Source organism: Electrophorus electricus, chromosome 2, assembly GCF_041902795.1.
Source record: "Electrophorus electricus isolate QZ-2024a chromosome 2, ASM4190279v1, whole genome shotgun sequence".
NCBI lineage: Eukaryota > Metazoa > Chordata > Actinopteri > Gymnotiformes > Gymnotidae > Electrophorus > Electrophorus electricus.
This window is the reverse complement of record NC_137498.1, coordinates 25,707,413-25,979,234: the sequence shown is the minus strand read 5'-3', so window position 1 is coordinate 25,979,234 and position 271,822 is coordinate 25,707,413. Positions and strand designations below refer to the sequence as shown.

At 39.2% G+C, this 271,822-nt stretch overlaps 9 protein-coding genes and 1 long non-coding RNA gene across 22 annotated transcripts in view; 4 read left to right on the top strand and 6 right to left on the bottom strand.

Annotated features, from left to right (window-relative positions):
* Positions 1-2,427, bottom strand: part of pou2f2a (POU class 2 homeobox 2a) — a 39,850-nt gene extending 37,423 nt beyond the window's left edge. Inside the window, exon 1 of the mRNA XM_081706100.1 lies at positions 1,148-2,427. Coding sequence (XP_081562226.1) covers positions 1,148-1,247 — 100 coding nt within the window. The 5' untranslated portion in view covers positions 1,248-2,427. The remainder of the gene's footprint in view (positions 1-1,147) is intronic.
* A 16,062-nt stretch (positions 2,428-18,489) lies between these two features.
* atp1a3a (ATPase Na+/K+ transporting subunit alpha 3a) lies at positions 18,490-41,865 on the bottom strand. 3 transcript variants are annotated; one of them, XM_027016254.3, is made up of 22 exons: positions 41,767-41,865; positions 41,425-41,562; positions 37,531-37,644; positions 36,076-36,135; positions 32,953-33,156; positions 32,342-32,455; positions 31,998-32,132; positions 31,595-31,712; positions 29,816-30,084; positions 28,507-28,705; positions 27,461-27,705; positions 26,961-27,153; positions 25,918-26,230; positions 25,517-25,667; positions 24,899-25,067; positions 23,507-23,661; positions 23,125-23,248; positions 22,259-22,404; positions 20,965-21,095; positions 20,365-20,466; positions 20,010-20,101; positions 18,490-19,749 (listed from the first exon to the last, which is right to left on the bottom strand). In XM_027016254.3, exons 2-22 carry the CDS (start codon positions 41,428-41,430, stop codon positions 19,721-19,723), a joined length of 3,069 nt encoding a protein of 1,022 aa, XP_026872055.1. In that variant the 5' UTR covers positions 41,431-41,562; positions 41,767-41,865; the 3' UTR covers positions 18,490-19,720. The 3 variants fall into 3 exon arrangements, with proteins under 3 accessions (XP_026872055.1, XP_026872057.1, XP_081552941.1); XM_027016256.3 differs by lacking the exons at positions 41,425-41,562; positions 41,767-41,865 and adding an exon at positions 40,010-40,090; XM_081696815.1 differs by lacking the exons at positions 27,461-27,705; positions 29,816-30,084; positions 31,595-31,712; ... (5 more) ...; positions 41,425-41,562; positions 41,767-41,865 and having other exon boundaries at positions 28,507-28,675.
* A 35,658-nt stretch (positions 41,866-77,523) lies between these two features.
* Positions 77,524-165,139, bottom strand: pvrl2l (PVR cell adhesion molecule related 2 like). 2 transcript variants are annotated; one of them, XM_027016272.3, is made up of 10 exons: positions 164,715-165,134; positions 130,854-130,963; positions 130,051-130,294; positions 125,163-125,456; positions 124,437-124,554; positions 123,396-123,544; positions 83,078-83,213; positions 82,792-82,849; positions 81,575-81,676; positions 77,524-78,847 (listed from the first exon to the last, which is right to left on the bottom strand). In XM_027016272.3, exons 1-10 carry the CDS (start codon positions 164,758-164,760, stop codon positions 78,632-78,634), a joined length of 1,473 nt encoding a protein of 490 aa, XP_026872073.2. In that variant the 5' UTR covers positions 164,761-165,134; the 3' UTR covers positions 77,524-78,631. The 2 variants fall into 2 exon arrangements, with proteins under 2 accessions (XP_026872073.2, XP_026872071.2); XM_027016270.3 differs by lacking the exons at positions 77,524-78,847; positions 81,575-81,676; positions 82,792-82,849; positions 83,078-83,213 and adding an exon at positions 102,341-114,102 and having other exon boundaries at positions 164,715-165,139.
* A 26,237-nt stretch (positions 165,140-191,376) lies between these two features.
* On the bottom strand, positions 191,377-196,583 carry tcf19l (transcription factor 19 (SC1), like). Of its 2 annotated transcripts, none has more exons than XM_027016284.3 (4): positions 196,513-196,583; positions 195,180-195,807; positions 194,071-195,052; positions 191,377-193,454 (listed from the first exon to the last, which is right to left on the bottom strand). In XM_027016284.3, exons 2-4 carry the CDS (start codon positions 195,463-195,465, stop codon positions 193,133-193,135), a joined length of 1,590 nt encoding a protein of 529 aa, XP_026872085.3. In that variant the 5' UTR covers positions 195,466-195,807; positions 196,513-196,583; the 3' UTR covers positions 191,377-193,132. The 2 variants fall into 2 exon arrangements, with proteins under 2 accessions (XP_026872085.3, XP_081552920.1); XM_081696794.1 differs by having other exon boundaries at positions 194,363-195,052.
* On the top strand, positions 195,390-197,034 carry LOC113581266 (uncharacterized). The gene is made up of 3 exons (XR_004776420.2): positions 195,390-195,499; positions 196,598-196,715; positions 196,955-197,034. It is a non-coding gene; the product is annotated as an uncharacterized LOC113581266 (long non-coding RNA).
* Positions 197,035-197,137: 103 nt separating this feature from the next.
* Positions 197,138-209,441, bottom strand: LOC113581267 (uncharacterized). 4 transcript variants are annotated; one of them, XM_027016285.3, is made up of 10 exons: positions 209,296-209,441; positions 206,904-206,962; positions 206,484-206,504; positions 205,911-206,186; positions 205,400-205,699; positions 204,954-205,241; positions 204,580-204,758; positions 203,805-203,829; positions 202,069-202,157; positions 197,138-201,887 (listed from the first exon to the last, which is right to left on the bottom strand). In XM_027016285.3, the coding sequence occupies exons 1-10, from the start codon at positions 209,313-209,315 to the stop codon at positions 201,444-201,446; spliced, it is 1,701 nt and encodes a 566-aa protein (XP_026872086.2). In that variant the 5' UTR covers positions 209,316-209,441; the 3' UTR covers positions 197,138-201,443. The 4 variants fall into 4 exon arrangements, with proteins under 4 accessions (XP_026872086.2, XP_026872089.2, XP_026872088.2 ...); XM_027016288.3 differs by lacking the exon at positions 209,296-209,441 and adding an exon at positions 209,112-209,285; XM_027016287.3 differs by lacking the exon at positions 209,296-209,441 and adding an exon at positions 209,005-209,102.
* A 3,782-nt stretch (positions 209,442-213,223) lies between these two features.
* Positions 213,224-222,404, top strand: flot1a (flotillin 1a). Its single transcript, XM_027016264.3, has 13 exons — positions 213,224-213,244; positions 214,089-214,138; positions 214,249-214,324; positions 214,410-214,500; positions 214,625-214,768; positions 214,924-215,043; positions 215,126-215,221; positions 215,808-215,960; positions 216,905-217,086; positions 217,514-217,559; positions 218,007-218,144; positions 219,061-219,225; positions 220,101-222,404. Exons 2-13 carry the CDS (start codon positions 214,096-214,098, stop codon positions 220,116-220,118), a joined length of 1,272 nt encoding a protein of 423 aa, XP_026872065.2. The 5' UTR covers positions 213,224-213,244; positions 214,089-214,095; the 3' UTR covers positions 220,119-222,404.
* Positions 222,405-222,668: 264 nt separating this feature from the next.
* On the bottom strand, positions 222,669-241,013 carry znf384a (zinc finger protein 384 a). Of its 2 annotated transcripts, XM_027016262.3 has the most exons (12): positions 240,672-241,010; positions 239,182-239,249; positions 238,535-238,853; positions 236,728-236,850; positions 236,281-236,319; positions 232,793-232,959; positions 232,291-232,370; positions 230,849-231,073; positions 227,216-227,383; positions 226,893-226,971; positions 225,926-226,084; positions 222,669-225,338 (listed from the first exon to the last, which is right to left on the bottom strand). In XM_027016262.3, exons 2-12 carry the CDS (start codon positions 239,242-239,244, stop codon positions 224,955-224,957), a joined length of 1,806 nt encoding a protein of 601 aa, XP_026872063.2. In that variant the 5' UTR covers positions 239,245-239,249; positions 240,672-241,010; the 3' UTR covers positions 222,669-224,954. The 2 variants fall into 2 exon arrangements, with proteins under 2 accessions (XP_026872063.2, XP_026872064.2); XM_027016263.3 differs by lacking the exon at positions 227,216-227,383 and having other exon boundaries at positions 240,672-241,013.
* Positions 241,014-241,673: 660 nt separating this feature from the next.
* kifc1 (kinesin family member C1) lies at positions 241,674-251,502 on the top strand. 2 transcript variants are annotated; one of them, XM_035529296.2, is made up of 16 exons: positions 241,674-241,780; positions 242,927-243,004; positions 243,114-243,207; positions 243,461-243,511; positions 243,686-243,727; positions 244,718-244,901; positions 244,990-245,149; positions 246,330-246,497; positions 246,819-246,938; positions 247,132-247,413; positions 247,566-247,730; positions 249,435-249,573; positions 250,352-250,491; positions 250,580-250,653; positions 250,925-251,000; positions 251,084-251,502. In XM_035529296.2, exons 2-16 carry the CDS (start codon positions 242,933-242,935, stop codon positions 251,126-251,128), a joined length of 1,812 nt encoding a protein of 603 aa, XP_035385189.2. In that variant the 5' UTR covers positions 241,674-241,780; positions 242,927-242,932; the 3' UTR covers positions 251,129-251,502. The 2 variants fall into 2 exon arrangements, with proteins under 2 accessions (XP_035385189.2, XP_035385188.2); XM_035529295.2 differs by having other exon boundaries at positions 243,111-243,207.
* A 1,781-nt stretch (positions 251,503-253,283) lies between these two features.
* zbtb22b (zinc finger and BTB domain containing 22b) lies at positions 253,284-260,577 on the top strand. 4 transcript variants are annotated; one of them, XM_035529412.2, is made up of 5 exons: positions 253,295-253,476; positions 254,956-255,182; positions 255,450-256,334; positions 256,411-257,066; positions 258,951-260,577. In XM_035529412.2, the coding sequence occupies exons 2-5, from the start codon at positions 254,958-254,960 to the stop codon at positions 258,970-258,972; spliced, it is 1,788 nt and encodes a 595-aa protein (XP_035385305.2). In that variant the 5' UTR covers positions 253,295-253,476; positions 254,956-254,957; the 3' UTR covers positions 258,973-260,577. The 4 variants fall into 4 exon arrangements, 3 of the variants coding, with proteins under 3 accessions (XP_026872081.2, XP_035385305.2, XP_026872080.2); XR_004776413.2 differs by having other exon boundaries at positions 253,297-253,476; positions 256,411-257,994; XM_027016280.3 differs by having other exon boundaries at positions 253,284-253,424; positions 256,411-260,577.
* The last annotated feature ends 11,245 nt before the right edge of the window (positions 260,578-271,822 follow it).

The following is a 271,822-nucleotide window of genomic DNA, read 5'->3' as shown; positions in this document are numbered from 1 at the left end:
ACTGGCCCCTTTTAAACTCTGGGCCAATCCAATTTTAACACAACCTACTCATGAAGAAAAGACCTCAGCATGTGGCCCACTCTGGGTTGTTTTTGAAGACACCTTAGCATCTGGGCCCAAACCGATTTAGACTTAAAATTAATTAAAAGTTTGGGTCTCGTGACTTATGGTACGATACTAATGTTTACTTGCCCTTGTCTCACTCTAACCGAGAGATGTGGATGGACGGAACGACATGCGTTTCTCAGCGCACCTAATTTCAATGGATATACAATGGAGATACATACGACACCAGATACATACAACAACGTATACGTTTCTTCCATCTGTCCGTCGAAAATTTCCACTTCGTTGGAGACCAGACGAGACGCGCGCCGCATGGCCTTCCAGCCATTTCGAGACCAACACAAGCCCCCAAAACTAATAATATCACAATGTACCATTACTTTATGTCAGTCAAGCCCCGTAACTAACCCATGTGGCCTATGTAGGTTAACAGTAAAGCGAACAAAGATTTGAAACAAAGCAAGCATGCTTGGGCAACTTAACTGTGCAAAGCACTGAGAAATTGATAAAAGGAAAAAGAGACGTGTTATTCTCTCCCATCACTCTCAGACCCGTCGCTAAATTCTCACCCTCAATCACTCCTTTCTTCCCGCGGTCCCTGTATCGATCCCAGGATCGATAAATTACCATGAATATTCCCTGAACTGGCCGAGAGCCGGGAGCGGGGGAGCCGGGTGCAGAGACAGAGTCAGACGGTGCGGAGAGGAGAGGGCAGATGGAGGAGCAGATACGAGGAATAAAGAATGATGAACAAAAAGAGGCCGAGAACAATTCAAATAAGGGCAATTAAGTCGGACGTTATTTCGCAACATGCAATGCTTCTTAGCACTCACCAAAAAGGTGCATTTTAATCTTAATAACAAGAAAAATATTAATAAGGGGCATAGAAACTGAACCAAGAACGGATTTGGGCCATATTTAAAAATCCCTGTGAATTTCTTTTTTTTTTGTGGATTTAACGGGAAACTTGTCTGAGCAGGTGCTTCAACTCTAACCTATCTTTTTTTTTTTTTTTTTTTTTTTTTTTTACCGGCGAGAAAGTCCTTACCGAAATGAACTGGGAGAAGCAAAAGGGTCTTACCAGAGCTGGAGCGCAAAGCCAGCGGAGACTTGAGACGCCAGGCGCTGAAGTCAGGAGCAGTTCTCTGAAAGACTAACGGCACTGGCAAGGGAACAAACATGATCCGCTGTCGTCGGTTTTTGTTTTTATAGTTTCTTGTCTTCGGGTCTTCTTGTCTTCCTTTCTTTTTAAGTTAGACTGAACTGTTATTATTGTTGTTACACTGACTATTTGATGAAGTTCGTGTGGATGTACGTTGTGTATATATAATCTATAGTCTATGCTATCTTTATATTTGTGGTATTGTGCCTTTTTGTCATTATTCTCGGTGCGTTCACACTGGTGCTTCGGTTTGGAGAGATCTGAATTTCGGACTAACACACAGACGGATAGTCAGGAAGCAGCTCTTTTATTTAACATCGAGTTTACCATGAACAGCTCTGAAACATTAGTTATTTAAACTGCTTCACTTTATCATTGCTTTTTACCCAAGTAAAACTTGAAAAATGTTTTTTTTCAGTAACATGCGTAACCGGCTATTGCCGCGAATTTACATTTGCTGAGAAACTGGCTGGCGGCAGGCTAAATCACAGGGCTGACATTATCTTTTGTTGAATCTCCAACTCTTTTGACTTTGTCTTTTTGTCCGCCTGTTACTCCGCTCCAGACAGGTGTGTGGAGGTAAACCGTCTCAGTGGCCTTGGATTATATGCCTCGATCACTTTCGCTTTGGTTTTGCTTGTATAGAAATCTTATCAACATCAACGTCTCTTAATTAACCTACAAAACTATTTGGCTTGTTGCTATCAAGTGGCAATTGCTGGCTGAGTTGGCTATAAAATATGTGTTCATAAATGTTTAACATGAATATTTGGTTTATCTATTTGGTTTTCAGCTGTTCCGTGTATCACCTTTAACACGCATGCACATCAAGCAGCATTCTTAGATAAAATATATAATTTAATAACTGATATATTTAAATAATTGTACAAGTAAGGCTACGCAAGGACCGGCTACGCAAGGACTGTACGCTCCTCCCACCTCACTCCCAGACACAGGCCAGTAATTAAAACGCAACCAATCGACAAATAAATAAACCGGACCACTGTATTCTCTTTTTCAAACCAGCATGTAATACTAAACGAAAAGAAGGAACACGGTACCCGTTACGCGGAATTCGTTCTTTGGCTCTGTCCCGCCATCCGTCTGTGTGTACGTCTCGATGGTCCCGTTATTTGGGAACCCCGGTAGCTCACGCTGTCCGCTTCCCACCAGTATGAAAGCGCTCTGGCAACGCTGCCTTCAACACTGAAACGAGAGGACCAGCCGCTGTTCTCCCCCACCCCCTCTCTCCCCCTTTCTCTCGCTCTATACCTTCCCCTCGTCTCTCCTCCCTCCCTCCCTCCTCCTTTTTTTTTATTTTTTTTTTTACTAATCCTATATAAGGCTAGCTATCCTCTGTATTGATCTCTTGATTACTCTTCATTATGATGACTCTGATGATTGCGGTGATCCGCTAATCGATTGTCTTACACAATAGGAACACATTCGCCAAGTAGCTTACATCAGGTGATTATGCGCACCTTTTCATGCATGCACATATATGTGCGCAGCGGTGCAGGCACTGTAACCAGCACCAGCCAGCTTAGACATGACATTTAAAGCCATCACTGTGTTACATTACAAATGGGCGACTTGGCCATCGTGGTGAGACGTGGGCGACTGAACGGTTTTGTTATGTGCCAAATGGTTCCTCGTTTGTTTCACAAAGTTTCGTTCGGTCCATCAACGGGATGCGAGCGCATATGACGCAGAGTAGAGTGGATGCCGTCCCCGCATCTCGCTTCTCATCGCCTCGCTTCCTCTTCCTCTCCCTCCTCCGATACGTTGCATGCTGTCAGTTATAAAGTTACAATCTGTGCCGCGCACTTACACTCAAGATTATTGCCGACATAGATTTTTAAAATAGAAAAATCTATACGCTAAACATCGCAGTCAATACTGGAAAATCGAAAGCGCAGAGCTAGATTCCCCCCCCCCCCCCCACCCGCTCCAATCTCTCTCTCTCTCTCTCTCTCTCTCTCTCTCTCTCTCTCTCTCTCTCTCTCTCTCTCTCTCTCTCTCTCCCGATCCTACAGCCGCGAGTGCTTTTAATGAGATATCGATCAATTATGGACCCACATATCATAAAAAGGAAGCATTATTTAATGACAAGATATGAAAGATTTATTCATAACTAGTAATGTCAGTGTTGTTAAAATATTATAACCGATGGTACACACACGCGTTCATTTTTTTGTAATAAAAATCGTTTCGCCTCATTTTTTGTCCAGCCTAGCAAAGACACAATGATTCTGCGAGCCTTATTGTCCAAGAGTCCCACACCCCCTCCGCCTCCTCGCGCTCCTCTCCATTTGACAGATGACATCCGCGTGTCCAACGAGCAAGAGAGAAAAGAGCAGGAAAGAGAACCGACTAGTTGTCCTTCACAAACCCCCCTTGCCAGAGAGGGCACGCGCTGCGAACACCCCCTTCCAAACTCCTTCCAGACAAAAGCAATTATTTCTTGTAGAATATAGTGTGTTTTGCGCGTCTATCGCACAGAAAGGGAAGGAAGGTGGATTGAAGATGGTGTTGAGCCCAATACCCCCCTTTTCAACACACACACGTGCGCGTGCACACACACACACACACACACACACGCACGCACACACACAAACAGACACATACACACATACACACACGCGCGCGCACACACACACACACACCACTTCTGATATTCGGTAGCGTGCGAGGCCCAGTTTTCAACCCATTGCTTACCACTGCTCTGACCACAATAATGTCTTTAAGAATAATTCTCAGAATAATTTTTATCTTAAAATTCTACATAAATGACTACATAAATGATTTAAAAAGCCAAAATGTCTTCCTGTGTATGAGTTTATGTAAGGAAGAGAGACAGAAAGAGTTCATTGTTAAACGGCAACGTCATGTTGACAAACGAGTTGGTTGAATTAGATTCTCTCATCAATAACAAGTGCCCCCAATCAATACAGCCTTACAATTATATCAGCACCCAAGCTTGCTGTAACAAGCAGCTAATAGTATGGACTAGACTCACTTTTGATAATTCTCTCTCACACACACACACACACACACACACACACACACACACACACACACACACACACACACACACACACACACACACATTATACTCACAGCTTTGACTACAGTTGCCAAATGCAAGTAAGCAAACACATACATCCACACTCTTTATCTTTTCCCTTGTCACCTGTCTGTCAATGTCTTGTCTGTGTGAGAGACGGTGGAAAAGAAAGTGAGAAAAGATTCAAACAGAGGCACTCCTACCCCTATTCCAGCATACACACACATACAGATACACACTGAATCTTGAATCACACACAAGCACGTACAAGCTGTCTCTCTCTGCGAGGTAAGGCTAATGATCAGTGCTGACATATTGTCAATGCCCAACTCAACCCCCTGCCAATACCTCTAATACATATCCATTATCTAGAGTGGGCTTGACACCAGTGCCCAGATGTTTTGGGGCAGATGCTGTAATTATTGCCCATTACTGGTCTTAACACATCAACTCTTAGTATATTGACTAATATCCCAGTAAACTTTGCAAAGGAATGATAGAATCTGTATCTCCCAAAAAGGAGTGTATGTGATATGATCATAGTCCATATCATATTATTAGAAATGAATAATATTAATTCAGTTTAGTACTGAATAAAAATAATTCAGTGCAGGAAATACTCGCCTTGCCCCTGCAGTGGCTGATAAACCTACCAGGCAAATCCCCAAAACCATACCACTACTATGACAGTGTTAAGTGTGGATTACATTTACATTTACATTTACAAAACTTAGTAGGTGCTCTTGTCCAGAACAACATACAATTGTGTTCTGGACAAGAGCACCTGCTAAATTTTAAGACATGTCTGCCTTATAAAGAAGTCAATCAAGCTAGATATAGGTAGATACAAGAGAAGTACACAATACCCGATTGGATAACTATCATGCTATTCTCTAAATGCACCCAAATAAAATATGAAAATTGGCAAAAAGTGATTCAGTTTTTATTTCTAGTGTTCATAATGAGTACATGAACATTAAAGGTTTTACACAGGAGTGGAGTAAGCTGTTTGCTTATTTGTAGTAAAGTACCCATGACAGCATTCAGAATCAATTTAATATAACACTCTTTAGGCACTTTCAAGCTTAACGTGAAATATTCTTACACTACTTCAATTTCACACAATCACATATGGCAGAAAACTTTAACCACATTCCTCCATTTTACTGATACTCTAATAACAAATGTACCATGTTTATCATATGTCCTAACAGCAGACACTTTTCTGAACCCTGCTGGTTCAGGAGACCATCAGCTCATTGTGCGTCAGTTGTAACACGATCAAAGGCTGGTCAGAAAGCGATCGAATCTAGAGAGGCGGGTGAACAGGCAGTTGGCCTTGGCACAAGACAGAGACCTCAGCCCCCAGTACTCTGCTGAAACGCGCGTCCACTGTGACATGCTGGCTCTGATGCACCCCACAGCTACCTAATGCTATGACATGGAAGGAGCTATCAGCCACATGCAGGCAGACCTGCAAGGGGGGATGCTGCTATGGGCCATCAGGGGCCCGCTGAAAACGTGATCCTCCGTTACAGAGGAACAGGATAAAGCCCCAGCGCTGGGCTTGTGATCTTTATGAGCTGCTGCTCGTCCCTGTGCGAAAGTGTGCAGAGCCGCAGAGAAAAAAAAGCTCGGGTGTACGTGTGTTTTTCATATGTCGTTGTGTGTGTGTCTGTGTATCTGTGTGTGTGTGTGTGTGCGTGTGTGTGTGTGTGTGTGTGTGAGAGAGAGAGAGAGAGATGAAGCAAATGCAGGATGGATTTGCTCATACATGTGTCCATGTTCATGTGTATTGAGTGTGTGGTGTGTGAAAGGGCAGTATTTCTCTTTTGAGGTTGTATGGGTGGGAGGGTTTCTTGCATGCAGTGCAAAACAAAACAAAACAAACAAAAATCTCAATTATACATCACACTTATATGTGATTTCATTTGTATGTATATGAGCATGATTTGTAGAGGACAGCATTAAAATGTATGACTGTGTAAACTAGAATGTGATCCATCTGAGAAGCTGTTGTATACCAAGGATAATCACCACCTTTTTCAGATATAAATACATCTTTTGCATTCTGTTTTCTAATGTCGATTGACTCCAAACAGGTTTAATCTAATGCCCTTAGCAGATTCCTTCCTTCCTTCTCTCTCTCATTCTCTCTCGCTTTCTCTCTCTCTCTTTCTCTCTTTTTCTCTCTTTCTCTCTGTCCCCCTGTGCACTGAGACCATGTGTGGGTAGATTTAGAACCCGGATCAATAAGAAATGTAGAAATCAATGCACTTAGCACCAGAAAATCAATGGACTCTAATCGGGATGCCAATGGCACAAGTCAAAACAATTAAGAGAGAAGAAAAATGTTTAACAACCTCCTCTCTCTTGCTTACACAGCGAGGAAGAGAGGGAGTGCGAGCGAGGCAGTGTACAAGAGAGGGAGCGCGCGAGAGAAAGAGCGAGGCAGAGACGGCACATTGCAGAGAAGACGAGATTACAGTGGGGAATCGGGGAGCAGGAGAATGAAAGGAGGAGGAGAGGAGGAAAGCTGACAAACTGAATAGAGAAAGAATTTTAGAGAAAGGAAGATGGGAGAGACAGCAAACAGGGAGCTGATAGAGGTGAAGAGAGGATGACATGGAGGGAGGACAAAGATGTATAATGAGAGGGGAAAAATGATCAGAGAACGAGCACGAGAAATATTGTTGAACTGAGGGGTTGGTCTGACATGAGCAATACACGACTTCTGGCAGAAGTGTCATTATGGGCAAGGGCCAACAAATGAGTCTATCATTAGTTTCGCCTTGGTGACTAAACAAATTTGGATGTCGAAGGTTAGCCTGTGATTGTGTGTGTGTGTGTGTGTGTGTGTGTGTGTGTAGCAGTCTGCTCAAGGGGTTAAACACAGGGACATTCCTCCTTGGGGAAACATGTGAATATTCCTCTTAATAAAAGCATGCCAAATTATCGATACACATTATGGGATTACCTCCAACCAATCAGGCAAGGAACATCTAACCAATCAGAAGTGCAGAATAAATTCTGTTTCATTCAGCTCAGAAAGCATGGGAAAACGGAAACAGGTCAGGTCAGAGTCGGGGCTGTGGGGTTGAACTTGGGTCGATCAATACCTGAACCCCGGTCCCGGCCGAGCCCTACCTCATTCCCCAAGGCTAGTGGAGAAAATCAATGGCAAAGAGTCTATAACTCCTGACTAGTGTGTGGATTAGTGAAGTGCCAACTAATCAGCGACTTACTGAATGTGACACCATGGCCATTAACCTATCGATATGACACTGGGCACCCCTGCTCTATACAGCCTGGCCTGCATACTCTTACAAACATTCAGTACTGAATGCAAACACTGGTTGAGAGAAACAGTACAGACATGAACACAACACACACAAATAATGCCAACAATTACAGAGTAAATGCGGTTCAGACTCCCCTAAACTCCGCAACTTCATTTTGCAACATTTAGGACACTAGAATATTTTAGCCACTGAAACATAGACAGGCTGATGATGTCAAATGAAATGAGCATCTGTGTTAGAAAGCCAACATGTCTTCTTTCCAAACTTCCTTTTGACCATGTCTGCTCAAATGTAACTGCTCCTCCAGAATTTGTGGTGAGTAATGTGATTCTAAATTCCAGCAATACAGTTACTGCAGTTTTAAGCAATATTTGGCCGACAGCAATGTGAAAATGATTTCAATTAATAAAACCTCTGTAAATTACAACTACATCCAATGATATTTGGGGTGAGGGGAACAGTAGAAAATGATTTTAGAATAAGATAACAGAAAGAGAGTCAGATGGAAAGACCTGGAGGAGAACTGGGGAAGGAGGACAAGAGGTGAGAGTAGAATCCGAGTGGCTTGAGAGGACAAGCACAGAGAGTGTGAGAGAGTGATAAGAGAAAGATAGAGAGAAAGAGAGAGAGAGAGAGAGAGAGAGAGAGAGAGAGAGAGAAACGAGGGATATTGAGGATACAGCATTACAACAACAAAGGCAACAGGGAGTGGGGGGTCTCAGATATGTGGGATTAAGAAACGTGGTAGAGTGGGGAGGGATTACGTTGGGGAAAGGAGGAGGAAGGAGAGGAGAAGAAAAAGAGAGGGATGTTTGGGGGAGGAGAAGGGACAGCGCACAATAGAATTCATGGCACTTAGGCTGGAAAAAGCCCACGTCCATCACTATTTTTCCCACTCCCCTCTTGGACTGTTTGTTAATTTCTCTGGTTCGCATTCATCATTTATTGGGAGGTAACAGTAAACCGAGTCAGCGCACACATACTCACAATTGCCATCCGTAGATTGTGGTCAGTCATTACACAACCAATGTCTAAAAAGTAATCACAGCATTTTTCTAGGTCCACCTATGAAGCAGCTTGAGCACACTGGAGCAATGTGGAATTAATGCAGACATGTGTATGTGTTTTTTTTTTGACATGTACATATTTTTGTCCCCCAGGAAGTGCTTCATACACAGATCTCTGTTTGTGTTTCTAGCATTTTAGTTCAGGATAACAGCCTGCTGGAATTTTAAAGCAATACAAAATCACTGCAATGGACAGGACATTTTGAGAGGACTGCAACACTGAGGGCCTTTGCACAGTAATAATGCCATAATGCTGCATTCGGTGAAATCTGGCACTACATGTTGTGCTCTTCTAATAAACTCGGCTTATCACAGGTTAGCCGTGGAGCTGACTATTGCAGTTAGTTCTTAGTTCATTATTTGTTCATTAGTTCTAAATTAGTTGATTAGTTGTTATCTCCTGCAGTCTGCCTGTATACTCAGGGCATGATGTGTTATTGCTGCATTTGGAAATATACCATTTGTACCTAATGTAATTCTTTAGAATGCAGAAAAAAATGTAGATATTATTTTGAAGTATGTTTTCTCCCTACACACCTATGATGTACTTATGAGGCCAAATTATCAGACTACAGTTGAAGTAACAGAGGTAAAAAATATATCATTTTTGTACTGTAAATGAAATCAGACTATTAATGGTACTAATTTGATCAGTTGTTCTTATATACAGTAGGCAGCAATACAGTGGGATAGTTAGTGCAAAGGTTCTGTGAATCACAGGATCCATGTATTCAGTTTTCAGCTGGCACCAATGACCTGTCTCTCTCTCTCTCTCTCTCTCTCTCTCTCTCTCTCTCTCTCTCTCTCTCTCACACACACACACACACACACACACACACACACACACACACACACACACACACAGTCTCAGGGCAATGAGAGTGCAGTGAATGAATGAGTATTGCAGTGCAACTAAGAGCAAGAGCCTGGACTCCTGTCTCCTGGCAATGTGTGTGTGTGTACAGCTTGGAACCTAAAAGAGAAAAAGAAGGGGGAGACGAAATGGCCATCAAATGCTTGTTTCATCACACTAGAGACATCCAATATGTGCTGGATCTTCACTGCTATGATCATCATTTTGTCAAATGCATGGCAGTGTTTAGTTAATCTTACCTGCCACTATATTTTATGATTTTCTTTGGGGCAGTCCGTCTTCAACTGGACATATGAATGCTTCTTTTATGTATGTGATCATGCATGAGTGTGTGTGTGTGTGTGTGTGTGTGTGTGTGTGTGTGTGTGTGTGTGTGTGTGTGTGTGTGTGTGTGTGTGTGTGTGTGTGTGTGTGGATTTAAGGCAGGGATTTAAGGGCTCCAGGGGGTTAGGGTCATTGCATGGGGAGGGTCATCAGTCAAGGTCACATATTAATTCATGAGCAAAAGACAAGAGAGGAAATAGTAATAGAAGTTGTAGAATTAGAGAGAGTAAAAACACTGCGAGAATGTAAGATTGACACCAGCAAAGAAACAGTCCATTGGGACAGCAGAATGACCAGCCATAGCATCTCTCTCTCTCTCTCTCTCACTCTCTGTCCTCCCCCTACTACTGTGGTCATAAGGGTCAGCGACCAGTGAATGAGGTCATTCGTCTGGGATAGAATTGACCTCTGAACTTATGGGCTTGGTCGCTGGCTTGCATTCAAAGCACCTGGTTGGCCAAGCAGCCTAGACAATGTTTGTTCTACATTGTGCTTGTATGTGCATGCAACTAACCATTTCAAAACTATATTAAACTGATCCGCCTTCATGATTAGAAATGGCTGTGTAGGGATTACCATAGTGGATATCAACTATATCACTTCATCTCAGCATAAATGAATTATTTATTTAGGGAATATCAGACATTTTTTAAGGCTAGGGGTCATGTTTAACGACTCTTCAGCATCCTCTGGCAGGCACAAACACACACATACACACACACACACACACACACACACACACACACACACACACACACACACACACACACACACACACACGCACACACACACACTTGTATGTGTCTCCCTCTCACACACATGCACACACTCAGTCAGAACTATACCTATGTACTGATTCAAATAACCAAAGCAAAAAATCAATATCTAAGATCAATGTCATACTCTTCTTGTGATCACATTTTGATGATTGTGATCAGAAAATCAAAGTCACTGATTACACAAATGCCACAAATGATAGAATTGTAGAATGGAAATTGCTATTAATAGCTTAATATTATACAGCAATATGTGGGGAAATTAAACAGGAGGTTATTACACCAGTGTGATTAATTATTACAGTGTTTCCATATTGACAGTTTCCTGAATTTTTGTTATTTATCAGCAAATAAAAACAAGTGTGCAACTATTTCATGTAATGTCCAAATGTTCTTTTTGAAATTTGAATTTCAATCATTTACATATGATGAAACAGTTCTACACTTATTAAATCAGTTTTGCATATAGAAATATATGACCAATAATGTTCATTTACCTTTACTATGAATAAAGACCTTTTCGGGAAGGTGTGACTACTAAAATATAGAGCAGCAGCACGGGATGTGTTCCTGACCAGTCCTCCACGGGACTGACCACCTGTCATTTGATTCAAGGGTCGCGTGCTAATGGTTTTGTCTCTACACATTTTGCAGACAATGGGCGAATTTCATTTACAAAAGTGAAATGCTATTTATTAATATTGACGTTGAAACACCAATGACAGCTTGTGGCACTAATTAAAATATAAAACCAAGGAATACGATCGTGGAACTGTATATTAGTAGCTGTCTAAATATTAACGATGGTCACGACACAATTCTCATGGCGCAAAATAATCAGAAATGGGATAAATTGTGTTGCCTTTTAAAAGAGCACGTCATTATATCAGCTATTAGGTGCATTTTAACGCATTTTAACGAGTATTTAAAGCATTAAGCAGTTGGTTATATTATTATTATTATTATTATTATTATTATTATTATTATTATTATTTGTTGTTGTTGTTGTTGTTGTTGTTTAAAACCTACAGAAAATTAGATACCTATTTTGCAGTAAATGTGAAACAACCAAGTTTGTTAAAACTAAACTCCTGACTAATGAACCCTTCGGTTGTTGCGCCGGGCTCAAATATTATTTAAAAATTATGTGTATTGTTGTAATTAGTTTCATCATTTCCCTTTTATTTTTAAATATGACACATAAAACAAACTGTAGATAACAAAACACCTGTTCAGGTGAGCGGTTGAGTGCAATATTTGTGCTAAATCACGATTCATTTATTTACATAATTTGCATATATGTTTGCAAAAATCTTTAGATCGACATTTGAGCGTTTGTCCTGTCTACATGTAACAACTAACATGGAAAAAAGTTTCAAATTAAATTTCGTTTTTATTTAAACTACCACGTGAATCAGTTAATATTCTTGCTTACCAAGTGAAAGTTTAAGTTCATGAATTAGGCTACAAATCTTCACATTAGAATGTAAATATCAAAACAGCGGGTTTGCATAGGTTATATGTGTATATGTGTAACTATCGCGGTTGCAAAGCTCACTTCGAGAAATGTCGCGCGACTTTTTAAAAAGCCAGTTTTATCATTTGTCATGGTTGTAATATACAACTGTAATACTTTTTTTTTTTTTTTTTAGCAATTTATACAAACTGTCTTGCACACAAAGCTTTTATAAATTAATGGTTACAAATATCGAAGGAATATCTATAAATAGTTTGCGGACGACATATTTTATTTATTCTTATTTTTATGATGACGAGCTTATAGGTTTAAATCATGTTCCTTATAATATGTCATTGTTATTTTTTAGACACACTTCACATTTAGCCAACCTCTGGACTTAAATTGTTGTTTGTCACTGAATGAAGAAAAAAAAATTTTTTAACTCCGTGTAAAGGCCGCATTGACGCTTTCGGCTTTTGACACCTTTTCTTTCAGTCTTAAATGAAGGCTCGCAAAAATCATTTGCAAATGTCAAAAACGTCTTAATGAGAACACGAGATTCATGTCTGCCACAAACGCTGCTTATATAAGACAGGACAATACACTATTCGTAATCAAAGGACTTGAACATGTGTCCGTTTTGGACGAACGTTCAGGCTTACTTGACATTGATGTTTGACATTGCCTTACAAGGGTATTCTATTTGAAGGACTGATCAACTTAATATTCTTCCTGTTCTAATCAATTAGGTACTGAAATTATTGTGAGGTATTGTGAAATATTGTTAAATATTAAGTTGTTAAGCAACTGAAATAGCTTGAAATATAACCAGCAAGCTGTGAATTATTAAGGACCCTGATTACGTTCTAAACTTAGATTGCACAATAAAGTATTCAGCGCTATCATACTGAGGTTTATTAATCGTTCCTAATATCTGTTTCGCATTACTGAATTGATAATTACATAGTAGATTAAAATTCAAAATCAACAAGGAGAAATGTTTGTAATGCAGAAAAGAAAGCCCCAATGAACTGTCTTTGTCGAAATGGCAGCCGTACCTACACGAATATCATTCTTCGTCTTGATGAGGAGATGTCAGCCGCGAGCTTGAGGGAACGAGAGACGCTTACTAAGAGAGTTACGTGCTCGGGGCCGGTCTGGTCCTCACCCCCTTCCCTCGTCGATATACTGATGGGATTCGCGCTTTTAAAGTCACAATTTCTTCCTCTTAATTGATTTCTCATAATTAACTCAGTGTGTTCATCGATTTCCCCTCGACGGCGCATCGGCAATGATATCCTCTAACACAGCGGCCGCTCGTGTGGGGCCTTATTATTTTTGAGTTAACGAAAGCCAGCCTAGTCGCTGCCAAATAAATATTGACCACATTCAATAACAATTAAGCCCCAGGAACACTAAATAATCCTATTTTCTCTACCACGGAAGAAGGGGATTCTCCACTGGGGCAGTCACTGTAATAGGAGGAATTAGTCTACAGCTATATACAGTGTTACTTTATTAACATTTATGGTGTATATAATAGCATACGTTAAGCAATCTGTATGTGGCGCTCTAATTCTCCTACTCACATTGTTTTATTTTCAGAAGCCTAGACAAAGCCATTTTTGCATTTTACCTGTATAAGGCAAAATACACACATGCCTAATATATTGGTCTACGTCTTTAACAAGACATGTATTATTTTTAGGGAAGGAGATATACGAAAATAAAGAGAGATTCATCACAAGAAAAATGGGAAAAACATACGTAACCACACAGGATGCGTCCTATAAAAGATGGATACACTAAGCTTATTTGCAAATACACCTTCACTCACATATTTAAAAATGGAGTTTCACTGGACAATAATTTAATAGTGTTTACATTTGTGAATATGTAATGTTCAAGTTCCAGTGGAAAATTATAAATGAGAATTTAAATGGTTAAAGTAAGAAAAACTGAAAAAAAATTAACTACTGAGGGATGGCAACTATAAATGAGGAGAGCATGTGAGGAACATAAAATGAGGGAGGTGAACACAAAGTGAGAATAAAGGAGAGAGAGAGAAAGAGAGAGAGAGAGAGAGAGAGAGAGAGAGAGAGAGAGAGCGCGAGAGAGAGAGAATAGTGAATGTCGAGGCCTCTTTGCTATAGAATCAAGCCTCTCATGAATTAAACGCTTTAAGGCTTTCAATAGAAGCCACGTGCAGGAGGGCCTCTGAGAATAAAACAGCTCACCCCCATCTGGCCCTTTCAGGGGGAGAGGGAGAGAGAGAGAGAGAGAGAGAGAGAGAGAGAGAGAGAGAGAGAGAGAGAGAGAGAGAGAGAGAGAGAGAAAAGAAAGACAGGGAAAGAGAAGGAGAGAGAGGGGAGAGTAATAAAGTTGACGATGTAATGGTCTGAGCAAGAAGGAAGACAGAAAACTGTATTACTGAAAGTTAAATTGTTGGTACAAAATATACCAGATGACACAGATTCTAATCCATTTCCTAAAGAGGAGCTCAGGAACCCAAAGTAGACACACACATGATCCAAACCACCCACCTTTAATCCATGAGTGACCTTCAGACACTTTTTTCTATTCCTCTGGCTCACCATCTCTCTCCCTCCTTGTGCTCAGCATCTTGGCTGTTTCCATGACGACTGGGTAGCTGCTGAAGAGGAAGAGGGGCGGGGGGGGGGGGGGGGTGTTGAAGAGTTGTTGGAAAGGAGACTATAGGTGATTGCTGCTGATACATGAGAAATGCTCTAATATAATATAAACACTAAAAAGAGAGATTACAATCTTAAAGTGTTTCCGACAGTCTGCAACATAAATTACTCCCAATATTATTTGGCTTGTTTGAAACAAATGTTCAGTTTTAAGCTATTACAAGGAAATATTATTTTTCTTTGGACATAGCTGCTAAACTAGATTTAAAAAACACAATCCCACCCAAGAATACAAATATCATTGAAATGTACAGGTCAGTATACAGGTTGAGATTGCAGAAAGTATCAAGGTGCCAGAAATACTCATTTATTTTTTGTGCCAATCAATTTCTGACTTTGCAAATGAATCTTTGGACTAAATGTTATTGTAAAGAAAAGCAAGAAGTCAAATGAGAAAGTATAACTCTAATACATTGTCACTGTGAACACTATACAGCACTACATTCTTAGCCTTAATTTTATCTTTATCAATGTTTAAATAATTTCATTGACTGTCTCATTTAGTTGCCAATCAATGAGGTAGCTCTAACGACACAATCTTTATTCAGTTTTTCCCACAGTTACATTTGAACGCTTTGTAACTATGGAGCCATTACCATCTCAAGAAAAGGTGTTTTCTGGAATTTTCTGGAACTTAATTAAATAATGCACTGACGGGCTCCCGATAGTTGATTCACCTAACTATATCCTTTAACATGTTCTAAAGACTTCTTATATAGGGGCATAATTTAAAGCTCAGAGAACATTTCATTTTCATGCCTACATATGCAAAATCAACAGAATTAGTTTCTTGACATTTTCTTTTCATTTTTTGTTTGTTTATTTATTGTAAATAAATACTACAAATGTTTTATCCTATGATGGTTTTTTTGCGTTAGACCTGAACGTATATGTATATATGAATTTTTGTGATAATGTAACCTAACTATGAATCAAACCAGGAGATTGTTTTATTTAATACCATTATAAATTTACAATAAATCTTTATTATCTTGTAATATAACTTGAATCGGTATACAAATAGGGAATTCCCCACTAGAGGAGTTTTGACGCCATCTACTGAAGATAGAGGTAACCACCTAATATGAAAGTCTCATATTTGCTTTCTTACTCAACTAATATATTAATAAATTCTTTTGTAGGCGTAATGTATGTTCTATTTTTTATATTTTATAACAGGAAATATAACTCTAGTCCATTATTACATTCAGTTATACATTCTTGATCCTTGTTTCAAAATTGTTTCTTCATTCTCCATATTTTTTATTACACTTCTATCTGGCAGAATTTAATTGCATTTTAAATAATAACCTTTACTGTGGACCCCAAACCCCCGAAAGTAAACATGATTATAAATAATTTTGTTTTGTTTGAAATAATATAGCCATATAAATAATTAAACTTCATTTGGCAGAATGAGAAATTATTTTATTATGAAGAAGTCGTGAAATAGTCATGAATAGGCTAGATTGTTTAGCCAATAAACTGTTCACTAAGCAATGACGATTAAAACAGTGTTATTTATTAATTTATTACATTAATCTTATTTCAAATCGTCATAGCGTTTTGCACGCGTTAAAAGCTCAAATCAGTCGTTGGATTTATTTCCTGCCGCTCAGATGTACGGCGCTATGATTGGTTGCTGACTTCTGACTGCAGTCTAGAAAGGCTACCAGAGAGGTTACCATAGGAACCTCAGAGTTGCGATTTAGGTCCAAAACTACATGATGCTGCTAGGAACTGTATATTAAATAGAGCACGTCATAATAAAGTAGCTCCATAATCTCCCCATATTCTATTTCTTAACTATCGAGGTATTTTAAAATAATATTTCTGAATGGGCAAATCCACAATTAAAATAGTATAGATGTTGAAATGCAGGCTTTAAAACCATTCCATACCTGGTTTAGGAGCTGTAATAGAAATTATATCTTTTTTTCTTTAAAAAAGAATTGTAATAAAGCATTATCAAACTACGGAAGTGTAAAGACAAAAACAGTTTTGGTTTTAGGGATGCATTTAGGAATGTCTAAAATAATCTTTTAGCACCAGCATTTTTTAGTAGGCATTTTTCATATCTAAATTACAGTTGCATCATTTATGTAATGTAAAAATGCAGGCTACATGCTTTATCATTAGACCAAAACCATTTTAAATGTCATGCTGAGAATCAGATTTTAAAAAACAAAACAGAAGAGCACAAGATTGCATTTGGTGGACCACAAGATTACTTCCAATTCCTTTAACACCCCCCCTCCAACTACCACTCACCACACATCCACTCCGACCCCACATCCACAATAACACATCACCCAAACATTACTGGCAAGCCAGATGACCCTGCTCCTGTCATGTGACCTTAGTGACCTAGGCACCATGGCAACCCTCTGACCCATCCAGTGGTTGCCAGGGAGACGACCTTGGAGCCTGTCTGACCATTGCCCCCCCTTTCCCCCCTTTGCTGAGAGAAGGCATGCGATCGATATTCTATCACACAGAACAGTGGAGCGAGAGAGAGAGAGAGAGATAGAGAGAGAGAGAGAGAGAGAGAGAGAGAGAGAGAGAGAGAGAGAGAGAGAGAGAGAGAGAGAGAGAAAGAAATGGGGGTGCAGAGAGATTACAGGAGGGGGAGGACAGCTGACAAAGAGAATGGTATGTGTGTGTGTGTGTGTGTGTGTGTGTGTGTGTGTGTGTGTGTGTGTGTGTGTGTATACACCATAATGAGGGGACATATTCTGGTGTTATGGAGAAGTGGCTTCAAGGCATGTTGGTAATTTTGTTTAGTAGGTATGTTTGTGAGTGTGTGTGTTTGTGTGTGTGTGTGTGTGTGTGTGTCTACATGTGTGAAACTCATTGCTGCTCTGTTCATCATCAAAATGAAACGCTGGCTCTGTATAACTAGGGAATTAATCAAAGCGTTCACAGCACTAGCTGTTTCTTCCTTCCTTCCTTCCTTCTAGTAGTCTCTTTAAAACTCACATCTAATAGGCTATTACTGTATTTGTAAACCCCTTCAAACCCAAAATAGAAATCTTAGGTTTCTTTTAATTCTCAGCTAATTAAAAAAATAAATAATTCGGTCATGAGTTGATGCTGTTTTTAATGTATCTGGTTGTTGCTTGTTTTGACTTTGACTGAATGTAAATATTTTTTATAGATGCCATCTGGATGAGGTCATAGGTGTTTTCCACAAATATACGAAATGTAGGGATTTTAAATGTTTTTATGAAGCATTGACAAGCTGACACACACACACACACACACACACACACAGTTCCTATATATGATGACATGAAGAATGTGATACAAACTCAGCATTTCCAAAACATTTTGTGCATCAGTATGGATTGTGTATTAGTAGGGATATTTCAGAATATCATTTATTTTTAGCAAATATATTTTCAAATTTATGTGTCATACTACTTAGTGAACAGTATTAGAAGTCCTCTTCCCCAGTAAATATTCATTTTATTTATTTAGTGAAAGACCTCTATCCAAAACATCCCTTTTCTGAAAAACATTGGTAAGATGTTGGTCTTCTTTGGTCATATAGTACATATAAACCACATTACCTGATGAATGGGCTAGAACAGTTACAAACTTCACAGGATGACAGGTGTACACCTCCATAATTCATTACTTCATATAAACACCACACACAAAAACAAAACGACACCAAACTGAAAAAAGAGAGATCCTTCTTTTTATTTCATTTTTGTGCTGCTGTTTTGCATGTAAGATACATCACCTTAATTTGCCTTTTTTTCCTATTTTCTTCACTTATTTAAATAATGAAATCTGAGAGAAATCTCTTTTTCCTAAGACACAGAAGGACTGTATTTTCTTCTTTTTTCCCAACAGGTGAGAGGAGCGGGTTCAAGGAGGAAGGATCATTCACAGCAGTCACAGACAGACGGACAAACGGACGGACGGACAGGGAGAGAGGTGGGGAGAGGGGGTTGAGGAGGGATGTGCAGGCGAAACAGGAGGGAAAAAGAGGAGTAAGAGAGAGACAGAGACAGAGAAAGAGCAAGAGAGTGGCAGTGTGCTTTCTCATGTTTGAATACAAGGAAAACAAAAATAAGCAGCTCTCAAACCCACTCCAAACATAAAAAAGACCAAAAAATAGTAAGTTATATAAACAACTGTATATGTATAAAAACCAAGACATGAGAGAGAGAGACAGAAAGAGAAAGAGTGAGAGAGAAAGAGAAATACAAGGTAATTGAGAAGAGTAATGGTCTGGGAGTGGGGGCATGCCATTCATTTTTCCCCCCACAGAGCGCGATAGTGAGAGTTTCAACTGTTATATGGTGGCAGCTGTTATATTACTCTTATGCACTGGGAGAGGAGCATGAGACCAGTGTGCTTAGACAGAGGGAGAAGTGAGGATAACAAAAAAAAAAGGTTGAAGGAAGGTGAACGAAGTCCGGAGGGTGATGAGGCTGTCAGAGTGCGGGGGGCTTGGGCCCGTAAGCCCTTAGGTCCTAGTTAGTCACCAATGATTTTACGGCTAGCTAGCAGTTACAAGAGGCAAGAGTGACACCAGTGCTCATTTCAGTTGTGGCAGTGTAGCGAACAGTATCATATCAGCAGTGTAATCAGCAAAGATAAGAGAGACTGGCTGAGGAGGATGTGGTCTGTGAGTCGGAAAAGGAAGGGGGTGGGATAAAAAACACTGGCATACGATGAAGGAGGGTGGCTGTCTTCCCCAAACGCTGTTGGTCTCATCATCTTCTTAGCAAAAGTCAGTGGGGGTCACTATGATCTCTTGTAGAATGTAATGGGAAGGAATAAGGAAGGGAAGGAGAGACAGACAGAGAGAGAGACAGAAAGACAGAGAGACAGGGAGAGAGAGGGAGGGCTAGTGCAGGAGACGGAGAGAACGAAGAGTAAAGAATGATTTGATAATTTAATAGTAGGTCTCCTTTTCAACCCAACCTGGAGATGCAGAGGCAGGCAGAGAGAAAGAAAAGATTTGGTTACTTAGTATATATCATATAAAATATATCATTGTGCGTGAGTGTGTGTGTGTGTGTGTGTGTGTGTGTATACATGTGGTGTACGTGTGTGTGTGGCGTGTGTGTGTGTGCGTGTCTGTCTGTCTGTCAGCTTGTGAATGCTTCATGAAAACACTTAAAAGCCCTACATTTTGTATATTTGTGGAAAACAAAAAACAGAGATGCGTGTCCATCTCTTACCTCCTGGGTTTCGGCGTAGGATGAGTTTCCGGATCTCATCATAAACAAAGATTAGGAAACTGTATGGGAATGCGCAGAACCACCAGCTGGGCCTGAGGACAGAACACAAGTGTAGGATCAGAGATCTGCATGGACAAATTTAGCCTCTTCAAACCTATCAAACTGATCAACCTTCACAACACTGACTGACTTTTGCTATATCCCTGTTTACCACAAGGGGGCAATAGGGTGGAAGTTTCCAGAAATTATCAAGGGCAACCTTGTAAATAGATCTGAGAGAGAGAGAGAGAGAGAGAGAGAGAGAGAGAGAGAGAGAGAGAGAGAGAGAGAGAGAGAGAGAGAGAGAGAGACTCACTTGAGTGGGTACATCCTGAGAGCCACGTCCATTCCTGGGCAGTAAGACAGGAAGGCAGCCAGAGCTGTCTCCTCAAACAGACCAAATATCAGGATCTTGTTCCTGATGAGCAGAGACCAAATACACATTCACCAACTCAACCTGAAATCATGCTGGTGCCCACTAGTGTACATTCCTTGTTAGCTATAATGACTCTTTGTTACTTTGAATACAATTTGATTTTGCTTTTCTAAATGGCTTTTAGATACAAACATAAGTGAGAGAGGAAAAGGAAATTAAAGCTCCACAGGTGCTAATCATAACTGAGGAAACACTAATCTAGTTTGCATATGTCATGTGCTCTTTTCCTTAACAGGCCTTAAAAATTAAGTATTGATCTGTCTGATATATTGTCTGATCTTATATTAATCAGCACTCTAAACCAGAGACATCAGATACACATGACCTTGGACATGACAATGAACAATGGACCTTTAGGAGAAAGGGACAAGGACAAAAATAGCATGAGGGTACAAGAAGATGAAGAGGGAGGGAAAAAGGTAGAAGAAGGGAGAAGAGAGGAAGGGAGTAGGGAGGAGAGGAAGTGAAGTGGGCACTGACTTCATGCCTTGCTGGAACACAGAGTTGCGGCGGGTCTTGCAGATGATGACATCGGCCCACTGCACCACCACAATGCTGACGAAGAAAGCTGTGTGACAGGTGAACTCCACAATCTTCCTCTGCTCATAGGTCTGAGAGAGGGAGAGAGGGGGAGATAAAGAAAAGAGGAAGGCATACAGGAGAGAGAGAGAAAAAGAAAGAGAGAGGGAAGGAAATGGTGGAGAGAAGGGAGAAAAGCAGTAAATGGCAGTATAAAAAAGCTTGTATAAAGTGAATGAATTTCATTGTCCTCATGTGTGTCTTCAACCGTTACAGTCTCACATAGAGGACAACTGGTCTATATGGAGCTGATATAGCTAAGGATAACTGTGAAAGAATACCAGAACGTGAGATAATACAGACAGCTTTTACACCAACAGCTTTTAATTGTTAAACCACAGATCAATTAACCTCAAATCAGACTTCTAGTTGGTTAGGTAAATTGTCAGAATGTGAACATCTGTTAGAATGACTGCTTATGAATGTTTATCAGTGTGATGCTTATTAAAGTAGCAGATCCTGTGTTTTTTTCCAGCAAATAATTCAAGGGAGAAAAAACAAAAACAAATTTTGGCCATTTGTTTAAGGGTTGGCGCCAGGCCGAGGTCCCTTCCGGCCACCAGAGGGAGGCCTCGAGTCAGGCACGCCACTAATCAGGCTTAACACCCAATAGCTGGGCTAGACCTTATATAAGCCCAGTGACCCATGCTGGGTCTTTGCCAAAGTTCTGAGCCAAGCTCCTAGCTGGTAACTTAAGGTACTGTGGTCTGTGAGCTCTTGTGCTACACCTTACTTCTGTGCTGCGAGGGTGTCCGTGTTTTTACACATCCCCTCCTCTCTCCAGTTTTCCCTCTCGAGTCTGTCTCTCTCTGGAGGCTTCCCTTAGCCATTCAAGTTCCTCCCTGTTTTCTGGTTTTGTTTGGGAAGTTTTAGTTTGAGTTTTCCCCAGTGTTTAGGAGTTGCCATTTCTTCCTGTGGTGTCCTTTTGTTCTCCCTTTTTTCCACGCTTGGAGTGGTGTTTAGTTTTCCCTTTTGTTTTACCTGACCCAAGCTCTAACTGTTCGGCACACGGACCCACCATTGTTAGAGTGTGGTTGCTTACCCAGTAGGCTGTTTGTATCATCACCCAGCTGACCTGGGTTTGAGACCACCTTACAATTTGGCTGAATGTAGAAAAAATGAAATCATGACACAGAGGGTGAGGGTGGCTCTAATTCCCACAGTCTGGGGCAGGGGGAGAGAATATGCTACCTACCCATTGCTGGCCATAGCTGTCCTCCAGATCGTTGTTGGAGCGGTCATCCCAGTTCAAACGGATGCCCACAAGTAGAGAGGGCAGGAAGCCATTTTCAGCCATGATAACAAAATAGGCAAAGAAGCCACCAAGTGCCTGAATCATACCTACAGAGACAAACCAACAGACAGAGAGGGAGAGAAAGGGCTCACAAATTAAAATTCAGGTGATCGCTTGCAATACCTACTAGTTATCCTTTAAACATTTTAAAAGTGGAGGGATGAATTGCTCCAACTGAAGAATGAAAAACCAAGTAAACGTGAAGCTACTTCATATACAGTAACAAAATATGATGGCAATGGAATGAATAAAAACTGGTACATATTTGAAAGCACTGCACACAGAAATTGGCACAGGCATATTTTACAGACAATTTGATTTGCGATCGGAGATATTTGTTTCAGCAATAAGATATGAAAACAACACACTTCATCACTTTCCTTAGAGTGTGATCCTCCCCATGGACCAAGGGGCACACTTAGAAAATGCTAAGCATGCCAGGATGTGCACAAATATGATTGTATTACAGAACAGGAGACTCTCTTTCACCACCCACTGTGTGGCCAAGTGAGCCATGAGTGCTAACGCACTTTACTACTGTGACAACAGCACTTCAAACGGACAAGCCACACAACCATTCTACTGAGATTTACTGGTGAGTTGGAATCACTCATCATTTTAGAAAAACACAGGGATGATATAGCTAACGGGCATGAGAGATTCATCCATTGTTCAGCATTTCATGAGGGAGCATACTAGGTGAATGTAATGTCTTGCATGTCACCTGGCCCAGTGTGTGTAAGGGTGTAGTGCGGCCATGTGCTAACCGATCTGGCCATATGCGATGCTGATGAGACGCTCGTTGACCAGCTTGTCCCTCAGGGGGTTACGGGGCTGACGCTTCATGATATCACTCTCTGCTGCTTCATAGGCCAAAGATATGGCAGGCACCTATACACAGAAGCCAGACTGGTAAGGGTGTGAGTAGTGGTGTTCATGTGTATGTAACTGAGATGGAGTTGGGTGTGTTTGAATGTACTTACAGTGAGGTGAATCTGGTTAGGTGTGTCTTTAGAGCATATTGTATGGATAGACAGGTTTCTTGCATAAGATGTTTGTGTTCTGTGTGACTGGGTTTGAGTGCATGAGTGTTTGCTCAGATGCTACTGTGTGTACAGTTTTCAGCATTTGCATTTCTGTGTGTCTCACCATGTCAGTGCCTAGGTCAATGCAGAGAATCGTGATGGTGCCCAGAGGAAGAGGAATGTTAACCAAGATGAAAAACAGAAAGGGTGTGATCTCAGGGATGTTACTGGTCAGGGTGTAGGCAATAGATTTCTTCAGGTTATCAAAGATTAGACGTCCTGTACATATGACACACACACACACACACACACACACACACACACACACACACACACACAAATACCACAATAATTTTAAACATTCATTTGTGAGTGCAGACTAGATCTCCTGTTATTCAGCTACACAGTAAATGCCAAACTGTGGAAGGCTGAGAACTTGCTGGTAGCATATTGTGCATGGTGACAACAAATTACACAGATGCTAGTTCTCAGATGGAAGGCTTCCAAAGGATGCATCAGTATCTAATTTCATGTTGAAAGAAGTGAGCAAAGAAGAGATTTCACTAAGGTGGGACATAAGCATCACAGGGCCATTGATGTCGCAGAGAACCATGACCAATGTGAATATATTAGCAAGCAAGGAGAAGTTTCAAACTTTACCATGAAGTACCATTTCTTTATTTCACCCATTTATCAACTTTTGAACTCCATTTTGTCTTACTTCTCATGAACCCATCTTGCCATATTTTCATTCTCTCTCACTCTCTTTTTTTCTTCTCAGTCTCTCAGTTTAATTCACTCATTTGGCAAAGCGCAATAAAATATCAAACTGAACATTCTCAGTGGGACTAACAATAAAAAAATAGCATAAGAGCATGTAAATAAATATAAAATAAACAATAAAATTCTTGTACTAAGCAGACAAACATTGCGTTAGGGTTCAGTGAGATCCTCATGGTTCCTCAGGCTGTGACATATAGTTTTGCTGTGATAGATGCTCCTTGATTTGACAAGCACATTTTTTATTTTTTAGATTCTTCCAAAATGCAGAAATTTTGGGATGATGCTTTTCAGTTTTTTGATAAAACTTTCTCATTCTTGTGTCATGCTTAGTCTTTTCTGTCCAATATTTTTTTTGTCTGCTTGCTTATGGCTGCTTGCTTATATTCTGTGGTCACTTAGCTTGTACTTGGATCTCTGATGGTGTAGAGATATACTGCTAGTTCACATTTTCTGTTTACAACACAGTTCTGGTTGTGTTGGACTATCGTCTCAATGCTCCAGATAGTAAGTCAGTTAAGTCTGACTGGACTTTGGTCAGCAATGCTGATCTGAGGCTGTTGTAGGTCAGTGATCAGTAGTTTAGTGACCAGTTAACAAGAGAACTGGGATTACAGTTGAGCTCTTGGGATGTTGGGATTTTAAGTGCTTCATTTTGTAGTGTATTTTGTTTGCTGGATTTTAGATGTAGCCAACATGAGAGCTCTTTTGTCCCCTCTTTCTGTTTCTTGCTCACCCTCTTCCACACCAGTGACGATGGAAGCAAAGTTGTCATCCAACAGGATCATGTCAGCAGCCTGTTTGGACACGTCAGAGCCAGAGATTCCCATGGCCACCCCGATGTCAGCCTTCTTCAGAGCCGGTGAGTCATTCACGCCGTCCCCAGTCACAGCAACGATGGCACCCTGATGAATACAATGGCATTTTAAAGCAGACTGAGCTAAAACGGGGCTAACAGGAGGAATATTTTATGCCACTGAACATTTATTTCTCTTGGAACCAATATTTAATATAATGTTAAAATATTTTTTCCTAGACATGGCTAATGATGAGTGAACGCAATTAGCAACATTATCATTTAAACTATTCCTTTAAACCCAGAATAAAGGTTAGGATGAAAAATAAATTATGGTCATGGCCAAGAATTTAAATCACACAAATCACCCTACATTAGAATTTGTTAATGCATATGTTTGTGTACATGTAAACATGTTAAGAGTGAGTGTGTGTGTGTGTGTGTGTGTGTGTGTGTGTGTGTGTGTGTTTGGGTGAGTGTAAGGGTGTGTGTATTGGGGTGTGGGTGGATAGACAGCTGTGGGAGTGGATGTGTGTGTGGCTGTTTGTTGGTGTGTACCTGTCTCTGGCAGCCCTCTACAATGATGAGCTTTTGCTGTGGCGAGGTCCTGGCAAAGACAATCTCGGTGTGATTCTTCAGCACTTCGTCCATCTGCTCCTGAGTCAGATCCTTCAGGTCCGAGCCATGGATCACACATGCTTTGGCATCCCTTACAGCACAAAGCACAAACCCAAACTCTGTGCTACTAGCATCAGCATTACACACCTCTATAACACACACTCTCTTATAGCCTTGTTAATGGCGATCTACCCTAAAACACTTGCAGTGTTTAAATGAATTGCATTGTGCAGTCTGCATATTCAAATAGCTTAGGATGGCTATATATCTGTTGTCACTGTCTGTGCTGATCCTTGTGTGTGTTGATTTACACTGTACACACCATGTGACTGATACAGTACCTGGGATTGACCTGGCTAACAGGGATATTAAGACGGGCAGCAATATCTTCCACCGTCTCGTTGCCTTCTGAGATGATGCCCACCCCTTTAGCAATGGCCTTGGCTGTGATTGGGTGGTCCCCTGTCACCATGATGACCTTGATGCCGGCCGAGCGGCACTTGCCCACTGCATCGGGCACAGCAGCGCGGGGCGGGTCGATCATGGACATCAGGCCCACAAAGCACAGGTTGTCTGTCTGGAAGTTGACATCATCGGTATCGAAGGCAAAGCCTTTGGGGTACTTGTCTTCAGGCAAAAACAAATGGCAGAAACCTGCACAGACAAAAGAAGAGAAAGAGAGAGAGAGACCTCTATACCCATATTCTAAGTGTAGCATCAGTGGGTTGATCAAAGTCTTTGGACATTGTTACATTTTCTTTCTCAGATTGATGTGCAACTATATGCACTTTTGTAGATATGGTCAGCAATTGAACTTTCCAATAGCTCATCAGAAAAAGTTGACCATGCCAGCAAACACACAGCACAGAGAAAATGGCTCTCATGGAATAATTGATGGAATAATTGCTAGACTAAAACAAAGTGGAACCTTTGGAGACATGTTTTTTTTGTTTTTGTTTTTTTTTAAAGCTGGTCATTAAAATGAATTAATGAATTGCAATAGTGAAATATGATTTGCAATAGTGAAATAGCAGCCCCCTAAAATCAAAGTGATTAGAGGCAGGGAGAAAGCAGAATCCAAGGAATTGTGGTCTTGATGTTGTAGGAAGGTCAGGGAACAAGCTGTGTCTCTGCTTGGCCTGAAGGCCTCTACCCAACCAGAACAGGAAACAATGAGTTGAGGAATGCGGCCTTACATTTTGGTTTATTGACACATAGCTGGTAGCAGCAGTTCTGGTACATAAGCAGAATCTATAGGCCTCTCCAGAAAACTTTTCACAGTGGAAGAGAACTAACTCAACTGTCTCAAGTGGCCATCACATATCACATATACTTTTCATCATAATTTTCAGTGGCTAGACTAAGCTCCCTCTCTTTCTCTCACCCAGCACTCGCTCTCCCAGTCCTCCCAGCTCCAGGTAGGCATTCTGGAAGGCCTCCTTCATCTCCTCATCCATGGGCTGCTCCTTGCCCTGCAGCATGATGGTGGAGCAGCGATCCAGGATGCGCTCTGGCGCCCCCTTCATCACCAGCAGGTAGGGGGTGTTTTTGGAGTCTTCTGTCTCATGCACTGAAAGCTGGGGATTTGATTGATTATGGAAGATTACACATTTTCCAAATACTGTTCTACCTCATGATAACAAATTAGAAAAAAAAAATCTATCTTCCACTCTTTAGCTCTTAATGCCAATGGGCATTGATTATTTTAGCATAGTTCTAACCCCTTCATAGTTCGACCTTTCAATCAGTGTTTGGGAAAACCCAGTTTACTGGTACTTTATTGTAAATCCTCAGATTGTATCTTTAAGAAGCTTCTTTGTACTTGTATAGACTTTCCAGTAGTAGTTTTTTTTTTTACCCTAAACCTGAACTGTTACTACAAACCTGGTACTTGTTGGTGGAGTTGAAGGGAATCTCAGCCACCTTTTTGTTCTTGTCCCTCATAGCTTTTACTGAGCCACAGGAGAGCTCAATACATTTCAGCAGGGCTGACTCTGAGGCGTCACCAGCCACGTCCCTCTTCAGGATTGGGAGAGACTCCTGCCCTGCCTTAAACACTGCCCTATTGCACAGAGCTGCCACACGGGCAAGTGACACCCATGTGACTGAGGTCTTATCGAAGGATGTCCCTAAAATGAAAAACCAACCATTGTTACTTAACGTTCTCAAGGATGCAATACATACTTTTTTTCTTTGCTTTTTAGTGGGTATTGGCTGGTCACATGACTTAAAGCCATTTCAGAAACGGAAGTAATCCTATATTACTTTTAACACTACACCTCCTTCTTGAAAATAGTATTTTTGTCTGTGTAGTCAGTGTAACATTTCACACTTGTTCCTTTTTGACATTTCAGAGATGTATTTGTTTTAATAATAGGAATTTTATAAAATGCTGACTTTTAAGACAGGAATACTTAAAATGGCTTTTTCTATATCTTTTTAAAGATATATTTTTCACAATGCCTGAAAAGCCTTCAGTAAAATATTAAATCAATAACTGTACTGTAGACCAAGCTAGAGTGATAGAGTGATATTTTTTTACAGAAAAATAAATATGAAAATTTGTTACTGAAATATTATACTCAAAGCAAACATTTTCACTGCAAGGTTTTTCATAAACTTCACAACTATCAAATTCTCAGATTAAGAGTGCTTCTCTAGAGTCTTCATCTTTTCTATGTAATCACATTTTCTCAACTATGGAAATTCAAATTACATTAGCTGTCCCCCATGGAAACATTTAACTTGTGGGACCCCTGACCATGAAAACCATTGTCAAAAGACTATGTGTTATGGTGGTCAGTCAGATCTTCTGGGAATTCCCCAAACACTAAGGTTGCTGGTGAGTGTAAGGTGGAACTACTTGGTGGTAGCAGTAATTCATCTCAAGCAAGGTTTACAGTCCTAGGAAATGCAGCTTGGCCTCCCACCTGACTGATCCTCAGTGGTGTCGGCCTCATGGATTTGGTTGTCAAACCACATGTGGGCCACGGTCATGCGGTTCTGCGTCAGGGTGCCCGTCTTGTCCGAGCAGATGGTGGAGGTGGAACCCAGTGTCTCAACAGCTTCCAGGTTCTTCACCAGGCAGTTCTTACGAGCCATACGCTTAGCTGTAAGGGTCAGACAAACCTGGGAGAGAGCAAGAGGGAGAGAGAGAAAAAACAGAGAAAGAGGACAAAGGAACAAGAGAGAGATGAAAGGAAAGAGGACAAGTGGATAGTTTAGCATTAGGAAAGAATAAGTAAAGAAGAAAGAGGAAGTGTGAGAGTGAGAACATGGGAGATAGAGAGACAGCCATAATTGGAGGGATATTGAAGACAGTGGAGAGGCAAGAAGGAGAGTGTAGAAAAATGTGACGAAAGAGCAGGGAGAGAAAAGAGAAAAAAGCCAGTATTAGTGAAATCCTTACAATAATTTATTGACATGGTGCAGTGCCGTGCAGCATTGCACTTGCAGAACATTCTAGAAGGAGGGTCCCTGAAAAGCACAGCAGTGCAGCTAGCTAAAGCACATTCTAGCTTTTTAGCGCAGTCCGTGGGCACAGGCTAGCCCAGCACAGCCAAGCACAGTAACAAGCAAACAACTGCAAAAGGGTTGAATCACTTCTAAACGACAGCCATCTACCAGTGCCAGCAAACCAGAGAACCAACAGAGTAATACTTTATCAGCTTTTCACACTGGCCTAGGCCCTCAACAATAAGAGTCTGAAAAAGAGGACCAGAGAGAGAGAGAGAGAAAAGAGATACAGAAAGAGACAGAGAGAGGAACAGACACAGAGATGGCGAGAGAATCACAATCACAAATAGTCACAAGAGTAGAGGGTCAGAAAGAAGTTAAAGGAAATAAAAATACATCATAGACACAAGCGGTAACAGATACACATGACAGTAACACACACATTCACCAACATAGAGGAGTCACAGATAGTATCACTGACACTACAAAAGGAGTTTAAAAAGACACATAAATGGGAAGATTCAGAAATAAATTGAGTGCGATAGACCCACAACCTACACAGCTGTGTGTTAATGCACTGGATAGAATTGAGGTCATATATACAACTATACACCCATACACTCACATACGCACTTAGGAGAACTTGGATTTAGCTGCCTTAGATACACACACAGGCAGAGTTACACACCCACACCCATACAAAAACAGAATAATGACTAAGTGAAGGAGTCAAAGAACAGAGAAGAAGGGGCGGGGGGCTGGGTAAAGGAGAGCAGTTCTTACAGTGACGGTGGCCAGGAGCCCCTCGGGTACATTGGCCACAATGATGCCGATGAGGAAGATGACGGCCTCCAGCCAGCTGTAGCCAAGAATGATTGACAGGATGAAGAAGGTGACGCCCAAGAAGACGGCCACGCCTGTGATGATGTGGATAAAGTGCTCGATCTCCTTGGCAATGGGTGTCTTGCCCGTCTCCAGGCCCGAGGTGAGAGTGGCGATACGGCCCATGACGGTGCGGTCTCCAGTGCACACCACGATACCACGGGCTGTCCCTGAGTGAAAGCGACATTGAACTGGCTTTAAGTGGCATATGCCACCTTACCATAATAGACAGTTCAGCAGTTCTACCGCCAGAGATGACTAAAAACTTAGCAGTAATGGTGTCATACACATTAACCTTTAGAATAGAGCATCACTCTATAATTACCATATATTAGTGCCCTTACTTACTGTTTAATAATGAAAAATTGACTGTTATTCATCTTGAATAAGATGCTTTAGACTTTCTAATTCACCAGCAATGAGGCATCATATCTTATTTAATACAAGTTGCCAGTAAATATTCTAATTTGAGGTATATGCAAAATCAAACATTCCATTTCAAACTCAGACTGGGTGGACTGGAAGTGTATGAACAAAAGCAATGAAAAACCTAGAGACAGAGACCAGAAGTTTGGTAAATGTCTATTACACTGAAATTGGTTTTAATAACTGCAGCATTGATCATCTGTATATGCCTTTCTGTCCATTTTCTTTCTAGTTGAACTGATGGGTAATACAATGACAGGGCTGCTGTTTCAACCAATCCTACTTGTGAATGTGCTTAAACATAAACATACACATAATTACCATTTGTATGCTTCTGTACATTTGGAAATCCAACTGAAGAAATCTTTTTGTTGTTTTTGTAATAACTATACCTGTCAGCAGGTGGCAGTAGTTTTATTATGGAATAACTCCAAACTAGTGTGGGACATCAGAGTGGCAGCACCCTGCCGACAGGGAGAAGAAACACAGCCAGCAGCTCACTAAACCGCACCATTAATCTGCTGACCCCTTATGGACCAGGTGCTTCAGTGGAAGACCTGCTGACAGCAGCTGAAAGGCCCTAGCTGTGGCTCGCACCCAGATCAATGCATGGCCACCCCAGGAACCCTCATTAGAGTGAGAAGGTAACATGGACTCCTGGCTTACAGAAGGCAACAGAAGAGCCACTTCACTACTGCTTACTAGGGAGCAGTGTGTGAGCAATCTAAACTATGAAAATGAAAGCCAGGAAAGGTCTGAAGTGTAGCAGGCTTCTGTTGGATTGTTGGGTTTGCTTGGACAAACATAGTGTATAATTTCCCTGTTGTTGCAGTAACGTCATTTTTAATGCATGGAAACAGATAATCAGCTGATATAACAGGACCCCATAAATACAGAAATAGCTCTAATCAGATTGCTTTTCTAGTGATGGGTAACTGCTCCTTAAAAACCTATATATTCTTATTCTATATTTAGAGTCATAGCAAGAGAGAAAGCGAAAAAGAGAAAATAAGAGAAAGTGAAAAGAAAGCTTGTGTGAGCGACTGATAAGCGACAAGATGGGGTGACAAGATGGCACAGAGAAGTTGTTGTCATGGCAACACTTTCATCTCATCCAGCTCCCAGCAAAAGGAGGCCATATTAAAAGTAAAATTCTGGCAGAAGCAGAGGCGCCAAGCGGGAGGAAGGAGAGGAGCGCATGCTGCCTGGGGCCGGGGGCCGGGGGCCAAGCGGGGGGAGGGGCCCGAACCACACCTTCCACGCAGTTGGTGGAGAAAAAGGCGATGTTGCGGGTTTCCAGGGGGTTGTCATGGGTACAGTCAGGTGACCTCGTCTGAGGCTCTGACTCGCCGGTCAGAGAGGAGTTGTCAACCTAAATGATGCATAAAACAAATCACATTTGCAACACTGGGCACACCAGATGATGACCAGATTATCCAGAGCTACATACACATGCATTGATATGGCAGTGCGTATGCTCTTTGGGAACCAAACCTACAACGTTTGTGTTGCTAGCACCTAGCTCCACCTACTGTATAATGGTAACTACTAGAACAAAACCAAAATTTAGTGTTAACATACCATGCACAAATGTAAGTTGTTCAGCAACAATAGTATTTTGTGTTTGTGTGTGTGTGTGAGTATGAATGTGATATACCTTGCAACCATGAGCAGAGATAATTCGAAGGTCAGCAGGGATCCTGTCTCCTCCTTTCACCTCCACCAGATCTCCCGCCACCACCTCCTCAGCATTGATCTGCAACTTTTCACCCTCACGGATCACTAATGCTTGCTATGTCACACACACAAATACACACACACACTTTTATTATTATATAATAAATCCTCATTATTAGGATTTATTAATCACCAAGTATGATATATTTTAGAACAAGGTGAAAATTAGACTGGGGTTTTCAGTTTGAGACAGAATGTTTTAGGACATTTAGATTTTGGTAAAACAAAATAGAGAAATTTTAATTTCTTGGCTAAGCAGAGTACCTGGGGCACCATGTTCTTGAAAGACTCCATAATCTTTGAGCTCTTTGCCTCCTGGAAGTAGGAGAAGCAGCCGGTAATGATGACCACTGCAGACAGCACTATACCCAGGTACAGCTGAGGAACAAGTGAGAGATTATGGGTTAGGATGTTCCTAATCTCGTAATTATGATCTTTTGATTTCTTTTAATGGATTACTTGTCTTTTATTTTCACCACTTTTCATCAATTTTCTGGTTTATAAGAAAGGATTTGAATCAATGTATTTAAAAAACTGCTTGATTGTATGCTTAGATTACTTTTCAATATGCCCCTTGAACACAGGAAATATACAACCTATAGAGGTATGCTCCTTCAGAGCCTAGTTTCAGACGTCCCCTAACATACCTTTCCTGAGAATCTACACAGATCGGTCAGTGTTAGATGAGTGCTGGTACTAAACTCTAAATGGCTTGATCTCCAGCAGAAAATGGGACCTCAGCTCTGTGCAAGCATTGTATTTGTCCCTCTGTATAGACAGTACTACATCCCTTTGGTCTTCTCAATGATGTCCATCTGCCCCCACTGGCTAATCTGTGCCTGTGAGTGTGTGTATGTGTGTGTATGTGTCCTCACATTGTCTCCAGCTGGCTCATCTTCAGTGACTGCCTGGATGGCATAGGCCAAGAAGCAGAGGATAGCTCCGATCCACAGCAGGATGGAGAAGCCCCCAAAGAGCTGGCGGCAGAACTTGACCCACTCCGGGGTGGTGGGGGGAGGGGTGAGTGCATTGGGACCATCCCGAGCCAGGTACTCTGCTGCCCTGGCATTAGTCAGACCCTAGCCACAGACAGACAGCATTAAATAAGTATTATCAAGAACACTCATTATGATTACAATGATGATGTATCCAAGTAATTCTGTGTGAAAGCTTTTATCCAAAATATTTCAGAACAGTTTACAAAGCAGCATTAAGAATCTGGACACAGAGCAGGATTTGTTTAATCAGTTTTTTAAATTTTCCAATAATGAAAGAAAATGATGAAAAAGACATAAACAACAGACACATATATCCTACTTCTCTTTCCTCAAAGCTAACAAGCCCTTTCAATTTGGTATTCAAAGGAAATTAATCAGTTGGCAGTTATGTGGTTCTATTTAGGATACAAATTCTCTGAAGGAAGAATTAATCTCTTGATGTGTTTAATCCTAAATCCTATCCTTTTGTTGTCTGTTTTAATTTTTTTCTTTTGGTCTGTGGTAGTGTGTGTTCAGGGTGGCACTGCTGTGTATTAGGAGTTCGGGCTTCTCGGATGCATGGTTGGTTGCTCCAGACAGCATTGGCTATAAACACGTTCTTTCACCAGTTGATGGCAAGCGGCTTCTTTATTTGGTTTAGCACTGCACACCGCTCCATTGACTGCCCACCAGTCAACAGACCAAACTTTTTGATTATTGGATTTGTTACTTGTGTCACAAGTGTTACTTGTGTTACAATCTCTTTTCCTCTTTACTGTGTCTCAACCCTAGAAGACATAATACTATAAGGACAATCATTAATTAAGCATTCCATCTATCAGGTATTCATGGCAGAGTTGACTGGTGGAAGCCATTCCTTCCAAAAATGCTGGATGGAGGTAACTTGGAGTTTCTCAAAAGGTAACTGAACAACTTTCAGACCATGAGAAGCAAGAATGTCTGGTCTGAAAGTTTTTAAGTTACCTGATGAAACACTGATCTATTTGACCACAATTCCCATTGACTTGTATGGAGAAAATTAATACCACATATATAACAAATAACGTCTTAGACCTCTGCCACAATGTTCTCGAAACATCAGAGGTCAGTAGTTTGGAACATATATACTCCAGTGATGAACTTACACATTTACTCTCATCCATGGTTATCCCCATTAAAAAACCCAAATTCTTTGACCTTGATCTTGCAGAAAACTGCATGAGTTTTTTTTTTTCACCTGTTCTCTTTATTCATTCAACTTATGTGTTAGCCTAATTTTACTGTACTTAAGTTGAACTTGTCATTGAAAATGAGTTATATAAAACTGTCTAAGTACATTGACATGGACATGAAACTTATGGCAACTTTAGTTAAAAGTACTCATTAACTAACTTTGCCAACTCATACTATACCGTCTGATGTTGTACAGTAAAAACCCCATCTGCCCCCATTTGCACCACGCTGCCTATGGAGGTCCCTCAGAGAACAGCTGAGCCTCCAAAGTTGATCATTCCCTTGGCATGCCTCAGAACGCAGGTCAGCCAGCCAACTATGAAGGGGTTTGGCACGAGTCCACCTTTGTGGTACAGGGCAATTGTGGGTTGTTCAGGGTTCAAACTAAGTTTACAGACAAAAAAAGAAACCTTCTAAATTAATCAACTCCTGTTACCATCCCTACATTCAACAATGGTTGTGAAAGCAATTTGCTGAGGGTATGTTTTACTTTGCATTGTTTTTCTTTGACTATGGACTAGCAGACTGGTCAAGATGGAGGGAAAGATGGATGCAGAAATAAACAGAGCAATCATTGGTGAAAACCTGTGCACAGTACCCAACACCTCAGCCTGGGGCGAAGGTTTACATTTCAATAGCCCAAAGCATACCACCAGTGGCTTTGCAAAAAAATTGTAAAGTCCCGCAGTGGCCTACCTAAAGTCCATACCTGAACTCAACAGAGTTCAAAAGGGCTGTGTAAACTGGCTTAGCTTAAAACAATTCTGTATTGAAGAATGGGAGAAACTCCAATGGAGAGGTGTGCCAAGCTTGAAGGAATATTTCCAAGAAGTCCTGAGCCAGCCAAAGGTGCTCTCACTACATACAAAATTAAATTTTAATATTTTTATAAATAGAATTTCAGGGGGTTTTTTTGTTTTTTTGTTTTTTTTTTATAAAACATTCCAAAAACTTGCTTTTGCTTTGTCATTGTGAAGTATTATGTATAGACTGGTAAGAAAAAATTAGTTGAATCCATTTTAACATGAGTCTGAAACATACCAAAATGTGACATTTCTTAAAGGTTCTGAAAACTTTCTGTATTCATTATGTCACCAAGGGGGCAAAACCTTTTGAGACTCGAAGGTTTGTAGAACTGAGGTCTTTTCTGTGCTCCAATGACATATCCAAATGTCCTTTCAAGTTTCATTAAAGGCTAAGTAACAGATTTCAACCCATTTTTAACAACCACTAGTAAAAGAGTTCTGGAAATATACTGATGTGAAACATGACAAAAGTGCAAAAGCTAAAGTTGGAGCAATAAATATAACAAATATTTGAATTGTGTAGAAATACTTAAGAAATGAATTAAACTTCATTGCTGAGGATCCTTTTGGCCTTTTAAAATTACTAAGAAAAAAAGCTGTATTACTGTAACTCCTGTTGAGATGCCAACTCAAGGCACCAAACCACATGTGCTGTTAAAATATATTGACATATGTGCAATGCCATCAAATTTATTTAGTGACATCTTCTCAAACCATTAACACCCACTGACAGTAAAAAGGAACTCTATAGCTGTCCACCATCTAGAGCATCAACATGACAAATTCCAATGTCCTATGTCCTGCTTGTTGATAGCTTTGTGATAGCTTCATAAGCTGTTTAAGGATGCATCTTTCATAACAAAAATATGTTATGAAATATGTTAGTGTGTTGTGTACACATTTTGTCTAGCCTTTTGTGAAAAGGGTGGCCAGGATCCTCAGTGGTACATGAAACATGTAAAAGAAGCATTCACAAACTCACCTGCACAATGTCAGTGTTGTACTTTCGGCACACTTCCTCAACAGACATCTTATGTTCTGTCTAAAAGACAGAGACAGCAGCACAGAGAGATTGACAGATTTATATATATATATATATATATATATATATATATATATAAAATTTACAATCAAAAATTGACTAAATATTATAGATGTTATAGGTATAGATAAATGCCTTATATATATAATGTTTAGTCAATTTTTGATTTTAAATTTGTGATTTTACTGCCCTGATGCTTATTTGTTTAAAAACATTCACATTAAAGCATTTTTAATATTTGTTATCTATAAGTAATGGCCTCAGATGAAATAAAAAGTGTAAATCAGAGCTAATTAAAGAGTGTCTGTAATGACTGTGAGGAAACATAATGGGTATGCAGGAATAACTCTTCACCTGAAATTAGATTTATATGAATGTGTGACTGTGTGTGTGTGCATGCGTGCGTGTGTGCATGTGTGTGTGTGCATGCAGATATTCATTAAAATGTGATAGTGAGGAAGCTTTTTTGGTCTGCATTATAAAAAAGACTACACAATTCATTTTTTCTCACAAATGTCAGCAGAACTATATTGAGTCTCTTGGAAATCTTCCAAGGAAGCACAGAATTCAAGTGATTTTCTAACCTCTAAGAATGTCTAAAGCCTGCTATCTTGCAAGCTGACAGCAAAAAGGGTCAATATTAGTCTACACTTTTCAACTATTGTAGTGACAGCTAACGATAAGTTGTGAACTTAAAGTTCATTACACCTCTTGTTTATAAGAATTTGAGCAATGGGGAATTAGTATCTCATTTAAAAGGACAATTGTATTACCTTAAATGTTCTTTTTATGTTTTTTCTTCAGTGAACCACTTAGCTGCAATGCCCCAATAATCACTAACATCATGCTAAAATGTGAATGATCTTTCATGTTACATCTAAAAAAATGCATATCGACTTGCTGATTGCAGCAGATTTTCACAATGGACAAAGCAGAACACACTATTAGCTACATTACTAATAACAAAATTCATTCTTATCAACATCAACATTGTCATGAACATTCCATGTTACAAACCAACAACCTATAGTGTTAACCAACAGTTGGTGAGATACAGCTGTATAGGCCAACTACTTATCTTATTACATTAATTAATGGGAGAATAATTCTCCTTCTTCATAGGCAACCAGGTCTTTACTGCTAACTACTTTGAATTTATCGATTACTTAAGATATCTAGCTAGCTACTGTATGGATCTTCCAAGACTGCTGTTTTTATGCCTATAGTAAAGGGAATCAGTTGGAGGGAGGGAGAATGCCTTCTAGTGTATCCTGCTAAGCTGCCAGGCACAATGAAAGATCCTAAGGATTTAAATTTGGGCACTGGTTCAGGTTTAGGCCCAATTATATTTACCTACAGTAATGCCTGTGAAATTTTTGTGTGTTTGCGACTTACCAGCGGTACTTCTCTCTTGAGGTCATCCAGATCTTTCCCTCCCTTCTTCTTGGGAGAGTCCTTTTCATCATTGTCCGTCGTGGTTGCCACACGGTAGCTGTCCGACCGTCCATACTGCAGAGAGAGAGAGGGGGAGAGAGAGAGGGAGAAAGCAAGACAGAGAGAGAATGCAAGTGATTTCTTGTAACAACAGCTGGTAACCACTAGAAGAAGATGGAGGGACTGATCCAATTAATGATCCACAAACCAATAAATGAAAGAAAGAGAGAGAGAGTGAGTGTACAGATCATTCAGCAAAACAACATCTAGAATGCAGCCTGGGACAAGACTTCAATCCTAGTAAAAGATTACTCTCATATCTGCCAATATGAAGGCTGAGCGTCACAGAAAAATTGTTTGCCATTTTTAGAGACAGCTCACTTGTCTCTATTATGTGAGTGCTGTCACTAAATGATTAGGGCAAGCAGTAATCATATTTTTGGACTAGAGAGCTGTTAGGTATGGCATCCTGCCTCCCTTCCTGCTCCCAGTCATACTTGTACAGAGAAAAAAATCCTGCCCATGCCTTAAGGGCCCTAAGGACTTTAAATGGTGACACCAGTGAAAATTAGTTTAGTCTAAGACTGGGCTTAAACTGTGTCTAGTATACCAGTGCTAGGTGTACAGGCATTGTCACATTACAGTGCCCAACTTGGTTGTGTGCTTCAGAAAGCTGATGAGCCATGTTTAACTGTCAGAGTACTATGACAAATGGTACCTGTTTGGTACAGAGTACACTTCATACTGAGGATCCTCTTGGCTCCCTGTACTCAGGCTGTAGCGCCCAAGAAGAGCGCACTGGGCATTACAAGAACTGATGTTCTCGTGACTCAGATACTGCTGCAAACCCACCCACCCACCCACATGACTGGACATGCTCAGATCATCTGCAATCCCCCGTGGTAGTGAAGGAGTCTGTCTGTGTCTGTCTGTGTATGTGTGTGTGTGTGTGTGTGTGTAGTGAAGGTTGGTGTAGTGTGGTTAATCCACTCTAGGTCAGTCTACTGACATGGCATCTCTTCATATGCTGTGTCTATAACATGTATTTGGAGCTGCTAACCAGCCCTCGATGCATTGTGGCCACATCTATAATACTAACACACACTTATTTATGTTCCACCAAATTACAAATTCACACTAAACTCACTACATAAATGCACCAAAACAGATAAAAGCATATTAAATCTCCCTAAGATGAGATGCAGTATTTGTATTTCTGATAAACTTTAGTGTGGTCGGGTTGGCCATGTGTCAAGAGCTGAACAAGCGCTTGTTCTGTGTCTTAATAACCCCACTAAACAATCTCTCCCTCACCTTCTGTATGTCAATTTCTTCTGCTCTCCAACATTCTACCTCCAGTAGTACTTATCTACATTTTTTCAATTTCTCTTAATCCTTCAATATTTTGTTTTAAGTAGGACAGGTCATTATTTCTTTCACTCACTCCATTACCGACCCTCCTGCTTGAACGTATGGACGGATTTGCATAAGAATCCCATAAAGATTGTGTCTCTTTATCTTCATTCAGAAAGTGTATTCCATTTGACATTTCCCATTCCCTTTAATTCTCTTGGTTACTAGTCAAGCTGCACCCTCACGTATGCACACAACTTTATTGCTTTTTACAAGATGGTATATCCAGACAAATAATACGTTTGTTGATGTGATCTGCTAAATTAACTGGAAATTTACCTTGAAACAGAGGAAATGGATTCAAATATTATTGACATTTCAGAGGACTGACTAATCCAAAAGGCTATGACATCATGAGGATAACCAGGGGATCAGCACGACTGCCTGCACGTATTGACTGGATGACAGTGGGCTGTGCCATAAAACCCAGTATGGATGGCATAAGGAAATATAGATAAACACAAACGCAGAAGACGATTCCAATCGATGACAATTAGATGAACAGAGATTAACACTCATTTACATTATATTTAGGCCGTGGCTTTTGGCAGACGCTCGTATCCACAGCGACTTACATATTTAATAGTAATCTATTTCTGTCGCCTTGTTTGCCTCTCACACATAAAATTACAGAAGCCAATATATCAAATGCAGCGAATCAAACTGGACGCTACAATAACAACAACAACAAAAAAAAAGCTAAAGAAAATTGAGCAAGTGCCTTTCCTCAAATTTTTTAACTAAGACGAGCTAATAAAACTCGTCGGTCACCCACTAGCACACAGCAAGAATCACCTTCTGCAAATCGATCTCCATGCAAAAATACCCCCATCAACTCTTTATCACCTCTGAACATGACACCACAAGTTGAAACTGCCTCAAGGTCACACCATTTTTACCGTTTTTTTCCCAATCGCCTCAAGAAATCGCTTGACGACACACCACCGACAGGTTTACCTACGCGCACCTTCTGCAATCAACTTTTTTATTTGAATGGCCTCGTTGGTGTGTCTTAATAAGCCCCTACCATTCAACATTTTAAATCCCATCGAATGACGACATCCGTACGGGAATATCTGCTCTCGCTGACCAGTTTCCTTTCTGACGCAGTCAGTGACCGTAGAACAGTCCTCCTTCCGTTTGCCCGACCGAAATGACCGTCTTGTAACGTGCTGTAGAACATAGTGCCGGAATAAAAGAGCAATAGTCGAAGCATATTTGCGTCAAAGCTTCTCGACAAGTATTTTTCTGGCGTTTCTATTACGTTCCATTGTGAACAACCCACTCAATTCTAAATATGGAACTTTGAGTCCATTAATGTTTTAATATAGACTACATAATATAATAGACATGAATGTAAAAATATACCTAGGCCACGTTTGCCTTGCTCTATGTTGCAAACACCCCATCTGAATTGAAAAGCGAATCAATGTTGAAATAGGGGTAATCGGCATTAATCTTCCTACACTTGTCTGCGCCCTGCTCTGTCGTCAGTCGTCTGCTCTTTTCATCGACTATTTTGACACGTTGGATGTTACGAATCCAGTACATGACATGTCTGTTTGCCTAAGAAAGGTATCAAAGGGGGTAGTGTGTTTGCACTCAACCACCCCGTCTCCACCCTTTACTTTTCTAGTTAACTGCAATGTTACATTGCCGATCTTTTCAGGACTATGGTAAAAACCGTACTTGGAGAGTCTATGGAATGGGGCATTAAAATTTGGTTGCCCTTATGTGCAATTTAACGCGTCGACAGATCTCTCAAACTACCTTGGACAAATATGAACCACCATAGAAATGAGTCAAGTATCAATAATAATGCTAATATAATAATGAATACAATGGTAATATAATACAATTTAAGACCGTTTAGCGGTGCATATTTGCCTGTTTATGCGATGAGATGTAATAAATGGTGTCCATATTTTGCACATCAGTCTTTACTCCCCGTAGGCTACATATTTTAGATAACCCATAGACCTGGAATTCGACGATGGGTTTCCCCTTTTCTTCTAACCGCATTATGACGCACCGCGCGAGTGCTAGACTGAGTACCATCATGTATTGACAAACCTGGCGCAACCAGTAAAGCGGTGTAGGAAGCATCCTGAAAATGGTACCATTGTTTTACAATGTCGGTGATGTTGGACCACCCTCTGCTAAGCATAACTCTGAGGTGCAAGAATTGATAACTGTAGGACGAAAATGAACGAATATTAATGGAAGGGTATTAGCATTTACTCACGCTATGAAAACGCACAAATCTGGGATGATTTGATAGGTTACACCAAACTGCACATTTCTATGTCTTTCCATAATAGCACAAGTTTTAAAACATGTCGTGGAATTATTAGAAAACAGACAGCAAAATATAATAATATACACATCATCCAAAAATTATAGTTAAATAAACCATGAACTGTGTATTTAAACAGTTCTTACCCCCATTTCGGCGTAGTCAGTCGGTGTCTGTAGTTCTTCAATCTGCGCTTGGTTTGTCACCCAGAAGTGAAGAGATGGAGGTGTGCGGTGGTGAACGACGATGTCGCGTCCAAAAGGAGAGCGTGAAAAAGACCCCTTCTAATTGAAGCAGCAGATTAATAACAGAAAATAATGAATATATATTTTTATTCTATTGTATCATATACAATAACAAACACAATAGGGACCTCATGAAGAAAATTTCTTTAACACATTTCGCATCGGGGCACTTTCATCGAGGTGAGAAAACAGTGGACAACGATTATGAGGGCGTCTCAGGCGGTAAGCTGAATCAGACGCAACTGATGCCGGTGAATTGAAGAAGCGAAGCACTTTGCTGTATGTGACGTCTCCTTCCGCTGCTAGCGCCAGCTGCCGTGGTACACCGCACACTCCGCGCCTGAAATAAGACCCCGGTGAGTGCGTGAGGTGAACCGCCTAGGCTATGAAAGGCCAAGCTTGGGAGGTTGCTTCTATTATAGTCAACGTTACTATTACCTGACAGAATTCTGCACCAATGGTTTCTCTTTAAAATGTCTGAAAACGAAACTGGTCAATTATTTGCAAAATACTGAACTCAGTTAACTGAATTTATTTATTACTGCTGAAATATTGGAATGAATATGGTGGCTTAAAAACATGACCATTACATTTCTGTAGTTTTAAATTAACCAGTCATGGCACTATGCAACATAATATTGCTAAGATACATAACTGTAATCTTCCAATCCTTAAACCTCCTTCTCTGATATCTTATTTTGCACTGTATTTTTGAAATGCGTTTTGTATTTTTGAAACAAATGCAATTAAACAAATCAATAATCAACATATTTTAAAACAAATTCATAAATTTACACTCTGAGGCCATTTTATTATACTTTATTTATATAACAGCCTGCCTCTTTTAAAAGCAAAACATTTTAGCTGCAACTCAATAATAAAGCATAAATAATAAAGCAGGCAGACATGGTTAAGAAGTTCAGACAATGAGGATACAGCAGGCATTCATAATAATCTCCAAACTGAAAGATTGTGTGGCTGGGAAGACATTAGCCTGTTTGATGAACTGGGGAACATTAACCCATCTGATGAACTTTTAGTTATCCTGCAACATGCAAGTATTCAACTCAGCCAACTCATGTTTAAAGTAGTAGATGTGTTAATTTAATTGGATAATTTTAGATCTAAAGCTAATGTAACCAAATGTAAGAAGCATACATGAATGTGTTCCTCAAGCATCAATTCCTACTTCAAATGAAACCACAAGGGCAAAGCCATGTGTTAGAATGCACGAGAAGGTCCAAGAAACACTAGTGGTGAGAAGAAAATAATGTGCAATTTCTTTACCTATATTAATGTTAATACTGATAACAAACAACAAATGTTCAAAGTCTTTCAACAGAATATATTTTTCAGCTAGTATTTTATAGTAGGTATTAATTAGTCTGGATGTAAGGATGGCAAAGCCACATTTCCATGTCTGAATCTAGGCACAAGTGCCAGTTAAAGGTGAGTGATGTACAAGCAAGACACACTTAAGTTTGGAAAATGGCAACACAGTATTTTCCTCCTCATTATCTCTCCAATAATGATCTCCCAGCCAGCAGGGGACGAGGAAGGTGCTAGATCTAAGCAGAATTCCACAGGGCTTCAATCAGTCTGCTGCAGTTTTTAAATGTATTTTTACATCAAAATAACTACCAATTTTCTTATTATTTTGGCTGTCATTTGTCATAAAACCAATCAACACTGGTAGAGTTACTGGTAGAGTGTCACTCTAAGTAGTAACTGGGCATAGGACCAAGCTAATACTTTAAAAAGTGAAAATAAAAAAGTCTGGAGCCAAAACAGCTAGGTGAGCTGGAGGAAACTTGCACGTGTCTTCGGACTTGGGTTATCATAGCTGACACCATTAAATTAATGGAGAATTAATTTTCTACCTATTTCTATTGCTTCATTGATTGTTAAGGACAATAACTTTTCCTTCTCTAAAGCTTAATGCTAGCTCAATAAAATTTGTAGACAGCTATATATCCCTGATAAGTGATTTTCTCTATGTAAAAAAATTAAAGTTTTTTCATCTTTATTTTGAAATTGCAACATATAAAAATCAAGTGAAAAACAATGAAATATGTTTAAGGGAAAAAAGAAGAAAAAAACTCCCCAGCTTGCATAGGTGTTCAATTTAAAAGGTGCACACACCTTTTAATAAAAGAGAATGTGGTAGTGTTCAGAATCAACCAATCACATTCAAACTGATGTTAAATACTAATATGTCTATCATCAATGACATCAGTGACTAACACCATGTAAAGGTCAGCTGTTCTAGAATTTTAGTGATATCTTCTTTGTAACATCCAAATGGAAAACCAATGGGCTGCTTACAGAACAGGTATGGGACCTCATTGTTGAAAAATATCAAGAGGGTTACAAAAAAATTCCAAAGCATAAGAAATACCACAGCACACACCAAATACAATAATTAACAAGTGGAAAAAATATGGCACAACAGTGATATTACTAAGAACAGGATATCCAGGATGACAATGGGCCTACTTCAGCATTAAAAGAACTGAAGCAATTTCTCTCCAGTCCTTAATATGTCTGGGCTACGATGTTGGAAGTTGGAAGTCTTTTTAAACAACAACAACAGCAACAAGAAAAAAAACACATCCAAGCTAAAGTTGGCAAAAAATGCATCCAATCTCCCAAAACCATGTAGAATATGGTCAATGTTGTGGTCAGATGAGACTATAAAGTTGTCATAATGACAAAAGATATTTAGTAGAAGATAATTGGGAAAGAAGACGTGAAAAAACACAGAACACCATCCTTGTGGTGGAGCACAGAGGTGAAAATTGAGCACTAGAATGAAACACAGGAAATGTAATGGAGTACTACAATGGAGGACAAGTTAACTAAGCTATGGCAGGAGCACATGTGCCTGTACAATGTCTGTACAGACCATGTTGACTCCATCTTCCCACCCATAACCAGCGTTTTTCATTTATTTCATTTTAGGTCAGCACAAATGGTGGCACAATTTGTTGTACTTCCATGTTTAATCTGAGTCTCCTAGGTAATGCGAGACAGGCGTGTTCTGGGGCGTGTTTGGTTAAGCAACAGGTTGAAGTCATGTAGTGTATGATCCCTAGTTGCTTGTTGTGCCACGGACATTTTCATTTATTATAAAAATCAGCAAAAATCCACTGGGAAGTGTGAGATACCCAGTCTTTTTATAATGTGCTACATCATGTAGTGTACCCAAGACTTATCAAAGCATTTAAGACAATGGCAACGAGATGTTTTTGGGACAATGAAGCATGTAAATCGATTCTAGTAGATAGACCCCAAAAATAAAATTATAAACACTGAAACTGAGCATAATAGATGAAGATGAAAGATGAAAAAAAGATGAAAAAGAATTTCACCTCTCATGACAATGAACTGAAGCACACCACCAAATGAACACCTCCAAGGAATGGCTTCACCAAAACAACGATCAAACAAACAAAGTTTTGTAATGGCCCAGCTACAGGCTAGATCTAAATCCAATCGAAAATCTGTGGGGTTACCTGAAGAGATCTGTAACCCAGAGATGCCCATTCAATCTGACAGTTAGATATCAAAATGTGCCAAACTGAATGACTCTTAGCTAAAAAAACAAACAAACCTGAATGTACTGATAAAATCTAAAGGTGCTTAACACTTTTAAAGTGTGGTTGAACGACATTTACATTAATGACGTTGCAATGATTTGTATAAACTAGGTTAGCTAACGTTAGTCAACTAGCTATATCTGTTTTTGAATGAGTCAGTTCCACAAATACTTTTATGCCGTTAACTGAAAATTTAAATTTCTCTTCATGCCACTTTGTAATGTCTACTTTGTATGCACTATGCCAAAACAACTAATCTCTTCCCGCCCCCCAAAACAACAACAAAAACAAAACAATTGCAAATGAAGCAAACACAACGCTATGTCCGTTTGCCATTTAGCTGTGCCTGCATACTAACCAAAGCTAACTGGCTAGTAACTAACTTAACTTAACCATCTTAGCTAGCTAGGTTAGCTAACTTGGGTTTTCGTGTGTCCTAAAATCTGTTCAGTTTTCTTTTTCTTTAATATGAAGAGGACTTAATTATCGCATATATTACTAATGAAGAAACACCTATTTACTTAACATGCTATCTGTTAAGTAATAAATCAGATTAATAGAAAAGATAGATAACTACCCGTTCCAGTGAAAATGGGGTCTAATTTTTTATTCACACCAGCATCCTTATATCTTCGCGAACACGTGTAGGCAGAAATCCGTGTGTACTCCAGATTTATTTAAACCGTTTTGGAAAAGGAAACCTATCTACAGTGGAATAACGTGCTATGTCTCAAAGTGTGGATCATCTCTAGTTGATTTCATAAGCCGTACCTTGAGATTATAGCAATGTTCTGTGCTGAATCCAGGAATTTCACATTGCTATCAAGTTATCATGGACCAGAATCCCTAAGGACTGTTAAATGCATTAATGAATAATTCAGTCACATTAAAAGGGCCCCCTCCATATACAAGATAAGTGTTAGCTATCTAATAAGCCAAATGAGTGTACATCGACAGTGGGCTTAAAGAGAAAAGAACATTTATACAGAGTTGTAAGGAGTACTTATTGCTTGATCAACTAGTTGTCTTTCTGTTGTTGTCCCCCAACTGCCCCAACACACACAATTTCCACTTTCGTCTTTTGTGTTTCATCTTGATACTATAAATAAAGTTTCTTCAGATAATAAAATGTCTGACAACAGCCAAGGTTCAATATAGTTCTATAAACTTTGTTTTTTTTTTTTTTCCTTTCAACCTCCCTCCCTACATCTCTCTCTCTCTCTCTCTCTCTCTCTCTCTCTCTCTCTCTCTCTCTCTCTCTCTCTCTCTCTCTCTCTCTCTCTCTCTCTCTCTCTCTCTCTCTCTCTCTCTTTTTCTGGTCCCCCATGGTAACAGCAACTAAATAATAATAACCTTGCTCTTTAATCATGCTTCAGTAAGGTATTGAGAATATGAGAGAGCTGGATGAAGGGCAAATCAAATAGGCAAATCAAACAAAGGGAATGCTGGGCCATTAGCCAGTAAGGCTCAAATGTCCCAACACACACAGTTTCTATAAAAACATAGCACTTGCTACTGAAGATATAATTTTACTACTATAAAACGCATGTTAGGAATTTTAACTAGTCAGAAAACCAAGGTTTATTAGAATGCAGAGAAAAGAATAACCACATGCAGCACAATCTTTAAGGCTGTGACACTGAAGTAGCATTTGGCTATATAACGGGCAAAGCAACAGTGCTAACTTAATAGTGCTACATCTGTACGCTGTTCTGCATCGCATATGATATTTGTCTACATCTTAGTTCTTTTACACCTGTAGACCTCAGGCACCAGTATCTAGCCTGCTCCTCCAGGCTTTAGAATCAGCTGCCTTCATCATTTTGTCTTTTAGATATGTAAGCTGCTGGAAAACATAGGAGAAGATTGGCTGTTCACTGAAGTAGGAGAGAAGCTGAATGTCAGTTCAGGTCAGAGCAGATCAGATAACTGCTTAAATATGTATGTCACATTTCTGACTTTTTGCTTGAGTCCTGAACTGTCTCTCCTGTCCGTTGGGATACCTTGAGATTTTCTGGCCACATGCATAGGAACACACACACACTCACACACACACACACACACACACACACACACACACACACACACACATGCATGTGCATGCACTCACACACGCACATTGACACACAATGTTGTATAACTCCAGTGTGCTTTTAAATGGTGTGTGTCATCATGATATACTCTAGCTTTGAGTGGCTAGTAAGAGCATGGGAGTGGGGGAGTAAGAGCTTATCCCTTCTTGTCTCCGGGATGAATCTGTTACCCCTCTTCTGCCCTGTGTGGTTCCACCCAGACCTCCAGGCCAAAGTTTACCTGTACTCTCTTCCATACACAAGCATTTCCATTCCATTACTGCTGAAAGCATTGTCTGCACTCAGAAATACAGGGTTTTGGTTCATATAATTGAGTGCAGTGTTAATGATTATGAAAAGAGGAAGCAAGGAAGAGATTCACCCATTAAAGTATTAAAACAATGTAGATGTCATCAAAATAATACTATTTATTTGATTTGAATCCAGTGCAGACTTTATTATTTAAAGGAGGTTTAGAAAGATAATGAAGGTTCAAAGTTCAAGTTCAAAGAGGTTTTATTGTCATTTCAGCTATATACAAGTACGCAACAAAAACGAGACAATGTTCCTCCAGGACCATGGTGCAACACAAAACAACAGTGCAACAGACAACATGCTACACAAGTGCAAACAGTCCAATATAGTGTAAAAATTACATTAAATAAACATTAAATAAACAATAATAAATACAGGACAGGACAAATACAAAATGAGTAGACAGTGCAATTATTTAGTCCAGTACACAGTACTGGGCATATGTAAAGCGAGTTGTGCATAGCAATCAGTGATATGCTACCCTGAACATAGCAGTCACCAGTACCAGCCAGAACAGTTCAGAGTGCAGTGCTGGTTTAGTACAGTACTCTAGCAGCAAGTAGGATAATGTGCAAGACTGCAACAGGAGTGCATAGTTTACTTGTGTGAGGTTTGACTTCAGCACTAGTCCGATGCAAAACAATGTGTGAGTGTGTGTATAGATATGTATGTATGTATGTGTGTGTGTGTGTGGCTAATGGCTAATTAGTTGGTATAACACACATATTCACACACCACTGTTACTCATACAGTGTTATAATTGTATTGTATTTTTCTTTTTGATAATAAACACAGTGTGTTTGTGTTTTATTGTTAATAGTAATTATCACTGTTTCTTTCTATAATGTTTTAAAAAATAATTGTTTGATGCTTAAAATCTTTTCCTCCTCTTCACTGTCCCCCTTTCCTCTCCCCTTCCCTTTCTTTTCCAGTAGCTGTCCATTCCGTACCAGACTACTGCCTCTTCACTAAACAGGGAAAGGAGGAGAGAGGAAGGTACTGCATACATTCTGAATACAGGAAGAAATACTGTGAAAACATAAGGACAGTTATTTCATAGGGAATATCTAAGGGTGAGTTTTCAAGACATACTAAACTTATTGTTGTTTGTGCATTGTCAATAATGGCTCATTACTGAATCACTGAAAAACAAACAAAAAATGGGTAGTATAGGACTGATGTCAACTATGTGTAAACTAGGTGGGATGTAACTTAAAATCTTAACAAGTGGTGCAAAGATCAGACTGTAGTAGCAGAGACTATAAAAACATGTCATTTAAAGCCCTTTTTCACACATTCACATATACACACAAATATAAACTTTACATTGCTTATACAGTTCAGAATACCTTAAAAGGGGAGTTCGCATTCTTAAATAATTCAGTATGACGTTTTAGTGGGGGCTGGTGTGTGTGCGCATGTGTGTGTGTGTGTGTGAGAGAGAGAATCACATAATAATGGCCAGATAGATTGTCTCTTCAGTCTTCCCCTGTGTTTCCCCCATCTGTAGCTATTCAGTGAAACCCAGACACCTTACAACACTAGAAGCCATTGATTTTGCATTGATTTAGTCTGAGCTTGGTGCTTTCCTCAGATCAGATGCTCATCGTTTACACCAATGGCTTCTGCTTAGCTGTGTTCTTATCTTTATATTTCTGTATATTTCTCTCATGTTCTTTTTTGGTTCTGTTTCTGTTTGTCCTCCTTCTCTCTCTCTCTCTTTCCCAAACATAGCTTTAGGTGTCTTCACTGAGAGACTCCGGTCACAGAGACAGACACCAGGTCACAGATGCTTGTAGCACAGATTCCACAGTTATCAATACAGCAGAATACTGTCCAGATAACCTTGTCTTGTTCTGCTACTCTGATTCAGACAATGTGCTCCTAGGGATTTGGCTTGTGGTGAATAAAATTCCACATACCATGAACTGAGACAGTTGTGGTATTATATTGCTGTAACATTTTGTTTTGTTTTATGTGTAATCTCTTCAGACAGAGCAATCTTATGCAAGGCTAAAGGAATTCAAGATGGCATGCATTTTGTAAACATGTTACTGTCTCTTTAAGCCTTAGCCAACTGTGGCAGCCAATCATGGGAGATGCTGTGATAATGTCCTTGCCAACAACCTTGCTGGAAAGGAAAATGGGAGGATGTGCATGAACGAGGACAGAAGGCAGTAATAAAGGGTCTGAGAGAGAGATAGAAGAATGTCTGGGATTCTGCTAACACGTGAATTCCACACACTGGATTACTGCTGTTAGGCTTTCCTCATCCTTCATTTTTGATCTCTCCACTATCTCTCTACCTCCCTCCCTCTCCATCCCCAACTACCTCTCTTGCTGTCTGCATGCAAGCTGTGCATAATATCCATGCTTATAGTAGAAAGGAGGTTGAGACACAAAAAGAGAAAAGACACAGTTATGGAAGTGCTCCCTCTTCTATCCCCCCCCCCCCCCCACACACACACACACACACACACACACAACATTCATTCATCCATGGACGTTTTTGACAGATTTTCTTTATGAGTCATTACAAAGCACACACACACATTACAAAGCACACACACATACTTGATTATGGAAATCATGAGTATCCTTAAAATGCATCTTAACTCGTTCAGAGAAAACAGAAACAGCATCTTTTACACTTTGAACTATTTATGAGAAAGATACAAGCATGAGCAAGAAAGAATCATTTGATTTATAACACTTTTTAAAAGTCTATTACACAGTTAACATAAAATCTAATCCATATTACGAATCATTTAGTAAGACACTATACATAATTAGTATTTTCTCTCTGTTCCATGTTAATTTCATACAGTTGTGATAATCATCTCCCCCTCTGCTAGAGTGCAAAAATATCTTTAAAGCACCACTGTAACAAGAAAGAGAGATAGTGTGGGGAAGAGGGCATCTTAGAGTAACAGTCACTATTACATCCAGATTACTATATTGCAACAAAACAGGAATGACAAGAGAGGAGTGTTTCGTCACTGAAAGAGGTCAGTCAATAATCCACCATTGTCCCAATGTACCAATCAACCTTGATGTTATAATTCCATCTACAGTCCACCAATCAACAACAACCATTTTAAAGCCCACAGCTCAGAGAAACCAATCAACATATTCAATATTTGCACTTCCAACACCCGAGTTGCAAACAATAACCAAACAATTTTACATCAGTATCTCCTCACGCACCACATGAAAAACTTGTAAATCTTGTTAATCTTAACCAAAATACACATACTTTTTCTCATTAACCATGCCATGAATGAAACTTCCAAAGGGAATGTGTGGTTTTCAGTGTGTGCCTGTATACATATGTTGTTTAATTTTAGAAAACATATAACTTAGCCCCACTGTGCCAAGCATATCTGAAAATAACTACATGGTGAAGGTTTACTCTGACACACCCACACACACTCAGCAGAGCAGAAGACCAGGAGATCAATGGATGAGGGAAAAATAGAGGGGGACAGGAGGAGGGGGAAGAGGGGTAGTTGCTAGGAGATGAGATCCTGAAGGGCTGGTCATGTGACTGGAGATGACTGTTGGTTGCAAAAATTACAGTCTTAGTCATGACAAGAAGCTGTCATGACACACACATACACAGAAAGCAGAGAGATAGAGAGAGAGAGAGAGAGAGAGAGAGAGAGAGATACACTGTTCATCCATAACATTAAAATCACTGACAAGTGAAGTGAATAACATGCATCATTATCTCAGTACAAAATCACCTGTCAAGAGGTGGAATACATTAGGCAGCAAGTGAACAAGTCTTGAAGTTGAGCATTTCCAAAATGGCAGGTCTTGTGGAGTATTTCTGGTATGCAGTAGTTAGCACCTATCAAAAGTGGTTCAAAGAAGGACATCTGGTGAACTAGCAACAAAGTCATGGGTGCTCAAAGTGTGTGGTGATGCATATGGACAGCAAAGATAGAATGGTAGATAAGATAGAATAATGTCAGTACAGTCATCACAGCTTGCTGCATTTGAGGCTGTATAGCCACAGACTGGTCAGAGTGCCCATGCTGACCACTATCCACTGCCAAAAATGCCTACAATGGACAGATGAACATCAGAATTTTCTGCTGGGCAATGGCCTCTTTCAGCAGGTTAATGTATGCTGCCACACTGCAAAATTGTTCAGGAATGGATTGAGGAACATGACAGAGTTCAAGGTGTTGAATCCTAATGCTACACTTCTGAAACATGAGAGCACAAATAAAGAGTGTCAGCTCAGACTTTGGTACATGGAACATGGTACAGGTACATATCAACTGTTGAGGAACCAGGACATATTTATGGTAAGTGTATGGTGAGTGGTAAGGACGTGGACACGTGCAGAGAAGAATGAGATTTATTAGGGGCAAATCCAGAGTTGTAGTCTTTATAGCAGTCCATGGTCATAGTGCCAACACAGAGAGTACGGGGGTACATGACAAACAAACAAAAACACATAAAGGCAAACAGGGGAAGCAGGCTATAACAGAGGCTAGGAAACATGAAGGCTAGGATAACAAAACAGGCTAACAAACGAAGACTTTGAAACACAGACGGGTTTTCAGACTTCCCCCAAACACATAAACGCAAGCATTCAAATAAACAATGAACAGCCAAGAGCAAGGGCACAAGGCAGGGTTTAAATACATGAACTACAGGTGTGGAAAATCAAACAAGGGGCGGAGAAAACAAAACTATGGCATGGAACTAAAATACACAAGACAGGCAAAACACGGAAGCTGGGAGGGACTAATAGTGACAGTAAGTGCATGAGGTTGAACAACATGGATCTAATGGAATGCCAGCAAGTCCAATGAAATTGACTATAGGAAGTGAGGGAACTATGACTGAGGAAAAAATGTGTTGGTCTCCTAGTCGATTCAAATTTAGGTTGGCACAAAATAGCTTTACAAAAGAATGGGTCCAGTTCCCCAATAACAGTGTCCAAAGTGGCAAGGAAAAACTTCCTGGGCAGAATTAAGGAAGAAACCTTGGGAGGACCAAAACGGAGCAGCTGGATGGATATGGCATCTGGCTGGTGGCACCTAAACATTTTCTAATGTCACCTTAGATGCTTCATCACTAATAACAAGATCTAGTCCATCATCTCTGTAGTAACATGCAAATAAAATAGAAAGATGCAGTTAGATCTGCAATAAAGATGAACAATACATGAACAGCCCAGATTGTGTCGGCCTTGTGCAAAAAGCACAAACATCTCTCTACACAGACAAACATTTATTTACACAAAACATGAATGGTAAACGATATGGAACTCACATATAACAAGAAGTGCAGTGTGAATACGATGAACGAGAAACAAGGAGTTTATATAGTTGGTTGTTGGTTATTGTATGTAAGTATACATATATGATGTGAACAAGATTCAGGTGTAAGATTGGGGGCGTGGTCACAGATAACGAGGCAGTCACAGTCAACAATTATGAGTCCCAGGCCATTTGCAAGACATGACAGGCCATACCATGTGATGTGTGGGATAGGGGAGTGTACCGTTACACATATACAGTAGACATGCCAGTGATCAGCATGCAGTTCCTACAGGTTTGTTTTTAGTTAACACTCATGAAACCAGATAGCAAATATAACTACACCTTGCAAGAAACTCAATGAGAAAAGTTTGGGCCATTTGCAAATTAGGCACATAATCTCTACATTTGATGATCCAATTAGATTAATCATCTTCCACACATCTAGAGCAAAACATCAGCTTTTATATTGTGCTCTGATGTTAGAAACCTCACCATCTGTACTACATTTTTTGTGCTGTCCTACAGAATTGGCAAAAATGCGATTGTTTACTTACTTGTTTCTTACATTGACAGAGATAGAAATTTTCAGTGGAATAAAATTATTAAAAATAGACATTTTATCTTAAAAATTCGTATGACCACAAACCAGTTGACATGTTCCCAATTATGTTACCCTTCATAAGCATTGCTGAGTCAATGTAATGTTCCCAGTGCAGCAGGGCACAAAGCAGAACACACAGACTCCCCTGACAGTGACAGACGTTTATTAACAGACGCATACAACATTGGCACTCACATACAACATAAACGATGAACACAGACACTGACACTGACAATGTGAAAACTGACACGAACAATGGCAATGACCGACAGTGACGCACACCCCAACAGGTTTAAATACATAAATACAGAACAACACTAACTAGGTGCAGGTGCGTGCAGACATGTAGGTGTGCTTACAATCAAGATGAACAAGAAACTCCCACTGCACGCGGCAAGTCGTATCACGTGATCAGTGAGAGGGGAGCGTTCCATGAAATTCAATTACATTTTTTGTGTGTAATGTTGCTTACATTCCAGAAACCCATTTGAGTAGAATGTTCATGGTTTTAAAATCAGTGTTTTGATTTGCTTATATAAGGATTTGCAAAATGTGTGTAAGGTTTTAGTAAATTCATTTTGAATATTCTCCTCAAAATGAAATATTCACACTAAAATTCCAAACACTTAGAAAACAGCAGTTATTAATTTTCTGTCTTGAAAAAGACACACAAATAGTGTGATGGAAATTGTGTTCAGATATTGTATGAAGAGTTGTTCAAAAACTGTCTTAGGAGTTGAGTGCCATGTATATTAAGTCTATTAAAATGTGTTTAGAGATTTACAGTCTTAACACAAGCAAAATAAATCTGTGAGTCAGTGTCTGAGAATCATGTACCAGTGTTTAATAATGATGTTTTAGCAATCGAGGGAAAAAAACTAAGACATCCAGGACTTCCTGTTCCACTGAGATTATATGAGGTGACATGTTCTTAGTCATCCATTATACTCCCCCCTTCCTCCCACTGGATACACACATTTATCAGAACATTCCAGACATTTCCCAAAACATCAAACATCATGCTCATCACCATGTCACAACCATTACACCAGAGAACATCCTCAATTTTCACTGTAAACTACAGACACATCAAAAATAAATAATCTAGTCAGAATCACACAGCAGATGTGCACATGCAGACTAACAGGTTACTCACTGTTACAAAGCACAAACCACTCCATCAAAATACAAACACAACAGCAAGCAGCCAGTGTATTAACAAATTATTTACATTTTCACTGTTCACATAAATCTGGTAACCTAAAAAATGAGCCACAAAAACACCTCAAAAGCTGCTTACAGGACAAGGGAGTTGTGATATGTTAGCAAGGTATTGTATTTTCCCCCAAACTTGGAGTCCAATGGGGAGTCCAACCTTGGAGTCCAAACTTGTAGGCCACACGGGTTAGGCGGGCTCACCTCCCACTTTCAAGTGCTGGGGGTGTACTGGCAGGCTGGTCCTTGGGGTCCAAGGGACCTGCAACAACAGGTGCAGCAAAACATGATGTGGTCTATGAGCCAACATACCTAGAGTCAAGTTTGCATGATGGTCCTTAGTAGCAAACCATAGCTGGAAGGCAAGCAGTAAACCTGATATCGATCAGTGTTTCTTTTCAAGGTGGCCATAGTGATCTATAGTGATGGAACCTCACTTCACAAACCATTTTTGAACCATGGGAAGACCTGAGATGGGTGTGTCCCAAGGGTGCAGTGGTGGATGGTAGCCTAATGCACAGTAGAAGTGGGATGCAGAGAGTTCTGGGTGTATTTCACCCAAGCAAGGAAGCGCCATGTATCAGTATGCATCTGAAAGAAAAGCCACAGGAATTTTCCCACTTTTCGGTTCAGTGATTTATCTTTTATTAGATTGAATATTAGATTGTGAGTGGTATCCCAACGACATGCTCCATCATGATGTTCATTTTTCCCAAGAACTCCTTTCATAAAATGTGATGTGAACTGTACCCCTTAGATGTGCAGAAATAACAGGTCTGCTTTCTCCAGTGCCGATGAAATGGCAGGGAGTGGGATGAAGTGAACTATTTTAGAGAAAGTGTGAAAAATATAAAGACCTAGCTTATTGGGAATTGAGCCATTTCACATTCTGTAAATTCTGATGATTTTTGTGGTCATCAAAATGCAATGACCGATCTGACCAGGTAATCTCACCGGACATTGTTAATGAATGCCTGAAACATGGAGGGAGTGGTTGCTAGAACATATGGAATAATTAGGTTCTCGTAGGCTACATTTACACAGCACTAAACCCAATGTTTTACACCATATGTGACAGAGATTTGTTATTTTTATCACTGTTGACTAGAAGCAAGTCACCTAATTGTAACTATAGGAATGACAAATTTGTGGCATTTCATATTCCTAGTAATGTAAATTGTGGGTGTAAAGAGAGTTTTTCATTTCTTGTTGTTTTTATTTGTGAGATATATCATTTGTTTCTGAATTTGCAGCTGGCCTCCACTGCACATAGATTTTTAGCATTTTCTTTACGCAAATGGCTGTTACTGTTGACTTCATTTTGATTGTTTACCTTTGGATGAGTGTGCCAGGTGAAGCGTTGGTCTTTTGCAAATGTGGGTCAGTTTAGGAGTGTGATCTATTTGGGCTAATGCTGAATATAGGTCACATTAAAACCTATGAATTGTGAACAACCTAAAAGTCAAATTTGGTCTGAACATTGGACTGGAGCTACTTGCTATGTGAGCATAGCCATAGTGTCCTGAAGCTGTACTGAAGGCATTCTTCCATCCATCACCTACCCTGATTTGAATGAGGTTATAGGCAGTGCATAGATTCAGATTCTGCATGAAATATCTGATGCCCTATAACTGTTCTAGGTCCACAGTTACTAAGGGTAATGGGTAGGGATATTTCATGAGGAGAGGTGGAGGGTCAGATGTAGCCTGGTGCTTAAGCCTTGGCTTAAGCTTATTGTCCTCAGATGACAATAGGTAAACCTGACAACAAGGGGGCAGGTGTTGTCCAGAAGTGTTATGGAGCAATCGGTTTTCCAATGTATCAGCTATGTACCCCAGGCTTTGGCACTCCTAGTATGGCGACTGAGAAAAAAGAACTTAGCTTGGTCAGGCATTGTCGACTGGTACCCTGCAGCATGAATCCCTCACCTGTACATGACATCTGCTGAACAAGTGCAGGTGAGGCAAACAACAACTTTCTGCAGCAATACAGAGGCAGGGAGGTCCCATGGCAGGAATCAGACAAGACGAATCCCTAAGATAAAGATTTTTATCCTTATTTTTTATCCAAACAATCAAATCCCATAAAAAAGGGCACACATGCCTTATCCACAAAATTCCCCGGTGTTCTAGTACTATGTAAGCCAGGCCAGCATGTACTTTGTCTTACCTAAGATGGAAGCAAAATATTCTTACAGCGAATAGTATGAGTTCATGTAGTGACAGTATTCAAGTAACTCAAATACTTCACAGCTATAATCAAAAGACTAACCCAAGACTAAGGTAAATAGCCAAACTGGAAGGCTGGTTTGATTCAGGTATGAGCTTAGATGCTGAGGTACAGCAATTTCTAAGATCTTGGAAATAAATGGATGGTTTGATATCGGAATGTAGTTTGACAGCTGATAGGGGTCAAGGTTAGGTTTTTTGATAAGTGGTCTGATTACTGCTAATTTGTTTATTACATTTAGTAAAGGTTAAATTACTTCATGTAGGATTTCCTTAAGAAAGTGAATCTAGTAAATCTAGTAGTGAATCTAGTAAGCAAGTGGAGGATTTTGAGCACAAGATACAATAGGTGTAAAGGATTCTAGAGTCTTTTTTGGTTTTGTTGTTCTGATCTCTAAGTAGCTGCCCGATGTCTCATTAATACTCTGAATGTTATCTCTAATGTGCTTAATTATCTCTTTGAAGAAATTAATGAAGTCATTAATACTATGTGATGTTGTAATCTGAACATTGGTGTTGGTTTTATTCCCAGTTAGAAGTGCAATTGTACTAAATAGAAATCTAGGATTATTTTTTAAATTTATTATTAGGGTCAAGAGATCAGTTGTTTGAGCAGTAATAAATGCCTTTCTATACTCGCGAAGGTTCTCCATCCATGCAAGCTGGAAGACTACAAGTTTAGTGTGGCACCATTTATGTTCTATTTTTTTGAGTATTTTGTTTTAAATTGTAAATGTGATCATTATACCAAGGTACCAATTTTTTGTTCCTAATTTTTTTATTCTTAAGTGTAGCAACATCATAGAGTATGCAGTGGAATATTGATTCTAAGCATTCAGTCATTTGATCAAATTCCGTGGGGTTTTAGAGAGATTTGGAATAAACCTTGATGCAGAGGCTGACGTGATTGTGTGTCTGGTGTGGTAGTGAGGCGAGGTTACTATATTGTGGCTCATATGTAGTTCAAATGAAATGAGGAAATGGTCTGAGATGGCATCATGCTGGGGTAAAATGACTATGTTCTTTATGTCCACACTGTATGTCAGTACTAAGTCAAGCGTATGTCCACCAGAGTGTGTAGGTTATCTTATACATTGGGTGAAACCAACTGATTCTAATATAGAACTAAAGGCCAATATCAGAGGGTCTTGGGCACTATCAAAGAGAATATTGAAATCATCAACAATAATGGCTCTTTCTACTATAGTGACTAGATTAGAAAGAAAATCTGCAAACTCATTAATAAATTCTAAATATTGTCCTTGTGGCCTGTAAATGCCAAATAAGTGGAAGAGGTTGGGTGGGCTTCTAATCGCTGGCTACATCATTTATGCTAATAAAAATAATTAAAAGGACACAAAATCATAACCAGCTTTCTGGTTTATACCTAAAGTGTCAGTATATATAACTGCAATGCCACCTCCATGGTCAGTTAGACAAGGGCAGAGTACATAGCTGTAGCCAGAAGGACACATTTTGTTTAAAGCTATGTACTCATTTGGCTTGATCCAGGTTTCTGTTAGACAAAATACATTAAACCTTTGATCCATTAGGATTTCATTTATCATGAGTGCTTTGGATGCTAGGGATCTGACATTTAGTAAACCCATCTTTAGATGAAAGGTGCAGACAGTGTTGTGTGAATCAGTTACTTTAATTTTAATTATGTTATTAAGGCATGTTTTTCTTTGGTTTCTGTATTTCTGCTTAACTCAGGGAACAGTACCTTGGGTGATATCAGAAAGCGACCAGCAGATGGTTGGTTTAGCCTCTTTGTCTGCTGCCTGGCTTCCGTTCTGGATTGTCATAGATTAACTAGGTCTGTCATAAGACTATGTCATAAGGGGATGGTACCAGAGCACACTACAGCAACGGACATTGCCTTTGCTAATTGACACACCTCTGCAATATTATTTTTAGTAATCTCTGACTGGCAAAGATGTATATCAGTTAACTCCTATGTGAATGATTATCTTAGAGAACCTATATCTGGCACCCTAGCCCCCAGTATACAGCTAACTACTGCTGCTAGTGTCCCTAAAGGCCTAGATAATTTCACTTGTCGCAAAATAGAATCCCTTATAACCAGAGCTCTTTCAACAGGCTTCTCAGAGGATATCTGGGGCACACCTGTTGGATTTGCAAATTGAAGAGATGTGTTGCACCCTTGGGCAAGCCAAAGCTTGGCTATTTTGCCATAATGTTTCAAGTTTCAAGTTTCAAGTTTGGTTTATTTGTCACATACATAGTCATACACAGTATAACTCGCAGTGAAATGGTTCAGAGTGCTCTGTCCAAACTGCGGAAAAGAAAACAGGGGTGCATAGAGAAATATAGATATTCTATATATGTGAAATATATATATGCAAAGAGAAATATATATATTCTATGTATGTACAAAAATATTAACAATGTATGTACAATATATGTATATTATGATTATATACACAATGTACAATGTGTATATAATATAATATGGTTGTGTATATATGTACACAATGTACAGAATGTACAGATCCATTTTGTAAAATGACATATTTACAGTTTTTATGTTACATGGTGATAATTGAATATATATATATATATATATATATATATACACAGTTTTGTTACATGGTGGTGGTGGTCCCCACAGTTTATCAGTTTCCCTGATTCAGGGCCCGAATGGCCTGTGGGAAGAAGCTCCTCTTCAGTCTCTCTGTCTTGGTCTTTAGGGAGCAAAAGCGCCTCCCTGACCTCAACAGAGAGAAGAGCCTATTGTTGGGATGGGTGGGGTCCTTCACAATCCTCCTGGCCTTGGTCTGGCACCACTTGTAGTAGATGGTCTGCAGGTCAGGAAGCTCCATGTGAGTGATGCGCTCTGTTGAACGCACTACCCTTTGGAGTGCTTGTCTGTCCTGCTTGGTGCTATTCCCAAACCAGACTGTGATCAGGCACAAACCAGGCACAGTTGCCCACCCGTATTGATTGTGGTCTCTCTGTTAGGAAGTTGGAGATCCAGTCACACAGGGATGTATGCAGTCCTAGATCCTCCAACTTAGTAGTGAGTAGGGAGGGGATGATAGTGTTAAATGCTGAACTGTAGTCGACAAACAGCATTTTAACATAATTTCCCCCCCCTTCGTCCAGGCGGGTCAGTGTGGTGTGGAGCAGATGTGCAATTGCGTCATCAGTGGAGTGGTTGTGGCGGTATGCAAACTGCAGTGGGTCCATGGAGGCTGGCAGTGAACATGTGATGAAGTCTCTGACTAGCTTTTCAAAGCACTTCATCACAACCGATGTGAGGGCAACAGGGCAGTAGTCATTGAGGTCGGAGGGTTGAGGTTTCTTCAGGACGGGGACGATGGTGGATCGCTTGAAGCTGGATGGGACGATACCGAGCGTCAGGGAGAGATTGAAGATGTCGGTGAATACTGAGGCTAGCTGATCTGCGCAGGCTTTGAGGACCTTCCTGCAGATACCGTCTGGTCCCACCGTCTTCCTGGTATTCACCCTTTTAAACACTCTCCTCACGTCACTCTCCATGATGATGAGAGGGTGCTGTTCTATGGTTCTAATGTCACCCATTTACCCTGCTATCGATGGATGAAAAATAGCTAAACATATTGCACTCTGCACACTGAAGAAGAACAGAAGCGGCCATGATAGAAAAAGAAAAATGTTACTATTACTTTCATTTTAGGTAGTTCTTTGGATGCCATTTTTGATGATAAAGTAGTCTAGTGGAAGTTGCCAGTTTCCAGGTACAATGTAGTTAAGTTCAAGGAAACTGCCTCCCATTCCTGCCTATTGAAACTCTATTTCCTAGTATGCTCAAGTAGACAGGTGGAAGGCCTTCTCCCTAGTTCCACCTATCCAGTGACTCATTTGTGATCCACCCTTTTAGTTCCACCTATTCCCTGTCCTTTTCTTTTCTGTTTTGTGAGGTATTGCCATTACCAACTAAGAGAAATACTAAGTGGTTTCTCTGTTCTCTTTGCTCTCTGAATTTGATCCTATTTGTTTTTCTGGATTATGTCTTGTTGGATTATTCCTGGTGTTAGTCTACTACCTGCTCAGTACGGAACTTTCCCTGCTTCTGTTTATAATCTGGAAATCCCCTTTTGCCCTAATTTGCTCTGTTCTTTTTTGCTCTGGTTCTTTCTGTTTAGTGTTCTGTTCTGGTTCTGCCTGTTTTCTGTTTATTCTTCTGGATTTACCCAAAGCGAGAGCATCTGCATATTTGTCTCATCACATTTTTCATATGTTTCAGAGTAAGATCATGCTAATGAACAGACACTGAAGGCATTTTTAAAACCTTTTTTGCTCATTTTGTCAATAATTTTTTGCTCAGGTTGTCAATAATTGTGGAGGGATTTCTACAGTCAATTGGGAGGGCATTCAACACAGTCAAATTGGAGAGCAGTCATATTTGCCAGCAGTGGTGAATATGGTAATTGGCAATCATAAGCGTTTTTTTTTAGGCCTAAGCTATCGGTTGTCTCTCCGTCATGGCAACATTGATCATATATTCACTGGCAGCTAATCAATGAGCCTGTAGTCACTGGATACTACTACTGCAACATAAAGAATAGCTCTAAGGTTTTCTACCATATCAAAATATGTATCACATCATCAGTTCTGTTCTGTCATACACTGCTATGTCCTACAAAATACTTTATTAGTCTGTAAATATGATTTGTAAACATTCCAGTATGTTTGACTTTCATGTTTTATCTCGGTGTCTTGTAATTAAAGCAATCCTGAATGAATCGCTGTCATATTTAGAAACAATACTAACCTCTTAGTAACAATGGAAGACTTTACTTAAGGGTGGCAGTTATTAGGATACGAGACACCTACATAAACCCTTCAACACAGCTGAGAATTTATATAAACATTTATAAATGTCGGGGCTAAGAAACACAAAGGCTAGGATACACAAACGGGCTTTCTAACATCCAAACATTAAATACGACCACATAAATGTAACCATTCAAAGAAACATAAACGCACAGATTCAAAGAAACAATGAACAGCCAAGAAGACACATGGGTTTAAATACATGAACGTCACAAGACTAGAAACGAGGGGCAGAGAAAACGAAACTACGGAATGGAACATAAAATACACAAGACAGGGAAACCACGGAATACGGAAAGTGGGAGGAACTAAATCGTGACAAGATCATACTACAAGGTTACACTACAAGCAAAGATTATCGGGAATCTAACAACTTGGTAATCAGCCAATTGTTTTATATTTAACAACTTTTGGTTTAGGTATAACAAAATATATAGAATTGTAAACCCAGTAAAAAAAAAAAAAGACAGTTTCCTTATTGTCTGCTCTGCCGGCGTTGCTTGTATTTTTTGTTATAGCCTGCGTGTCCTTTTCTTGTCATGGTGTGTTTTGTTTCGTGTTGTTTATTATTATTATTCTCCGAATTGGTTCATTGACCCTGGAGCGTGACAACCGCCCTTAATAAATATCGCTCTTCTGAGCTTGATCGCTTCACATTACACAGTAATATATGATCATGCAGTAAAAATGTTTGCTACTTCGTAAAAAGCAACAAAAATGAGAGTATATGAACATTAATGTGTTTATTTTTTCATTTAGCGAAATATGCGACCAAGTTACTAACAGACCAACAACCAAAAATGTATTTCATAACAAACAGTAAAAGTGGTGTTATTAAAGTAAAATACATTTATTTATAAAAAAATTATACAAATTCTTTTGATGAAAAAACATTTTTAAAATCTCATAAACCTCTGATTTGTTTTAGTTAGTTAATAACTTGATACTGCGATTAATCTCTTAGGTATCTAAAATTGATGCTGGGGGGGGATGAGTATAGAAAAGGAGTGTGTTTATTCTCCACAATTAGAATAAAAGAAGGTGAACAAAAGAGAGACCACAGTGCTGAGCTGGCTAAACATCACAAAAAGAAACACAAAACACACCAGCAGTAGTTCTTGAAGCGAGGAGACACAGAAGAGAAGCCATGAACTCGATGGCATGACACAGGCAAGCAATGCGCAGCACTGTAAGAGCGTACCTATGGGCTTTAAATAGGGAGGTGAACAAAAGAGATTAATAAGGCAAGTTGCTCGTGATTAGCAATCGGGTGTGTATGTGTGTATGTGTGTGTGTGTGTGTGTGGCAGTGGGCGTGTGCCTGGGCAGGATATCTGGTGCAGCGTGACATAAACCTTACAGCACATTTGCTCCTCCTTTTGTGTGTTGCCACACCCTTTTCCCAGTCTATTAAAGTAATGTTTAAACAATTTCATTGTTAGTCCTCGACATAACATAGGCTAATCCTGTCTAGAAATGGGCTGCAGTACCTAATATTAAACAGAAAAACATTACAGGCAGATTGGAAGATATTTTGCATGATTCCATGAAAATGACCTGTTTAAACTAAGCAGATTGATGGAATGTTTGAAAGTAGCATATTAGCAGCTGTCTGTACTTTTAAAGAGAGAAAAAGAAATAAAAAATGTTGCAACATTGTGCATATCTTATTTATTAAACATAAAACTATAAGTTATGGTTTTACAAATAATTCAATGTTTTCCAGAGACTTGTCTGCGTAGTTGGCCATAGGTGCATGGTACCCACAGCACCCACTGAAGTGCCATTCAAAGCCAAGGCCCTTAGATAATAATTTACTGAAAATGATTTACTGTTGTGTGACTATACTACTAAAGATTAGTTAAAATCTGAGTAAAGGAACAAATCATACCTGTTTAAGCTCTCCTGTACCATAATCGCAAAAACTATAATATAATAGTAAACATATAATGGCAAAAACTTCAATACTTTCATTAATGAACTGAATACTAATGCAACATAAATTGTTGCTCTTCTGAGGGGCACAGATGTCTAAGCTTCAGGTTTTATCAGATCATTAGATTAGACAGCACTGAGCATTCCTATTCCCCTGATATATGTCCTTGTAAATATCTAGCAAGTGTTGCATTATATAAGCCACAGCATTGTTGGATTCAGAATTGGGAAAGTGTTTTAGGTTTTCTTCCATTTTAGGCAGAAAGTGAAAAAGGTTCTGAAGCATTGGTGAGATATGTGTGTGTAGATCAGTGTATGAGAGTAAGAGAGAGTGAGAGAGCAAGAGAGAGAAAGGGACTACCCATACAATCAAGCAAATGTGTGCTTGTACTTTTCTGTGCATATACACATTTACCTTGGCAGGCCTGGCTCACCAATCCTACCAAAACAATTGGAGGAAAACCTAAGTCACAGAACACTCCCATTGGCTGCAATGAGCTAGCCTGTTGCTGGGCTGTTTCCATGGAGATGGCTTATCGATGCCACCACTACATTGGTCGCTAGGGAAATAGGGGTGGGGGTTTGGGGGTTGGGAGATAGGGGGGCTATGACTGATAGAAAACAAGAGATGTGAGGTAGAAGCAGAAACAGAAAGAGTAAGTGAGTGAGGGCGAGACCAAGATGAATAGGCTGAGATGGTAAAATGCTGAAGATCAGGAAAATGAATCAAAAAGAAAGGACCAGTCAGATGTTCCTGTGTGTATGAGCGAGTGAAATGTCAAGTAATGTATTCATATTTGATGGTGAAAGATAGAAGGCAACAAGAAATGCACAAAGACAGAGGAAAGAGCAAAAAGCAGAGGGGGTTTGGGCTGCTGCCTGCTATTAAGATGGCAGCCAGCCCTAAGAGGTTACAGGTCTGACATTAGATAACTTGTTTGTTTAAGTGCTAAAGAACCATCCATTTTGAAAAAAAAACCTCACAAATATACATATTAATCTCAGGAAATTCTTAATGATGTTGGATGTATAAAAAAAAAACCAAGCATGTATAAATATGTACATATAAAAACGTTTATCCAATGATAATCTCCTAAAATTATGAAAAACAACTATAATACTGAAGATCTGTAGTCAACTCCAGAGGAAAAAAAAAAGATATATATATATATATATTGATATCAGTTCATTTCAGGCATGTCTGATTCACAAATTTCAGGTGGTCATCATCATTAAAATAGTCAATAGGCATGACACTTCTATAAGTGTGAATATGAAAACAGTTTTAGACACAATGAACAAGACATAACTTAAGAAAGTGTAACTAAGACTAAGGGCCTTCCCACAGGGAGAGAGGGAGGGAGAGAAAAAAGATGAGAGAAGACCTTGCAGGAAGATAGAAAAAGAGAATACTGCCCAAAGCAAAGCTGAAATTCAATAATAATTCCCCTGATATCCTGATGCAGCCTCACTCTCATTTCCCCACCAAACTTGTTGGTTGCTGTAGGGAAACCCCTGTGCTTAGGAAGTCAATAGGATCAGCTGAAATCCCACCTAAAGGAAGAATCCACCATTTCTGAAACACACAGCAGCATGGTGTGGCAAAAAGAACTGTTCTATAGGCCTCATTGGGACACAGAATGAGATGGCAAAATACCTGTGCAGCAGGGTAATATACCCCACCAGCAGTTTTCTTTTATCCTTGCAGTTGTGACTATTTTTAAACCTGAAACTGGATGCACCCACATGCTCTTTGGAAGCCTGTTGGAGGGAAGCGTTCTGCACAGGAGACTCTGTCCAGTTCCTACCCTCCAGGTTTGCTTACTGTTCTGCCTCACAATAGACTCATTAGTACCTCTATATATATTCTCACTGTATATATATATGTCCAAATTTCTCTTTACATTTGTTTTTTTTTGTTTGTTTGTTTGTTTTTGTTTTTTTTACATTTTTTAAAATTATTATTATTCTTGTTCTAGTTTCTTCTGTTGTGCCTGTTTTGTTTTTTTGCCCTGGTTGCTTGTACTGAGGGTAGCATGAATTATTTTGGTTTATTATTTGCTTTAGATGCATGAATTTAAAAATAACCAGCAATGTAAAACACAGCAAAGATACTTTATGAGAAGCATTGCTATGTAATGCTGAGTTAGAAGATGACGACTGATCCTGCAGTAGCTGGTAGCTAAAGAGTTTTCCTCTATGGGAAAGCTATTGAATGCAGTAATTACGTTATATTGCGACATCCAAGGATAAGTAAGCTTAATAATAATTAAATACACGTGTTATGCAAACCTTTAAAAGAGATATAACCTGTTTAGTAACTGAAGGTTGAAAATCGATTAAATTATACACTACTCCTACTGTACTAGGTCTACAGTACACAGAATTTCATTCAAAAATTGTAAATGAATATGACATGCCTATTTGTATCTAGATAGATGAATTAGATAGGTGAGCCCACAGTAATCATGGATGCAGCGTTTGTGTTTAATTTTAAGGCAGCTGTTTACAAATTAAGGAAGTCAGAAATAAAATAACTACAGACAAGATAGTGTTCGTTTGTGAGTTGGCTGTAATTTTAACGCTGATGAATGACCTTGAAAGACATCAGCGTAGAATTACCCACGCACAATCTGTTTCAAGAATAAGGTCCTGCGGAGAATTTTCTTACCACCTCTACGTTTAATCCTGCTCACATAGACTTTCGCGTCTGCCTGCGCCCTCTGCTGTTTTGGAAACGTAAATTGCACTCCTCTCCGGCAGCAGTAACGTGCAATGGAACAGTGAGTTTTATCAGAGGGAGAATCTCCCCGCGATGACAACGAAGCCACAATGCGCGTAAGCATAATTAAAAGCATGATTTTCTGTAAAGTATAACGCTGCCATCTACCGGTAGTGTTAGACGAGAGAAATTCACATTTACAAATCTATCACAAACCCATGAATAAGTTCGAATAGAACCCTTGTTAGGGTAGGTACAACAGTGACGCATATTAGATTTGCTGAATTAAAAGTTTATCGTAACCGATTCGATTTTAAATTGTTAAATTTCTTTGCTGGTAACAGATGGTGAGTATGTGTTAACCTTAACCCATGTGGTTATTGTAGTACATACAAAAGGTGTGAAATTCCATCTGTAATGTATCTATAGGGGTGGGGTGTTTTTGTTCAGCAGGATAACGCAAAAAACACCTAGACATTGTGCAGTATGTGATGAATAAAAAAGTGTAGGTGTAGTTCCTTGCCCTGCCCTGCCCAGGCTCCTGATTCAATTACATCGGACAAATATGGAGCAAACTAAACAGGACCCAAAATAATGCAAAGGACAGATGCTTTATGTCTTTGGGAACTGCTTGTTAATATAATTTGTATAATTTGTCAGGGTATTATACAAAGTCTCCTGGGAGACTCCCAATTCAAAGTCAGAACACAAACAGGCCAAAGTCACAACTGCAGTAAAATACACAGTAAAAGAACTCAAACAGGACTTGCAGAAATCAGAAAGATGCTTACATGCTTTAGAGCAAACATTGCAAAGCAGCACTTGAACAATAGGGCCTTTATATACCTAAACACAATTTAGCCATAAGTCAGAGGAAGACATCAAACAAAACACAGATGCAGGAAATGAGGGACAGACTCAAGGCAGAGCCACAGCTGGACAATTCTGAAATAAATGGAAATTTATGTTTTCCATATGCAGTATGCTTTCATTTTCAGGCATTTATAACTTGGTAACTGCTACAATATAACTATATTTTCCATATACTTATGGAAAATACTGTCGATTATGAAAACAAATAGTCCAGTTTGTTTGTAGCTAGAATGCATAAAATCTTTAACCAGTAAAATACATGCAACATCTGTTGAGGTTCTGTTTTGTTTTTCTATCTACATTTGCCATAAGACACAGTGAGGAACACCTTGCTAATAGTTCCCCTGATATGTTTAGTGAATATAGTGAATATATAGTGACATAGATATAGATATAGTGAACACTTCCACAGTTTAGTCAATAGGATGCATTCTTCTTGCATGCATCTTCATTTGTTATGTGACAGCAGTGGCAGGCCATTGTAATCTGTTCTAAGTGAGACCACTTCACATACACCCATACACAAGACAGAGGGGGAAAAAAATAATTGCTCTAAAGCTTTATGCCTACTTTTCACTCACTGTGGTCCATCAAAGAGCATTTCCCCTTAGGAGGTGTATTATAGATTTTTAAACCAAATGCATTTACTGGCTTCCTTTGAATTGTCTATTATGCTTTAGTGTCCCTGACATAAAACAAGCCATTTCATTTTAAGCATAACTGTGAAGCATGATCATAATGACAACCTTGTGTCAAAGCCAAACATAAATGCCCTTAAGATAGTAAATGGGGCAGCACAGCTCAAACCTATCTTGTCCAGGCACCGAAGATGCTGTACTGACAATCCAACTGTCAAACCTCAAAAATGTACAACTCTCATTTGAAATATAGGAATATCCTAAACTATAATGCTGCCAGTCTAGCAGAGAATGGACCAAGCTCAGCGTCATCTCCAAAACACATGGAGCTATAAGACAATTTAATGGTCTTTATTAGTTAAGATGGGAATATTCATGTGCAGATAAAACCAATTTGTAAGTCAATCCTGTGACATAAACCATCATTTCAGCTGCAAGCATCTGTTACCTATGTCATTGCTTGCTTTATTTGAAACACCTGTCAGGCATCCAAACACACACAGACCACTTTGTTGGGTAAATTTTTCTTATAGGTGCATTTTATAGATAAACAATTACAGCATTTTGTACTATTGATGTATATTTACACCAAATGTGCAAGACTTGTCACCCACACACAAACTTGTTGCTGATCAAACCACAGGACTGCTGCTGATGAGATGTTTATTGGATAACTGATGATTCAACAAATCAAAAGTTCATTCATTCCTCTTCTAAACCACCTAATCCAATTCAGGGTCATGGGAGCACGGTGCTTATCCTGGCAGTACAGGGCACAAGGCAAGGACCAACCCTGGATAGTATGCCAATCTATCATAGGCAAATCAGACATTGTTTTTTGGAATGTTTTCTAAATTTAATAGAAATAAAATATTTAAATGTTGCATTTTCAGAGACAACTGGCCTCTGGTGCACCTTTGAGTCCTTAAAATCCTCTGGTGTATTCTGGTCCTTGAAATACATTTATAATTTGGAGTCATTTAGAGTCCCCCACTGTAATCTACCTATATCTAATTAATTGATTGGACATAATTAGGAAAAGCAAACACCAGTTTATATAAGGTCCTTAGAGAAGAACAACCATCTAGGTAGCATTCCACCATTCAGACTTGTACAGTAGAGTGGCCGGATGTAAAACATTCCTCATTAAAAGGCACCTGAGCAACTTTCAGACCATGAGAAGCAAGATCCTCTAGTTGTATGACACAAAGACAGTTTACTCACAGTTCCGAGTGGAAGTATAACACATTCCTAGGAGAAAACATTTTGCAGAGTGTCTAGGATCTCAGGCTGGGGTGAAGATTCACATTTCAACAAAGCAACCTTAAGCATACCATCATGAAAACAGGGGTGGCTTTAGGGATTCTGTGGAAGTCCTGGAATGGCACAGCCAGAATTAACAGAACCCAATAGAACAACTGTGCAGAACCAGCAAATGGCCATGCACCTATGCTCCCCATCCAATCTGGCTGATCTTATATGATTCTGCCATGAAAAATAAGAGAAACATCCTACAGAAATGTGTAATGTATAAATATATAATGAGGTTGTAGGATCATTCCCAAAATTTGAAGCTATTGCTGTTAAAGGTGTTTTAACCAAGTACCAAATTAAGAGTCTGAATATAAATGAAATAAATACATTTAAAGTAAAATAAAAAACATTTTAAATACATTTAAAGTACATTCCAGAAACCTGTTTCTTCATTGTTATTGTCAAGTATTGTGTGTTGATTTAGAAGTGCCTGAGAAAAACCACTGTCTCACTGCAAATTAAAAAAATGTGCTGCAAATACACAAAGTATATTTATCAAAATGCACTGTACATTTATCAACATAAGTACTACATTTTACAAACACAATACACGTTCATGAATGCTATACAAATTCAGAAAACTATTCAAATGGACAGCATATGCACTACATTCTGGAAACACAGTACAGAATAAGAAAACACATACAACTTCAGACATGCTGCACATCAAGTCACAACACTCATCGTATCTCATTATGCATGAATGACATCACTTCATCAATGAGAGCTCACCACTTGACACTCAGCCCAAGCAAGACAGAGCTTCTGTCTATTCCAGGAATGCCCATTCCTCAACATGACATCACTGTTTCCATTGAGAACTCCCTGGTCTTGACATCTGAAGCTGCACATAGCCTTGGACAACCTTGGATTATCAAGTATCATTCTCAGCTCATTCTTTAACCCAGTCAAGAAGATTTCTCCTTTGCAACTTGCAAAGGATTTGGTCCTTTCTCTCACAGGAAGCTATCCATGTACTTGTTCAGTCTCTTTATATCTCAAGGATTGCTGGTCTTCCTCTATGGGTCATCAGACCTCTACACATTGATCCAGAATGCAGCTGATCTTCAATTGTCTGAAGGACACATTGTTTCTCTGCTGTGTTCCCTTCACTGGCTTCCAGTAGCTACTCACATCAGATTTAAAACTATGATACTCATCTGCAAAGCCAAAAAAGAGGTTGTACAGCACTCAGCCTAAATTACACTGATAAAAAAAATCCCCTTTAACATAACATATTTGTTATTAATCAGAACCTCACTCAGTTCCAATATGAATTTTCTCAGGGTTATTGCAGACTCAATATTCAGGTTTATTTAACATTTAATTAAGAAACTCCCATCAAAACCTTCAAGACCACTACAACTCATTTAAACTGGTCAAGACCAAGTTAAGGGATCTTGAAAGGGAGGAAAAAAAGTAAATAAATGAGTTAAAAATCCATACTCGAGTACAACTACACAGAATCTCACACATGCAATAAATGACCAAAATATACACTTTAGTATTTTGAATGAATGAAGTTATATTTATACAGAGCCCAGGACACTTTCCTTGGGTTCACAATCAACACACAGCTTTTACATCCAGCCAACATTAAGAATTTCATATTTGTTTGTGTATAAAGGACACACAAGCAAATAAAAAATTCAGAAGCCAAACTATTTCTGCCCCATATCTACCAGACACCTTCATTCACAAATTTGTCTAACTTACATAACCTAGAGAAGTGATGGACTTGAGGGACTTTACCAGTGGGGCAGTAAGAGACATGGCTGCTATGGTGAGATCAGGAAGGAAGTAGAGGGCTGAGGAAGAGGTGCTGAAGATAGTGAATAGAGTCCACCACCAGATGGTGGGTAGACTCTGAATTGGGCAGAAAGGCCTTGGATGGTGTGACCTATCTATGGTCCAGAGCCAGAAAGAAGGACAGAAAGGACCTTGTGACAGCCAAAGTAACCAGGTTTGAGCAAGAGGAACAAAGGGTGGGGGCCATCGTGCAGGAGCAACAGGGTTGCTGGACAACATTGGAGGGTGCCATAAACCAAGTGATTAGATGGGTGGGTATTTGGAAACTGCCCCAGACTTCACTCAGGTTTTTAATCTTGCAAGCCTAACACACTGCACTGCCCTTGAAAAGATCAGCAGTGGTTTGGCACTGAGCAAGCCTGCGATCTCTACAATGCAACAGTCCAGCTAATGTTGTCATCGGTCTGGTTTTCATCCGGACAGTTGGTTTTTAAGATGTATGTCTGGTTTAGACTGATTTGGTGTCGGGGGTTGAACACTCAATACAATCACATCGGGCACTTTGTCCCTCCTCATTTCCCCTGTCTGCTGGCAATTTTAAGCCAATCAAAAATCATAAAGCAAAGTCAAAAACAAAGAACAGGTGGAAGATGATGAATCTACTGCAATAGGAGTAGGGGCATCATGTCCATTCAAGCTAGCACATGCCACACCAGAATTGGTATGTACAGTAGGTAGAGATGCACACAATACTCTGTGTGCATTAATACTGAATGGTCTGTTGCCAAAGTGATTAGTAATCAAATGTCTGAAAATAAAATGCAATTAGTTATGCACACTTATGTGCATTTGACAAATATAAGCATAGTTTTCTTTGCAAGATAGTTTGCTACAGTACATACAGTGGGGTAATGACTCAGTGGTTAAGGTAATTGACTAGTACTCAGAAGGTTGCCAGTTCAAGCCCCAGCACTACCAAGTTGCTATTGCCATCCATCAATCAAATTGTTTAGACTTCTGACTAACTATCTAGTTGTGACTTGTGATAGCATAGCATCCTATTTAATATTGGAAAACTAGTGTAGAAGTGAATGAAAAGTGAGTGTCATTTTCAGTAACCACAGCACCACAAATAATTGACATGAAAATAAATAAACATACAGCAATAAATCCAGAGAATGGTTAGCTGCAGTGGGTTGCAGGTAGAAGTTCCCCTTTACCGCCATGTCACAAGAAGTACTGAGGTGAAACATCAAGGAATTGTGGTAACCATGTGATGACCCTGCAGCTTAACATCAGAGGCACTAGTGGAAGTGCAGGAGGCTGAGAAAGCTAGCAGGAACAACAGCTCCCTGTATATCTGAAAAGCTATATCAGCTTACCAGTAGATCAAAAGTTTATGTACAGAAGTTGTGCACTTCAGAAAATAGTTTACAACTGAGTCTTCTAGCAGAACGATGACCCTAAACATTCCGTCCAAATGGTTACTAAAGACAAGGTAGTACTGGAACGGCCATCAAAAATCCAACAGAGAATCTGTGGACCGAATTAAGTGTTTTTGAGCAAGGAAGCTCACACACCTAAGTTATGCCAGTTCTGTCTAACAAAATTTAGTGGGAAACTTGTGGAAAGCTACCCTTAGCATTTGATTCAAACTAAATAAATAAAATGTAATGTCACCCAACACTAAAGTGTATGTAAACTTTTGACAAATGTAATCATGAAATCTGTCTCAGTTATGACTTTAAAAGTACCTCTTGTGGAAATTACCTGCTCTCACTCATTTAACCTAGGAAATGTATTTCAACATCAAATGGGTGGAGTTCTGAAATGTTTAAAAATATATTTAGCATGAATATATTTCTATATAATGGAAACGGATAGCATGCATTAGACTTGTTTTAGCTTATGAAAGATCAGCTAAAATATTATAATGGTTTTAAAGAAGCCATATTTAAATATCTACTTAGAGCTTTGAGAGTAAGTCAAAGGTAAGGCTAAGTGAGTTGAATTCATCTGAAAATGGATTATTTGCACAATAATGTTCAGTGTGAGCTGCTACAAAGACCCAGACACCACTGAGCAGACAAGAATGGAAATGGGAAGACAAGAATCAGCAGCGTTTGAGAGGTTTGGCAGAAATTTGAAGATGGTTTGAACAGTCATGAAAGACACTTTAATAAAATTGTAGATTTGATCACAGGGTCATAGTGTGAACCCATTTCACAAACTCATAGTTTGAATCAAACAGGAACTTTTCTTATAAAAGTAGTGCCGATTTTGTATGGTAGGTGGCTTGTTGGAAGGGTTGTGTCTGGGACATGCACAACCAGATACCCATAACAAGGGATGAAAGGCATGATCCTCAACATGGTTGGAGCATTTAGATGGTATGCCTAATATCCAAGATTCAGACTGAAGCAAAGTCTAAACAAGGACATACAGTGTTATGTATATGAAGCTCTGTATGCTGGGTGCTTTTTTCCCCTTTAGCTGTGGCCATTTGCACTCAGTCAACATTTCTAACATTAATCAGTTGACATCACAGCAGCAGTGAATATGCTTTGTGTTCATGTACTTACAGTTGAGGCCAGAGTTTTACATACACCTGGTTAGACACATTCAAACATTTTTCACATCTATACGCATTACTCATTGTTTCTGGATAATCCTGCTGCATTTGAAGTGCACCAGCCCCTTTCCTAGCAAAACAGTCTCTAGGCTTAGACATGTTATCACTCCCATCTTTCAGAATGTTTAGTGTGTCAGCTTAGTTTATGTACATTCAATCCACTTCAAATTTGATATAGTGAATTAGAGCAGAAAGGAACCTGTCTCTAATTGCTATTGTCATTGAACTTACTCAACCTCCTAATCCAATTATCTACAGCATATTTTTAATGTAAAAAGTTCTATAAAATGTGCTGAAATATTTAAACCTTTAATATGTTTCATGGGTGCAATCTCTTCTGAATGAATTGGATGATGCCAGATATCGAGCACAATTTCTCTTAGCTCACGCTTAGCAGTGTGCAGCTGCTGATCTTGTGCCCATTTTCTGTCAGAGTGAGATGCCATGAGATGTTTCACAGTACATCCAGTACCTGGCCACAATAAGTGCAGTCATGTAAGACATTTTCACAGAAGTGCATATAATCAACATTATACTTTAGCAGGAACATGTGTTCCATAATGCTGACTTCAGGGTATTTTGTACCACATGGGCTATCTAGACATTGTGCTCAGCTCTTAGTAGGAACTAATTCAAGTCAGGCTGTATGTTCCTACTGTTTCTAATTACAAATTACAAAATTATATGTAGCCTGCATAGAATAAATATCTTGTCTAAACATTTAATTTTTGTATTTCCTGTAGCTATTTGTTCAAACTAGTCAAATCAAGGCTATGTTCTATAAACTGTGTTTAAGCTTGCCTCTGTAACGAATGATCTTAGTTCTAGTTACATTAGCAATATTCTCTTGCAAAAAAAAAAAAAGGTATTCTGTAAAATATCCATCAGCCACTAGGTGTCTCTCTCTGTTTCACTTCCCTTTACCAGTGCCTTTTCTTTCCCCATTCAGATCCAGTTCACTCATTCTTTTACTACCCATCCTTCACTTCATCTTAAGAGAGGCCAAAGGTCAACTCTGTAATTTAGAAGGGAAACCAATCCTCTGCTCTCCTGTTTTCTGTGGCACTGTTTTCTCTCAGCTCTTTCCTTGCTCGTTCTATTTCCTTCACGATTCTAAATTTTCTGACTCTCTTTCCCCATCTCCCACTCTTTCAAAGTATTTTTCTTGCTGATTAAGCAGTCAAAGGTTAAAACATATGACCAGTTAGCAAATGCCCTTGCTACCCACTCACACCTCACTCCTCAGTGATTACGCATCATTATCCACATTTAGTCATGACCCTATATGTATTCTGGTGTGTCCCACCACTGACTTAATAGGCAGTGACATGGAGCAATCCCCACCCACAGCTCATGTCTCATCAGCAGCAGGGCCTTAAAAACTGCCTGTTTAATGAAGGCAGGGTGACGGGTGCTTGCAGAAGCCATAATGCCCTACCAAATCCTAACACACACACACATACACACACACACACACACCACAAACCAAACAATAAAGAAACAGAAAGTAGCAGACCCTTTGCATTCTCAGCCTGGGTTATCACTTTGGCATGTATATTGCTAGGCCAGTGTGAAACAGCATGGCAGATAAATACCTTAATAATGTCATGATGCATTTGAATTGATATGTTAAAGAATAATCTAATTGGGTTTCAAAGTTAAAAATTAGCTAGACTTAGAATGGGGCATTCAGTCTCTAGTACTGCATAATACAAACACTGCATATCTAACTTCATCAAAATCACTTTATGTAACTGATAGTCAAGGTGAGATATAGGTGGCCGTTATACAGATTTGACTTCCACCAGAAGTCATGGACTGCCTCAACTCTTTGCCAGCAATCTGGACTTCACAAAGCATCAGACAAATATTGAACATCAAGATACCCACCCCCTTCATTTCCTTCTGGTAGATATTATCAGAATAAGCAATGTTAATATAAAGGAAGTGGATAAAGTGCTATCAACATTGTTTGAAAAATGGCAGAGTTTCAGAACATGTATTTATTAAATATAAAGACTCTGGCAGACGTGTAACAAGGTTTTGACACTGGCCTCTGCCCATGGTAAAATGAGTGTTCTTGCCAGGATTATTAGTTTCTTTTCTTTTGCTTTATTAATGATAACAAGCTACAAGCTTCTTTGTTGTTTCAACTTACCACAATTTCCCTTTACCAAAGTAGACAAGTAGGAGAAAATGTGGTTTGTATTTTATTAGACATCACAATGATCCATAAAAGTTAGAACAGGTTTCCCATGTTTATAAATAAATTGCCCCACAGACAAATAAAGGAACCCCTCGATCTAAAAAAAAAAAAAAAAGGTTTAGCGTATGGCAGTTTGTACAGTCTTGGGCATTTTTGACTATAAAGGGGCAGGACATGTCAATAAATCACTGTAGCCAAAAACAAATGAATGAAGGCACATTTGGCATGGCAGTGATAATGAGAAAGCTGAAGGATGGTGAATGAGCAATATTGTCCTTTTTAATTGATCACAGCATGTGTTTTTGACATGATCACTTCTGACAAATGTACATTACATACAGTAGCTATGCAACTTTTACAGCCATTACAATCTTTGAAAACAAAACCTGTTGAGAAGGACAACATCCTTTTTAGGTCAAATCTCTTTTAGGTCACAATGATTGTCTTTCTTTTCCTCAAAATGACATTTTTAAGTTTCCCAAGTATGACATAATGCATAAAGGTATTTAAAATTCCCATTAAATAATATCAATTGATTTTAATATTCCTATAAGGTCAGGTGACCCTAGCAGTCTCAGAAGAGACTGCTGGGGCTTCTCCAGGAATTTCAGTTGCAGTCCTGCTGAAAATGCATCAAAGGAAACCCATATGTCCCTGATGGTGAAAAAAAAAATATGCTGTTTTAATGATCGTCTAAGTTCGGGCTGTTTGGCTTATGGGAACAGTGCATGCAGCCCAGAGTCTGACATGGCATGCAGACATCCATTCCATTTTTAGGACATGGAGATGAGGCTACAACCCAACAGGAACACAATGAAACAGAAAAAGATTAGATTGTCTGAACTATTGCATTGTGATCTTCTGTGTTATCTCTCCATATGGTTCCATGTCCATGAGAGCAAGAAATCAGGCAGAGGATACAACCAGTCAGCAACCAGTTTTAAGGATTGATACTACCTTCATTATTTGCAAACTATCTATCTATCTATCTATCTATCTATCTATCTATCTATCTATCTATCTATAAAGGTGCTTTATATTTTATATGTGCATGCTGTCGCTCTTTACTAAAACAAAACTTTGTATCATTTGGCTCATTAAAGTTATCTTGTAGATCACTGTTGTTGGCTAATACAGGTCATGTATCTCAGTTGCCTGATGGTTTGCCCTGAATATAATTATAACTGTTGTCTTGATTGGTCCATAGGTTTGTCTGAAGTGGCTCTTAAAAACTGCTTATGTTAAATTATGGAGCACTGTACAAAATAGTTGTCTGATCACCTCTAACCATTGAAAGCACATTCTAACTTTTTGTATTGTATCCACATAGATGGTGGAGTATAGGACCAGTCAGAAAGGTCCAAATGTATCTGGTTATAAAGGCCAGTCTGTATTATGGGGAAAATGCATGTGAGTAGTCATGTAGGATGGGAATCCAGGCTATTCACTAGCAAGCTCTTTGGCACAAGTATGCAGTGAAGCTTTTAAACACTATACCTACTATGAGTACACAAGGAATACTGTACTACATGTATGGTACAGTCTTGAGGACAAGCTACTAATATGTAAAATGAACTTCTAAAGTAGAATTGCACCCAAATATTCAAGTTACTGCTCCTGTGCTAAAGGGAAAGATTTGGTCTCTTTGTATTGTATTCTATGTATAACCAATAACTTTAAATTTCAAGACTCCAAATATGAAGACATTCTGACAGTATCTCCAAAGAGGTGGTTCTGTAATATACAGTGCAACCAAACCATCAATTACTAATCACAGCTTCTAAATTTTCTAATAATATGTCAGGATAAGGAGACAAAATGGTCCAGTCAGTTGTCACCATTAACAAACTTCCTTCACCCATTTGCTTCATATTAAATAGTTGTGCTTAATGGGGCCTGAGAGATGATGGCTGAAATGTGGCATAAAAACAAGAAACATATGCAATATGCACTCACTGTGTTCAGAACAACCACAATCATGCCATGCAGATTACACAGCTCCTCACAATTTACATTTATATACGACCAAAATAATAGATGTTAAAATAAAAGGTCAAAAATGTACAATTTCATTTTACACTCCACCATTTCCTTTTCTTTCTTTTTTTTTTGAGCAGACATTTCACTTACAATGAATGTTACTGAATAATAATATTTACAGATTATCTTTTGGTACTTTTCAAATTTAATTTAACAAAGTAAAACTCAAATGAAAAAAAGAAGTTAGTCACTTGGTAAATCAAAAAGTTTAAATAAAATCTATAAAAATACTTTTTTTTCCCATATGTGAAATACATTGCATATACTACAAGACAAGTTCCCTAAAATCAATGATATTTTGAAACACAGGCAAAGGCATATAACACCAACAAGCAAAGGTGCATTGAATTAAATGTTTGAAAACAAGTACATACAGATGCAACATTTTAAATTAAAGCAATTAATTTTCATTGAAATTTATTGTTTTACTAAAGTGAAACTGGCTAACAAACTTCATTAATTTACTTTCATTAAAACAAAGTTCTACTTTAAAGCAAACAACAGAAATTGACATATTTTTCCCAACAAACAGCATGTTCAATCTTGATCAAGTCACTGCTTAAAGTTTTTCACTGAAACAGTGTCAGCCCCCATATCAAATCAAAATATGATTTTAATACAGATCAACTGGTGACCAAAACATAAGATAATATAGAGTGACCGTCTGCAAAAGTGGGAAAACCGGTAATACGACATCAAGCATGTAAGATAAGATTCCTTAAATCACACATATAAGCTGAGGTGGTGTCTGTGGGTGCCTGGGCTGTGGCAGGCTTCCTCACTGTTGGTTCGAGCTGATGCTGGGGGAAGGCTGGCAGTAGCGTCTGCAGGCGTGGCCTTCTGTGTCTAGACCAACATCGGCGCAGACACGAAACTTTCCCCGCGGCTGACCCCAGCAGCTGGGGGCCCGTGGTTGGCTTCCAGGCCATCGTGGCTGGTGGGCTCGTATGGCGGAAGTGTATCGCTGATGCTTTCATCCGTCCCAGGAGGGTGTCCCGGGCCCTGCCAAGTAGATGGGGTGCCACCATTCGCGGGACTGCTGGGGTTTTCATCGTCAAGATCCTGAAATGAAACAAAAGTAAGAAGCCCTCTCCTGGCACAGGCAGTATTAACACAGACACAGGTAGTATTACTGAAGCTAGACAGTATTAACACATGCATATGACATGTATAGGTTCAGGGTGCTTTCAGCCAAATGCTTTGGAGGGGGAAAAAAACAAAAAAACTTTTTTATATTTATCTTCTTCTCTCAAGGTTAATGAGAAAACTTTGTATATAAGTTATTATATAAGTGAGTTCCTCCCCATTGCTAGGCATAAACAAGAGATCCAAGGGGCTTCATGTTTAACATTTATCATTAGCTGTTAGCTGTGGCTATACCAACTGCAAAGTACAAAATGGAGTTGTTCATTATAGCCACAAATATTTTGGTACTCTATGTGGCAGATTAGCTTGCATGCTAGCATGGCTCTAAGATCTGATATATACCTCAGCCACAAGACAAAACACCACTCAAATTCAAATCAAAGATTCCTCAAATATTTTAGCATGTTTCAGATGTTATATTGTTGACACTTGAACTGAATATGCTGGGCAATGGATGGTGGTCTGGTGAAACTAAGTTGTCCTTTTTAAAATAAACCATTACATGGTCATATATACCTACAGTCATTTTCTCAGTCTATAATTCTTCATCTTTAAACTGTTAAATAAACTCATTTGTTTTGCATTCAGCTCTTCATGGCAGCATCTGTAAGACTTATATAGACAGAGGGAATGAAACCTTTCAATCTTAGCGGCACCTCCAGAGTCATTTAAAGGACTGCAGGTGTGTGTGTGGCCACCTTACACACACTCCCTATAGTAGTAATTAGCTTTACAGTTATCATAGCTGATGAAATAACCAGCACACCATATTAATCCTCATAAAGAGCCTTTGGCAGTGTAATGCAGTGTGTCACACACTGCTCTGCGTCATATGCCATTACCTTCAGCGGGAGCATGTAGCTAAGCGGCTCACCACGACACGGACCATTTAATGTCTTTTGTGAAGTATGTAAAATGGTTAATTGTAATATCATTATATGGAAATTGTTTGGACAAATAAATTGTAAATTATTTTAGGTAGTGGTAGTATGTGTTGTGTTTGTATGTGTGTCTCTGGCTAAGGGTGGGTATGTGTGATAGAGAGAGATATTTGGCAATAAATAATGAATAAAACTAAAATTAAAACCCCCACAACACTCCAATTTTAAAGGAGAAGTTAGTCATGATGATACTTTTTTTTTGCTTAGAGGTGAAAGTTAGCATCAACGAGCATTATGTTAATCTCCTGTTTTAGAAAAAGAACCTGCTTTGCACCTACACTTACAGGCCACTATATTTGATATATCTTATATATAGCTGAATACTGTAGGCCTTTCTTAGTACACACAGTCGGTCAGCCACTCTCTGTCTCAGTCAACATTGTTTTCTAACTACAGGATCACTACTGATCAGATCACTACTGTCGGGACAGAGCATTCTCAGCACTACATTAACACCGACATCATACTACCATGGTTGTGGGTGTTCAGTTGGTATGAGTTTTGTGTCAATGTCACTGCTGGGTTGAAAATGGGTCTACCACCCAAAAAATGTAGCAGAACACCTACATACACATGCCATAAGCTCACACTGTATGTCTATAAGGTGTTTCTGTTAAAGTGATATTTCAAATAAAATACAGATGAAGGTATACTGAAATATATTAACTAAAAGCTTTGGTGCATTATTAGTCATGTTAGTAAATACAGATTTAATTTGTCACACAGTTCCCTGCCAGTCACATCTCCCTACCCTCTGGTTCTCAACAATCTAGATTTGCCTAGAATGGTCTAGAATCATTGATTTTCTCTGTGGTCTTGCATCCATCACAAGCTTAAAAATGTATTTTAAGCCCAGTAAAAAAACAAAATAAAATAAAAAGGCCTACACACAGTCATTTCAGAGACTGTGGGTGCACTAGGCACACTCTTCTTCTAGGCTTGTGAACTTGAAAAAGTCCCGTCTCGTGACTACCAGGTTCATTATCTTTGATGGATGCGAGCTGAGCCTGTTTCATTAGGATGGTAAGAGGAAACAGTTCAAGTCTCTGGGAGTGCATCTGCACATTTGTTGCTCTTGCCTTTGTCTCCATTTGGTCTCATCATAAGAAAATGAGGAGCACGTCTGCTCTCAAAAAATATGGTTCTGACGTGATGCGCATACCCTTGGCTGCCTGCGCCGAGTTAAAACGGAGACAATGTGAGACTGAAACACTATCTTTCAAAATGCTGTATTCTAATTAACAGCAACAATAACAAATAAACATGATGTCAGCTTGGTATGTTGGGAGTATTTTGCTAACTGCCAGTAAGAAATGGCAACAGCCAGGTAAGCTGAAAACAGTGTAATTCAGGTCCAAGTGTGGCTTTATGAGCTGTTCAAAAATCACAATTCAATTTCAAGCCCTAAAGCTGAAACCTACAGGAGGGTGTCAGCCAAAGAAAGGCTTGACAACCTCCATTCGCACTGATTTCACACTGCCATTCAGGTGACAGCATTGTTTCTAATGCCAAAAGCTCGTAATGCCTGAAAGACATAACATATTCATGATTCCATAACATATATGCTTGATTCCACTCTTGGTCTTTGGACAGCAGCTGCCTGTGCAGTAGAACAGGGATGTGTGCCCTACGCAAAGACCAATGTAAAATTTGTGCATCATGCGCAAATGAAGAATTATGAGGTGTGAGATTGTGCTTTTACAGTTATAGGTTCAGCAGCAGTAGTGTCATAGTAGTTGGGCTCATAGCAGCTGAGGGGCGCAGTTTCAGTGACCATCGTGGTCTGGTCCTTTGGTTTATGGAGCTGGGGGGAGAGGGAGGGAGGGAGAGAGAGAGAGAGAGAGAGATAGAGAGAGAGAAAGATAGAGAAATAGAGAGATTATGCACAAATAGACAAAAGGCACGTGCTCCCATACACACATGCACATACGCACATTCATGTGTGTACACAGACTTTCTATTTATGAATTAAATTTTTTATTAACCATTAATACAGTATATTACTGTAGCTCGATAATACAGAGAATCTACTTAAACCTCTCCTTTTCATGAGCTTTCTCTACACAGGCAGTAACCATACCGTTACTCTCAGTAACTACAGGGAAATCTGGGCGATATTTTTGTTTTTCATATAAAATCTGCATTTTTTAGAAAAACATTTTTTCTTGTAGGGAAAAAATTTCATACTTTTTTATACTGTTATCCTAGCATCACAGGGACACCTGGCCCCTACAAACAGATTTCTATACACACACACACGCACACACTAAAAGTATGGACACATGCAATTAGACCATAGCCTTTCCATCAAAATGTGCAATCAATACACATTATCCAACGTTAACCCCATGCGTAGCCTGTACATTACAAATGCTGCCCTTCTCATGCCCCTGACTTCTAGGAAACTACATATCTTGGACAGAGGACAAACCTGCAGGACAGTCTGGGAAGATGAAAGCTATTTTAAATGCAAGTCAGTCTTTTGCTGGTAGCAAATTAAATAATCACAGACTCAGTGATTAGCATGTGTAGTGCATGCAAGCAATCAGGCCCATTCAGCTTTACAGTAAACCGTACCGAATCCGCAGCTCGTTGCCATGAAGGCTGGGACAATCAGAACCGTAAATCAGAAAGCTCAGCCAATCATGTTCCTTCCCTAACATGCTTTGCTATACCATGCACAGACATCCATACATTTAGAAATGCAGCTGTACTATAAAAATAACCAATACTATTTGTAAAATACATTATACAAGTATCTTAAATCACATGTCAAATACACCAAATTGTCAATAAGAAAATGTAGTATAGGATGTGATCTTAAGAATGCATATTGTCAGGCACATGAACTTGAATAATAGAATGGCATGAAAATGATGTGTGTTTCAAACATGAATGACAGGAGAATCATCCACTCACCATCTCAGTAGAGCAGCCTGCCTTCATAGGGGGAGGTGGCTTGTACTTGGGCGGCCCACTGCTTGCGTAAAACATAGAGCGGTTAGCTGTAATTATGTTTCTTTGGCATACTGTGGAGGTGTAAATTAGAATGCATGGAAAAGGGATAAGATGAAAATAGAATCAAGCTTCTAGATGAGTGCCAGAGCGAGATTTTACAGAAATAGAACACGACCAAAAATTGATGCTTAGGTATATAGGTTGCATGCATATACTTGTTTGTTGGTGCATGTGTGTTTACACTCACTCTCCATTTTCAACACTCTGTAGGCGTTTACGGTACATGGCTACTGCGGCTCCAATCAGACACAAAATGACAACAGCGATGATCCCACCAATGACGGCCCCTGTCACTGAGCCCACAGGTTCCGTGCGCTTCTCAACTGAAAAGATTATAAAAGAGAAAGCTGAGATTGTAATATTACAATTATTTAAAATAAATGAATGTATATGCATGATGTGATAAAACAGTTCCCATCAGGTGCATGTGTCTGAGAGCAGCCACAGAAGAAGAGAACAGGAGTCTCTAGAATGCAAAAAAATATGACAAAACTAAAAATACACCCAACGGCAGCCAGCTGGTGCATATGCATGCGTGTGTGTGTGTGTGTGTGTGTGTGTGTGTGTGTGTGTGTGTGTGTGTGTGTGTTTGTTTGTGTTGGTGTGTACACAACATAATCCTTTGGTGACAATTCTTTGGTCACTAATCTGGCTGCTGGACAGCATCTATTTGGTACAGCACACTAAGAGAAAGAAATTTCCCAGCCACTTTTTGTGAGATATGGGATTCACAGGCAATGCATGCACACACTTGCTGTTGGGGTGGGTCCACTAAAATTAGACTACATTCGTAGGCACTGATTAGACAGAGGGAGAGAGAGAGAGAGAGACAGAGAGAGAGAGAGAGAGAGGGAGAGAGAGAGAGAGAGAGAGAGGGAGAGCCAGAAAGAGGTAAATTGAGAATGTTTTTGTAGAGCTGATATTGAAACATTATCATGCAAATAAAACTTTGACAGGGAAAACAGACTAAAACACTTTAGAGAGAAGAGATAGACAATACTTAGAGAAACAGATCTAAGTTACATATAAGTAATATCAGCACTGTCCATAGAAGGAGCTGTGAAAGTATCTATAAGCTTCAGGTGGTGTTCTGGTTTTGAATTAAATGTCACACCACACCTACCACACACACACAATCTGTATGTCAAGTCAAGACAAGAGCCACTTGCCAAAACTTAGATTAAAATAGCGGTGTCTTTCTTGAATGCTCTTATACACATGCATGCACACACAAACACACATACAGACACACACAAGCAATCCCTGTACCTGCAAGGGGTCTCAACCTCAACCTAGTAAATACTTGCCTGCAAACAATAATACATTGCTGTTGAGGGAGAAGGCAGGGATGTGGCAGGGAAAACATGACTGGATTACAGCCAAGCCTGTTGCTTTGGGTCTGTTTGGATGGATTTTTATCTTTATCTGGTTGATGAACCCTGCTTCCCCACACACCCACACACATCTTACCCTCCCGATTAAAACATGAACACGCACATTGACATGCACATACAAGGAGGGTTCATGCACATGCATGCACATACAAGGAAGAGAGAGATAGAGAGATAGAGAGAGAGAGAGAGAGAGAGAGAAAGAGAGAGAGAGACAGCAAATGGCAGAAATGCAGATTGAGAGAGAGAGAGAGAGACAGACAGAGAGAAATGCCTTTTTTACTGCTGAACAAGCTTAAACACAAAATTGAAATCACAAATTCCATTCCAAACACACCATAGCTGTGACAAGCCCTCATTATACAATCTAGAGAGGTCCATACTTTCCCCTCTGAGCCTGATTGTAACTCACACCTAACAGTCCCACACCCTAAATCCAATCCTTCTAGGAAGATCTGCCCATTTCACAACCGGCAAACCCCACGCTCTCCTTCACAGCAACATTAGCGCAGTTGGTTTGGAGGCTGCCTGATACGCTCAGACCACAGCGGTGCACGGTGGAATGTGCCCAGCATTTTTGCGCCCTCTAGATTAACTGCTGCGAAAGCTGAGCAATGGGGAAAAGTGCTCATCATAAATATATGATGGGCATGGATTATGTTCTTCTGAAACATTTATTAACGTGAGAGGAGGTGAGAAGGGAGAGAGGAGTGTATTGGCGGAGGAGGGGGTCACAAAAAGGGAGTAGTAGCTTGGAGTAGTGTAGAACAAGAGGAGAACAGAAAAGTTTGGAGGAGCCTGGGGTATGAACAGAAAAATCTTAGTAGTACAGAAAGAGGTAACAGAGTTCCCTCTATTTTAATTGAGTTGCATTTTAAGTTTTGTTTTATTCACACAACTGCCAGTAAAGTAACAGTCTCTTTTACTAACACTCTGATTCTTCTGTTGTTTCTTAGAAAAAGCACTTCTGCCCTTTGGATTCCTTCTTCATGGAGTAGAAAGATTTCTTCTGCAGACTCTGAACACGGAACATTCTGAAAAAGGCCTTTTTGTAATGGTAATAATCATTGAAAATCACTGCCTAATTCTAATTTGTAAAATCCTCAGTAAGAACTGCTATTGAATTTTGGAATTTGAATTTTTTGTTGTTTTTTGCATGCCTCTCTCTCCTCTCTCTCTCTCTCTCTCTCTCTCTCTTTCACACACACACACACACACACACACACACACACACAAGATGGGTGGGTGCTTTAGAGTGTGATGGAGAGTCTTTTTTGCAATAATAATAATTATCAGCACCTTGACTTCTGAATCATCACATTATCATTCTTTTATTCTTTCACCATTCCAAAACCACACTTAGCCAGCTAACTTTTAAAGAGGGAGAGACCATAAAGAGTGTGAGAGAAGAAGGGTAGGAGAGAGAAAGAGGGTGAGATAGAGAGATAGAGAGTGAGAGGGCAAAAAGCAAGAGGGAGAGAGAGAGAGAGAGAGAGCACGAGGTTGCAGGCTAGTAAACAGACTTTGAAAGCTTTAGAAAGACCATGATAATTGAGTTGTGCAGTCTGAAATCTGCCCGCACACAAGAAAATGGCCTCACTCTGCCTCCTGTTGTATGGTCATATTATATATTTAGAATTTCCCCACTTGCCCTCATCTGGGTTTCTTTTTTTTCTTTAAGCTTAGGTACGCTACCAGAGGCCTGGGAGCTTAAGGGTAGAATCATGGTTGTTTGCAGGACTGCACTTTTATGGATGGAGATCTCAGATGTTCTTTCTGGGATCTGGGATCTGCTGGAACCATTTTCCAAGTTACAATAGTGACCTCCTTCAACCAGTAGTTAGCTTCTTCAGCCAGTAGGTGTGAACCATGTCAGAGCCTGGAGCTGTCCAGCTCTTCATACTAGAGACCCTTTCTTGGACATCAGGTAGTGTGATTTTGGATCCTGTTCAGGGAGGTTACTGTGGTCTGCTCTCAGAATATGATGGCTAGATAGCTGAGTTGCACTCCAGACATTGGTTAGACGAGGTTGGGGATTTGAATCCCGACCAGGGCATCTCCAGTGTGGCCCCTTAGGTAAGGCCCTTAACATTATCCACCTACCTTACTAACAATAAGAGTTCAGAACCAGATGCTGGGGGACCAGGGCAATTTGATGAAAATTTATATATATATATATTCCTCACACGCCTTCTCACCTCTTTTGTTTATCACCCACTATTATGTCCAGTTGGTTAGCCATTACCTTTTTGTCTGTCTGTATCTGGAAGTCCCACAGGATCTTAGTACAGTCATTTTCCACCACCTTTGACCTTGAAACTTCTAGCTCATACTTGGTACAAATGTTTTTGTATACTATACCAGCCATTTGGTTGTGGCATTCCATGTATGCTCTGACTGCTAGCATATTGTATTCAGCTGTGCTAGAAAATCTCAAGGGCATCTTTGCACAGCCTGCATCTGGGGTCCTGCCTGGTGTGGTAGATCCCAGCCTCTATTGATCTTGTATTCAGAAATTGTTCCAGTGCTGCCATTATTAGGACATGCTGTCCAAGCCAGTCTTTTCCAGCCATTGGTAGGATTTTTTCATATTAGTCATTTCCACTGTTTGCTAGTGGTACATACCATGCACAGAATAATCTTCCCATAATGTTTCCTTCTGCTCCTCTTTCCCATCATCCTCAAGCTTCTGCTGTTTGATGTACTCACTATGCACTTAACACTTGGGGTCATCATTATGATATACAGTCAGCTTCTTCAGGCAGTAGGCATGGACCATGTCAGGGCCTGGAGCTGCCTAACTCTTCATAATTGAGAACCTATCTTGAGCATCTGCTAGTGTGATGATTAGCAAGATGTAGTTTATAGGGAGGTTGCTGTGGTCTGCTCTCAGGTTTATTAACCACTGAACATTTGTGTGGTGTGATGACTCCTTAAATGCGTTTTCAGTTTTGGTAGGTCCCATCCTTATGCTATTATCCCACCATTGCAAATGCACTTGGGATGGCTCATGGGAGAACATCCTGTTTAGTCTCCTGGTTTCTATGTCTCGTGTGCATCTATTCAGGTGGGTAGCCAGAGCTGGTAATCTTTCCTTGGCAGACTCAAAGGAGTCAGGTATGGACAGCTTGTTATACCTCTCAGTCAGGTACCTTCATTTCATCTTTCTACAGATCTGATAGCTGGCTGACTTCACTCCCTGTTGCCCTTAGTTTGGCCTCCAACCTCCTTCTCCATGGAGGATACTGCTCCTTGATAATATTTACCTTGTAGTCAAGCATCTCAAGTATTACTTTTGCTGTGGCATATATCAGCTGGTTGGTCTCAGTGATGGTCAAAGTAGTGATCGTCTGTAGTGCTGCATTCACATCTACTAGCAGCCTATCAGGTACTTAATTTGGTCTTGCTAGTCTGTCAATCTTAGCAATGATCTTCAGTTGAAGGTCAACAGCTCTATATTTTACCCTCTTACAGATTGTTTCTTTATATAACCCACTAAGCACTTTACTTGACCCTTTTATCAATATGCAGTTTGCATACTTTCTGACTGATCTCTGGTGACTGGTAATGGTATTTCTTTGCCACACAGGTATGCATCTTGTCCCACTTACCTCTCACTTACCATCACTTAGATAATGTCAAATGGTGCCTTTTTTGTGCATGTCACTAAAACCTCTAATCAAGCCCATCCCCCTCATTAAAAAAAAATCATCATGCACAAAGCAGGCCATCCATAGAGAGGAGATGGCCATGAACCGAATCATGCACTCTGATCTTTGCACTGAATTATACACTGTAATGCGCAACAAGAGAGAATCTCTCTTTGTCTGCATGTCTGTAGGATAGACATGCAGGTGAATAATGAAGGCAATTTTCCCTTCTTGGCTTCAGAGATACAACGGGTCTGCGCCACTCACCAGGCCACAAAGCAATACCAGATTTGATCTAACTGTCACCCCAGTTAACAGATTAAAAGTTCTTCAACACACTTGTGCAGTTTTTTTTATTTCTGGCAAAGGGGTTTGTAATTGCTTAGAGTGTTCATGTATGCAACACCTCAGGGCTCAGCTGGGTAAGAGGTGTGTGTGTGTGTGTGTGTGTGTGTGTGTGTGTGTGTGTGTGTGTGTGTCAGTGTGTGCACACCTGTGCGTTACCAGGTCAACCTCAGCTGTGGGAATTTGTAGATGGAGTCCCACCTCCTTTATGCAGAGGGTTGCCTAGAAACAGCATGCATAAGTAATGTATTTTAGACAGGTGTGTGTGTGTGTGTGTATGTGTGTGTGTGCGTGTGTGTGTGTGTGTGTGTGTGTGTCTCATAGGGTGATCTGAAGTGCTAGCACACCTGGGTGGCTCGAGGCAAAACACACCCCACCAACCCAACACACAATAATTTCATATCTAAAACAAATGGCAAACATCAAGTGCATGGCTTGTAAGATGGAGTCATCTTCTCAGATGTGTTATGATTGGAGTTGTGTGGTGTTCCTATAGCCACGCTCCTACTGTTTTCACTGGTGTCACCAAGTCAATATCCAGCTTCAACTTAAACCCTAATGCTTTTTGCATGAAAAGAAAAAATCCATCATAACAGTGATAAAATACATTGACATAGTGGTTTACAGAATACTGACTTGTGTATTAATACAGACATTCCTCTGTGAATACTAAGGAACTTTTCACTGATAAATGGATTTTTATAATTAAAATCCACAATTACCTAAGTGATTTGTAAAATAAGATGACAACAAATCTTACAGGAAACTGGTATAAAGATGGAATATAATGTAACTATTTTATCGTTATTCTTATACAGATTTCAGTCGAACAGTTTCAATTAAACAAATACCAGAAATGCTGTGAAACCATTCTTTAGTTTCTTATGAAAGAGAAAAAAATGGATGAAGACATAATGAATAAGCACACCTGTTTGAACAACGCAGATTATTTGGTCAAAATGACAGCTGAACTTGAAAGGAAGAGCCTAGTTGTGCTGTGACGTGAGCAAGCAGGGTTGTGCCTGGCTGGTTACCATGAGGTGGTTGCTACGCTATCAAAAATCAAATGCTCTTAGACAATCATCCAAAAGAAAATGTAATTTGTTTTGCTAGCTTAGCTAAGAATATTACTGCTCTCTGTAGTCTCGTTTGAAGATAAACAGACTACTCCTTTGCTGATTCTCAGTGGGTGTAAACACAGAACAAGCAGAACAAACATTTAAAGCTTCAAAACCCTTGACCTTATATTTTACCAAATGTCTAGATGTTCTACTGCCAAAGCCAGGTTTTTTAAATCATGTTTTGCTTACTATAATTGGCATTCTGAGTAAAAAGCTGTAGAAGAGTGTTAAGTATCTTGCCATAAAGTTTTGTGCTATACGTGATTATAAATAAATGGAAGCTTTGATAAGACCTGTGTTGAAAAACAGCAAAATATATTTAATTAAAATCATTTCAGGTTAATTCAGGTCAAAGGCTGCGAAGATTTACTTCAATATTACTATTAGAGGATTGATGAGGTTGAATTAGCTACTCAATCAATGCACAGACACAGTGAATGAATCACCACACCCCTATTACTCAGCACTACTGTCTGGGTCATTACCAACAAACGGCCCAGTAGCTAATTACATCCTGACCAAGAAACCATTACAAATAACTGCCCAATAAAGTTGGGAAGGTCTTTACAGGACCTTTCCCCCTTTTGACTTTTATCTCTAAGGATTTATATTCAACCCTAAACAAATATAGCAAAGTGCACCCCTACATACTATTCAAAGTCATTTACCAACCAATGCAGGTATCAACGAAGTGTAGAAAGCTTTTTATTTAAAATAAATAAATAAAAAATTAAATAAAACCATCCCTATAAGTTAATAGTACCAGAACTGTGTGTGTGTGTGTGTGTGTGTGTGTGTGTGTCTGTGTCTAGGTTTGCATCATTGGGAGTCTAAGCTAATATCCTCTGATCCTTCTGTAGGACTAGCACATATTAGAGGTGTGGGGATTACGTGTGATGACAGTGACATTTTCTGTGTGCGCCCGTGTTTGTGTCAGGCTAGACCCTGTGTACATATGCACCTCCTTCTCTCCTGCTATCCTCTCTTTTTTTCCTTCTATCCTCTCTTGCTTCCTCACTATTTACTTTTTCCTCTGTAGGGGACCAGTTTGCTCTCTGTCTGTTTGAGCTTTACCCTCACATTCCGTGTATTATACACACGTGCATTTGTCATATGTCACAGGGTACAGACACTCTTCCACAGAACTATCACTGTGTCTGTTTGGGCACAGCAGGGTCTCCCTCTTGGCCCCCTCTCTCTCACTCTCTCTCTCGCTCACCCCCGCCCCCACCTCCCATACACAATAATGAAACATCTGACACCTTATCCTCTAAGCATTTTCAATGTTTAACCTGCATCCACTCTTTCCTATAAACCCCTCCTATCATCTCATCCTCTCCACCACTGTCACCACTTTTCTCTATCTCTCTCTCCTCTGTTCCCTAACCTCTCCACAGTGCTGTTTTTCTGCCCCTCCTCCCTACTAAACTTCTTTACGCCCCACCATCCCACCCCCAGCTGCCACCTTATTTGGTCTCTCTTCTGCCATGATCCGTTCACATTCACCTTGATCCATGCCAATCACCCATTGCAATAGCTAATCCTGCTGCTGCATTCTCCAGACCCCTGCTTTGGGGAGAAGCAAATATATGTGGGAGCAAAATCGACTTAATGGACTTAGGCATGCTGTGTTTTTGCTATCCTTTCCTCTTCCCTTCTCTCAACTATTCTGTTTTCAGGACCTTTAACAGTGAATGAGGCATTGTTTTGCAGTGCTGGAAGAATAGGAAAAGAAAATGGCCATATCTCTCTCTCTTTCTACCTTTCACTAGGTACAACTCCTGTCATCTATTTGTTGGTCATTCTAGCTCCCTTTCCTGCTCTCTCTTCGGACCAGGAGGCTGCCAGGTGTAAGTACCTTCCTTCTTCCCTCTCTTTACACAGTGAAGCCCGAGGACGTGAGACAGAAACATAGACAGAGAGTGAGAGTCAGAGTGAAAGTGAAAGCAAGAGTGAGAGAAAGTGTAAGAGTGAGAAAAAGACAGAGAGAGAGAGAGAGAGAGAGAGAGAGAGAGAGAGAGAGAGAGAGAGAGAGAAAGAGAAGGGCCCTGTCGAGAGCCTTGAACACACTTAACCTCCATTCCAACCCTGGGCATCTGTGGCTGCAGAGCCATGTGCATTTAGAAAGACCAGTGTCAGAGGCACAGGATCTCACTACACCCACAAGTACAAGCACCCACAAATACTTGCTTATTGCACTGGGAACTCAGAACTCTCTGCTGAGAAGGAGGGAACGAGGAACGAAAAAATATAAAACAAATACAATAAGAGAGGAAAAATAGAGACAGACTGAAATAATAGAGACATAAACAGGGTGAGTTTCCTCTCTCTGCAAATTTCCATCTGCTAACACTGACAGTGAGACACGATCAAAGTGTTCACAGATGCAACTCGACTGACTCCAGGCTTGTTTTTGTTTCCTGTGCACTTGTTAATGGGAGAGGGGAGAGAAGACTGCATTAACATTCATTTCATTCAGCCCATACTCCTGTTTCCACCTTACACAAACAGAAAAGACCAAAGAGCACGTGCTGAAAAGTGCCTGCACAGGGAATTCCAAAGCGACGGCCACAGAGGCTGGCTGACAACGTGCAATGCTTTCTACAGAAAAGAGAAATACACAAAGAGGGAGTGAAAGTGACAGTACGGTGGAAGAGATGAGGTGGCCTTGCTCCTTCTGAGAGGAATAAGTAAAAATGTTTTAATTGGCGATAAAAAAATAAAAAGATTTTAAAAAAGCACCACAGAGTAGGGGTGTGTGATATCGTTATTATGATACATGCACTTTTTCCAAGTATATTGTGAGTATTGACCAGCAACATATTTGATAATAAGTAAAGATAGTTAAATCAACTGGAAGCGTATAAACTGAGTGGTGTTGTACTGTCAAAATTAACACTGCATAGTAACAAGGAGCTGATTAGATGCTGATTAGACTTATCATTAACTTGTGTTTTTCAAAATAGTTGAATTTCTCCAAAAACAAAGGTAACACACATGCGCATGCTAGCGTATATGTACTTGGAAAGCTTGACAAAAACAGGTCACATGCATGTGTGCACACAGGAAATCTCATGGTATGAAACTTCTAGCCATTCTATTCTTACATAAATGCACAGATATCTGTGATGGGTACTGGAACACAGTAGCCAGCATTATCACAGCGCAAGATACCTACAGAGCACAGAGCAACAAAAATACATGGGATTACACACCCATGACAGCCAGAGGAGATCTCTGGACTCCCAGGCAAAGCAGGAATATCAGAAAGATTTCAGATATGATAGCCTTTATCCTCCATACTTGCATTATGCATATTAACCTCTTAATATGCAAGAGCAAGTGACAGGCAATAAAAGTTAAACAGCTAAAAAGGTTCTCACTGACTGTTCTGGCACAATAAGGATTTCTTATGATATATTTCTGCTATATTAGTACTTGTGAAACAGGGCAGTCATCCTTTTATACACTGTGCAGGCAGCCAAGATCAGAACTTACTATTCAGCTCCAAGAACCAATTCACCCTCACTCTCTCTCATTTTCCATTGTTTCACCAACAGAATCAGAATTTGTTCCACTCAGCTCTGTAATACAAAGACCATACTGCAGGCAGAATTCAGGACTGACTTTCATCTCCAGTGAGTCCAGGAAGTATTTTACAATTTTTGCTAAATGTTTTTCCTGTACAGCTCTTTGTCCATACACTAAAAATGTGTAAAAACTGCAGAATTTATGTAATTTGGTTTTCAAACAAGGCTCTTATTTTCTCATGGTGCTCAAATTCTAATAATGTGTTAAGACCCGAGGCAGTTTATGTCTCCTATTAACATTATTGATATCTGTCTTCTTCACAGCAGCTAGTGTTATTCATGAATAAATGAATTAGAGCGGCTACTTTGCCGGTTACCGCTGCTTCCGTGACTGTTGTTCTTGGAAGAGTATTGCGTCTGTTTCACACACTCAAACACTAATGAGCGCAACACTGAGTCTATCTAAACCGCACATGAGCATCCCACTCGCCCCTCCAATCCATTCAGAGTCATAGCGTGCATTTTTATTATTAGGTTTATTATCACGTAAGGTGCATTATGCCCAGATGCGGGGCGGCGCGCGTCAGTCGCGTCGGAGTATTAGCACTAAGAAAACGGACGTGATGTCGTTTCCTTGTCTTACCTAAGCGCCCGCTCCTACGTACTTTATTTCCAAAGCCACAGTATGCCGCTGAGTAAGCGAAAAATATATTTCTCTAATTCCGTTTTCTTACAACTAAATGTCCTGAAAGTTGCGCGAAGTCGCTGGGATTCTAAAAGCCCTCCTCGAGGCACCCGCATTTGTGCAGTTGTAAATTCTGAAGAGGTAGTTTAATGGTCTTCCTTTTTGTTTGTGACATTTCTAGGCCTAAAAAAGGTCTCGGCTGTTGTTAATTGCACCGAGTGGGGATCGAGCCATAAACAGCGGTTTGATATTAAAAGTGACTAATGATATAATTTATGCGCAGTTACGTGTGAAAGCGCAGTAGCGGCCCCTGCTAACACTGGTGTGCCACATATGAGTGGCAACATACTCATAAACCCACACCCACATTGCTTACGCTACTACACATGGTCAGCGCTGTACATATAACAATATTTTAAAGCACATACCCAAAAGAAGTACATAACATGTTTTCAAAGAACATGTTATGAATGTACATTTAGTCTGGGTCACCTTGAGCTTATGATTAGGAGAAGCTGTAACTGCGTGTGTGTGGGTGTGTGCATGTGTTGGCATGTGTGTGTATTTACAAGAGCGACAATCCTAGCTTTCTTTAAATTTTCTCTGGCACATAGCTTTTGAAACATGAGTCAATGAGTGAGACTTCTAATATAGGGGGCTTTAAAAACAAATCCTTAAAGATGAGAAAATTCATGTACTCATTCATTCTCTCTCTCTCTCTCTCTCTCTCTCTCTCTCTCTCTCTCTCTCTCTCTCTCTCTCTCACACACACACACACACACACACACACAAACACACACACACATTTTATCCTCTAACACCTTGGTAGGTTAGCACAAATCCAACATTCCAAAGCTGGAATTCAGAGGCATGTCAAACTCTGTTACCGTGGATACTAGACTGCCCACGGTGCAGTATCACACATATACACATGCACACTCACACACCCAAATACTTACTAAATATATACTGCCTCTCTTTTTCTATTATATACTCACTCATGGTTTCTCTTATCACACATCCATACAAACATACACACAAACATACACACACACGCACACACACACACACACACACACACACACACACACACACACACACACACACACCCTCAGGCTTCCTCCTTGTTGAGGTACCACTTGTATTTTAGAAACACAATTCTAGCCTGGGTAAAATCAATGCAAACCAATTGGAAAGTGCTCATAGCAAAATGCTCACCCATTTAGAACAACCTGACAACATGTCTGACATCTTCCCTGTGTTGAGCTAAATACTGTAACTGGGCAAAAAATATGCAAGAAAAATAGAAGAAAAATATCCCAGGCTTTTTCTGGTTCGAATACTGCCCTGAGAAGTGCAGATATTTGATATGCCACCACTTGCCAAGACAAAGAGACAGTGTTTTTATTTAGGTGTTTGTGTGTGAGAGATATGTGAACTTCTGGTGATTTTTAACTGAAAAAGGACACTGTAAAGTGAACACAGAGGCATTTTAAATCTGGGGAACACACACAGACAGAGAGAGAGAGAGAGAGAGAGAGAGAGAGAGAGAGAGAGAGAGAGAATAAATTTTACTTAGCTAAAAACCAACATATAGCACTTACTTGGCCTTTCATGGCCAAAAGGATATGAGTAAATAAATTCTCTCCCAAATAGTAACACACACACACACACACAGAGAGAGAGAGACAGATGGAGATAAATATATAAAGAGAAAGTGAGGCAGAGAGCACATAAACAAATTCAGGTAAACACTTTTTATTGGCCTTTTATGATCAATGCGGAAACATCAGTAAATACTAAATTCCTCTCACATCCACAACATGTTACAGTGCAAATGTATAGTACAATAAACCACACCATCTAGACCAGCTAGTTATGCTAGTCTGACAGTATTGTGATAACAAACACAATGCTCCCATGTACTCATACACGCATACACACACATGCACACACACACACAGATGCTCTGAGAGTATATAATTCATAGCAGGTAGGCTAGGCACTCTGAAGACAAGCTGTGAATTTAAATTGAGTGCAGAAATGGCACAAATCCATGAAACAACGGCAGGCTCAAATCTGTGTAAACACACATGGATCAAATCTGCAAACATCACGAATAAATGCACTGACAGAATGTCTGGCTGCCCTGCTGCCCCTCCACACAAACAAACAAACAAACAAACAAACAAACAATCAGACACACACACACACACACACACACACACACACCCTGTCCACCCCCCACATCCTTCACTAAATGTATCATTATAGCAGAAATGACTACAAGCATGTTAGTTATGCAATAAAACCACAACTCTAAAGAAACCACAGGAGTGCACAGGGGTAAGGCCAGAAACTGGGTTTCACACAGCTAAGACAATGACTAATGTTGACTTATTAATTCAGTGACTGTGTGTGTGTGTGTGTGTGTGTGTGTGTGTGTGTGTGTGTGTATGTGTGTGTGTGTTCGTGTGTGTAATATCTATGCATGTGTGTTAGAGGGGGGTATGCCACAAGGATTTATCCCCCGCAGAAAGAGAGGCAGTAGGTCTTACAGATGGCATATGACACTGCTTTAATCAGACACACACACACACACACACACACACACAAACACACTTTTATGCAAATGTTTTCACAGTAACTCATCTATGTGTTCACATGTACATAAATTATCACTTTAACACACACACATGTATACATGCACATACACATGCTGAGGATTGAAGAGATTGCCAACCAGAAAGTGGCATACTGACAGCAAAATGATGAGATCTACAGTCCTGCCAGTCTACTTGGTGAACAACAGATTACCATGGATGGCCACACACACACGCACAAAGAGAGAAACACAAAATATATAATAACACTTTTTTTCTACAAGCACACTTAGTCAACTTGCACATACTAATCTGTGTTTTGTAAGAATTACTTGTGGAAAAGTGCAATAAACTCAATGATCCATGTCAGTGTGCTTTGAAGCTTAGAAACAAAATTACAGAGGAACGCACCTTGTTGTCTCATCTAAGCATTTAGAACCACAACACAATCCTCTATCCTTTGGGCTTTTCACTAACTGAATGCTTCATGAGAGCTACCACACTGCTGTATAGCTGCAAAGCTAAAAGATTCCAGTACGTGCTTGTACACAACAGTTCTGTTAATAATAAAAAAAATAATTACTGCCTCCATTTGCACATACAGAATTCCATATGAATGGTTGTTAAAAATTAAATTATAATAAGTCACATTAGAGACTCTTACATAATGCGCATGGCTAATATTTAGAATTGTACTGCAGAAGGCCGTGTGTGTGTGTGTGTGTGTGTGTGTGTGTGTGTGTGTGTGCATGCATGGTGTTTGGGTTATCCTGGTAGTGCAATTTTGTATCCAACAGTGTTTTTGTATTCATGGTGTACAGCTGCTGCCTTTGACAAGTCAATACACAACATTGTTGATGGCCTGTCATCAGTGCAGGTACAGCACACAATCCTGACTGCTCATCACGCTAAATGGCCTGGACGGCTACACTTGCTTTTTTTTTTTTGTGTGTGTGTGTGTGTGTGTGTGTGTGTGTGTGTGTGTGTGTGTGTGTGTGTGTGTGTGTGTGTGTGTGTGTGTGTGTGTGTGTGTGTGTGTGTGTGTTGCAGGGGTCAGTGGTGCAGCACAGGCCAAGAAATCCTGTAGTGTAACCATTTCTTCCATACTGGGTTTGCTTGTTCCAGCCCCCCATTTTGTGTGTGTGTGTAGTGTGTCTTTCACTGTTTGTCTACATGCAGTTTGTCTACATTGGCTACATTTGCCTACATTGGCTATTTTTCCAATTCATCATTTATGTACATGAGAGTACAATGGATGAAGCCCACCTGACATTATTCCCCCTGGTCTCATTGGAGATTTTGAGGAGGAAGTTACTGACCTGAAGGTGTTTGACATGTGGGTGAGTAAGTTCAAGTCATTGAATGGGAAGTTGGAAAGTCAGTGAACAGAGTTAGCAAATGAACACAAGTGGACAGAAATTTAAAAACCTAAACTCAAAGATGAGCTGATTCTAAAAACCTGGAATGAGCTTCCTGTCATATACCACACAACGCAGTGTCAGTATTGCTGTACTGAGCAGATTTCTCACATCTAAAGAATATAATGACAAGCCTACGCTTACGTTTCACTAAAGGAATCCTCTGCATGAACCACACTACCAGGTCATAGGCAAAATCACAGGTCACATTAATGGTATGAAGTGTTCCATTTATTACTGGTTAACCTATAATGTGAGAAAAATACCTAATAATATTCCAATTACTACCCTAAAATAACATCATCATAAACTTTTAGGTCTAAAATTACAAAAATAGTATGAACTATTAAATGCCCCCAAAGAAAAATTTTAAATATTTGGTATTTAAGGCTCTTCAAGCTAAAAAGACAAAGTTAAGAGTCAATGTCCCATCTGTTGTCATGCAGTCTAGCATTACGCTCCAGGCCTTCATCTGTGGCCAGTTTCTGACTACGGGGCTGCATTCTAGCTGGATATTTCTGTGTGGCAGCTCTGCCCAGCACTGACACTGACACATGCAAAAACCTTAGCAGCACCACTCAACCTGATAAACTTGCAATAGCTGAACACCCACATCCATGCTTCACCATGTCAAGGTGAATGATGTGTTGGGAACAGCCTGCCACATAAATGAGCTCTGGTCAACAGTGGTTCTGTGGACATTTCCAGAAACTGGCTACATGCGATCTATATTGTATGATATAAAATGCACCAAACGAAAGGACTCCTTCCATTTCACCTCAGAAAGTGGTCAGCCCTCTGTTCTCTGAGAGAGATGGACAGAGAGTGAGGTGAGAGAGCACAGAGGCACTGAAGAGGTTATATCAGTTTTAGCTCACTTCAACAGCAAGGGGACGTGAGATTCCAGCCACACTGAGGTCTCTCTGCTTCTCACTCACACACACATACATGCACATATACATAAACTATCTATATGTAATATGGAAAGTATAAACATAACATTCTAAGTCTAGCCTCTCAGTAACCAAGAGATGTTTTGCCCTTTTAGTTTACAAATAAATAGCTGTCATGTCATTACTGTTAACAACTAATGCACAATATTAACAAATTAATGTAGTGTATCCCAACACACAAGTTAACCCAATTCTGTTCATAGCATTCTAGCTTTTCATTCTTTCAATGTTAAATGCTGTTGTATGGGGTTCCCTTCCTAACCCTCTATGCAGAGCTCAACATCAAAGTGCGATACCATTAAGTTTGAGCACTGTGAACTCGTTCAAAATTCTGTATATTGAAGTCAAGAACCTGAAGACAATCTGTACTTTTATTGTTATTTTTTAAATAATAATAATTAATAATAATAATTAATAATAATAATTATTTATTATTATTATTATTATAGCATTATGTGCACCTCAAATGACAGGGATTCTCTCTCCTCTTTTATAACCTCTTCTATTTCCTGTTTTCCATTCCTCCCTTTTAAAAATAATTGTTCACATCCTTCTGTCTCTTTCCCTATTACACCTCCCTCACTCCACCTACCTGTCTCTCACCCTCCTCCTCTTCCTCTCACCTTTTGTGTCTTTCTCACGCTGAGCACACACACACACACACACACTCTCTCTATCTCTCTCTCCACCCACCAACACACACACACACACACACACACACACACACACACACACACACACACACACACACCTTCACTCGGAATACCATGCCCAGGGCTCTGCACACGGGACTGGAAACTTAATCCAGGAGAGAGAGTGTGTTTACCAGTGTAGTGTGGGGGTGTTTGGGACTACGTATCTGAAAGCAGGGAGACATGGAGCAAGAGAGAGAGTAGGGGATAGGGAGGGCTCTTTGGTCCAGTGGTCAGCGCTCGTACATACCTCCCGTCAGCCCTGGGTTCAAGTCCTGGTTATGGTGGCTGTCTTCAGCCTTCGTTACATTGAGAGAACACAAGAAAGCAGGTAAAGAAGTTTTGTGATTTTTTAATTGATTACACATTCATTACAAATACCAACAGGAAACAAAATTTCTGTACATGTCCAACATGAAGTACAGCTCCTCAGTTCATTTTAGATAACAAAGTTCAAGAATAGCAGAAGTTTTTTCCAGCATCTGCTTCCTATGATGGCCATGATGGAACAGTGTTTTGCCAACTGTTTGATCTTTATCATGTGCAACCCTCCAATGCAAAGTACATGCACTTTAAGTCTGCCAAAGACAACAAAAATCTTTTTTTTCTTTTTATGTATAAGTAAAAGGCACATGACTTAAAAAAATCTTTCTTTTGAGGCACAGAGATGTAAATAATATCTGATGTATTTGTAGTTCCTATGAAGACTACAGTTTAGTATTCAAGCACTTTGGAGTTTGTAGTGCTTAAAGATTTTCATATCTAGTATAAGCCTATATGGGATATGCGTTTCTATTGGGTCCACAAGCCGGTCGCTGTCTCTCCTTCTAAGAGGTGCAGTCATTAAGAATATGTGCAAAGTGATTTCAGATATTGTAAAGGGTTATCAAACAGAAAGGGGCATGGATGGACGGGTACCCCAGTGTAAGACAATAATTAGTTGGGAGAATCTATAAAACATTTTTTAACACGGAAAATAAGAACTTCATCACTGATAGTGGCATCAGTATAGACTGTGAGATACTTAATGATAAACTACTGCTCATTATCACATGGAATATATTTTTGGATGAACGACATAATGAAAAACACGTTATAACGTTCGTACACCCTCAAATCCTAAGCTAACGATAGCCATTTAGCATGTAAAACGGGACAGAGTGGTTTGTAACGTCGGCATAAATGAAATAGTCTTCTTTCGGAAATTCACTAATTTAAGATGACGTTAATATCCACAGTTGTTGTCAGGCTGATAAAAGCAGTTCATCAGTTTGGAAGCTAGTAGGTTACGCCTGCTAGTTAGCTAACCTAGCTAGCGGTTATCAAGCTCCCAATATTGTTTGCTAGCCGACAAGACGTTCGTGAAATTTCTATCTTAAATCACACGTCTTTGAAGCTAATGTTAGCTATTGTAGCTAGGTCAGGTTTTCAAGAAATCCAACCTCATGACGTCATATTTTACGATAGGACAAGATGGCGATACAGTCTAAATTAGGTGTTTTATTATTTTAATCCAACTTCACTGACAGTGTTACACCTATAAGGATTTTTAAGACTGAGAATCCCTCTTGTAAACTATGCTAGCTACATCTTGTGTTTCATGCCCACTTTAAATCCAAAAATTGATCTATTTCCCTTACATAGACATCTTCACTTTTCAACCTACTGACCATGTGAGATTCTCTTGTAATATAAATCCATTTCATTCGTGTTGTATTTAAGACAGTGTAGTCTTATTGCTTGCAGTTTCATAACACCAGGGAGAGGTGATGCATCAACAAATTCGTCTACGTATGAATTGATGTACTTGGCTATTAGGCTACCTGATGGCTCCATTCTCCTACTAAGGTAATTTATGATCAAGAAATCTGTTGGTCTCATGTCTGACAGGCTAGCCTAAGATACAGAAAGCAGAAGGTTCATCAGTCTTAGAAGTACATTACTGTCTTCCTTCACTGCTTTTTTCATAAAAAAGCTTCTTATAGACTTCTTCTAAAAGCTACTTCTAGACCTGACCATTTCTGAATTTTTTTCATTGCCTGAAAGCATGTTTTCTAATTCCATTCTTGCCTAGATGAAATCAAGACAGCATCAGCATAACCATGGACTGGATTTGGAGCAAGAATTAGAGGTGATGCATATAAACATAGCAAACTCAATGATTAATAGCTATGATGAAATTAACAGAACTGCATGGACATTGAGTTTTGATTCCCACTTCCAAAGGTGCAAGTTTACTGAGGTCTATCCCACAGATGACATGCAGGAAGGAACCTTGATAAACATTTTGCTCAACAATGCAAAAACATTTTAGTGGATTAACATGACATTATTCAAAATTATATCAACTGCCCTCTTGTGATGCTGACACAGTTAGGTAAGTTTATTTTTGCCTATCTTGTGAGGCTTTCAGCAGTGTTGCATCCCAATTGCAACAAAATCACATTGTGCACAAATGTAACTTTTTAAAATGAATCAAACAAGTTTGCAAATGTCATTTTGTTTAGTCAAGCACATTTTCAGTATTTAAATAACACATTTCAGTAGTGGTGTACCTTCTGTCAGCCTGCTTTGCTGAGAATATTACGTTTTTAAAGATTACTTAATTCAGAATTGCTATTAGCCCCTTATATCAAGTCTTTTCCTAGTCTTTTCATACTGAAATTTCACCAATGAAATTTCTTGCAAAAGTTTTTCACACTTGGAAAAGTTAATTGACACTCTAAAGTAGGCTAGAAGTTGTTGCAATAACGAGTCGAAGATTTGCCATTGTAAATTTTCCTGCAAAACTGGCTTGTGTAAAGCCTGGTTTAAAGCACATAATAAATATGAATCTGTAAAAGATTATGCTGACTGCTTTTTAATTTTATTGACAGCAGCTATGACATATGTGTTGTGCCTGTTGTATTGAGTTGATTTATCAGACAGCAAATTGCGGTGAAACAGTGCCACTGCAATCTTGGCATGCACGCACGCACGCACGCACACACACACACACACACACACACACACACACACACACACACACACACACACACACACACACACACACACACAAAACGAGAAAGGGAAATGGATGACAATCTGGGATCATAGCATGCTCCCAAACCAAAATATGCAGTCATAACCCATATAGATTAATGCACCTATATCCCAAACATAAATCTTTTTCATAGTTGTTCACACCAGTGCCAAGTTTGGTTCAGCAATCTCATAGATGTCCAATTCCAGTCATAGAGGACTGAAAGCCACAGAGTGTGTTGATTTTTTCTGCACACCAACTGAAGCAGACCATTGACTGTTGAGTTGAAATAGGTGTGCTTGATGAGGAAAATCACCCAAATGTCCTGGACATTTGCCCTTCAGCAATGAAGCTACACCCCAGATAACACTGCATTCAATCAAAACAATGTATCAAAACAAATATCTGAAAATAGTTACTATAGTCAAGGGAAAAGGAAATATTAGCCTGTTGTGCTCAAACCTACCCACACACACCTACCCACCCACAACAACTACATTTTAAATTATATAAAAAACACACAAGAACTAAAGAAAGCATACCATACTCACACAGATATACCACCTGTAATAGTCTAATAATGGCTTGTCCATTAGCCCTGCATATATAAACCATTAGGTATGTCAATAACATAGTAACCAGATAGCTTTTTGTTCTGGCCCCAATAGCTTCTGGGTATGGTCTTGATGAGAGCAAGCTCAGTTTTACAGTTGCCCATATTACTCCTTTCCATTTTATAAGTGAGCAATATACTCCATATTGGGCAATAGATATTCTTCATTATTTATCTTGAATAAAAGCTTTTTATCTAGAGAATGCTGTAACAAATCCCTGGCAAATCCATCCTTCAACGGAAAAACGATCATGTAATGTAAATGTAAATAGTTGCAACTAGTATAGTAAATATTTAAAACAGTTAATTAAATGTTTTTTTTAATTTAAGATTTGCTGAGAAAACATCTTCTTCCCAGAATAGTCCAAATATGAGTGGGTTTAGTCATACTCCTTCAGAATGTTTGGAGCTAGAAATTTACCAGTAGTAAATTCTTTAGTGCATCACTATACTTACTGTTGTGTAGTTAAAGGACTCATTTTTGAGTTATGCATTCCTGCAGCTCATCTTTCTCATCTCTAATGACAGCAACTCACTCATGTCTTCTGAATTTGAACAGCAGTATAAGTAAGAATTCCATCTCAACAAGGTCTTCCTATTTTGTCTTAAACCATATAATCAATGTTATAACATTATAACATATAACGTTATATAACATATAATAACATCAATGTTTTTGTGGCTTTGTTTAAAATCTGGCATGGCAAAGCACACCCTACGCTGGTTCTTAATGAGTTCAATAACCCTACAGGCTGTGGAAACACATAAGTCAACTGAGATCACCAGAGACCCAAACAGGTGTTCCACCATAACCTGCCACCTATTAATTTAAAGAAAAAAACAGTGCTACCAGTTTGTGTTTTTTATATTTGGGCAGAAAAAACTTGGCAAACTGACTTTTTTATTTGGTTTGCTAGCACTGCATGAGTCATTAGGGGGGTAGAATAAAAAGCAAAATTACATGGGAGATTGTTATCCTGAACACTAATGAAAACCAGCATTTTGGGAGTGTGTTTCCTTAAAGGGCCTCCATACAGAAACCGACATATAGCATACTGCTGAAATGAACAAAAGTTTTACTCTGAATAAAGTTCAAAGGAATCCAGCAAGGCAGAGTAGAAGGGTAATAACTAAGAAATGAAATAGCTTCTGATTCTTTTTTTTCCTTGGGAACAGGTTGCACAGGGTGAGGGTGAGGGTGTAAAATGTGTGTCTGTAGAAAGCAATGTTGAAAATCTGGACTTGAAGGTGAAAAGTGGTATATGAGCAATCTTGTTTATTTCAAATTTAGCACTTGGTCATGATGCAGCTATATATATGCCATCCTTATGGGGAGGTAAAATTGGAAAAAAAAAAAAAAAACTCAAACACTGGCAGACTGCCTTTTTCTGGTTCCTTTTTCGTTTATCACAATTTGCCTTATTGCTCATTTCTTTCTGGGACTGAATTAGTGCAGTTTTTTTTTAATGCCCATTTGGATGACAATTATCAGTTTGAAATGTAATTATTTATCATGACACAAATAATCACATATGAGAGTATGCCAATGATAAATGAAAACCAGACATGTTCAGTATCACGGAACATTCCTCCCCCCATGAGTCATGTGGCACGGCCCGTCGCGTGTAAGGGGACTCGCAGTTGTGTTGTTGTAAGCACGCCCACCTGTACTAGGTTGAATGTTACGTGTTTGTCAGTCTGTTTAAACCCCTGTCAGTGTGTGCCCTGTGTTGGTCATTGTCGCTACTTTGTGTTTAAATCAATCTCTGTGGACATCGCTGTAGCAGTAACGTGGGTTTGTGTTTGTCACTCATTGATGTGTACGTGTTCATTGTTTAGTGTTAAATGTTTAATTATGTTATCCTTAGATGTTATATGTGAGTGCCATTGTTGTCCACGTTTTATGTTAATAACCGTCTTTCACAGACAAGGGGGTCTGTGCGTCCTGCTCCATGCCCATCGGCACTTATGCAGACCTCGTTACATTCAGTTCTTTGTTACGCATTAAACCAGCACAGCAAAATCACAGTTATGCTATAGGAGAGTCAGATATGCAGTCTGAAGGCCTGTGAGAAATTTAAGAACAAAAAGGTTATAGAGTAGCTACGGTTGGCATTTCATTGCTTTGGTAATACTCACATAAATGAACCTAACTGGAGAGACAGAGAGAAGAGAGAGAAAAAAGAAAGAAAACGGATATTGAGAGGGAGAGTGCGTGGGAGAGAGGGAGACTGGGCAATTGGGAGAGAGAGGCAGACTGAGAGAAAAAGAATAAGAGTAAGACAGTGTGAGAAAGTGAGAGAGCAGACCTACATTCCTCAAGGCTTAGCCTTTGTACGCAATACGATTTCATCTTCCAAAACAGCAACTGGTGGCAGGGCACCTGTTTTTCATCACAAAATCAGCTCAGTAGAAACTACCTAAACAGAAGGCTTGCTGGAACATTTCACCATCTCCCATTCATCAGTCCCTATCCCAACAGAGCTCAGTAGCTGTCAATAGGAGATTCATTTAGATCTTATCTTAAGAGAGAAGGGAAGAAGGCAGAAGGGCTTGATAGCTGCAACACTACTCACTCTTTTGCTGTTCCATTTCTACTTTTCCATTGACACCCTATTAAACAATTTGAAAACAACAGAAATGTTCTTGACCAAAAACACCTATCAAAGTCTTAAACAAAATATAATGGCAAGATAATAAAACAAGTAGAAAATGCAAAGTTGCCTCTTATAGCAGTGGAACTGCCTGCACAGGTGGGAAAGGCCCAAGAATGAGTAGAGCTAGCCCAGAACTTAAGGTGGTGGCAAAACGCTGGCTGGAGTGTTGTCAAGGTGACAAATGCCAGAGCCTGAAGTGGCCCTCAGAGATGAGGCACAGCGCATCTGCCTGCGCTCAGCTAAGGAGAACAGCAGCAGTAGCCGGGCATCACAGCAGCATGTTGGATTAGTCGACAAATGGGCTGGGGTGGCAAAATGGGAAAAATTCACTGTGTGGCTCTACCAGTGCAAGTTGCTGGCTTGGGATTTAAGTAATCATTCAGCTACATGGCATGTAGTAATGCAATGATGTGGAAGAAGTGATTATATGCCTAGCATGACTGAACTGTTAAATCATTAATTTCTATAGAAGCATGTGAGAAATGGGACAGAACAGAGGCATAGAACTAACAATTCACTAGTGAGAAATCTACTATACTATATATGGGAATATCCTTATTTGTAGGACACAAAATAGTGATCTGTGATCATTACTGAGGTCACTTTTGCTTTTTTTGACTTGGTCCATTTCACTCTAATCCTGATACTCAACTGTTATACTCAAGAGTGGAGTTGTAAAGAAATAACCTCTATGTTGTGACCACGCATCAGTAATATACCCAGGGCTGAATGAAGCTTCTTTGTGGCCCTAGGCTATGAAAAATGTGGAACCCCCTTAAAATGAAGATTTTATATTTGCAGTTTAAAATACCATATGAATAGGCCAGTGCGAAGTAATAAAACAGAATGCCTCCACAAATAAAAATAAATAATAGGCATGTAATCTGAAAAGGAGGGTCACTCAAATAACAGTTGCTTGACCACTTCTGAAATACATGGTTAATTTAAGAATTATATATTTTATCTGATTAGCATGTGCTTGTTGCTGTAGTTTTCATTGGTAAACCCTGCTCAAACTGTCAAAATGTAGTACATTTTGCTAGTTTCCCTGATGAAATCTCATCTCCTCATCAATTTAATCTATTTCAGGATCATAATGGCAGTAGAGTGCACAGAGAATCCCCAGTATCCATCCTCTGCCACATCCTCCACCTCCTCCTGGGGAATCGCCAGGCTTTTCCAGAGCCTTCAGTGGCTGCTGGATCTCTTGGGTCTACCCTGAGGCTTCCATGCTATGCCTGGTATACCTCCAATGGGAAGTGATCAGGGGCATCCTTACCAGATGCCCAAACCATATCAATTGGCTCCTCTCAACTACTAGATCAACTACTAAATTGAGAGCTTCACATTATAGCTCCCTCTTCACCACTACAGTCCAGTACAGGGACTACATGACTGCTGCCACTGCACAGAGCCTAAAGTTGATCTCACAATCCCTCTCTTCCCATCACTTGTGATCAAGACCCTGAGATAGTTCAGCTCTTTCCAGGTGGCTGTGCCCCCATACCTGGAGGGAGCATGCCATCCTTTTCCATGAGATAATCATGGCCTCAGGTTCCTACTGAGTGCTTCACACTCATCTGCAAGCCTCTCATGTCTGCACTGAAGATCTCCATATGAGGAAGCCAGGAAGGCAACATCTGGCAACAATAGCAGCAATTCAGCAACAATAGCAAGCTCTCAGTCCCCCTGCCAAAAGTTCTCCTGTGGTTGGCCACACCTTGCTGTCCTGTCTATGAACATCAAGAACAGAAGTGGAGACAAGGCACATCCTTGACAGTGTCCAATGCCTAAATTAAACAAGCTTGACTTATGCTTGCAACCACTTCAGTGTTATGGCAACAAGATCTCAACCACTTTTTTTTTTTAAACAGGGCTTTTAAAAAGATATATGTGGCTTAAGTAGTTTGGTAGTTTCATACCATAAATATTACCATGAATCTTATAATTCTTACAGTCTGCATAGACCAACATTCATATTACTGCTTCATTAGTGAATTAAAGATATTATGAATAGAAATCTTTCAGTGCTATTTATGCAAGGTCAATTATTGTTTTACAATTCAGATTTACTTAACCAGAATGAGCTTGTACAGTTTCTTTATATGCAGCTAGGATGTGGTAGGAATGACATTTAGTTAAGCGCGACATTCTAAAATTCAATATTTCATCATTTAGGTTAGGGATATGATATTATAACAAATACAAATACATTCTTCCTACCCAATTATGATTCTAAGGGGCACTGGCCCTCCTCAGCTTTTCACAAGTCAGGTGCCAAATTCCCAGACTTTTCCCTGACTACAATGCTGAATGTCCATGAACAGAACAGAAAAACAGTATGCCATTGTTAAACGGGTAATAAATAAGTTACTACAAAATTCCCTGATATTCCGTGACTTGACCCAAAAAATGATCAAATCCTCTGACTTTCCATAGGTGGAACATTCTTTTTTAAAATTTCTGGGTATTCCAGAAATTGACCACTGGGAACCCTGCTTTCTTCACATTAGAAATGGGCAGGCATCCCTGTCTTCTCAAGCAAGTTTATCTTTTGCTAACTTTGCTGTGTTACCTTTTTAGCATATAGTAACAGTCTGCATATGTAGCGATCGATTTCAAGTCCCAATGGACTGGAATAAGAAACATTACCCCGATCATTCTACTCATCCATGTTGGCTGTTGTGGAACCAATAAGTGTGTGTATGCCAAGTGGAATTAAGTAAACTCAGAGATCAAAGGTTAATTTAAAGTTTGTTAATCTTCTTGTCCTGTGATACTCTGCAAGGCACCATGCACAGACAATCCTTCATAAATATTTGCACACAGTGTAGTCTAATCATAAAGTTTTAAGTCTAATACTTTCAAAATTGTTTAGTCGCATACACTGCTTTTGCCTTCTAGTAGATTGAAAGTTAATCAGGGATTTTTGACCACTATCAAATGCCTAATATGGCAAAAAGATTGTAAGCTTCACGTGTAACACCTTGAATTTAGGGCAGTCAGCATATTTACATATTTCCAACTATTACAGTCAACTATATATTTATTTATCATTTACATTTTGCCTTGCCTTGTCCATTCCTGCTGGCTCAACATCAAATCTTTTCTTGTCCTTCCTGTTCCTATTTGGTTACCATCCTATCATGTACTGCCGTACAATTTTGCAAGACCAGCGTGCTGAAGGACTCTATAGCAGGTATCATATACTAGAGGGTCTACTATACAACTACTGAATGATGACACTTTTACTGTTTATAGCCAAGCATAATCACATCCACCCTAGTCATCTTTTAACATGACGTGATATTTTCATATAATTCTATAATGTTGAATTAATCCATATTTCATCACACTGATTTAATCTTTTCAGGCTAGTCAGCAGCACCTAAATGCAATACTGATGTGTCAAAAGTGAATGAACTCAAACTGCTTTTACAGAATTTCATATTCCATTTCAGTGTTTCACATCCAATAAAGGTAAACAACTGGAAAATGTATCCACGGGTCATTTTAAACACAAATGCAATTTTGATGTAACAGAAATCCAACAAATTTTAATTACAAGCAGAATGCAAAAATAATGTGACATAATGTGACAAAACTTAAGTTAATGTGTTCATTTTTCTTAAACACAGTGTACAAATCACTCACAGTGTGAGTGTGAGAGAGGCTTATTATTTTATATCTGTTAAACCATTTCTTATGGGTCGAAGAGATTAAAGATCTAAATCTGTAGATATTGCGTGTAAAAAAGTAAGAAAAAATGAGGCCTGGCACATAAAATGCAACAGATCTAAAATAAACACAGGTGAACCATGGCCATTTGACACATGATTATTGTGAATTTGCATAAATTAGTGATGCTTTTTCAAACTTAATCAAAATATGTACAAGTAAGAAGGGGGATAGAGAGATATGGCAAGTAAAATGTTGCTTTTTTGTCTCAAGGCTTTTGTTTGGTTATTTTGAGATTACAGGCGGACAGGAATCAGAGCTGTTGTGCTCCACTCCTGCTTTTGAAATGACTGAAGGGGCAGGGAACGGCTCCAGAACTGGCAAACCACAACGCCTTCTGCCATGGTGCTGCTCCACTCACCGGGACACCTGGATGGGGCTGTCTTCTGGAACCCCCAGCTCAGATTCTATATAAGGTGATGTCAGTGTTAAGTAATACATATTTATTTTAACTGAAACAATGCATTTGTAGGGGTGTTTTCTCTGTAGGACATGTACTTTTCGGAGCAGTGTCTGTCAGGCGCAACTGTGGATGCCCAACTCACTTCATCCTTCCACCTGTTTGTGAACATCACCTGTATCAAGGCGTCTGAGGTCACTCAAAACTGCTCTGATTTTTTTTCTGCACCTACTCCCATTTGGTGTCAGCCAGACCAAAGCACAGCTGTAATTTACAGCACTGATAAATAACCTTTCCCCCCCCAAATAATTTCTTGGTAAATACATTCACAGTATATAAAATACAGGCACACCACACATCAAGATACACACCACAGACACCTCACAAAATGAAACTGTTATCTCAATTAATTAATAGCAATACCTTTTCACAGATTTCAGTTTAAAAAAACAAAAACAAAACAAGAAGAAGCAGTGATGATTTTGTGATATGAACAGTTTTGTGTCACTTGCATTATTTATAAAGTCCAAAGACAGAAATTCTGTTATAGTCTTGCTCTGACTGAAACCAGTATTATTCTCCTCTAAATGTGGCACTCTGACAGAGCACAATACACATTACTGTCAGCAAAGCCAAATGAATGGCAAATCACACTGGACTGGCTAAGTAGCCCACATGTGCTGGCTCCATCAGAAAAGGCCTCCAAATAGGCTTGCATGTTACCATGGTGCAATTTTATTATGGGGTACAGTATTATTATGGGGAAAATTGCTCTAGACCAGGCAATCTCTCTTTTTTCTACCCCTAAAATTATTGATGGGAAGCAGGCAGTGAATCCTGCAATGCATTTTCTACTGATTTAAACTTGAATTTTAAAACCTTGCTCTCATAAAAGTCTTTAGAAAGTGAGCAAATTAAACATATAGGTAGGCACTTACATTGACTTCTGACTGTCTGTTAATACACATCACATAAATACATTATTACATTTCAAGAAAGTCATTGATTAATATAGTAGCTATTCAGAACAAACCCTACTTGGTAACTGATTTTTTTCTGTGTATTCTGGTTTTACCCTGAAATTGTGCAAATGAGAACATTGTATCAACACCTGTTATACAACGTACATTTTGTACTATTTTGGAAAATCAACCATACATTTAATCAAAAATACTGCTAAAATTAGTCATTTGAACAGAAAAAAAACACCTTTTGTTTGGCAACACTGAGGTTACAAAGTTTAAAAATGCCCGTTCTAACATTTCTGCTTCTTGTCAGACTCATGTGGCTTGACTGTCAGCTATGTTTTAGCTGCTGCTGTCTGCTTTAATACACAGAATATCCGGGGCATGTTCAATACTTGGGTAACTTCAAAAAGAAAGCATTACTGTTTAAAGAACTTCAGCTGTTATTGTTTTACAATATTTGTCCAAATTCACTTTCTGCATTTTCATCCTGAACAACTGAGTGTTCCAGCAGCTCCTGAAAAGCTCATTTGCAGTCATACTTATAGGTGCAATGACACAAGCAGGAGGGGACTTGTTGGGGGTAGTAAGAAACTAATTCAGCAGTGGAGGTGAATGGCTCTTCAAAGCTACATCAGCTTGCAGTCTTTGCACTCGCTGGGTTCCAATAGTACTCAATATGACCTCACAGTACATTAAAAGGAGCAGCATCAAGTTGGCACTGCACCGGTATGTGCACACATGCTGCTACTTTAGCATTGCAGGACATGACAGATGATTTGCTTAGATCCTGTCTTTTGTCCTTGACTGTTCACATTCATTTTTGTCGGTCAGCCATATCTTTCAACTGTGTGAACAGACCTCTGGCCTGAAAGGATCCACATATGCCCATTTGGAAAAACAAAAACATCCGGTATATGACTTAAATGTACCCACAGACAGCAAAATGTACCAACCTTTCAAGAATTTCTACTAGTGAATCAAGGAAATGAATGTCCACCACTGGAACACTGAAATGAATATCCACCAGTCGGCATATGAAATGAATGTCAGCCAGTGACATGAATATATGTAGATGAACCTATGAAATGAATGTCCACCATGAAATGGGGATAAATATGTCCATTGCAAAATTTACTATTTTTTTTAGAAAGGTAGCTGCAGTGGATTAGAGCAAGAAGATGAACATGTGCAAAACGCATAGCAATTACTGCTTTAGCTGCCATTAGTGGCCCTCCCGTGTGAGTTTGGGAGAAGAACCAGCAATGAACACCCATCGGCACCTGGGCAATGAAATGTATTGTATAAAAATAACATGAAATCAAATCTGAGTTCTCTGGGCATACATTGGTATGAATCAGATATCTGATCAAGAACTGCATAAGAAATTGGCACTGATCCAATTGGAAAAGATCACACAGATTAAATGTGAAAAAAATCCTTTGAGATATATGTTACGTGTCAGCAAAACAAATTAATTTGGGCCAAATCCTCTCTGTACTTTAAACCCAGCTGTAGTGTTTGTTTGTGTCTGTGTGTGTGTGTGTGTGTGTGTGTGTGTGTGTACCAAGAGCAGCAAGTCTCAGTCTAACCCCTATCAGTTGGGGCTCTGTGCAAAGATACCAAGGATGAATGACTGATGATAAAGTCAGTCTGAGCACAGCTAGCCATCCATGAAGCCCGCCTGAGACAGACGGCAAATGACAGCTGCTCTGCTGTATCTCATCAAGGTTTGCCTGCCTCTATGGTCATCTTTGCAACTCCTAACAATCAAAAGGCATCTGTTTGTAGAGAATTCACCAAAGCTTTTTTTTCCACTTAAACTCAATCACTTCCTCAGTGAGTGCTTCGGCACATCCATGGGGTTTGGCGTCATGCTGCACATACTACGTCTAGCCCACTACAGCTTTTGGGGATTTGCTTTCTGTGGTTCGGATACAACAGGATTAGTCAGCAAACGAGGCCTCTTTAGCAGCTAATGCACAAGACTCTCTGCCTTCTGAATTAAACACAGCCCAGAACACACTGCTCAGCTGGCGAATGGTGTTAAGGGGGCAGAGTCGGGGTGGCTGAGGGGTAGTGGAGGGGGGTTGTTGGGGTTGGGTGGCTAAAACAATGAGTGCTAAAACATTGATCATGTTTGGAAATGGGGAACTTAAAAGAAGCAAGTCCAACCAGAAAGTGAAAGCTCCAGAGCTGGTGCGGATCAGCAGTGCTGAGAACAAAGGCTCCAAGACCTGGCAGATCACTGCCTGCAGCTTGATCCATTCTTATCCCAGCCAACACAAATCAGCTCATCTCTGCACATCAGTTGATGAGAACCTAACCAGACTGATAATGAAACAGACAACTTATTTGACCCCAAAGCATTGCATCTGCATTGATGACTTCGGTGCCCACACAACCCTGAGAACTAAATCTGGAGTGTATTGAGGCCTTCAACTTTAAAAAAAGAAAGAAAAAAAACAGGATTGCAGAAAGGAGTTGACTAGGCATCTGAGTGAATAAATCAGAAATGGGTGAATTCCCAAGACAAAAGATGAAAATAACAGACTATGAACAGCAATCAAATTCTTCATACTAATCTTTTGTGTCCTTCTCCAGCAATGGTTCAACTGAAAGACACAATGACAGTTGCTATGACAAGCATGTTTATTGTTCATCCCCTCTTCAACCCCCCTCCCCCAGTTGTATTATGTGCTTATATCCATAAAACAGGAAGCATGTGCCTATTTTCACCATTGAAGCTCCATTCCATCCTCTTACATCAAGTCTCAGGACAGAAAAACAGAAAGTGTTTCTAACTGGTTGGGTAGAGGGTTAACATCTCCACAAAGCTTCACCATCACAACCATTTGGTGTTCCCTCAGACATAGATGGCGGTCCGGGAGATGATGGACCCGTCCCTCTGTGACTCCATGTCATCATCCACATACATACTGCACACATCATTGTGCCGTTGGACATGGTAGCTGGGCGGCAGCCCTCCAAAACCGTCATACTGGTCCTGGTCCTCCTCCTCCTCCTCCTCCTCCTCCATCATACTGTCGTTCAGGGCAGCAAACTTGCGTCGCTCAGCCTCATCCAGTTCATAGCTCAGCAGTATCTTGTGGGCAGTAGGAATGCTGGCTGGTGCATGTGGGAACTCGCTGCCCTTTTCGGCCAGAGCTCCTGCCTCACTCTCACAGTATGTGTAAATGGGCCCATTGTTATTGGCCCCTGTGCCATTGTTGCTGATCTTTTTGCCTGTAAAGAGGCGGGCCTTATTGCTGTAGGAACCCTGCTCGCCGTCACTTGAGTACCTGTGCCGCTGCCGATGGCTGCGCATCACTAGCACAGCAACCAATGCACTGACCAATAGGAGGGCTAGCAGGCTACCGAGGATGGCTCCTACCAATACGCCCACACTGGAGGGGTCCCCTGTCAATTCTGTAGGGGAGGGGGGGCACAGGTGAAGAACAAATGAGCACCATTCGGGGTCTAGCAGGTCTTGATCTCCATTAGAGCTGGTGGCTGATACATCAGTTGCATTTAACAGCTAATCTTCCCCTTTGTTGGAGTTGCACTGTTTGGTTGGTTCTGTTTTTGTTGTGTTTTGTTACTTTTATTTCACTGCCCCCTCATTCCCAGCTACATGGTGTGAGCCAAGTTTGCCAGGTCCACTCGTTTCAGTTTTGAGGAAAGAAAAAAAAAAAACACAACACACTTAAAAAACGTCGGCCACACGCTCCAGGTACACAATAGATAAAGGAAAGGAAATGACTGTTAAATTATGGTCATGCAGAGAAGGTGAGAGTCGTCCTTTCATACAAGAATGCAGCACAGCTAACACCCAACCTCCCTCCCTCCCGCTGACCTCATCTGATTGGTCAGTCACAAAGTTGTGTGCATTCCTGTTGAATATCAGAAAATTCCAATACAAGTAGCAGAGAGAAGCAGAGAGACCTGCCCTAAGCAGGATTGGCTCCATTTCATGCAACAGTCCATAAAACCTGCATGGAATGCACTGTCAAGACAGGGTATAACAGAAGAGATGTCTGCATCAGGAAATAGTAGTGATTATGGCACATCTTGTGCTATATGTAAAGTAATTCATTAAATTATATAGTTCCACATTTCAGGAAGCTGCTCTCTGTGCAAGTTAAGGTGAAAAAATACAGCTTTAATGTCCATTCCGCCTCTGATAGGACCTCTGATATAATATGATGACTGTAATCTTTTTTCTTTGAACTTTAACCTAAGTAATCAGGAATGGCTATAAAAAACACTATGTGTCCTGCATAATGGCCAGTTGCAGAAGTTACTGATCCAAAACTTTATGGCATGATGTAATTATCTTTGATGAGCCAACAGGCTTGAATACACACAAATTAAGAGGAAAAAAGTTGAAGAACCAGGTGAGCTGCTCAGGTTTGAGTAGTAAAAGAACCTTCTGAGATCTGTACAGATATCCATGAGCAGCATGACCAGAGTGTGGGGTCACTGTGAGCACATTTACATTCCATTCCTCTACTCTTACCCTGTGCTCTGGTCAGACCAGCACCAATTCTGCCTTCTTAAATCTCCCCAGTTACCATGACAATTTGACTCATTGTGAATTGAGACCAGTTGGCAGGTCAAGAAGCTTTTCCTGAAACATTACATCCTCTTTTGGCCATATCTTTAAGCCAACCTCTCTCTGTCTCATGCATGCATACATGCAAGCACGCACACACACACAGAATCATTCAGTACTAGTGAGCAATGCATTCCCCATGCTCCAGAGAATACTAATGTGTACTAAGTATATGTGAAGGTATACAAACTCATGCTCTTTTCCTCACTCACTCACTCACTCATTCATTCACTCACTCTTTTTGTCTGCACTGTATAGTGCCTGAGAAGAGAGATGGGTAAGGGTTGGGGGGCACTTCTTTCCCAATATCTCTCCCTCATATTTCTCTCTCTTTCCCCTCTCCTGTCCTCCCACACCCATAGATGCTAAATAAATTAAACCCTAAAAATGAAACCCTAAATAAATTAATCCCTAACAAATGCACAAAATAAATGACCTCCCAGTTACATATGAACAAAAAAATGTACTCTCTTCAGATAATCTATTCCCTTCAAATGTGAATATGAGTCATTTAACACAAACAAACACTACCAACATACACATACACAGACCATTTACTTTAGCCTTTCTCATTTAGCCACTCTCCCTGCAAGCCCCTACCACTAAGTATTCCATTATTCATCAATCTGGCAGCCAGTATCCGTGAGCCTAACGGCCATTGCTCAGCCACTACATGGTGAAAGAGAAGAGGTGAGGCACATGGGCTAGCCTCCCTGCATTATGGCCACTACCAGCCAGCAATAGAGAAAGATCATCTCGCAAACCATGCAGGTATCTAGTGAAAACAATGTCGATCCACACTCTAGTGAAAAGGGTAGAAGGACTTAAAGAAGAAACAATTAAACAACAGTTACATCTGTTCAAGTAATCTGATTGGACTAAAGACATTCCATGAGTGCTGATATAAAGTATAACAGTCCTGGGACTCACATGTATCACATCACTTTACAGGTGTGTTCTATTAACCATTGATTGCATTAACGATCAGCATCTGTCTTAAGTTTTAACAAACTGCACCACAAAGATAAACATATTTCCACAAATAATATTTTAGTTAAATTACAAATGGTTAGCAGTAAAGGAGAGCACAGAAGCTTGTTAAAAAGGTACTGGATCATCCCTGGAGTGCTGGAGAGCAGCATCTGATCAAGCTATCAACTCACTGGAATCACACATGCCACCAAGGCAACTGTCAACAGACTCTAATTTCAGTGGTCACACAATAGATGGAAACATACAAGTAAATATACATGATACAAAGTAGCTGCCCGGTGGTAACACAGTCCTACACAAATTAACAACTTAGTGTGCACGAAAACATTCAGATGTGGAACTATGTATTGGCAGATCCAAATAAATTATGAAGTAAAGAAACTCATAATCTGTTGTCACTTACTGTTGACTAACAACTGGCACTTGTACAATAAAATAAAATAAAATAAATATCACACTCAAGGTTGTGCTAATATATCGAATATCATACTTATTATGTTTGGCTGAACCACAGTCATGCTGATGCTCACTATAACCTCTCCACCTTGAGTGTGATATAGCTTAAATACAAATACATATAGATAGATAAAAGGAAAGCTTCTGTTTTCACAGTAACCAGCATTTTGAAAGAGATTTTATACGTCTGAGGTTTTCAGGCTAAATTATGAGTCACAGCTCCTGACACCGTGTTGGCTGGAGGGCTTGGAGAGGGCATGAGGTGCCCCAGAAGGAAGCTTCAGTGGCTGAGGGATGCTTAGCATTGCCTCTCCATCCTTCATCTCTCTCCATCTAGGAAAGAAACTAAGCAGTGGAATGAGGAGCAAGGGGCAGAAGGGGGTGTTAGCTCCTAAAAAAAGAAGCCTAAAAGAGTGCAATGCGAGGCCAGTGATGCATGAATCCAAGCCTGGAGGAACGATGCAGGTCACTGAAGGTCATCACCATGCGCGGACATCGTCATGGCTGTGGATGGAGGGCTTCTTGGACCCTCCTGACCTTCAGCACGCCTTTAGTTCTCAAGAGCTGTAATTGCAGCACATTACTATTCTGCAGCAAGTCAACGATAATGTGCTAGAAAACTATTCTGAAGGGGAAATTCTCCCAGAAGATGAATTTGGCAGTAGTGAGATGGCACACTATGACAAAGGCAAATGTGTGCATGTGCAGGGTTCATTTACAGTGTTTATGCAGGATGACCGTTCTGTGTGCATCAGTTTATATTAGCTTCATATAATTGAAATGATTGCCAGGATGCTGAGTCATAAAGACTATAATGTTTAGTAGCACTATAAAGGTGGCAGCTAAGATTACTTCATCACACTGCTGTCATTATTTTAAATAAGTGGTACCTTGCCTGAGCTACAGAATTTGATTACAGTTATAAATGTTTCCACTTACAAATCAGTTATCTATCCAGGTTTCACACCATGAATATTTATGCCTGGCCAGGCTTCAAAAGCTTCAAAAAGTTGTACTTAGATTGATGAGTTTATTAATACCATTTTGTTTCTTTATCTACATTATCTACAACTACAATTGCTGCTGCTTTTATTTTAGCATGAACTAAACCTTTAGTAACAGTTCTAAAAACCTTCACTCTTAAGTAAAAAGTCTTCTATGGATAAGTACATGTTTCTGTTAAAAACTGCATCATGTTAAAAAAGTCCTAACCCTTTGGAAAAAACTACCAGATATGACTACTGGAAAGTGAAACTTATGTGAACCATATACCAAATGCATAACTGTTCAACAGCACCCATTTTCTCTACAAGCTGACAATAATGGGAAGATTCAGTGGGCCTTTCCTAACATGACACCTTACATTTGAACTCAGTACAAGTTCACATTGTACTCCAATTATCCATGGGACTAACGTTACAGTCCATACGCTTTTGAGATAATACAGCATGTCTCAAAAGCTACAATAAAATACAGGGAGATCAGTTACCAACTGGCCAGCCAGTAGGGGAGAAGGTCAGATCTCATGCCTGGTGCTTGGCCACTCTCAGTGGGATATTGGTTCTTACATTGCACACTCGGTTGTCATTTACTGAAGGACTTATACACATAGGCAGCTCACACTGACCCTTCGTTCACTGCTAAAGTCTTGGCTGAAGTCCTTGGAAGGAGGTGCCAGCTCCTGTCATCCAAGAAGCAAACAGCAAAGTCATGCTTCAAACCCTATAATACAGACACAGTCAAAAGGCTTTTTTTGCATCCAACAAGCCAAGGCATCTGATTACAGCAAAACATTTTTTGAGCAAATTGGTTTTAAATAAATGCATCATTATAGTGTGTAATTGATGAGGCCGTACATCAATCTCGTGGAAAGCATTGGGGCAGGCTTGTAACAAGCACTATGCAATTTGTAATTGAACTTCCCTCCCATTCCGAGGAGATGCTAATAACCCTGTTGTCAGCGAGACTTTCTTGCCAACAAACATGGTCCTATGAAGAGGGAGGGAAAGCAGTGAGAAGACATTTTTTGACAAACACGTTTCTCACTTTCGATGTGCATCAGGCAAAAATCCTGAGCCACCCATCACAGTTCTAGCCATTCCCCCCACTTCCACCACCGCCATGTGTGCTGCACATCAGAGGTGCGAGCGGGTGGGGGGAGGGGGGGAGGGCTATGACGGAGTGCATTACATCAGGGGCGAAATGCCAACTATCTCACCAGGCCAGGGATCTGCAACACTGAGCAGCGGTGCAGGGAATTTGATAGGAGAGAACGCCAACAGCAATGGGAAAGGTAATGGCTAATAATGAAGACTTCTGAAAGGTTCTAAGGAGCGCGGGCTGAATTACTGCCAAATTACAAAGCCTAACACTACTGAGAACAGACAAAAGCATTTAATACACAGGTGACACTCACTCAGATTAAGGTGTGCTTTGGTGTCTGTAACTAATGCAGGCTGGTCATGCTTAGTAAATTGAGAGAAACCAGGCAGAGATCCCTTGGATTTCCAAACTGACATTCATAAATATGAATTTTACACAAAATGTAAAACGTGTAAAAGCCTTCTGCTACCAAATTTTCTCTTTAAGACACTCTTACATTTGATATGCATCCAGGAGTATTTGGGACCCTGTAAAATATGTTAAATTTAAACAAATTGTTGCCCAGATGACACAGGACCTAGATTCTGAATCAGATTTCATATCGATGTGGAAGCTTTTAGCTACAGACCTTTTCGCCAGTGAAAACAAGACAGCAAAGTACAGACATCTGGAGTTGCCTACATGACTCACCAGCTGTGCTGAAAGTGGGCGTTTTTCTCATTCGATGCGATAAACAAGCACCTATTCTGTAGAATTTTTATGAACACTCCAGGCAATCAGACTTCAGATGAGCAAACATTAACACATGCAACAACATATGTCTTGGGGCTATTAGGTATGTCCAGCCTTTTTTCAGTGATAGCAGACAAGATCGAGTACTTCCCAAAGCGGTGATTTTTATAAAGGACAGTGTACTACATGAATGACAGATGGACAGGCTGGTTGGGCAGACACACAGTTAGAGGGATATATTCAGATTTAATATTAGTAATCATGTAAAATGTGGTTTGACAGGATCACTGACTACAGTCACCAAATCAACCCCCCCCCCCCCCCAATCAACTAGAGATATGACTGTACCACTGGCTTTAGTCATCTAAAGCAGGTCCCTGGGGGGCATACGGAAGGAACATAGTGGTTCATTATGCACCATGCCTGCCATGTCTGTAAATGTAAAATTGTTATTTTCCTTTTCAGGTAAAAGGGTAGAGCAAAAGATTTATCTCATAAAAGCAGCTGTAAAACGATTCACAATGTCTAAAAAATAAGTCAGAGGGTTTAAAACCAAATGTCTTCATGGAAGAATCACAGGAATCAATTTGCTTCAGAGCAGTGAAGAACTGCTTACCTTTCATTTAAAAGAAAAAATAACTGAAAAATATGTCCTGGAGTTTAGACTGTACACACAGACATGCTTGTACAAGCTAGTAACACATACTTGTCATCACAGCTAGAGCTATGACCCAGATATTATAATCCCATCTGTAAACCTTATTCAATCAAGGTTTAGAAAAGACAATTTCACCTTCAGGCTGAAATATATCCCTGACACCCTGATCTACATTTAGGACTATTTCATATAATACGTCATCATGAATTTCCTCCCTGCAAATACAGAAGTCCAGGTCAAACACTACATGAAAAGAAGTTTGGGACAAAGTCCAAAGAAAACCTCCAGTGATGATTGCCAGCAACCAGACACCCTTGCTATCCTCCAGTCTGACATTTCATTTCATTGTGGGAGGGCGCTACCTCCCTCTGTGCTCACTGCCTTTTCTTTTGTCTATTTCTACCTTGATTATTTCTCGCAGAGCTGCAGGCTGAGCCTGATAAGCCCAGTCCAGGTGTCGAGCTGCACAGGCATTTGTCTCACCTTATCTCAGACATTAAGCTCGAGGGGCCGATTCCTGTAGACTAAGGATACTATACAGACCTAAATGGCACAGGTTCCTACACAGAACCAGAGCCAAGCATCCGACATGCCAAAGCTTCTCAGCTTGTGCAGTGTCTGCTGGCTAGTGCTAAAGCAGAACTTCTGTTTTTTTCACTTCATGGATATCATAGATCAAGTTCCCAAAATTGCATGTGCAAACGATTTCAGCATACTCTGATGGCTTCAGGAAATGCTGCAGAAAATGTTTGCTGTCTAAGGCAGAGTCTAACCACCTCAAACAAAAGAGGATCAAGTCTGATTCTCCTATAGAGTTCCATTATGATTAGTCCTATAGGGGAAGCCAAGAGCCCAGAGGCCTGCAGTGGGGGCACATTCATCACATTCATCTGAATGAGGCCAGGGGGCCTGTTACCGATTAGTGGTTTTGGGTACACTTGGGGTGGGGGGTGGGGAGAGGCGGCAAGTATTGCTTTTTGGAGAATGAAGTTGATTTTTTTTCCCTGAACAGAATGTTCTGTCTGCTGGTATAAAAAGAAAAGGAAGAAAGAAAATGTGGTAAGCATACTGATTCCATCATGTTCCATGAGGTCCATACAGGTCATGTCCTCTAACCCACACCAACCTACAGCTTTCTTTGCTGATGCCAACTACAATGTGTTCATCTTCCAGTCTAATGGTGACCCCTCCCACAACACTGCTTTTTCCATTGATGACTGATGAGGGCAGAAATGAAAAGTGACTTTTCACAGCATCAGTATCAGTGTGTTAGCTCGGTGTCACCCACCTAAAAGTGTTTTGTTCTCTTCTAAGAAAGCAAAAAATGGGCCCACTTCAAGGGAACAGAACACGGGTTTTCTTTTAGAAAACACTTTTTTCCACTTTTCCACTTCTTTTTTTGGTGTTGTTTGCAGCTTCTAGCCTGCTACAGTGCCTCGCCGAGAGCTGAGAGCACAGTAGCTCTCTAGGAGGTTGATGGATTCGGCTCAGCTTGCATCAGCTCAAGCTTGCATCAATTGTGGCTGTGTGTGTGTTTGTGTGTGTGTGTAATTGAGGATGGGTTGGAGTCTTATTTTCATAAGTGATTGCTTTCAAATGCACATAAATATAAACCTCAACATCCATAACTGTCACAGTATACAATCCCTAACAGTGGTACAGTCAACTTCACACAAACACATTTGCACAGGCACAAACACAAATGCACACACTGCATGTACCACAAGTGCTCAATACACAGCTGTAATCTTCTTGTCTCCATGCTGTTTAAGGGAAAAGGAAAACAACTTCTCTTGCCTCAAAGGCAAGACTAGAGGAGGTTGTTTTTGTACAGTGAACAAGTTTATGTAAAAGTACTTTGATGTCTTGCTTATGTATTCAGGTGAGTCAAGCTGAGTGCAAAACCCTCAAACAATTTAACCAGGGTAAAACAACATAAGGGGTAGCGGATAATTCAATAAGCACTCACCCTGCTTTTGAATGTGCTTACTTTAGGGGTGTGGGGGAGGTGATAGAGAAAAATATATACAGAGAGAGAAGATCACAGAGTTTGCATGTGAGTAGACATACGTAGGGCGTGTAAGGGTGCTGAAGGAATTGTGCATAGCATGTGTGTTAGTATTTGTGTGTGTGTGTGTGTGTGTGTGTGTGTGTGTGTGTGTGTGCGCGCGCGTGTGTTGTGGGTGGGTGGGTGTATACTCTAGGTGTGTCTATGTATATTGTGCATGGGTGTATAGGGAGGGAGGTATGGGTGCATGTTCATGTGCATTTTGTGTGTGTGTGTGTGTGTGTGTGTGTGTGTGTTTGTGTGTGTGAGTGATTGAGGCATCAGGCCTCCCTGGCTCACTTTGCCTCCCACTTTTGCACTCAACTGTTCCCACAAAGCATTTTTGTTCCCCGGTTAGACAACGGAAAACTTGAGAGCTAGTCCAGAGCTGTCCAGAGCTGCCCAGAGCGCCCCAGAACTGCCCAGCCCACCCTTTCTACCAAGATCAAGCCCTGTGCCTCACACTGAAATCGAGCAGTGGCATTTCAAGCAACCAGACCACCAAGAGCTTATGTTTGGATTTTTGTTAAGTGGGTGTGGGTCTGTGTCTGTGTGAGTGTCCATGGGCCAGTGCATGAAAACACACAGAGAAACTGCTTTAAACTGGCAACATTTGAAATGCGTAAATCAGTATTACCACATGCATAAAGTGGGGGAAAAGTTTTTCCCTTAAAAGAAAGAAAGGGTAACAAGAACACAGACAAAACTACTCTATGGATGTTAGGCATAGGGAGTAAAAGGAGGCGGGATAAAACAGAAAAAGATAACCCGGCAAACTGGCTCACACCAACCAACATCCCTCACAACACCAGCTTTGTAAGAAAACATCCCAAAATTTGTTCAAAGACACAGTAGAAAACCAACCATAAGAGCCGATTTTGCTACTGAAGCCTACCCAGAAAAAAAAACAAAAAAAAAACAGCAAGGCAAAGTTGGGAATTGGTTTATGTAGTAAAGTCTACAATGTAAGCGTGTATGTGTTTTATTAAAAATATATATCCATTAAACAGATTATAGTAGTTTATGATATGTAAAGATGTGTGCGTGCGTGCGTGTGTGTGTGTGTGTGTGTGTGTGTGTGTGCGTGCATGTCATCTGTGCGCTCCATCTCTGCTCACCTGTGACCATGGCAGTGAGCTGGTTCTTGCTGGATCCCAGACTGTTCTTAGCTTCACAGATAAAGGTGGTGTTCACACTCTCATCCACCTTCTGCACTAGCAGCTTGTTCTGAACCACCTTCACTGTGGGTGGCATCTTCCCCGACACCCTGACCGACAGATAAAGCAATCAGGTCTGATCCAGGTGGTGCTAAATTCATTTTAAACATGCAGAAGTTCAGATTACTGCCAATATTTCTGCTTCATCTTCACTGTACATCTATGCACAAAATTACAGTGATACACAACATTTAAAAACAAAAGATAAAAAGCACCATGTGATGGACATTGAACATCTGTGAACACTTCAAATAATGTATCAAATGTTACAGCATAATTCAATCAATTCCCAGAATGAACTGGCCATAACAACACTAGGATACCCATAGAGAAAGCTTTTGCCAATATGTTAATATCCAAAGAGCAGATGGATTTCTGTGGCTTGAAGCAAACTATAAACTTGTAACCGGCTGAATGGCTTTCAAGCTTTTGCTTAAATTCTCCTCAAAATAGTTTGCTAAAAAAGAAAGCACACAGCAGACTGTATTTGGAGCTTTTGTGTTGGAGATAATATTTTAGCTCCACACCAATTAGCCTGCAGATGTTGTTGACGGTCACCAGACTAACTGCTGAGCTTGAACCTGGTTGCCAGTCTCTGGCAAAACATGTTCATCACTCCTTGCTTTTACTTACTGAAGGTCCTTTCTTGTGGCATGTGTATATGTGTATTACTGCTTATTATATTTCTGCTTGTATGTGAGTCAAATTATGGTGTTGGCCATACAACAATCTGCCTCAGCAAACAATCAGGATTTATATAGCTTAATACTTTAACCAGATTTGTGAAAAGTATGTACTGCTATGTACTGAAATAAGCACACTGATTGCAAACTTACATTTACACAAAGCAATGTAACTAAGTAAAATCTTAAAGAGGCTTTGGACTACAAACAATGACCATGTTATCATTCAGCATAGGTTTGTATGAGTGAGGTCACTCACGTTGCCCATGTAACATTAACAACCTCTGGATTGGCATCAGCATGACAGATCAGCATGGCATCGGTCCGACCCATATACCAGTTATCATCATATCCCTCTATCCTGACAGTGGGGGGGTCTAGAGAGACAGAGAGAATTATACCATGAGTAAGTTATTTGGGTGTAAAGAGCATTATAGATTGAGAGAGAGAAAGAGAGAGAGGGAAATGGAGGAAAGGAGATTGAGAGAGAAGGAGAGGGGGAGAGAAAGAAAGCAAGAGAGAGTGGAAGAGAGAAAGAGAGCAAGAAGGAAAGGGAGAGCGAGAGAGGCTTTCCTGCCTTCAGCTTAGATCGACCAGTTGGAGCATGATTACATGCAGCTCAGGACTAGGAAAGGCAGAGCCTGAGACACTAAAGATGGAACAGCACGGGCTGACCTACAAAAACTCAGGAGAGCTGAAACTTGGGTTGTAGGGGAGGGTCACACAGTCCAACATGCAAGAGGAAAATTAAACGACAGGGGACAAGAGAAACAATGTGGAAAGTCTGTTAGGTGTCCAAGTATTTCAAACATTTGAAATTTTTAGTGGGAATGTAACCATACACAGAATCACTTTTAAAACTCCCTAAACAGTTCAGATAGAAAAAAAGTGGAACATGAAATAGTGATATGATATATCAAACCCAATCTGGCCAATCTTTTTGTGTGTTTTTGTGTGTGTGTGTGTGTGTATGTTTGTGTCTTACATTGCACAGTGAGCTTTATGGTGAAGGTCTGTGGGTGGTTCTGCGTTTGCTGGGTGATCACGCAGGTGATGTCGCGGCCGTTGTCGGCAGGCATTGGTGCCATGTGGTACTCACTCCTGACCGTCACCGTGCCATCCGGCTGTGGGTACGAAGTGATGTTGAAGTCGCCAGCGGCATTCGTCATCCAGGTGATGGTGGCGGCAGGCTTGCCCTGCGCAGCCTCACACCGTGCCACTACCACCTTACCGCCACTGGCCTGTGCTGCCACCGGAGAGGCGGAGTTTTTGGGCTTGGCTGGGGAGGAGCGAGATTTGAGATTTGAGATGTAGCTTGGATATCACATATCAGTGTTGCCCTAATGATGCAGACAAGTTACAAAACTGAAAACAGACTGTTCTGAATCCATTAGCCCAACATCTGAGCTCTCGTCTACTTTGTAAAAGGAGCCGTCCATGACACATGATCAGTTCTCAAATTTCTTGTATATTATCAACACCAAAATGTACACTCAGCAACTTCACAGTCAAATGAGGACAGAGGAACATAAAAAGAAGGTGAAACATAGAAAAGCAGAAGGAGAAAAAAGTGGGTGAGAGAGTAATGACAGTAGAGAGAAAAGGATAAGAAACAGAAACCAGATGGGCTGATGAAGGTTGGTGACCTTTCAGTTTGATAAAATAAAAAAGAAAAAAACCTGAGGAAGAAAGCAATTTAAAGGGTCCCAATCCAGTCTGAAATATGTTGTTATTGCTGTTGGCTGCAGTAATCCCAATAAAATTCTGATCCTTTGTTTATACCATTTTACACTCTGTTTGCATCAGCTATCATAGAGGTGATGTAAGCGGATGTTTTTCAAAACTTTCAGACCCCTGTGCAGTTTAAGACATGTGTAGTTTATTAGTTGTAAACCTGTTTTTCAAACACTGCTGTCTGAAACAGAGATAATAAAGTACACACTACTCTTAAAGTTGAGTGTATCCCTCTCCAGCCCAGTAGTTTCATACAGAGCTAGCCATGTTGGTCCGGGGTGATGACAAAATAGTCATGCAGTTAAATTAATCATTTAATGAGCTACAAGGGAATACAAAATCCAGGACCAAATTTGCATCTAAGGACCAGATTTGAATACCACTGGTCTATAATGTGCATCGGTCTATAATGTAGAACTATTAATCGGTTTTAGTAACGTAAGGACATAATCACGACTACATGAATCATTTTGAGTGATAAGTCATTAATCATTAATTATTGTTGATTATTAATCATGCTTGCCTCTTATGTTTGAATACACCTTTGACATTGTTGCATCAGGACTGTTAAGCGCATAGGAAGTAAAAAGTTTGCATGAACAGAAATAGTTCTATTTGAACATAATAAATAAGCACTAATCAGATGGAGTTCCTCTTAATATATAATCAGACAGTTCCTTTTTTGGGCTCTGAATACTAGAGTGAACTCTGGCTCACTTTGTTTATGAGATGAGGGAAAGCATCAATGGCTGCAAGAATACCCAAAAGAGGGGCTACAAGAAATTATAAAGAGATATTCAAAAGATAGCCATATGACCATGTTTTGAAATGCTTAAGCAGCTGAAAACATGTAAAAGAGGAAGTGTGCTCCTGCTTGGAGAGCACACACACACACACACACACACCCACACACACACACACACTACTCAGTTGGAACTGTCCTCAGTTTCAAATAAATTGCAAACACTGGCACAATTTTATTTTGAGTAGGCAACTTAATTTCCACAAAACTCTAAACTGAAACTACCCTGTGTAGCTATATCATCTATTAGCTATATCATCTATTAAAATACACATTGGATTAATCTGGGTATTGTCAGATACTCAGTATTAAATGTCAGAGTTACGTGCACACATGCAGGTTTAAAGGTTACACATAGTTTGTGAAAAAATACAAATAAAAAGCTTAACATAAACCTCAATATGCAGGCAGATAATTTTGTCAGGGCAGTGCTGATCCACTCTGAGCCAAAGACTGTTGATACATCCTAGTCACTGAAATGATGAAGCTGGTTAATGGGGGACATTAACATTAAAACAAATGGCAGGCGGATTCCAGTTAGCAGACATCATGTATGAGTGAAACCACAATCCAAACCTGGATTCTCAGTGGATGGGTGCTTTCAGGGGCTATTTTGACAAGCAAGCCTTTTCAATTAGCCGATAACTAAAACCAAGATAATAGGAAGTAAAAAGTGGCATGGAATGTTTTTGGAATGTCTTGATGTTTATCTCAAGCTAACAGGCTACATGAGAGCATCCTCATGCAGGATTTTCAGGGTAATTATTGTTAAAAATACAGATGCATGACAAGAAAACTCTTGATAGAGACCCCATTTTTTTGTCAGTGTGCTAACATTTTACCACATTAACTAAAATAACTTTAATTTCACCTCTAAGCCTGCTGACTCAATTCTGGGCATTGAGCACCACAAGGACACTGGTAAGTACCTAAGATTATTCATATCTATTTTAAGGTTGTTCTGTTTGTCTTTGTAAAAACAAATTAAGCCAGATGACTCATGCATATGTATGGAAAGTAAGAAAAATCTGGAAGATCAGCAATCCTATTCTTAATGCGGGTCCCAATTTTATCAGCACTAATAACCATTGCCAACATTAGTCAAAAGGTTTTTCAACTTTTCTGTTTGATCCAAAAGTGACTGAAAATACATCGTCTCATACAGAGTTTTGTATAGCAGCTAACTCAAGTATGTCATGTAATTTTCTTCATATATTGGCATTTAAAACAAACATAAACATCACTCAAATACTGGACTATTGAAATAGACAAGCAGTGCAGAAAATTTTATTATAATAAGCATTTCAGCAATGGGAAGCAGGTTAGATATGTAGAAACTTGTTTAAAAATTACAAGTCCAATGGTATTTCAACAAGAAAAGCCTGACTAATGAATGCAATATACATTTAAGCAATGTGCCTAATAACCATGGGAGGTTTCTACAAATCACCTGATAAATATTGCAGTTTTGCTCACTCTAATCCCTTTCTGTTCTCATGACACTAACAGATTTTTCTCATTTTAGGGTTAATTAGAATACATTAAAGAGTAGTAAGGAATTAATCTTAGAAGCAATAAAGTCAAGTCATACCGGAGAATTTCAGTCAAATTTAAGAAACACTGAAGTTGATGTATGTTCAGTTTTGTCCATGAGACAAAAGGAAATCTTGAAAAAAGACCTTCCTTTTGACTTTGGGTTTGATAGGTTGGCAGTCAGTGAATAACCTTTACCACTGTAGCCTTACAATAAGCATTATAAGAAATGTCCAAGTCATCACGATGGCAGTGTTATTGGCTCAGAGTCTATAACACTGAAATTATTTTGCTATATCTATAATGAATAAAATAATTGGTTAATGAATTGTTGAATAAGTGAAAACAAAAAGACAATCACACTGCTATCTGTCCTTATGATATACAACATATATCATAATGGAGTAGTGTTAACCCCTGCCATGTTAGAATATCACCTCATCCAAGGTCAGGTCCCAGTCCTTTGCAATCCCAAAATAGCCCTTCTTGTACACTGTGAAGCAGCTAACTCTGACTGATCACTCACAATTTATATTTGACCTGTTTAGCCCGAAGCCATGCGTGTCTGTGATTTCCGTTTTACTGCAGCAGTCTAGCCTTAATTGCGCCTGGCTTCATCTCCCCAGGCCTCCTACCCTTCAGAGAGCACACCCTTTGGAGAGTATTGTCTGGTCACGTTGACCTTCCTGTTTAGAATTATTGCAGATTACGTGATATAGGGTATCCTTAAAAAATCTGACAAGAGTGAGGAGAAACTAAATCCAGTGCTAACAATAACACTAAGTCTAAGTAATTTAACACTTCAAAAATTTACCCTGTATGTGAATTCTTGCTTCAAAGATAAAAATAAAATATAATTATTTTTAATCCCATTTAAGTTACAATTACAACTATACATTAAAATGAATAAACTTCAAAAGAAGTCACATCTTGACTACTTTTACAGTAATGTCATACAAAATATAACTAACCCGAACCCTAACCCTTGTTAGTGCTTTAGATACATTTTGTTTTCATGCAGGATGCTTGAAACCAGGGATGTTGATAATTGTTTATTGTCAGATTAACAACATAATCTTTAAGGCAAAGTGTAAAGGATTGATTTGCTGATATTCAACCCAGGCCTTAAAAATGTTCTTTACTATTATTTAAAATGATGTATAGCATAACCCCAATGGCAGCTTACGTAGTGGCAAACTAGCCACTCCTCTTCACCTCCTGTGAACTACAGTCTAATGAGGAAATGGTTTAAGATGGCAAACAGTGTAACATGCAAGTCTTTGTGTATTTTAAGTTCACTCAAAGCCTCTTTTATTAAAAGGGTTCATTATTTCTGTATCCAATATTTCTGATCATTTAATCACTCCTTGGACTCTTAGACTCCTTTGCTTTTAACAGTGATTGAATCACATTATTGTAAACGATACAAATCAGAAATTTCTAATAGGGTCTGCAAACCTGTTCTTTAACACCCCCTATTGTTACAGAGTACCATGGAGCTTAATAATACATGACACATTAACTATATAGGGTTACAGGAACTTTTACAAATTTTTACCAGCCTAAATATAACATGGAATAAAATTCATTAACTGTTTTTTTTCCATTAACATTTTCTGTTCAGGCTAAACATCTAAAATCAAAAAATGAAAATCTTTTGTACTGAGCACTTTGGCTGTTGTTTTGTTTCATTGCCATCTCAATTATGTAGCAATAACGTGGGTTTGTTATAGGTCGACATGTAAACTTGGTGTTTAATATCAAATTGCCCCTGAACCATCTGGAACATGTCACTTGTACTTACCAAGCATAATGAGGGTGGTGGTGCCCTGCTCATTTCCACTCGGATAGGTTGCATACTCGCAGGTATACTTGCCAGCATCAGACATGCGCACATTGTTGATCTTAATGGAGGGGTTCTCAAGGGAAGGCTGGGTGAACTGCACCCGATCTTTGAAGGCTGACTGTGGGAAGCTCTGGCCGTACGTGGGGTGATAAACAGCTATGTTCTCCCTCTGTCCCTCAGTCGCTTCAAAGATCCATGAAACCTTAAGGGTCAAGAACAGCTTTAAAGGAACTGGAGCATTAAGAAAAATAATTTCTGCTGACATCAACAAGTAATGTTGATCAACAAGTAATGTGTTACAGAGACATGTGACTACACACACTTTCTTGCTAACTTCCTTAAATATAAATTTACTTGATTCTTTCAATGCCGTTCTGTGACGTGAAATGCTTTTGAAAGGAGTGGGCCATTTCAAGCACATATTTTACTCTTTCAAGTCATGTAATATCATTTAGTTGAACAAATTAAATTCCAGCATATTCCATTTTGAGATGGATTACTTTCCATATGCCTTTGCAGGATGACAGCTGGAACAAGGACTACTCTGACTACATCAGACTACTTAGTGTTTGCATGACTGATTAACTAATGAAAACAGAGACTGGGTTACAAACTGACTGAAATGTGAACTGGCAGACTCAATTACTTAGCTGATTACTTTATCTCAGCATATTGCCAATCAATCAATTACAGGCATGAAAACAGCCTCCTAAACTGTAATTGTTCACATTCATTGATTGGCAAAGCAATATTTTCAGCACCTGTGTGAGTTTAGTAGCTCCAGCATTGGTGAATTCGCAGTGCAGGTTGACGGACTCATTTGCGTAGGCCTCCACTTCGGGGAGCACCCGCACCCGCTGACTCTGAACAACTGCAAAGGGAGGAGTGAGAAACATTAGGATGTCCATGCAACACAGGCACGATTCAGGAACAAATCAGATGCATGGACGAGAGCTCAGCTTCCACGCACACTTCACTCTGCCACTAATCAGAAGCTGGGCTGTTCAGGCATTGGGTTCCGTGATGACTGAATCAAACAGTCCAGTGAATGCAGTCTCATTAGAAACTCATCAGTGAAACATAAGTACCCTTCTGCTTTATGTTTAGTAACGCACTATAGTTTATCGACTACTGCAGCAGGGGACATGTTTGCATTTACTATTCAAAGTACAAACAGTAAAACGTAAACAGACTCGGCTTAACACAAAAGCGCTCTGCTGCCTGATGTTCAGAGATTTTTTTCCTGTCCCCTCATATAACCAGTAGTAACTGAAGCTGAAGTGTGATCTTTCTCAGCATGTATGTGCTGCCAGAGAGTGCTCCTCCTCCATCTGTACTTCACTCATGAGCTATGCTTTGAAACATGAACAGTGATCTTAAAGGATGGGGGCACACCAAAGAAATAAAAGTGAACTTTCTGCCAAAACAAAAGCTTAGACTCTATACATATGGATTTAGGATCTCTCACTGGATTCATGAATAGACTCAAAATCAATGTTGCCAATATGTTCATACAAAAAATAAACAAATGTGACTTTCTGCTAATTTCTTGAAAACTTGAAACAAAGCTGGAAAGTGCATACTGTCCACAGGAAGTACATCATTAAACATCTACATCTCAGATCTGGCATAACTTGGTCTAACCTCATCTCCAGTATCTTAGACCCAAAAAATGTAGCCTTGTGTCAACAGATCCATGCGACATCTTTGGGTTGTCAGGAGGAACATGGGAAATGGGAGTTGCATGCAGCTGGAGTAAATGAACCACATTCAGTTTCCATTCCAGGCTCTTCTGGAATAAGGCATTAGCGAGAACTACTGGAGTCAAAGGCCATCGAATAGTATGAGGGTTTCTAGAGAAGTGCACTCAATCTATCAACTCAATTAGGCTGCGACTCAGTTCGCACTAGTCTGAGTGTGAGAGCACACTCACAAACAACAGTGCACACAATCACACAGGCATACAGACAGATACGCATGCACATAGACACAGACAAACACAATCAAAGACAAAGACACACAGTGCATAGAACCTAATGGGTAGATCTCATAAACATAGTGTACAAAATAGACTTCAGTCCATCTGAGGTTAAACATAACCTTCCAGATTTAACCTTCCATGTGCATCAGACTATATATATATATATATATATATATATATATATATATATATATATATATATATATATATATATATATATATATATATATATATAACATCACAGCATACTCAAACACAAATACTGGTGCAGAGTTCATACTCAGACCCTTTGGAACAAGCACACAGGAATACAGAAAACACACACATACACAGCAAATATAACTTGGCACATATTCTACAGCTACATTAAATTGTAAATTACCTCCCATTTGCAAATTGCAAGTTTACCATAAAATGATGCAGCAGATTGCCAGTGCAATGAATGTGATATTTGTGTAACCATGCATATGAATTGCTGAGTGTCAAGCGAGCCTAAAACAGTGCGTGCACATCATTTAGTGTTTCTATGCATCTATGCAAAAACACAAAACATCTTCAGGTATAACAAAGAGCAAGTAAAATGATATCCATATGCTGCATTAGGTGCGTCTTGGTATGCTATTATGCTTTCCATTTTAGAGCAAGTAATGGAACTACTCTTGAGAAAGTACACACTGAACACATTGGACAGTAGAAGAGTATGCTATCCTTTGAAAAGGAAGAAAATCCCTCCAGGTGAAGTGAGAAAAAAGTAATAAATAAACCCTGGTACATGAGTGTATTTTCCTTGAATGCTTTTTCTCTGACAGGTTTCTAGCTTAAATGGTATCTTTAGAGTCCATCTTAATATGTACAATATGTTTTTTCTTAATATGTTTTTTCCATCCCATTTAAATGTTTGACTGTCCTATCAGATTCCTCTCAAATATCTTTTTTTTTTTTACAGTTTGATTCTAAAGCTTGGTTCCTTGTTTAGAGTATCCACTGATGCATTCTGACTAATGGTGGATTATATTGTCAGGTGCAAAAATACTGTTTAATTTGGTATATCTGCATTGGCCAGTAAAACACAAACATGATGCCTATTGCAATAAAAAATCTCAATTAAGATACACATATGATTAATGACATTGTAATGTATTTGCAGCATCTATGGGGCATCTATGTATCCATCAGTGGCTGAAGTAGAATTGATAACAGCTGTGCAATGCTAAGAAATACATTTCATTAGCTATGTCTGGTTTACAAATATAGTATTATTCAGCTTTAAGAATGCAATCCAGCATTAGCTGGCTTTACAATGCTTTATGAAATATTAAATAGGTAATTACTTTTGAACAAAGCCATAGTCCAACACAGGGCATTTAACACACAAGCAAAACACAGAAGCTTTGTTCCTGTTTTAAAAAAAAAATCTTATGCTAAATAAGTTACATGTTTGTTTTTGATACATCCATTAGGATAAAGTACAGCTAATCTTGCTTAGGTCACCCTATGTCAAGAATGCAAATTAGCATGGTATATCCACATGCTTCATTGGTCTACACTACTATACTGAATACTAGTACTGCATGCTGTTCACAGTACATGTGACTAATTATCCCTTAAAGTGGTACATTTGCCAGAGGAGAATATCAAGCAATAATGCTAGCTAGCTAAAAAAGAAAGTTTACCGAATATAAGGTCTTGACTTTCATGCAGAATTTAGATGAAAATGGAGCTCCCCTGCTCCCACTTATATTCAGATTCACTGGTACCGGTTGAGATATCTACCTGTTCTGTTTAAGGAAAGCTGTATACGGCCATGCTTCATTGTAGGAGGCATTAAACCCCGAAGATGTTAACAAACTGGAATGTAGGCCAGCATAGTGTCATCTGAGTATCTTTGGCAAACTAATGAAATTTATTTTGGTCACAAACTACATACTATTTTTGGCCACAGTCAGTATATTGTTATGCATGCCATTATGAATATTGCCTATTTATCCTCATTGTTAATGTGTTCAGGTGAAAAGCTCATTTAGCCCTGTGGCAAAGCTCTATGAAGTAGTGATACTTATAAATGTTTTACAAATATTTAATGATATATGCCTTTATTTGTTCCCTTACAATTTTAGCAGCAGTTCATCTATATTTATCTGTAGCATTTCATAATTTCAGAATTAGGCTATCCTGATTTTTAAAGTGGCATGTGCCCTATATTCTACAAAGAATCTATATCAGCATTGACTTTTGAAAAACACATATTGGTCACCCACTAATTTTGACCCTTTCACAGGTTTTTTTTTGTCCCATCTCAGTCACTCACACACCTGCAGCTGAGGCACGAAATTCCATTTTCACAGTTCAAAATATTCAATTTGTCAAACATCTGAGGTGCATATTAAAAACTATTTTAAACTATATTGCATAACAGTAACACACTGATAAAAGTGAAAAAGGACAGCAAGACCAGGAGATGGAGAGAGATAGAGAGAAAGTGAGTTTAAGGCACTAATATGAATAACTGCTTGACTGTGTGTGTTATTCAGTGCTTATAATGTGAGGGTCATGCTCAGAATGTGATGCAGGCAGCGAGGCAGAAGATCCCCTTGAATGAGCAGAACGGCCTTTCAGAGTGGATCCATGGAGGAAGATGAGGGATGATGTGGCATATCTATGCACTCCTCTTCCTTGCTTGGTTTCATTCCCTGTTCTACTCCTTCACTCCAAGCTCACACCCTCTGTACTTTTTTTAAATTCCATGCACCCCTTGCGTGCCACTCTCCCACCAGCCACCCCTCTGCATTGGCCTTCCCCTCGCCATCAAGCATTACAGACTATTAAATTCACCTGCTGTTTCCAGCCACTGGATTTAATCAGTGGGCATTGTGAGACCCTACTGTGACACAAGCGTTCATGATGGAACAGAACAGTAGAGGCACAAGAGATACACATCATGTGCACACACACACACACACACACACACACAAACACACGCACATGCAAACAGACATCTCAGTTGAGAGTGTACTGATATCCCACCATTCTGGTATTTGCACAGATTAAGCTCCGCTGGCATGCCTGCCATTCCCCTGACAGTCAGCATGTCTGCGCACCACAGATCCATTTTACTTACAGACACCAAAAGAGGGCAGGCATGCCGGTGCTATGACCTGAAGGCTTGGAATAAAACACAGTCATTAAAAGCAAAAAACAGCACAGGCACTTGAACAACAGCGTCTGAATGCTCCAGCGTCTGTTTAAGCCCAAAGTTAAGGCCCTGGGTCTCCTAGCATGACAGAGCATGCTTGACAAAGAGGCTTTTATTATCTACTAGAACTAGACATCAGGGGACTGATGCTTTGAAAAAAATCAATTGCTACTCATATGGTATCATGTAAAGGTAGCCACAGATTTTTGCGCTTCAAAAGGTGTGTGCAGCCATAAAGTCTTTTTCACTGCTTGACACAGTGCTGTAAGTGACGGCTGTGCAATATCTAAAGCTCTGCTTCGGTTACAATTTAGCATGGTAGGATATAGGAAATGCCCCATGATGCAAAATAGACTAGAAACATGGCTAACAACAGGAAAGACAGCACAGCACAGGTGTACAAGTAATCCTTCCCAAAGTCCCATCACGTAAATATTTATTTTCATGTACATAACCTGATAAATACCATTCCAGAAAGCCTATTATATGCATTCTAGCAATACAACCTTATATACAATCTATGAGGTGTGATTATATACTTCGTAAGATTTCTCTTATGGTGTTCTTATGGTCTTATAATAGTATAAAGTAATAAAAGCAAATGATGGCAAAATGCAGCAGCCATATTTCTTACTAGAACTAGAAAATTTGATCACATCACTCCTATCTTAGCTACTTTGCATTGACTCCCAGTAAAATTTCATATTGACTTTAAAATACTTCTAATGACCTATAAAGCACTGAATGGTTTGCCCCACAGTACCTTAGAGAACTCCTAGCGCATTACAACCCACCACATCTGCTTAGATCAAAAGGTGCAGGCTCTTTACTAGTACCAAGAATAAGAAAATCTATTGCAGGGGGCAGAGCCTTGTCCTATAAAGCTCCCACACCATGGAATAACCTTCCTATAAATGTTCAAGACTCAGACACAGTCACAATATTTAAGGCTTGGCTGAAAACCTATCTGTACAGTCAGGCATTTTATTAACTACTTCCTATCTTAGGTAAAGGTGTAGCTCTCGGGGTCCATGGGCATTGAGAGTTATGGTAAACTGGGATGTTATGATGCTATCACTTCACCTCTTTGTTGTCTCTCAAGTTTGTTGACAGAGAGCGTTGGCATGCTGATGTTCCAGGGTGCCCTCATGCTTGTGGTTCCTTGTGGTGACTTTATCCTTTTAGTTATGCTGCCATAACTAAAAGACTAAAAGGTGTTTAACACATATGCAGATTTTCTAATTGCAAGAAATTTAACATATACACAGGATTCCTCATTAGACATTTCCAAGGACTCAAAGACTCTACAACTTCAGTCGCAGGACTTATTTGGATTTTTGTATGGATGACTCTTGATAAGTGATCTTAATCTTTAAGTCAAAAGTAACTTCAAGTCAAAGTAATAAACCAAGATATTCTCTTTTAATGAATGCACATTTTAACATTTTACAGTTCTACATCTCTGTTGAAAAAAATCAATCAATGTCACTGTTGGAGAAAACATCTAGAGTCTTCTTTATTAGAAATGTCCTTAGCCAAATGATTTCTCTTACTGTAGAGCAGTCCAGCAAAACGTAGTATTTTTGTGTGGATGGGAGCGATTCTGGTAGTAATTTACTTCTGTGTTTTGGGTTGGTGTCTTACTGTGTAACACAGCTTCCTTCAAGTTTGAACACAGACAGCTGTTCTGACATTCTGCTGTAGAATTTTTTTATGTTGGAACTCACTGGTCCCTCAATGACTGCAAGCTGTACAGACCAAAGCAAAGCAGTACTGTAAAATGTATCAATACAAGAACTCATTCATTCCACTGTCAATTCAATGCTTAAGTGAGATATATAAAGTGAGGGAATGGTGATTGCTGAGAAATGTAGGAATTAATTGGATAAGATGCATTGATTGCTTTTGCAGCAGTTGAACTGTTGGTATCCAAGGCAAAATTCCCTATGTGATAATATGGTTATCTAATCTAATTTACCAAAAAGGTCAACTTTTGTCTCAACAGTCCACAGAATTGTTGTAGATATCCCAGCTTTTAATTTAAATTTAATAATGTTTGTTGTTGTTGTTTGTTTGAGCATAATGCTTATTTCTTTTACTATGGGCATTTTCACACTTGGTTCATTTCAGCATTTTAAGTGGTCTCCAACCGCTGAGTCATGGTTTGTTTTGCATACGTGAACATGTCAAACACACACAGACCCCTCTAAATGGACCCCAAGATGACCCAAACTCAGACCACCTCCCAAGATGGTCTCAGTATGGTTCATTTGCGGCATGTATTGTGGTCCTCGTGACTAATGTATTATGAAGACAAAGCGGCCCATGTCCGTTTCGCATTTATATTTATGCCAAATGTTGATTTTGCAACAGACTCCACTTGTAAACAGCAGAAAATCGAAAAAAAAAAAATTTCTACATGTGGGTCAAACCCAAACTTGATTTGAACTGATTTGAACATTTAACATTTCCACTTGTAAAAGACAAATATCCTATAGGCTTCTATCCTATCAATGACCTTGACTGTTTAAACAAGTTATTTATTATTATGACTTAAAATATGACTAAATATTTGACTATTAACAAATGATGACATTTCTTCATAACTGCAGATAAAGTCTCATTTATCTCTGCAGATTTCCCTTATCTGTCTTTCACTGTTTCTGTGTGAGCTGCAGCTGACCTCGATGCATGCCATCCCATGAGCCACAACCAGCGAGTGTAAAGGGAGTGTTAGCATGTCATTGCGACCTTCTTCTGCGTTATTACTCTGGTGGAGGATTTCATTTGCTGTTTATCCTTGAACTTGTTCCACATATGTGTGAAAGCTTGTAGGATTCTCATTTTGCATTGCACGCAACTATAGCGAGTGGCAAAAAAAGTAGCACAACGATTGCATCTGCCTCATCATGGGTGCAAGCTCCTTGTGCACACAGAATTTCATGGGGGCATGTGTTGCTCCCATTGTGGACTGTGTTCAGTTCACCGATTTATAAGGTACTGCTGAGACTTGCTCAGGGCAGGGATGGCAAGTATGGATTTAGAACACGCTTCGTTAAAACAGTGACAGGCTATGATTTCCTCGCACCTCACTGCCATGACCAATGAGAAGTCTGGAGCAGTAACCCCATAATTACCAATAGTCCTACCTCCACTGTGCATAAAAAAAAAATTGTCAAATGAAACTGAAAAACAAAAGGTGAAGTATTTAAGGCAGAGCACCACTACATTCAAGTGAGCCTGGCTCCTTTTCAGTGTCAGTTGTAAGAGAGGGGGAGAGTTCATGGTGAGGTAAGGAGGCAAAAGGCATGAGAGAAGAAGAAACCAACAGAGCTCATAATCTCTATGCAACGCACATGCATGCTTCATGACCCCAATGTTTCCTGCTGCTGCAGTGAAGATACCGCTGCCATATTAAAAAGACTTTCAGTCTATGCTGCCAATTCTCACACACACACACACACACACACACACCTGAGGCCAAACAGCCAGAGCACTGGATTATACCAGTTCGTGTGGTTCCCCTGACCCTCTACCCCAGTTTCTCTCCACCATTGCTCCATCTTTGCTCCATTTGTCTTATCATTTCTTCCATGGCAGCCTCGGTTCTCCCACGCCCACACAGAGGTTTCCCTCTCCCACTCTGGATATCACACATTCCCATCCTAATACTGCATTATTCCTCCCTCTGACTCACCTCCCATTTCTTTGCTCCAACTCCCTGCTGTCTCTCACTACCCAATAATCTTCCTCTCTCAGTCAAGCCCCCTCTTTGTCCCTCCATCTCTCACACACACACACATATCTCTCACACACGTGGAGTGCGCAGGCCCTGATCAGGATGCAAGGCTGAGGATCAGCACGTACATGCATGTGCATTTACACTCACACACAGAGTCTGAATTCATGCCTGTCAGTCTGCTACCCACCAGCCAGACAGCAAGATCCTCTCTGTTTTCTTCCTACTTCTCTCCATGTCCCTTTGTTTCAGTTTGCATTTGTCTTTTTATGCACCTCCTCCCCTGCTGGTGCCCCCTCTCTCAAGGTTATGGTGTGGCCCCCTCCACATTCTTCTCTGCCTCACTTTAATCTCTGCCAGTCCTCCTCCAGCCTATCTCTGTCCTTCATTCCACTTTTCACTCTTTCATCTTGCGAGTTTCTCAGCTTTCCATCCTTTCATCTGTTTGCCTTTATCTCCTGGGCCATCTCTGGACTCCACTAGTACTCCCCTCAACACACAATAACACAGACCTTTCCATCTTCCCCTCTCCCCCACTCTCTCTCCCTCTCTCTCACCTTCCTCCTCTCTATCCCCTCACCCTCTCCCTCTGTCTCTCTATTCTTCCTTGTTCTTCCAGTGTTGTCATTTATCTGACTCTTTGTGTGGTCCTGGTAGAATGGAGACAATAAAAAACAATAGAAAACCCCTGACTGGATTTGTGTATGTGTATCTATGTATGTATACGGTGTGTATAGTGCGTGTGTCCACAAGTTACAATGTCCATCAGGTCCACTACAGATACATGTGCATGTCCATCAGATCCAATACAGAGACCAATTCACATGTCAGATGATCTTCAGCCTCACTGGTCAACAACCTTTTCCAATAACCCCAACTCCATGCAGAATGAAACCACCAGTTAAGGGCAATTTGTGCACTGCTACTTCATGGCAGTGAGACACTTAACACTTTACTGAGAATCTGTTCAACAGGGATCTTTTTATAGTGATTTTACCCAGCCTGTGAACCTATTTTTGTTCATGAAATTATTGTTCTATCCTGGTTTACAATGAAAACCCCAAATTTATTCATCCAAACCCACAAGTTGCCCCCAGCTATTGCGATGGAAGGTCTACAAATCTGGTATTCCAAAATCAATATTCTAAAAAAGCAATTCAAGTTTAATTAGAAAAATATTTACTGACATGAATCAAACTGTTAATTATTAACATTTCTAACATGTTGTAATACATTACTTTATGCACACATACACAAACACAACACACATATACATGCAACAAGTGGAGAGTGTGTGTTTGTGTGTGAGAGAGAAGGCAGAGATGAAAGGAGAGGAAAGAAGGGGAGGCAGGCTAATGAACACAGGGTGGTAAGGGGTGACAGAGAGGGTGAGTGAGCAAGACAGTGAGAGAGAGAGAGAAACAAGGCAAGAGAGAGAGGGCGAGAGCAGGAGGGGGCAAAGAGCAGCCTGTCAGCGGTGAACAGGTGAGAGGGAACAAACCCAGCGCAGAACCTAGCATGAGAGCATGCTGGGAAACGGGGATGAGAGAAAGAAGTGCGAGAGCCAGAGAAACCGACAGAGAGAAACGCAGGGCTGAGAAGGGAACAGAAATATGACCACAAGCATTAAAGAACATTCCAGAAACAAAGATATTCTAGCCAAGGTTAGACCACTGACTACTGTACAATGTCCTTGTTACGTGTCATTCAGGAATTTGCAGAATGAATCAAAACTTTTGACATTTCTGAGAGTGGAAGGATAGATTGAAAGGGAGAGAGAGAGGAGCTGCTACCAGAGGTAGGTCAGTGCATGTGTGTGCACTTCCTCCATTATTCAGCCACCATCATGCCCTGTTGCTAGGGGCCCCAGGCTACCCAGCGATGGGGCTGCAATATTCATTTCAGTGCCATTAGAAGCAGTATCCTGTCCTAGGGATGCACATTTACACCAGCAGTGTGCACATGGAGAGAGCAAGGCAGAGGAAGGAGCCCAGGATGAAATGGAGAGAGAGAGAGAGAGAGAGAGAGAGAGAGAGAGAGAGAGAGAGAGAGAGAGAGATAGGGAAAGAGAGAGAGAGAGAAGCCTAGGATGATAGAGAAAGAAAGAGTGGGTGAGTGAGAGACAGAAAGACAGAGAGATAACTGGAGATGAGAGAGAGAGAGAGAGAGAAAGAGAAAGAGAGGCTGGTAGTTAAGGTGTATTAACTTCACCAGTTTTCACTTCTCATTAGGGTAGTATGGGTTTGATCACTCTGTTAGAATTGATTTCGGCTAAGTGAAGCTGTTAGCTAGCAACACACTAACAGGGTTCTGTTGACCACAATTACTTCAGCAGCTAGTAAACAAGCAGTCAAACATGGCAACAAGAAAGCAAGGTGCATCGCTTTTGTCACTGTCTCCATGTTTCTAAGGCTCTCTCTCTGTATGTGTAGGTGGACATGTCTGTGTGCACGCATATGTGTGTTTGTTTGGATTGCTGTATCCTCACTACAACAGAAGTGAAACCTTCGATTTTCCCCATTACCACACGTCACAGCCACAAAGGGAAGCCACTGCCACCATAATTATGGCATGCAAGCTGTGAATTCCGTAAGACAGGCCTACATCTCGCAATAGCCCTTAGAAAAATAAATAATTTCCCAGAGTGCCTTGGAGTTTGCTGTGCTCTCCAGGAATGACTGGACTCTTATTAGTCATTTGTTTCAGGAGGAGGCAGAGACAGAAACAGAAGAAAAAAGAAGACAGAAAGACAGGGAGGGACAGAAAAGCTCATATGGTCAGGACTAGTAATGTCTTAGGAGGAGTTTTCTAGCTGAATAAGAGGTTAATTGTATTACTGGAAGCACTGCACAATAAATAACTCATCATGACAAAAAATGGACAGTTAGGGATACTTCTAAGAGCAAGCGTGTGCATATCTGTGTGTATGAGTGTGAATGAGGCACTCACAGAAAATCTGAGGGGTCTAAAAGGCCAAGAGTGTGAAGGTATCAACTTGTGTAATTCCAGGGATGTCTTAGAAATCATTTACTTAGTTTTTAGGATAGTTTCTCTTCACACCCACACATCCACACACACTCTCCATCCCCCAAACACAACTTCCACACCCATCCCTCTGGACCTGTGCTATCAATTGTCTCATTCATGGCATTTACCAAAACTGTACAGGGGTGAGTTGTATTATGGCCTGGGTACAGATTTTAAATTGAACAGCTCCAACAGCTGAACTGGGAGCAGCAGCAGTCAGGAGAATGTGTCCAGGTGAGGGGGGAGGACGCAGGCATGAAGCTGCTCACACTGCCCAGTGCTGTGATTATGGACTGCCCACACGGCTACATTGGGAACCCCCAGAGTCATGTCATCACCCACATGAATGGTATCTCTACAGCATTTCACCAGGCAACACTTTTATTGGAAGGACTTTGCATACACAGGTCCCTCGTGGGAATCTATTCTCTCTTGTATTAGCTGCTCATGAGGAACAGTGGGGGAACTCTGTGGGGAACTGTGCCCTGTGCTGTTTACGTTTGCCATGAATGCTGCCACAGTTCCTCAAGCTTTACTTCAGTGTCCTCTCATGGTCAGAGAGAGGGGCAGAGCATGATGGCTCACCTCTGCGTGGTCCACTTCTCACTAAGAGGATCCTCCTATAGCCTATATTTACAGGTTGAACATGGCCTAGGCTTAGTGCCTCATGGATGCTGATTAGTGTTAGATCTTTATCCTACATCCATGCTTTTGTTTGTTTGATTGTGATGTGGTATGTGATGTAGTATTAGAAACTGAACTTGGCGAAACCTGGCAGAGAGTTAAGTGTTCCATGAGCTGAGTGTTTCCACTTTGAGTGTTTGTGGTATTATTATCCACATGCACATACACACACACACAGACACACACACAGTATACATACAACGTACCCACATGTGACTCTAGCATTTGCAGCTCTACATTAGGTAGCCTGACATATTTTTTCTCCCCACTGAGAACCACGCACTGATTATAAGAGCCAAATCTCTGGTTTGCTGCTCTGAACTGAAAGCCAGTTCCCCCATCTCAATCTCACTCGGATTTCTCAATCTCTACATCCCCAGCTGATCCAGGGATTTCGAGGATATATCCAGCAACCTGGGTTAGAGGAAAAAATCTAAATGTAATAGTAGTGAAGATAAGCAGAAAACTATTTATGTCACATCAGGTTTATCTTTGGCAGATACAAGTTCCTCTCACGCTGGTTGCCAAAAGGACTGTGTGTTTAAAGAGATGGCCCAACTGGCCGATTTTGGCTGCCAATCACACTCGTGACTAATTAAAGGCCAATTCTATTGGTTGATCTGTGGCCACAGAGCCCATATGGGCAGATCAAAAATGGAGTCGACTAGATGGGTCTCTAGAGTCAAGGCCCAGCTGACTTTTGTTCTTCTTAGGTAAATTGTGAAGGCTGTTCTTCAACCGATCCCATAAACAGAAGCCATGATTTTGGTACTCAAAAACAATACCTTGCTATATGTATAATGGCTTTATTACATTAACAAACTCAAACTAACTGGACATGCAAAGCAAGTAATGAGAACCTCAACAGTTCCTGCAGTTCCTGAAGCAATCAAGCAACTAAATGATGTTGGCAACCTGTTCCTACTTAACAAAGCACAAAGACAATCATAAAGGGACAAAACACTCGAGTAACTGACCTATTGTGACAGAAATGAAATGTGCTTAAACTGAGCTATACTATGTATTAAGTATGCTTTTATGTCAGGAAATTCTATAACCATGTAGGTCATGTTTGTGCTTTAAATAAAAGTGCTCCATGGCTAAGTGCTGTGCATACATTTGCTTAAGTATTGCAAAATCACTAATGGTTTAAATGATTGGCTGAGATGCTGTTATCACCAAAAGACAAAGCTGTTGAAGTGGCATGTTATTCTCGAGTGTTCTAAGCATAACACGCACCACTTAGACTCAATGGGAGTAAATGGACTGTTTTCAACTATTGTTTTGCATTGAAGGTCAAATGGCTGTCTGGGGCACACCACACCTAATTCAATGACTGACCTGGGACACAAATCATTGGTGTGAATAGGTTTTCCCGCGAAGCCAGCCTTTAAGATTTCAAAAATGTGTTTAAAAGCCAAAATAATCCAAGTTGCTTGGGAACATCACCTAGGAGTTGTTCTTGGAACAGTTTATCTTATTAGTTTGAACTGACTAAGCTTGGTGCTAAGAGGTGACAGACTGATCACTGCAATTACTCATTCTCAATACAAGCTCCCAGGGAGCTATGGGCCATTCAGCACTGTAACTTTCACGCTACATAAAAACCGCTTCATTGAACAAGACCTAATTACTCTAACAAACTTGATTTAGCCTGTAAGCAGCTCCAGCTCATACAATGCACAAGTCTGCCGTGCCAGGAGTAGATGGCCTTCCTTTGTTATAAAAACAATACTTCCAAAAAAAAAAGAGAGACTTGATCAAAGGCAAGCAAGCTTTCTGACACACTGAGAGGGAGGGGATAGCATGAAAGAAAAAGGGAAACAGAGAGAATGGGGAAAAAAGAGGGAGAGAAGGGAGTGTGTGAGACAGAGAGAAAGAGGGTGAGAGAGACGGTGACAGAATGGAAGAAAGGGAGATAAAGAGCAAGAGAGATGAGGTGAGGGAACAGGAGAAAGGGGGAGAGAAGGGAGAGTATGAGAGAGGGAGAGAAAATGGAAGTAAGAGGAAGAGGTAAAAAAGAGAGAGAGAGAGAGAGAGAGAGAGAGAGAGAGAGAGAGAGAGAGAGAGACAGAAGGACTGCAATCTCAGTCATGCACCTTGTTTTCCAGGAACATTAGTTGTGCAGAGAAAAGTTGTGGTCACCAAGGCGACAGCTAGAAAAGAGGCAGCTGCGCATCGGATCAACAGCTGTGCATTTTCAGCCACATCTGGCAACAAGAGTGCTCATCGCCATGCCGAGTGAGCAGGGCATGCCAGGAGAGAGAGTGAGCGAGGGCGGGATAATGGCTACTGCGCAGGGATCCACAACACGCCTGACATAGTCCAGCTAATATGTTTGTGCACTGCTGCAGAAAAGCTGTTGAAAGGAATGCTTGGCAAAAAAAGAGGTCTGACTGTGGAGAGCCTTGTTTTGTTTTGTTCAGGTTTCCTCTTTCGCTGTCAGTCGCAGTTTTGATCCGAGCTTTTCAGCCTGTATCATCTCAGCCTGCTTGCTGTCTCCCCCTGGATACAGCATATGCTGTCTCCCCATCTGCCTCTCTCTCACTCCATATTCCTATTCACCCTCCTTCTCATTTCATCAGCCGCCTGCTCAAAAACAAACCAAAAATCTGTCAAGCTGACCATGCACTGGTTACACAGGCTGCCTGTCCGTGTACATTCATTTGCTGGTCTAATTGTCCTGCATAACAAACAGCAACCAATCCAGTCAGGACCACATCAATCAGCACCTGTGTCTCAAATATTTAATCAAATTCTTTGGCTTACTTCTGTCCAATCAAAATATTCATCTTAAAAATCCAGTTGAGACTTTAAACACCAGTGTGAGACAATCTGACACTTACTGATAATTTCTGATCCAGTTGCAAAACTTAAGATTTTATAACTCTCTGTCTCTCATGCAAATAAGCAAAAACGTCTTGGCACATTTAGTTAATCCTGATTACATAAGCAACATTTAGGGACTCCCACCCACTAACCTGTATCCTCTTTCTCATAGATTACTGCTCCCACTCCATTTTGCTGATACCACATACTTAATCCATTCAAGTCTTCCCAGAATCTGTGCAAAGGAAGTGAGCAGTACCACTTGTTATAACTCTGCTGTAAGTTTGCTTTCACTCAATCAGAGTCCTCTCACTGGGTCTCACAATACAGCTGCTGCTGAGCTAATTTGTCACTTATCTTGATAACGAGGCAAACTGGGAAGGGCAAAAAAACAAACAAATGGAAACAAATTCTCCCCAGTGGGAACAGGTAGCCATATTAACCCAACAAAAGCTCACCTCAAGTCTGGCATTTGGTCCTGGGGTGAGCAGAGGATGTGGCTTCACTGCCAAAAATGTAGCACACTGATGTTATCTGATACTACTTACAGAAACAGAAACAAATCTATCAATGGAGGGAACAATAGAGCTATTCCATAGCATACTACGGTATTCTGTAGACACAAAGCCACCAATCCAGAACTGCTCTGTTTGATCTCACACACGTCAACATTTCTCACTTGACCAAATGAAACTGTCAGAGAAAAATACTGTATATCCATACAAGAAGGATAACCTAAGACAAATTATCATTTAAATAGGCTTAAAAAATAACGTGGCAGGCCACTATAAAATTGCTTTTGTGATGGTGTCAGTAAAGCAGGCTACACAAGAAGAAAGAAAAACAAACAAACAAACAAAAAAAACCCCACTGAACTGCTGACCAGCCAAAGGTCATGTGTCATTATAGAAGGAAGTTTTTCTAATAGCTCCTGGGACCAGATTCCTGAAGATCAGACTCACTGATGCAGAATGCATCAGCCCAGGAAGTTTTTCACAGAAGCCTTCTTATCTTTGAAAGAACTATGGGTGGGGGAATTCTCTGCATTGCTTGGTATGTGTCTGCTTGGTTTCACGCAGAACCCTAGAGGCTAAGAGAATTATATGTGTAAGTGTCCTGTAGGCCTCCATTATCTTCAGTTTATTACAGGAGGTTTAATGGCTGTTCTTTAAGCTTCTTGTTGGTTACATGAGAGACAGAGGCTTTTTGCTGGGAAAGGTATCACCAGACCGACCATTAAATGGAGGTCCCTTTAAACAAACCTCTAACACTTCACCATGGGAGAAAAGCTGCCCATCCAACATGGGGCTACAGAACTCACAGCCATGCAGTGCAGTGTGGTCCAAGATCCTCAGAACAGTGCAGCTGCTGGCCAGGATCAGATTCTGAAGAGTAGGATCTACACCATGGAGCCCTGATTAAACTGCTTTCCCTGATCTGAAGTCAGTCTGTGCACATATCATAGTTCCAGCGTTTTATAACTGTTCTCAGTATTTTTTTCTTCCAGTGGGAAACTCCAGCAAGGCCTCCCATATTTTCATCATCACATGGACTATGATCTCTTCTCACATGTGCGCAAACACACACACAAACACACACACACACACACACACACACACACACACACACACACACACACACACACACACACATCATCATCATCACATCAGCTCATTAACAAGCTCTGCAGACTTTCACTGTCAGACTCACTCCCTCTTTCCTGTTTTTAGATTCCTCAACTCATAATAAGATGACACCCCCCCCCCCCCCAGTCAAACTTGCAGTAAGACTCTTCCAATGGTTCAGCTCTTTATCTCTCTCTCTCTCTCTGTCAGGTTCCTCTTCATTTTTTTTCACCGCTTTCCTCTGCTGCTTCATCACCTCCTCCCTCCTTTTTCCTCCTCTTCACCCTGCTGGTCTTGCTCAGTCTCCTCATTTTTTCCTTGATGCTGTCTGATTGACTCTTTTTTGTCCCTCATTGGTGTCCTCTCTCCTTCCCCTGCCTTTTCCCACTTTTCTCTGCACCAGTGCATCTCCCCTTCTTTCCTCACAGTCCTCCACCACATCACCCGCTGCTCCTTCTGCAGCTTCCCTTTGCTCCAGCTTTTCACCACAACACCTGTGCCTCATTTAGCTAAGCTGAAAGGACATAAAGATTTATTTGACTCTCTTCTGATGCCACCCAGCTGATCTCTGCATTCATTCTGAATATAGAGGGCATCATTTTACAAGTTAAATATGACACCAGTTCCGTGGTTATAAATGGCCCATTGCACAGAATTATAAAGCCACACTTTCTGGCTCATTCCGGTAAGCTAATTAATTAATCAAGTCCTCAGCAGCAGCCTGTCCTCAATGCATACACACACAGGCAGACACAAAAACACAATTACACACAAACACAGACAAATGTCTGGTTCCACTTAGAGTCCTCAGGGTATAAGATATATTTAATGAAGCATCCTGAAACTCTTGCCTGTAATGGAATCATTAACCTATCAAGGAAGCTTCAGACTTATCTTAGCTTATCTTAACTTAGAGTGTGTTTGACTTTAAAAAAAAATTGGTATAAATGCTAGTGAATAAAAATAATCTAGATGAACTTCACAAGGAAACGAGTCACAAAACATTTGAGAGTATTGGTACTGCCCTTAAAAGTGGTCACAAGGTCTAATAACTTGTGGTGCTCTTCTGCATTTTTATGATTTGTAGTCTGTTACTATCACCGTATTGCTGTGAAAGGCCAGACGTTTTTTTGCCGCTAATTAAAATTTAATATGGATTTACTAAGATACTTAGAAAGAAATACTAAAAACAGATTTATTTTCCTAGAGAAAAAAAACAGTGGGCCAGTGTAATTAAGCAAGATAATTAATCAGTGACTATTTGTGTCATTGATATGCAACATGAATATTACAAGCTACACACTTATAAATCTGGCTAATAAATTTTATCTAAGTCCAATTAACAAGCAAGCTGGCAGATTAATTAAAAGACAGGATGAATTGACAGCTGCTTATAATGCCAATCATCTCAGCAGCTAAATTGTCTGAATTGAATCGATTCAAACTGGAACCTGGAATGAATCACGTGAGGGAGCACTGATGGTTGCATCTGGTAGCATCAACCATCAGCTGACACCCAACAAAGTTGCTGTATATTGCCATCTTAGGGTGGACATATTGTTGGGCTTCAACTGTTCGTTCTTTCTTTCTTTATTTCTTTCTTTCTTTCTGTCTTTCCTCCCCTCTTTCTCCACATGTGCTCTACTGCACTTGCTACCACATGGCCCAGGTGTGCTCACTCCTGGTGAGCGACTGCTGTGCTCTGGAGTCTATGCTTCTGGTAATGGAATCAAGCTGCCTACCAGAAGGCCAGTGGCATCAAGCTGAATAAATATTAAAGAAAAAAAACCAATTTAAACTAAAGAGCCTCATTCTGACACTTGTTTCAGCACGTACTGCAGTTTGAGGCACAGTGCAGCAAAAAATGACTTTGCATTTTAAATGTTCATCTTTTTTTATTAGAAGCCTGTACTGGCAGTAAACTAACACTGAGCATTACTAATGAGGAGTTGTTCACACAGAGTATACTTTTCTACTGTGGGCGGGAAAGGTTGTGAAAGGTTGCTTCTTAGCACAGTGGTATCCAGTTTGGAAGATCTACCACCCTTCTACAGTACACTGCAGTACCAGAAGTCCTGACAATCACACTTGATGAATTGAATCAGTTGTGTTAGATGGGGGCTGAAACCAAGCCCTGCACTGCGGAATATTTCCTGGAGATTGACAGCCCCACCTCGGCAGATGTGGTTAAATTTACGGACATGATCAAAGCTGATGTTTGCACTACTCTGTTGGTATAATCTGACCAGCCACATTGTTGTGTGGGAGTTTGACCATGATCTGAGGTCGTTACAACCACCCTAACAAGCGAGCTAGCATCTGTGCATATGTGCATGTGCATTTGCGCGCGTGTGTGTGTGAAGCGCAGAGGTTAACAGCATCAGTGTCACTCGCTATTTCATGTTGCATGAGAACACATGAGCTCTGTCTGCTGTAGCACTACCACCATGGCCTTTTGGTTGACCTTATATTCTCATTCATTCCCATGCTGGCCTGCTGCTTATTATCAGTCCTTTCAAACCATTGGGAATGGGACCATTCCCCCTAATAATGTGGCAGGAAGTGAATTCAGCACTCATGCAGAAAAATATGATACTAAATCAGCAACTAAACCATCAGTGAAATGTGAGATTTTCTGGTAATACAGAATCTTATATCAACACTTGAATACTGTGTAAATGTGTATTAAATTCCATTAATTAAATCTCTTTTTCATAAATGAGGCAGAAGGATTTGACAAATCATGAATCATTAAATAGTTTCCATTTCCCTTTTTAAATCACTTTTCTGACATACTACTATGAAAATTAAGCACTGACAAAAGCAGTTGCATTATTGCAGTTTGTTTTATTTTGGGAGCCAATTAGGCATTGAGTTTAACATTGGCTTCAGACAATATCCTGACATTAAACAGTGCATAAAAAGTACTGAGATAAAAGTAAATCCTGGAAATGCTCCAGTGAATCTCAGAAACAAATGCAGGACCAGGAGCCAGCTTTGAAATGGTAGGTTCCCCTAGGCACCTGATTGGTTGGTTCAAAATACTGATGAGTAAATAAAAGCATTGTATGATGATTTAACTCAGAGTTGTGGCTGTAACACCATCCATCACACATCTCTCTGTTGAGGAAAACTATTTTCCATGCATGGGGCTGTCTATCGAGAAAAAAGTATACATTACATTTTACAAGTAAAAAGTAAAATATTACATGCTTTTTGTACTCTTGAATTAAATACATTTGGGGGTTGGTCACTTATTTTTTTTAACTGTAATTGATCAGCAATTACAAAATTAGTGAGACAACAATGTCTGAAAACAGAAATTTGCATTTGCATGTAAATATCAGTTTAACAAAATATGATTCAACAACACCATACAACACCTCTGACAGCATGTCCTAGCCTCTTATACAATGCTGCTGAGACCTGTGAGGTGTGTTGTGGAGCCCTAGGTGACCGGCATGGAATAACCTGTGCTTTAATCAAATGTTACTCTTACCATCTTCTACCATTTAATAGGTTAGAACAAAGGAATCCTGTGCAGAGAGTTATGTGTAACTATGGAAACATAAGTAGATTCAAGCAAAAATTAAACAGACTAGTTTTGGAATGCTTTGACACACACTGCTGTTGAATGGCAGAGACCTGAGCCAGGGCTGGAGTTAATTGGTAATCTTCCACTCAGTTATTTCTGACCCCTTTATCACCATAACATGACCTCAATGACAAATCTGCTCATTACTGCCTAATCTAACATCTGCTCCTCCTCTACATCTCTCAGCACAAATTTCTCCATCACTTCTCTGCTGCTTGAGCTTCTTACTTGCCATTCCTCCCTTCTTCCATCCCTCTGTCTCTCTCTCTCTCTCTTTGAAAATGAATAAAGAAATGGGGAGAGGGGCAGAGGATCATGCAATCTTAAACAGTACCAAACACAAAGCAGATATACAGGCAGGGAAAGAGAGGGAGTCTTCAAAAAATAAAACAAAAATATAGATATAGAGGGAGAGCGATATAGGTGAGAGAAAGACAGACACATAAGATTTCTGGAAAAGAAATGTAAAGCAGAAAGACGAACTATGGCATAGAGAGATGGACTTGATAGCAAAAGCTAATATCCAGACAGTGAAAATGCCATTTGTCCATGGAATACTAGCATGAATAATCCATGCGCCGAAGTGCAGTGGCTCTCCTGAGATGAGCAGCCCTAGTAAGATGTGGCCAATCAGGTGCTCTTCATCCCCTACCCCTCCACAGGCTATGTCTATTTAAATGTGTGTTTAATCGGAGAGTGTCACAGCTGTAACCAGGGCTGCTATCATATACCTAGCCCTCGTCATCTCTGCTTGTCGCTAACATTCTTGAGCTTACTCACACACATGTATGCACAGTTAGAGAAAGAGAGACAGAGAGACAGAGAGAGAGAGAGATGGTGGATCCTTTCCTCTCTCTGCATTTCAAGCTCTCCCTTTCAATCTATCTCTTCCCTATTTATTTTCCCCCAAATGGTGTCTCACACACAAACACACCAATAGCCTGCAGCCATTTCTATGCTGCCTAATAAAGAGAGACAAGAGAGAGAGTGGGAAGATGAAACATACAGTGAGAGGAAGAGAGATGTAGAGAAAGAGGTGGGGAGGAAGTGAGGGGTGTCCTCAGGACAATGAGATGTGAGGACCCACAGTAATGACGATGATGAGGATTTAATGAATTGCTGACAAACCCTCGTCAATGCACTGTTGAAGGATGCCACAGTGAAGATAATCAAAACAAAGACTTTCCTCCTCTCTTTTCATCTGGTTTGAGAATTATGGAAGACAGAGGGGGAGATAAAAACAAAGAATGAAACAAGAGAGAGGGGCCAATGACAAGGGGAATGCATGATTTGGTGGACACTGAATGTGGACATATGCCCAAATCTCCCTTCACTCCCTCATCTTTCTCTTGTTACAATCCATCTCTATGCAAACACACACACAGATATGTACAAATTCAGGGCTGTTGCAAAGTCATGACAGTTCAACGGGGTAAATAAATATGCTAGTGTTTTCTGGACAAGTGACCCATCACCACAACTGGGGCCACCAAGAGAGAGATAGAGTAATCCAGAGAGAGAGATAGAGATAGATAGAGAGAGAGAGAGAGAGAGAATCTGGATTAAAAGAGGTTAGTCCACATTGTAATATGGGGAGGCATTAACAGTTTAAGCAAGGACAGTGGGAACAGATATAGGCTACACCTCACTGGACTAGCCAAGTTATACCAAGCTAAAACTCTGGCAGAGATAAGCCAAAGCCAGGCTTTTAAAATTCTTGTTATCTTTGCTGTCCTGTTCACCTATTGATAACCTTTCTTCACACATATATAAACACACACACACACACAAGCACACACACTCCACCCACCAGACTCTAGCTGAAAATCCAATGTTCTTTGTTATCTCTTTCACACTCACTATTTGTACTCTTTCCCTCTATTTGCACTATTTTCTAACAATCAATTCAATGAATACAGGACAATGCTCTCCTCTCTTATTGTGATTCTCCCATTGCTTTCACTGTGCTTACCTCTGCATTTTCTTATAGACAGGTCATCTTTCATTCCATCTTCCCTCAGAAGAACTCCGTAATGTGACCGTCCACTCCGAACTGACCTGCTGTGCTGTGACCTCTGTTGACATCCATCTGCACATCATCTCCTCTTCCTCTGCCCCATTATTCTCATTGTCTGGATCACTCCTCAGACAAATCTGACTCCAGACAGTAGCCTCCCATTAAACAGGATGGCACTTCTCAGAGAGGCCTTATCATGACTTACGGTACATAAGATGGGGAGGGAGGGGGCAGCAGGAAATACACAATAGGTTGAATTGAAAATGCAGTGATAATTATCATAAAGGAGAACCATGCAGTGGATACTGTCCCTATGTTTACCCCTTTAGTAAGACGTGTCAAATCAAATTGTGGGCACAACTGAATGTCGACAGGAAAGCTTCAAAGCTAGAAAGATGCATTTAAATCTGGTCACAATTGTGCCTGCCGAACCACCTCCTACAATGACCTGACGCACTCAAAGGCCACATTCTACAAATCTGCAAATGTCCACTGTTCTTCAAAGAAGCAAAGAAGTGAAAAGATAAAGGTAAACATACAGCTTGTGCTTCTGGCATCTTTCCCTGCAGACCAGCTGTCTGAGCCTGCCCTCAGAACAGCACAGCAATAGAGTTACACAGAAAACAGAGAGAGCAAGAGAGTGAGAGAGAGAAATCTGATCACACCATGGATTATTGGAGATGCCTTCGGTTGTAAATGCCCAGGAGGGATGTGAATGACGATCTGATCAAGGGTGATCAGGGGAAAAACACCAGATGTGTGCATACACTCAAGATAATGGTCCATCCCAGTGCACTCGTTCAGAAAGCTTATCCACTTCCCTTGCCAAACAGTGAGGCAGGAGTCCCCTCTGGGTGGTTTGGCTGTCAGTTACTTCTTGCTGCCAGCTTCTGCGTACACCCCAAAAAATGTCAAAAACAATATTCTGTATAGCATCCAAGAGCATCCTGTGGCAAGGAATAGCAGCCAGTCCCCAGCATTGAGCCCTGGTGTAGTCATCACAAAGTCTCTGAAGTATTACTGTCAAGGTAACCATTAAGCTGAAATCACACCTTGGGTAGTAGCAAGCTAACTAGCCAAGATATCCAAGCTAGCCAGGCTTGTGGATGTGTTAAAAGCTCCCATATGCACAAGCACCCTGAAATCTCTTTCGCTACAGTCTACTATGCTGCTCGACGACTACTAGCCTTGAACACTCTATACCCTATGCCTGTGAAGTCACTGTGATCAGGATGAGTCATATTTTTTGTGCTTGACCATTTCACCAAGTGCAGGCTTCTTCTGAAAACAGAGGATTATTTTATGGGTGTGTGGACATAAGGATAAAGCTTGGCTTGCTTCAGCAGGGAACAAAACCAAGCTGAATGCCACAGAAATTTGTGGGCTGTGGAGAAAAGTCTAAAGCTCTGTCTCTTAAATATATACATGTTTTTATTAGAGAGATAGACAGAGTGTGTGTGTGTGTGTGTGTGTGTGTGTGTGTGTGTGTGTGTGTGTGTGTGTGTGTGTGTGTGTGTGTGTGTCTGTGCGCGTGCGCAGGCACGCACTTGTGCATTCAGAGGAAATAAAAGCCACTATATCTGGCTTATTTGTGCTGGTAGCTGGAGGGAAAGCTATCAGCAGTGGAGTGTTAGCATGTGTGTAAAATTAGAGAAGTCTGGGAGGGCAACCAGTGCTACCATCACTGTATAGGGGCTATTAGAGTAAATAGCTGCTGAAATAAAATGTCAGAGGATCTCTTGGGAAGGCATATCAAGGTTGGCCATCTAAAAACACACACTAACAAATAAGATAGTCCATATCTCAGTTGTCCCTGAACACCCTCTTCCAGAACAATACACATACTTAAAACTCTAGGACATTGTCCCTGATGACCAGAGGGAGGACTGAAAATACAAGCATGTATTCAGATCCATTCAATACTGCCCCTACATTAAAAGTGTGCCTAGAGATATCATGGGAGTTAATGATAATGAAGTGTATAACAAACTGACTTCATAAAATTATAAATGGCATTTTCTTCCCCACACACAAATGGCCAAAGTATTACACATTATGAAAGCAATGTGCACTGTTCCAAACTGGACCTCCACTTCAGATAATCAAACAATTACTTGCATTGTCATAATTTCAAAGAAGCTTTACATTCTGTCAAACAGGTTTGACATAGAAAACTATGCGCTGAAAGACTGAAGGACTTTTTGGTGTGAGTACATCTTGCTGAGAAAGCCCTGGAAAGGTTGGTCTGGAAACCTGCCTGTGACAATGGTAGCTCAGTGATTAAGGTACTTGACTAGTAATCAGAAGCTTGCCAGTTCAAACCACACCAGCAAATTGTGCTCAGTCATAATTGTAAATTGCTTTGGATAAACGCGTCAGCTAAATGCCATAATGAAATGCCTGAATCATGTTTCTAACTACTGAGGACAAACTGAAACCTGCTGTTCCTTTAGATGGCCTATGAAAGCATGATTTGTTTAAATGAATTGTTTCTGCCTTAGACTAAGCACAATGTTTATTTCCTAACCTGAAATATCAGCTAAATGGCTGAGAACATGATAGCTGAGATGACATTTTGGCTGATGTCAATACTCATGAGTTTGAGGCTTTTGCAGATTTAGGACTGAATATCGATATAAAATAACCAAGTGAAATTATTTTTTGGAAAACACAGTGCACAATAAAATCTCAAATCTAACCAAAAATAACTTCAACATGTTCTCCAGTGAAAACATTCAAGAAAAGAAAAATCCTCTGTTTTTCTTCTTTCATTTTTGGAATGGCATGGTGGGTCAAGGCGCAAGACTTGGACAACGAGAGAAGATAGTGTGCACACCACAGGCTGTCATTCAGGGCAGCAGGAGACTGATGCGAGTGCGGATAGTCTGTCGGAGTGCTCAGCGGGATCTTGATTGAGCAGTGTGGTAAAAAGCAGACACAATCCAGTATAGGAACTGCCAGCTGAACTCTGAACACACATGGACCGTAAAACTCACATGTACAGGAAACCCTCAAAGAACTAACTATTTGCCCAAATATCTAAAAATCATTTGTATATATACATAGGACATACACATGTACAAAAACATCAAAGACAAACTTGTCAAGAGTTAAATGACAATTCAGATAATAACTGTGGTACTGTACCCTGCAACCACTCTATATGAGCACATTTACATTTATTAACACAACCACTAAAATAAATAGTATGAAAGGATCAATTATTATCACTCATACCTTTTGTGGGAGTTGTCTACTGCATTACTTTCTAGAGATGTAGACTTCAGCTTTACATTGAAAAAAACCAAGATAAGCCTTGCTGATAATTTTGTTGATCTATACCCTCTGAACTTTAGAACGCCATAGAACGAATGTCATGATTTAAACATCTGCTTTGTCTAATATAAATTGGTTCTACGTTCTAGTACTTCAGAAGCACTTTTACACAGCAGATGAAGGATCTCTGTCTGAAATGTGCTCTTTCTCTGGAAACCATGTGCAATTCACTACAATTTTGACCATTTCTACATATATAATTCCTGTTTCACTGTGTAGGATGTGTCACAGTACTTTTGCTATTTTTAGCATTGTGCTATTCTGGACTGAGACCTTTTGGAGTTACTCCTCCAGCTTAGGGGCACTTTGGGCTTTGACCCCCATCACCACCAACTTTGGTGTTAACCTTTTCTCTATTTCTTCCAACTTCTCATATTTCTTCCTTTGGATGTTTCGATCACTTAGGACTGCTACATCCATTACCACTGCTGTTTTCTGTATCTTGTCCACTATAATAATGTCTGGCTGATTTGTCACTACTTGTTTATCTGTCTAGATCTGGAGGTCCTACAGGATCTTAGCCCATTTTAACTTGGGTGTGTCCAGCTCATATGCCTTGCATATGTTCCTGTATATGATCCCTTGGTTGTGTCTCTTAGTGTATGCGTTCTGTACCAGCATTGTGGATCTTGCTCCTAGGTGCTGGATTGTCTCTGAGGCTCTATTACACACTCTGCATCTTGGATCTTCTCTGGTGTGTTATGCCCTTGCTTCGCTTGACCTAGTACCATTACCACTGTTATGCCCTTGCTCTCAATTCTGCTCAGGTGGATTAGTGAGTCAATGTCCCTTTCCATCTATCAACCATGTACAGTCCTGCTCCTCAGTCTGTACCCACTGTGATTATCTGGCTTAGAGGATTCAGGCCTATGCAGTCCAGTAGCCCACTTGCCATGGGGTCTACCATGCATGTAGTATCAGGATGCAAGATGCTGGCAAACAAAGCATCCACTGAGAGACACAACAAAGTGGCCAAATATGCAAGGCATATGAGTTGGACACTCATGTCCAAAAAGGAGGAACCACAGAGAGTGGTGAAAACAAATAGGTGCCAGTATAATTTATGTTCAAGTGGATATATTCCATTCCAAAAGTACATTCTCAATCGGGTAAGACAGCAATTAGTTATAGCACTCCATCAATATGGAATGAGTTACAGAAACATTTCAAATTAGAGAAGCTAGTATCCTTATCTGAGTTTAAGAGATCTGATAAAGATTTTTATTACTATGTTTGTTTGTGTTTTGATTTCTGTATTCCTTCCTTTACCTTCTCCCTTTTTTGTTATTTGTTGACAGTTCAATTGAGTGTGTGCCTCCTCCTTGGCCAGGGCTCACTAGTAAAAGGGATTTTTATCTCATCGTGAATGCTACCAAGGTTAAATAAAGGGTTAATTTAAAAAAACAGCAGTGATATTAGATGTGTCGGTACCAAATAATTTAAGCATTCAAAACAAAGAATATGTAAGGTGTGACTATAATGGTACGCCCCCCCCCCCCCCCCCCCACTTATCATGTGGTATGTGCAATGGGAGTTGTCTGTTGACTCTGTTGACTGTGACTGCCTCCTTATTTGTGACCACACCCACCTTATCATCACACACCTGAACCTTACTGTTCATATCATGCATGTCTGTATTGAAACCCCTGTTTTGTATGTAGCACCATTGTCAGTCATTGTAGGTGTTAGTGTTCATGTTCTTGCTCACAATTATGTTTCATACTCATGTTTACATGCTGTTGGGTGCTGTTATCATCGATTGTTTGTACCATGCTGCACTAGTTTGTTACTTGCGAGTATCTTTGATGGTTATTGTTTGTTCATGTTTTGCCGTGTCTAATAAATGTCTGTTTGCATGGAGAGATGTTTGTGCATCCTGCTCCTTGCCCTGCAGCACTTGGGCCATCACAATGAAAAATACCAGGGACAGAAAGAAGACGTACATAGAATGGGGAAGGTTAACACCAAGGTTGTCACAGAGGTGACACTTGGAGATGTGACCATCTTAGGCTGGGGGAATAAGTCCACATAGAACATCATCAATCTCAGTCCAGAAGAGCACAATCCAAGAAACAGCAAAATACTGCGCTGTACCCTCAAACTCCCACGCCTCTGGAAAAAAAGGCACAAATGTGGAAAAAAAAAACCATAGGACCATCAAGTGGAAGTGTGAGGCTTGTCTTCTTCCCACAGTGCATCCTTGTGCCAAGGTTATCAATGCACACACTCCTAGCTGTTCAATGGTGTAAAAGACAATGTGATTCCTCAGAGCAGTCCCCCATCTTCTATTGCTCCACGGTCCAGTTCTGATGCACACATGCCCATTATTGGCACCTTCGGTGGTGGATGAGGATCGGTACAGGCAATCAGCACTGTGTTCTGACACCTTTCTATCATAGCAACCATTAACCTTTTCAGCAATTTGTGCTATATGAGCTCTTCTGTGATAGTGGAGCAGACAGGGTAGCCTTCGCTCCCTACATGCATTGAAGAGCCTGGGTAACCCATGATTGTGTTGCTAATGGTTCATTGGACCACTTTTGGTAGACACTAACCACTGCACCCTGGAACATTCCACAAGACCTGCCATTTTGTATATGCCCCAACTCAGTTATCTAGGCATCACATTTTAGCCTGTTATCCTTAGCAAACTCACTCAGAGGTTTACCTTTTTTTTCTGATTACAGTACATAAACTGTTTGCTGCCAAATATATTCCACCCATTGACAGGTGCAACTGTAATAAGATAATCAAATGTTATTCACTTCACTTGTCAATGGTTTAAATGTGGCATTTTAAAATGATACATGCATAGAGAAGAACACAAGGTTTCCAGAGAGACAGGACTATTTATGGACAGAGGTCTTTCATCAGCTGTATCAAATTGCTGAAACTCCCAAACACATAAGCAGTAACAAGTAATTACATGTGAACTAAATCCCTCACAGAGACAAAAAACAAAATGTATAACAGTGGACCCACACAAATGACAACCAGGCAGTCTAAGACAGTACTCAAACGCAAAGCATGAGCACTAAATTAAATGGCAGGTCTAGCCCTAACAGAATCATGCTTTACTTCACTGAAAGTAAAAAATGTGTGCACATGCATACACAGAAATGCACACATACAGAGCCATAGCAGAAAGCAGCTTGAGAGTACAGCAAAAAAGAGAGGCAAACCAGATTCAAGGTTTCAGAGGGCAGCGTGAATGAAGGAAAGAAAAGAGAGATGGAAGGAATAAATACATTGTGTCTGACAGCAATCCAGTGATAACAGGAGGGCAGAAGTGCAAGGGGGAGCGGCATCTGGGAATGACAGATTAGTGGGCTGTGCAGGGAAGAGATTGGAGTGCTGATCTGGGCACAGTGATGAAAAGAAGCCTGATGCCTTTTGACATTATAATTTAGAATATTTACATACTTTGGATATGCGGCACTGCACCGGGAAGGCAGACTGGAAGTTAAGGGGGGGGGGGGGGGGGGGGGGGGGGTTAAGCATAGTTCCTGAAGTCAAACTGTAATTAAGGCTTTGTAAGATATGTGGGAGACAAATGGTTGATGATGGGACAGAACACACAAAAAGACTGAAGTGAGAGAGAGAGAGAGAGAGAGAGAGAGAGAGAGAGAGAGAAACAAAAAGAGAGTGAATGAAAGAGATTGGCAATGCAAAAATTCAGCTATGTCTTAATGGACATGTTTTCCATTCATTAAGATGTATGTCAGTGGACATTATCTTGTAACTGAAACTGGTCACTCACCAAACACACACTTCCTCAGTTATATTCTTATATATTAATATTAAACACTATTATATATTAATATTAAACACTGCTATCATATAATACTGTAAGATAACGCTTGTAGTCTATACTATTTCCATATCTAATTAGGCAAATTTAATTAATCATAACTTAGCATTTTATTTGTTACTGTACTTTAGCTTGGCAACTGAAAAGTCACAGAAGTCAATGATGATACAAAACAACACACACACACACACACACACACACACACACACACACACACACACACACACACACACACGAGAGAGGGAGCGAGAGAGAGAGAGAGAGAAAAAGAGCTTCAACCAAGCAAAGAGAAGGTAGAGAATCACTGCAAGGAATGAGAGCTGGCAAAGACAGGGGGCAGAAAGCCAATTTAGCTTTCACTAGTAATCATGCTGGTAAGCCCTTTTACTGTGGAAGGGGAGAGACCAGTTTTGATTCCTCACCCTTTTCAACAGCTTTTGGTCTAGCTAATATATTTAAGCTGCGCACTGTTCTATAAACCCATGCCACAAATGCTTTTCAATCGAAACCAATTCCCTGAAGACCACCGGTAGAAAAGGCAGGGTGCTTCACCACATCAATCCAGTAGGATTGGGGGGGGGGGGGGGATATGCAACTGCAAAACACGTTTTAAAGGCCACTGATGTGTTCCCCGTTTGTCTAAATAGGCTTTGTATACATCTCCACTAGGCTAGGGGATCTAGTGGGTTATCAGAAAGCGTGTGTTTGTAAACGAAGTAAGAGAGAAGAAAGAAAATGTAAAGACAGCAAGAAACACACCCTCTGTTGTGAACTAGCTCTTTTAATATTGTATTACAATTATTGTGGCAGCTTCAGGGCCAACACCTTCCTGCAGGCACTGAAAAGTGAGGCATATTTACCATTCACTGGCAAAATGAACCTTTCACCTCTTTGACTCACTCACGATCTCCAAAACAAAAAAAAAATGCTATATTTTTGCATTACACTGAAAAGCATACAAGCTCACTTTGATGTTCTCACAGCGGAAACAGGACTGAAAGGGCAACTACCTCCTTCATCTGGCAGGAAGGATGCTGGAGTTGACTCTCATCAGACCAGAGAGAAGCAACTTTACCCTACAGTAAGCCCAGGGCTGTACAGTTCCACAGGCAGCAGTGGCTGTGACAGTTCTGACAAACTTGGCATTGGGGGGTTTGAACCGTAACTGTTAAGCTACTCCTGATAGAGATGGTTTGGTCTAAATGAACCTCAAACTGAGGGCAAGCATGCAAGTGTCTAAGAGCCATTCCAGCACTCCACCAATTTTCATTGGCCTCCAACTCCCCCTGCTTCTCTCTAAAAAACATTTACCCACATATATAACTACATCTGGAAAAATAAATTTCAGTTAGTCACAGTAAAAAAAAAAAAAAAAAAAAAAATTAGAAACAAAAACATCCAGACAAGCAAAACTCAGAATGAACTCAGCAGCTGCTTATGTAAATATGTTAGAAAATTCCCCATGGAAGTCATTTTCTTTACACTACAAATGGCATGCCATAGAAACTTCCAGAAGATATAGCCTCTCACCCTGCCACAAAAAGACATTGAAAGTGACACTGTAAAATTCTCTCTGGAGATAAGACTTGAGCTTGAGACATGCCTGTCATTTCAATTCTCCAAACTGGTCAGAGGACTGCAGAAAGAAATATATGCAGTTTTTATTATTTTTTTCTATTTATTCCCAAAGTCTCTAAATAACTTCTTTTGTTCCAAATCATCAACCATTGCCCTAGTTGTCAGTGAAAAGAGATTAGAAACATTAAATGAATGAGAACATTTTCTCTCATTGGCTTCCCCTATTGCATGTGGTTTTATACCCCTCATTCTTTTCAGCATTCCCATTGTCACATCTGAGATTACAAGATTTAAAGAGAGAACTTCCAATAACATTCCAGTTTGAGATGAGCTCGACACAGTATCGGTATTTTACCACCATCATGCAATGAGCAACTGAGACAGTGGAAAGCCAGCCTGCCTTCTCTTCAACGATGCAAATGTATCTTTTATAATAAGCTGTTAATGCAGCTTTGTAAAGATTTGCCAAAGTCAAATTAAAGTTTATGACAAGAGGGGTTTAAAATACAATCATACATGTTTCCACATCTGCTAGCAAATTAAAACTTAATTTATGATGGTGAGAAAGCCAAGCAAGCAGCAAGCTTCTTCAAAATGAAGACAGTAACTAAACCTTCTACAGCTTCTGTTCAGAGGAGTGAAGAATGATTCACCATAGCCTACACTGCTGCCCAGGCCAGCATTAGACTTGTTAGTGCACTGCCCACAACCACTGAGCTCAACATGGCCCTTTCTCAGCAGCTTTCAACACCCATATTACAACACCATTGCAGAGATGGAGATGTTTCTATGTCTTTTTCAACAAGGAGGTCAGATGTGAGAAAACCAGAGAAAATGGTAAACACCACCACCAACGACAGCAAGAAAAAAAACCTTTTCTGAGTTCACAGGGAATACAGCTAGGTAAGAAAGAGGATGCTCTCCAAGCCCACACAGAAATCCATTCCCTTGGCCTTTGTTTCATCCAAGAGCTTTGGTGGGTGGCAGGGCTTCAAGGCTGAGACACCAAGAGACCACTAGCCAGCATTAATGGGAGCTCTCCGTACAATAGGAGGCACAGCCTACTGTATGACTCGCTGAACACAAGTGATGAGAATGGGATATAGATAGACGGAGTGCGAGAGGGGTGAGACTGAAAGCAAGAGAGGGACAGAAAGTGACGGCGAGAGAGCAATATCTCTCACATGAGGGAGGGAGAAAGAGAGAGAGAGAGACTGACACTGAGCAGACCTTTTAGCTATGATGCATGCTCCAGCTGTAATACACATCTACAAAGCCTGTATTCCTTCTGCATCTGATGAGGACAACTGCACCTGTCGCACACACTCAGTGCTGCATAATATCCATTGCTGGGTAGACGTTTTGACCTTCCAGTCATTTCCAATTATATCAGACTGAAGAATAAAAGGTTGGTGGGCCTCATTTACATGGAAGTCTGTAAGTGTGAGCATGGGGTAAGGTATGTGTTTGTGAAAGGAGGTCAAACAAAGACTTCAGTCTAAATACCTTCGTAGAAAGCAGTCTCTGAAACCTTGTCCTCACATTCCAAAAAACAATGGGGATAGTAGAGGCAAAACTGGAGGGGCATAGAGGCTCTGAATTCACCAATGACTAGAGCCACAGGAACAGAGGCTCAGGATGAAGGTCTGAATGCTTCATAAAAAGAGAAAGAGAGGGGGCGAGAGATAAGAGAAAGGGAGGGAGGGGGTGTCAGGATGGGGAACTCAAATCAGCATTGTTTTTTTGGTAGAAAGTAAGTGTAAGAAAAGAGAGAAAGATAGGGTGGGGGATGTGTTTCTTATGATAGTGGTGGTGGTTGTTTTATCTTTCACATTATGTCATGCAGAAACTGAGGAACATTATTCCCAAATTATCTCTTGTCAAACAAACTAGATTACGGTGCAGGAAGGAAAAGGCCAATTGTTTTACAAGTAAAGTGCCATTGCATTAAAGGTACCAGTGGAAGTGGTGCTGATGATGCAAGAAACAGAAATATTTTTAAGCAGCAGGATTCACATTACCAAGTTACAGAGGCTGAGCCCTTAAAGGCTTTTTAATAAACTAGGCTCATTACTACAGCTTTTTTTTGCCCACTCCAAAGTTAAATTAGTACATTCAAATATTTGTGTTATTTTATGAATCAGAACTTGATTTCGGCTTGAGAGCCAATTAACTGCAAATTCATTCACCTCAATACCCTGCAGAGAAATGAAAATATGCATATAGTGCACCGCAACAATGGAACGTTACGAGCACGGCCGATGGTTCACTCATGTTGTTTTGCTATAATGTATCCACAAAGCCGTAATTCTTCGTATTCGTAGTTGGTTGATTACTTGTGTCCCTCTTGCATTTGTGAAGCTACATCTGTGTGTGTCTTCTGTACCCTTATCTGTGCAGATCAGCTATGAGCATATGCGAGCATATGACACCGACGCCACCAAATCGGATCGATGTTAAAACCGTAGCAGAGTATCAAAACGATGAATAACTTCCACCACAGCTACAGGACAACAAAGGAACTTTAAGGTCGGTCGGTCGGTCTGTCTGTCTGTCTCTCTCTCTCTCTCTCTCTCTCTCTCTCTCACACACACACACACACACACACCTTGGATTGTTCAGTAGTTTGGCCTTCAATGCCTTGTTCAGTCTGGATAATAGACTGGGATGTACTATAGCAACGTCGAAATCGGGTGGTGCCAACACCCTGTTGCGTGTACTATATACTTGGCGCCACCCAACTGACATAATTTATTATAACGACAGACCCTTATCAGCAAAATGTACCAAACATACTGGTTAAATTATGACGGTCGGGACCACTTTTTCAGAATGATTATGTAAGTGTTAAGAAAAAATCCCACCTGCTGCCTTTACTTGGAGAAAAATAAACACCCTGTGAGGCCACACCTTGCGTTAACATGGCGTAGCGAAACTAAGTATAAGGAAAGGTTGGGAGTTCCGTTTATCCCGTAAACCGTTTGTGAAAAGCACCAAAAATAATTTTACAGTTACGCGTACAAAGTCTGTAGCATGCGTTCAAGTTGCGAGCCAATGCACATGGGACGTTCGACTTTACGGACTGCGTGTACTGCTAGTGGCCAATGGTAATTCGAATCGTTAAAGAAACACTGACTTTGGATGAGAACGCAAAAATCTTTCATGTTATCAGTCGCCAATACACGAAATATTTAAATGTTACATTACCTTGACTGCAAAGAAGAAATACAACAATCGTCCAACTGTTCCTCATTTTAAAAGTCGTAGCCACTGATAGTGTTTCACAATCTTCTTGTAATATACACAGTTCGATAACACAATCCTCAACCTCAAAAACTGCCTTATCATAAATTATCCTCTCGCGACGGTCACCGATAAATAGTGGTTAATGAATACAGGCAAATCCAAGACAGAGATTAAATTTTGCCCCGTGAACCGGCGTTTTGTTTTCTCGATCTACTGGCAGCGATAAAAACAGCTAAATCCCTCCCCAGTCGAAGGTAGGTTATGTCCTTCGTGTGTTCGTGAAGATCAAAAACGTCTGAAGGCAAGATGACACACTATTGCCTATGGCTGAGACTTCTTCCACTAAACATTGCTGCAGCAAGTGTAGTGTGGAGCTTGAATGTGATGTCATGCAGCGTCACAAAACCCGATGACCAAATCGAAAGGATGGTATGGTATGGAAAGCTTGTAGAACTTCATGTGGTTGAACCTGTTAGGCTGGTTTCAGTGGTGTTTCCCTGAGGAACGTAGGGCAATAGTACAAAACACATAGCTATTCGAAAATGAAACAATTCTCGTTGTATAGACAATCGCTGGAAAATCCCTTTATTAGTTTCTAAGACAAACCGAAAATCATATGAAAGTGTGAACAGCTATTCATATTTAATTGTAAAAGCGTTTGCCTAGTCCTATTTTGTATAGCACACAGTGCGGTTACAAGGACTTTTAAGTGTTCATATTTAAACAATGTCTAAATCAACAAACATATTACCAACCAGATTGTTATTTGCCCAAAATAACGCAGTTAATTAAGCAATTAATACGGGGTAGTGGAATGACGAATTCGGTGTTACCCATCGAGTTCTTGCTCACGCCTTATGCATACTAATCACTTACCTCGCTCTGCCATCTGTTGACAGTTTGATGCTATTGCGCACATATTTATATCGGGCCTTTTTGTTCACTCAACCTAAAACCTCAGGCATAAGTGACATAAGTTACCCAGGTAAATGTTAACTAGTTACATTCGATTTCCAGCTGATTTGGCAATTTTTCTATACAGGTTACTTCCACGTTAAGTTTTCATCTCAGATTTCTGAAATATTAATATTAAAAGCACTGACACATTGTTGTTTATTTGCTGCTCTGACAATCAGCAGCAGGCTCAGCTCGCCAGATCTTGACAAGACACATAATTATTTGTTTCAGCCTCCAAGTTATTCACTGCTGCCTGCAGATTTTGAAGTTACCTTGTAACGGTTTCACTAGGTTCTCCCTTAAAATGACCTAATTCCTTGTGTAGTCCACTTTGCAGGGCACTACTAGGGCGATGAGAGGGCACCTATAGCCCAGTTCTTCTGCAAGTGACTGCCGAAGTGACTACAAGAGCAAATGTGTAAGAATGTACAGCAGCAGTGCGTGTAACTGAAGCATTTGCGCACGTAATCTACAAAAAAGACACTACTGGAAACAATAGTATCTGTTTAAAACATAGGATAAAATGGTAGCTAATATGCACGAGCATAAATACCACTAGTATACAATCCATCCCAGAGCCGAGAGCACATAAATATCATTCTGCAGTTTCCTCAGGGGCAGCAGTCATGAGTCATGGTACCGTTCCACGCTTATGCCTGCCTCAGAGGTAGCAACACACATGTATAACTATGCAGCTTCCTCAGAAGGATCGTTATCACCATGGCATAGGAGCTGCTTTGGTCCTAAATAATGGTTTCTCGGTGTCCTTGAACTGAAAGTGAGCCATGTTGAAATTTGTTGTAGGCTACATTTCTTGCAAATGTTCAGAAACTAAAAATGGTTGATATATGAGATACTAGTTACATTTACACTCATGTCACAACATTTCCATGACGTTAGTAATATGCTATATGCATTTGATGCCCTCTATGTACTTATTGAAGGTGCTCTATACAGAGCGCACTGTGTATATTCAGTAATGGGTTTTTTCACCCACAGAGTTTACTTGGCAGTTCTTTTAGTCAGCTTTAGGGAATTGTGCCATTCTCCAGTATTCACATGTTCAAATGTCTTCAATTTGTCCTCCATAAATGTTGTTCCATGGTCAAAAATGAAAAAAATTTAACCAGGAGTGGTCTTTCACAGACTATACCCTAATCACAATCTAAGACTACTTTTAGAGAGCATTTTAGAAAATTACCGTTATTTGTTGATAAAAAAGACTTTTAGGCCATTTAGGCCAGTGATTGCTGTTCTGAGAGTTTGGACTGAGAATCCACAGACTTTAAGAAACCTCCTGGAGTCACTTTAGTCTCCACTCCATGCAGTCCCATCTCTTGAGTTATAGTGTAGTCGTGTTGTAAGGCATTTCAACCTCTAGATCAAATACAGTGGAATCTGGTATATGTACTTCAGTGCTGGTGTCTGTGCAGTCATATATTAAGATAGAATAGTTGGAACTAATGGTTGGTTTTGCATTAGTTTTGACTTTTTTTCTTTCTATTTTTATCTAGCCTTGTTTATTTCAGTTTAGTTTTAGTTCATTTTAAGAGTGTGTAAATAGTTTTTTAAAAAAATTCTGAAGATTAGTTATTTTTTATTTAGTTTTTGTTTTTAATATTTATTATACAAGCTGTGATGACAAAAGGTATCTGACAAGGTTATGATTAAAAAAAATCTGAAATGCATGATATGATATATAAGCTCAAATATGATATTTAGAATTTCCTTCCAATAAGGTTTGCCATTTTAGCATGGCTAAATTAGCACAAAATCGATGGCTGTATTATGACAGCAATGGAGGGTATGCTTGTGATGTCATAGTGGGTGGGCATCACTGGGGTTGACTGAATGGCAGAAAGCAGTGTTAGTGTGAATGCCATGGAAAATAAAAATAATTGAAAAAAGAAAGATCCATTGCGCGAGAATTAGGAGCAAGAATTACAGCCCACCGATAGCTAAAGAAAAAAGGAAGATCGTGTTCACTAGCAAAACAAACCCAGTTTAGATAAGATAACACTTTATTGATCCCGAAGGAGGTTGCTGTTTAGATTAGGTAGCCAGATAAATTAGCTAACTTTGTTGACTTGAAAGCTATACATTTGAAGAACGAAAAAACATTAAAGTCCGTAATAATTAGCATGTTCGGTTTAATGGTAACATTGGATGAGAGATTGTTTTACCAACACAAATATATACCATTACTGGGTGGCAGTGTTAGCTACAGAGAAAGTAGGCCTAGCTATCGTACAGTTTTCCAAATAAAATAAAATAAAAGATTTGTACAAACCTGTCCACACACAACCAGATTATCAATTGGTGTCATCGTCCCTTTAATTTCACCAGCAAATCCTTCCTTTTCGTGTAACCAAGCTTCAAGGCTTTTTGTAGTCTTTTCTTTGTGCATTTCTTGAGTGTCAAAATTGAAATTGTGTACATATAAATGTCAGTAAACACGATTCCTGACATCATGTTCATGTCCAGTATTTATTTATTTATTAAATTTATTTTTTGATAGTTTGGATGAATCGCTGTCAAATCCAGCTGCCTTCAATTTAAGCTTGTTTCATTGCTGGTTTCCCATTCCCCCCTAATAGATGCATGCATGTTGCTGAATGATTTGCCACTCAGTCCTACTGAGGTGGGGTATTCCAAAAATTGTCATTATTATTTCAGTTCACAGGTATATTTTTCACTGCCCATTTTTGTGATAGTTTTTGTTAGCAATAATAACCATGGTTTGAAATTACTTCTTTCTTAAACATGGGTTCGAGTTTTGTGGTATCTTGAATTCAAGTAATTGCATGGAAATCAGGCCATGGCAGACTTTGTCATATTCCCCGTCAAATTGATGTCCCTTCTCCTGAATTCATATGAACAACAGATACCAATGCAGTCTTATGATTTGAGGTTATTATAAATTGCGCAATTTCAGTGGTATCCTGTCGTAAGAAACACTACAACCGCCAAAAGCCTTGCCTTTGCCCTACCTATTAACCCCCACTTATTATATGGGTTGACAGAATAGTCAGTGACTAGACCATTCAAACAAAAAGCATAGTTATGCTACATTTTTTGCTGTGTTTGATTATTATGGAAGGCCTCTGTTATTGTGTCAGAGACTGCCCTGCTATTTTCCACTGGAGGGCTTTAAATCAAATGTATTTATTTATATAGTGTTTCAATATTTGTTGTCACAAAGCAGATCAAATCATACAGCGGGAGTACAATTTCCCAATAGGTCTATAGCACACTGAACATACTTTATAGCACACCTTAAAGCACAGAGTGTACATTGTGATACATTGTGTTGAGTGAAATAATGTAATGTTGCTATTCTACAAGTATTGCTAACTTGTCCTCAACTCTTTATCATTTAGTATGGACAAACATGATGGTTAATTATTGCTAATGAAAGTACATAAATAGGATGTCATCATATCTTCGCTCTCTCTGTCTCACACCAGTGAGAATATGCAGCTCTGTGTCCCTGACCCACACTTTGAGCCCAGGCTCATTGGTGAAAAAAAGGTACAACGTCTCATCAAGTGATAATAGCTACTGAAGACATTTAAGTAAAGCAAAGTTTATGAGAGAATTCTTTCCATCCAAGAGTATTCTTTCCATCACAGTGACTTCCAAATGAGGTAGGAAACCATCTAAATCGGGAAGCACTGGTCTAAGGCACTCCACTGTACCCTCGCTCAAATCATCTCCACACAAACATTACCGCCTATTCAGCAGTCTGTCCTGTATGTCATGTATTAGCTAAGCAGAGTCAGATAAGCTCATCGCTGTCTTAATTCAGTCATGGATCAGTAGCTGTTTACCATTATAACAGGAACAATTCTCTCTCTCTCTCTCTCTCTCTCTCTCTCTCTCTCTCTCTCTCTCTCTCTCTCTCTCTCTCTCTCTCTCGATAGCTAGCTAGCTATCTCACTCAATGAAGTATTGTACTTGTGCTTAGCATTGAATGAATGGTTCTGAAGATCAGGATTCACTATATATTGACGACGCAACTCTCCAAGATTCCAGTATTCCTGAATTTATTAAAGCATCACACTAAAAAGAAACTATTTACCCTCACTGGAAAAGACAAATTAAAAAGAATGGCTATACTACAACTACACTGACTCTGCAATCAATATCTAGCTGTCATTCCATAACCTTGGACTCCAGTAACCCAAGTTGTAAATTTAGCTTGCATCTGTGAAGCTGTCAAGACCTTCGTCATTTAGAAAAGAATACTCTCCCATTGTGTCTCTTCTTTAAACCAGCAGCCTTTCCCACAATGGAACAATTATGAGCATATGATGACATGAAAGTTACAGTGATGAATAAACCAATAATAAGCTATAGGGCAGATGAAATGCCTTTATTTGGTTATATATACATACATGTACAGTACAATGAAATGTTTCTCGCACCCATTGAGCCAAGAGGGTTAAGGGCCTTGTTCAAAGGCCCAACATTGGCTGCATGGCAGAGCCAAGATTCAAACCTCCAACCTTCCAAAGTCCTATCCACCAGACTAACACTGCCCCACAGTCTATCTACTATCATCTTCATCACCATCTTCTCCATCAAACTTATTTCTCAATTCTTAGACAGATACAAACATCAGCTAGCTTGATTTGATTATATGTTTTCTTTCTTCACAAGTACCTTTTTGCCATGTTCACATTTTCACTTGGATCATCATGTATTTTCTAGACTACCAGTGATGCTTTTTTTAAATTATGACTTTCACCAGGTAAGTAGAAGTTATTTCTGTCTTAATATACAGTCTTACATTGAATGTTGATATACATTTGAGTTCTCTTTAGTGTCTCTTTGGTGTTGTGTTTTAAAAAGTTCTGGTGATGTGTTAGGCCTTTCCTGACATCCTCACAAACATCCATCATGAATATTTTCCTCACCTCATCCCTTGTCTTTTTTTCCTTCTGCCCTGTTCCTTCATCTTAGCTCTCTCTCCATCAGTTACAGTTTGCCCCAGTGTGTCCTATGGCCCCAGTAAATGCACTTGAAGCTATAAGTGTTGCTTTGGTAATGGCACTCATAAGTGGTTGCCAATAATGCTGTTCACCTTAATTAAAGGCATTAAAGGGCCAAAGGGACACCCACTCTGTGGGAATGATACCTCTTGCACTTCAAATGTTTCACACATATATTCACTCATGCACTCATACTGGCTCTATAAGTTTTTCTCTGCTTATGTGTGAGTTTGTTCTCAGCCAGTTTCTGTAATATCCATGACTTTGTGTCTTCTAGTATTGATATCTCTCATTTCTTCACTGTCTCTCTCTCACTGTCTCTCTCTCTCTCTCTCTCTCTCTCTCTCTCTCTCTCTGATTTTCTCCCCTTTGGTACACTCCTCTTTATCACTGTGGACTCAAGGACTTTGGTTTGCTTCTTGTTTGTGTGCCTGCTCATTATTTCTTCCACACTCCTGTATGGATGTATGAAACTGCGGGTTTCCGACTCTGTAAAAGGAGTGACTAAGAGTGAGATAGTGTCAGGTGGGGGGGAAGGGGATGCATGTGTGAGTGAATACAAAAAGAAAGAGGGAGCTCACGAAGTGGAGGACAGAGTCATAACAACATATCTGCACATCTCAATTTCTGTGCCATGCATCTCAGGGGTGGCATCCATCCTTTTGTCTCTGTGCTGGGAAATAGGGTGCTGGGTGAAGCATCGTGTGTCTTGGCTCCTCTCATCTCTCCTGTCTTCCATTTCGCTTCCTTGCACAGTTCCCATAATACATCTGTTCACTGCATGTGCCTGCTGGCTCATGTGGCTTTTCCCCCTCTGTCCACAGCACACACACACGCACACACACAATGGATGGCTCTCTCTCTGCTCAGCTCACATCCTGTCCACACTGCTCCATAAATAGCAAAACTCTCTCCGCACTCAGGGGCTGACAGAAACAACATTTGGGAAAAGGGATTATGGGAGTTGAAAGGACAGGGAGGTAAAATATGTGAAAGGTTGTTAGTCAGGTTTCGTTTTCCATTTTCTCAGTGCTTGACCGCGTCCATCCTCTCTCCCTCTGCACTCTCACACTCGAACCCCAAACAAATAAACATCACACTCAATTGCATTGCTTACTACAGTTAACACAGATGGTGCATAATTGCCTTTCTGATTTTGCACATATAAACCCGCTCATACATACCCACACACATACATGCGCAGCCACACAATATTATTTACCTATACATATTTTCTTGCTGCTACTTTCTGGGGTAGTTTTAGAAAAAAGGAAACCTGCAGCCAAGGAGGCTTTAATAATGTGGAACAACAATAATCCCTGATCTATAAATAGCAGTTTGAAGGAGAAGACAAAACAAAAGAGCTTCTGTGGTACTGGGGCTGGCTCAGGTGATCTGTCTTGATTTGCCCTGGGCTCACCCACAAGACATTGTGTGTGTGTGTGTGTGTGTGTGTGTGTGTGTGTGTGTGTGTGTGTGTGTGTGTGTGTGTGCCATCAATGACACACACACACACAATGTGTCATTGGCCATCAATGACATCAGTGATAATGTAGTGGCAAATGTGAATGTGGTGTTATCCAACTGCTAAATCTGATCACAGCAATTTATACTCTCCATGGCCACACACCCACACCAATAAGCATATACAAACTAATATCAATAAAACTAATTGAAATCAATAGCTAAAACCCATTTGATAAATAATTTATGTAATCATATAATGATGCAATCTACATTAGAACAGGCAGAATTGATAGATTTTATGACAATTATATTGTAATTACATTCACACAATTCTCTTCAGATTTATTCATTTAAGAGAATCTCATTTATTGATTAAAAATTCTCTTTGAACAATGGTGATCAAATTCTCTCATCCTTACAATTAAAGAACATTCATGAACTATTTCTTTGTTTTGCTTTTAAGATTAAGATTAAGATTTACGATCCATTGCCAAGTATTCCTCTCTTGAAGGTTACAATTGCAATTATGATAATAATAAGAAAAATCCTAACAATTACAAGAGCACCTACTGTGCTTGAATCAGTAATTATATAAATGAAGTAGGAGGCAGAGTAACTATTTATAAAAATGGTCCAGGAATCGCACAGAATATAAATTACATTTGCACTGATTTTTGTCCTTAATGTGAACGATCCATCAATAATAAGAACTTTAACTTTGTTGGCCTCACATAATTATTTTCTGGATACTGGTCCTCATTTTAAATTTTACAAATATGTTTATTTCTGTTGAAAAAGGCAGAATTATTTTTGATGATGCATAAAACAGTCTCAGAACAGCATTTGTATCTATACAAATTTTCATTGCCACCACACAAAACATACTATTGAAACCATAGCCATGATAGATCACATATCAACAGACATCACAGGAATTATTTTCCCCATAATAAAATCATCTTCTATTTTCACTTTGTCTTAACTATATATTTACATGTTCAGAACCTGCAGACACTCCTGCAGAGCAGTCTGCCTGTTTATCAGAATGACAGTACATGTGCTCAGTGAAAATCAACACATGATGGTATGTGTGCTCGGTGAAAATCAAACACATGACAGCATGTATGTTCAGTGGAAATCAAACACATGATCTTGGTTTTGCTAACACCTTGCTCTACCAGGTAATCTGAAAGAGTTAAGATGTAAACAAATGTTTTTTACCTTACTATTGCACCATCTGATCCTACAGGACATAAGTGACTGAGTGGTTAGTGGATACTTTGTGTTCTGCCCTTTATAACATTGTGCTATTCATTGGGAAAGGTTCCATTATATAATAACATAACCTGCACTCTAAAACACATTCAAAATTTGGATATCTTTCCAGACCGATACAAAATAAATAAATCATTTACATTTATATTTACATTTTCGGAACTTAGCAGATGCTCTTATCCAGAGCAACTTAAAAAATTGCTTTGTCATATACTCATAGAATACATCCTAGCCAGTACAGTAGGTTCGGGTCCAAAATACCAATGAACTAGAATAATGTTGAAATACAGGGATCAATACTGATGCCTAGAAGTGCAAAATACAGAAGCTCTATTTCAGACAAAAATAAGTGCAATAACCAAAAAGTACTAGTTTGTTAGTCAACAAAGGAGCAGTCAATATCAGTGCATTAAATAATACCCTTTAATAAGTACTAGTTTCAATTAGTCAACATATGAGTAGGGTCAGTGGTCATTTAAATATTCCTCAAATAGATGGGTCTTCAGTCTCCGTTTGAAGACTGCAAGGGACTCTGCTGTCCAGACAGCAAGCAGAAGTTCGTTCCACCATCTAGGAGCTAGGACAGGGAATAGTCTTAAGACTTGTTTTCCATGCAACTTGAAGCATGGTATTTCAAGCCGAGCTGTACTTGAGGTTCGACGTATTCGAGGTACAGATCGGGCATTGACCATTGACATTATGTATAGAGAGCCTGGTCCATTTTTGGCTTTGTAGGCAAGCTTCAAGGTTTTAAATCTGATGTGGGCAGCTACTGAAAGCCAATGAAGGGAGCACAGCAATGGCGTGATGTGTGAACTTTGAAGACCAGTTGTGCTGCTGCATTCTGGACAAGTTGTAGAGGTCTGATGGCTCTTAGAGAAAGATCCACTGTAGCAAGTTGAGATTACAAGAGACTGCATAAGCACCTGGGCAGCTTCCTGTGAGAGAAAGGGCAGAATCCTTTGTATGTTACAAAAGAGAAATCTGGAAGACCAGATCAGATTTGAAACCTGAGTTGAGAATGACAACTGGTTGTCCAAAGTTATGCCCAGGCTACCAGAAGCTTCAGATAGTGATACCAGTGAGTTCTTGAAGGAAACTGTGAGGTCATGGTAAGGGCTGGGAGTTCCTGGGATGTACAGAAGCTATTTTACTGAGGTTGAGTGGTAGGCAAGCATGCTGATACATCTGGAGAGCTGCATGTCAGAGGGTGGGAAAGAAAGAAATAATTGGCTGTCTTCAGCATAGCAGTGGTTGGAGAAGCCATGAGAAGATATTATATCACCAAGTGAATGAGTATGCAAAGAGAAGAGAAGAAGGCCTAATACTGATCCCTGGGGGACACTGGTGGTTTGGATGTGGATCCTCTCCATGTTACCTGATAGGACTGAAACCATTTCTATGCAGAGCCAGTCACACCAAGGCTGGAGAGAACAGAGAGGAGAATGTTGTGGTTTATTGTGTCAAAGGCTGCCAAAAGGTCCAGAAGAATCAAGACAGATGACATTTTAACAGCTTTAGCAGCATGAAGTTTCTCCATCACTGCTATGAGGGCTTTTTCTGTTAAATGTGCTGGTTTGTAGCCAGACTGATTGGGAACATGCAGCTGGTTCAGGTTGAGGAATAGAAATAATTTATTGTAAACTGCTCGTTCAAGGGATTTGAGAGGAAAGCGAGAAATGATACCAGTCTGTAATTGGTTATGTTGGAGCCATCGAGTGTGGCCTTCTTAAGCATTGGTACCACACTGGTAGTTTTGAATGCAGTTGGTACATGTCTAGAGGATAAGGAGATGTTGATGATGACAGAAATGAAAGGAAGAAGATCTCTTGAGATCATCTGGAACAGAGTGAAAGGAATGGGATCCAGTGGACATGTAGTCGGATTGCTGGAATCAATCTTCAATTCTTACCCAAAAACAATTGGCCACCCTCCTGGTGTCCCTGTTTCCATGGTTTGCCTGTCATGTCTTTGTTTTCCTTTACTTCCTTGTTGTTCCATTCATTAGTTTCATTTTCTCCACACCTGTCATTGCTTTCACCCGTTCCTCTTTTCCAGTCCTTCTTTTGGTTCTGTTCTGTTCCACCCCCTGGTCTTTAGCCCTGCCTGTAATTGTTCACCTGTGTGGTTAGTCGTCATAAGGCTTGGTTGTTTAAGCCCTGGGTTTTGTCTTCCAGTCTGTAAGTTATTTTGGTACATTTGGTTATGGTTAGAGTTGTTGTCACGGTCCTTAGTTTGCCATTTGCTTAGTACATGTGTTAATTTGCCTCAGTGTTTTCCCTGTGTCTCGGTTTGTTAGCCTCCTGTGTTTTGTTTCCCTCTCTCATTAAAGTACCTCCTGCATTTGCATTCTGCCTTTCACCTCATCCATGCAGGAAAAGTTACAAAACCTAAAATATTTGAACAATGGAAATACATATATAACCTCAGCTAGTTTGCTCAAATCATATGGATTTTGGGATAGAATATAGAGACCTTAAGTATATAACCAGATAAGATGAATGGAAACCAAAGTTCAGAAGATTGAGTTAATCTTTTTAATCTCTTCCTGAAAATCATATACTTGTGTGCTCAAACCAATGCCTTTGAAATTAATCAAAAGACAAGCCACTTGAAATAATCAGACTCATGCTAACAGAATTAAGCTCTTCTCTTAGCCTTTGCAATATATCTACATCTTTGAAAATATTAAATCTAACCTAATCTTGATCCATGTAAAATGTGTAATTAAATTTTAAGATCTTAGAGATTGTTGTAAGTCATTATTTTAGTTTAAACTTGCATAGGAATCACACGAATTCAGTCAATAATTATACCTCAACAATAGAATAGTGGCAGTACTGGAGATGGCAGTAAATTAGCTGTTCTGGCCCTTGACCAGGGCCACAGTATGCTACTTAATCTCAGTGGAGTGCAGTATTCAGGAATCAGGAATTTGGGGAATGGAACTCTCAGATCCTATCTGAGGGGGTGTCTAGCCACACTTAGCCACTTCATGCTTTCTTGACTGATGGGATAACAATACTGGAGGCCAAACACACCATACTATACCAAGAAGACTCCTTGGACAAGGCTGCTACAACTATATTTACATACAACTGTAACATGACTGAAACTGCAAGTTGCTCTGCATAAGTGTCTACCAAATGTAATGAGCTGGCATCAGACAGAATGAAGCTGTATGTGAGCCAAGAGTAAATGCGCAACTACTACAAGTACTTGTGACCACAATCTGTGCAGAAGGACAATATAATATAGTTTTATAGTATTGTGGACCAATTAAAACCTAATGTCAAAAGAGGAAATTGTGCGGAAAATAGGCAGCCATGATTACAGACAAATATAGCAGAAATTATATATTGTGTATATAAACATTTTATACATATATTGTACATACATTGTTAATATATTTTGTGTGTGTATGTATATATGTATATATGTGTGTATATATATATATATATATATATATATATATATTGTATATATGTATATATGTGTGTGTATATATATATATATATATATATATATATATATATATATATATATACACACACACATATATACATATATACATATACATATATAACTTGCAGTGAAATGGTTTGAGAGTGGTCTGTCCAAACTGAGGAAAAAAAACAGGTGTATAGGGAAAAAAAAAAATTATATATATATATATATATATATATATATATATATATATATATATATATATGTGTGTGTGTGTGTGTGTGTGTGTATATATATATATATTTCCCTATACACCCCTGTTTTTTTTCCTCAGTTTGGACAGAGCACTCTCAAACCATTTCACTGCAAGTTATATGTATGTGACAAATAAACCAAACTTGAAACTTGAAACTTAAAACTTGAAACAATTTTTAAATTTTTATATATATCTGTCCAATAAAGATGCATTTGTGTGGTCAGTTGTAAATGAAATGTGGATGTGTTGCTGCCACCCTGCTAGGAAGACACGCACTCACAAGCCCTTGTCAATCACCAACCTCAACCACTCCCTCACTCCCAAGCACAGTTCACCTGTTCCCACTCTCTCCTTCTCCTTATTTAAACTGCATGGGTGCCTGGCTCTAGTGTTTCACAGTGTAACCTGCTATGGTCCAAAGCTTAGCTGCTGTGTCCTGTTTCTTGAATGAGGTGCTTGTCTTTGTTCAGTTTTATTCCGCCTACCATGGCATTCTTATATTGTCCTAAAGGTTGCCTTTCTACACTTGTATCTCACGCCTGTGTACAAAATGTCAAAGTGGATAGATTCAGGCATGACCTGGATATAAGATACATGGAGTGGTTAATTGTAATATAGGCTCAGAATGAACACTATCCATTTTAAATGGTAAATTATGAATGAAAGTAAAGCTTCATGTCTCACATAGATTTGTAATAGCCACGCATGAAAGAAGCTGGAGGAAAGTAAGCAGTTTTATGGTTTCTCTAAGCACAATTCACCAGCAGCATAAACAGCATCTTTCATGCTATGCCACTTCAAACCTGTCTGTAGCATAACAGGGCACCTGCTCATTGAAAGCATTCTGGGCTGAGCAGGTACCCAAAAGGTTGTCATGGCCAATAACTACCCCACAGTCCACTTCAAAGTCTTACAGGGCAACCTATGCTCCTGAGGTGGCCTTCCTCTCTGGGGGTTGTCCGAGAGATGGTAATGCACCAAGCTGGCATGTGGAACATTCTCCCAAATATGAGCAGAGCTGGAACTCACTGATTCTTAAATTACTGACTGGTAAACCCACAGAACCATAAGATGTCCTGTAGTTCATCTTGTGAACATTCTGTAGTCCACCTGGTGGAGCAAATAGAGCAAGGTCATAAACAGCCATGATTGACCTACACCACCAATCCTGTTATTCTGAGGGTGAAGTGGTGCAGTCTGGTTTTTTTTTGTTTGTTTGTTTGTTTGTTTGTCTGTTTTTTGATAAACTGTACTGACATACTGGGACTTTGTGCCATACAACCTGCCAGGGACTGTGCCCACCCTCTCGAAAAACCCATGATCCTTGCAGTCCCATTGACTTTTTCACTGCACCACATGTTCTATCTATGGTACACAATCTTTATAATCATGTAATCATGTCTCAAATTTTAAGTAGCCTAAACTATTGGTGTTTTTCTCTGCTATAATGTTGTATTCAGAATAAATTGAAAGCATTCTGTCAAAGAGCTAGATAAAGAAAAAATAATTCCCACCTCTAGATAAATCAAACATCTCTTCATACATTAGGGCCATTTGACTTGAACTGATTTTTGTTACATCTGAAACATCTTTATTGTCATTGATTGTTAGGTTCTTTGTATCTATAGAGGCCTTTTAACTGAAGTATGCAGTATAAACATGGTCTGTTAGGAGATAAAATTATAAGCACAGGACATACAGTAAAACACAACACTGAATAATAAAATACAAGGTCACACAAGATACATATGATTCACTTAAATATAATTAACAGCATTGGCCAATAAGAAAGGAGTAGTGAAGTGAGTGAGTGGAGTGTAGATGTTAGCAGCATATTGAATAAGAAATATCTGAGTGTTCAGTAGTTTTTGTGTTTAGTATGGAGATGGCCCTTGGAAAGAAACTGTCTGAATCTGGAGGTGCGCATTTTGGTCAGCATCTGATAAAGGGCAAGAGTTAAAAGAGGTGGTGATTGGAATGAGCCCTCGTATTGCAGCATGAGGTGGTAATGTCCTCCCTGAAGTCAGTGGGCCGCCAGTGATTTTTTTTTTTTTTTTGGGACGTTTTCACCATTGTCAGCAATGCCTTCTTGTCTGCAGCCTTCATACCATAGTGAGATGCAGTATGACAGAATGCTCTCAATGGTGGTTTTATAGAAGGCCACCAGCAGCTTCCTCTCCATGTTGTTCCTTTTGAGGACTCTCAGAAATGGAGTCTCTGCCATGCTCTATTGACAGCTCATAAATGAGGACTTCCAAGAATTTGAAGTTCTGCACCCTCTCCACAACAACCACATTTATACAGAGTGGAGCCATTTCTTCATCACACCTCCTTCTGAAATCAACTATGATTTCTTTTGTCTTTGTGATGTTCAGTGTCAGGTTATTCACTGAATCCCACTCTGATAGTCTATAGACCTCATCTCTGCATGTTGACTCATCTCCCTCAGTGATGAGCCCAACAATGGTTGTGTCATCAGCGAACTTAATGATGGTGTCAAATGGGTGTGCTGGAGTGCAATTATAAGTGTACAGGGAATAAAGCAGAGCATTCTGCTTTTGGGTGCTCCAGTGCTTATTGAGGTGGAGGAGGAGAGATAGGATCCAAGTTTAACCCTCTCTGAGAAAGTTATTAATCCTGGTGCATATTTGGGGAGGTCCATATTTAACAATTGGTATACTAGAATGCCCAGTAATATTGTATTAAATGCAACGTTCCTGCAGTAAGAGTTTGAGTGGGAGAAGTGCAGCTATAGCTTCCATGTTAGTCTCAATTTACAGTGTTGTAGGTACAGCCTCTGTAAAACATTAGAAGCTGTATTCCTTGCCACATCCTCCATAGGTCATTGTGGGACAGAAGGACCCCTATCTTTGTGTATGCTTCTATTGCTTCTCTGACATCTCTCTTCAGGTCAGCTCTGGCAGAGCTGTACTGTGCACTCTCACCTGACCTGAATGTGTTGTTACAATTTCTGAATGTGTTCTTACAGGAGACTGTGGAACTCACTCATTATTCAGGGTTTTTGATTAGGAAACACCCAGACGCGTTTGTTGACAGTGACATTGTGAACTCTGCTTTTGATGTAGAAAAGCAGTCTCAGTATACTCCTCCAAATCACCTTGGTCAAATATGTCCCATTCAGTGGGACAAACTAGATTAAATCACTGGTATGAGGTTAGCCCACCATACTCTGCAGAATGGGCCTGTTGCACACTGCATTTTCTCAGTGGGTGTTGCAGTGCCACTGGATTTCATTACATGTCTCATAACCTTTTGAAGATGTATTTGGTTGGGCTTTGCTTTAATCCAGTGACACTAATAGCAAAAAAAAAACCTCTCTCAGGTTATCAAGTGCTCCACTGAAGTGTACTGAAAAATATAAATTGGACAGTGGCTGCAGGGGACATTAACCCAACCTTCCATCAGGAGACATTATTCCCACCTTTCATCAGGAGACATATATCCCACCTTCCGTCAGTTACCTAAAGGTAGCAGGAGTGTCATAGAGAGCAAAAGACATTCAACTGCATTGTCCATTTTCAAAGAATGAGTGCTCTTTTATCTTTGATCTTTGCAGCACTTTGCAGAACTACCACCAGAGTTTAGTCCCTGCCCATACCTAACACACCTGACCCAGTTAATCAAGGCCTTCAGTAGCATGGTGCTACAGAACCACTGGTGCTCTGATTTTATATGATGCTATACCAGGTCAGTGTACTCACCATCCTCATTTTATGCCATGAAAATATAAACATATGTTTCCTGCAGTTCCTTCCATTTAGGCAGCTTACTCTCTCTACCGCCTGGCCAGAGCACACGGCCTCTTCAGTCTGCTTCAGCTTCCAGTGCTGTACCAACAGACTACCAAGGAGGTGAATTTTGCATGTCTCTTTATAGAAAGTCCCCTCCCCAGTGTGGGGTTAACTGTCAGCCGCTGCTATCGAACATATGCATAGATGATATAGCACATGTAGAAAATTTCACTTTGTTTTATTCCAGGGGAGAAATCCTCCCTGTCAGTTTTATCTTGCTAAAATGACTAGTAATTTAGTGAGATTACAGAAATATTCTGTCTCTTCCATGCATCCATAGTTCTGCTCTGTGATTATTATCCTGCACACACACACACACACACACACATACAATTGTTTTGAATATATCTCTCACTCTCTCTTTCTCTCGCTCTCTCGCTCTCTCATACTATCTTTTACTACACTGCAGTTACTCACCTGTAATCTTCTTCACATATATTTGAATATCTCTACATCTCTTACTATAGCAAATTAACCACCTGGAATTTATTACAGAGAGCTACATTGTGCCAGAATGGAACATCCCCACTGCTGCAAGGAAATTCTCTTCCATGGTGTATGTGTGTGTGTGTATATACATACATATATATATGTATGTATGTATGTATATGAATATGTATATATGTATATGTATATGTATATATATATATATATATATATATATATATATATATATATATATATATATATATATAATATGCATGTATGTATGTATATGTATATGTATATGTATATATATATATATATATATATATATATATATATATATATATATATATATATACATACATATACTCACACACATACTGTATATACACATACTTTTGCCAAAAATATTCGCTCATCCGCCTTTGCCTGCATATGAACTCGAGTGACATCCCAATCTTAATCCATAGGGTTTAATATGATGTCAGCCCGCCTTTTGCAGCTATAACAACTTCAACTCTTCTGGGAAGGCTTTCCACAAGGTTTAGGAGTGTGTTTATGGGAGTTTTGGACCATTCTTCCAGAAGCGCATTTGTGAGGTCAGACACTGATGCTGGACAAGAAGGCCCAGCTCACAGTCATCGCTCTAATTCATACCAGAGGGGTTGAGGTCAGAATTCTGTGCAGACCAGTCAAGTTCTTCCAGACCAAACTCATTCATCCATGTCTTTTTGGACCTTGCTTTGTGCACTGGTGCACAGTCTTGTTGGAACAGAATGGGCCATCCCCAAAATGTTCCCACAAAGTTGGGAGCATGAAATTGTCAAAAATGTCTTGGTATGCTGAAACAGTTCCTTTCAATGGAACTAAGGGGCCAAGCCCAACTCCTGAAAAACAACCCCACACTATAACCTCCCCTCCACCAAACTTTGCATTTGGCACAATGCAGTCAGACATGTACCGTTCTCCTGGCAACCGCCAAACCCAGACTCGTCTATCAGATTGCCAGACAGAGGAACGTGATTCGTCACTCCAGAGAACACGTCTCCATTGCTCTAGAGTCCCGTTGCAAATTTCACTTGGTGATGTAAGGCTTGGATGCAGCTGCTCGGCCATGGAAGCCCATTCCATGAAGCTCTCTATGCATTGTTCTTGAGCTAATCTGAAGGCTACATGAAGTTTGGAGGTCTGTAGCAATTGACTCTGTAAAGTTGGCGACCTCTGCGCACTATGCACCTCAGCATCTGCTGAGCCTACTGACCCCTGCCTACCACTTCATGGATGAGTTGCTGTTGTTCCTAATCACTTCCACTTTGTTATAATACCACTGACAGTTGAATGTGGAGTATTTAGTAGCGAGGAAATTTCATGACTGGACTTGTTGCACAGGTGGCATCCTATCACGTTACCATGCTGGAATTCACTGAGCTTCTTGGTTTTATGCACCTGTGGCCATGGAACACCTGAATTAAATTATTTGAATTGGTGAGCGAATACTTTTGGCAATATAGTGTGTGTGTGTGTGTGTGTGTGTGTGTGTGTGTATGTGTGTGTGTATATATATATATATATATATATATATATATATATATATATATATATATATATATATATATATATATATATATATATATATATATATAAATCCAGCACATAACAGCTGGATGTAAGATGCTACCAAGTAACCAAGTAGCGGTTACAATATACAGAAACATCTGTGATGAGTACGGGCTGGACGTTTCAAGGTCAAAGTAGGATAAACCCCCAAAGGTGTTGGAGAATCACCACAGGTCCTGTGGAACTTCCAGATAAAGACTGACAAAATGGTCATGGCTTACCAACTGGACATAGTATTGATGGACAAACAGCAGGAGAGGGCCATAGTGATATAGCAATCCCAAGTGATAGCAACATCATGAACAAGAAACACAAAAAGCTTGAGAAATACCAAGGGCTGAAAAAAGAGCTGTAAAAGATGTGGAAAGTTAAAGCAACAGTGGTTCCCATGGTAATTGGAACACTAGGGGCTGTGCCCCCTAAACTGGGAGATCACAGGAACAACATCCGAGATTTTCATCCAGAAGTTGGCAGTCCTGGGAACAGCTAAGATACTACAGACTACACAGGACCCTCAAGCGCCAGAGGAGGGCAAATGGGCAATTATATATATATACACATATATATCTCACCTTTGCAATGTGTTGCTTTTAAGCATTGCACTGAATTGGAGAATTTAGTTGTTTAAATAAAGTTGTTTAAATAAGTGGTTGTTTAAATAAAGTTTAGAATTAGTTTGAAAGTCATATCTCTCCTCTTTATTTACAAAGCAACTTGTTCTATAATGTTTAGAGTGAACTATCTCATACCTCTTTCTGGTCCTTTAAGTCGGTCTGAACCATACTACACTTCCCAGAATCCCCAGGTCAGTTAGATTGATCTCCACATTCATCCATCACCCAAACATACAGCTGTGTCACATTCATCGTTCCTGGAATTCTAATTGTTTTCACCCGTTCCTCACTGAACCATCTATAAAGACTGTGTTCCTGTCTGTTTATTGAGAGGTATTGTGTATGTAGTGCATATTGAGTGTTTCTATTGTCCTGTGTGCTGGATTTCTCCTTTAGGTTTTGGTAGTTTGTAGTTGTGTTCTTCTCTGGCTTTCACAGGAAGGATTCCTCTTGAAATTCAGTAATGAAGTGATTAATATGGAATAACAAAAATGCAGAGTGACAATTCACCACATTCTGGTGAGAAGACTTTCCCCAGTAGGACCCCATGAAGAAAGATGCAAACATCAGCTCCTCAGTAGCCTGTGTGTACAGCACTGGAGCCTAAAGCAGACTGAAGTGGCGTCTAGGTCTGCTCTGGCTGTGTGTTAGGGGGACAAAGAGAGGCTAAGCTGTCTAAATGGAAGGAACTCCTGGAGACACATGTTGATATTTTCATGGCATAAAATGAGGATGGTGGATGCACTGACCTTTTACAGCATCAGATAAAATCAGAGCTTTCCAACAGTCTGTGGGCTGCACTGTTTCTTTGTTGTTGTTGTTGTTGTTGTTGTTTTTAAAAAGACTGAGAATTCTGTGAGAATTGTCATCTCTTCACTCAGAGTAGTCCCATGACTTTACAGTGCGTTGTTAGAAAACATGTTGGAGGCAAGTAATCCAATTTTTCAGATTTTAACACAAGATAACAGTAGAATTCTGTTGAACTCACTGAAAACTAAGCTTTAACCAAACTTTGGCCTGGGCATGGGATTTCTTTTCTCTCTCATGTGATCCCTGTCTCCACTAATTAACAGGAGCATGAGGAAATTCTGGGCTGTGTGTTAGTGGCAGCTAACACAATACAACTATTGATGTATAAATCACTACATGACCTTTTTTTGCCTGTGTGGTCTTAATAGATTAGAAGGTGTAGACTCTTTATCAGTACCTATATTTATGAAAATTACAGCAGTAACCAGATCTTTGTACCACAAAGTCACTAAGAAATTACCTTCCTGTCTATGTTTGAGGCTTAGTCTCAATCTGTAGGTCTGAAAATGTACTTTTTGTATTCATGCTTTTTTTTCCCTCCTCCCCTAGGTGCAATTCTTGGCATTCATCAGCATTAATGACTGCTGCTGTCTCATGTTGCCTTGTGCTATCTTCTGCTTTTTCTTGTCTGCATAAGTTGCTAGACTTGCAGCAGTCTACCATAGACTTAATGGAAGAACACTGCTATCATACCCAACAACCTGTTGCATCTTTTTACTGAGTTGTACACATGCTGTGGTGTTTACATGCTTCAGTTATCTAATCATTGTTCAGATAATTATGGTTTATAAGAAGTCAGTCCTTGCATTAGGGTTACCTGTTTACAGTTTCCATCTTGATGTAAAACTGCCTTATGCTCATATTGAAAATATTTCATGTTCTCACATATATGATCTATGTACAACAATAAACTGAGGTAAATGCACCATTTCTTTGACATGGGTCTTTCCCATGTATGTTAACATTTTTACATTTCACATCATAGTTCAATGATTTGTTTACAGCCAGAAGAGGTGGTTTCCCTTTTGGGTCTTTGCTCTTCTTTTACCCTCAACTTTCCCCTTATATTCTAGATATAGATTTCTGGTTTTTTAAAAAAAAAGCTTAAAATTTAACTGAATTGAAAAGGGGTTTTTTCCACATTTTGAGTGCACTTACAGTTGCTTTGATTGGTCCAGTTTACTGTCTATGGTTGATGCAGTATGTTAATGGGCAATTTTGTTTGTTAATGTGCTTTGTTTTTTATGTTTTGATTCCATTGCTTCCAAAACTTACAATGCAAGTGTAAATAAAACAATTCAGTTTAGTGACTGCTGGCCTTTGCATGTCTAGGAATTTGAAATGCATTGCATATCTCTAGCCTATTCTTCCAGGTTTTATAGGAAATTAAGTTTGTGTAACTTTAAAGACTTTGGGGGAAATACTTGCCCTGAAAGCAATCAGCTAAGCTACAGCAAAGCCATAAGATAGCCAGCCCATGGCTGTGGGAAGGATATGGAACTACTGAATATAACCTAAAGCAAGAGCAAAATAAAAAGTGAGGTTTCTCTTCATGTTTGCTGACAGCCCAGGTGAATCACCCAGTCACTCACATCAGCTGAGTGATGCAAAGCCAGATTAATCCTTTTGTATACCCCAGAGTCCATGTGATGTCTTTTTCCACACAGACAACAGAAGTACACTGGCAGCCACATCTTTTACAAAGCTGTAGTGTAGCAGACCCACTTCAACAGAAAAGTAATGTCTAAAACTCCTGAGAGCATCTGAATGGTCTAGAAAGAGAAACATATTATGCAGAGATTCTCACAGGCCTCTTTATTAGCTACACCTGCTCTTTAATGCTAACATTTAAACAGGCAGAATAAATGATCAAACCCAGTGATTCCCAGTCCAAGTCCTGGAGTTCCACTGCTTTGCATTTTTAATGTCTCAGTTGCTCTCAACACAACTGACTCATCAGCTAATGAGCAGACTCTTCATAAGCTTAAAATGGGTATGTTTGCTACTGCAGTTTTTACCACTGTCTCTAGAGTTTACAGTTACTGGTGCAATAAACAGAAAGCTGGGAAAAAGCTCTGGGTAAAATCAAGGTGTTAATGAAAGAGGTCAATGAGAAATATATCCAGATTTGTTCAAGAGGTCAATGAGAAATATATCCAGATTTGTTCAAACAAACAAAATGTTATGAATATTTATCTTTTTAAAGACGCACATAAAAACCTGATCCTCAAAGCCTTGTGCTGTGACATCATATTACATGTTTATACAGTGTTTGGCAGACACTCCATAAGAATCTTTATCAGTATGATAGTACAAGTGTTCCTTGGGAATCAAGCCCATGACTTCGGTGTCACTAAAACCTTATATTACCTCTGCTACAAAGTGTGTTGCAGGAGTTATCTGCCATTTGACAGAAGAGATATGATCAGAAAACATAGGCAAAAATAAAAAGTAAACAAATAAATAAAAGAATACTTTCAAAGCATGTTGCAAGGCACACATCATCTCTGCCTGGTTCAGTTTACTTCACTGGCTTTCACTGGCACAGTCTTCCATCATGTGGAGTACCTTCATGATACAGTTCAGAACAAGAAGTACATAACAGGATGTGCGAATAAGAGCTCTACAAACAGGTTAAATGATGCTGTTCAGATCTGGGCCTGAATTCCCAAGTTTATTTAATCCATGTCTTTAAAGCATTCAAGCTGTCCTGCAGCCAAAAGTGGTTTGTACTGAGTAATAAAGGTGTCCCTAATACACCCTAATAATATATCATGTCCCTAATGCACCCCTATTAAAGAATGTACCTAACACACCTCTAATTATAAATAATGTCCCTAACACACCCCTAATAATAATAATAATAATGTCCCTAACACACCCCTAATAATAATAATGTCCCTAATACTTAATCTGCTGCCAGTCCAGCATTCTCAGATTTGTTCCAATGGATCAATGACCATACGGAGTCTTGGACCTTTCCATGTATTTGGAATGAACTGGCTTCTGAAATCACTTCAAGGTTGCAGAGATGAGAATTTTTAAAGTATATCTAACACATTCTTATGGCTTAGTTAAATGTTCTGGCACATTGTGAAAATATTATCCAAATTAGCATGATGTCAATAGAATTTCAGTTCCTATTTACTTCATTTACAGCATAAGTGCTACAATTTATTTTATTTCAACCTGTTTAGCTTATTTTGTTATCGTACATTATGTAACATAACGTAGCAAAATGCAATGAGGCTTAAGAATACAACAACAATGAGAATCTTCACCCCACATCATTAGCTTAATTGTATGAATCTGAGTAATGCTTAATTTGATATCTAATTAGACAAATGAAATGTGACCATATGTTTGCTCTGTGTTTTGTTAGAAGGACTGAGTGAAATTGTTTTTTCTTGGTGCCCTATGGCAGCCCAACAGCATGGGGTTAGATTTAGGTTTGTAGGAGATGGGCTGATTTTAATATTTTTGACCCAAGTATACATTTGTAGGGTAAAACTACATGGCAAAAGCAACACCATCTGCCATGCAATTCCATTAGCTGCCCAGTAAAGCTCCTCTATGACATCATTACCCTCCAGCTGCACCATGTCCTTCTCTTCGATGGTCTGGAACAGGGGAAAAGTCCATGAGAGCATTAAGCTCACAGCACTGTGAAAATTTAATGCAATTCCATTTCAGTCAGTTCAGTCAGTTAACCAAATTAAATGTATTTGATCTCAGTTAAGCTTATCTTTCATACAGTTGGACTATTTCCTTAAATTCAGTTCAATGTATTCTCAATATTTGCCTTAGATTTTAAATGAAATGGCCCCAGCCTAGTTCTGTTATATGACAACCAAAATCTCTTCCAAAAGATAGCATTTTATACTACAAAATGAACCTTACAACATTAAGCATATCATATTACAGACAGAAACTAGGAAAGGACCAGTAGTTTTGACATTTCCTCTATGCAGTCTCTCATTTCATTCTAGGTTAATAATGATTACTTATTATCTGCAATGGCATGTAAAAAAAAGATAAGCGGTCCCAAAAAGAGAGATGTATAGCCGTGTCCAAGACAACTGCTACCTTATCAGAGACATGCAGGGCATGTCTGCCCTCTGGTGGTCAGATGCAGAGAATTGCTGTGTTGTAGTCCTAACCTTTATAATAATAGCATGTCATTGCATAGATGAATAGAATCCCTCTCTTACAGATTCCTTGACTCTTTCATATGAAAATATTTCTTATGAAATTCCTCTAGGAGCCTGAGTCCAATCCCTGCCACCCTCACAATGGCTGATAAAGGTGTAACCATAGCAACATGGATGACCACCATCTTTTTTCACTCTGACAAGGAACAGCTCTTAATTCCACACCTTTGACCTCTCTATCCATTTACACTTGGTAGCACACAGGCTGACCTGAGAACCCTTCACCATATGTAATCCTGCACCACCAAGCAAACATCAGTGCAGATGCTCTCTGAGGCATCCAGCAGGCATCACAGTATTGGACATGATTGAACAGGCACTGGTCTGAAAACAGCACAAACCTGTTAATGATTCTTATGTGATAACTATAAGTGTTCAGTTTATATCAGTTTTGCACTGTGAATTTTCTGGGGTTAGACATTTGGCTAATCAGGAGACTGCACTGACCTTCAGATTCTCAGTATTTGTTTAGGCACTTGCGATATCTTCAGTATGATATTTTCTATCATTAGGCAGCCAGTCTAAAATCAGTTTATCTACACAATATAGAGGACAAATTTAAGTAGAGAAGGCAGAACAGAAGGAGTGAAAGGAAGTGGATGAATGAGACCTTAGAAGCCTTTAACCATAACATGGTCTGCTACACAAATATGTCATACTCTGGCATGGAATATAGATTACAAAAATACTCTGTGAGAAATAGACCAAAACATAAACCTGTAATAAAATATGTATTGTGCATATATTGCATACAGAAGGTTTTCAAAAGGTTTTTTATTTTTCAAATTTTGTGACAAGCTTCTGAAAGCAGCAGTATAACTATTTACAAATGTACATAAATAGTAGTATAGACATGAAAGAGTAAAATTACAGTATAAATTATAAATTGCACAGAATTAAAGGCTGTGCATTTAGAAGAATGTAGTATGAGCAGCAATAGTACAGTGATATCATAGTCTAATAAAAATGCATGAAGTAAATGCATTTAATTTTTTGCACAGGAGGTATTATAAACAGGAGAGGCAAAAAATTAAATTAAATTTTTAATTACACTCAGTGTGTAATGTAGGAGTGCATGATATGTCTGAAAAAAATGTACTGATAGCACTTGCCAGATGGCAGCACATCAAAGAGGCAGTATCCAGGGTGTGTTGTGCCTTTGCTGATGAAGCCAGCCTTTTTTTTCTAGTCAGCTGGCACAGAAGATGTCTTGGCTGGGGAGGTCAACCTCGATCCATTTTGCTGCACTTCCACAGTTGGTAGTGCAATATCAGAGTCACAACCAAGTCATGAGTTTGAGAAAATTGTCTGTAAATTCTGTAGCACTGAAAGTGTGCATGCGCCTCCATCATTCTAACATAGAAGTTTGGATTCACCAAACAAACTTCTTAAATCCTGCCACCCAGCCAAACTAGTCAAAATGGAGGGAAAATGGATGCAGAAATCAAAGCAATCCTGGGAGAGAACCTTTGCAAGATCTCAGGGCAAAGGTTTCAATTTCAATGAGGCCACAACCCAAATCATAGTGTCAAGGAAACACAGGAGTGGCTTCGGGAAACATTTGTGGAAGTCCTGTAATCGAGGCAGAGTCTAAACCTTAATCTGAAATATTAGTTTGGTCTAATATAGATCTGGAGAGACCTGAAAATAGTAGCATCGGCATTTCTCATCCAGACTGGCTGAGCATGAATATGCAGCCAAGAAGAATGGGAGAAACTTCTAACAGGAAGGTGTCCTGATCTGAACAAATCATTACCAATAAGACCCGAGACTGTCATTGCTGCCGAAGTATTAAGTGAAAGGTCTGAATACTAAAGTAAATGGATTTTGCCTTTATATACCACCTTAAATAATGTTTGTTATGCCAATGTTTGGTATCTTTTTTTAAATCAGCTAATCACTTATATAACCTAAGGTAGATGGTTTTTTTTTTTCATATTCTAAATAAAAAAACACAAAATTACATTTGAAAAAAAAATATATATATTTTTCACTATAAAAAGATAAACATACTCAATATAATGTTTAATACTGAAAATGAAAACAGATTCACGAATGTGAATATGTAAATGTAGATTGTGATAAAAACATATATACAACTATTACGTGATATACTTTCTACTTACTCTATTGACACCAAACAAAAACTAGAATGGTGTTTTAAATCAGCACTTTCCACACAAGTTGACAGCAGTGTTGAACTTGACTATTTATGCTGTGACATCTTGAACCAGTCATGTGATTTGATCACATCACCGTGATCAGTGACTCCAGAGGGACTCCTTCTACATGTTGCTGGATATTTCCAGCAAATAAATAAATATTTCCTGTATGGCCAGGGTGAACAGGTCTGAGAAGATAGGTTTAGGGAAGGATTAGGGACACCAGTACACACCCCTGAAGACAGGCCTGGGGGTGAGTAGCCAGGCAAGCAGCTGATGGTTAGACTACCCACATAATACAATCAAACTTCAGCCTGAAAGGGCAATGTGGAACCATTGTGTGGTTTCACCACCTGCAAGGTGATGAATGTTTGCCTGGTAGAAATGGACAGGACTATTATAACTATCTGTGACGTTCCATGAGATACACATAGAAAATATCTAAACCATGAATTGCACCACAATCAGCATCCACCATCTAGTTTATTAAAATATTTTTGCCCTTTACCCTTTAAGAAATGAATCACACAAAGCCAAACAGACTATCTATAAATATCTTTTTATTTACTCCCTGATCCCCCTCATGACAAATAGTAATATTGTGACTGAAATGCAGATAGTCATTTGTCTTAGTTAAAGCATTAAAGTGAAGACAGTGAAAGATGATTTACATTCATACCATAGCACATGTATTTTTAAATGGCCAACTATTTAGGGTTAGTAGAGCTCAAACAGAAAACATGTTAATATCAAATCAAAAGAAAGTTTTTCCATACACATTTGTAAGAAACTATTAATATTTTAGACATAGTGCGACATTCTGGCAATTAAATTTCCTTAATTTATTCTGTCAGTAGTTCCAAGGGTAAGCCTTTCTACTGAATCAGGTTGATTTAATATATGGACATTTTCCACACAGAACTGTGATCACCTAAAGCAAAAATCCTTCTACCAATCATTACAATGTGTAGTTTGGTCTAAAACAGTTACAGAAGCAAAGGTTAAAGGCTATTGTTTTATTTGTATTGCATTCATAGAGGTATTGCCATCAGTAAAACCACCCAACTCCTGTGAATCTCGAAAACTACCGATGCTGAATTATCATAGTACCACAATACAGACAAAGGTATTATACTTCCATGATAATGCTACATACAATGATTGTAGTATACCTTTCAATTCGACTCTGAACCTTTGAGGTGACATGTTTACACACTGGCCTGTCTTATTTTTGCCATAATTATTTACATTTGTAAATTTGTCAGTATATTCTATAACACCCACAGACCACTGATGTGGAATGTCAGGGAAGATAGGGTGCTGGAACATTTTATCCAATACTGTGATAATTAATAAACAATATACTATGCAGGCCTAAACTGTGGTCTAAAAGAATCAGCCACACTGAAAATGTTGCTATGAAAATAACCACTTGCCTCAGACTGCATTTGTGCATTTTTTTAAACTTGATGTCAGTGTCATCGATTGCCAAAAGTATTCAAGTTGCAGTTAGTCTTATTGATGTATAAGGAATATTCTGATGGCTGTTTTGTTGTACTAAGCAGTTTTACAGTAATCTATTACACTACAATACAGTATTTGTAGATTTGTTAGACTGGTTTAGCATATTAAACACCAGTACATTTTTATACAAGATCCCCTTATAAAGGTTCCTGGAGCTCATAAACATGTTTTGGTTTTAACCCAAATAAAGTAATGAACACATTTACATGTCTAGCCAAAACAGGATAAAGACAAGCATTCCATTTTGACATCAGAAACAACACTTTAGAAGAACTTCTAAAAAAAAAGAAAAAAGAAAAAAAAGAAATAATAATAATAATAAAGTCCAGATGATGCACTTATCTTATCTAACCATCTTAAGAAGCAGTTTTAATCATCTTTTTAAACTCACAATAAATCAATTTATTAAAAAAAATTTTCTTACAAATGTTTGAAGATTTGCTCCCAAGTTACCATTTACAGATTGCAGGAGAATTCAGGACCCACTTTGTACTGAGAACACAAGTTTTGAAACAAAAAACACCTCTTAACTGCTGCGCATGTCCAGCACACATTTTTGCTCCAGTTTCCCAGATACAAGCAATTCATGGCAGATTTATTTAAAAAAAATGTTTCTGAGTCTAATCATTATGCCAAAGCTTGTAAGAGAAAGTCAAACAGCCAAAACTATTTGTTTCTTTTTTAGCTGCGTCGGCTTAATGGTACATCTCATAGTGGCAATCTTTCTGAAGACCTCTGCGTGTTCTGATACTGCAGTCCAGACAGACCCAGTGAGCCCTGCTGGGTCTGGGGCAGAGGGGTCCAGCTTCAGCAGCAGCCACAGTGGAAGTCGGCACTCGGGTCGACCAGGAAAGAAGCTTGGTTCCGGTCGTGGGGTAGGCAGTCCAGATGGTACCAAGCATCACAGTCATCACACTGGACCCACTGCACTGTATCCTGCTGTGGTAGACGACAATGCACCGCTGCACATGGCTCCACACCCTGGGCACCCACATCTTCATCTTCATCATCTTCATCCGAAGAAGAGGAGGAGGATGAAGATGAGGAGGAGGTAGATGAAGATGAGGAAGAGGGGGATGGGAGTGAAGGGCGAGGCAGGGGATGCTTCCTGGGTCTTCCACGTTGTCTACTGCAAAGGAGAAAAATTAGATGATTGGATCATAATCTGACACCCAACAAACCATAATAAATGGCAGGTTTCACAGTATTCATGTGCTACAGTACACTGATGAATTACTAAATCCTCTCACTGACAGGAGCTGCTATACAACTAGTTTAACAAGACCACCACAACCTTTACTAAAATTCAATTAGTTATCTAGCTTGTTACACGAGCACACTTAGTTTCACTGTTTGGTTCACTCATACAAGTTATAATTCAATACATATACACTTATGTTCATTCAATCTCACCACACAGAAAATCACAAATGAAAACCTGTTCGTTTTAGTTAGCATTCATGTTAAATTACCTAATTCCTATCAAATTAGGAGGGAAAGAACTTACATTAAACCTATTTGGATGCAGGTATGAAATAAAAGGCAACATCTGAAACTGCACTGTTGCAATTGTTATATAAGTATTTATCTGTTTTCACTAATATTTTTTCATGAATAATCTCTGCATTAATCTCTGACTAAGAACTTTTAGATGAGGTCTATCTTTGATAAAAAATTATCACAAATTTCATCCAAAGGTTTTAACAGAGTTCAAACATTATTGTTTAATCAGAAAACTGGCGTACCCAGTGGTGGTCTTGAAGCGTGCAACCTGTCCCCTCTCCCTTTCCACCTTGGTCAGCCTCATTGATGGAGAGGCCAGGTGGTAGTTTACCCCACCCACCACCAGAGGGGAGTACACAGGTGAGCTGTTTGTTCTTCGCCTGCCACGAGGGGCTGGCAAGCAAGGCTTCTGCTGTCTGCAGCTCACAAGATTTATACCTTTGTTGTAACTCATGTTTACAATATCTCGCTTTTGAAGTGAGGTTAAAGAAGCATTAGCAGGTTTCCCATTGGTTGAATAATTGTAAATTATACCATTTTGCTTGGGTATCACGGGCCTGATGTCAAACTGTGACTTCATGCTCAACTCTGTTTTAGATAATGGAGGCTGGAACATCTCAGACTCAGACTTGTACAGCCGTCGCCTCTTCCCCCCTCTGACTTTCCGTGCACCCTCCAATCCACTTCTGCGGCCCACAGGATCATCTGAACTATCATCTTCCAACAACACAGTGTGCGCCGACTTGCGCCGGCTCTTAGATGATGGCGGGAGGGACTTTGAGGAGGTCTCCTTGGAAATTGCAGGGAGTGGAGGAGGGGTGGAAGGTGGCACCAAAGCTGTAAATGAAGGAGTTCTGGTAGAAGTCAGGTCAGTGGTTTTGTCTGTCCTCTTGAAGGTCCAGCAACTTCCATTCATCTTACTCAGGCTGCCAATGGAGTTAAGAATGACGGTGGCTCTATTGATGGACAGTTTAGAAAGATCAAGACTCGGCTCAGGTTTACTATCCAGACTTGTCCTGATCCGGTTCTGAATATCAGATGAAAAGGAACTAGCCTTTGGAACTGTAATGGCATCAAAGTCCTGTGGTCTAACTCGAACCTTCTGGAAGAGGAAGTAGAATTCTGGGTTCCCTCGCACTGATTGACCACCGAAGGTTAATGTGTCACCATCAAAGATTTCCCACAAAACACCTTGCTGTATTCGGACATCGTTCACCCATGTGCCTGCCAAATATAGTATAAGCATATGGTCACACTTTTTTTTAGTGTGAAACACTTTATCCTGGATAAAAACAGATTCAGAGGATTCATGTATTGCATGGAGACAAAACTGGACTTATTGAACACTCACCATAACTGCTTCTGTCCTTCACCTGGACTTTCCAGCCCTCCCCTGCTACACCATCGGTCTGCCTTTCAGCATGTAGTTCAGCATGGATACGTGACACGGTTGATGACTCCAGAGTAACATCACACAACTCTACTGCCCGCCCCAAGCGGAACACTGATTGGGCAAGCGCCGGTCGGAACGTGTACAGGTCACGTGCCAAGTCAGCGACATCACTACCCTGGCCGTTAGCATTATTTGACGAGCCAATTCTTAACAGCTGAAAACACGGCTGGACGCCAGACAACATTTTCTCCGCAAGAAAACAGCCACAACTACACTCGGTAACAGTAGGCGATTTAGCTACATAACGCTATACCCGTGTGCAGAATTATGACTCTTCATGGTAGCTAGATTTTCTTAAACGCTTCTCTACAGGACAACATGTAGAAACCTTTACAGCCGGTAATACCTGTAAAATCTGACTGAATAATTTGGTTTGAATAATGCTCGCGCATTAAATTATTAGCATGCTGAAATGACACTAAACAAGAGTGGATTATTTTTGTATAGTAGGCCTATTTAATTTAGATAAATATATACATAACAGTTTGTGGTAGCAGGGCGACGTCCGACCTGGTTAGACTTCATCCTGAGAATGAGAAAATATAACTGGGTTATATGCTATTACTGTTCACAGTATGTGCCATTCAATGTTTAGATAGCTAAGATAAACCTAGCTAGCATAGCTATCTAACTATGGTAAACTGATCGTATATACAAGACGTGTAGTGACAATTCAATACGTTAGCGATAAATAGTCTTTACTGTCAATATACTGTAACCTCACGAAGTTACTTTTTTGGATTGCTAGCTATAATCTTGTGACCATTTAACTGGAGTGCAAGCCGCTTTCTTGTCGAGCTATGCAGCGTTAGCTAGCAATCGAGCTATAGGTTACGATGTATGCCAATCTAATTGGTTTACCCCAAGTGCTAGCTAGCTAGCAGAGATGGCTGCATTGTTAAAACATCAAAGTTCATCAAATTGATACCCTCGCCATATTGCCAAATATAAAAATATAGCAGTCGATCTTAAAGGGAAGCACATTCAAAGGTGTTCACTGCATACTAGAAATCGTAACTACTTTGATTAACTTTACTACCAGCAAAACACAAGGAAATGCTATGGCAAGGAGTTGAATATTAGTTAGCCTACTAGCTAGCTCTCTATAAGCTGTCGGCAAACCCACACATTTCAGACAAAACGAATTCTAATTAAATATCTAATGGTAATATAATTTCCCGTTTTAAATGAGGATCATAACAGCAAAAAACATTAGCAACGCACAACATACCCTAAATATGACGGCACGTTATTGCAAACATCAATGTACGTCTCTTTTTTTTCTCCGTTGTTAACTTTTCGCGTTCTTTTCCCAGGAAGTGCTTTGAAATTTGGCGCGCCAGGAGAGGTTTCCTTGCGCGAGATTTAACGCCACTTCCGACTCTCTTTTGTCGCAGGAGTTGTCAAAGGAGAACACCAGGCTACTTTCGTAAGGTAGTTAATGATAACACGGCTAGTAGAAGGGTTACTTCTACTTGGCTAAAATATTGCTTAAATATACATTTTTAAAAATTATACTATTAGTTGCAATTAATACTTAGAAACCCCTAGAGTATCTTAGAAATAGGATTATTTATATTAGGACTGTTTAATTTTTTAATTGTGTGTGTGTGTGTGTGTGTGTGTGTGTGTGTGTGTGTGTGTGTGTGTGTGTGTGTGTGTTTTGGGGAGAGGTGAAGGTAGGCCTACTTTTAACCTTGTTTTGTATGACCACTAGTGAAGAACCTATAGTCTCTTAATATGCTCAGGTGGGTTATCCATAGCCTAAGTGTAAGATGCTGAAGCAAAATTCTATCCAAGTATGGATATTATGCAAATCTAAACATTTAGAATAAATATCAGTATTTATCCCCATGTTATAATTCCACATTGTTGATTATAATTGTTTATTGATTATTACATGGGTACTGGACTACTTCATAAAAATAGGCTCTCCTAAACTTAAACATGCTTAACTAATAAGTTATTAATTGAAGAGACAATGGAACATTCTTTTATTAGTGTTTTTCATTCAGGAAAAGGGATGTTGTACAAAAGTGTGCATGAACATAAATACTGAGAAGGCATTAAACCTTTTATGGCCTTTCAAAAAATGTTATAAAATTTAATTATTTGTGTACATTATTGTTAATGTCAATGTCTAGAACAATCTAAATGCCTTCTTCCAAAACAGATCCTTGGACAACCAACCTTGACAAACTGCTTTAGCATTTCATCTGACATAAGTCATCTGTAAATTTTATACACATACAATCCAAACTCATATGTTGTACTTCAGATTCAAATTCAGCTCAATGATTTTATATTACATTTTAAATAATTAAACTTCAGTTCAAGATGTTTCTTCTTGTTTGTGCATAGTCCACTCTGGTTAGATATAAAGAATGCACTGTTATTTGTACGATATTATTTCATACCATATGACAAAGAATTAACCCAACTGATTTGGAATCTTTACAATTTTTTAACATAACACAAGATTGTGACTAACCATTTGTTTATATTTTGCATCTCAATTAAATTGAAATCTTGAAATATGTTTTGTCTCACTGGTGGTGTTGACTGTTCACAAATACTCCAGAGCACTTCTCCAAAATCATTAGACACAGTATATGGATAATTTGGAAACAAAGCAGTTTGATACAGGGCAATGTTGTATACATCAGTACATTGCCAGAAATGTGAAAAAGAGGCTGTAGATGGACAGAATCAAATATGTAGTGCAACTGAATAAGTTGCAGGCAATTGTAAGATATAACAGAAAATACCTTCCCCTTTCTGCAAAATCTTTAGAAGAATTTCCTTTGAGGAAGGTCACTATTGCTTGACTAGAAGGTAGGAAAGGACTTTAAATCATGAAAATTTCTACATCCTGAGCAAGACTATCATGCCTAAGTAGTTGTGATAAAACACTATGCAGTCAAAGTACTGCTAATATGTTTTTTATAGCCAGTATTGTTTTTATAAAAAGAGGAATGAATGAATTGCCAAGGACATGGGATGTTAGACTGACATTAAGAATACGTTGTGGGCATCATAAATGCAGTAGGAGCAAGACTAGTTCATTTAACCAGCTATGAAGTCTACTGTCAATCAAGCAAGCTATTGACAAACATGCTGAAATAACAATATTTTCTAGGTATATTTACATTTATGACAGCATATTTATTAAGTAAAACACTATAATATATATAGAGTATAATAGTATGTCTAGTAGTCTTGGTGCAATATTTGCATAATTGAAACACATTCTCCAACACAAATAAAGGCAAATAATAATTTCTAGTGCAATAATGTGAACAATTTTAGAAAGCATTTGTCAGAGAAAAACAGTAAGAAAGCTAGTGAGAGCTTAAAGGAGAAAGTTACAGATAATGAAGCAAAGAGTAGCAATCAAGGGATCAGAAAATCTTGCACCTTCTTGGTGTGTGTGTGTGTGTGTATATATATATATACACACACACACACACATGCAATATATACAAAAGTAAGGGTACCTTTTCTCAAAAGATGTATGTGTTGAAACTTACAGTTGCATCTCCCTTGTGTAGGGGGTGCAAGGTGTGTGTGTATGTGGGTACTTGTCTGTCTGCACCATCAGTATTTGGATTTGAAGAAGGAGAGTCCTTCTTCCAAAGAATGCTTTGCAGTACCAATGTAGTATTTCAGTGCGCATATTATTGTATATTGCATTTTTATATAGCTGTACCTGCATATTGTTTTGTAATGGTCAAGCAATACGTTGTATTGATACAATCTACCATCTCAACTCCATAAATTAATAAAATACATTTTTATAGCTAATTTTGTCTGGAAGTATTCTTTTACCCCCATATATTTACATTCATTCCAATTTATTAAGCATCATTTATGGGCTACTGTTATCATAATTGTGCTTTTCATTGACACCAGCCTGTCCTGTTCTTTTCCTCCTTCAGCAGACATTAAAGATGAGGTAGCAGTTTTCCTAGCAGGCCTTGACAGTGTCTTATGACAGTTTACAATGGAACCTCCTTTGTGAATAAGATGGGCATTGTGTGGCATTCACTTGAACTGTCCCATTTGTCTTCCAAGTACCATAAACAGCGCATAAGGGCAATGACTGTTGATTTGGACAGAGTCCACCTTAGGTGAGTGCTTAATTATGATTGAAACTGAACAAAGCAGTCAAATGGGTATTGGGGCTAACCTGGGGTAGCACCGATAAATATATGAAATTATAGAGAGCAATTGTTGGATTGGGTCTGATGATTCACAGCTGAAATGTGTTACTGAAGATTATGAGGCCTTATATTAAGTTCCAGTATGAGTTGAAGTCGAGCACTTATAAAAGTATTTCAGATACACCTGCACATAAATCTGACACATGCAAGTTTGATTGCATGGGTCCATAACAGAACCAAGTTCTCTTGTGGGTGTATTCTGTGAAGTGGCTTCTGAGCCATTTTTGTATTCTGAAAACACCTTTTTATTGTCTAATATAAGCTTTCAGAATGGAAAATATGAACCTTGAAAACCTATCACCTTCTGCCAGAATCAGTACAATTACAAATAAATCAGCGAACATGCGATTCATTAATCATTCTTTGCAAGCAAAGATGGAAAGTAATTCATATCAGACCAGCTGGTATTATTATGCAGGACATGTTTCTTTCCTGGAAATGTTCTAGATAGATAGATTTTTGACAATGTGTGAATGGAATCATTTTGAAGACAACGAGCACTCCAAGTTTTTCTGCAGCATATTTAAACACTGCATTCAAAGAGCATCTCATTTAGACTTTACTGTGCAGATCATATCTCTCCCAATAGATCCAAACAAAGAGTATAGCTATTATTTTATAGAGACTCCACTTTCAGATGACAAACATGAAAGGGCAATGAAGGTGAAAAATGGAATAATAACTGCAGAAAAAAGAATATGGAGACATAAAGCACTGGAATGATGAGTTCATACTGGTACCCTCTTTTGTCTTTTCAGCAAGGTCTTCCACTACAGCTGATATTCACTCCTTTTTAGCTTCCAGATATGGTAACCTGGGGTCTTCACGGTTCTCTAGCAAGGGGCTTTTTGTTGTTTTAATCAGTTTTCAGGGGTTTACAGAAAATAGCTGTGATGTCTACAAAACATTGTCAATTTTCATTTTAGAAATAGAGACCATTAATTAAGGAAGACTTTGTTTGTTTGTCTGTTGTTTGTTTGTTTTACTGCGCCAGAAGAAAGTGTTCATTTTTACTAATAGTGCTATTTCGGAGCCTTTTGGAACATCACTGAGACAGAGGCCTTAAAACACTATTGTACTTTGCAATATTGCTCTAGCATACCTATACCTTAACTGGAACATAAAAGTATTCTTTTGCAACTTTATGATCTTTGGGAGCTGTAGAAACTATGATCATAGACCAGAAGCTAAGAATATATAAGTGGGTCAAATACTTAAGTCTTTAAGATGAGAACCTTTATTTATTTATTTATTTATTTATTTGAGCCGGGGCAATTCATGCAGTACTGTTTTTCCTCTTTTTAAAGTGATTTGACAACTTCTATAGTAAATTTAGTGTGTCGTAAACACAGTGGGGCTAGGGAAAAATGTCAAATTTGTGGTTTTGATTTCCAGAACATTGTGCACAGAAGCAAAAGCAAATACTGTGTGTTGATCTTAGCTAAGGTACTGATATTACAGAGCTTTGAGCTAAACAGCACAATAATGTTTTAAGGCAATGAATCTTGGTACATTAAAAGGATATAAGGAGGTTCTCCAGTTCCCTCCAGAGAAATATTCTTCTTTAAAGTGTGTGGCTGTTTTTCTAGAGAGCCTAACATGCATTGGACATTCGGTTTACAATAGATTTGGCTTTTAACTAGCCAAAAAGGCTATGTCATATGCATGCATTGTGCAGGAGCTCACATCCTATGTTCTTTAAAGTTAACGTAAACACATTTGTTTATGTATATATTTGTTTATGTAAAACTTGTTGCTCTAGGACTACCCATTAGTGCTAATATTTGGCAAACCATTTGTTTAAAAAAATTCAGGCATTGGACATGTTATACGAGAAGCTTTAGCAGTTAGTTGGCAATCTGTGGGCATGATTATAAAAGAAATGATCAGGCTCAGGTTGGTTAGTGGAAAACTCTGGAGTGTGCCACTGAACAGATTCTCAGGTTGTGGTACCATCTGCACTGATACACTGATCCAATTTGGCTACTTTGTCATTGAGCAGCAGGGCGTCTTGGCTTGTTTCTGGCACTGGGCTGGTTGCAGGGGCTGAGGCTTCCATGGCACCTAGCCTGCACACTTTAGGGGTTGTATGAGGGGTAGTGACTCCTAAAAAGTCGCTCTCTGCGTGGGCTTCAGATTTGTGCTGGGTAGCCGGGCTGGCACTGAGAACCGAATCCGGGGTACGAGTGGCACTATGATTGCCCTCTGAATTAGCTGGGGCAGCAGCAGCAAGACTGTCAGAGTCAAAGAGGAGCTTGTGGGAGGCATAGGTTTGAGGCACATCAGTGTCGCTGTCCAGTGGAAGTGCAGAATCAGTCATCTCCACAAAGTTATTTTCAGCAAGGAAAGTGTGATAGTGCCCCGCTGTGAACACTTCGAGACCCTGCAACAAGAAAGATGTTAGTGGGTGGGTCATAAAGAAAGGAAGACATCTTTATGACGCTATGGTCAATGACAGCTTCCATCTAAAATGGGTAACCAAGTAATTAAAAGACATACATCTTAGAGTTAATTATAACAGTGTATTTATTTCAGCTGCCTTTCTAAAATGTATAACCACTTACCTTGATCTCAACCTCTGTGCTCTCGGTGATGTTCTCCCAGGTAGACTGCAGAGTGGATTCCTCAGTGAATCTGGTGTAGGCCTCATGAACTACCTTATACCAAGAGAAGCTCCAAATAAGTACCAAAAATCATGAAATCATGCACTACATATCATGAAATTCTGTTTGGTTGTTAATCATTTTAAAAATAAAAGAGAAATTAAAAAATTGCAGATGGAAAGCTGACAGTGTAACACCAAATGCTCCTCTATTTATCCTCGATTTATGGCAGTTTAAATTCTGATAAATATTGTAACAATATGAAAGGATAGTAGTGTTATAGACAACATTAAGATTTTATTTTTTGCTTCTGTCTTGTGATGAACCAGGGCTGGAATAAGGTGGTTTGTTATGAAAAAGCAGATTTTCTATTAGACACAAATTATTTTAAATCACCAGCTGCATTTAGAATTACTCCACAGGAGTTTACCATATTAAAACATGGGATTTAAATATTCCATGTCTCCAGAAATTCTGAAAGGTTGTAATGCATTAGGGTCCACACATTGTCACAATATATATCTGTACATGTGCACACGCACCTGGACACCTGGAATCATACATCATCAAGAGAACTATTTAACACAGACCAAGGACAAAACAGACAAAACACACTTTCACTGTGGCAAATGATTAATTTGAATCTTTTTTCTTTTTTTAAATCTTTGGCCAGTAATCCTCCAAATTCAGAAATTCAGATGGCTGTCATTCCCCAATGAATAACCACATATATCAGCCACATACACAAACTGTTTACATGGTTTGTATATATTAACAAATCATTTATTCAGAATAGATTATTTTAAAAATGTCATTCAGAATAGAATATAAAATATTTTTGTAAAGCAAGTTGAATTTTAACATCAACATTGCAAAATCTCATTATACAGCTGTCATCCTTTGCACTGGCATTCTTTACATACAGCAATTTTGTCCAGGTGCTTATTTGTTAGTTGACACTTTCTAGTTTTGTTTTTTTTATATTTTACTCTTAACAAAAATGTTTTTTATTATTTAAGTTAGACTTTTTGAAAGCATTTAAAAAAGGAAGCATCCAATAAACAGAACTGGACTTCTAATAAGCATACAAAAGCATAACTTATTTAGGTAAAAAATCACCACCACATTTATACCTACAAAACTTTTTTTTTTTACTACAAATTGTTTGATTTAATGGTTTCGTTGGGGAATTACGTCCAATTAAGATGCAGTTTAGGACTGAATCTCTCAGGGAAACCAGTCCTGACACTATTAATCATTTCCAACATCTTTAATTACATACATATTCACACAGCCAATATGAAGTTTAACCAGCACAAACACATACGCGCACACACAAACACACACACACACACACACACACACACACAAAGGTCCACATTTACCTCTTCACCATCCAAAAAGAGAAATATCTAGGTGCATGTGTGTTTCAGCAAGAGCAGAAATATGTGTTACTAAAGCTTTAACTGCAGGGATCAATGTAATACCTTAGCAGTTACTTGTGTCTATAGACCTGCATGGAAAACAGAGGGAGGAATGAGGGATGGATGATACACGCAATCACTGATGGTGGCAAAAGGCCTTTGCAGCTTGGACTCCTGTTTGACCACCCTAAGGAACTAGTACAAACACTGATACAGATCCATCAACTTAACACTAAAGGAAAAAACAAACAACAAAATGCAAAGCTTGCTCACCAAGAAGCTGCTCCATTTGAGGCTCCTTTAAAAAGGAAAAATGCATTGCAAATCAGTGGTTAAGCTAACCTCTTCAACAGAAAAAAGCACTGTCCAGGCTCATTAGAAAACAGCCAAACAACCTATCTGATGTCTTCGCGCGTAATCTACTTATTCCAATAATGATTTTTCAGTGCGTGAGGCTTGGTGACTGAGAAGGTGGGACCAGTTGGGTGAGTGAAGACGGATTAGAGCAACATGAGACTACGCACTACCAGATACTGAAAAGATGTTTACAATGAGACAGCAAAGCGAAGGTAGTCTAGTATATTATCAGGTTATTTTATAGTTGAAAAAACTATAGTGAGTGGAAAATGGCACTGGAAAGTTAGCCAGTAATCAGAGTCTGTGCAATATAAAACAAAATATGTGCTTCTGTTTCTTTCAAGGGAGATTCAGCAGGATCAGTATTAAGCACAGGAACAAAGACAAACATATAATACATAAACAAACAGACATTTAAGGCATGTCAACACTGTGATGAGGTTTTTCTATTTGCTGCAGTACTTATGCAGTTGTTCTTGTACTGCTTATAACCACGTATGGACTATTTAAAGATTTAAAGACTATCTACAAATTCAATTTACAAAGATAATTGTACTACCCAAAATCTCAGTACTGTATTGTACAGCTGCCACTTTAGTGAGCCCGGATTAAGTTTTCATGTAATTAGTTCCTTTTGATGTTTAACGTTTATGTTTGGCTCTTGGAGTTATTCTACTGTGGTGTGCTTTACCTGTCTGAAGGTTTCTCCATCTCCCTTGCCAGCTTGTTGAGCAATGAGGGCAATCTTTCGGGCTCTTGCTTCCCGACGGCGAACCTTGATCTGACAGGAGATTAGACACACCAACAGCAGGAACGCCAGCAGACCCAATAAAGACAGGATCACCACATAAAGCTGAGGCAGTTTGTAGGCTGAGATAAGACAGGGGTAAAGGAGGGTGAGAATAAAAGAGAAATGCCAAAAAGATATAGTTAACCAAACAAAGAAAATTGATCTCAAACATTAGTCAGAGAGAGGGCACTCAAGATATCTCATTAAATGTAACTGATTAGATAGAAGCTACACATTATATAAGTTTGTCCAACAAAATTTGCCTCTGTACTTACGCTCCACATCCACGTAGACATCGGCTATGTGAAAACCTGATAAGTCAGTCACTCTGAAAATGCCTGTGTCACTAACTTTGACCTTCTTCAGGTAAAACATTGAGACATCTACTGACACTCGGCCATCTAGCATGGGGTCCAAAGGCACGACCAGTTCCCCCTGATCCAGAATAAGCCGAGCCTCATTGTCAGAGTCTGGAGTGTAGACCATATTGATCTTCGTGTGGTTTATATAGAGCTTGATCTTCAGAGTTTTGTCATAATGCAAGTGCACAAATATCTGGTGCTCTGGGTATGATAAAAACAGAAGGGAAATATAATCCTGAATCACCTTGCACAAAAGATGCTACACAAACCTACATTCAGTCTATTTATTTCATAATGCTATGCCGTGTCATCCATCATAATATATTCTCTTCACCCTAATCTTTCCTCTAAAGACTCACCTTTAACATTCAGACATGTCCTTTTACGAATTTTTCCATCACTGTCCAGTACAGTGTAGCTACCCTCATCTGTTCCGGTCACCACATGGAGGTTAACCTTCTTCTCACTTGCACTGAGACGGGTCCTATATTCCTCTATAGGGATGATGCTATGATTGAGAAGAACCACAGCTGATGGCTCTATAGTTTGGTTAATGTGACTTGTGCTGCGTCTGAACTCCAGGGTGTAAGGACCAGTGATGTCATTAAGTGTAATATGATATGTTTCACCATATTTCACGGTTGTCTCTGTGGCACAATCTGTAAGGGTCAAGAGTATTCTACAGTCAACAGAATGACCAACAATAAATCAATTGTACTTGACTGACTATTCTTAAAACTAATTTGGCACTACCACAAATACATAATACTTTTTAATTACATATGAAATCATGTGTAATGCAAAATGGGTACAATAACATCATGACATTAAAGATCTACCTGAGGGTCATCTAGCAGCAATTACTCCTACCTCTAACTATAAGGATGATGCGTCTGACATCAGCTGGAGCTGCAGAGTTCCTCACTACATATGTACCCTCATCCTCTTCACCCACATCTTCCAGAACCAGGTGTCTGGTCTGAAAATTAAGTTTGGCTCTAGAGTTCTGAATCTCCCTGTTCCGGAAGAAAACCACCTCAGAGATTGGATCCAGCTTTGGTTTAAACACCACCTCTGTAGTGTCCATTGCTGGCACAGGGATATGTATGTCTTCCCCAAAGAAGGCAGTACGGTGGTCATCCTTTGCTGAAAGTGAAAAGAGAGACAAATGAGGAGTTTATAATAAATATTGAAGATGGTAAGGTGTTGTATGATAATGAATCATGGCTTATTTAAGTCATCACCCAAAATTCCTGTTGTGTATACATCACATAAAATGACTTAATGGACAATTTTTAGATTTGAAATGTGTTTACCAGTAAAATGAGGGTACCAGTGAAGAAGATTTGTATTTATGAGTGAATTTTTGAATTTTAAGCATTTCAAAAATGTTTAATAATATGTCTGCTGGTAAAGAGAAACCAAAGTTGTTTTTGACTTTACCTTTTATGGTTGCAGAATAAGCTGTAAAAGAAACATAAGATGATTGTTCTGAATATTACCAAAATGATTTTTCACTGACCAGCAAAACAATATGGATGGATCTGGTGACATTTAAAAGCCATGACAACTTGATAATCCTAGAAAACTGTAATTGAACTCCACTGGCCACTGTAGATCTTTGAGATGTGCTTTGTGTTCATAAGTGGGAAGGTAAGATGTTCCATTGTTATTGTGTTCACATAATTAAGTGGAATATCTTGATTGCACCTTTAAAACCATGTTACCCACAAAAGGGACTGATAAGGTTTGACAGAACTTCATATAACTACAGATTGCAATAGTGGTGTCATCTTTGGTGGATTAAAACTAATTACTGACTGTAAAATGTATGGCAGATTATTTGGTATATTATATAGTTACCTGAGCACAGTAAAGAGGAGAGTACTGCAATGTGTAACATTTCCATATTGATTGGATTTCTGTCAAAATAAAAAGTAAATAAATATCAACGAATGACCATAAATAAATGACCTGTGTTAGGACAGATGATCTTACAATGCAGTAGAGTATGAGAAGGTGCATCTGAAACATAGAACATCTGAAGTTGGCAGCATGCCACCAAAGCACAGGAAAATGCAACTGTTTGAGGAAACACGAGATGAAGCAATTTAAGAGTGTTATGCTACAAAATATTCAGTTACAGCCCCCTGTCCTTGGGTTAAGTGCAGCATGCACTTTTTCTTTGCACAGTCCAATATAGATATTATTGGAGCAATGACTTAAAGACCAAAAGCATTATTATGATTATTAATGTATTATTTCAATATTATATTCATACAAATAGTTGGTTTTCTTTCTCTAGAAGCTGTCTAAAGTTGTTTTTCATGGCAAGTCAAAGTAACTTCCATCAGAATGTATTATAACAAGCATTCTTTCACATGCATCCACAGACATTTAAAAAGACAAAATGTTGCTCCTAGATTGTTCAGTGCTACACAGCTGACACTCACAGTCAGAAGCTTTTAAAGATGATTTAAGTCTTACTGAATGTTACTATTGAATGACAGATTTTCAATGAAAATAATTTATGGATGGTGATATCATCATGTTTGGCACAAGCAACTCTTGATCCATCCCCCTGGGTCTTTGGTATATGCTGTTCTGCCAAAACCTACAGTTATTTGGAACACACCTCATGCTCACTCTTCTTTCCTCCCTTTCTGTACTCTCTCACAGCCTCTGATGACATTGTTTCTCTCAAGACAAGACAGCAGCTCTTGTGTACAAATGCAGAGAAATTTAGGGCTCTCGCTAATGAGAAATCCTTTCTCATTTTATAGTAGATTAAATCATTATTAATCAACCAGCCAAGCTTTCTTATGTGTCAAATTTTATAATTTAATATATAAATCTGATTTGAATGTCATTCTAGGAGGTAGCCACAATCCTCTGCAAAGTCTTACTTTTCTTATGGCGCGTAATACAATGTATGCAGGTCTATTTCTTGAGTAATAGCTACGCGAAAGAATGCCCCTCTCTTTCTAAGTAGCACATCGCGTTAGTGGTGCGCAAGGGTGTGTCAAGCTCCGCCGCCGGAGCCACCCCTCCAGAAGAGGTGTCACGAATCATGAGAACGATATCGAAGATTCTTCAGTTTTAGAGAGATGGCCCAAAAGTTATTAGATTATAGATTCTACAAGAGCTTGAGATCTCGATGTATTACCTATAGTATGAATTTAGTTTAATCTAAATATCTTTAGTGTTCCCGCTTCATTCACTTCTTTAGAAATATTTTGCGACCAATTTTTATTTAGCGCATAAACAATCACAAATGCCACAGTGCCACATAATTCACGCGTAGATACGAAGGCGGCTATCCCTTGCACAAAACAAGCACAAACGGTCAGTCCATAACCACACTACCCTATTTAGTGAACACCAAGCGCGTACTCAACAATTATTCTAAAATTAACGTCTCTGTTTGATCATTTGATCTGTATCGACTGTTTTATATAACGATATTCCCTCAAAATCTTCCAAATTAAAGAACAGTGTGTTCTACTGAATCGTTAAGGATGGCGCAACATTCCTGCAGAGTTCCAAGCGCACCGCATCAGTTCATTAAAGAAAGAGACGAAAAGGCCAGGCTTCTTTAATGCTTCTTTAAAATCATTATTCGACAATGCGACTAGAAGGAAGCAATAACTAAAATGATTCCGCTGCGTACTATATATATCTGATTAGTTTAACATATTAATTGGGGCATATTAGCGTGAGACAGACGACATGAAGAAGCAGTACAAGAAGCAGTACGATGAACAGTAATTCATTTGATTGTGTAGGTTTTATATATATATATATATATATAAACGCTAATATGCCCCAATTAATATGTTAAACTAATCAGATATCGGATAACTCATTCATACACTAATATACGCTTAAACACTACGCAAGAAAACCTAACGCGTCATGAGATTTTGGTTGTATTCCCTGCAACACACATAACTAACATAATTACCGTAACGGTTGCAATCACTGATGTGCAGACGCAGAATCCGTATAGCGAAGCTCAAAGCCAGGGAACAGGTTTTATGATTTTTTAAAAAAAACGATGATTCCCCCCACCTCTAAATGTTCTTCCCCTTGCCCCCTGCCCGCCAAAGAAAGGGACGTCTGATGTTAACAAAGCGGGATTATCTGGACGATTTCGGATGAAGTCGGTATGAAGACCAATAACCGTCGGCTTCGCCCATAAAGCGTTGCTCTTGTCCATGGAATGTCATGTGTCACAAAAAGCCAATTTCGTTACCTCTCCTCGCATCCTCTCATTCTCTCGATAGAGCTCTGCCCAGTGTAGTCCAATCTAAAGTAGAACACTGAACAGACCTACATAGTCCTTATTTATGTTCATGTTGGCAAAACTAAGATGCGCTAAATGCAGGCTCTTGGTGCGAGGGGCGCATGCTTACTTGGGCGACGTCTTTCATTTATTTGCTAAAAATGTTATTTAGTTATGTATGATACGTAGCTCATACATAACTACGTATCCATTTCTGCATTGTAGTTTAGTGTATCTGGGCTTTAAACATATGTACTTATAAATAAACACTTGTAAAACAGGAAAGATCATTGAAATAAATAAATTGTAACAGCTAATGTCTGGTGGCTTAACCTCTTATGGACAGTATAGGCTATACTGATTGGAGTTTAACCATATGGCAAAAGCATTTTGGGAGAGCTAGGTGGAGTACAAACTTAAACATAAGTAGTTCAGGTTCATATTACTGTTTACATACCTGTTGGGTGGGTTCTTTGAAAGATTCCCTGTAATGCAAGGGATCAGCAGAGACTCTGAGTCAGAGGTAGCTTGGGAGAAAGAGGTTTGCTTATGGCATTAATTTCTGCATATCTCAAGGTGGGTGAGCCAGTGATCTAGTTAATTGTGTCAAAGAACATTTCTTCTAAAACATATCACCTGATGAATATTTCATTTAAAACCCGGTGTCTCATTTAATTAAAATGAGTACCACTGCATAATCTGTGCATGACTGTGCATGACTGTGCATGTGTGTGTTTGTGTGTGTGTGTGTGTGTGTGTGTGTGTGTGTGTATCTGTGTGAAAATGCAGAGTTGCAGTTGTGCACCCTTGACAACTGTGGTGGATAGTTCTGGCATCATTAGGAGTCTGTGACTCTTTTGCCTCCCTGTCATTTCAGGAATATGTCTAATTTTGCCCTAGTGGTGTCATGCTTGAATATCTTATTTTTGCCAGGTTGAGAAGAGGATAAGTTGCAGTCTGTGGTTTACCTCTGAACTTCCACCTAATGCAGCCAGTGCATCAGACACTACAGGGACACCATATTATAGTCTAATAAATCCTCTTTGGACTGTGTCCAAACAAGACTGGACAGAATGATAGATCTGATGCATGTGGATTTAGAAGAGCATACTGTCTTGGCAGATTGCTTTAAAGGGTTTATATCAACCAATCTTAGAGGCCGGAAATAGCTAAGCGTTCACCCTCTGCCTGGAGTCATGGAGGGGTTATGATAGTAATAAATTTTAAAGTTGGTGATTTTAGGAATCATTCAAAGATAAGCAAAGCAGTTTCACAAATGTCTGAGTACAAGCCCCCAATGAGCAAGCCAAGGGCAACAGTAGCAAGGAAAAACTCCCTAAAGCATGGTGGAAGATTCTTCCTCATGAGGAAGAATACTCGGGGGGGGGGGGGGGGGTCCATCCTCCTCTGTCTAACAACATACACTATAGTAGTAACAATATAAACAATATGGAGCAGAATAAATAGTGAAATAGATATATAAATAAATAAACAAACAAGCAAATAAATAAACAAATAAATAAATGTGGGAAAAAAGCAATCAATGTCTAATCTGGTTTTCTAGAAGTCTTAGTCTAATCCCAACAGTGTGCACATGTCCGAAAGCTATCCTGCATGAGAACGTCCAACAAGGGCAACATAGAAGTAGTTGGCTATGGTTTAGGTGTGGTGGGCTACAGCAGGGGGCACCAGAGGAGCCATGGCAGCTGAGATGGGTTGAGGCTCAGTAACAACATGTCATCAGGGGTAAGTACCTCATCAGAAAGAGAAAATAGATTATTAGGCATGTCCAGGTACGAGGGTGTGTAAATTAGGGAACTGTAATGTTCAAAGATAAACGTCTGCAGGTCTAACTATGGCAGCTATTTTTAACATTTACAGGAAGGTTATTCCATAGTGTGGGAGCTTTATAGGAAAAAGCTGCAGTAGATTTTCTTATTCTTGGTACTAGTAAAGAGCCTGCACCTTTTGATCTAAGCAGATGTAATGTGTCGTAATGCACAAGGAGTTCTCTAAGGCACTGTGGCACAAAATAATTCAGTGCTTCATAGGTCATTAGAAGTATTTTATAGTCAATATGAAATTTTACTGGGAGCCACTGCAAAGTAGCTAAGATAGGAGTGATGTGATCAAAATTTCTAGTTCTAGTAAGAACTCTGGCTGCTGCATTTTGAACTATCTGGAGCTTGTTTAGGTGCTTAGTGGTACAGCCAGATAGTAATGAATTACAGTAGTCCAGTCTTGAAGTAATAAATGCATGGACTATCTTTTCTGCATCATATGAGGAAAGTATATTCCTAATCTTTGCAATATTCCTGAGGTTGAGAAAGACGGTCCTAATATTATTTACATGAGCTCTGAACAAGAGACTGGGATCCATAATCACTCCAAGACACTCTTTAACTGTTAAAGAAAATGTGATTGGGAGACCATTGAGGTTCATTAGGTAATTAGAGAGCGGTGACCTAGCTGTCTGTGGGCCTAACTTCTTCTTTCTCAGGATTAAGTGAGAGAAAGTTTCGCAACATCCAGTGTCTGGTGTCCTTCATAATGCTAATAATGCTAAGATGATATATGTGCACTGGTTTGGCTGAGACATATAGCTGCATAGCAATGGAAACTAGCACAGTGTTTTTGTATAATGTTACCTAGAGGTAGCATATATAAAGAAAAAAGCAGAGGCCCCAGAACAGATCCTTGTGGAACACCATAGCTAACATTGTTGTATGCTGAAAAGTCTCCATTTATGATCATAAACTGGTAGCAACCAGCTAGAAAAGATTTAAACCAGGAAAAAGCTAATCCCCCAATCCCAACAACACTTTTGAGTCTATCTCATAAAATGTTGTGAGTTAGTGTCAAATGCTGCACTCGGATCAAGCAGTTTAACCAACAACAATAAAAAAAACTTGGTCAGAAGCCAACAACAGGTCAGTAACCACTTTAATCAGTGCTGTCTCTGTACTATGAGCCCTAAACCTTGCCTCACGGTATTCTCAGTTTGTGCAGTGAAAGTGTATCAGATAATTCATAATCTGATTTCTTGCCTGTGCCGTTCAGGTGCTGTTGTTATTTAGACTTTGCCATTTATGTTCACCTCACACTTTGCTCATTGTGGCAGCCTGTGGATGTTTTGGGATGTTTTTGTTTTGTTTTTTCTTTTTCTGGTATCTGGGTTAGCCTTAGAAAAAATCTAACAAATCTTTAAAAATCTGGTTTTAAGTCTAATTAGTCTTTTAAATCTTTGGATTTATAAAAAAAGAACCTAAGAACCAAAGAACCTAAGAAACTATGAGCTCATTTTGAGCAAATGTTATTGTTTAGATATCTTGTTGTCCACAGTCTTACTTTGCAGTACATTAGCAATTTTGAGTCGCAATACAATTCATCGGGTCCTAATATACTACTAATAATCCTAATCTACTACTAATAAATTCTTAAGTAAAAATCTATATTAAAAAAACAAAAAACAAAAAAACTAAACAAACAAAAAAACAATTCGCTACCGCCCTCCATTCTTCATATTGCAAAGAAACTCGTTTTAATTCAACGTATGAAGCGCAACGAGCATATGATAGGCTTTATTGACCGCCATCAGATGGCAACCAAATGGGGCGTGGTGTTTTCGGGAATACGCCATTAGCACGCTCCATATACTTAGCGGCGTTTTAGCCTGATACAAGATCAGCTCCCTCGTTCAAACCTTAGAATTAACCACTACGAAAAAAGCTGGTCTCGGATCAGAACAAAGGGGCAACGTCAACGAACAATTGCTAATAGGCCTTCCCACCAGTCATTTAGATTTTCAGAACCATGTCTACAGCATACTAACTTAAAGCAGTGAATATTGTATTTCATGTTGGGGAAGAAGCTTGAATAATTTTATTACAGCAACTTTGGACTATCATTGCACCTCTCGGTGAGTGCATTCGGTATTTAATGTATTTTTGATACTGAATTACGTCGCTAATCAGTATGACGTGTTTACAGATTTAAACACTTCGTGTTTTCATCGCTAAATTCCATTGTTTTTTATTGTGTACATTTTTTAAAAAATTACGATGGTATAATCGTGCTATTTTAGGCTATTCGTGAAATATTGAAAGCATTCGGAATACGAGACACTGGGCGTGGAATTTTTCTTGAGTTCATTTACAGCAACAAGATATGCGTAACGTCGATTCAATTATCTTATTAGGCGATCTGCTATTGGAGAATATGCAAAAGATGCAGACGTTAATTTTAGATTATTTTATTCTGTATAAAGTACAATCAATGGGATTAGGCTACGTTGAAAAGCTTCCAAATAATCATCCTATAGAGTAAATATATAGACTTCAATAGGCGAAACGAGGCTACCATATGAGCCTTTACGAGGAATAAAGGGATGACAGCGTAAGTGGAACGCTTTAAAAAGTATATCTGTAGGGAATAATGATTCTAAAAATGTATAAGCCTAGTACAGGTGACAAAGGCCATGCAATGAAGTAGTTTCTTTGATAGGTTAGTTATTTATTGAAGAATCATTACAAACATAACTCTCTTTCAAGGAGATGCAGTACTGCATTTTGTGTAATATTTGATCAAATTATTATGGCTTTCATCATATGATTTGGAGTTATATACTGTATTTACATCTAGCCAAACGTTATCTCTGAAGATGTGATATTATCTTCAAAATCTGGAACCAAGACAAAATCCATATTAGATTACTGTTAGTGGTGTTCATATCTTTGTTGCATATTGAATTTTTCTTCTGTTAGTAAGAAGATGTTTTACACCTGTGGTCCCAATGAAGCTATGGTGGTGTCTGGTAATGTCTCATGCAATTTTTCAAGAATTTAAATTACACATGAATTGTAAATAAATATAAAGTGAAAGACTATAGAATTGTTAACTAATAATTAATGTCTGTCATCTAAGGATTCTGTCGTTCTCCCCCGATGATGATATCTGGAGGCAGAGTGTTTGTGTTTCCCTGCATCCAGCAGATCCAGAGGTATTAGTTTGTCCATAAATATACACATATCTTCATGTATGTTTATTTTTTAAGGAGCCTATCACTCCTCTTTATTTCCTTTCAGGATCTCTCTGAATACTATGACCTTGAATGTGAAGAGTGACAAAGTCTACACACGCCATGGAGTGCCTATCTCTGTTACTGGCATTGCCCAGGTGTCCCTCTCCCTGCATGTGCCATGTCAAACCACTAAGCCAGTGCAGCTGAGCCAGTATTTGTTCTCTTCCATACAGTAACAAAAATCATATGCTGTTGACTACACGATTGTTTTCCCATCAGATGAAGATTCAGGGACAGAATAAGCAGATGTTGGCAGCAGCGTGTCAGATGTTTATGGGGAAGTCTGAAGCAGAGATTGCTCAGATTGCCCTGGAGACACTGGAGGGTCATCAGCGAGCCATCATCGCCCATTTGACTGTAGAGGTATGTGACACAGTTTAGGATTACTTACTTTGTAAATGCACACAGAGCAAGCTTGAATAAAAACGCAGTGTTTCAGGGGTTACACTGAATAAAGACTTTTTGTGGAATGCTCTAGTAATAATGAAGAAGTGTCCTTGGGTATGTCTGTTCTGAAGGAGATCTATAAGGATCGTAAGAAGTTTTCTGAGCAGGTGTTTAAGGTGGCGTCATCGGACCTGGTCAACATGGGTATCAGTGTGGTCAGTTACACACTCAAAGATGTTCATGACGATCAGGTAGGTGTGTGTATGTTTGCAATATGTTTGATTTCTCAAGTAATAATGGGCTTTTGAGCATTTTGTCCTTTCTCTGGGTTAGGATTACTTGCACTCTCTGGGAAAAGCTCGAACAGCACAAGTACAAAAGGATGCCCGCATAGGAGAGGCCTTAAACAAAAGGGATGCTGTTATCAGGGTGAGACCATCTAACTTCTTTTACTTTCCTCTGTCTGTATGGAGGCTACACCGAATCTTTTTTTTATTATTATTGGGCTTTCACAGTTTAAACCTGAACCTGTTAATCACATTCAAGATTGATTCCATACACAGGTACAGGGCATATAAAGGGAAAGAGAAGACAGAATAAGAAGGAAAAAATTTAAAAAGCACCAAACTTGACATAACCAAGACAGGATAAGTGGTCAAATTATGAAACTCTTGCCTTATTAATCACATCCAGTTTTCTCTGTATAGCCATGAAGTTTTACAGAAATTGGTAGAATGGTAAAGGTAATCAATTAGCAGCTTGTTTGAGCCACATCTTAACCACCAGCACATACATCATCTGTTTCAATTAAACAAGCCTTCACTGGTTCTTTGCTACATACTTGCATCTCACATAAAACCTACTCATCACCATCAGTGGGTATTTACACATTCAGAAGCACTAGAACTTTCATGAACCCTGACTGCAAGTAGTGTTAACACTGGTGGCTGCTCAAACACAAATGTAAGCTCTTAATTACTACTTATTTCCATGCCAAGTGTCTGTCTTTCTGCAGGAGGCTCATGCTTTGCAAGAAAAGGTGTCTGCTCAGTACATGAATGAAATTCAGATGGCTAAGGCTCAGAGAGACTTTGAGTTGAAGAAAGCTGCCTATGACATTGAGGTCAACACCAAAAAGGCTGAGTCTGAAATGGCTTACCAGCTACAGGTAATTACAATATAAAGAAAAACATACTATCTGAAAAGTATATATAAGCATTCACATTGAAGAAGTAAAGGTTTGTATATTTTTAGCCTGCTAAAACAGTGCCTAGCTAATAATACTTTCTAGTTCATTCTGAGAATAACTGAAAGACCAGAAAAGGGTCTAGGGGTCTAGCTTGGGGTCAGTTGGACCCCCATTGACTTTCTGTGAATCCTGGTTAGGTAGCCCAGCACCTAGTTCTTGATAGGGCTCAAGCATCATGAGTTCTGCACTGGCATGTAAATGGCATGTAAGCTCAATCTCTGACTGGTTGCGTGTACCACATATGAAATATTTGATTAATTGCTCAAATAGAGCCTTCTAGCTCCCAAATGTCTCCTAAATAAAGCCTTCTAGTTTGGCCTTGTGTTGAGATATTTAGTTTGATATTTAGAAAAGATTAGAAAACCTTTTGTTGAGTTTGATCTGGCTATTTGGAAATGAGCAATTTGAACAGGTGTCACAGTTACACTACAGTGGATTCTGTTTTAAAAAAAAATGTTTACAGTTACTAATATCCAATCACTTATTATTAAACAGGTGTTACACATTTATATCAAAATATTGGCCATGTTTTACTCATATGCCTGTGCATATTTATCACACGTTTGCATTATAGTTTGAGTTCCTGATGTGATTATAGACCACATCTATATGATTGATTCAGAAGAAGAATGCCACTCTTGTGATGGAACTAAAAAAACTATCGTTGGGATGCTTAAAGACTTAAATATTGCTGTGTTGTTCCCTTCATTTAGTCTTCCATGTTATAAAGGCCTTATGTTCCTCTATATCATTTTCAAAGCTACCTTTTCCAAGCCACCAAAGCATGAAACCTTTGAAACAATTAAATATTAAAATAATGTGAAGTAATTCCTTGATCTTTTCCCCCTGCATTGTGATATCAGGTGGCTAAGACGAAGCAGCGCATCGAGGAGGAGAAGATGCAGGTGCAGGTGGTGGAGCGCACGCAGCAGATCACCCTGCAGAAGCAGGAGATCACGCGCAAGGAAAAAGAGCTAGAGGCCAAAGTGAAGAAACCGGCTGAGGCTGAGCGATACCGCCTGGAGAAGCTGGCTGAAGCGGAACGGTGAGTCTGAGAGGGCTGGACCTTTCTTTTGCTGTTTATGCTATTACTGTGCAGTGAAAGAGAAAGATTGATTTCAGTTTTTAACCAACTTTAAGTAGAAAACAAATTGATTTTCTGAGTTAGTTTGTGTAGAAATCAGTCTTTACTTGCTTTACTTGCTAGGGAAGTTATTCTGTTTAGCGCAAAGTTTTCAGTTATTTAACCTTTGCCTCAAGTGTACCAATAAGCTGACTTGATCAGAATGTGTGCTGCCAGTCATTTCATGGAAAGCATATTTTTAATGTTGTCATTTTAAAGTGTCAGTGTGTGTTTTCTGCTTTTTGTCCCCTCTCTCTCTCTCTCTCTCTCTCTCTCTCTCTCTCTCTCTCTCTCTCTTTCTTTCTTCCTTGCTCTCTTCTTGCTCGCTCTCCCTTCTTACCACATGCAGTCTTCAGCTCATCATGGAAGCAGAAGCTGAGGCAGAGTCCATCAGAGTGAGTAAACAGGAACATCATCACTTAAAAGCTCAGAGTCCATCAGAGTGAATGAACAATGGCCACTTGATATCATCATTTAAAACCTCAGACATGTTGAAGGCCTTGGGGCTGATTTTTCAGACAAAGATTATGCTCGGCCTTGAACTAAATTTCATGGTCAGTGGATCCTTCATTAAATGCCATTATAGAGTTTCAGGCTTTTCAGATGATTAAAGTCAGTTTAAGGAAAAGAGGTCTGGATGTTCCACATTTAGGTGACACTATTTAAAACCTTTTGAAATTCTTCTTTAATTGTTCATTTCAGTTTCTAAATTTCAGAGATATTCAATGTAATACAGCATGCATATGTACCATCTGTGTGTTCAGCTGTGATATATTCAGCATTTTCAAATGAACATAGTGAATGCATAGTTTGAGTAGTGCTGCCCCCATCTCTCCCTGCAGGTGAGAGGAGAGGCAGAGGCGTTTGCTGTGGAGGCCAAAGGCCGAGCAGAGGCAGAGCAGATGGCAAAAAAGGCTGAAGCCTTCCAGCAGTACAAGGAGGGAGCCATGGTGGACATGCTGCTGGAGAAACTGCCTCTGGTAAGGCTGTGTGTGTACACATGTGTGTATGCGTGGGTGTGTGTGTGCAGGTGTGGGTGTGTGTTCATAGTCTTAGAACTTTGCAAGAATTTCAGATATAATATATTGGATTTTATTGGATTTTTATTTTTATTGGAAAATGTTAAAGTATCTAAAAATATTTGTGTATGAATTAATTATATATATATATATATATATATATATATATATATATATATATATATATATATATATATGTGTGTGTGTGTGTGTGTATATGTATGTATATGTGTATGTATATGTGTATGTGCGCTTCACACACCTTTGGAAGGCTCAGATGGGATGGATACAATATACAGGGTAAAGTGGAGTTGAAAACAAGTTATATAAAGGTGTCTTTAATACCAAAATCAAAACCTAAAATGTAATCCAAGAAACAAGCAGGGGTCAAATACCAAAAGGGACTAAATAACCAGACAGAGAAAACAGGAATAGTCAAAGCAAAAAGGGAAAACCAGAGAAACTGTGAATAAATCCAATAGGCAGATAAAGGAACAAACAGTGAAACAACTGCTCAGTATACAACATAAGCAAAACAAGCTTTTGCAAAGACCATAGACAAGTATACAATGGAATTAACAGGTGACATTAATAGACAGGACTGAAGAATGTAATCAATGGGAATCATGGAAAGTGGAGTCTAAGAGCACTAGGAAGGGCAGGCGTGACACTTTGATATGCTTCTCAAAATATCATAAAAGTGACACATCCCAAATTTAAATTTTATATATAAAATTGATTCCCTGGTTATTACTTATGCCTGAATCTTCTCAGAATGCTAATACATTATAATGTATAAGAATTTCCAGCTGTTTTCTATACAAATACATCTGATTTTTTTCTGTTTTCATGGTGTCACTGTCTCTCTGTTTGCCAGGTGGCAGATGAGATCAGCAAACCTTTGACATCTGCAAATAAGATTACCATGGTTTCCAGTGGTGGCTCAGAAGTGGGTGCTGCAAAGCTGACTGGTGAGGTAATGGACATCATGACCAGGCTTCCTGAGACAATTGAGAAACTGACTGGAGTCAACATCTCTCAGGTGAGACTACAGAACATACACATGTTGTAAGGGTTGGCGCCAGGCTGAGGCCCCCTCCGGCCACCAGAGGGAGGCCTCGAGTCAGGCACGCCACTAATCAGGCTTAACAACCAATAGCTGGGCTAGACCTTATATAAGCCCAGTAACCAGTCATTCAGTGCTGGGTCTTTGCCAAAGTTCTGAGCCAAGCTCCTAGCTGGTAACCTCGGGTATTGCGGTCTGTGATCCCTCATGCTACACCTCACTTCTGCGTTGTGAGAGTGTCCATGTTTTTACACATCCCCTCTCCAGTTTTCCCTCTCGAGTCTGTCTCTCTCCCGAGGCTTCCCTTAGCCATTCAAGTTCCTCGCCGTTTTCTGTTTTTGTTTGGGAAGCTTTAGTTTGGTTTCCCCAGTGTATTGGGGTTACCATTTCTTCCCGTGGCGTCCTTCGTTCTCCCTTTTACCACGCTCGGCGTGGTGTTTAGTTTTTTGCTTTTGTTTTACCTGAGCCAAGATCTAACTGTTCTGCACACGGGCCCACCATTGTTAGAGCATGGTTGCTCATCCAGTAGGCTATTGGTCTCATCGCCTAGCTGACCTGGGTTCAAGCCAACTTCACACATACACAGCCATATGCATGTAAATTCAGTTCTCTGGTTAGTGAAGTGGTTGTTAAAAGCATTAACTGCAGTTTGTGTGCTAATCAGTCAGAATGCAAGAGAAAGTTTGAGATTAAGTGCAGATCTAAAATCCAGAGGTTGTTTTCCTTAGGATCTATAATGATTAGAATTGGGGAAAGAAAATGATTAAAGTTCAATATACTGTGAGAAGTTTGACAGTATTAATGAATGTACTAACCCTCTGACTTTTTTTTTTTTTTTTTTTACTCTTTAGGTCCCCCACACAGTCTGAACACCAAACAATCATTACACCTTTAGCCTTCCAATAGTTTGAATGTGTCTGTCTTGTTCCTTTCGATGTTTCTCCTGCTGTCACATCCACGTTTTAGTCCTGCATGCTATCCTGTCCATCACTTTTTTCCCATGTTCAGATCTTGTCCTGAGTGTCTTCTGTCTTTCTCCTTCATCACTGCCCATTCACTGCCTTGCTGCTGAACCCAAAGTGTACCTTACCACGCCAGTGCAATGCACATGTACAGCCTGCATCTGGGATCAGGAGGAACAGAATGCAGTGCAGTTAAATGGTAAATGTCAAAATTTGATTAACACAGAAAAAGTGACCAACTACATGCCATGAAGTTTTTCATAAAACTTCTAGGGTGTTGGGCCTTTATGACTGTGTGTAGTAGTATGGGCATCTATTAAAGATCGTAAAGATCTTTCTATTACATATCAAAGTGTAGTTTAATGATGTCACTAAAAGGTAGTATATTGTATATTGTTAGTATTTTTTTTAACATCAAAGAATTTGTCATTTTTTTCTATCTCAGAATTTGTCATTTGTGTATGATTATACCTTGCTAATCCTAAGAATAAGATTAGCATGTTCCTGGTGAGTCTGTTCTGTTGTACTGCACTGGTACTCAGACGCAAATGCCATTCAGTTGTGTTACATAATTATCTCCATATGGCATTTGTCCTCCACTAAACAGAAGTAGTTAACTGAAGTGTAATGACAGTGTTTGTTTATAAAATGTTTACACAGCTGAAAAGATAAGAAGTCAGTTGTCATAGGCCAGGATTTTATGTATTTGCAGACTCTGACCAATGTTTGTTTAGAACTTTATCATTTACAGATAGTATATTGTTTTCCTGTTCCATAACTAGATGATAGTACTTAATATCTACACACTTAAGTGTGTAGACATTTATGAGGACAGGATGAGCTTTAGGTTGTTTTGCTGAGCTAAGTGAAATAAAACCACTTCTCTGGAAGTGGCTTCAGTCAGCTTGGAGCAAAGAAGACCAAACATTAATAAGACTGTAAACATTAATATTGTAGCACACAGTCTCTATTTTTTACATTTCAAGTTGTTTGCTTTGTCTTGTGGCTTGGTTTCGCGTCATAAGGCTTAGCAAACAAACCACGCGCTTTCAGCTCAACCTTCAAAACACAGAATCCAAAGATGCTGTATAATGTGCCATCATACCGACAAGTCAGATTTTTAAAAATTACCTCACTAGACATGATGAGGGCTGTGATGTACAATACAGAGCAAAAATGCTCTTGCTAAAGGTTTCATATGATCCTTTTACACATGTATAATCATTTTAGTCACTTCACAACACTGTCTGCATTTGAAATATTGTTACCTTTAGTTAAAGAAGAAAGTTTATTTGACCTGACAGTGTATAGAACAGCTTTTCTCTAATAAGGATAAAATCAGAGATACATGCTGAGAATCAGAGATACATACATGATACATGCTGAATATGTATTTGTATGCATTAAAAATTATAAACATAATATATTGGTTATATATTGTCTTTGCAGATTAACAGTGGTTAGCAGCTCTATTGCAAAAAAAAAATGGAATTGTCTTCCTGAAGACAATAGATTAAATAATATAAAACCAAAGGTGTTTTTTGTTCATCTGTGGATGAGTTCAGAAGAACTGACTTGAACTTGTGTCTTAGCTACATGTTAAAGCCCTAAGTACACCAGAATCAGATACCTTTTGTACTTTGTAAATAGTATTTTACTCCAACTTTACACAATCTGATTTCTGAAAAACACTACTATTCTTGTCATGATTTGCCATGATTGTCTGAATCATTCTAATCATGGCAATATGTAACTGAAATATGTACAATTATTGAAACCAAAGTAGCAAAGTATTTTAGATAAATCTACACATTTATTATTTAGTTTAGCAATTTAAAATAACCAACCACTTTATTAGAAAAGTACACTGTATGTACACCTTACATGTGTTCAGTTAGGTTATACCCTACAGTTTATGTGTAAAATATAGCCCATCTTCTAGCTTTTTATCAGTACTCAGTTACTTACCACACAACCACTATCAAATCCTGTAATACTGCTGCCACTGACGCACACATGTACCAGGGCATCATACTAGTGTGCCATTACCATGTCAGTGATATCAGTGCCACATAAAATTTTAACAAATTCCGCCAAATGGCTACAGTCTGTAATATTACATTAATACAGTGCACTGATAAAATTGGTGCACTTTATTAATGTAACATTAAAACATTAACCAATAAAATGGCCAGTGAAATTCAATGTGGGAATACTGATTCAGTGTTCAGTTTACTTTGGAAATATGTCAAAATAAACTGAAATGAAAAGACTATTAGGAAGTGGTATGCAGGGGAACATGGAGGTCTAACTCTGAGAATAAAACCTTATTGACCAATGTCTTTTTGTTTTTATTGTTCATACAAGGAGAAACAGTTATTTAGATGAATGAGCATGGTATATACAGCAAAGCCAGCATTAAGAGTTGGTAACAAGAATAGTAGGAGACATTAACAATAATATTGAGAACTGTATTATTTCCAAAGACACATGAGATACAACAAGGATTACACATGAAGGCACCAACCAATCAACAGTCTGCTCAGTCAACAAAAGCATTTTATGTAATCCTGTGATTGGTTGGCATGGAAAAAGTCATCATTCTGTACTTTGTTCTCCAATATTACTTTTTAATGTTTTCTTTTAAATTTAAATTTCAATAGGATCAGAGACAATCCTTCCTTTTTGTAAATAAAAGACTTCTGTATGTATTTACAGTCATTTCCAATCAATAATGAAGGATAATTATAATTGCATAACAAAAGCCAACAAATCAATAATAGTTGGTATTAAAGGTTAAAAAACACACTACTAAATAGTACCTGGTAACCAAATTGATGCTTGCACCATTATCTCCTGCCTTTTCAATTCCCACCTCCCTCCCTCTGGTTTAAAGTCCTCTTTTTAGGGAGGGCTGGAAATATATAAAATGACTGCACTCAATGTAAGAAAAAGAAAACACTGAATCATGTTTTCACATATAACTCTCTTGACTCCCTCCCACTGACATGCTTTTTCAGCCATTTCTTCACATTCTCACATACACATGAATATGCATACACAGACAATAGAAAAATACATAAATATGATACAAGACAAATGTAAATGATGAAAAACAAAGATGATAAAAAGTTTATTTTAAGTGCTGTATCCCTTAAAACCTTTCGCCTTCTGTTTCAGACTGTGATGTCTATAATGCTCTTACTTTTATATTGTGACTAGTAGTAACAAACATAACATTAACTTGAACTGTCTGTCATTGGCCCAGCAAATCATCATCATAACAGATCTCATGGAGCCATACTTATAAAAGCCAGTCATAACATCACTGATATTAGGTGTGTTTTTTAAACTATAAAATGGAAACTTCCACATTCTGATAAATAGCCATGCACACAATTTACCTTGAGAAAGACAAGTATCTTAAAATACAAAGACTAGGTCTTGTCCAAGTTTGTGTTTGTGGGAAAATCCTCATTTCTAATTAAGGCAATACCAATATTATACCAGTATGGTACATTTAACATTTAAAAAACTGGGAAATCCACTCTCCAAGTCTGATCTGTTGACCTGCAATGAGGTTAATGATGAACAGCTCAGTACTTTGTGCTTGCTTATTGCCCCCAAATTTGTGACAAAGCACAGCATAAACCAAACAAAATGGACCAAAGTGTGTTACAACATTCTCAAGAGACTTTGGCTGACATGCTGTTGTGCAGACCACGACAGACAGTTCACACATAATTTCATGTCAAATCACTGGGCCACCACCTTTCCTAAACATCAGAAGATGAAGTAAAATCAAAGGCACTGTTTGAGCATTTTTTTTAACTTATTTTTAGAAAATGCCAATTGGATACAAAGAAAAATCAAGAGCAACAGCTGAAACCTGAAACTAAAGTACTGAAAATCCACAATTTGATTATTGAAACAAAAAAATTATTTCCCTACTACTTAATTGTTTCAGTCAGAGATGGCAGTTGGGTTCCGCTGAATTAAAAACATTAAAATATGTTAGATTTGCCAGTTAACAAGACCTGAAAGAGCTATTGTCTGGACTGAACTGGCATCATAACTTTATTTCATGGAAAACAAATGATAGGAGGGTTGAAACACAAGTTGACAGGAACTGATAACCATCTTGCTGTTCAACATCAATAATGTCTAGAAAGAGCCAATGCCACTTCAGGTTTTCATTTGAACCAAGCAGGAGCATATGATAGGTTTTTTGAACACTGGAATCTGCTAATTAAACAAAGGAAAATCAGATATACTCCTGTTGGTTAAAATAATTTCAGCCAAACCACCATTTTGCAGATAAGACTGGACACCCCTTATTGTTGGTGGAAGTTCTACTGACATTAAATATTTTTAGAACCAAGCTACAGCAGCTCAGCAAGAGTCGCGACACCTCTGAGCACAGCAATGCCAGTTTTGGCAGTTATGCATCTATATTTTTCTTTGCATCCAGTGTACATTTTCACAAACAAATCCTCCAGTAATCCCTTTGAACACTTTCTATCTTCTTATGCTGTGGCTGCAAATCTAGGCAAAACCTCTTCAGATTTTTTCACATAGAATGGCCATCATGTTGTACAGCCATTCATCTCGTTTTTTGCCTCTAGACCCCATAGTGTATACCCCATGTGTACATATCTCATCCAAGGCAGTGTAGCTTCTCTCTCATTTCTTTTTTTGTTTTACATAGTCCAACTTCTCCAACTCCCTCCTTCCATTCCTGTCCTACGAGTTCATGTGCTCCACCTGAATGGCAGAGGTGGAGACAGTTAGGCAGAGGTCCTTGTGTGCAGACAGGTCGGCTACGCTGACGGGTTTGTACTGGATCTCTCCAGCTGATACTGTCTTGTACTGGTGCAGGTCAAAGGGGCAGGGGACTCCCTCTGTAACAGGGTAGCTGGTCGGTGGGTTGGGGTTGGCTTGGTTCTGTGCCTGGGCTGCTGCTCCAGCAGCAGCGGCACCCCTGCCTCGGCCACGGCCCCGACCGCCTCCGCTTCCTGGGGTCTGAGCTGGATTCTGGCCCTGCTGTGCCTGCTGGGCGGCTACAGCAGCTGCTACAGTCAGGGGATCTGGGTTGTGTTTTCGCATGTGTTTCATTAGATATGTCTCCTGTGGAAAAGAGATGGCAAGACACTGAATTTACATGGTGACGGGAGAGCTTAGGCTAACTTGGTGCAGGGACAGGTAGAAGATTAAGTAAGGGACTGTATGATGGAAAATCTGCATGCCTGAAATAGTTTTATTTAAACCTTTAAAAAAAGTTAAATAGTGGATAAATTTATCATTTCAGTTTCTACAAGTATAAACTTTACTAGATAGAATCTATGTAGATGTCATCAAATGTGTTTCTAGAAGAGTAGAAAACTTACTTAATTTAACCAGTGCAGTAGTTAGGCAGTGAAGATAGCAAAGGTTTGTAGTCTAAGACGATCTCTCTGCTGTTTATATAGCAGTTAAGGTACAGTTAGCTAGCTAGTCCAGCATACCTACTGACTGAGCATCTGATGTAAGTGAATGCATGTACCACAGAATGGATTTCTATTGGTTCGATGGCCCTACCAATATGCCAGCTACCATTATATAATTAAAAAGTGAAAAAGCAGTTTTCAACATCCAACCTAGTCATCTAAGAAGATTTTACATGCTTTATAGAGGAGATGACAAAATCTAGCATTAAAGCAAGATAATTAACTTACAGAGGTATATGCTCGGTTGCAGAGACCACATGAGTAGAGTTTGGCATGTTTGACTGTGTGTGTAGACAGATGGACCTCCAGGCTAGCTGCATCTGTGTAACCTCGGTTGCAGTTGTGGCACTTGTACGGCTTGTCTTTATTGTGCTGTCTGCGGTGAGACTGAAAAGAAAATAATACAATTTTATACAAAAAAAAACAAGTCTTCAGTTTCTAACTTTTCATTTTTTCTCACTTTTTGCCAGTGTTAATCATTCTATGTTAATCCAATGTTAATCACCCTATGAGCTCACCATGTCCCAGGTGACCCTATAACTGACAGTATAATTTACATTTTTAGTAATATCTTTACATGTAATTAAGTCAAAATAAAAGAATATCTCCGCCTGGCTAGCCTGCAAATATGCCAGATTTTCTTATGATCACTCTGCACTGATCATAGCCAATACACATTGTGCACTTCTCATTACAGCAGCATTGAGCAAACATTACATAACAGAAATGCAGCACATTAAGGCCTACATTGTAAATTAAATATATTGCATGGAATTAAAATGGTCCTTTTATAAGCATACAATCAACGTCAGTGATGCTGTAACACTACTTTAACACTTTTATATAAGATATAAAAGTTGCAGTACATTTTACTTAATAGCCAGTTAGTGTTAGTTTGATTTGCTCTCCTTTAATATTTACTGAGCTCAAGGGGGGAAAAAAACTTTCTAAGAAAGACCACTAAATCTATAAAAAAATATTTTTGCTGCAATACATTTATATAAAATAGAAGTTGTGGCAGATTAGAATTATTTAACAATATTTAACAATATCATGGCATCAGAGGCTCACTCAGTCAACCATAAAACATGCACAGGTGAAAAATACTTGTCTCATACTTATTCATACTTCACAAGCTTAGGAGAAAAATTTCTAGCAATATTTCTAATGATATTTCATAAAAAAGTCAATTTACCTGGAGGTTTGAGAGCTGGGTGAAAGCCTTCTCACAGCCAGGATGGGAACACTTGTATGGGCGATCACCAGTGTGAATCCTATCAAACAGAAATAGCAATGAACTTATTAGGTAATTTTCCAGAAAACCTCCCTTAGTGGTTTCTGACAATATCACAATTTTTCCAATTAACCAATAGTGCCTGCTGGAAAACAACATTTTAACTTTATGACAAAACAAGAAATGCTAAATGAGAGAGAAGATACTGAAGTAAGAGGGTGGATAGATGGAGCAGAGACTTGTGAGATGTGGCAATGCTAACTTTAGCTGTCCCTGGCCATTACCTGTGGTGCTGCTGTAAGTGACTGAGCTGTCTGAAGGTTTTCTGGCAGTAGGAGCAGGTGTAGGGCTTGGCCCCGCTGTGGATGCGGATGTGCTGGGCCAGGTAGCTGGAGTTGGCAAACGATTTGGAGCAGTGGGGGCACTTGTGCGGTTTGCTCTCTGTATGGTTTCTAACAAGGGTTCAGGGGAAGGATATGGAGAGAGAGAAGGAGAGAGAAAGGAGAGATTTATAAAAACCACTCAATGTATATATCAAATCATGAGATCACAAAACGTATAGTGTGAAACATGATTGCAGCAGTACATCAGTGTGCTCAGTTCTGTGTCTGAGTTTTGAAACGCAGTACACAAACACACACAAGGAACAATCATCCTGTTCTCTCTCATTCTCTCTTGACCTTTCCACCTTTCTTTCCCTGGGTGTGCTATTAGGTCAAGTGAGAGCTTTCTTGTATCATGGTTCACTCTTAGAAAATAAGATCACAAAATGGGATGATGGGGGACAGAGGAAAAGAGACTTAAATGAGATGTAAATACAACCTAAGTAGAAAACTACAAAGTCAAAGCAAGCTGCAAAGCATGTGAAATATTTTCAGTTACAGCAAGGCTAAGGAGAAGGTCAGAGATCAAATATTATCAGGTCAAATGACTTGAAAATGATCATATGTGTGGAAAATTACATTGGCTGAACAATTAACGGAATGCAAATAGAGTTCATGCAAATTTGCAGATAAATATGTGAGAGCTAAGAAGTGTGAGAGAAAAAACAGAGAACTGAATAGGCTAAGAAGTACCAAGAGGCAGCTTGCTGGTTAAGTCCAGGGACACTAAAGCATGACTAAGTGAAAACATGCTTCCTTCTCCCTGCTGTAATCCATATTCAATCACTGTCAATCAGAACGTACACATACGTACGTACGTACGTGTGTGTACGCATGTGTGTTCATATCAAATTAGTGGGGATGGGATGGGTAAACTTTTATTCAAAGAGAAACCCATATCAAACCTCTGACCAAAACAAACTAAAGAACTAGTAAAAGAAATTCTGAAAGCTTTGGATGGAGAACACACACTTAAAAATACTTTCCAAACCTGCTAAGATCATGCAAATGCAGACAAGCATAATAGAGTGGTGGTTCAAAACCACCGTGACCATTCTAATGCAAACTGCAATAATTAGTCAATACTATGGTAAAAGATTATATATTGATTCCTGTATTGTTCAAAGGTAAGTTTCAATTTACAAATTTGCACTGAATAAGAAATAGCAGTATAGATTATAGTGATAGGAATAAATTAAATATTTATTAAAATTATTTATCTAGGCCTTTTATGAACCAGGAGACTCTTTCAGTAGCCCTTTTTAACATGTCCTCTCCAACTTCCACAGACCTACATAACACAAGAAGCCACTTACGTGCTCTCACCAGAAAACATAAGAATTCATGCAGAGTTAATTTCTTTGGAACTGTTTAGTCTAACAAAAATCTGCAGCCAGACGAGACATTTGTAAATAAGGTTGGACACCTGTGGGCTAAATAACACTGTTAAACATGATAATTATTTAGCCAAAAGACTAAAGCAATAAACAGCTATTAAATGTGACAAATAGAGTAGGTTTCAAAATAAAGGCCAATTCAAATGTAGTGAATAACATATTGTAAAATATTTGTATATTTTTGAAATTTTAAGCATTGTGAAGATGTTTTGGCTTACATTTATAAATGGATTTGTCTGCCATTGTTTTTGTTGTTGAAATGGAATCTGCGTCTGGCTGCTGTGTTTTCTGGGGAAGTTCTGCTTCTGAAGTGGACTTGTGTGTTCACTTGTTACTTTGCCCCTGAGGGATCATCTGACACACTTCAGTAATGGAACAGCCCTTAAGATCACGTAGGGGATTCCCCCAATGGGGAAGTGGATGAGAGTGCGTTAAAATGGGTATTGAAATAGGGCTTTGAATTTGGTTAAATTCCTCACTCATCTTTTACTCAAAATGTTGATAATGTTAATAACCTGGATTTGAAAATTAACAGGCTACATTCATGTACATACTAGAATCTAACTAAATCTACTGGAAATGCCGCTCCTTTGGCAAGTAAATTCCAATGAATATAAGACAAGAAAGTGCTTCCTTGAGTGGTTCTATGTTTGAGAAAAAGAGCAAGAACTCCTTTTTCCACAAGATATCATGATATATTTACTGACACATAAGGGATTAGAATAAATCCTGGGTTATTTGTATCAGTCCTTTTAAAGTAGGAAAAGGTTCCAGAATCTATAGTGATGCCGGTTCCCACAGTTCATAAAACATCACTTACATAGCGGACTTGGACAGAACTAAAATAATTGAGGAATAAAAGTAGTAATTACATTAACCCACCTCTCCATATAAAACAAATTCCATTTAATTGGGCCTTTAGTTATAAATTGCAAAAAATGCAATAAATGAAATCTTATTTAACAAACAATATAGACTTTACACAGCACTGTCTTTACTGAAGATATGGTTTGATGAATTGAAGGTCATTGATCTAAAAATATGTGAACCTCTAGAAAAGCCATTTTTTTAAAAGATGCTAACTGGAGTGCCCTAGACTGAAAATAAAAACCCTGAAATATTACTAATGATATATTATACTAATGAAATATTATACTAACGCCAGTGGAGGAAACCACTGCTCTACAAAAAGATACTACTTTCCATCTCAAGATAGCTTAATTCAACCTAGGCCAGGGCTTTTCACCTTCTGTTCTGAGAACTAGTTTCCTTCCACAGATTGATTCAACTCATTAGCTAATTACCAAGCTATTCATGAGTGAGATGAGCTGTACTGGGGTGGTGAAAACTTGAAATTGTGCGGAGCAGCAAGTTCCCAGGAGGGGTGCACAAAATCCCTGACAGAGATGTTCCATATCACTATTGAAGTAACGTTCTGTAGACAATTGAGGAAAAAAGGTTGAACTATTTGGTATATGTACATATGAGTACATTTTCAAACAGAGCATATAAATCTCTGCTCATCACAAACATCAAGCATGAAGCATAAATAAGGGAATACAGTGTGTGATTGCTATGCTTTTTCAGGGCCTCTGTGGTTTACAAGCAGTGAGAGACCAAGGTCTTCCTATCTGTATGAGAAATTCTACAGCAAAATGTCAGTTTATCGGTCTTTGATGTAAAATCCACTAGAGATTGGGTCAGTACAATCATTATCCATAACTCTGGTGTCAATTACAGACCAACTCAAACAGAAGATATGTTGTATATAGAATGTCCAAGGCATAGTCCTTACTTAAGTCCCATTAAAATGCTGTGGGGTAATCTTAAGGAAGCCATTCAAGTAAAAATTCCCAAAATTATATAGAAAATCAACCAGTTTACCTTTTAACTGCTGTTATTATTATTAATTTTATTATTATTAGGACCCAGCACCCACCCCTAATTAATAAATGGTTCACATATTTCTTCCACCAATGATCCTTCAAGAAATGGCACACAACATATCCACAAAGATATTATAAATATTTTTTGTTAAATTAACATAGCATTTTAGGTGCTCTTCATGCATAAATCAAAGGGTTTGCAAACTCTTTTCCTGCAAGTGCATATGCATGCACAGACAAAATGTCCATACCGTGTGTGCTGCTGCAAGTGACTGAGTTGTCTGAAGGATTTCTGGCAGTAAGAGCAGGTGTAGGGCTTGGCCCCGCTGTGGATGCGTATGTGCTGGGCCAGGTAGCTGGAGTTGGCAAATGATTTGGAGCAGTGGGGACATTTGTGGGGCTTGGCCTCTGTGTGCGACTTGGCATGGATCTGCATGTCCGACTTGCTGAAGAAAGTCACAGCGCACATCCGGCATCTGGATTGATGAGCCAAATGGAAAAAATGTTTGAGAGCTTTTGATACAAGTTCTGATTATAATACTGATCAGATTCTGACCTACTGGAAAAATGTTTGAGAGCTTTTGATATAGTTATATATAAGTTATATTTACAATACTGATCAATACTATTGATTACAATAGCAGTGTAATCAGTATTACAATAATACTGGACTTCTCTGTACTTCTGTGTAACAAGTCCAATATTAGGGAAATACTGGGGAAAATATTCTGAAAATCAACTCTTGGATGAAACGCTGCAATCAGACTTGCTAGGAACAACCAAGAATCAATGCTCAGTTTGCCCTAATTGTAGTTTTACAAGTCATAAGTTAAACTAATTATTTGTTACTTAAAATGTCAACATGAGACAGATGTTAAAAAACAGATAAAACAAATGAAATAAAGTATTATACACCAGATATATGTTGGACTGAATATGTATAGAAACACAAACACAGGGTGCTATTATATGACCATGCAGAGGCACAATTGTGCCTGAGCCATTTCCTGACATAACTGTCTACAGTATTATGGATCCAGCAGCTTACTTAACAGATGACAACAAACAATATTTGCTGAAGGAATCCTTTGGTTTTCTCTAGACAAGCATTTATGGTTGTTGAAGTGAAAGACAATTGATCAGACTAGAATTTATTGTTCAGTGCTTTATAAACAAAGCTGTATTATGTCTGTGTATTGGCCACAGATACAAGCATTGGTACACAGGTTTTATTGAGAATAAATCACAAAGATTCAATTCTGGTCATTTTTAGCCCATAGTTTTTGCTGTGTATTCCTGTACAACAGGAATACAGCTTCAACGTTTTCACTTTGCTGATTCACTGTTTTTGTATTGCATGTGTTGTCAATATTTTCCTGAATGTTCCTCTTCACACATTAAGCTTTTGTGATATCTAAATGACATTTTGTCTTGTTCTGGAGCTGTTAGTTGCCTTTATGTTGCTTTTAAACCTTGCATATAAATTTGCTTGCATTGTTTTATAGCTGACATTCTGCTAACTGTCCCTATACAGTCAACCTTAGGAGAATCGATTATAGTTGCATTTGTAATGTAGTTTATTTACATCAGAAAAAAAAGACTTTCATATGGCGTCTCCATTATTTGCTCACCGTGTATATATGTAGATAAATGTAGGCATTTTTTAAAATGAGGCAATATTTCATTTCTGTACCTATATGACTTGTTCCCATCCTTGCCTGTGTGATCATCCTCATCTTCATTAGACATGTCATAGGGATCAGCAGCATGATGCTGAAAAGGGAGAGTCATGAAACAAAAATTACTAATTTTAAATTATAATTTTAAATTAATAACTTTCTGTGCTTTCTGGAGACAGTAACATTTACTAAATTCAAAATCATCTCTTACTGGCAGTCTTTTGCCACAAATGATTAGTACTTGCTTCCTATTGGGTATGAAAATTTCTGAAGAAACCTGGACACTGTGCCAAAGGTTTGAATTTACTCTGCAACTTCTTCATTGATTCTCATCATATTATATTAAATCTAATATACTAGGTTTACATAAATATATCATTTGACATCTTAAAGCAAAACATTTAAATAAATGCATGAACAGTTACACATTTGTGTGTGTGTGTGTGTGTGTGTGTGTGTTTTAACTCATCTTCACCTAATTAAATGAAGGTAAAATTAAAAATTAAATAGAATTACCTGCCCTCCAGCAGCTAGATGAGCAAGAATCAATGCATCACTTCCTGTGGGAAGGGTATGTGATGTCACAGGACCCGCTCGGGGCATCATGGATTTCTTCTTTCTGCCCCGCTTTGAGGGTGCTGGCATGACAACAGCTGGAGGAACACTGCTATCCTCCTTCTTATCTAGGAGGGGAAACAGTAGACAGACAGGAATAGTAAAAAGAAAAAAAAAAAAAGAAAAAAAAGAAAAAAAAAGATAGAAATGTTGATGAAGAGTAATTCCTGTTGCACACAGAACTATATCTAGTGTATATCTAATCCACTTTATATGTCTGCTTTACAATGTCAAAATATTAGTCCACTTTATATTTTGAAAAAATTTATGCATATAGTCATTCATGTAAAATATACAATATATTACTCTTGTAAACTAGGTTTTTCCCCAAAACATTTGACTATGATGTCTAAGAAACTGATGTTACAGTGTTACTGGTCTTATTCCTGTATTGATTCTTGCTAATAAATATACCCATTGACTTGTTAACAAAGGTGCATGTTTGCAAGTCCTGAGCATCTGTTTTCCCCCTCACACTGGATAAAGTAGACCATGGAAGATTATTACTTGGTAGCAGAGTAGCATGCTAGTCTAAACAACAAAGCTACTATATGCTGAAAATAAATCATTCATTCATGTAATCCACCTGTTTAAATTTATGGGACTTATGGGAGAACAATCAATCATTTTCAATGTTGTCTTCACCACTAGTCACTTTGTACGTGCCTCTAATTTTACTAGATGCCTAGCTAACTAGCTACTACAAACAGGTGCTGAAACCCCGCGCGTATAAGCGTTTAAACAAAGGGGATCAGACAACCAGCGAGTTCAAATTTTAGACAATTTGAGGGGAAAAAAAGCAGACCAAAACCAGATACATATTCCTCACTAAATGACAGGTAAAGATCTTCTATGTTATCAACAGTAAGAGACAAAACATACCTACTCACTTTTTAAAATCCCTGGGGACTTCAACAGAGCAAAATTATACTACAAAATTAAACAATAAAAATAGACAGCTTGCCAGAGATAGATAATACTCTAAAAATACACTGTGCCACTGCTACACAATTCATAAAGATGCTCTGTCCGCCAAGCAACTCTGGAATACTCTGATCACTGCTTGAGTTCATCATTACAACCTACAGGAAAAAAAAAACTAAAATCTACAAAGCCAGGAACTGCAAGACTGATTTGACTGTACCAATTTTAGTTTTTTTGAAGCTGCAACTGGCAACCTGAACTGACACTGTGACATGGTACATCATCGGAAGTGAAGATAGAGCTGTGTACAAGAAGTCCAGGAACTCACTGATGAAGGACATCAGAGTGACAAAAGGCAGCTACAGTTTTTGGCATCAGTGTAGGTCATCACAAACTACAGAACATCATCAATCGCCCCTCTGAGGCAAACAAAGACCTGACTGATGGCATGAATGTCTTCTGCTACAGGCTTGAGAGGGCCAAATACACACCCATCACTCACTGCAATCCAAAATTAACAGCAACAACCACACCTCTGGCATTACCTTCATAAACAGCTGACTAGTTCCCTCTGCTGTGCCATAGCTAGTCTTGTTTTCTCTGATAGCTATAAAATGCTACTTCACACCTATAATAATATATTGTACAATGTTGTACATCACAACCTTATTCACATAAATAGGTACTACTGATTTTAGACATTTTTTTTATTGTACATACTCCGCATTATGTAGTAGCCCAGTGGTTAAGGTACTTGACTAAAAATCAGAAGGTTGCCGGTTTATGCCCCAACACTGTCAAGCTGCCCCTATTGAGCCCCTGAGCAAGGCCCTTAACCCTTAATTGCTCAAGTTGTATTCAGTCATAATCATAAGTCACTTAGGGTTAGTGACTTTTACTTAGGGTAAAAGTGTCAGATAAATGCCATAAGCATAAATTTCTGTATATTGTCCATATTGCTCAAGAGTAACCCAACATCCAAAACCAAATTCCTTGTATCTGTATGCGATTCTGATTCTGTATCTGCTACCAGAAAAGACCTGGAGTGGTGTTCATGGTGGCGTTTGTTTCAACAGAAAAAACAAAGTTTTATACAGGCCACCAGAATGTTAAACAGCACTACTCTGTCTTCAGTGCTGCCCTCTGGAAACTGTGATGAATATCTAAAGAAAATTAGCCAGACATGATTACCAAATTAAAGGTAACATTGTGAAAAGATGAAGACTACACAGCTAAAAAATAATCTATGCATTAGGATAAACCAATTACTTAGGATTCCAAAAATATATTAGCCCTTCTCACCTTTAATCTAATTTGACATGACTCTGAGAAACACACCAATTTCTCAGTCACAGCGAGCATTTCATCAACTGTAGTGCCTTGCATTTTACTGCAACTCTTTCTTCTCCTTTTTAGGCAATGTCATCTACATAACTGTAGACATGTATTTTTAATTGATGGACTTTAATGCAATTATATCAACTTTTTAAATGTTTCCTATGTAAAGCACTTTGATACTCTGAAATACAAATGAAAAGCCCTATATAAAGTGCTAAACATTTTGGTAATTGTTTTAGACTTGTTACTAGTATTGGCTATGGAGTCCCTCAAGGTTCATCATTAGGGCCTGTCCGTTTCTCACTTGCTGCAAGAGACTGATTGTTCATGGAGGGACATGTGGACAGTGTCATGCGCAGGGTTGCTCCTTAGAGGTGAATGCATTATGGTGGAGACCGTCACTCTCTGATGGGAAGGATGCTGTGACGGAGATCGTCACTTAGGAAGGTTAAATAGATGCTCTGGCTGCTATGCCAGGGTGCTGGCTCTTTGGTCCGGTGGTCAAAGCTCATGTTTACCTCCTGTCAGACCTGGGTTTGAGTCCCAGGTAGGGTGGCTGCCTTCAAACTTCGTCACACTGTAAAAATTTCTAATCTAGAGTAATCACAAAATATGCAGTTTCACCACTACAAATATTTGTGGGATGGCTCATGCAGATTTTGACAGGAGCTTATTTAGTTGTATAAAAACACACTATGGGTCAAAAAGGTCAACTCTCAAAACCTTTCAATCTGTTGGTTACACATAGCGGCAATGTGGAAAGCACAAGCACAGTAGCATATGGTTAGTTTACCACAGGAAATTATACATTATGCATTCTCCTCAAAAGTTTTTGTTTGATCACTGCTGGTCAAGTGTTAAATGTGAACTAAGAATCAGAAATAGCTGTTTTATCCTGTATTCAGTGCCCTCCAGAACAAACGGCACCTTCAAATAATACAAGTAAAACATGTTCTAATATTTTTTTCCTACACTTTCTGATAGAAATATATATATATATATATATATTTCTATGTTTAGTAGAAAACACAACCATGGCCAGGATAGCAGCACTGCTCCTACAGTTCTTGAAGTTGAAGAACACAGTAAAGAGATCTGAGTGTGTACATGTGTGTTTGTATACTCACTGTGACTTTGGAGGTAGAGGGAGGGGGGTCGCCTGGCCTCTGACAAATCAAGAGAAGAGTACATTAACACACACTTAACACAGAGCACTCACTCTCCCTCCTGCTATAACACAGTGCTTTCTCTGCTTCCTTCATAACCTCATTCCCCCTTCCCTCCAACTTCCCAAATTGTGTTTAATTCAAAGTTTTGAAAAGTGATCAAGAGTAAGACCACACAGTATGTGTATGAAAGTTAAATGTGGGGGGGGGGTGCAAATACACTCCAATGTCAAAAATATATTCTCTCCTTTTGACATTAGAGTATTTGTAATACAATGTATTGCATAATTGAAGCAGGTTGCCTCATTATAAGGTAGAAAAAGGTTTGAGCAGCATAGAGAACAAAGGAAAACAAAGGGTTGCAAACTCGGAAAGCAGAGTGTAAAGAATGGAAAGCAAAATATTTACCTGTGTTTGAAGGGTGCAGGGTGGACACTATCATGGTTGTGGCAGGTGGTCCAGTGACAAAAGACTGAGAGGAGGCAGGAGGAGTGACCAAGGTGCCTTGGGGAGTGGTGATTACTAACCCCGCTGAGAGAAAGGAAGAGACTCAAGGTTGGATTGACAAGCCTCATACTGAAGAAGCATCTTAACAACCACACTATCCCGTGGGTTAATTAGGAACCACACTATACCGGGTGTAAACTAGGAACCACACTATACCGGGTGTAAACTAGGAACCACACTATACCGGGTGTAAACTAGGAACCACACTATACCGGGTGTAAACTAGGAACCACACTCTGCTAATCAACCAGTGACAACAGCGACTCTGTGTATTCTGTGAAAGTCAGTGGCTGTTCAAAGATATTTGAAAGACTTGTAGTTGACCACCAGAGGAATGTTAAATAATACTTATACCAATTGTTATTTTGACAAATCTATAGTCTGATTAAGCCTCTGCTAAATAAATTCTGATTTTATAAAAATATAGTGCCAAAATCAATGAGCATATTTGAAAAATATCTTGCCGTAGGTTGTACGGCTCATAAAATAAAAAATAACTAAAGTACTAAAGATGTAATAAGAGGACAATTTTTGCCATTAAAAAGTACCCCATATTATTTTTTAAAAATTGTATTCAAATTGTCTCTTCAGGATCAAATTTTCTCTCTTCACACAACACAAGCCAGGTCTTTATATTTATTTCAGTTCTATGAATTAGAACTGACTAGAGCACATAAGAAAACACCTCTTCACGATTTAACAAGGGCTGATAAAAAAACAACAAAACCCCCCCCCAGCTCTCTTACACCAACCTGACAATTCTTTATTGCTGGAGATATTTACACCAAGCCCTGGGTCAGTTACGCCTTTACCTTTTAAATGTGCATTTAAATGGGTCACCAGCAATACGGTTATAGGGTTAAAAGAGCATAGGGTGGTTGTTGTAGATGCAATTTAATTTGAATGTGAACATTTAACACAGAGTCGATGACTAATAAATCAAATGGTTTTTCAACACTGTTACACTTTTTTGGATATCTATTATATCTATAATGATAATGCTGAATGACCCCATTTACACATCACATTTTATGCAACTTGAATACCAGGATTACATCGGGATAGAAATCCATCAAATTTGCAGTCATGTGCCCAAAACACATTTAAAACAGATTTAAGTACAATCACTCAAACCACTTCTGAAGGTGGTCAGAAAGGCATTTTATGCAACTGTTCAGAAACTCCCAAAATCTCACATCACACATTGCACTTACCCAGGATACATTTCAAAGCCAGAGCATCGAATCAGGAACATTGAAAATTGTAATTTTAAAAATGGCATTCATAATTTATAAATTGCGCAACAGGAAAATGGGAAACAAGAAATTGAAGTGGTATAAGCATAAAAAATTAAATATCAGATTACATTCTAGCTATTTAGAAACACATTAATTTACATGCATAAATGCATGTAAATGTAAGTAGTTAACAATTTAGGAGCAAATAATCCAGATGCTGGTTGCTTTAAATGACCATGTGTAAACCAGGTCTATAGTTGACCATGTAGATTAGAAACAGAGCAAATAATTTTAGCCCTTTAGCAGAGCTCTCAAATCCATCCTGATAGTGTACACACCTGACAGGTGATGCGGCCTGCTCTGAGCAGAAGTACCAAGTCACACTAAAAAGTTGCTTTGGGCCATTGATTTAATAAGTAACATGTAGCTCATTAATTTTACTGCAATAAATACAAAGGCAATCCACTCACCTGCTGTCATTATGCCAGTAGAGGGAACTGGCACAACCGTGATGTTCTGTGAGGAATGGGGAGGATGGAGGTGTGCTCCTACAGTAGCCATTTGTGGTCCTCCTGTTGTTGCTGCACCACCACCACCACCACCACCACCTCCTCCTCCTCCTCCTTCCTGCTTGGGCACCCTGGCAGCTGCTGCGGGATCCATGGAGGCAGGGCCGGGAACCGTAAGCACAGCAGTGGAGTAATGTGCAGAAGAAGAGTGAGGAAAGGAGACACTCTTCTCTGGTCCCAGCTGTTCTTTCATTTTGTTCAGAAACATGGCGTTCTCAATCTGAAAACAATAGTGGGTAGAGAGGAACATGCAAAGAATGGAAAATGGGGGAATGAAGAGGCGTAGGTAAAGAAAGAGGAAATAGCATGAAGTAAGAGATAAATGCAGAAGATGAACAGATGGTAGAAAAAGAGGAGAAACAGCAACGAGGAAAGCTCATTTTCTCTGGAAAGGTAGTCAGGGTAGAGTTTCACATGGATCAGAGCAAGTCTTCTGTTAGCCATCCCAGCCTGATATTGGGCATTTTTTGTAATTTGGCTTTTTAAGCAAGGTGTCTCCTAGACACAGTGATGTACTGTACAAGAGAGTCCAATAATAAGGTTTCTACCTGTCCTTGCACTGTTGGAACAGGAGACCAAAAGTATGATGAGTTGAAATGGGAATCTTCCATTATTTCTGCAATTGAAAAGCAACAGAACTTGTAAACACCCATTCTGCTTTTGGCTACAGTTGTGAAACTGATGTTTTGCCCTTATTGATGTTTTATTTTGTGCCCTTTGGAAAGGACTCTTTGCTTGAGTATAAGTCAAGACACCCAAGCAAACCGCACTGTCTAAAATCATTGTATTACCCTCTGGAAATCTGGGTGCAGTTTTTGTCTCAACATGCATTTTCTTTTTAATTGCCATTCAAATTTGGGCAAGGAACATACATACAGGGATATCTCATTGATGGATGATCCTACGCTTGCCACAGGACAGGCAAAGAGGCATGTTTGGTTATTGTTAGGTATTTAGGTTCTGTGGTGCACAATTTAAACGAGGCCAAAAATTGTTAGAATGTGTATTGATGTTTTGGTGTTACCTGTGTTACTGAAGAAAAGGGACAACATATAATGGGGGAAGAAAAGTTTTGCTTCTATACATTACCTTTACTCACACAAAGTGATTGTGGTTCACTGCAATTATCATTTAGTTGTTTATACTGTTAACTATCTGCTTACTTAATTGGAACGGAGGTAAGTGTAGCTTGTACATAACAATCCATTTTACAGCAACTGACCGACGCCCACTTGCAGAGAAGGCTTTTGGCATCAAAGCAAAAGCCAAGATAGTTAGCTGTTAATTTAGTAATCTACTTGCTTCTCGTAACTAGCTAGTTAAGCCTACAAGTTGTCTGTTCATTAGGATATTTCAGCCGTATCCCATAGCTTATCATTCAATTAGCTAGCTAGGTTAGTATTTTGCAATTATACTTTCTTATAAACCGTCATCTTTGGGACACCCATCTATCTAGCTATCAATCAAGTTCTGTTCTTTTTTATTCTTACAGTAGGTTAACAAAGACAACGTGTGAGAAATCATCCACCAGACGTTAAAGGTATAGTTGAATTTTTGAGCTGGAAAATTTGTGATTTTACGAATACTGGCGAATCTAGGCAAATGCAGGGACCATCTTGACTGGAATGAACACTGTTGGCAAGAAACAATACATACATTAGCTAACCTAAATAAGCTAACGATATCTGGGCTACCCAGCCAGCCTCCATTAATATTTCAGCTTTTGTTAACTAGCTAGCTAGCGAAGGAGAAGCACCATTAAAGGCGATGCACAAGTAAACTTCCGCCTGAAACAATATTGCCCCTGTGTCTCCATCGGTCTCTCCGGTTAGTCTGACTGTGAAAATAAAAAAAAGAAAAAAACTCGAGGATAAAAAAAAAAAACGAACAGAAAAAAAACGTCGACGCCAATGCCCCTGTGCGAGAGACGCAGGTTCATGCAGACTTCCGGCTGGCGAGACAGAAGAGAAGCGCCCGTATGAGTTGCTCAAATCAGAAGAAATAATTAACAACTGAGTCATAATGCTATGTTAATTACCGGTGCTGGCGATTTCCTCTCAACCCCGGGACTCCTTCGGGCCGGGACAGTTCGGAAACTTCGTCCAAATCCGCCCGAAACCTCGGATTCACCTATTTTTTTCCCTGTTTTTTTTTCAATTTTTTTCCTTCTTGTGGGGCTGTCCGACTATTCTCCGCTACACTTCCGGCGAATGAGGTCAAACAAAAAATGGGTATCGCGTTATAAAAAAAAACAACTTCCGCCATGTAAGGTCGTTTTCCAATTGCGACGTGTTATTCAGAAAATAAATGAATGAAATGTGACAATTGCCATGCTAATAAAACAAAATTGATTTATACCCAAATGGAAAATGAAATTTGTGAATATAGTTCCAAAATAACGAACATTTCTATAAAATATCTACATATTTTATTATACAGGTTTTAAAGATATGTAGTAATTTAACCACTCCAGTTACATTGCTATCTGTCAAACAGAATATTTTGGGTACTTAAATATTTCCCTTTAGTTTCCCTTTAGTTTCTAAAGTTGACAGAGTTTAATGTCACAATGTAAACACACGAGTGTATAAAAATAATATGACAAAAAATGCATATATTTTGTATTACTAATTATTGTGACGCGAATTATATTTTTAATTATTTTAATAATGATATTTTAACAACTATAAGAACAAAATGGTTTGAATTAGTTCGTCGGATGCATGCGCATATGACTACTGGCCTATATACAAACTTTGCTGAAGTGCAGACTTTAGTATAAGGCGACATAATGGTAGTTATTTCATATACTATTTCTAGTTCTACATTCCGATCGGCCACATACACTTTCATGCATTATTCCCTTCGAAATCTGGAAAGCCTATGCACACATTTAAATACCGTGAATCGTACATGATTATATATGATAACATATAGCTATATGATTAAATATTATCGTATATGATTCCTCCCTTCCTCAGTACAATGGGTGCGACAAAGACGCCGTTTCTCTTACCCTCTCTTTAATTGGTTTTCATTTGACCAATAAGAAAAGGGAGTTGAACAGCGCCAAAAATTTGAAAACCAAAGGGTTTTGAAAAGCATTCGATGCCTGTTTGGTAGGCTGATATTATCTCTTCAGTGACTGTGAGTATTTGTTCTTATTAAATATAGCTAGTATTATGATATTGCATTTTCACAGCCAGGAGTAGAAATGAGCTTTTAGCATATGCAACTAGCCTACATATTAAACGACTTTATGAAGTTATGTTGCACTAGATAGCAAATTGGCTAGCTAGAAATTAAATTGTTCCCAATAGTGAGTAACGCTATCTAATATAGGCTTATCTGACTTAAATTAGCTAGCTATTTTAGTTAACCTGGTTATTGCTAGGTCTATTAGCTCGGTTAATAGTTCATTATGACGCCTCGGATGCTTGGTTAGCTCGTCTTAGCTAATCTATCCTAGCGCGGTGGCTACTTGACTAATTGTTGGCTCTTTACGATTACATTTTCCTGTTATCTGCATAACCAGTTAGTAAGCACTTATTTGGTGTCCTTGTGTAGCTAAGATAACTATGTTAAAATGATTAACCGATGCGCTTCCTTTAAGATTAAGTTTATCCAGTTTTGTACATTATGAATTATCTAACCCGGTTTGGATAGATAGCATCCTTCTGCTAAGTTGGGAAACACTAGCTAGCTAACCTAGTTATGTTCTAATGTATGGTTCCTATCTTTGCAAGCAAGCTATGTAGCTTTGATTCACTTCTTTTGTGAATGAATCAAAATGAATCTATTTGAATCTAATTGATTCATTTGGTTAGCTAGTGATTTACATTCTGTTTTCATTTAACGCTAGTCAACAACGAACGAAAGGGAAAGGAGAAATGAGCAAAGGGGTAAATGATGGTGGTCTTACTGTTCTCGCTTTGCCACAAGAGTAAAGTAGCGTTAGCTATCCTAGCTAGCGCCTCTGATTTGATTCCTAGTTAGGTTAGCTAACTGGCTAGCTAGCAGCTGGCATCAATGCATTATTTTTTTTCGAATGCCTCTCTGAATCCTCGTTACTGGCTGTTAAACCAAAACAAACGATACAAATGTATGGATGGCTAGGTCCTTCAGCAATGTGTTCATAAAAGAGAAGCTATCTAGTTAACTTACTAAGGCGGATTTTTCTTAAACTTAAGCAGTCTAATGAGAAAGTCAGTAGCTAACTTGGCTAGCGAGGAATAAACCTCCAGCACGAAATGTGATTTGTAAATTGTATGGACAATGTTTCATCTCTTCTAGAATACAATGTCCCGTTTACCTGTCTTTTTCGGGAAACGCCCTCCCGCCGCAGATGGAGATGTTCAGCAACCAGCATTGGTCTGGTTTTGCTTTCCTTATTAATATCGTATAATTATTGTATTCTCATTCTAAGTAAATGTGCACATCCGTTAAACATCTGTTTTAATTCAAATTATTCTGTTAGAAGAAGCTACGCAAGGTTGAGACAGAGGCTCCTCGGAGGATTAACTCTGCTGTTAGTGTTGACCTAACCAGACGCCCTGGACTAGCCAAAGCAACAGGTACTATTGACAAAGTAGCGTTACTGGAGACAAATCTTGGATATCCTTTAGATGCTTTAAATGAAACAAAAGTATAACTGGAGAAACACCTGTCCTTACTTTTCTGAGATGTTTTAAAATGGTAAGTCGCATGAAAAGCCCATGTTTGTATCTTAAATATACTGTATAAATGCTGGTATCCATGTCAACGGTACCTCTAGACACAATCATGGAATTAATTTGACTAGCCGTCTTGCTTTTGTTTGGTTGATAGCTAGGCTTCATTCTACGGCAGCAGCAACTGTGGCAGTAGCCCCCTCAAGAGGTTAGTCACAACTTGCTTGTTTCTGTAAACAGGAAGCTGATTTTTAAAAATATGGGTGATACTCCTGAAAAAGGATATGTCCCTAGTGATGAGTGTGTACTGTGATATGCACTGAGTATATTCTGGGGCTAGACTAATAGATAAGTCTCTATTTTCCCCTTTTTCTTTTTAAAGGAGGCATCAAAAAGACATCTGTACCTTCAGTGGTTGCCAAAGGTAGGAACCTTCTTTGCACTCTGTGTTTGTCAAGGACTAATGTCATTTGCGTCCTGTTATCCTAGTTGAAGATGTGCTATTACCAGCTTGGCTAAACTCATCTTGTTCCTTGCGACACACAAAGCAGCCATTGTTTTCATAGTGGTGGTTTTTATGCATCATTCTCAAAACCCAGGGTCATTTCATAAAGTATAAAATAATACATGTGGGGGGAAAATACAGGAAAAGGGGAAAACCCATCAATTATAAGGTAGTAAAAGAAAAGTAGCATAAGCTATGTTTACATTACCAGTCTAAAGTGCTTCAAATCCTTTTGTTTGCTGTGGGTTTTTTATTTATTATTACCCTGATGCAAATGTGATGCATGTATGAGCTAATAATGTGTGCATTTTTGCTAGATTTAAAACCATATGTCATTTTACAAATATACATTTATTTTTGTTGGTGACACTAACTCATGCAAAAACAATCAATTTGCTCATGCATGCCATTTTTTCAGGACCAATGCGTTCACATTACAGATATGCAGGTAACTTTCTGAATGTAAACAATCATGACAAATTGTGAATGCAAACCATTAAGGCATACCCAATCTGAGCAAAAAAAAAATCAGAATTGAGGAATGAGGTTGATGTGAATGTAGCCATAAGAGGAAGGTCTTCAGTTGCATTTTTTAAGATGACTAATTTCAAAATGGAACGGTATTCACTGACTAAGTTAGCTTGGCAGAGGATGTAGGCCATCCATTGAATGTTCTGCTACCCATCAAGGAGAGCCCAGTACTGCAAGCAAGTACAGTGCTAATGTCTCTGAGGGTTAAGTCCTGACAAGCTCTGCAAGATCATGACAGGGCTTTGAAAGTTGTATGTAGGAGTTTGAACTTGATTCATGAAGAAACAGGTTTCTGGTGTAGCTGATAAGAAATAGGAGTGATCCATGCAATCTCTGTGATTTTTCCCCCCCCCCCCACACACACACACTTATCTACAGGTGTTGGACCATCGCGGAGACCAGGATGGGACATTAAGGGAAAAGCCAGCGACATGGAGAGCAAAGTCCAGAGACGCCTTAAGTCTGTTAAACAGACAAATGAGGCCCTAAAAGGCACTATTGCAAAGAAAAGAAATGTGGCTGGGATGCAAGAGGATAACAGAAGACCAAAACAGGGCATCAGGTAATGTAAGATGAATATGAATTTGGAAGATAATTGTAATTGGTCAACACTTTTGTATTCAGATTTCTCCTGAACATGTACTTCGTAGGGCAATGGAGCTGGCTAATCTGGTAGTTCTGAAGGATGATTTGGCGTCAACCTCTAAAGAGAGAGATTGTCTGAAGAATGAACTAAAGAAATTAACAGATGAACATGATGTTCTGCAAAGACTCAGGGATGATCTGGAAACCCAGCTCCATAATGTGCAAGTATGTCCCTTTAAGGGTGGAGTAGGTCATTTATTGCAGAAGCACTTTTTTTAAGCACTCTTTACAGCCTAATGGTAATCAAATCAAATGCTCTGATTAAAAAGTTCTGTGGCAGCCACAGGACTGTTAACTAAAACAAAAAATGTCCAGTCAGTTCAATTGAACTTAATTAAATGGCTTATTGAACTGAAATAGATGGCCTAGCTTTCTACCTACCTCATGACCTGTACACATTTGCATGCGTGTGGAGTTCTTCACAAGGCCGTACACCAGGGATGCACAGAAAGCCCAGTATATGTATCTATTTGTTGAGGCAGTAAACATAAAAGGGCATCCATGTTGGAAAATGGGCTACGGTGTTTGGGGGACAAATAGTTAGAAGACAACAATGATTGCTTCCTGCAACAAACCCCTTCAGTTTCTTATGTAATTTTTTTTTTGCATGCGGAATCCAAATGTTTTCAGAATTTCTGCATTACCCATAGTTTTGCTTTAGTTCCAGTATGTTGTTTAGTATCGAAAAGCAGTATAATAGTGGATCTCTGTTGGAAGACCATTGCTGGACACTGAAAGAGAATGCTCTGGAGGCCAGATAAAGGCCATATATTGTACATTTGTAGAAGTTCCCATTTCTAAAAGTGAGGGGAGCAGGTTTCTCTACTATTCTCTGGAAGTCTGAGTTTCTTCCCCATATCTACCAACATCTGCCAGTTGTGTGGTTCTAAAGAACCCTATTACTCCCTTTGGTTGCTGGTGGGGTTTCTCCTCAACACGGCAACCTACCTCTAGTGCCTTGGTGCAAAAGCTAAGGCTTTTTCATTGTTCCTTTACTGAGGTACAAGGGACAAGCCAATAGATCAACCTTTCCCTAGCTAAAGAGGTTAGATGGGCTTAGACAGACTGTCCATGCTCCCTATTGGTTCATAATTACCATCTGGTTCTTGTGCAGTATATTTTAAAAACTAGCTTTTTACAAAATGACATGCTCCACCTTTGACCAAGCAACTACTATAACTAGAGCAGTAATGGCTTTCTAGATCTAGTATCTGTTATCTACAGGCATCTTTTGCTTTCAGTACAAGGAAGAATAGAATAAATGTCCAGGTATAAATGGAGCTCATAAACTTAAATAATTCTATTATTCTTACTTTCTTGTCGTCTTTCCTTCCATCTGTTCCAGAGCGAGCTGTCTATTCAAATGTCTGCTCTAGGCTGCTGTCAGGACAGTCTGCGAGAGAGTCAGGACAGAGTGAAAAGCTTGGAGAAGACAGTGGCCCGCCAGCAGGATGAGCTCCACTATCGAGAAATCGAACGCAGGAAACTTCACAATGCACTTCAGGAGCTGAAGGCAAGTCAAAGGTCTATAGCCTGAACCTAATACGGAAATGGTGTGTATGTAATTTCTTTTTGAGACCCCATACCCGCACCTGCATTCACTAATCATAAAGTAAACTATTGTAGGATAATGTTTGTGGATTAAGACTTGCAGACTGTAATTCATCTGTTGTCATGTATAACAGGATTGAAGACAGCTGACAAATTTAATCACTGCCCACAGGATGATCGATCATATGATTTTTGGGTGGTAGATGGTTATCAGCACAACAAGAACACTTGCTTGATTTTGTTCTATTCACTACTCTTGATTAGAGTTTTGTTTTCTTTCCAGGGCAACATCAGAGTCTTCTGCAGGGTGCGACCTTTGTTTTCCAACAAGAATATAACCATCTCGCATATTCATCTGCCAGTCCATGACAACAAGTCTCTAACACTTGCAAAAATGGAAGAGGTAAACGCTTAACTAAAGCATAATGGCTTGTGCAGATTTTACAAGAAAGACCTTGAAGAGTAGGCACTTTGAAATAGAAATGTTAAATTGCTTGTTCATACACTTTCTGTTAAAAATATTATTAGTCAATAAAGGTTTAGTGTTAACCTAAAAGTACTAGGCTAGGGTGACTTATGATCTCCTTTTCACTTAGTCCCATACAGGGCGTAATGCTGACGTTCAGAAAAACTATAACTTCAGCTTTGACCGTGTGTTTGGGCCAAGCAGCACACAGAGTGAGGTCTTTGAAGAGATCTCCCTGCTGGTGCAATCGGCTCTGGATGGCTACAACGTCTGCTGCTTTGCATATGGCCAGACGGGGAGTGGCAAGACTTTTACAATGGAGGGGGGCATGGAAGAAATGCAGGGAGTCATTCCCCGAGCTGTCCAGCAGATTTTCAAGTCTGCCAAGTCGCTTGCTGAGCAAGGATGGCAGGTAATTGAGCATGGTTAAGTCAACAAAACATTGTCCTAACATACCATCACCTTCCCTCCCCTTTTATCAACATTTGACTCTCTTTGAATGGGTGGGGGAGACATTTATGCTTCTGAAATTGTAACAGAATTGTGTTGTGTCTTCATTTACAGTATACTTTTATAGCCAGTTTTGTTGAAATTTACAATGAAACCCTGAGGGACCTCCTCTACATGGGAAAAACCAATAAGAGGCCAGAGCATGAGATTAGGAAAACTTCAAACAATGAAGTAACGGTCACCAACTTGACCTACCATAAAGTTACAACGGAGGATGAGGTAAGTATGTACTTGTGAAATGTATCCACCTAATGTATACTACCTTTATAGTACCTGAATTGTCAGTTTAATTTTGTTTTGGTTCTGAACCAAAGACTGTGTTTGGTTCTGTTTGTAAGGCTGTGTTCACCAACCTAAAGTGACTTCAGACTTTGTTTAGATTTAAATTTTTTCCCCCTTTCTACCTGGATGTGCTGCACTCATGTACACCTTCAGTGAGCACCTCAGGACCAGTCACTTCATTATGACATTGGGTAGAAAAGGGGATCGTCACTGGAAGCACTATTCTAGTGAATTTCTTTGCTTTGGCCATGAATATACTGGTCTGTTTGGACACACAAAGCCAAGCTTTTCAAATAGTCGTGTGTGTGTGTGTGGTCTTGGATTGCATTTGCATCCCATTCATGGGCATGCTACTTGAATGAGTACCTTTTTTTTTTTTTTTTTTTTTTTTTTTTTGCGCTCTTGTCAGCTAACACCAGCAGTAAGGTAAGGGGAGAGTAACAGTGATGATGGTATATATGACAACAGTAAATGCTAACTGTTATTTAAAGGGTTTGAGAAGCTCGGTGTCAACACACCCCTGAAAAAAATCAGACGTGTCACCTTTTTAAGGAACATAATTTACAGTAATTTCAGCCTTGTAATTTAAACACCAAAAATGGCAGATTTGAGTAATGTTTTGGCCCACATGCTGGCAGCTCAACTATTGGTATAATCAGCATAGTTGGTTATATGAATGTGTAAGAGTTGTTTTTGTTTGTTTGTTTTTAAATCTTTACTCTTTTAGATGTGGGTAATTTTAAATTCCATCTTGGTCTAAATAACCATTTGCATCTCGGCAAGTAAATAAGATTATCAAGATAGTTAGTTAGTTAGTTAGTTTAAACCTAGCAGGGGTAATTGGTTACCTGTCAAGCAGCAATGTCACTAAACTGGAATTTCAGATCTTTTCACCTCCTGAAAAGCTCTGCTGTTTATCTTTATTTTATCTTGGCCTTAGTCCAATTGTCATTTTAGCTTGCTTTCCTTCGTTAGCTTCTGTTTACTTAACTGTCATGTCATGAAAGCTGTTGGCTAAGGAGGGAAGGGCATTTATTCATTGGTGATGGTTGGTTATCTGCCATTGCTTTTGCAAAGTTCCTGAAGCCGCACTGATAGTTTGACCATGTGAGAGCATGCACACTCTACCAATTACTGACACATCATTAGACACTTCTGGTTGTTTTGATCCAGGCACGGTGGATTCTTATAAATGGCATTAGGTGGAGCTAGAAGATCCTGACTTGATTCCATAACCCACCCCCCGATTCTCATGTATTACTATCAGGCCATAGTGCCAGTTTTAGAAAATATGATGGGTTATCTACTGCTTTAAAGGTGTGTGACAGTGATCTAAGTCACAGAGTGTGGGTGTGTGGGTGTGTGTGTGTGTGTGTGGGTGTTGGTGGGTGGAGAGAGAGATAGAGAGTGTGTGGGTGTGGGTGTGGGTGTGGGTGTGTTACAGATTGAGGCTTTCCCAACCCTTCATGTTGGTTTACACCAAATATCTCATAAAGCTTGTTAGGGTTGTTGGAGATATTTAGCAATCAAACCTAGATTATACTGCAAGTTTCTACAGTTATGATTTAGCATTCTGTATGCTCTCAATGTTACTTTTTTTTTTTTTTTCTTTTCTTTTTTTTTTTTTTTTAAACATCTCAGGTTTACAGCTTGATCATGTTGGCAAACCAGAACAGGTCTACTGCCAGAACAAACATGAATGACCACTCCTCTCGCTCCCATTCCATTTTCCAGCTGGACATTGTGGGAGAGAACTTTGGTCGAGGCACCAATTGCAAGTGTAAGAATTGCTCACTTGCCCATGAGGAAAAAGAGAAATTACTTGGCAGCCTTCAAATGATAATTACAATTTGTTTTAAATGTTACAACTAATATGAAGTATGTTACACTCACCAGGTACACTTTTTTTATTTTTAGTTACACCTTGTAAATATTAAAACTAAACAGTTTTTCTGTTGCTATGGACGGTGTGGTTCCAGCCCTAAACTGACACAACTTATCCAATTTCTCATGTCCTTCAGAAGGACTCACTGGAGGGTGACATTGACACTTACAAAGCCGTCAGCAGTTACTATGTTGCTAAAATGCAAGCATTTAGGCTTATGCTTCCGATTAATGCAGAAATCCTCTGAAAGTATCTGCATTTGTACAATATAACTCCCAAATATTTTTTGCACATACAAAGCAGCTTCACTTAGTGGTGAGTTTTTGGCATAAAAATGAAACATCAGCATGAAAAAATAATTGCTGTACCCTGAATGCCTCTCCATGCTTGTTGAACCTTTTATGAGTTCCGCTATTTTGTAAAATATGTTAAAATTGAGTCAAAATATGGGCATATCGAGATGGGGCATAAGACCCATCCGAATAATAACCCTTGGAGTAGAGGATAGTTGACATTGTGCATGGTGGTCGTTTGTTATTGTAATGCACCTGTAATATAAAATTAGCAAGTCACTTCTTAGCATTAATGCTGTTTTAGATTATGCTTTTTTTCTAGACAAAGTGTTCAGAAAACAAGGCTTGGAAAATAATTTAAAGTTTAATTTGTGTTTTAGCTTCTCTGTGCCTGGTGGATTTGGCAGGCAGTGAGAGAGTCCAAAAGTGCAAGTCTCAAGGAGAACGATTTAAGGAAATGACTGCCATAAACTCTTCTCTCACCAACTTGGGCATTGTAATCACTTCTTTGGCCAATAAGGTGTGCTTGATGAACTTCACAGCAGTGTTTTCTTCTTTTTACTCTTGACTTAATATAACTTCATGCTACCCCTCTCTGTTCTGTTTAGGAGAGTTTTGTTCCCTATCGTAACTCTAAGCTTACCCATCTTCTTCAGGGATGTCTTGGTGGGAACAGCAAAACGTAAGAAGGAAATCTGGGTTGAGCAGTTAATTTCATGTAAAATAATTGGCATAATTTGGTTCAAATTTTGTATTTAAATAATTGGATTTAAGACCAAAGACACATACAGAATTATATGTGGCATTTAGTCCAAAATAATGCATTACACATTAAACAATTGAAAAATTAAACCAACTTGGTGCAGTTGTTTGTTTTACTTGGCACTATTGGTCGTTATAACATTTATTGCATTAGCTTTTTTTTTTTTTTTTTTTTCCTCCCTTTTTCCTAGCTTGATGTTTGTAAACATTTCACCAGAAGAAGAGAGCTTCAGTGAATCCCTCAATTCACTTCGCTTTGCCAGCAAGGTCAGTGTTCATATTCCAGTTGCTTCCAGTCAAGAGAAATGGTATTGCTACCATTTTGTAAATAATTTTGTGTGTGCTTACAGGTGAATGAGTGCATTATTGGAACAGCCACTGCCAATCGGAAGTAGCTCTCATATCTCTATCTCGCACCGAGGTGTGCAGAGGACTCTGCCCAATCTATACTCCCCTTATATTTTGTTATTAATATGACTAATTCGATGTTAAACCTCTCTACCCTGCAAACACTCTATTACATCAGACTCACTTTGGTTCTTCTTTTTGACCATTTTTAATGACAATATAATACGTGTACAATACTGTCCAAGAAATGCTTTGGCTTCTTTTATCTTTCTTGTATTTTTCGAAGATGACATTTTAAACAATATTAACCAATACTTTCTAATGCATTACTGTGTTTGTCTTTTTTTTTTTGACAACACAATTTTGCTTTTATTGTAAAAATGTATTAAACAAAATACATTAAATGAAATATTTTAACCTTTTTATGCCCATACATTTGAGCCCTGGTGCATCCGACTTCCAACAATGCAATGAAATGCGACTAAAACTTTATTGATGTCTAGCTGTGCCAAACTGATTGGACATAGTTAGGAAAGGCACAGACCCCGTCACCCTGTTTATATAAGGTCCCAGCATTGAAGTCATAAGAAAAACCAAACAACAAGATGAAGAGTTGTCTAGATCTGTGAGACAGGACTGGCATGGTACAGATTTGGGAAAGGATGGAAGAAGATTTCTGCAGTATAAACATGCAACCAAAAACCCACTAATCACTATCATTGAGAGCCAAAGTTCCTTTGTAGGAAGGAAGAACATTACAAAGTTTCTGTGTCACACCCTTATGCTATAGTGGCTAAACAGCCTATTTCTCACGAAAAGGCACATTACAGTTTGTTTGGAGTTTGCCAGATGTCTCCTGAACATCTCAAAGATGATAGGCAAGACATGGTCTTATAAAGATTAGATTGAACCGTTTGTCAACAATTCCTAACTGTATGGAAACAACCAGTCAATAAGCATCACATAATTAAAATAATCCCTGCAAACATGGTAATGGTAGCAACATGCAGTGGGGATGTTTTGTCAGCAGGCAGTGGGAGACTTGTATGCTTGGACGTAAAGACGGATGCAGTGAAATATTTTAAGATGTGCCTGAAACATACCAGGATTACTAGTTTTCCAGTCATAGAAACACCTGGAAAATGAGAAAACTGCAATAATAAATGGATCTTGGAAATTTTATTGATTTCCTGGAAAAGTATAAAAGCCAGGTTATTAAACAACTAAGACTGCATCTTTGGGCTATTGATTCATCTGTTTAAGATGGGTACATTACAGAATGGACATAATGGGGGGAAAAATGGACAAATTAACATTTTTCAGAGCATTTAGTAAAACACGGCAATCAGAGCATGAGTGGATTGAGTATAGCAGTAGCTTTAAGATCACTGCTCCAGTGGCTCAAAATGAACCATGTAACACACACTGGGAATTTATTTATTTTTAATCCTTGAAAAAGAAAAAGGGACTCTAGTAGATCGATTGAAGATGGGGGGGAAAAACCTGAAAACATGAGATACAGCAGATGAATGCAGAAGGTTTATATACTAATACCCACACAATAGTTCACCTTTGGCTTAATGTGTATGTCCAAGAAAATTAGACTGAGGCACTAATAATCTTAACTGTCTGCAAAGGCAATCTGTTGAACAAGATTGTCACTTCTCTCTCATAGATGTCAAGCCAAAGATGAGGCATGACACAAATACAAAACCTTTACAAATAGCTATAAAAATAATCCATACTTTATACACCTCCTCCTGACCCCCATCCCACTGAACTTGCCCTGCCTTGCCTCACTCAGTTCTGTGATAAAGCAAAGCCCACAATAAAGTTATGAAATCATAACTAATTACCCTCAGATTTAACTGATCTTAAATAAGGCTTTCTGACAGCAACATTTCAAATTGCAATGAGATATTGTTTGGAGTAAGCATGTATATGCATAGATCTGCCAAGCTGGTGTGCAGGATTTTCAGTGGTGGCCCGCAAACTTTGGAATCTAACAATGTGTAAGTATATTATTATGGATTTTGTAAAATGGTATGGTGTTGAACTGTATTATCACTGTTAACATTAACGACTTAAAAGCAACAATTCCTGTTGTATTTTATTCCGCCGTGACTCAAAGGTAACGTACGAAAAAGTTAGGTATCGAAACCACAATTGTTGCCAGGACTATAGTTCCTAGATTGTTCGTTGCATTACGTTTCTAGTCGGCAAAGTCTAGGTGTCTAGGATTTCTTAAAGGGAACAAGCGAACATTTGTCTCTGAAACGCCAAGTGACTTCAATCCACAATTTTCTTTTATGTGAATTTTCTTGAAACCTTGAGGGAATGGAGGTTTGTCTATGTGAACATCCTTATTTTGGTGCCTGAAAGATATTTTTCGGGGGTAAGACTTGCCAAATCGAATATTTAATTTGCATACGAGTAGCTAACATAGCTATTAGCTATGCTATCCTAGTTCATTTAATTTATTTTTAGCTATCACAGAAGCATGGTAGCTAGCTAAATTGAACTTGGATGAATTAGGTACCTAACAATCGTTTGCTTTAAGTACCTACAATAAATAGCTACAAACGTATTTCTACCAAAGTCATTAACCGAAACAAATCAGTACTATCTTTCCAGCGTTTTGCGCGCTAACCTTGACAACCTAGCTACCTCGGATTTGTCAGCAGATTGGGTAGCTAAAACGCATGCAAGCTAAGTAGCTGTGTGGTGAGCTACGTAGTTAGCTAACGCTAGCCAGCTGCGCTAAACAAGCAAGTTAACCTAAATACACAAAACGCAAACGAGACCCATTTAGCTTATGTAGCTTTACGTATACCTGGAAGGTAAACTTAAACAAACAGATTAATCTATTGGTTTCTCTTGAGTTGATAGTACTTCAATTTTTAGGTATGTAGGTTAGTTGGCTGGCTAGTTAGCTACCCATTTTAACCGTTCGCTTAATATGACTAGCTAGCTAGGTTAGCGATACATAGCTTGGTTACCTAACTAACCTAACGCTATCTAATAATACAAAATAATAATAAGCTAATATTGACAGATTTATGGTCTCTTAATAACGACATTTAAAGCAGTTCGTTTTGTGGGCTTTGCACTTTTTGTGGTAATTTTACCCCCCTTGTTAGGCTAACTGGCTACAATACTTGAACGCAGATGAGTCCCAGAGAATGGCTGGACTCTATTTAAATTAATTTCTTATTTAATTCAGGTAGGTACGGATCTTATATGGGTTAGATATGATTATGGAAACCCCGAACAATATTAGTGATGGTGAGCTGGGTTGTGTGTATTATTTAAAATAGGTCGCTTCTTAGAAATGTTTCGTAAGATTTCTAGAATTGCTTTAGGCATCTTTCAAGAGCAGGTGGTTTCTAAGATGATGTTATTTTCTTCAATTATTACCTGATGCCTTTGCCTAAAGTAGTTTACAGCAACACTTTGCAATGTTTCAACAAACAACAACAACAAAAAAATCCTTTGAATATTTCGAGCAATACAAGTATCACTGCCAGTATCACCATCTTCCATATCATCAGTCAGAAGTGCCACTCTCTTAAAAAAACGAGGTTTTCAGGAGTTGTTCTGAAAACTCATGATTATCTGTACCATACATTAGGTCTGGAGGCCTAAAAGCGCAACCACTTAATGCACACCGTCTCTCAGTATTGGTGTTGCAGTTTGACCTATTCAGCTTGATTCTAAAACAGTAGTACATTATTAAATCTACAAAAATGTCATAATACTGCAACCAATGGCATGTAATATGTAGTCAATTTTAGTAAACACAGAGCTTGTGCATTGTTTCTATTATGGATGACCAGTTATGTGGCCGGTGTTTTATGTCTCTTATCTGTTGCAGGAATGCAGTCGGCAGCAGTGGAGAACAGTTGTGATGGCACCTCTGGTGTGCCTGCTGGATCAGTGGTGCAGGTATGCTTCCCTAGTATCCAGGCATCTGTGCTAGACAGCCTTAACCGACAGCGTGAGGATGGACAACTCTGTGACCTTGCCATAAATGTGCAGGGCCAGGTGTTCAAAGCCCATCGTTGCGTGTTAGCTGCATCCTCACCATACTTTCATGACCAGGTATGTATTTTACTCTTAAATGTAAAATATTAATTATGCCTCACTCCAGTGTTTTTATTGTTTAAGGAAGCAGAACTGTCACTGCATGTATTTATTATACACATATATATTATAAAAAGTTTTAGTAGGAATGCTGTGCACACACTGATCTCTAAATTATTTGCATTATGAAATAATATGAAGATCAGCAAATCTTTGTATTTACATAAAAACTGTTAGGATGGACAGATTGTGGACTGAAGGTTTACTGTGTGTTTGGTTTATTAGGTGCTACTGAAAAACATGTCCACAGTATCCATCCCAGCTGTTATGGACCCACTGGCTTTTGAGAGTGTCCTTAGATGTGCATACACAGGCCAGCTGCGAATGCTACGTGAAGACATTGTTAACTACCTCACAGTTGGGAGCGTGTTACAGATGTGGCACATTGTGGACAAATGTACAGAACTACTCAAAGAGAGCAAAGGAGGGTCTAGTGGTCCACGGGGGACCGATATTGCCCCAGAGAACACTGGATGCAGCAGCAGTGCTAACAAGGATGTCTATGGAGATGGAGGAGATACTCAGTCTATAGTTCATCCTCCTAACCGTCCCTCCCTAAGTGAGAGTCAGTCTCCCAGCAGCACAAATTACTTCAGTCCCAAAGATGCTAGTTTTAGTGGAGCCATGGCAACTATGGGAGGCATGCATTCCACTCCTAACTACTGCATGCCATCCAGTAGAGAGGAGGCATTACTAATTGAGGAGGAGGATGACGAAGAAGATGATGATGATGATGAGCTTTTGTACCCAAGAAAACGTGGACGGGGGACCAGCAGGAGGAAGAAGTCCACACCTTCCTCAGATCAAGAGGTGGGAGTAAGTGACAGTTTTGGGGTTTCATCCTACCAAGATGGAGAGGCTTCACCTCGGCCAAAGCGTCCTACATATAGCCAACCAAGCATAATGCCTCGGAAGCAGTGGGTGGTGGTAAAGACTGAGCATTCCAGGGATGATGACCTCATTGTGGTTTCGGGTGAAGAAGGGGGTGACGATGAAGAGGAGAGGGAGTTGGAGATTGCCAAGGAGAGAGAAAGGGAGAGGACATTTAATATTTCTAATGTTAGGACCCTCTCTGCAGACCTTGGTAGTAGGGAAGAAATGGAAACACAGGTGAGTAACCGAGTTATCTAAGAATGCACTTGATTTAGCCATATGTAACCAATTCTAATAGCTTTTAATTGTACAGGTTGACTACTGCCAGTCCTCTGAAGACTACCTCAAGTTTGAAAGCAGTTTAATGGACCAGGGATCATCACAGCACTCTCTTGGAAACCCCAGCCAGACTAGCAGTCGGGCAGTTTCTGCCTTACTTGGCTCTGTTCAGTCAGCTGCTGCCAAAGCCCAGCTCTTCCCACTGGACATGCAGGGGAACCAGATACTTTTATACAACCAGGCTCCTCTAGATTCTTCTCCACCAATAGGAGTTTCAGGAAGTCTGTCTGGAGTGTCTTCAAAGGGAAGTATAGAGCATGGAGCAGCCCACCTATCTGTGCAGGGTGGAATAGACAGTGGATTAGAGAGTTTAGATGGTAATGGGACTGGCACCTCAGGCAAGGTCTTCATGTGTCATTGTGGAAAGAAATTTACCCACAAGAGCATGCGAGACCGACACATCAACATGCACCTGGATCTGCGCCCTTTCCACTGTCCAGTCTGTGCCAAGAAGTTCAAGATGAAGCACCACCTCACAGAGCACATGAAGACACACACAGGTTTGAAGCCCTATGACTGCCATGGCTGTGGGAAGAAGTTTATGTGGCGTGACAGCTTCATGAGGCACCGCTCGCACTGTGAGAGGCGCGGAGGCATCAGTGGAACTAGCGAGGCACGAGGATCAGAAGGGTCAGTCATCTCGCCTCCCCATCTCCTTCAGCATGCATCTTCAGGCAGTGAAGGTACCCAAGGAAGTATTGATGATAGGAGTGGAATCTCAGTCTTATCTCCACATCACTCTAGTAGCAGTAATGGAGTTCCTTGTTTGACTATGGCAGTCCCTGGTCCTCTTTTAGGAATAACTACCCAAAGTGGGATGTATGGTCTCAGCTCTGGTGTTCTTGGCTTGGGGGTAAGTCGTGATGGATGTGGGGAAGAGGTTAGTGAGGTTAGTGTTGGTGAAAGCAGTGTCACTTAATTTTTTGTTAGAGGGTACTTAGTGATATCTAGCATTCTTAATCATTCAAAAGGGTATGTATGTATCTTGTAATTCTCAAGTAATTAAAGAACCTAACTTGTACAGTTGTTCTATTCTCCTAACAATTTGTGTATCATTATGCATGTCCTTTGATGAGATAGAAACAGTCCGTATCAAGTGATCGTTTATCTATTAAGTTCACAAAGTATAAGATATAAAATTAGGCTGCTATGGTAACTGCCAGAATTCCGAGTTACATTCTGATCTGGGAGATACCAGCCACTGTCACACACAATCTGCCTCAATAACACAGTATGTTTGTCTACTGTAATTTCAAAGTGCCATACTTTACAGTAGCTAGAATTGATTTTTTTTTCTCTACTTTCTCTTTAAAGTTTGCCTGAGCAATGATAATCAATTGCTGTAATGTAGGAATGTGTAATCTCTGTGGTTATAGCTATAAATTAGTTAATTCTTTGTAGTCTGTATTTATTCACCAAGCACAGAGTTACTGGGCTCCATTCTTTTCTTTCCCTTCCCTCCCTGAGGGGCCTGGTTATGAATATAAAAAAATAAATATAGTAAAGGTAATCTCTTTTCCAAAGCCACTTCTGCAACCCGTGATCTTCGTTGAGCCAGGTAACGATAAAATCAGTTTGACTACTGGTAAAGTTAACATAATCCTGCTCAATAAAGCATAACAGCTAATAGTGCAATCTATGCAATATTGCAAATCATTATAATAACTAAATCATTGCAGTTAACTAAAAGGTTATCAGTAGGTGAGCAGTTGCTCTACACTAGATTTGTTTCTTGTAAGGTGATTACAAACTAAGCTGGTGGAGTTGATCTTTTAGCCCCTGCCTTTAAGTGGCCAAGGCACAGGGCACTGTTTTTGACTGAGTTCTGTTAAAAAGTCTGATTATGTAAATTCAAAGCAGCTTGTAAGGAGGTAGAAACAACCCTCAAAGAGTATATTCTGATAGTAGAGTCAGTTTGTAGTGTCTATCTGTAAATGGCAGCCTAATTTATGATGCATGATGATTGTATGAATTTCAGATGGAACAGGAGGGTAATGCCTACAGTTATCAACACAATCTGTTATGTACACCAACCTTAAGAGCTGTATACACTGTTGTGTATATTATTAATTTCATGATCATGTTAATTAAAGCATTGTTTGCTAAATATTAGCTAGTGAAAAGTAAGTTAAACATCTTGTTTTTATTCTCATGCAATCAAAGGGCTGCCTTCTGTGAAGGCTCTAGAAATGAATTGCCATGTTTTGAAATGGACCTCTAGAGCTTTAATGGTTGTAGGAATGGGCAGCAAATTATGGTTTCCAGAAAATGGTTCCCAAATTATGGTTGTTCAGAAACAATTTTTTAAAATAAAAAAGCTCAGCCTATAGATATAAAACTATTTTCCATGTTTGATTAGATTTTTTTAACCAGTGTGGATTAAGTGGACCAAGACCTCTTGTACATTAGACATCAGTTAAACATGGACGAAAGAATTTTTTTGTATCCAGACTTATGCAAAATGGAGACAAGGGATTGATTTTTATAAAGGGTTTTCTTTCTTTCTTTTTAAAGAGGATATCCCATGGATCCTTGAACTGGAATGGGAAAAGTCACATGGAAATACATTATACGGCCAAAAGTATGCGGATACATGATCATCACACCTATATGAGCATGTTGGACATCCATTTCCAAAAGCAAGGGCATTAATATGGAGTTGCACCCTCTTATGTGACTATAACAGCCTACACTCTTCTGAGAAGGTTTTTTTGCAGGATTTTGGAGCGTCTGGGTATTGCCCATTTTGTCAAAAAAGAATTAGAGTGAGGTGCTGATGTTGGACAGGAAAGCCTGGCTTGCAATCAGTGTTTATCTCAAAGGTGTTCAGTTGGATTAAAATTGGGGTGTTTTGCAGGTCACTGGAGTTTCTCCACACTAAACTGTTCAGATCTTGTCTTTATGGACCTTGTTTTGTGCACAGGGGCACAGTCATCCTGGAGCAGGAAAGGCCCTTCCTCAAACTTGTCATAAAATTGTTTAAAATGCCATTGTATGCTGTTTAACATTACCTTCACTGGAATTAAGGGCCCTAGACAAGCCCTGAAAAACAGCCTCAGATCATTATCTCTCCAGCACAAAACTTGACTGCTGGCGTGGTAGCATTCTGGCTTTGTCCGTCAGAATGCCAGATAGTGAAATGTGATTCATCACTGCAGAGAACACATTTCCATTGCCCAGTGGCTGCATGCTTTACCTCACTCCAGCAAACACTTGGCATTATGCATAGTTATCTCAGGCTCGTGTGCAACTGCTTGGCCATGGAAAACCATTTAATGTGATATAATAGAGGTTAGGCGATTTTTATGCCCCATGCACATCAGCACCATTTGGCCACACTCAGAGTTTGTGTTGTCTGCTGCTTCTAGGCTGAGCTGTTGTTGCTCCTACATGCTTCCATTTTACAATAATAGCATCTCCAGTTAACTGGGGCAGATCTAGAAGGGTAGAAATTTCACAAACTGACTTAGACCTAAAGAGGCATCTTATGACAGTACCATGTTTAAAATGACTGAGCTCTTCAGTATGACCCATTTTACAGCCAGTAATAGTCTATGTAGATTGCATGGCTTGATTTTTATAGACTTATTAACAAATGGTTTGGCTGAAACACATGATCTCAGTAATTAGGAGGGGTGTCCACATACTTTTGGCCATATAGTGTTATGTGCTAGTTTAATCATAACTAATATGTCAAATCATATTAAACAGTGTTGGCCAAAAAGACCATATACCTCAGACATGTATGTTTACAATACCCTGTTTAAATATAAAGGCGGATTTAAACATTGTGAAATTAAATAAATGCAGTGGTTACACACTTGTCAAAATATGTTTCAAATTTGAAAGATAATTTTGGTAGCTAGAAAAGAAACAAATTGTGATTAGTAGCTGAAATAGTCGTTTGAACAGGCAAGAATGTCCAGAACTTTTGTTTTTCCTTGCTACAGCTGTGTTTATGTAATGATTGTGATTAATCTGAACTGCTTATAAATTTTGAATTTTGTTACACATGCTAGTTTGTAAACATGCTACTAGTAGCAGGCTACACTGCTAATGTCTCATTTAGACCAAGTAGATCTGTGTTGTCTTCAGCAAACTCTAAATGAAAAGCAGAAATAAACCCCAACTGTTGCAATGACCCCAAGTCATTGTCATTTTTCTGTTAAGTTTTAATGTATTTACTTTTATTGTAATTAGAACAACTGTTAATCTATAATAACATGAAACTTAAAGATTTATAAAATAAAGAGTATTAAATGCATGCAAGCATACCAATGCAACAACCAATTAATGGGAAGGACTGCATGGAAACACAGCTTACCACAAACACAATGGAGAACAGAGTGAAAAGGCAATTTCAACATTTTTGAAAAGAACCTGCACTTTGCTAGGGATTTTTTTAAGTACATGCTTCTAAAGTAATTAAAACTTGCATTTGGCTTCCACTGCACATATAATTGCATAAAATGGTTCAAAGGGTTTTGTACTACAAGAATAAAAACAGATTTTAAAGCACTAGAATTGTGAAAATTATTAAAGAGCAAGTCTGTATCTGTTTGTTTTATTTTTTAGCATTACTAAAATAGTTATTTAGCATTTAGCTTGATGGCTAGCATTCTGGCCATGCTGTAACTTGTGGTTTTCCTCATTTTTCTTGTATGTTTACACAGTGAAGTTCATGTACCTACCTGCTGTGGACAACAATGTCATAACTATACATAGTCTTTGGAGAAAGATTAATATTTTTTAATAGCACTGTTGGTTAGGAAAGATGATGCTGGTATCTAGAATGACTAGTGATGGTGTATGATGTATACCCATTTTCACACAAATCCAACACTCCATGCTTTTGGCACCAGTGAGCCTAGAGGACTCCTATATTCTTATTCCACCTGTTCCTAAAAATAGTACATGAAGCCTTCTTGACTAATGTATAAACCGAAATTTTGTGCCTAGTATTAAGCCACTAAGTTTTTGCATTTTTACTGATTGAGGAAAATTAAGACTTATTTTGAGCATTTTTGGACATGTGAATTCCATCATTTTGGAAACAGGACCTTGAATTAATTTCAATTTTTTGTAAGCACAAGCATTGGGATGAATTACAATAAAGTAGTAGTTAAAATCAAAGATGATCTGTATTAATATTTCCATTATTTAAATTTGAGATATTACGCTAAGACCTTGTTTTACCCATTTATGGTTGTTTGCCTTGAAGGGTGAGCTTTTGAGTAAGTGGTTGACTGCATGTTGGTTGGATAGTACAAAATTTAATTTCTGACGACAAGCTTGGATGCATTTGGCTTTTGTTTTGGATGACTGTCTTGCAGCACAGTAAAGTTCTAATAACTTGGGAAGCATTTACCAACATTCCTAAGGCCTTGAGGCTATTAAGTCTTTTACTGAGGTTCAACCTTTCTGCTTTGACTTTTCCCATTTATGTATGTAAGTGACCCACATATGTCATGAGTGAAAAAAACAATAATATGCATAACCAAAATGAACATATGAACATCAAACTATTGTGAGACATTTCAGGAGTGATACACCTTTTCAGATTCACACATCTAACACAACAGTAAAATGAATAAAGCTGATTAGTGTGCATTACAAAATACTTGCTGAAAAAATCAGCCAACATAGCCCTACTTCCTGCATTATGCTACTGCTCCTATACAAATCATGCAGAACCCTGTTTCTTGCCTAAATTGTAACTTTCCAGAGTTGTCTCATGCTAGTTAAGCTTACTGAGAACATTCAGGGATCATTCAGGCTTGGCAGCAGAGAACAAATACAAAACTCTTGTCCTTCGTTTTCATAACTCAACTGATTTAGAACGCTAACATAGAACTTTTACAGTCTCTTAAATTTGTAACTGTAGTGTTGAGTCTTAATGTAGGAAATGTGGATTGCCCACAAAAAGAAACCAAATGTTTCAGCTTACATGCTATTGTCACTTCTCATAGGAAACCATCATGCACCCTGCTCACCATTTATAGCCTAAAACAGACTACAGCTATACAGTGAAGTCAAGTCAAATTTATTTATATAGTGCTTTTTACAACAGATGTCACAAAGCAGTTTTACAAATGTCTGAGTCTAAACCCCTAGTGAGCAAGCCAAGGACGACAGTGGCAAGAAAAAAACTCCCTAGAGCATGAGGAAGAAACCTTGAGAGGAACAAAGACTCAAAGCAGGGGCCCATCCTCCTCTTGCCAACAATGGTCACCACAATAGTAACAATATAGACAATAAGGAGCAGAATAAATAGTGAAATGAAAGAGAAAAATAAACAAATAATAAAATGAAAAAATAAGCAATTAATGTCTAGTCCGGTTTTTCCAATGGCATGTGCGTGTTTGAAACCCATCCCACACAAGAATGTCCATCAAGGGCAATGGAGAAGTAGTTGATTGGGTTGGAGGTGTGGTGGGCTACAGCAGGGGACATCATGGGGTGGTCGGAGTAGCCATGGCAGCTGAGATGGGTTGAGGCTCAGTAACATGACATCAGGCATGAGGGCACCCTGGAACATTAGCACTCTGCCACTCTCAGTCAAAAAACGAGTGACAAAAGAGAGGTGAAGTGACAGCATCATAATATTCCAGTTTACCATAACTCTCAATGCCTGTGGACCCCCAGATCTACACCTTTACCTAAGATAGGAAGTGGTTAATAAAATGCTTGACTGTACAGATAGGTTTTCAGCCTAGCCTTAAATATTGAGACTGTGTCTGAATCTCGAACATTTACAGGAAGGTTATTTCATAGTGTGGTAGCTTTAAAGGAAAAGGCTCTGCCATCTGCGATAGATTTTCTTATTCTTGGTACTAACAAAGAGCCTGCACATTTTGTTCTAAGCAGACATGGTGGGTTGTAATGCACTAGGAGTTCTCTAAGCTACTGTGGTGCAAGACCATTCAGTGCTTTGTAGGTCATTAGAAGTATTTTATAATTTTACTGGGAGCAAATGTAAAGTAGCGAAGATGAGTGATGTGATAGAATTTTCTAGTTCTAGTAAGAACTGTATTTTGAACTTGCTGGAGCTTGTTTTGGCAATTAGTGGTACAGCCACATACTAAAGCATTACAGTAGTCCAATCTTGAAGTGATAAATGCATGGACTAGCTTTTCTGCATCATGTGAGGAGAGTATGTTGTATTTGCAATGTTCCTGAGGTGAAGAAAGGAGGTCCTAGATATTATTTACATGAACTTTGCACGAGAGACTGGGATCCATAATTCTCCAAGATCTTTAACTGTTAGAGATGTGATTGGGAGACCATTGAGGTTCATTGAGTAATTAGAGAGCGAAGATCTAGCTGTCTCTGGGCCTAATAGAAGCACTTCTGTTTTGTCAGGATTAAGTGAGATAAAGTTGCTCAACTTCCTGTGTCTGACCTCAATAATACTAAGATGATATATGTCCTCTGGTTTGGCCGAGCCATATGGCTGAGTATCATCAGCGTAGCAGGGGAAACTAGCACAGTGATTACATATAATGTCACCTAGAGGTAGCATATATTAAAGAAAAAGCAGAGACCCTAGAACAGATCCTTGTGGGACACCATAGCTAACCTTGTTGTATGCTGACAAGTCTCCATTTATGTTAACAAACTGGTAGCAAATGACAAGATAAGATTTAAACCAGGAAAGGGCTATTTCCCTAATCCCAACAGCCTTTTCAAGTCTATCTACTACAATGTTGTGATCTATAGTATCAAATGTTGCCCTCAGTTCAAGCAATATAAGAAAAGAGATATAACCCTGATCAACAATAGGTCATTAACTACTTTAATCAGTGCTTCCTCTATACTATGATGAGGCCCAAACCCTGACTGAAAGAATTCATGTATCTGGGTCTGGTTCAGGTATGAGCTTAGCTGCTGAACTACAGCTTTTTCTAGGATCTTGGAAATTAATGGAAGGTTTGAGATCAGCCTGTAGTTTGACAGTTGACATGGGTCGAGGTTAGATTTTTTGATAGGTGGTCTGATTACTGCTAATTTGGATGATTTAGGTATGCAGCTAATGTTTAAGGAAGAATTTATTACATTTAGTAAAGGTTTGATTACTTCAGGGAGGTCTCCTTAGGAAAATGTGTGGGCAGTGAATCTAGTATTCAAGTGGAGGATTTTGAATGCAAGATCAGAGATTTGCAAGATCAGAGTTTTGGCTCTTGGATAGGTGTAAAGGATTCAGGAGGCTTTTGGCATTGTTGTTCTGTTCACTATGTAGCTGCCCAATGTCATGTTAATACTCTGTTATGTCTAATGTACATAATTTTAAGGTCTTGTGTTATTGTCGATGCTGATTTTATACAATACTTTTATGTTATTAAAAATAATCCATCTAAACCACAGTGAGCATTCTAATTCCATTTATGCATTACATCATTCCTGATATCTGTATCTCATTAATGGATGGTAGAAGTTTCAGTTCATTCCCATCATACAGCATTCCTTTCAGTGAAGTACAAGCCCTGGTCTGAGTCTGTGGTTTCTGTTAACTACACTCACCTTGGGATGATGTCAAACACCTTTGTTAGGGTGTGTGGCTGTGTCTCTTTTAGTTTGGAAAGCTTTCCATTCGCAATAAAATCCTTTCAATGACTAATAAGACTTCTAAATAGCTTTTATTTAGTCTAATAGCTAAAATTTTGTATAGGTCCCTTGGGAGTTGTGGAATGGACCTAGCAGTATTGGAATGCTAATTTTAGGCGTTTTTGTTTAGTGTATGCTTTTTTCTTTAGAATGTAGACCTTTTCATGTAAATATCCAGGAACTGTTGTAATGGATGTCCATTCTCTATAAGGAACTGGCTGCAGTAAGAAATAGTGACCCAATGTACTATTTTCCTGAAGTTATAACATCTGTTTTTGTTATGGCGAGCACTATTTGAACTTTAGCTGTTTTTGGCTTGGCTCTTGTTCTATACGAGTCTAGTTACCAATTCTCTATAGCATCTATGAAACATTAAACAGCTCTTCTAGTAGTTGTAAGTTGCACAATAATTCAAATGGAACAAAGGCCACACACATATGCCTGCTTATCTATAATGTCTATGCACAAAGTGTGATAGCACCATTATTAGCTCAGTTACCTAAATCTTTGCTGATTTGTGCTAATGTACACTCATACACACACATTTTCATGCAAACACTGTTCCATTCCATACCTGGCATATTTAGATATTTATTTTCCAACATTTTGACACAACAAGCTGATCAGAAACCACAAATGTTAGTATGCACTATATATTCCACCTTGTCCATAAATCAAAATCAAATGTAATCAATAGGAATGCAAGAACAACATTTACAGCATTTAGCAGATGCTTTCCAGAGTGACTTACAAAAGTGCTTTGTCATTTACCCATAGAATTCATCCTAGTCATTACAGTAGGTTGAAGTCCAATATACCAATGAACTAGAATACTCTAGAATTACAGGGATCAATGCTTCTGCCTATAAGTAAAAAATACATAAGCTCTATCTTAGACAATGATATGTACAATAAACATACTAGAGTAATAGAGTTTATTAGTCAACATCAGTGTAATAAACAAATTGAGTTAGTCAACATAGACGGATTAGTCTCGATGCTTGCCTTCCATGAGACATGAAGCATGGTAAGACTTGAAGCAGAAATTTGATTGATTTATCTCAATAAACACAATAGAGGAGGAGGTATTTGTCACTCAAACCCTGTGATGGACAATTGGATGCGTCATACCTCAGAGTTCAAAGCTGGTAAAATAATTCATTACTCTTGTGTTATTCATCATATTGACTATGATGTCATCTGCACTATACAGACAAAAGCATTAGGACACCTACACATTATGACATCCCATTCTAAATCCATAGGCATTAATATGGAGTAGCTCTCCTTTGCATCTATAACAGCTTCCACTCTTTTGGCAAGGCTTTCTACAAGATTTTGGATTGTGTCTATATCTGTGAGAATTTCTGCCCATTCATCCAGAAAAGCATTTATGAAGTTAGACACTGATGTTGGATGAAAGGCCTTGGCTTGCAATCTCCATTCTAGTTAATCTCAAATGTGTTCAATGGGGTTGAGGTCAGGACTTTTACGGGCCAAGCTTTTCCACACCAAAATCACCAAAACATGCCTTTATGAATCTTGCTTTGTGCAATCGAACAGAAAAGGGCCTTCCCCAAACTGTTCCAACAAAGTTGGAAGGACACATTTGTCCAAAATGTCTTGTTATGCATGTTTCTAATGCTCCACAGTCCATTTCCAGTGTGCTTTACACAATTCCATCTGATGCTTGGCATTGTACTTGGTGATGGAAGGCTTGCATGCAGCTGCTCAGCCATTAAAAACCATGCCATGAATCTCCCAGCACTGAGTTTTTCTGTTGATGTTAATGCCAGAGTAAGTTTGGAACTCTGCAGTTACTGACTCAAGACTTTTGGTGACTATTATGCACTATGTGCCTCAGCACTCTCTGACCCCATTTTATAAATTTCTGTGGTCTGCCACTTCTTGGCTAAGTTGCTCTGGTTCCAAATACTTCCACTTTTTAACAATTCTACTCATAGTTGATTGGGGAATATCCAAGAGGGAAGAAATTTTATGAACTGACTTGTTGCAAAGGTGGCATCCTATTAAATTGCCATGCTTAAATTTAGTGAGCTCTTTAAATGACCTATTCTTTCACAAATGTTTGTAAAGGCAGATTACATGGCTAGGTGCTTGATTTTATACACCTGTGGTAATGGGACTGAATGAAACAATGAGTAAGAGCAGTGTCCCAATTCTTTTGTCCATATATTGTATGTAAAATGTCAAGTCAGAATCCCTCTATATCCAAGGGAAGACTTCAGCTAGGAAAGGGTAATTCTCAGAAGATTTTTCCCAAGTTTCAGGGTAAAGAAAATGTTCTCTCTTGTGTAACACACAGAGTGAGCAGGAACTTTTAATACCATGAATATGGTAGGTGTCTCTCAGGAGATTGTACAGTTTTCACATGAAAAATAATGACTGCTTACTAGGTCCATGCTTTTAGCTCCATCCTTAAAGCACTCCCCTTGCACATCACTGGCTAGTATGATCCAAGGAGGACTCTTCAGATTCTCCCAGTGTTTAGCAAGGTTTAACACTTCTGCTTGCAATGTCTCAGCTGTAGCATACTAACTGAATTTGAGAAGGCACTTATGATTAGGGCTGTGTACAATATATCAATGACAATATATCATAAATATACTCTTACCTCTACAAATTAAAACAGTCATGGCAGTATTTATATTTATAATTCATACATATTCTTTACCCAGAGTGAAACTGATGCATTAAACTTTAAGTTCAGTATTTAAAGAATCCAGAAAAAATGAGTGCCTTCAGGAAAAATCAATGCATTAATCTAAGAAAAACTATGGAAAAGCAGCGGCAGTCACCTTTTTCAAAAATAAAAGATGACATTTGGGTAAACATGGGTGGAAAAATGTTTGTTTAATTTAAGATCACACAATTATTATTAACTCTCAAATGTTGAAACACTTGCAGTTATAAAATTGGAAGTGTTTCAACATATGTGAGTTAATAATAATTGTGAGATATTAATATTGAAAGTTAAATCCTTTCCTGTTAGTGGGAGGTTAGAAGCTGTTGGATATATTCAGGAATTCTTTCTTTAGTTTTTTTCTATATTGGTACTTTTAATTTACTCTCTCCATTGATTGTGTTGTTGGTCTTTATTTGTTTTTATTTATTTTTTAAAATTATTTTATTGTGAATAAATAAGAGTATTTTGGTAACATTTACCTTAATAAAAACTGTATGTATAACAGATTGATAGGCAGCATATTGTGATGCCCCTATCATGATATTGTATCATGAAGTTGCTGGTAATTCCAAACCCTATTTGTGATGCTCCCATTCATAGATGTTTGTATTTCTTTGTGTCCATGCAGAGAAAATCTGTACTAAAGTGCCACATTTACTCCCTAATAGTGGTGAATTTCATTTCAAAATAACACTGTGGACCTTGAATTTTACTATATCTTGAAATGTTCTTATTTTATGCCAAGTCATCTGGTAAGATTTTCTTCTTTCTTACTTGTTTTGGTTGGAGAGCAGTTTAAATTTCAGAAATGCCGTCCTATTGCTACTGCACAATGTAATTGGTCCAGTTAACAAAACTAACTTCTATCCTTTATAGTCCTCTATCCTCTATTGTTTAAAAATCATTAGAGGGAGGGGCTGTTTTCAAAATGATTTAATTTTAGGTATTGTCACGGAACGCTCACCTCCCACGAGTCACGTGGTTGGCCCGCCACGTGCAGTGGGAGGATCATCATTTGTGGCCACGCCTGCACACACCTGTACCTCATCATGTCTATGTATTTAAACCCTCGTCATAGTGTGTAGGATTGTTGGTTATTGGGGAAGTAACGTCTTGATGTAATGGTCCTTTTGTCGTTGTTAAGCGTATTCTTGTTTACTGTCAGTGTTTAATGTTAACCATTTCATGTTTGTAATGCTTGTGAGTGCCGTCATCATTTTATGTATATATGTAAATAAATGTATGTCCCTGTCGCTGGAGTCTGTGCGTCCTGCCCCTCGCCCTGCGGCACTCGGGCCACCACGACGTTACAGGTATATACATAAATATTATTTATATTAGTAATAATTTCTTCAATTTCCACCTATGTTTAAGGTTATGTATTTTCAAAATAACCATAATGGTGACTTTCTTAATGTATGCATATAATTTTAGTCAATTTCTGAACAGCTGGGGAAGTTCAGTTTACCTTTCACAAACCCAAGGAGGTTTTAAATTTAGGAGGGAAAAAACTAGGAAGAATAATGAGCAATAAAGAGGAAAGATTTTATTTTATTTTTTTACAGAAAAGTAGTTAAGAGATATTATGGCATAGCTCCAAAGTTTTGGAGCAGCATCACTGAAGGATCTACTGCCTTTTTTAATGTCAGGTTTGTGGGACAGCAAGGAGACTGGAGTTAAAGGATCTAAGCTTGCGAGAGGGACGGTATAAATGAATAAGCTCACAGAGATAGGTAGGAGCAAGGCCATGAAGAGCTTAGAAAGTTAGAGGAATATATAATACAGTAGATAACAGGCAGCCAGAGTAGCTCTTGAAGGACAGGTGTGATGTGTACAGTAGGCTTGGAAGATGTAAGATTTATAGCTGCCAACTTTTGGATGTACTGAAGATGGTTAATCAAGGCAGACCATAAAAAGAAAATTACAGTAATCAGTGTGGGGAACAATGAATACATTTACATTCTTTATAAATTTTGTCACAACATTATCAGTGAGCACAGGCAGAAGGCATGCAATATTGCACAGGTGATAAAATGTAGTTTTCATGAGTGATTTGATATGGGACTCAAAGGTGAACGATGAGTCAAAGAGACTCAAAGAATGATGCTGGCCTAATGGAAACACCATGAACAACAACGAGGTTTGTTGCCCTATTACTAAAATTTCAGTTTTACGAGCATTAAGTTTCAAATTTTATGCAACCAGAATTTAAGAACTGTGATACTTGATTTTGCAATGATGTCAGAGACAGTAGTAGAATCAACAGTGGTAAAGACAGAGAGAAACCGGACACTGAGCATGCGAGTACGGATTGGATAATGAGGGAGATTGAATAAATTAATGGAGTTAAACAGAGTTTTGGGATTATGACTTCTATCTTTTATGATATTAGAATATTAAGTTGAAAGGGCAATATTTAGAGCCTCCTGGTTTTAGAAACGTGCTCAATAAAGAGTAAAAGATGAACAATAAGGCAAGCTTTCTTGTAACAACTTTGGTTTTCATAGCACTGAACTCTGGAGTGAACCATGGAGAGGTGTGGGTAACAAGAACTTGGCTAGGAGTGTGAGTATTGAGTGTTCAGAAACAGTGCTGTTGTAAAGTGTGACCAAGCCATCAGGTGAGGACAGTTTAGGAATATCTGATATGGTCTGAAGAGAGAAAGTATGAGTGTCAAAGCTGTTCATATTATGGAAAGAAACAATTGATTTACATTTACAGCATATAGCTGACGCTTTTATCCGAAATGACTTACAATTATGACTGAATACAACTTAAGTAATTGATGGTTAAGGAACTTGCTCAGGAACCCAAGTGGTAACCTTGCGGTGGTGGGGTTTAACCTTATGATTACAAGTTGAATACCTTAACCACTGACTACCAAGAGATTTAGGAGAGGGCCCACTAAAATAACACTCAAAGAGCTTATGGTCAGTAAAACCAAAAACAGAACCAAAATATCTTTAAGTCCAGAGGTACAGAGCAAAGCAAGTCATTTAAGACCATGCTTGTGTGTGTGGAAAATGTTGTTGAGTAAAACCAAGTAAGGTGGAAAGATCATGCAAAATCTTGGTAGACTGTGCACATCTAATGTCAACATGAATATTAAAGTCACCCAGTGACAATAGCAGAGCAGGTGAATGAGGCTGCTGCAATTCGAAATGGTACTGTTTTCTACTGCCATGTAAAGAAGTGGTGAATGCCTCCATTATTTATCAAGGCATTTGTAAACTCACTGGATGCAACAGACATCATAAAAAGAGCCCAACATTACTAGTCAACTACCATAACCATTGAGCTACCACTGACCCCAGAAATTAGATCCAGCAATATCTGAGCTGAGGTTTTCCCACTTCCTCCACTGGAGCAGCATATTTTACTACCTCATCCTTGGAAGCCAATAGTCATCTCAAGAGCTTCCTTAGCATATTTAAATTCCACTAATATAACATCCACTAATATAGAGGGAATCAACTCATTGTGAATAAAATATTTTCCTGCACAAGTTTTCCCCTAACAATAGACAAACATCTAGACTTTAAGGCTTTTCAGCCTTGCCCACTTAAGATTATCACCCAACTTGACTAGTAACCACTGGGTATGTGGAAGAGTAGTTGTAAGTATTGTCTTATAATTCATGTATGCTCTGATAGGAGATTGTCATCCTGCAACCTCTCACCACCACCAGCCCACTCAAAAATCATGATCAATTCCATTAACATAGTAAATACTAGTAATTAAATTGCCATGCCAACTTCCAGATGCTTAAATCATATAACATTTAAAGCAAAATTGAATACATAAAACCTTACTTTATACTTATTGTTCACTTTTGCTATTTACTTCACAAAATACAGTTGGGTGATGTAAACACTGTAGTAGTCTGTTAGCACATTTAATTTTGATTAGCAGTTAGTAGCTTGCAGTGCTTTAAAAAGGAGCACAAACTGCACTTTAAGGAAATTAAAATAAGATTTATTTTTATTTAAGAGCATTTTATTTTCCTGATACATGGAAGAAAGCATTTCCCAAGCAAAATGTTCTGTATCAGAAATTTCAGGTCACAAGTTACTGT

Coding starts and splice junctions, on each gene's coding strand:
- atp1a3a (XM_027016254.3), bottom strand. Junction 28,706..29,815: donor GGCTCCTGGCCACCGTCACT/GTAAGAACTGCT, acceptor GCTCTCTCCCAG/GTTTGTCTGACCCTTACAGC. Junction 26,231..26,960: donor ACTGGGAGAGCGAGTGCTGG/GTGAGAGAAAGA, acceptor TTGTCTGTGCAG/GTTTCTGCCATTTGTTTTTG.
- pvrl2l (XM_027016270.3), bottom strand. CDS start 164,760: ATGAGGAACAGTTGGACGATTGTTGTATTTCTTCTTTGCAGTCAAG. Junction 130,295..130,853: donor GAGCTACTAAACTCACACAG/GTGCTGAAAATA, acceptor TTGACCCTTAAG/GTTTCATGGATCTTTGAAGC. Junction 114,103..123,395: donor GCTCACTGCCATGGTCACAG/GTGAGCAGAGAT, acceptor CCTCCCCTACAG/AATTGACAGGGGACCCCTCC.
- tcf19l (XM_027016284.3), bottom strand. CDS start 195,465: ATGTTGTCTGGCGTCCAGCCGTGTTTTCAGCTGTTAAGAATTGGCTCG. Junction 195,053..195,179: donor GAAGGACAGAAGCAGTTATG/GTGAGTGTTCAA, acceptor TATATTTGGCAG/GCACATGGGTGAACGATGTC. Junction 193,455..194,070: donor CGCTTCAAGACCACCACTGG/GTACGCCAGTTT, acceptor TCTCCTTTGCAG/TAGACAACGTGGAAGACCCA.
- LOC113581267 (XM_027016285.3), bottom strand. CDS start 209,315: ATGAGAGGATGCGAGGAGAG. Junction 205,700..205,910: donor CATCATCCTTATAGTTAGAG/GTAGGAGTAATT, acceptor TGACCCTTACAG/ATTGTGCCACAGAGACAACC. Junction 204,759..204,953: donor TGTCTACGTGGATGTGGAGC/GTAAGTACAGAG, acceptor GTCTTATCTCAG/CCTACAAACTGCCTCAGCTT.
- flot1a (XM_027016264.3), top strand. CDS start 214,096: ATGTTTTACACCTGTGGTCCCAATGAAGCTATGGTGGTGTCTG. Junction 214,501..214,624: donor CTGTTACTGGCATTGCCCAG/GTGTCCCTCTCC, acceptor TTTTCCCATCAG/ATGAAGATTCAGGGACAGAA. Junction 214,769..214,923: donor TCGCCCATTTGACTGTAGAG/GTATGTGACACA, acceptor TCTGTTCTGAAG/GAGATCTATAAGGATCGTAA.
- znf384a (XM_027016262.3), bottom strand. CDS start 239,244: ATGGAAGATTCCCATTTCAACTCATCATACTTTTGGTCTCCTGTTCCA. Junction 238,854..239,181: donor TTCCAACAGTGCAAGGACAG/GTAGAAACCTTA, acceptor TATTGTTTTCAG/ATTGAGAACGCCATGTTTCT. Junction 226,972..227,215: donor CACTTACAGCAGCACCACAG/GTAATGGCCAGG, acceptor TCTGTTTGATAG/GATTCACACTGGTGATCGCC.
- kifc1 (XM_035529295.2), top strand. CDS start 242,933: ATGTCCCGTTTACCTGTCTTTTTCGGGAAACGCCCTCCCGCCGCAGAT. Junction 243,208..243,460: donor TGGACTAGCCAAAGCAACAG/GTACTATTGACA, acceptor TTTGGTTGATAG/CTAGGCTTCATTCTACGGCA. Junction 244,902..244,989: donor AGACCAAAACAGGGCATCAG/GTAATGTAAGAT, acceptor TGTACTTCGTAG/GGCAATGGAGCTGGCTAATC.
- zbtb22b (XM_027016280.3), top strand. CDS start 254,958: ATGCAGTCGGCAGCAGTGGAGAACAGTTGTGATGGCACCTCTGGTGTG. Junction 255,183..255,449: donor CACCATACTTTCATGACCAG/GTATGTATTTTA, acceptor TTGGTTTATTAG/GTGCTACTGAAAAACATGTC. Junction 256,335..256,410: donor GGGAAGAAATGGAAACACAG/GTGAGTAACCGA, acceptor TTAATTGTACAG/GTTGACTACTGCCAGTCCTC.